General features: G+C 36.7%; 18 protein-coding genes across 27 annotated transcripts; 12 read left to right on the top strand and 6 right to left on the bottom strand.

The window, feature by feature from the left end:
• Positions 1 to 1,998: 1,998 nt before the first annotated feature.
• crybb1l2 (crystallin, beta B1, like 2) lies at positions 1,999 to 7,230 on the top strand. Its single transcript, XM_046870122.1, has 6 exons — positions 1,999 to 2,046; positions 3,562 to 3,656; positions 4,687 to 4,805; positions 4,957 to 5,089; positions 6,609 to 6,751; positions 7,059 to 7,230. The coding sequence occupies exons 2-6, from the start codon at positions 3,567 to 3,569 to the stop codon at positions 7,228 to 7,230; spliced, it is 657 nt and encodes a 218-aa protein (XP_046726078.1). The 5' UTR covers positions 1,999 to 2,046; positions 3,562 to 3,566.
• An 18,532-nt stretch (positions 7,231 to 25,762) lies between these two features.
• rtn4rl2a (reticulon 4 receptor-like 2 a) lies at positions 25,763 to 29,227 on the top strand. Its single transcript, XM_046870010.1, has 3 exons — positions 25,763 to 25,946; positions 26,344 to 26,570; positions 26,888 to 29,227. The coding sequence occupies exons 1-3, from the start codon at positions 25,889 to 25,891 to the stop codon at positions 27,977 to 27,979; spliced, it is 1,377 nt and encodes a 458-aa protein (XP_046725966.1). The 5' UTR covers positions 25,763 to 25,888; the 3' UTR covers positions 27,980 to 29,227.
• Positions 29,228 to 53,457: 24,230 nt separating this feature from the next.
• zdhhc5a (zinc finger DHHC-type palmitoyltransferase 5a) lies at positions 53,458 to 79,696 on the top strand. Of its 2 annotated transcripts, none has more exons than XR_006928166.1 (12): positions 53,458 to 53,835; positions 65,893 to 67,742; positions 68,073 to 68,194; positions 68,959 to 69,116; positions 70,249 to 70,421; positions 70,623 to 70,725; positions 70,861 to 70,952; positions 72,179 to 72,305; positions 72,463 to 72,571; positions 73,366 to 73,478; positions 76,966 to 77,961; positions 79,024 to 79,153. XR_006928166.1 is itself a non-coding variant. In XM_046869799.1 (12 exons), the coding sequence occupies exons 2-12, from the start codon at positions 67,588 to 67,590 to the stop codon at positions 79,250 to 79,252; spliced, it is 2,286 nt and encodes a 761-aa protein (XP_046725755.1). In that variant the 5' UTR covers positions 53,458 to 53,835; positions 65,893 to 67,587; the 3' UTR covers positions 79,253 to 79,696. The 2 variants fall into 2 exon arrangements, 1 of the variants encoding a protein (XP_046725755.1); XM_046869799.1 differs by having other exon boundaries at positions 76,966 to 77,870; positions 79,024 to 79,696.
• A 1-nt stretch (position 79,697) lies between these two features.
• On the bottom strand, positions 79,698 to 90,949 carry tmx2b (thioredoxin-related transmembrane protein 2b). 3 transcript variants are annotated; one of them, XM_046870033.1, is made up of 9 exons: positions 90,629 to 90,949; positions 89,584 to 89,644; positions 87,500 to 87,613; positions 85,254 to 85,330; positions 85,039 to 85,145; positions 84,850 to 84,915; positions 84,615 to 84,744; positions 83,998 to 84,223; positions 79,698 to 83,961 (listed from the first exon to the last, which is right to left on the bottom strand). In XM_046870033.1, the coding sequence occupies exons 1-8, from the start codon at positions 90,815 to 90,817 to the stop codon at positions 84,044 to 84,046; spliced, it is 924 nt and encodes a 307-aa protein (XP_046725989.1). In that variant the 5' UTR covers positions 90,818 to 90,949; the 3' UTR covers positions 79,698 to 83,961; positions 83,998 to 84,043. The 3 variants fall into 3 exon arrangements, with proteins under 3 accessions (XP_046725989.1, XP_046725998.1, XP_046725980.1); XM_046870042.1 differs by having other exon boundaries at positions 79,698 to 83,957; XM_046870024.1 differs by having other exon boundaries at positions 79,698 to 84,223.
• A 44-nt stretch (positions 90,950 to 90,993) lies between these two features.
• Positions 90,994 to 96,289, top strand: med19b (mediator complex subunit 19b). Of its 2 annotated transcripts, XM_046870088.1 has the most exons (7): positions 90,994 to 91,105; positions 91,543 to 91,736; positions 94,500 to 94,622; positions 94,786 to 94,919; positions 95,286 to 95,382; positions 95,474 to 95,568; positions 95,926 to 96,289. In XM_046870088.1, the coding sequence occupies exons 1-7, from the start codon at positions 91,080 to 91,082 to the stop codon at positions 95,989 to 95,991; spliced, it is 735 nt and encodes a 244-aa protein (XP_046726044.1). In that variant the 5' UTR covers positions 90,994 to 91,079; the 3' UTR covers positions 95,992 to 96,289. The 2 variants fall into 2 exon arrangements, with proteins under 2 accessions (XP_046726044.1, XP_046726034.1); XM_046870078.1 differs by lacking the exon at positions 90,994 to 91,105 and having other exon boundaries at positions 91,134 to 91,736.
• Positions 96,290 to 101,860: 5,571 nt separating this feature from the next.
• Positions 101,861 to 116,501, bottom strand: slc43a1b (solute carrier family 43 member 1b). The gene is made up of 15 exons (XM_046869874.1): positions 116,338 to 116,501; positions 115,009 to 115,165; positions 114,110 to 114,296; positions 113,014 to 113,069; positions 110,796 to 110,872; positions 107,690 to 107,782; positions 106,581 to 106,714; positions 106,340 to 106,491; positions 105,351 to 105,497; positions 104,953 to 104,988; positions 104,686 to 104,818; positions 104,472 to 104,592; positions 103,375 to 103,448; positions 102,787 to 102,910; positions 101,861 to 102,216 (listed from the first exon to the last, which is right to left on the bottom strand). Exons 2-15 carry the CDS (start codon positions 115,160 to 115,162, stop codon positions 102,019 to 102,021), a joined length of 1,686 nt encoding a protein of 561 aa, XP_046725830.1. The 5' UTR covers positions 115,163 to 115,165; positions 116,338 to 116,501; the 3' UTR covers positions 101,861 to 102,018.
• Positions 116,502 to 130,848: 14,347 nt separating this feature from the next.
• Positions 130,849 to 156,236, bottom strand: si:dkey-28b4.8 (sarcoplasmic/endoplasmic reticulum calcium ATPase 2). The gene is given in 24 exon segments (XM_046869591.1): positions 130,849 to 133,214; positions 135,973 to 136,090; positions 137,542 to 137,675; positions 137,840 to 137,925; positions 140,126 to 140,218; positions 140,221 to 140,327; positions 140,747 to 140,967; positions 141,139 to 141,380; positions 141,794 to 141,905; positions 142,593 to 142,814; positions 143,024 to 143,149; positions 143,427 to 143,558; positions 144,041 to 144,143; positions 144,398 to 144,486; positions 145,168 to 145,334; positions 145,665 to 145,806; positions 146,074 to 146,229; positions 147,301 to 147,467; positions 150,742 to 150,880; positions 151,600 to 151,704; positions 151,947 to 152,029; positions 152,730 to 152,747; positions 152,935 to 153,054; positions 155,877 to 156,236. Coding segments are annotated over 23 exon segments (3,186 nt in total). The 5' UTR covers positions 153,053 to 153,054; positions 155,877 to 156,236; the 3' UTR covers positions 130,849 to 132,908.
• A 1,214-nt stretch (positions 156,237 to 157,450) lies between these two features.
• On the bottom strand, positions 157,451 to 159,708 carry pold4 (DNA polymerase delta 4, accessory subunit). The gene is made up of 5 exons (XM_046870203.1): positions 159,563 to 159,708; positions 158,934 to 159,040; positions 158,726 to 158,809; positions 157,815 to 157,926; positions 157,451 to 157,682 (listed from the first exon to the last, which is right to left on the bottom strand). Exons 2-5 carry the CDS (start codon positions 159,034 to 159,036, stop codon positions 157,658 to 157,660), a joined length of 324 nt encoding a protein of 107 aa, XP_046726159.1. The 5' UTR covers positions 159,037 to 159,040; positions 159,563 to 159,708; the 3' UTR covers positions 157,451 to 157,657.
• A 1,488-nt stretch (positions 159,709 to 161,196) lies between these two features.
• ssrp1b (structure specific recognition protein 1b) lies at positions 161,197 to 176,458 on the top strand. 3 transcript variants are annotated; one of them, XM_046869815.1, is made up of 19 exons: positions 161,217 to 161,324; positions 161,859 to 161,952; positions 162,233 to 162,308; positions 163,404 to 163,589; positions 163,735 to 163,840; positions 164,084 to 164,277; positions 165,377 to 165,477; positions 165,636 to 165,765; positions 167,436 to 167,539; positions 167,759 to 167,887; positions 168,010 to 168,231; positions 169,155 to 169,227; positions 170,383 to 170,515; positions 170,609 to 170,654; positions 170,744 to 170,864; positions 171,948 to 172,115; positions 172,761 to 172,849; positions 173,404 to 173,578; positions 174,701 to 176,458. In XM_046869815.1, the coding sequence occupies exons 2-19, from the start codon at positions 161,894 to 161,896 to the stop codon at positions 174,758 to 174,760; spliced, it is 2,172 nt and encodes a 723-aa protein (XP_046725771.1). In that variant the 5' UTR covers positions 161,217 to 161,324; positions 161,859 to 161,893; the 3' UTR covers positions 174,761 to 176,458. The 3 variants fall into 3 exon arrangements, with proteins under 3 accessions (XP_046725787.1, XP_046725771.1, XP_046725779.1); XM_046869831.1 differs by lacking the exon at positions 162,233 to 162,308 and having other exon boundaries at positions 161,197 to 161,268; XM_046869823.1 differs by lacking the exon at positions 162,233 to 162,308.
• A 3,881-nt stretch (positions 176,459 to 180,339) lies between these two features.
• Positions 180,340 to 190,187, top strand: p2rx3b (purinergic receptor P2X, ligand-gated ion channel, 3b). Its single transcript, XM_046869943.1, has 12 exons — positions 180,340 to 180,705; positions 181,304 to 181,439; positions 181,789 to 181,860; positions 182,000 to 182,069; positions 182,158 to 182,251; positions 182,386 to 182,463; positions 183,865 to 184,006; positions 184,152 to 184,288; positions 184,424 to 184,517; positions 184,643 to 184,708; positions 186,295 to 186,372; positions 186,466 to 190,187. The coding sequence occupies exons 1-12, from the start codon at positions 180,584 to 180,586 to the stop codon at positions 186,604 to 186,606; spliced, it is 1,230 nt and encodes a 409-aa protein (XP_046725899.1). The 5' UTR covers positions 180,340 to 180,583; the 3' UTR covers positions 186,607 to 190,187.
• A 142-nt stretch (positions 190,188 to 190,329) lies between these two features.
• Positions 190,330 to 198,279, bottom strand: si:dkey-9i23.6. 4 transcript variants are annotated; one of them, XR_006928188.1, is made up of 12 exons: positions 198,172 to 198,279; positions 197,340 to 197,909; positions 197,128 to 197,210; positions 192,940 to 193,422; positions 192,753 to 192,843; positions 192,405 to 192,580; positions 192,151 to 192,312; positions 191,857 to 191,947; positions 191,549 to 191,736; positions 191,331 to 191,447; positions 191,078 to 191,193; positions 190,330 to 190,969 (listed from the first exon to the last, which is right to left on the bottom strand). XR_006928188.1 is itself a non-coding variant. In XM_046869974.1 (9 exons), coding segments are annotated over exons 1-9 (1,017 nt in total). In that variant the 5' UTR covers positions 193,015 to 193,418; the 3' UTR covers positions 190,330 to 190,968. The 4 variants fall into 4 exon arrangements, 2 of the variants coding, with proteins under 2 accessions (XP_046725930.1, XP_046725939.1); XR_006928187.1 differs by having other exon boundaries at positions 191,078 to 191,168; XM_046869974.1 differs by lacking the exons at positions 197,128 to 197,210; positions 197,340 to 197,909; positions 198,172 to 198,279 and having other exon boundaries at positions 192,940 to 193,418.
• A 998-nt stretch (positions 198,280 to 199,277) lies between these two features.
• Positions 199,278 to 200,554, top strand: tmem187 (transmembrane protein 187). The gene is given in 3 exon segments (XM_046870065.1): positions 199,278 to 199,888; positions 199,891 to 200,263; positions 200,265 to 200,554. Coding segments are annotated over 3 exon segments (747 nt in total). The 5' UTR covers positions 199,278 to 199,689; the 3' UTR covers positions 200,440 to 200,554.
• Positions 200,555 to 202,138: 1,584 nt separating this feature from the next.
• Positions 202,139 to 206,046, bottom strand: si:dkey-9i23.8. Its single transcript, XM_046870133.1, has 6 exons — positions 205,978 to 206,046; positions 204,297 to 204,486; positions 203,671 to 203,809; positions 203,391 to 203,554; positions 202,792 to 202,870; positions 202,139 to 202,193 (listed from the first exon to the last, which is right to left on the bottom strand). Exons 1-6 carry the CDS (start codon positions 206,026 to 206,028, stop codon positions 202,190 to 202,192), a joined length of 627 nt encoding a protein of 208 aa, XP_046726089.1. The 5' UTR covers positions 206,029 to 206,046; the 3' UTR covers positions 202,139 to 202,189.
• A 2,503-nt stretch (positions 206,047 to 208,549) lies between these two features.
• ndufs8a (NADH:ubiquinone oxidoreductase core subunit S8a) lies at positions 208,550 to 213,833 on the top strand. The gene is made up of 7 exons (XM_046870147.1): positions 208,550 to 208,691; positions 210,389 to 210,436; positions 210,535 to 210,588; positions 210,974 to 211,063; positions 211,297 to 211,469; positions 212,868 to 212,996; positions 213,147 to 213,833. The coding sequence occupies exons 2-7, from the start codon at positions 210,394 to 210,396 to the stop codon at positions 213,276 to 213,278; spliced, it is 621 nt and encodes a 206-aa protein (XP_046726103.1). The 5' UTR covers positions 208,550 to 208,691; positions 210,389 to 210,393; the 3' UTR covers positions 213,279 to 213,833.
• A 315-nt stretch (positions 213,834 to 214,148) lies between these two features.
• Positions 214,149 to 221,374, top strand: zgc:165520 (uncharacterized protein LOC571872 homolog). Its single transcript, XM_046870053.1, has 12 exons — positions 214,149 to 214,241; positions 215,402 to 215,437; positions 216,269 to 216,343; positions 216,456 to 216,555; positions 216,748 to 216,822; positions 218,986 to 219,056; positions 219,276 to 219,384; positions 219,558 to 219,631; positions 219,795 to 219,929; positions 220,135 to 220,245; positions 220,645 to 220,747; positions 220,852 to 221,374. The coding sequence occupies exons 2-11, from the start codon at positions 215,408 to 215,410 to the stop codon at positions 220,720 to 220,722; spliced, it is 858 nt and encodes a 285-aa protein (XP_046726009.1). The 5' UTR covers positions 214,149 to 214,241; positions 215,402 to 215,407; the 3' UTR covers positions 220,723 to 220,747; positions 220,852 to 221,374.
• A 2,739-nt stretch (positions 221,375 to 224,113) lies between these two features.
• kdm2aa (lysine (K)-specific demethylase 2Aa) lies at positions 224,114 to 244,163 on the top strand. Its single transcript, XM_046869577.1, is given in 23 exon segments — positions 224,114 to 224,277; positions 225,725 to 225,863; positions 228,723 to 228,801; positions 229,426 to 229,472; positions 232,200 to 232,378; positions 232,470 to 232,576; positions 233,467 to 233,560; positions 235,406 to 235,559; positions 235,673 to 235,788; positions 235,997 to 236,123; positions 236,328 to 236,551; positions 236,794 to 236,871; positions 237,111 to 237,362; positions 237,662 to 237,778; positions 238,215 to 238,301; positions 238,490 to 238,648; positions 238,976 to 239,002; positions 239,280 to 240,421; positions 241,947 to 242,110; positions 242,378 to 242,524; positions 242,647 to 242,680; positions 242,682 to 242,860; positions 243,094 to 244,163. Coding segments are annotated over 23 exon segments (3,939 nt in total). The 5' UTR covers positions 224,114 to 224,172; the 3' UTR covers positions 243,276 to 244,163.
• A 1,522-nt stretch (positions 244,164 to 245,685) lies between these two features.
• On the top strand, positions 245,686 to 252,460 carry LOC124399185. The gene is made up of 9 exons (XM_046869955.1): positions 245,686 to 245,835; positions 247,331 to 247,376; positions 247,686 to 247,979; positions 248,116 to 248,400; positions 249,858 to 250,087; positions 250,558 to 250,677; positions 250,838 to 250,906; positions 251,050 to 251,121; positions 251,934 to 252,460. Exons 2-9 carry the CDS (start codon positions 247,334 to 247,336, stop codon positions 252,009 to 252,011), a joined length of 1,191 nt encoding a protein of 396 aa, XP_046725911.1. The 5' UTR covers positions 245,686 to 245,835; positions 247,331 to 247,333; the 3' UTR covers positions 252,012 to 252,460.
• Positions 252,461 to 262,607: 10,147 nt separating this feature from the next.
• Positions 262,608 to 270,347, top strand: LOC124399171. The gene is made up of 9 exons (XM_046869934.1): positions 262,608 to 262,889; positions 264,667 to 264,714; positions 264,953 to 265,246; positions 265,856 to 266,140; positions 267,022 to 267,248; positions 267,923 to 268,033; positions 268,277 to 268,369; positions 268,499 to 268,597; positions 269,474 to 270,347. Exons 2-9 carry the CDS (start codon positions 264,672 to 264,674, stop codon positions 269,582 to 269,584), a joined length of 1,263 nt encoding a protein of 420 aa, XP_046725890.1. The 5' UTR covers positions 262,608 to 262,889; positions 264,667 to 264,671; the 3' UTR covers positions 269,585 to 270,347.
• The last annotated feature ends 4,753 nt before the right edge of the window (positions 270,348 to 275,100 follow it).

The following is a 275,100-nucleotide window of genomic DNA, read 5'->3' as shown; positions in this document are numbered from 1 at the left end:
ACAAGAAAGGACAGCCTAGGAATGAAGTAATGTGCTCTATGAAAGTTGCAGATGCACAGAAAATCCAACAGGGAGACAGAGAGTATCTGAAAAGGAAACAGTAGGAGGACATTTTGACACTAATGATGATTGGGGATTGTGGAATTTGTGATCGTTTGAGCGCAAAATAATTTTCTCAAAAACTTAAATAGTGTTCTTTTTTTAATCTTTACAAATATAACTGCCTGCCACTTTTAATTTATTTGAACTCAGAAAACGTTGACATAAATAGCAACCTTCTATATAGAAACAGGCTATATTTATTATCCAAATTCTCCTACTGTATTGTAAAAGTGTGTGGGACCTAGCATGCTGTAACCTACAGACATGGCATAACATGACTAAATATGACTATATAGACTCTATTATCATTTTATTATTATTATCATCATCATCATATATACATGACTAATGCATGCCTGCTAAATCTTTTTGCTTTGTGAGATTAAAAAAAGGTCACATGCAGCAGGTCTGCTTTTAACACCTTGTTTCCTTGGTCACAGTGTAAGCATGTTTCTTTATTAAGCTATACTGAATAGTGAGAATCCAAACAAATCAAACGTAATTTCATGATATGTGTGCCATTGTTTTTTGTGATGTTAACAGAATTTCTTTGCTAATTTAATACATCCATTGTTTTCTATTTTTCTGTCTGTGTTAAAGTAAGAGATGGCCATATTATTATAGTTAAGGATATACTTCCTGCTTTTACCCTCATAATCACTGTTTACACAAGAAATGTAGTTTTAAAAAGGCCTGTATCACATATAACACAAAGCAATTGGTATATAAAAATAAATTATGCATTTGTTCACTTGTCACTTGAGTCACTTTACTTAGTCACTACATTTTGGTATCTCATGTATCAATACAGATACTACCTTTGATTTTGTGAAATGTAGATTCTTTATTTTAGATACTAAATTTTTTTTTCTCACATCAATTATCAATGTATATATCAATTAATATATTAATATTTTAATTAGTAAACTGTACTATTTAGGTAGTACAATTATATAATAAGGCTGTAATAAATCAATTGTTTGTGTGTGTGTGTGTGTGTGTGTGTGTGTGTGTGTGTGTGTGTGTGTGTGTGTGTTTTTCATCGGGGGGGTTGTGTCTGTGTGTATGTCTGTTTCTGTGCACTGTCAGCGAGTTGGACTTTTTGGAGCACAATGAATGCAGGCATGTACAGTCACTGCCTGTGTAGCAAGTACCACGAGGGACAGATTCTCACTGTCAGATTGATTTTATTTTATACATTAAACCACCTAACAATGATGTGGGTGATGTGAGTGAGAAAGTTTATCTTGTCTTGTTAAATCTCAATGAAAAGCCACTGTAGCACAAATGTAATGCCGTCTATAATAGAAAGGTGTCAGAACACAGTGCATGACAGCAACAGCTAGGATTATATATTTTTTGCAATGTTTATAAATCCATTCCAGTTGAATTATTATAGCACATAAACCGAATCAGCTTTATTAAAATCTAGATGTAGCGTTGGATCCCTAATGAGCAAACCTTAGGAGCAAACAAGCAGTTCTTGAAAGAATATGAGGATTATAGTAGATGAAACACCCTTGTCTAAAATGGAAAAATGTACTGCAGTGTTGCCTACAGGATGCATATGTTTTAATATAGAATTTTTATGAATGAGGTATCTTCATGATTTTATGTTTGATATTTTTAAATACATAATGACTTACACATAAGGCATAAAGATGAGCAGATGCCAGTCACTGGTTCTGTGCAGTTTTGGGGGTAAAGTATCTCATCCCCGTTTCTGTCTCTTTCTGTCTCTCTCACACTGTCTCTCTGTGTCCATGTCTGTTTGATGATGGGGTCATTTCTATTCTGTGTGTGGGGTGGTGAGCTCAGCAGGTTTGTTTGTTTGGGTCTAATCCCATTGCGTTGGGTGCTGGCTTATAAAAGAGCTACGCACTTGTTTTCGACACACACTGACTGGCTGTGTGAGACAGACGCTAACTACTCACTTACATTCAGGTAAGAAGACAGAGAGACATGGTTGATCCTCCCACAAAATACTCATAATACTAAGAATAAGAATTACATGTCATTATTTAGTAGCTAAGAATGATTTGGTTACTGCAATAAACCTATTAGTAAAATAATTGGCTAAAAATGAGCTCACCTGTAGGGGGCCCATAGAGAACCCTAATAACCAACAGTAACAAAGAGCAAATTGTTCATGATGACATAATTTTCTCTGAATGTGAATCAGAAGTGGAAGTGATATTTTGCTGAAAATTGGGACATGCAGTGAAGACCTGACACTTAAGACTGATGACATAGCATTTACTCTGGTATTGACGCAGCATGTGTTAGAAGAGTAGGAGGCGAATAACATAATAACATGCTGTGAGTGCATATCACAGTTGCTAATATCTTACGCACAGTTGTAGTGGAATGAAGTAATGAAGGATAAAACATTTCCGGAACCTCATTACATTTATGAATGACTAGAGTCATGGGCAATAAACAAGGCAATATAAACAAACTAGTTAGCCAATCTTTAGCCAGGTAAAATTATTTTTCTTATGAAACACTAAGAATTTCTTATATTTTATCTATTTCATGTTGGGGTTCCTTTATGTTCTAAAACCATAATGATAGTTGTTCAGTAATACAACAAAACTAAATTATTAAGCTTGTATATAATGACGCTTGAGGTGTGATTCACTGGAGTTTTAGAGGTTGGTAGGAACAGCAAATTCCACAATACTGTTCATACTTTAATGCTTAATTATATCAATTATTTTCCAGTGTGCTTTATGAGCTTGAAGAATTTGACTTATTGTGCAACTTTGATCATGTGATCATGTGACTGGTACACTAGAGCACTATTACGAATACAAGTCTGCAATCTTGCAGTTCATTATATAAAAAATTGGGTAACGTTATTATAAAGAACACATGTTAAGGGTTTAAAGAATGTTTTTTTTAATAGTTTGATATAATTTTATAGTTACTTTTAGGTTTGTTGTGTAAATATGACTAATAACGACATTATTGTGTGAAATGAATCCTTTTATTTACTTATGATGCTTATTAAACAAATAGATTTTACATAGCATTAAGTGACAATCTATTACTGTGAGCGTTTAATATGTAAAATCCGAATGAGTGGTTAATTCTACAATATGTGTTTTTGATTCTATATCACATGTTTTAAATATTGATAATTAGTAGTCAAAAGCATTCAGCTAATTAAAATACCATTTGTCATATATCTCTAATAAAAAATAACAGTAGAACATTAGCAAGATTGGACATTTTTATTTAAGAAGTAATATTATTATTATTGGGACATTAAATATAAGTGCCTTCAGAAGTTTTGAAGAATGTCTCTTGTGAACTTTTACATTTATAAAATATATCAGCTAATTTAATCAGATGATTAATTCATGAAAAAATACAATCTTAATTACTTTAAATATGCGTTTTCATAAGTAAATGTGCTTCAATGCAAATTTTCTTAATGTTCTTTTTTAATCACAGTTATTATGTCTTCTGGTGAAGAGAAGCCCAAACCTGCCGCTCAACCTGACGGCAAGTCAGGCACCAAGTCAGATGTTGGCATGGGCACCTACAAGGTAAAACATACATACTTTACGCTTTACTAGTCTCAGGAGAATTTTAGCTTTTTTTGACTAAATCATTTTATAATGCAGAAAATTTATTTAAATCTTTATCTTGCTATACTGCACCTAAATCTATAGATATAAAACTTTAAAACTATAACTATGTCTTACCACTTTTTTTATAAAGAGCTAAACATTTTATTTGAAGCTAAAATATTTACTTCAGGCTTTATTTGAGATACATAATTCTAATAAATCTAAGAAACGAGTTCATGTGCTTTGAGTCTGTGTCATTGTCCTTAACTTCTTATTTTTCTATTTTCCATTATTTGTGTGGGTGACTAAATTAAATTGCAATTAAACACAAAACAATCGCATGGTTCTAAGCATGACCAATTCGCTCTTAAAAAGATACTTAATAAAATTCCAGTTGCCATAGGTATATGCAGGTGATGAATAGATAAATTATGTCTTTCCTGGTTTAATTCTTTTTTTTTTCCCAATGCTTTTTTATATACAGTCACACTTAGTATTTCTGGCTTTATGAACAAATGAATCTTTAAAAACAGTCAGTCTTATTGAAGTGATGTTTAAAGATGGATTGTAAAACTTGATAAATGCAAAAACTGGCATTTTTAAAAAACAAAAAATGTTGATCTTCAGGCTTTTTTTCCACTCGCCATCCTCATCACTGTCTGTTAAGGGGGTGGTTTTGTAGTGGTGTCTCAAAAAAGCTGACTTTTCATTTTTAACTTAATTGCAAATATATTCTTATACTCAACGCATGTTCTGTGCGGATCAACAACAAGCTATCTCTTTAATTTTGTAAGCTCTAGAAACATATATGATGCATATTATAATTTTTGCAAAGTCTAGGTGATAAATTTTTTTAATATCTATAATTTAAGATCTTTTAATGCTATTATTTATGATAAAAGTTATCAGAACTTTATTATTAACTTTTTATTAGCTCTACTTGCTTAGCCTTTGCACAAGTTTCTCTGCTTACTCGTCTTACTTTCTCTCTTTCTGAATCTTGTAGATGTACGTGTTTGACCGTGAAAACTTCCAGGGTCGTATGATTGAAATCAGTAATGAGTGTATGAACGTGTGCGCGATGGGCATGGACAAAGTGCGTTCCCTTCGCGTTGAATGTGGACCGTGAGTAATAAACAGTTACAGGCCGTTATTTCAGTCATAACAGTAACAGTTATAGTGACATCCTCATGCCAGGTTACTCACCCTGACACTTACTCCCCCATTCTTCCTCTCTCTCTCCCTCTCTTTCTGTCTCTCTTTGCTCTGTCTATAGTTTTGTTGGTTTTGAGCAGATGAACTTCTGTGGTGAGATGTACATCTTGGAGAAAGGCGAGTATCCTCGCTGGGACTGCTGGAGCAACTGCCAGAGGAATGACTATCTGCTCTCCTTCAGACCTGTCCGCATGGTACACATTCTCCTCTCCATAAACCCTAAAACTGGCATTCCTTCTGAAGCTATAATATTCATTTATCGTTATACGAAGGTCACATTTGTTATTTAAATCCCAGTGCTTGAAACTTATATGACATTTAACATACTACTAGCTTAAATATGAACTTGATATATTCATGTGGGTAGTGATGGTCACATGACTAAAGCCACAGTTCTAAAGGCACTTCCAGCTTGCGGCTTTCTAAAAAAGAAGGAACGTGAATATAATGAGTAAAATATTAGCAAAACATTTTTACAACATGAAGGATTGTAGATCAAGATTGACCCGAAATGGTCGCATATTCTACTTGTTTCTTCACTATGAGTACGTAAATTATCTCAATTATAGTCGCCAAGTACATCATTGCAAATATGTATTTAAATTTGCCCGTTGGTATTTTAGAGGTATAGACAAGGCACATATTTTCAGTATTTCAGCTATTTAAGGATTCCTGAACACACATAGTTAGAAAAAAAGGCGACAACATCAGTGAAAGAGTGCATCATGAAAAACACATTCATTACTGGATCACAGAATCATCAGTGTGAATTTATATGTTAATCACAGTTTCTTATTGTTTTCCTCTTGTTGACTAACTGCATCAAGATATTTCTTACCAGGCCTTTTCTAAAACATGATGCACTACTAGATGCTGTTCTCTGTGCTGAAGGCGCCTCATTTATGTCAACAATACAACAAAGACAGAATAACAAGTGCAGAAGTGAGGGCCAGAGTTTAGGGTGATGCTGACACTTCCGGGTAAAACTGTCACCTTTGTGTATTTACTAGGACTGTTCTCTTCATCATACTCAGTGCATCAGGCAAAGGTCAAAATACAGGGTGAGAAGAACAGCACAGGGTAATCAAATAATAATAAAACAAATATATCGGGCAAACTATTCCGACTGAGGTCAGTGTGTGGAGGAAGCTCTAAGTTAAATCTGTTAAATATAAAGTTTTTTATATAGTGTATGTATCAGATATTAATAATGCAGTATTACTGCATTTAGGCAAATGTCAGAGAAGCAATGGTTTCCTATTGTTTTATCCCATTGAGTGTTTCTCTGTCAGATCCAATCAGAAATTAAACCATTTATATATTATTATAATAATAGTTTATTATTATAAACTCTTTATAGCAGTGCATCTAAGTAAACAACACATGTAATAAGAGACAGAACCATTTATGAAGTAGAATTAGCAAGAATGTTTGTTCAAACTGTAACAATTCATATAAAAGGTTATGAAGGTGAAAAGATTTTGAGTCAGCATCCAAACAAAAATGTATTCAAGTTCTGAATATATCACCCTTGCTTATTGGAATTTGTGTATTTCTTTGAAGTTTCAAGGTTAGGAAGTTATGACTATATAAGGAAATAGGTTGATTTGATAGGGCAGCGTGTGAAGATTTAGGGTAGTTGTGATGTCAGGGCAAATCTAATAATAATTTTAAAAAATCTTAGAAACTGAAAATAACTTTTGTTTGCCACAGGACCCAGAGAAGCACAAGATTTGTCTATATGAGATTGGCGACTATAAAGGGCGAAAGATGGAGATAATCAATGACGACGTGCCCAGCCTGTACTCCTACGGTTTCACTGACCGAGTTGGCAGCATCATGGTCAGCTGTGGCACGTAAGTACTGGGCAACTTGCTTACGTGTGTGTTACCAGGATATGAGAATGCTTCCAAATGCTTTCCATTTTTCATGAGCTTTAAAATCAATTTGTGAAAATGCATAGCATGAAAAAAACCTAGCTCAAAAAGGGGTCACTCTTGTCTGAACCTTTGTTTAAAACCACTGCACAGTCTCTATTCATTACCATCTCTCCTACGTGTTCTACCTTTGCACCCGCCGGCACACTTCCTTACACCCACAGATCTCCTATTCCTTCCTACCTGCCTCTCATCGAATTTCCTCTCCTCTGCTTTCTTCCCTTAGCTGGGTGGGCTACCAGTACCCAGGCTACCGTGGCAGCCAATACCTGTTGGAGAAGGGTGACTACAGACACTTTAATGAGTATGGTGCTCGCTGCCCCCAGATGCAGTCTATGAGGCGTGTGCGTGACATGCAGTGGCACCCGGACGGCAGCTACACTATGGCCAGCAAGTGAGGGTTTGAGAGGATGGGAAAGAGAGGGAGAGGTGGGGAGAGAAAGAGAGGTGTGGAGCTGAGGGGAGAGGGGGAGGAGCAAAGGACAAGAAGCAGAGAAGGATCATGCCATCCATATAAAGGAAAGTGGAAGAGAACAATGGATTATGAGTGTAGGTAACAATACAAATCATGGTTACTGACCAAAGATAGTGTTAGCGTGTTTGCATAGGATGGCACACGTTTTTCTCTCCTACCTCCCATTTACTCTTTTCTCTTTCTCTCTCTCCTGTTCTCTCTCCCTCATCGTCCTCTTTTTCATCCTCAAATCAATTCTATTATTTGTGGAAAACCACATCACCTTTTTCTCCAAAAGAGGATGGGATTGGGGGAGATGACTGACATGGATGGGCATGAGTAGGGTGACAAGTGTGAGGATTGGGATCCAGGATCATATAAAAACCTCTCATCCTAAATAAAAAGGAAACGTGACACAAGTGTGCTCTGTGTTATTCATAGCTTCTGCTATTCTAATACATTTCTATGAGCTGTTTTTTCTGATATAAAATTGGTAAATACAAATATGTATAAAATTGTTGTTAGATTAGCTTTAACCATTATCAGTGTATCTAAATTAGTATAGGTCTTAATCTTAGAAGTGCAGTTTGTAAATTTTTGTTCTCTGCTGCCTGTGAGGAAATTTAAAACATTAACAAGCTTTTTTTCCGTTAACCCACTTCCTCTGATTATACCACGATATGCCTTTTAACCTTAACCCCTGTTCCCTGTTATTCTAGTTCGTGAAATTCTCAAGTATTGCACACATTTAAATTGTTTACATTCACTGAAAAATCTGTTACAAGATCATTTTGTTAGTTCTATATTGAACAATGAATTGATTTGGAGACGGTGTCAAACCTTGTGCTCCAATGATGAAATCCAGAGTTTATGAATATGAAAATGTCACATGCAGTCATTTTCTACTTACAACCTTGTAAACCACAGCCTGTAGCATAACAGTAACATTTTAGGTATTCAGTATTTTTAGCCCTATCTCCCACCACTAGACTTTAATCAAGGATTGCCAAAAAATGTAATGTATTCCCGGGTATCCTAACAATCAGGGCTTTCGCGATTTCCATGAAGGCCTTTTGTATCCATTTGGAAATGTGGTGGCCAACAGGGGACATGGGTAATCACACCTCAGTGTATACAATGTGATTTCAGAAACATCCACATTGAAACAAAATCAAGAACTTAGCTTAACAAAGTCATATGGTGGACATCCATGGTTTAAGGGTTTTTTATTTCTCAGATCGAATTACATACATGATGATTAGTGAAATGTTTTTTAGTTATTCAACCCACAGTGGAATAACAAATAAAATAGAAAAAAAAAATACAAATTTCATAAACACATACTAAAATATAATAAGTCAAGGATATGTTTAAAAATCTTTCCTATGTAGTATATTATATATACTATAACTTATACGGTGTCCAAATAGTGCTAAGGGGTATGTGTGTGTGTGTGTGTGTGTGTGTGTGTGTGTGTGTATTTGACCTTGGAATATGTAGGTTTTCTCAAGTGTCCTCTGTAGCTGGATTGCCTGAAGGTAGAAACTCTTATTGAGTCACTCTCTGTTGGTCCTCAGCATCCGGTAGTACTTTCCTGATGGATGACCTATGCTATGTGTCAAGAAAAAATGTTTAAGAGAGAGAACCAAGCAATGGTGTTCATGCACATGCATTTATACACAGGATGACTCATAGAGAGCTACATCTTGATAGACATTTCTGAAAGCTCGTTACAGCCATGATTCTCAAAGTGGGGTCTTAGGAATGCCAAGGAGTCCATGAAGCATAGTTGTATGCCTTTAAATACTGTCATCTGGAATCCAATGATTTTAGTAAAAGTTAATTTAAATGGATGGAATGTTCAGAAATCTTCACTAAACTTTCTTTTGACTTCTCCAATTAGGGGTCGCCACAGCGGATCATCCGTATTCATGATCCGCATGTTTGATTTGACACACGTTTTTACGCTGGATGCCCTTCCTAATGCAACCCTCCCCATTTATCCGGGCTTGGGACCGGCACTAAGAGTGCACTGGGTTGTGCAACCCTAATGGCTGGGATTGGTTCCCTGACTGGGGATCGAACCCGGGCCGCAGCGGTGAGCGCCGCATCCTAACCACTAGACCACCATAAGTAACCTACATTTTACTGTACACATTTAAATCAGAGGCTAAATAGTTTGTGAGCAAAATAATTCTATACTGAGTTGGCCTATGATTGTTATTTTTTTTACACCGTAATGTTTCTATTTCCCAACAAACACAGAAGAAATTCAAATAAACCACAATGACCTTTAAGAGAAAACATGTATAAGATACATGAAGAAACATGGTGGCAACCTGCCCAGTTGAATATGCTCCTGTGCTAATGAATGTGACATTTTTCCTCCAGCTAGCTCCATGTCTGGCTACCCATTTGCACTTTTGAATGTTTAAATCCACAACTGAATGCCCAAACCTGCGATCATTTTTTCGAATGTCAGTCCAAATATGGACAGAACAGAAGAGCATTTCACCAAAAGCTTTGTCCATGAACATGAGCACATGGTTTCTAATTACATGTAAAATATGTCTTATTTATTATTATTTCTTCCTATTAGCATTTTATAATTTCATCATGGTGTAGAAATACAATATACGCACTTATTTTTGTAATTAGGTTATCGATACTAGCTAGCTAATCACCATTCATACTACAAACCAGTTCTGCCGAGTATATGTGGGTTCTCCGTGGATCTCGGCTACTGTTGACCTGCTGCCATGAGAAGATTTTTTTTATTTTGTGGGTGGGTGGTTATACTTTTGCTCATATTATATTCATTATATCTACAAGAAAGCACTAGCAGCCATGCAGTGTGGTTTGTTGTTCTATGTTCCATGATATATAGCTTTAGCTAAGCATTTTATGGATTTATTTAGTGAATGGGTCTATTTACTCTATTGATTACATTATTTGTTTATTTTATATATCTGATAATAATGACACCACTTTAGGACCTTAGAATTAGCTATATTGGATACCTGCGTGTCCTGATACTACTTGCCTCATGTCATGCTTGTTCTGTTGTTTGTTGGGACGATGTAAAATTGCCACTAGGGTGCATTTTTAAGACAACACCATCAGAATGTAAACTCTATTGTTCCATAGCCTAAATGTAAATGGTTTAAGTGGTGTTTAAGATCACAGTTGCACAAAGTAGCATTGTTTTAATGTAGCCTTATGTCCTTAGTATGTATATCAGGCATAACATTATGACATAACATTATGACATTATTGGGTGGGATATATTAGACAGCAAGTGAACATTTTGTCCTCAAAGTTGATGTGTTAGAAGTAGGAAAAATGGGCAAAACGTAAGGATTTGAGCGAGTTTGAAAAGGAACAAATTGATGGCTAGACGACTGGGTCGGAATATCTCTAAAACTGTTCCCAGTCTGCAGTGTTCAGTATTTATAAGTGGTCTAAGAAAGGAAAAGTGGTGAACCGGCAACAGGGTCATTGATGCATGTGGGGAGTGAAGGCTCAAATTGCTGAAGAAGATAATGCTGTTAAATGGGTCAGGATTGTTTTCTGGAGCAAAAGGGGGACCAAAGCAATATTAGGAGGTGGTCATAATGTTATGCCTGATCGGTGGCAAAAAGTTATGCCTGGTTAGTGTATGTTTAAAACAAATCTACTCAATAATGAAATGTACTGTGTGCCAATTAGAAAGTATTTTTCAGTCTTTGTGGAAAATACTTTTGTGGTCTATGATCACCAGATCTCAATTAAGCCTTTACACATTTTTGACACAAACAAGCAAACAAAAATAAATATGGGATCATTACACAAATTACAAATAGGTTGTTTTTATATCAGGTAAGCAATCTTTGTGCTATATATTGCGAAATAGGTGGAATTTAGATTGTTGCTAAGGTTCATTGCAAAGTATTGAAAACTATTTTAGTGTTATGTACCGTTGGTCAAATTGTGAAATTGGTTGCTGGCAACCTTACTTTCAATGAACAATATTTTTAAACAATAAATTACAAAGAATACATTTACACATGGTGAACAGGATTTCCAGAACATACATAATTTAGTTTATACACCTATAATACCCTTCCTGCATGTGAATGGAGCTGCTTGTTTCATACAAATCATGTGGAGCTGTTGGACTGACATCATGTTATTTCATAAGTCACTACTTTGTTTGTGGATTTTATTGTTACGGTAGACTTCTGACATTTGAAGCCTTCAGATAGTAGAAGTTAGAGGTCGTATTGACTGATGAATATACTGTATATATTACAATGAAATAACCATGAATAATCGTTCATCAAGAGACATCACACAGATACACTCATATTCATGACTCATATAATGCAAATGCTTTTATTGTGTGTGTGTGTGTGTGTGTGTGTGTGTGTGTGTGTGTGTGCGTGTGTGTGTGTGTGTGTGTGTGTATGTGCGTGTGTGTGTGTGTGTGTGTGTGTGTGTGTGTGTTTCTATGGCTTGGCATATTTTTATATATTGGTAGAGAGCTCTAAAAGAAAAGGAATATCAGGTGTCCTTTTGCTAAGTAAGGTAATGATGATGGATTCAAGTGTAGCATTAATTCTCTGCATTTTAACAGAAGGTCCTCACAAGGATGTGAGACAAACATGTGTGTGCATTACACAACAGCTTCAAGCGTCTTAGTCTCTCAGTCGAAACTTATCTCATCTCTTTATACCATCTTACTGTCATCCTTCCCACACCAGGTCACTGCTTCTAGGCACACACATGCAGTCACTCAGACAGACACACACATGCGCATCTATATCTCTGGTTTGATGTCACGTTTGACGTCAGAGTCCAGTCTGAAGTCAGATTCCCATTACCTTGTTAGAGGCTGCTGTGTTTCAGACACACACACTCCAGCTGTGCTTGTAGGGAAATATCAGTAGGCAGGCATGGCGTAGAAGCTTGAGTGTGTGATCAGTCTCTTTTGGCTTATATTTTCTCGATTCGTAGGCTCTGAGTATTAACAAGGTGGAAATAGGTTTGATTTCAGAGGAATTGGTAGATAGATGAAAGAGAGAAAGTTATCTGTAGGCTCGGCAGGAAATCAATATGAAGTAATTGAATGTTCTTGCCCTAACGTACTTCTACCTCTAGATGGAGTGAAGAGCTGAGGCGGATTTTTTGCACAAATATGGGCACAAGTAACACCTCAAACTCTCCTCATCATTTATTATTCAATTACCTCACATTGATTTCCTGAAGCACACAACTTCAAAGCAGCAGTAAAGCAAACCGAAAGCACAACAAAAAAAAGCACTAAACTGGGATTTTAAGGTAGCTACAGTTGCTGTTATGGTGTCTTACACATGAGAGAAACATAATTGCAGAAACACCAGATGCAAAATTGGATACAAAATTCCAATTCTGTATGAGATACAAACTAATTTCCCATATCTTTATTTCTGATTGTGTGTGCATCCACAGTTCTCTAAGACTTTTATAGCAAATCCCATTGCAATATGCCTTTTGAATCTTTCACACAATTGCTCTCCTTCTCTTTCTCTGTCTCACACACAAACTAACAGAGCATGTCTTATAGAGCTCTCTTTGCGTCATAGTCGCGTTGCAAATAAGCTGGGGGTGATGCACTTCTTTTTCTGGAATGCTACAAAACATCTTTCACTGGTGTGTGATGTAACCTATTTACCTCCCCTCAACAAACTAGTGGGAGTGAACAGGGAGGAGAGAGAGGGAGAGCATCAGAAAGGGAGTGAAAAGAGAGAGAGAGAGAGAGAGAGAGAGAGAGAGAGAGAGATGACTAGTCTTTGCACACACGTGCTGGCTGCCAGTTTTCAGGAACCGGTGCTAGTGATTGCTTTTTCTCTGGTTTTGTCACTCAGGCTTGTACACCGAGAAGCACCAGTCACTTCATTCACACCTGTATACAGCTTCCTTCTTTTCTTTATCTGTTTCTTTGCCATAACTTGTCCAACATCAAAAAACATAACTGACTCCAAGTTATGTTTTTTTTTCCTGCACTTTCTCCCTCTTCTCTCTCCCACTCTAGCTCGCACTCTCCTCCCTCTATTCTTTCTTCTATCTCTTGGTGTCAGTGTTGCGTTTGTATCTGCGTCATCTGTGAGCCCATGTCTCAGTCACTGGACTGGGTTAAAAATAAAGAGCAAGCAACAGCGTGTATGCGTGTGTGTCCACAAAGAAAGTGTGTATAGATGTATATAGCTACATTACAGCCTGGACTAACACTACATGTGTTCATGTAACACGTTTTAGAGTGAAGCATCTGTACCAGTCCAGCAGCAGTGGGTTTGCATCACTAGAGAAAGCATGTGGTACATTCTAGACTTCGAATATTGCTTTACAGATCATACAAATTAAACAGAACATCAGCAGGCAGGAAATATGTACATAACTAAAAACTTTTCAATGTACCGAAGCTTATTTTTGGGTTCTTTCAGCAGTTTAGTTAGACTGTGTGTTTGTAATACCTGTTGAATAAGAATTCAATGAAATTCTTTAGGTGTGAATATGTTCGCAGCATGGTTCTGCATGACTTAAAGCAAAGCACATATAAATATCACACACTGTGCACTCTAACCACTTGCCCACACACCAAGTGTACAGAGGATACGCTTTCTTTATGACTACAGCGCTCACACACACACACACACACACACACACACACACACACACACACACACACACACAAGGGAAATTTGGAGTGAACATCAGAAGAAGGGGAAGGTTATGAGTTTCAACAATATGAGAAGTACCACAATTGATGGTAGGGAGAAAAAAAGAAAATAACCGGAAAGAAAGACATATACAGAAGCACATGGCAGTGAGAGGGATGGGCTGAGGAGAGAAAAACATTGCAGAAGAGAGAGATGCAGGCAATGAAGAGTGAGACACAGACTCAATTGTGCAGATTCCTCTGGGATAGGAGAGGCAGTGTGAGAGCATAACTGACGTCAAATATTGCCAGCCAGTGTGGTAACTTCTCAAGGTAACAAAAGAAATTCAAGGTAGATTGGATCAGATTGAGAAAAACAAGTGACCAGGGTTGCGTATTTAGTAGATGTGAGAAAAAAAGTCTAAATAGGAACTCAATTTCTATTATTTCCTAAAGGAAATCAAATACAAACCTATAATAAAGCTATAAACTTTAAATGAACCCTTCATTAATAACACATTATTTCGATTTAAAGATATGGTTTGGCAAGAAAAAAAAACAAATAACCATAATGATCTCAATAAACATATATTCGATCAGCTGAGATATGTTTAAAGATTAACATTTGCTGCTTTTTTTTATAGTAGAAATGTAAATTTTTATTTTTCAGTGGGTGTTGATTAATTTATGTTCTGGCTGCACAGTAAATTGTTGGTTTATACTAATGCATTCATAGTGACATGTTATTGTTTCTATAGTAACAGCCCATTCACAGTGAACATATATGGTGGATGCACCAAGACAAATTCAGTTAAATTTATCATTAATTAGTTCCTATACATTTACCCCTAATGAGCAAACCAGTGGTGACAGTGACAGGGAAAAACTGAGATGGTGTGAGGAAGAAACCTTGAGAGGAACCAGGTTGAGGTTATCAACTTTCCACTGATGAAAACTAGAATACAAACTCTATAGGTTTGGAGCCCCAAGTCATTATAACATACTGTTTATATGAATAAATGTCCAAATCTATCTTCATGGTTCTAAAGTGTAATCTTCCTTTAATAACTAAATCTAAATGGTTTTTAAAACATTGTTGATATTTAACAAAATAAACCATATAATCATTGATGTGGTGAGGTTTTATGTAAGCAAATTGTTAAATGCATATTAAGATACTGGTATATAGAAGCAGTTTCCAGTTTTAGCATATTAAACAGTTACAATTCTTTATCTTTTTAAGGATGGAAAACATCAGTACAGAGAACTTTGCATTTTCTGGTTTCCTGATAACGTGACAAGCTGTGTTTTCATTAGGGACTTCATTAGGGACAAGGAAAATGTGTTCAGTGAGGAAATGATGGTGTAACTGAAATTGACATTAACTCTAACCTTAAATAGATCAAAAATGTATTAATAAACTTTATTGATAAAACCATGTAATACTTAGTCAATAAAAAATTATATTATTTGAAAACATTTAAAAATAAATACATTCATTACATATGTACCCAATGAAAATGTGTTATGATATTAGAGGATTTAAACTCTTTGGGATGAGCATTTATTGTAATTTATGTGCACCAGGCTTCCTATCACTGCATGGATCCAAGAGCTTTTCTACTTGTATAGTTTGACTGCATCTAGTTTATAATTAATGTCATGAAAGCCTGAAATATGCACATACAGCACAGTCGGTGCTAGCTTGTTTTTGTAAAGTTTTATTGCTTAACATAATTTTATTATATAAAGACTTTTTTTTTTGTATTGACAAGACTCAGCATGATAGATAGATAGATAGATAGATAGATAGATAGATAGATAGATAGATAGATAGATAGATAGATAGATAGATAGATAGATAGATAGATAGATAGATAGATAGAACCTAATCCACCTACGTTCCAACTTAAATACATTTACGGACCTGACATGACTCCTGTATGGTTATCTGCAAGGTGAAATCATATATTTTATAAGTCTAAACATATTCTCTTCACATTCTGCCAGCAGTCAATAAAATATCTGCCTCAAGGAGAAACTTCTGTCTCTGTGGCACTCCAGGCTTTATAAGTAGGACTTGTTTACAAGTCTATCAGTAAAGTTGGTCAATCCAGAAAGTTATTTTTGCTTTTGGGATTCAGGTGTTCTATCTTTCTATCTAAGGACTCTTAGGATTTTATCAGTTTTATAGTTTTTATTTTGGCTGATGCGTCAAAACAAACCTAACTTGCTGTCAATGCTAGCTACAACTGAGCAGAAGGTCAGAAGAAGAAGTAATAAAAAGAAGTGTCTTGCTCAAAGCCACAACCCTAGGAGATTGGTAGTGCTAGGATATGAAAACATGAGTTTCTGCACTGAACTGGCTCGACTAGATCTATTGATTCAACCTTTCTATTGATTTTTCCCTTGAATGAACTTGTAATTAAAGGTGGCATTTGAATCAGTACAAGCTAATTGAGCTAATAGCATCTGCTCAGTGGTTTAGGTATTGAGTGATGCTGGTGCCAGAAAAATTCCTTTCATTTTTGTGTATTAAGAACACAACACTTTAGAAAGTTTGAATGTGACTTTACTATAACAGCAGCTCTGACAGCATTACTGACTTCAAGACAAATCACACGCTTATATGAATGCACTTATTCTAATTAATTGGTGTTTTCTCAAGCTTGCATGGAGGACGTTTTACATAATATAAAATATACTACAAACGTTACTACATTTATCTTACACCATTGGAGTTGGAGGTTAATTTTCCACCTCTTTCCTGTTTGTTCAGTGTTTATCACTATGTTTACTGCTTTAGGAAAGTTTTCTGGACAGTAAGGGTTTTTTTCCCATCTTTTCAGTTCAAATGTGATGAGATGTGTTTGTTTTATTAAATCTAAAAAGACAAAAAAGGAGATGCCGATGAAGGTTATAGACAAAGGAGATATAAATAATTGTGTTTTGCTATATTGTAATCACAGAAAAACACATTTGTTTTGTGGCTGCTTCACATTAAATGTAAATATAATGTAAAAAAAATGTAAAAAGTACAATATGTTGTTCAATAATTAATAAGAAAATGTAATCATTGGGAAATAACTAAGATGTAAAAGGAATAAAAGATGTCATGGAATTTTTCCGCATGCTGACTCTTTGATTCTTTTCCAACAGCATGCCCTATTGTGTTTTATATTTATGTAATATTATTATTATTTTAAGCATGTACAATGCAGGTATTCTTTCATCGCTAAAGATTTTGCAATATTGGTGAAATTAACCAAGTGAAAACGGTTTGGGCCAAAAAACACTCAATATCTAATGTATATCTTTAATCATCTTCAATGTTGAAATAACACCTACACTGCACATATGAGGCTAGTGTAAAACAGCATGTGTAGATTTCACACAATGATTTTAGTGTGAAGCACCTGAATGAAGCCTTGAGAATATGCTGTGTATCTCCGAGCGTCTCTGTTTCTTTGATTCTCTGCTCAATTCAGCCATCTAAAAGAAATGGGATAAAAAGCTTTATTCAGTTAACAGTTCATTTTTTGCAATTATGGTGAGTAATAAAGATGCAAACTACTAATATTTAGTGCAGAAAATGACAGAGATTGCAGTAACACTACTTTATAGGTTGACGTAATTGATGGGAAAGAGCTTTCTGTGGAGAATGAGTCTCTGAATGTGTTTCAGTTCCAGTAGCAGTCAACAATTGTTTTTTTCACTGTGATGTACTTGAAATGGCCCTTCAGTACATTTGCCTTAATTAGTTGCATTTAAAGGGCTGCACTGAAGCTTCATCAAACAAACACTGCGTCTCTATTCAAGCTGTGTATGGAGAATCGGAAATGACGGCAGGGGCTGACAAAGATGGAGAGCATGACTTGTTTAGGAGGGGTGGATGAGTGTAAGAGTGAGAAAGTGTGTTAGAGAGAGTAGGCAGGAGAGAAAGACGGCGAGAACAATAATAAAAGCATTCAATAGATTCTGTCAAGGCGCATAAGAGCAGCCTGAAAGCTTGTCGCTCAGGCACTGTTAGAGGCGTGACTGCACGTCTCTTCTAATAAAGCTGCTTGTGAGTTATTGGGGATGATGCAGCAATAAAAACTCCAAATACACGTCTGACATCAGCATGTTTCCTCTTCAGTGTTACTATTATACTCATTTCAGGAACTTGGGAGCTCTGTTGAAACAAACTTTAGAAAAAATATTAGTATTAGCCTTTCTTTTTAATTTTCACTTACTTTTTTGAAAGACACACAAAAAACTCCTTCTCTGTTCCTTTTAGAATAAGCCAGATTGATTTTCTTTTTATTGTAGAGGAATGTTTGGTTTAATTCTAAGTTTTTGAAGCATATTGAATTTTTAGTCAATGTGCAATTACTCTGAAATGCTTTCAGTTCTGCATTCATGCCTTTTTTTGTTCAAACACAATACTAACACTTCTGATCCTAAGTGTATTTATTTTGAATTGAACCAATACTCTGCAGGAAGATAAAGGTTTGAGAGATAATGCCTTTGATGAACAATTTGTTGATCAAGCTGCTTTAAATCGTGGTGCACATTGTCTCATGTGCTCATCTGAACTAGTTGAGACCAAATTCATGACATGCTAAGACCAATACAGTAAAAATGTTGCTTGGAGGGCAAACTGAATCAACAGGTGGTATGCGGTCTGCAATGACTTCAATTAAAATGTTGCAATTGTTAAAACAGTGCTGTGAAATATATTTGAGTACATAATTTGCTTCTTATATTCAATGTAACACAAGGTCAACATTCTTCGCTCTCTCAAAGAGTTAGTTACAGTAATGTTTTGCTGATGAGCTTCCTTAAAATGTAAGAGTGAATGACTAAATTCTGCTGCTGTGTTTATCAAGACGTTCTAGTTAACATTAACATTTCATGATTAATGTTCCTTTTTTTGGCATATGAGAGAAATTGTTGGATTTATGTCTGAAATTGTTACCCAGAGGCCCAATTACTTAATACCCAAAACATCTTTCTTAGGGAAAAAAATAGGAAACTTTCTCATGAAAGCCTGTAGCTTAAATATCTAATGAATCTGATGGTTCATCAAATCTGCAGAAGCATGAAAGAATTAAAGAAGCAGAAAAATAAATGGATATGACATGCCTTTTACATAAAAGAAGAATGCCTGTGCCACACTGCCTCCCCCCCCCTTTTTATAATGTAGGTTTGTCCCAGTGTCTCTTTGTATTCAGTGTAATTAACACAGGATGTTTACACTACCACATGCAGTGAATTTAATAGTCACAGGTTGGCCATTTCCAGTGATAGACTTCTAAAATACATGCAAGACACATACCATTAGTTTCTAGCACACTCCACAGCGCACTAATAAATGGAGGTTATAAGTGATGTAGCCTTGAAAGAGTGTATGCTGAGATTTGATTGCTTTCAAAGCAATAAACAAGACAGAGGCCACAGAGACAGCAAACTGCTGTAATAAGCACAAGGCTTATACATCTGCTTATTACTTTACACACAAAATACCTAGTGAGTTAAACAAAAAATTATGGCACATAAGAAACCATTTAAATTTATTAAACTCAGTGTTTAGATAGGATTTTTAACAATAGATTTTAAAACCAAATAGCTTTGCAGAAATGCATATGTATAATAAGAGAGAGAGAGGTGACAGTGGTAAGGGAAACCTTTAAAGGAAGCAGACTCTAAAGGGGACTTATGCTCTTCTAGGATCGGATAGATAAGAAGAATGGATTTTTGGAATTTAGGACAGATGCATAAACTAGATTAAAACATAAAAAGATTGTTGTCAAGTGTAAATCTTGGGAAGTGATTTTTAAGAAGGGTGTAAGATGGGACAGTCCATAGAAGCAGAAGATGAGTCACAAGCGCTGTAAAAAAAACAAGCTGAAGAAGCATAAGGATGAATTGTGCTGGTTGGGAGTAGAAGTGTGTCACCAGCAACATCAGTACAGGTGCAGCTTGACAGAGAGAAAGATCAGATTATTAGGTCTGCTTTTATCCTCTGCTGTTTGAAAACAGTGTACACTGTAGGAGAGCTGAAGCAGGGACTCTGTGGGTCTATCTGTGACAGCAAAACTAAAAGTGAGAAGCAGCAAGTAAAACATAAAAGAGGGCACACTGGAACATAAATCATCCTGTCATGCCACCATTAAAAAGCCTGAGTGATTGCATATAACAAGGGAAACAGCCACATTACAACATCCCAGTTTACCATTCTTAATGGTAAATAACTTCCAGTTCTTTAAACTTTACATAACAGAAATGCTATCTAAAAAATGCCTGGCAAAAACCTGTACTCAGTCGAATCCCCATGAACACTCTTACGATGCGGTAATGGTCCATCCGGAAAACATGCTGAATAATACATATCCTGGAGCTGATAAATTGTGATGAAACGTAGGGAAGAATAGGACAAGAGGTGGGAAGGTTGATGCATCATTACTGGTACATGGCACACCTCTGAGGACAGAAATGAGAGAGACCAGAAAGAGTGGGTGGGGGGAAATGAGAATGAAGACAGAGAGGGTGGAGAGTGAGGGAGGCAGAGATTGAAAAGAGATGCAGTTTAGAGTGAGAGTGCATGAAAACTAGGGGTATGAACATGAAGAAACCACAGCAGGGATTTGCATTTAATTATGTGTTCATATCATTAGAGGCACAGAGCGTCAGTGGGACGCCTCGTCATATCCATCCTCCCTACCAAAACGAGGAGCGGAAAAAGAGGGGTGGGGACGTAAAGCCTTTTATCACTGAGGTGGACTTTTTTTTGTATACACACGTCCTTTCTTAGTCATCTAAACTTTGATGCTCTCTCTGGATTTTGATGCCTTTATTATAAGCATGAACTTGTTTCCACAGTTTATGCAGTCCTGGCCAGTTACACAAGAATAAGACAGAAATCCTGCTTTGTGGCTCAATCTGGACAAAACAAATGTCTTCAGCAAACTGTCTGGTGAAACTCAGCATGCCAAAGCCAGAAGTCAAAACCTTGAGATGATACTTCCATCACTCAATCTGCTGTTATTCACTCGAGAAGTGTCAGAGCATAAAACAATAGAAATATGCTAAAACAATAAAGGGATTTCAGTTCTTTATCTACTACTGGGTAAAAATGCATGCATCTTCAATAACAGCATTTTTTCCTAATCAGGCCATAGTGGATCCAGAGCCCATTAAACATTGGATGTGTGGTTGGTATACAGATTGAATGGGACCGCAGGCATCACAGGGCTCAATGTACACACTAATTTACACACAGAAGCATGACCCTGATTCTTCACATACAGTAACCCAAGCTCAGGGTTGATTTAGGAACCCTGGAGCTGTGAATAACAAATCATATTCTTTGCAATACCAAGAAACCTCAGCTATTTCATGAATATACACATTAGAAATGCTCTTACCCACTTAACTATGTGAAACCCAGGTGTTGCAATGACTGGATTTGCATATTGAAGCATGATACATACTTATATTTTTATTTACTTGTTTGTCACATATTCATTTGTAAGATTTTTTATCTCCCATTCTTTCACACATTATTCCTGGGATATGCTCTAAAACCAGTCGCTTATTAAGAATGACTAAATGAAGGGATAATATTTTGCAATTAATTAATATATATATATACACACCAATCAGGCATAAATTTATGATTTAACAATATGACAGGTGAAGTGAATAACAATGATTATCTCTTCATCATGGCACCTGTTAGTGGGTTGGATATATTAAGCAGCAAGTAAACATTTTGTCCTCAAAGTTGATGTGTTAGAAGCAGGAAAAATTGTTTGAGTTTGACAAGAGCCAAATTGTGATGGATAGATGACTAAGTCAGAGAATCTCCGAAACCGCAGCTCTTGTGGGATGTTCCCGGTCTGCAATGGTCAGTGTGCATGAAAAGTGTTCCAGGGAAGGGACAGTGGTCCGATCCAATTGACGAATTCCTGTAGCTCAAACTGCTGAAGAAGTAAATGCTGTTAATGCTCGACAGGTCATGACTGTTTTGGGAGTTAAAGGGGGACCAACACAATATTAGGCAGGTGGTCATAATGTTATCCCTGATCGATGGCCATAAAGTTATGCCTGTTCGGTGTATATATTTATTTTATAGCATTACAGCATGTAACATATTCACAAATGCTGTTTTAGTGTGATTAGTTCTGGCTAATCTTTTAAGCACCCTATTATTATTTTCCCTGTTCCTATATGTCTATAAAACAGATAAACCAGGCATAAGGGCACACTGGAACATAACACCTCCTGCCACTCCACCATTTCCTCAGACATGGATTCATATTCAAATGGAAATGCTCTTTTTAAGGTTTTGACTTTCAGAAGATGATGAAACTCTTGCCGTTTATTTCACACGTTAGATTATACAGGCTAAAGATTATTTAAAAGGACATTTTATTACAAATTCTTTAATGAAATATAAAAAAAAACATTAATGTTATTTCTGTAGCAGCTTTTCAGAAATCCTGGCCCAGTAACATCTTATCTTCAGAAAAAAACGATCCTGTAATAATATGTGTGAAAACACATGCTAGATTCCTCCTACAGCTGTAAATTGCCTTGTCCCAGCCTCCATGTTCATAACGTCATCGCTTGTTATCTACCTTATTTGTATTCCTTATGGTGACGCATGGAGAAGTCAGCCCAGTTGCAGTGTTACTTTTGGAGGTGTTGAAAGCACAGTGGAGGACTGGAGATCATCCTGGTTGTCCCAAAACACTAGAAACTACACCTCCATCACAAATGTATAAATGAATGTCCAGCTGTGGATTTTTACTTAAATTCATGTTTTTAAACAGAATGTAATGTTTTGATGATTTCAGTGCTAGTGGTTGGGTGTTAGGGCTTTGTCACATCATATTGTCCATGATCTACCTAGTACAATTATATCCGTGATAATAATTTTTCATCCCATAATACAAGACATGATGACATGTTTCTGTGTTGGGCTGAATCATTATTTGCAGCAGACTTTTAGGTTTGCAATATTTAAACATTAAATGCACATTACCAAACGAAATGTATTTATCGCAACACTTCCATTAGTTTTTCCTGGTGTTAGATCCTGAATCCTGTAGTGGTGTTTGCATTTTCAATGGAATTTTCATTGAGTTCTATTTCTAGCCTCCTTAATTGGTATACTTTAGTATTTGATGGTTGTCAGAATACATTTAGACATTTTTGGATCACTGTTTGTGTTTGCCAGGCTTTCAAGACTGTATTCTGATGTGATTTTGGTCGAATATGCGCTCAGTTATACCTTTACAGCTAAAAAGACTGTAAAATATCATGGTATAGTTGTAAGTTTCTCTCCCCCGTCCCTACTTTGTGTAATAACAATCCTACACAGACTTTTACTTTCTTAATGAATCATTTATTCTTCCTCATGCACACATATTACTTGCATTTATTGATTTTATGACTGTGACAAATTGATTTTCCTGCCTTATTCATCTCCATAGCCAACATTACAATGAGTTGAGCTTTCAGATAAACTAATTTTCTATTCATTTGTGTGCACATGTTTTAGTTGGTAGGTCTTTAACATCGTTTTTTTTAATAAATCATTCAGGCTAAATCTGAAGAACAGAAAAGACATGCTGAAAAAACTTCTCCAAAGCCTTGGTTGAATTATTTATGGAGTTTGGCTTTCATCACACTAATAAGAAAAATGTAGACTGAGTTGTTTTATTTTCTATGCCGTTCAAGAGAAGATGAAAGTATTTAAATAAGTCCTTTTAAAGTCTAATTCTCTGCATCCCGAGACCCCACACTTCACAGTTCTAAACGAGGTTTTTTGTTCTTTCATTGCAAAATTGATAACCATATAACCTTATTAACTTCACGTCACATTTCTATGTCTGTCAATTATTTTTGCTGTACAATTGTTTGATAAATTAAATCAATATTTCATGGCATCAGCACTACTGAGACCCCTCTACTGCTTTTACTTGAGGTTTAAAAACGATAATGATATACTGTGTTCCACTAAATCCCCTTGAATATGCAAGAATATATAAATATATACAATAAAATATACAATATGAATATATTACAAATATATTTATCTTTTGACTCAAAAGTTTCTAAACAAATAAACTTCAAACCCAAACAAAATCTTTATATCAAAATATTGACTGCAAATTTCGGGCAAAAGATTTTCAAGAAAGTTCTGCCACTGATCGTGTCTTGTTAGCTATCGATTCCTTCATTATTATTCACGAATTTATATTCTTCAGATTTAGTCAGCTTTGAACTTTTCATTTTTCCATCACTCAAGCTCTTTTTTCTCTCCTCCTCTCCAAACAGAGTTCTGTATAATTGGTGTCAGTCATGCTATGCCTTCAGCCTGGTGATGATACATGCAAAGAGTCACGCTTACATGCACACACACACGAACACGCATATACGAGTACACAAAAACACACATGTACACACACTTACACAAAACTCCCAGCTGGTTGCTTGTTGTAGGTGGAGCGGGGAAAGCCTGTTTGCCCAGTCATGCAGTGTTGGTGTGGAGGTGGAACGGGAGAGAGGGATGCGGTATCCAAAACTTGAAAGCAAGTGTAGGCGGTGTTGAATAACATGGACATCCTCAGGCTCTTCATGTTTTCTCTGTCTATCTGTCTGCTGTCTGTCTGTCTGTCTGTCAGTCACTTTGGCTGTCTGCCTAACACTGATGTCATTTTCTTTCATTGGAACTTTCACTGAAGATAAGGAACCTATAGTTTGAAATACATTATGGTTTTTGAAGGTACCAACAAGCTAGAAGAGTGTCCTTTATGTGATCTATTTGAGTTAGTGACTTAATTTAACCCCAGGTTAGTGTGAGAGTAAAATTACTTTCCAACATTGACACTTTTTCAGTGTTTATACTTATACACAGCTGTGAAATCAAATTTTTGCTTTACCCACTTAACCAAAGAGCACCTTATGAAGATGGAACATGGCACATTTAAGCGACATATTAAATGGAGTGACATTTTATATATGATAGATATATACAAAACATATATTTAATACATAGATTCATTCAAAATTAATGATGGATAATGGACCATTGAAGGTCCATTAATTGTGACCCCACTTGAAGAACCATAGCCATAAAGTAGACTTCTCTTTCACTCTACCAAACGAGTCGTATGCACACTTCTCTCTGGTCCTATCCTCCTCTTCTCGTTCTAGTCATCATTGACGGGCTCGGTGCCCGAGCTCTCTTCGTTCCCCGCCTCTCCCATTGTCTCGTGCGCGCGCGACACGTTGCGCGTAACGCGTGTCTGTGAACCAATCTGCTCAAAGCCCGACTTCCCCCGAGCCTTATCGGTTGCGCGCGCTCTCGAAGGATGGATACGCTCATTTGCATCCTCCACTCCTCGGTCCCTTGCGCGCACCCGCGTTCCTATCCAAAGGGTTGCCAGATTGGGTTGACTTATTTTTTCCCCCTGTCCATTCACAGTTTATAAAACACATTACAAACTTATTATAAGCTAATGTATTATTCATAATCACACAAAACTATTATCCATATACAATATTATAACAAATGTGTACACAGCTCCAAACATTGCCAAATGCTTTAGAAAGAGTTGGCAGTATCCAACACAATAGCTATCATTCCATTACAATTAGGGCGGTCCGGCAGAACAATCTGGCAACACAGCCCCCCCTTCTTCCGTTCTTCCACCCCCTCGCTCGAGCCTGACCCAGGTGATGACGTAGGAGAGATTCCGTGGTGCCCACCGACGTAGGCGCCGCGCCGCCGGGCGACTATAAACGGTGGCTGGTGCAAGCATTCGGCACTCGCTCTCATCAGTCGCTCCGACTCAGGAACCAGAGCATCAGCGGAGATAGCAAGGAACCGATCGCCTCCTTAAGGCTAACTCGCTTTCGGCTTTGGTTCGGAATGGAAACTTCTGCCTTTACGCGGAGCCGACGAAGCTCCATGGCGCACGACTTTAAAAGTAAGTACCTTCTGCGATCTTCTTGTTTCATCAGCTGAAGTGTGAGGCTGTAGCGCTAAAACTTAGTTTCACTGTTCCAAGTAATTATTTAAATACTTTAGAAAAGAAAAACGTGTAATTTCAGTGCAAACGAATGTTACCCATAATAAAGATACAACTTTACAAGATGCGTAAAGACATGTTTTGGAAGCATGATGAAGAAAAATTGTCTTTCTTTGCATACACATATAGTCTAAATGTTACTGTTATTCATAAGTTAATGTTGATAAGTTAATATTTTGCCTGATTTATTGTAAAACAGAATGCATTAGAACCTAAAACATGCTTTTGGTACTTATAATCCGTCATTTGATAACAGTTTAAGTAACACGTTTTACCTTATCACCTGTTTTCTCAGGTGGTCTCTCGCTCTGGCTGGTGGTCTGGTTGGTTGTGGTTAAGCCTGCACCTGTGCAGAGCTGCCCGCACCTGTGCGTGTGTTACCCTTCTCCCATGACCGTAAGCTGCCAGGCGCAGAACTTCACTTTTGTGCCGTCCGGTGTCCCCTACGAGTCACAGCGCGTCTTTCTGCAAAACAATCGCATCACAGAGCTGAGAGTGGGCTCCTTTGGCTTTGGGACTCAGGTATGTAGACTGCAAGAGTGTGAGAACGTGTGTATAAGTGCTTCTTGTGTAAAGCATTAGGTGTAAATGTATTACCTTCAACTAACTCAGTTTTCACCCCTCTTGTTCTCTATCACTTCCTCTCTTTCTACTGTCTATCTCTATTTTCTCTTATCAAATCCATTAACCATCATCCTTTTTTTCACAACTTTTACCCATTTTTTTGTTTTTCTGCTCATCCTACTTTGTTTATTCTTTTCATCCACTCCTTTATCACCATCCATATTTCCTTCACCCTCTCCCCCATCTTTCTTGCAATACTTTCTCCTACCCTCCAGGTACTTTGGCTCTTCTCTAACAACATCACCTGGATTGAGGCTGGTGCTTTCAGTGAGCTGCGTGATCTGGAGGAGCTGGATTTGGGTGATAACCCTCATCTGCGTCGCCTGGAGGGTGGAGCTTTTCGTGGTCTGGAGAAGCTGCAGAGCCTCCACATGCACCGCTGTCGTCTGGCTGCGCTCCCCCATGACATCTTTTACAAGCTTTACAGCTTGCAGTACCTGTATCTGCAAGAGAACCAGCTCCACTTCCTCCAGGATGACCTGTTTGCCGATCTTATCAACCTCAGCCAGCTCTACCTGCATGGCAACCGTATCCGTACACTGTCTGAGAATGTGTTCCATGGCCTGGTCAACCTGGACCGCCTGCTGCTGCATGACAATCGCATCCGACAGGTCAATCGCCGCGCCTTTCGTGACCTGGGCCGCCTTACTATGCTCTTCCTTTTCAACAACTCATTGGCTGAGCTGCCTGGCCAAGCGATGCGTGATGTGGAGTCCATCGAGTTCCTGCGGCTCAACAACAACCCCTGGACCTGTGGCTGTGAAGCACGTCCACTCTGGGAGTTCTTCAGGTCCAACCGGGTCTCCAGTTCTGAGCTGCTCTGTGCTTCTCCTGCTCCCCGCCGTGGCCTGGACCTTCGCTTCCTGCGTGAGATGGACTTTGCCCTGTGCCCCCTCCCAGACCCTGGTTCCTTAGCTGGAACCACCACCACTACCTTCAGCACCAAGACCCGCTGGTGGTTCTCCAAGCACAAGCCTGTCAGCTCCACCAAGGGCATTTTTGAGAAGAGCTCAGAAACCGTGAAAGCTCATCCCTATTCTGGTGGCAAACCCTCAATCACATCCTCATCCACGAAGTATGAGCTGGGCGAGGAAGAGGCGCTGCTTCCTAAGTTGGAAAAGGAAGAGTATTGGGCCAACTATGGAAACGAGGATGCAGGTATCACCTCGCTGCGCTGCTTCGAATTGGAATGCCCTGACTTTGACAGCCTTCCCCCCTTCTCTTCTTCATATTCGTCTTTACCTTCCACTCTCCTGCTAGTTTCAATGTCCATCTTGACTGTATCTATCCACCTCCTCTTTGGCTGAATTTTGGTATTTTATTAAGGGATCTTGATCCCCCATTTCTTCTTCCCCATTCTGGAGGAATGAAGACCCCATTTACTCAACCTTACTCTCACATACCCGGTTCCTGTTTAACTTCTACCGTAACTGTATCTCTGTTCTGTTCAGTTTGAGCCTCTAGGTTATCCAGACAACTAGAGGGCACTACACTGATTTAGGATACAGTAGGGGAAGCAGGGAATTCAGGGCAGGTACTGCAGTGCAGGCCATTAACACAATGGAAGGGAATGATTGCTACTACCAGAGGGCTAGTTTAGTCAACAGGTACACTGTCCTCATTCCTTGTGGAATTTTCATACATATATATACATATATATATATATCACAGTCTGTATGGACTGGGGATATATGGTTCCATAGTAGGTTTATGTACAACATTTGTATACTTCTGCCTTTTTTGGCTGCTATTAGTGCTATTTTGGCTATTGTAAATGCTGCTTGTGATGGTCCAATGACTATAACTGTCTTTATAACTGCAGCTAATACTGTTACTCAAAGTGTTACAGTTTCAGTGCTACAATTGGCACTGCTTATAGTAATGTTAGGTAGACATGTTTTCTAACAATATACTGGTTTTATCAGTTCTTCAGATTACATTACAATTTTAACGAACTGTCCAATTTTATTCATTAAACCATTAGAACAGATTAGATCAGAGGATATCATAAGATTCAAGGCAAGCCAAGTGATGGAGTATGAAAGTGCAAGAGGTGTTAAAAGTGATAAGGAAAAGGTCTGTGAAAATAATTGATGAATGAAAGAGATGTCTGAAATACAGAAAGAAACAAGCAGAAAGAGCAAGAGACAGGGAGCCATGCAGGGAAAGAAAAAGAGAGAGAAAGAACAAGACAACATTCATAAGACAGGGAAATGCAGGAACCATGACTTTTGTCTATTTATTTGTCTTCTAATAGCAATTAAGTCATCAGTAACATCCTGTAAATTTATCATTTTCATCAACAGGAAAGCTGTACATAGAGCAAAACATGTCTTGAATGTTTACTGATCTGTCTGTTTATATTTACTGATCTCTGATCTCAGAATGTCAGGAATATCGTTTTTTTTTTTTGTTGTCAGCGATTAGTAAGATCAACCTGTCAGCAAGAATCAGTGTGAATGAATTTGTTTCATGTCTTTTATGTGAAAGTTTGTCATGGACATTTTTTCACTTTTTCTTTCCTTTTTTCAAATATAAACAAATTTGTCTAATAATTTGCTCATTGTGAGACTCTCCTTTTAACCTTTTAACGCTTTAATAATCATATTTAATATATCATAATATATCATAATTTTTAATATATCATAATTTTTCCTAAAAACAAAATTAACATTATGTGAGAACCTCATACCTCATACCTCAACCTCATACAAAAACAACAACCAAACAACCTAAATATAAACCTAAAAATTGGACCACTGAGGGAGCCAAGGGTTTTTAAACACTGGATCAAAAAAATCAGAAGAAAATGCAATGACCTGAAAGATTTTATACATCTTGAAATTAGTGAGCATGGACAAATAATACTGGACAAACAGTGTAAAAGGACTGACAAACAGTATGAGGAAGTAAGTTGACTAATGTCTTGACATTTGGCACATTGTCCAACACCAGAAACCAATGCGATAGTGAACATCATTAATGATATCATGGGATGGTTACATATACATTAAAGCACAATTCTTTTTGCGCATATCCTATGCTAGGAAGCCAAGATATGATGCCCCTGGAGCACAAAGGGTTAGGAGCTTTGCTCAAGGGCCCAAGAGTGCCATCTTGGCAATACAGGGTCTTGAACCCAACCTCACGATTTTCCAATCAGTAACCCAGCACTTTAACCACTGAGCTACCACCTCCAAGATAGGAAGGGTGTTAGATAGTCAGATGAAGAAGGATAGTAATTGTTTTTATTCTTTCTGTCTCTGTCTTTAAACATATGTAGGAGTGGGGATACAATTTTTCTTTTCAGCCAGCCCTTCTTCTAAACGTTTTTGCATTTTAACTTTCTCCAGCTGTGCTGTCAAATCCTTACAGTCTTTATTCCTCACTCTCTCGTTGACTGCCTGAAGAGGTGTCATGGATTTGGCAACAAGAGAAAGACAGTAGGAGGTATAGGTATAGATAGCTTTTTTTTTTTCTTTATTATGGTGCAGAAATAGAAGTTAAGGTAAAAAAGGTAATAAAAAAAGGCAAAGACAAATGAAAATGAGAGAGAATGAATTCGTTTGTGTGTCTGTTAGAGAAAGAGAGGAGAGAGAGAGAGAGAGAGAGAGAGAGAGAGAGAGAGAGAGAGAATGTAGGAGAATAAAGCAGGGGTGAATGGGTGGATGTGGGTGGCAGAGTGAGATAGAGAAATGCTCAGTGGAAAACAAAGTGATGCACTGAGATGGAATAAAAACTTAATGTCCTGCAGCATCTCTCTGGCTGAGGATGGCAAATCAAATGTCGACTCAAAAAAGTACGATGGAAGAGGGAAGCTGATATTATGAGCCTCAGCCAGAATTTGATTTTTAGAGAAATACTATTTTATTTGAATGGGTCCTTTGAGCAATATTTTCTTTGAGTCGTGTCTTTAATTGTATTTTTCCAACAGGTTTGAATGTTGCCATGACAAAGTTAGTGTATTTTTTTTATTTATTTTCTATATGTAACATGTTCTACATATGATGCAACCAACAGCTATAAGGGCAAGGTCAAACTGCAAAAAGGTGCTCTCCAGTGACCTGGGGGCTTTTTCTTCCCCAGGGCTCTCACAGATGACCAAAGCTTAGTTATACCTTTTAACCTGAAGTATGTGTGTGCTACTGTGTGTGTGAATCAATGAATGTGTGTCAACAAATAAGTGCTGTCATTTCAGCAGAAAGAGAAATAAATGACTATTTGTGCTTTTCAACTTAATTTCGTGTGGGAGTCTCTATTTGTTCTCTGGATGCCATCCAGCACCCAAAAGCACTTGAGTGCAATACAAATGTTCACAATCAGTTTCATACACACACATACTCTAATAAAGAGATAAAATATTATTTGAAAAGAGTTCAACAAGTGATATGCACTCAGATATAATAAAGAGATGCTGATGCTGTCATCAAGTCTGTCTCTGTCTCTCTCTGTCTCTCTCTGTCTCTCTGTCTCTCTCTCTCTCTCTCTGTCTGCGTAAGCTATCCGAGATAGAGCAGTTAATTTACATGGCCAAATTTCAGTCTCCCAGCATGTGCCAAGCAAACAGTGCCCCCTCACCAACCCACTCACCATCTGTGGAGCCTACTGGCCAGTAGCCATGCCAGTCAACAGTAAGACACAATGGATTGGCTGAAGAAGGAGGAGCATGTTGACGATTGATTAATATATGTGACGATTGCTGGTGACTCACTCAAGTGAATGAAGTGAACGAAAAAAGGAAAAAGTCAGATAGATGGGCGAGAGGGGTGAAGACGATCTTTTTTAGAGAGCGGAAGTTGGGATTTGTCAGAGTAAGCTGCGAGCTGGAAGTTCACCCACACGTGAAACATACGTACATGAACTGTGATGTTGCTTCAACACCGTGAAATTCACGTCACGTCACGTGCAGCTATTGATCTCACACACACATACAATCCGAGCAATTTTGCAGGGGAACTTCTCACTGCATTTTTGGAGTAACTGTGCGCATGACTCTGTGTGTGTTTTGCACTGATGCACAGATACAATCACTAATGCACAAAAAATCAACATGCAGACTGAACATGCAGCAAATTTGGCGTTGATTAGTTCTTGCTGTGTTTGACATTAGCATAAATTTTCTCATACTTTATCAAGCTTTCTCTGACATCTCTCTCTCTCTCTCTCTCTCTCTCTCTCTCTCTCTCTCTCTCTTTCTTTATCATCTCTCTGGCCCGCTAACACATTCTCACATTTTCACACCCTCCCTCCTTTTCACGATTTACGTCAGTATCACCATCTCCTCTATCTGGTTCTGTTGGCTCACACCTTTTCTATCTATCTATCTATCTATCTATCTATCTATCTATCTATCTATCTATCTATCTATCTATCTATCTATCTATCTATCTATCTATCTTAGAATGCAATCTTCAGGCACTTTGTTAAAGATAAATTTTTTTTTTCTTACATGTCTTTTTTGTCTTTCTCAGTCTGTCAGTCTGTCAGCCTGTCTGTCTATGTCTGCCTTTGTCCTCTAGGTTTAATTATATGTCTTCATTTAAAGTAAATAATTTTTTCTGAGGCTGTATGTCAAGCAATTTGAACTCTTTCTGATTATTTGTGTATTTTATTGTGTATCCTGCATTTTTCTGTCTAATGGCAGGAAAAAAAATGGAAGATAAAGAGAGTCTTCTGAGTGGGTGTTTTTTTAAAGGTCCAACATTTTTTTCCACTCTTTCACTCCACTGCACACACATCCTGATCCGACTTCTCTAAATCTGATACACGCACCAAAATACCCATACAACATTTTACTCTGCTACACTGTTCAGAGAGGAAGATAGAAAGAAAATGTGCAATGAAATGTAAAAAAAGGCCAATGAGTGCAGAAAAATGGACAGAATTCAAGAAAAGAAGGAGGAAAGGAGAAGTAAGAGAAGTGAGAAGTCACTTTGAGTCACATTCTTGGATAGCTTAATTGCAAAAAAAAAAAGGAAAAAACCTTTGGAAGCCTTATTATGTGACAATGCTCACTTGGTTAGCCACACGCACACACACACACACACACACACACACACACACACACACACACATTGAACTTGTCCTGCAGAGAGGCAGACGGTTTTAAATGGGGTGCGTCATCACTCGTCATTGGAGCGATGAAGCTCAAGTGAAGGAATCACGTGTCTCTGCTGCATGAACACAAACACACACACACACACACATACAGAGACATAGTCGGTCTGAATGAGACAAAAACCTCGGCTCTTTAACACCTCCTGAGGTGTTTTTTCTGTTATCATGTTCATGATTTCATAGAATCTGTGATGTTAAAAAAAAAAGGTCAATAGAGACTTATTATTATCGTTATTATTATTATTATTATTATTTGATTATTATTATTATTATTAAATGTAAATAAGTTTTGTGTGGCTCTCTTTGCTTGTATATCTGCTCATGAAAATATGTTCATGCAGGAAAATTATAAATATTAAATATATAAATATATAATAAATAATAAATATATAAGTGTTTAGAAAAAAAACTGTACTAAACTTGTACATTTGGATGGTATACTTCTCTTTTGTACTTTTAATATTTACACCGTAGATACACTGGATATACTGCATAAAAAAAAATATTAGATACATAAATCTATGTTTTTCAAACTCAAAGCCTATGTGCTAATGTTTATTACATGCACATGTCACACGTATTTGTACCGAAGTTTTTCGGTACAGAGCTTTCGATCCGGTACACGTGTGTACTTTTTACTTGCGGAACATAGTTACAATCTGAGTTCCCTCAGGGACGTATAAAATGCCGGCCCACAAGTTTGTTTAGTCTCCGCTTCGCACTTTAAGCACATTTTTACAATTATTTTTTTTACTTAAAAATATACACAACAACGCCAGGGGTATAAAAAAGACAATAAAGTTAAAGCAGTGTCACTGTGGCTACATACTCTGCACAGAAAATAAGATTTGTTTTGCGCATGCATAAAAAAACCGATAAAGAATCAATAGCGCTAGCGGTAGGGATTCAAGAGTCAAGATTTTTATTATTTCATTTCACTTCAAGTTTTATCCTGCATATAACTGAGGAATAAAAAAATCTTCCTGGTTCCACTTCCTGGTTAGCAGCTAATGCTAGCACGATGGATTCTTTGGTGTTTTATGTCCAGCTTCAAGAATTTCTCTTTTCCACAATTCCACATATCGAGGGAGCGAATTCATGAAGAATGGAGGGAAGGTAGATATTTGTTAAAGTATGCTGAAATAAGCAGAACTGTTATGTAGATCATCTCTTTCAGAAAATATATATTAAATGTAAAACACACAAACACACACACACACACACACACACACACACACACACACACACACACACACACACATACAAACAACAAATCTAAAAAATGTAAACTATTTAATTCATTTTATTTCATTAAAATGTTTTATTAATATTATTTGTGCCAATTTAAATGATTTCTCAATTTAATCAATATAATAAAAAGTGTATTGCATTAATTTGATTTATTCTATTTTTATAAAATATTATAAAATATGATTTTTATATATCATTTAACCATGTAGGCATTTTATTAAAAATGTAAACCGTTCAAATGTTTATGATCACAAATGTTAATGGTACGTACTGAACCGTGAATTTTTTGTACCGTTACACCCTGTTCAGCTATACAACTGCCTCAAAGCGAAGTATTTAAGGTATTTCTGTAAGACATTACAGACTTATTTATTTTTTATTCTTATTTTAAATATTTCATGAACTAATGCCTCTAATTTAAAAATAATGACTTTTTAATAATAATAATAATAATAACAAATTCTTTTTTTTCATGTTATTAGGTACATGTAATTAAATTTTTTTAGTTAATCACTTTTTTGTGATTGCTACATTTTTATTCCATGCCCCTGTGAGGTTCCTCTGGGGTTTCCGGTTTCTTCCCACCTACTTAAAATATGCCATTCGGTGGATTTGCTAAAACAATTTGTACATAGATGTGAATGTGTATGTGCATTGTGCCATCCAGGGTGCATCCTATAGGTCCGGATGATTCTCAAAGATGAACTGAAAAAAAAGAAGTTGCTGTAAGTAAGTGAGTGAGTGAGTGAGTGAGTGAGTGAGTGAGTGAGTGAGTGAGTGAGTGAGTGAGAAAAATGCTAAACATGTTCATTTTACAGCTGGTTGTGACATTTAAACACTCAATTTAATAATTCATTTAAAGGGTAAGAGCTGGTTAGGGGTGTGTTGGATTCAGATTCTAGCCTAGAAATATCAGGAGAACAGAGGTTAGCCAGCTTTCATGATATAATAATATTTTGAAAAAAATACACAATTTCACAAAAACAGAACAGTAAATGCAGGATAAAATATGCACAGCCCCTCTGAACATCATTACTGTACTGTAGAAAATGCATAAAGAAAAAATACCATACATTTTCTTTTATGATAAGGTGATTAGTATATGATCACTTGTGAAATATGTCTAAAATTACCTCTCATCTTTTTATGACTAATAGTCGCAAGGTAACAGATGCAACATGTGAAATGTCAGGACAGCTTGAGTAGACTTTCACACACGGCAATGCAGATTGCGCAAAGAAAAGAAGGTGAAACACAAAGACACAGGTTATTGTCTTCAGTGTGCTGTTTAGATTGTGCTTAAAGTGTTTAGTCACAGCTGGAAGCTTGCTGCCATCAACCATAATTAAAGGCTTTAAAGCTTTTTTCGTATAAGATTGGAATAGGCAAAGCAGTATAAAGACTTAATTCAAAAGAAAATCCTAGGGGTTAAATGTTAATTTATAAGGGCATAAGATTACAATGGTGTTCAGTGGTGTGAGTTTAATAATGAATTAACATATTTTACTGTTCATCAACAAAATAACTTCAGCTATAAGTGATTTCAGAATGCTGGGCTATTATAGATTTCAGATTTCTATCAAACAGGCAGGGTTTAAAATCTGAAATAGACTGTTAAAATTCTGTTTTCAGGAAGGAAAAGTTCTGTATTCATTGTCAGTGGAAATAAACACAATTTCCTTGCTATTAATATCAGCAGCTCTAATGGCTCAGGTACATTTTGGTGGTAATGAGGGTGCACAGACTTGCCTGAAGATATTGAGTGGTATTTTTAGATTTTTAGGTCATGGCTCAGTGGGCATTTTAAAGCAGTAATCCAGTTTAATTCCTCTTCTTGTTTTTATTAGGAAGTTTAACTTATACAAGCAAAAAATCACTTTAAATGATTTTTCTTTATTCCAAAACCGTAACATTTTATTTCCTGAAAATATACACTTCTTAGAAGAAAATACATTATTTGTTACTGGAATGGAATTTATCAATGCTTAAAAACGTTGGAATATAAACAACAAGAAAATGCCTTGAAAGCAGTCAGAAGTCAGAGGTTTACGCTTTCCTGTCATTCTTTATTTAAACCAAAATAATAATATTAGAAAGCAACATCATGTGAAAGCTTGAGGGGAAAGATCAAATCTGATGAAGATCTACCTTATGATTCCCCTTATTAACAGTGGAGTTTTACCACTACATGTCACTGGATGTGTTTCTGCACCATTCTATCCAAACGTTCAAACGTTCAAAACAAACAAAATCGTAGGACATCAGCAGTATCTGAAAAACTCAAATCATCCAATCAACCATAACAAAAGATGATATACTGCAAGTCATTTAATCTTGCAATCCCACCACCTGCCCTCTGGATCCAATCTCTTCAACTACGCTTCAGACCATCTTACAACACCTCCTGCCCTTCATCTTCACAATCATCAATGCGTCCTAAACATCTAGTCATGTGCCAACTATCTACAAGCAAGCAAGGGTTATTTCCATCTTGAGGAAACCTGCTCTGGATTCAGCAAAAATCAACAACTACAGACCGCTATCACTTCTCTCATTTCCTTCTAAATCTCTGGAACACACTGTTTTTAAACAACTGTCTGTCTATCTCTCACAGAACAACCTCTATGATCCAAATCAGTCTGGCTTCACATTCCACAGAGATGGCTCTTTTGGCTTTTTCTGAGAAACTGCATGCTGCTCAATCAGTCAAGCTGTCATCTGTACTCATCCTCCTTGATCAGTCAGCAGCATTCAACACAGTCGACCACAAGACTCTTTTATCTACCCTCAAGAGCCTTGGTATTCGTGGAACAGTATTCTTGGGAATGGTTTCTTCCTAGCTGGAAGGTCGCTCATACCAGGTAACATGAAGGGGGTCCACAGCTTCACCTTACGCAGACTTTACACTGGTGTCCCACAAGGCTCGGTACTTGGTCCCCTCTTTTTCTCCCTCTATACCCATCTAAACGTGAAGTCATATCCTCACATGGGTTTTCTTACCACTGCTATGCTGATGACTCTCGACTCATCTTTTCTTTCCCTCATATAGATACCACAGCTTCCGCTTGGATCTCGGCTTGCATGACGGACATATCTTCATGGATGAGTGCTCATAAATTAAAACCTAACCCCAGCAAAACAGAACTGCTGGTCATCTCCAGGTCAATATATCAGAATAACTCATCAGGACTTTCTGCTCTCCCCTTCAGCCACTGCTCGCAACCTTGGGGTAACTATGAACAATCAACTGTCCTTCTCCTCACATGTTGCTAATGTGACTCGTTCTTGTTGATTTCTTCTCTGCAACATCCGAAGGATTCTACCATTTCTGTCCACACAGGCTGCTCAGGTGCTTGTTCAGTCTTTTGTAATTTCGAGACTGGACTACTGCAACTCCCTGCTGAAAGGTCTTCCCCTGAACGCTATTGCTCCATTGCAAATGATCCAAACGCAGCTGCATGACTTGTGTTCAATCTTCCTCAGTTCTTCCACAGCACCCCACTGCTGTGCTCCCTTCACTGGCTTCCAGTAGCTGCACACATCAGATTCAATACACTGATGCTTGCCTACACGGCCAAAAATGGACCAGCACCATCTTACCTCAGAGACCTCATCACACCTCGCACTGCACCACACTGTCTGAGATCCTCCAGCTTTGCTCGAATGGTACCACCTTCTCTTAAAATGAGAGGTAAATATACTTCAAAGCTCTTCTCTGTTCTGTCACCAAGGTGGTGAAATGAACTTCTCCCAGATGTTCAGACAAGGTCTGCTAAATGCCACAAATGTAAATGTAAATGTAAATACAGATATATTCTATCAATTACGCATCTACAAATATTATTATTTAGTAAAAGATATCACAGTATTGTGTAAAGAACAATGAATATGTCTCACCTGGCCAATTTAAGAAATGATCAAACCTAATTTTATTTACAGATTTCCTCTGTATTTTATGGCTATTCTGACAGAGTTGATCGTCGGAGAAATGTTTTCATGCTTTGTAATTGCACTCTGGATTTCCCATGGTTTCCTGGCATTGTTTTGCTATATCACCAGATTGCAGATTCCTTGTTACTAAGCTGTGAAAACTACTGTTCTGACACAAACATGAAACCTTTATGTAATTCAATAAAGTACATACGGTGAAGTGTAGCAAAACACAGTGAAATAATGAATACAGTTACAGTTTGGATTTTATAACAGTTATTCGCAGAATGCCAGTTTACCAGCTCATCATAAGGAGACAGTATTTATCATGAGTACGTACACATATTTGCCATCATAGATGCCTGATTTGTCAATGATGACTCTGAGGTGTTAATATGTTATCGAGTTACGTGTATAAGCCATATTTAACAAGATATGTGACTGTGTTACTTTGAAATGTAAGATAAAATGAAAGGTGCTAAGAGTACTGATGTAATTCAGACAGCCTCAAATACAACAATCATGCGTCATATTAGTCTACACTGTCCAATCAGGTTTTAATTTATTTATTTATTTATTTTTTCAGATATCTGCATCTTTGCTTTCCTCTATATATATAGTTTTGCTCTCTGCATCTCGATTCTTTCTTCTTTTAAAACAATATGCAAAATAACACCTCTTTCCCTATAAAAGGTAGACTGTTGTTCCTGTGTGATAATTAGCATTTTTTATATTCAGATCATGTAGAAGAAATTATTCTGTGTAAACATGAGAACTGATTTAATGAGTTGCATATGTTACTGAAAAATATGACAACTTTAACTTGTCAAAAGAACTTGCAAGAGTTAATACTTTACCTCCTACATTCTACATCCTTCAGTGCATTTAGTCGATGTAAAGATTATGTTAAAAATCTACACCATAAAGTGAAGGTTATGCACAATATGTTTGGAATAATTATTTACCTTACCAATTATTTATTTGAGTAAACATAGTCAACCCAAGTGTGATCAAGTGCTACTTTTGGCAGATGGCTTTATCTAGAGTGACTTACAATAATGTAATTTATACACAGAGCAGATGAGGGTTCAAAGGCTTTGCTCTGCGGCAATGGCAGCTTGGTGGTACAGGGAATTGACAGACTAAGCAATTCCAATCAATAGTCCAACATCTTAACGAGTGAGCAACAACTTCCTCGATGATATGTGACCTCCATGTCAATACCCCTGTTACTGGAAGGCACTTGAGATTGTTAAGTGCTTTCCTGATAAATTAGAGGCACCATGAAGACACAGATATAAAACAAGTCTGACTCATAGCTCTGGGAAAATATCAATCACAGTTCTTTAAAATCCATTATTAAAAGTCAAAAGAACATTGAACAAACACAAAGATTGGAGAAGCTCTTCTCTGGTCTAATGGGACCAAAACAAAACTTAAGGTCTTGGCACAAAGTACTACATTTGGCAGAAAACAAACACTGCACATCTCCCTGGGACCCACCATACACTGAATTACAGTGGTGCTATTCATCAACACAAACTAGGGAACTGGTCAGGATTGGGAAAAAGCCAAATAAGCTAAATACTAAACTAGAAAAGGGAAACCCTTTTTGAGGCTGCAAGACATATGACCTGGTGCAGAAGTTCACTTTCCAGCATGGAACAACTTTCAGCATATTACCAACACAATGGATTGGCAAAAAAATTTAGCATCTTTTTGAGTGGTCCAGTTAAAGCCCAGACCTCAATCTGTGGCAAGACCTGAAAACAACTCTGTCCTCATCCAGTGTGACAGAACTTGGCAATTTTGCCAAGAAAAACAGACAAAATATTAGAATCCCCATGTAACATCCAGGATCTAAAAACTAGCCCATTCTCTCCACCATCACATTATACATATCTCACCTCTCACCACAACACTTTAAACTCTGGACTTGCACAGCACAGTGCACTTTATATTTATTTTATTTTATACCATACCATACCGCCCATGGACACTTTATGGTCATTGTTATACCACACCATACTGCACATGGACACTTTTTGGACACTTTACACCACACCATACCACACACGGACACTTACGGACTTTTTTTACACCACACCATACCGCACACAGACACTCTATGGACATCTAAACCACCAAATATTGTCTATTGTTTACTGTGTATTGTTTACTGTTTACTGTTCCACTGTATGCCATAAGCATTCTTTTTGTATATACATCTTTTTCTTTTGTCTCACATACATATATCTTTATATATCTTTTATATCTTTATATTCTTATATTTTATTTTATATTGTTTTTTTATACTTTATTTATCTGCCTTCTTTTTCTTTTTCCCCATCCAATTCCCTCATGCCGGACCGTCGTAATAAGCATTTCACTGCATGTCGCACCCTGTATGTATGTGTATGTAATGAATAAAATTAGATTTGATTGATTTGATTACAAAGCCAGTAGTGTCACAGAAGAGTTAATTGTTCTGACTTGAAAGAAAAAACTTAACAGTTTTGAAATGATTCATTAACCTTATTAAAATGATTTTGCACCATAAATATTGTGTAAATCTAATGATAGAAAATCCTGAATAAAGTACATTTAAAGTCCTTCTTTATCACCATCTGGCACGCTGTTGCCACTGTTGAAGACAACGGCAGACTGCAGTATGTCATCCATTCTGCTGAGAAGGTGATTGGCTGCAGTCTGCCACCTCTACAGGACCTGTAGACTTCCAGCAGGCAGTTAAGATTGTGGCTGACTCCTCTCACCATAGACACAAACCTTTTGTGTCACTCCCCTCTGGCAGGAGATTGCGGTCCATCAGGAACAAAAAAAGTTCCTTTCCATCCACAACTAACCTCATGAAAAATACCAAGGGCCCACCGTCATATCTAATGTGCCTACATGAATATGAACATTACATTAATGTAAACCCCACATTTCATAAGTACAACATTAACTCAAACTACTATATTGCAGCCCTGCACTTTATTTAGAAAATATTATAATTTGCAATAACTCAATTTTACATACCTGCACAAATTGTGCAATTTCTTAATCTCAATTTATTACTTGTTACTTATTAGTTTTTATATTTTTATACCTCCAGCACACCAGGACAGACCCATGATTTTAATTCTGATTTGAATTCCATGTTGTAACAAAATAATACAACATGGAATATGTCAACTTATGTAATGCCTAAATTGGACAAATTATGACTATGCAAGTACAATAAAAGCAAAACTGCTTGTTTTTGCTTTATGTGCTGTCCGTGCTTTTCAAAGCATTAAAAGTAAGCCAGGTCAAAACAATTTTTTATCATAATATTTTTATAAATTAAAGTAATATCCAAGCGTACAATTTGTGCATCTGTACCTATTTGTAGTCATAGACAAGAAAATGCTTGACAGCACTGTTGATAAACGAGTTATCGATTCAGAGCAGCTCACAATGGATTTCTATCATTTCAGGACTGTGCATTAACAATTGAGAAAACTGTCAAAAATAATTATGCTGTCATATTCTTTCTGCTTTCCAGCATGCAGCACACCTGACCCATGTAATCAACTTTTTATTATCTTTGGAGCTGACGTAAAACTGAAGGGCAGATTGCATTCGGGAAACTTATGTAGTACCATGCAACACTGGTCACTCAGTACGTCATCAACTGATTTGTTTGAAGGAGGATGAGAGGAAAAAGCTGGTACCATGATTATGACTTTATTCATTTTTATTTTGCATAAGAAATATTCATCAGTGGGTGGCATTATAGCAATTTTTCCCATGACAGGCCTGGCTGTGGGTCTATGTATGCTTGTAATCATGGGATAAGGGTGCTTGTGCTCAGGGTGGCATATCATCTGCCTGATGTGTGTCTGTGTGTGTGTGTGTGTGTGTGTGTGTGTGTGTGTGTGTGTGTGTGTGTGTGTGAGAGAGAGAGAACGCTAAAGAGAGCAGAGAGCATGGGGGTGGCTTTGAAGTATGTCAGGTGATAAAGTCAGAAGAAATTTGTGTTTCAGCTGTTGCGTGTGTTGTTGTACTTCATCATCAGTGTAGAGGCATGCTCCCCCTCATGTATAAATCTGGGACTGACTATTAATAACGTCTTGTCAGACAGTGGGGGAGAAACATGAATGGGTGAAACGTCACACAGACACTCTTTCTCACTTTTTTCCTGCCAAGTCTTCCTTTCACATGTCATCCCCATTCATGAAACATTAATTTGCATGACAACATTTTTATATAAATAAATCATCTGTCCAACCACTTCCCCCAATGTTTTTATTTTTATTTTATTTAAATATTTATAGGTTTATTTGTAGCATATGTGCGGTTATTTATAATTCATTATCTGCTTAATGATTAATTACAGTCTGCTTGGAACGTTTTAAAGCAATTATAGAAAAAAATGACGATGACGCTAATTATAGGGCCATAAAGGAAATGTCATTAACAACAAATCATTACTGTTACTAACACATAAATTACTTCATAGTGTTTAAAGCGTAAAACATTTTTTTTATATAAATATTATTTTGAAACTCTTATAGCCACTATTCACATCACTGTACTCAATAAGCACCTATTGGATCTTCTCTTTTTGTAACATTCAGCCACATTAGGTTATATTTATCTTTTGGAATCTTTAGCGGATATGTCAGTGATACATCCTTTCATTCCTCACCTTATCTGTTTTTAGTATTTCCGCACAGCAGCATCTGTACGTCACATATGGATGGTTGGTGTCTTATCACTCTTTTTGTTTTTTCTAAATACTTTCTAAATACTCTCACCCATCTTGTCTTTTCTTTCCCCTCAAAACCCCGCCTCTATCTCTGCCCCAATTCTCTTGTCAGTTTATTTTTGCAGCATATCTTTGTTTGTGGGTGAGGTGGGATCTTGGCTATTTAGAAATAGAATGGGGCAGATGCGTAATTGGGTCCCAGGATACTCACAGAGCTCTAGGCATAGCTCTCAAGATGGCGGTCTGGACGATGAGTCATCTGTTGGCTCATTTCATTCATCTGCTATACAGGCTGTTTGCCCTTCATACACTTAGCTCTCCAGCCCATTCATTTTTTAGTATCTATAGCAGGATGGTTGGGATCAGTCTAATACCATGTACGATTTCATCAAAAAACCTGAAAAATGAGGACAGTTTTTACTTTACTGCTCTATGCTTTGACTTAGACTAAACTAGATCATATTTCTAGTCAAAATCATAATGATAGCTTGGATAACATTCTCATTCTCATAAAGTGTTTCCAGTTTTGCCTTGGATTTAAAGTTCTGGACATGTATACACAATTATACATGCATAAGGAATGTATTATATTGTGTTGACTATTAACAGAAAACCAAGGACTGGGACAACGCCCCTTTCGACCAATTTTCTATAAAAGTTTCTCGCCTTAGTTTTGTCGCCCCCATGTGGTTATTCAATGACTGATGTTGCATTTCATTTTCTCCCTAATTCTGTCGTTCCTGGTCAGCGGTTTCAAACTTTAAGGGGGGAAAAATTTAATACTGGGTCTATATAGAGAGGGACAAACACTGTCAATATTTAATGAACAACAGAACAGACAGGATACAGAATAAAGGGTGAAAATAATACAGTAATAAAAACCAGTATATTCTGTTCTTATGGACATTTGCTAGAGTGAGATGCTTAGCATCGTTTCTTGGCTGTCAGTTCATTAAAGTTTGGGGTTAGGTTCTGCGCTGTGGTAACTCTCAAGAAAGAGTAAAGGTGTGCATCAGTAAAATAACTCCTGTGTGTGTTTGTTCATCTTTATAACAGAGAAAAGCTGTTCACACAGATATGTACTGCGAACTGCAGAACACACACCCTGTGTGTCATGCAAATCTCAGAACAGGGCTCTCTTAATTTAATCAGAATATGGGCAACCAGAGGGGAAAATATACTGGATTCTGTTAACACAAACATCCCAGGTTCATTTTCTTGGGCAAACCACCCATTACCTCTGAGGCCTGGCACATTTGCATTTCTATACTCAGAGTATCTCAGATCCAGGGCAGCCAAACCTCTGTGTGTGAAATGGAAACCTTTAGAAATGCCTGCCTTATCTATACAAAATATCCCACACATTGACTGACCTGCAAATTTTAAAGACACACATTCACATTATATGGAAACACAAGTCTGTTTTATTTATAAAAAATCGTCTGAAAACAGAATGAAAAGTTGCTAACACTTCAGTCTCCAATGTATGTTTGTACACAAATGCCATAAGCTGAGTAAAGTTATGGTCCATTCTGTCCATTGTGACTGTGTATGTAAAGGAGTGGCATTGCATGACTACAGCACAGTGCTGTGCAGACCAACCCAGGCGGGAGAATCATTTCTTCTCCGCATTTTTGAGAACGCACATCAGGATGGCCTCCGTATCACTGCACGCAGGAAGAACCTCTCCTCGCAACAGGCTTTGGCCTGGCTTCAGGAAATGGACGAAGCAGACTCTGATGGAGGAGAGATTTCATTTGTCCAGCAGGCCACTGATACCTCCTCAGAAGAATCCGAAAAGGAGACAGAACAAGAACCCAACATACCTCCATGGAAGATGCACCATGGTACTGGGAAGCCCTGTTTGAGCCAGACGGCAAAAGACGGCACTGTGTGGGTAAAGGAGGACATTGGAATGCCCTGCACTTGTGCTTCACTGCGCAAGCTGGACCCACAGAGTCTGCTAAGGTTTGTCATTGCCATAGTACATATGATATTTATATAATATATTTATATTATATAAATCTTATATTTAAATAAGATCTCCGACATCTGGACACGCTTCAACAAGAACTGTGCTAAGAGTTTCACTTTAGGAGAACACATGACCATAGATGAAGCTACAAGCTACCAAGGTTTGTTGTCCATCCACACAGTATATCGCAACTAAGCCAGACAAATTTGGGATCAAGTTCTGGATGGCCACGGATTTGGAGACCAAATATGTCTGCAATGCATCTGCTTACTTGGGAAAGGACCTCAGTCGTCAGAAGGTAGAGAGGCTGGCAGAGAACTTGGTCATGAATCTGATGGAGCCATTTTTGGATGATGGGAGAAATGTCACGACGGACAATTTCTTTACTATACTATACATCTGCGCCATTTGGTCCAACACGTCTACACCACACTGTAGACGTGTTGGACCAAATGACGCAGATGTATTCCGTAAGAGCAGCAACACGCAGGTGGCCAGTAGCGTTTTTTTACAATATACTGGACCTGGCGGCGGTGAATGCCTACATTTTGTACAAGGCATGTACAGGGTGGACAGGCAAAAGAAGATTGTTTCTGAGTCTTCTAGCTAAGGAACTTCGTTGGCCTGCCTAACAAATGCAAATGTGCCAGGCCTCACAGGTAATGGGTGTGTTTGCACAACAAAAGCAGGAAAACAATGGAGCTGAAGGCCTGTGAAAATCTCAGCAGGGGTGCTACTAGGTTTTAGGTCCAGGGAATTTACGCAACTTTGCGCAGGGTTAGTAAACCCATGCTTTTTTTTGCACATTTACTTGATTGCTTCTGTTGCTGTTTCGCACAAGTTTTTGTGTTTACACTCGTGTTTACAGTTCTCTTTTACACATTGTACTGTATAACACAGCATACAGTAGGTTTACTGTCAGGTCTATTTTGTGTTTTGTGTATCTGTCTTGTGTTGTCTGTTTGCACTCTCTTTTGTCTTGCACTGTTTACACTAGGTTGCACATGATGTACTTTATGTGGCAAGGACACTTACATTAGTCCTTAGCTCTGTTCTGTTATGTAGCTCTATGTTGGGTGATGTAGCTCTATACTGTTTTATGTAGCACAAGGGTTCTAAAGAAACATTGTCTCATTTCACTGTGTACTGTGCTACTCAGCTATATACGGTTAAAATGACAATAGCTTATGATAAAGGCTTCTTCACTCACAAACATGCAGAGCATTTGAGCAGCTTGTAGGTGGAGATGGGGCATCATTTCAGAGGTGAAGCATAGAAACTGTGCAGCGCCAACAGAATCAAACAGTTATAATAGAAATATAATATTTCCTCGTAGGCTGGATATAATGGATCTGCAGACTGGAAGTGGCCCAGGGGCCTTGAGTTTGGCATGTCTGTTCTAGGTTAATCAAGTGCTTAGCATATTTCTTTTCAGTGTGGCTAGATATTTTTTTTATCGATTTATACAACTCATTAAGTATTTGAAAACTAGACAATCTGAATTAGCAAGAAAAGAAAAGAAAGAAAAGAAAATTGAGAAAAGTAGAGGAAAGAAAAGAAAAGAAAAGAAAAGAAAAGAAAAGAAAAGAAAAGAAAAAAAGAAGAATATGTGACTTTATTTGGTCAGAATAAAAGCCTTCTTACAGATTAAACTGGGCGCACAAACTGAAAGAAAAAACATCTCCAGTTTCCATTTTTATCAAAGAATCTATTCATTGTCAATAACTGCTAGATCCAAGATATCTGGTGGAAATACATACATACACAAATTTTCACACGATCATAAACACCTAAGGAATTTAAATTTGCGAGCATATTTTGGGAGGTGGCGGGAAACTGGAGAACCAGAAACAGGAGTAAAAAAAAAAAAAAAAGTAAAACTCCTGGAACAGTAAAATGTTTATCATCATATAATCTATCATTGATTTTATATGTGCATAGAAAATATAATAATTATACAATATAAATATACACTTTAGGATAAAATATGGTAAACCATTCACTCCAGTCATTGGTGGAGTGACCTCTGGAGAGGACCCACAAATAAATCTATCCATTGGGAAAATTTAGGAAGGGATGATGCACAGAGTAATATTCATCCAGGGAACCCAAATCCTTCCCATGTCCATCTCAGCCAGGCACTAAGGCACTGTGAAAGCTAGACTAGTGCTGCCTCGTTGTGGCCAGTGAGGGAAATTTACTTTTATGTTCACATTTATATTGTGGTAAATTGGAATAATTCTGCCAGACTAGCAGTGTTACCAAACAGGTCCAAGTTACCTGGTTAGATTCTAAGTGTAGGATACTGTCTATCTGGGGTCTTTGTGCATGTTCTCCTCATTGGTTCCTCCCAGCTTCCAAAAACATAGCAGTAGCATTTGTAGTGATTGGCTAAAAAAGCATAGTGCCCTGTGTTGGACTGATCCTGGTCCTATCCAGGGTGTGTTCAATAAATAATCGCCTCACATCCGGTGTTCCCTTAATATGCTCCAGATCCACTACAGCGGATGGATGGATGGATGGATGGATGGATGGATGGATGGATGGCTGGATGGATGGATGGATGGATGGCTGGATGGATGGATGGATGTATGGATGGATGTATGGATGGATGCTACTTTACTGCAGGTGGTGTGTGCTTTGTGCTATAGATAGATAGATAGATAGATAGATAGATAGATAGATAGATAGATAGATAGATAGATAGATAGATAGATAGATAGATAGTTGGCTCAATACTGACCCCAAAGTAAATTGAAACAGTGTTCTTGATTAATACAGCACTTCAAAAATGTACAATGGTTCTGTTGGTAGCATTGCCATCTTACAGCTCCAAGCTCCCACACCCAGGATACTGTTTGTGTAAAGCAGGAGTCCCTAAACCTTTTTCTGTGAGAACCACATAATTTTACCTTTCTTTAATGGGGGTCAGTCTGCAACAGAAGATTAATAACCTCTGGTAAAAAGGGAAATTTTGGTTTGAAAGCCAACCTTTTTTTCAATCAAATACAGATATACTGTAAGTAAAACATATATTTTAAATAAAAATTTCAAAATATGTCTGTGGCATTGTTCAGAGGGCCATTCCACATGTGAGGCCTTAGTTTGGTGACCTCTGGTGTAAAGCTTTGACTAAAAGACAGGAGGTAGAGCTGGAGGTGGAAGAGTTGAAGATGTTGAGATTTTCTTTCGGAGTGGTGAAGATAGACAGGATCAGAAACGAGTTTATTAGAGGGACTGAGCATGTGGGACATTCTGGAGACAAGGTGAGGAAAGCTAGATTGAGATGTTTGAACATGTGCAGAGGACGGACATGGGAAATATCGGTAGGAGAATGCTGAGGATGGAGCCGCCAGGAAGGTGATAAAGAGACCAAAGAGGAGGTTCATTGATGTGGTGAAGGAAGACATGCAGGTAGTCGGTTTGAAAGAGGCAGATGTAGAGGACAGGGGGGTAAGGAGACAGATGAAACGCTGTGGCGACCCCTAATGGGAGAAGCCGAAGAAGAAGAAGAAGAAGAAGAAGAAATAGAAGAAGAAGAAGAAGAAGAAGAAGAAGAAGAAGAAGGTAATGATGATCATTGTTATTATGTAATGAGACCTGTCTATGCTTTCTTGTCTGATTGTTTAGATACCATACATGAATGACCGATTCAATGCTGCTATAAGGAAAAAAGTGATCATGAGATAAGAGACACACACACCATCTTGACGGCACATTACCCCTACGAACTTTTAAATTACTTTACTTTTACAGACACCTTTCAATGGACTTGCAATGGACAAACAATCCATACGGCACCTTACAGATCATCCCTTGCACAGTATTCCTAGGTGTCCCTGGATCAACACTGACTCTGACCAGGACAAACTGGTTATTGAAGATATTTATATAAATTACGTTCTTTACTTTTTATAGATTCCAGCTTTAACGAAATCTACTGTATGTATCTAATGTACTGTATGAAAGTAAATAAGCTCAAACTCTCAAAACCATGGATAAGTAGTCAATATGACTAAGCAGTGTCAGACTGAGAGAAAATAAATAGACAATATGATCATTTGTGCAAAAGGTCAGGGCAACAGTGATTCCACAGATGCAGACACACCCTTTGAAAGCTGCCTTGTGTATTGCCAGAATTATTTGTGGTCTCCAACAAACCTTGATATATCCAATAGCATAATATACACTAAAATGAGAAATTAATGAAGTAAATATACAAGCTTAAAACAATGTTGATGCACCGAAGAAGCACTGAGCGGGTCTTCAGGTGAATGACAAACTATATAATAAAACTTTAGTGCAAAAACTTTTGGTGTGGCTAGCCAAAACACTGTACTTGATAAAAATAGCAGCTGCAAAAACATCAATAATACAGACACTCCCAACTAAACCAAGGTAGGATTGCAGAGAAGGCTTACAAAGAAAATACAATGACCGCCTAACAGTGGCTACGCATTTGCTTCCGATTAAAGGCCTGGCTTTGCAAACAATATAAAACTGAAAGAGAAACGAGAGGATTTCTAATAGCTTTGTGCTATTAAAACAATATATAAAACAATAGACTTAGATTTACACTGCCAAAAGTAAAATATGATATTGTGACATTTCCAGTGTTTCAGCATTTTAAGTTTAGCATACGTTTATGCTTTCTTTTTTTACTAAAATTATTTTAGAGTAAAATGTACAATGAACACATTATGTTTATTAAACCCAGCTGAGATGACTGGTGTGTTGTGACATGGTGTATTACCATGGTAGACAAAATCATTACAAGATAGCGATACTGTGGTCATAAAGGCATGCATGTGGTCACTAGCAATAATCATATAGGTTGTGTCAATGAAACAAAGCCAAGTTAGTATTAGGGAGCCCAACTGGGCCAAGGAACATTATACACAAACTGTTATACTATCACCACTATCAAAAATTCCAGGTTGGGTCAATGGATTCATGCTGTTGTTGCCAGATTCTAAAATACATCTGTACACATCTGTACACAATGTTTCCTGATCTTGAACTGTCCAGTTTTAGTGACTCTGTGATCACTGTAAGTCTCAGATTTTTATTGACAATCCAAGTCTTCTGCTGTTGTAGCCTCACCTTGATATGCTGTGAATTTGAAGAGGCTTTTCTGCAGGCTATGGTTGCAGAGTGGGTATTTGAGTTAGTCATCTTCCTGTCAGTTCATACCAGCTCTGACCTTTCTCATGAGCAAAGCTTTTTTGCAAAGCCCATTCTAATGTTCTGGTTTTCCTAATACAGTGGCAAGTAAGGGTGCAGTATGTACAATAACTTCACTGCTCAACTACATAAGCATTTGTTGATTATTTATTCATTAGCTTTACATAACATAATGGCATTTCCAACTCATAGAAGCTGTGCATCAGAGTCTTCATGGAGTATGATGTTTGCGGATGATATTGTTATTTGTGGTGAGAGTATTTGTGAAGGTGGAGGAGTTTAGGTACCTCACAAGGTGAGGGAGGCTAGATTGAGATAGTTTAGACATATGCAGAGGAGGGACATACAGTAGGTATATCGGTAGAAGAATGCTGAGGATGGAACCCCCGGGCAGGAGGAAAAGAGAAAGGCCAAAGGGTTGGTGTATGGATGGAGCATTTGAAATGTATAGTACACATATATTTATAGTGTATACAAACATTGTTTTTCATTATGATGAAGTAATGTGAATTGATTGTTTTCTCATCAGTCATTCATTTGGAACCCTGAATTGCCTACTCTTTTTCTCCATTAAATGTTGATCCTTTTGAAGTAGACTTCACCTTAGACAATAAACCTTCATTACCATTATTGTCTTTTAATGTGTGTGTACACATTAGTGCTTTAAATGTGTTTAGACATCTGTCTGTCATCCTGCTCATAGCATTCATGTTTTCCTGTCTCAGCACAATGTTATTTGGTGTTAACAATGTTATTTGGTCCAGGAGGTAGAGTGACAGATGTTAGTCAGCTTTGCAGGGATATTAGACTGGGCATGTGGGTGTGGGTGGGCGTATCTGCAGGCCTACAGGCTTTGCTGTCCCTCTAATCCTTGCTTTAGGCATGCACATACAAACACAACATAGAAGGGAAAAAGAGAGAGCGTGCAACACCAACATAACTCTCTTTATATATATACACGTGTGTGTATACAATATGTTACCACACCTGAAAGCATAGTAAACTCCATGGTAAATCTCTACTGCAGTGACAGTTTGCATTCAAATTGGTGCCCCTTGTCTATCAGTGAGAAGATATTATTTGGGAACACATTATTTGGACACTTATTCCAAGCAAAATATTGCGAGATTAAACTAATAAGTGCACCATGTAGAAAATGATGTCCTGTTTTTCTTATTATTATTTCTTATAATTAGCTCAGGGACTGTGCCAAACAAATGGCAGGTGTCCTCACAGACATCTTTAAAATCTCCCTGAGCCAGGCTGTGGTCTCTGCGAGCTTTAAAAACACTTCTCGGTGCCGAAGAAGTCAAAGTGTCTCTACCACCCAGAAACACTGACTCCCATCATGATGAAGTGCTTTGAGCATCTAGTCAAAAGGCATATTTATTCTGCCCCGCCCACCTTACTGGACCCACTCCAGTTTGCATACCGTTTCAACCGCTACAGGGACGACACTATTTCCTACACCCTGCACTCTGTCCTCTCATATCTGGACACAAAGGACACATATGTCAGAATGCTGTTTGTTCATTTCAGCTCAGCATTCAAAACAATCATCTGCCAGCAACTAGTGAGGAAACTTTCTCTACTGGGAGTCAACACTCCTCTCTGCAACTGGATTTTAGACTTCCTGGCTAACAGACCACAATCAGTACTCCTCAGCAGCAGAACATCAGGCACTGAGCACCGGTGCCCCCACAAGGATGTGTGCTCAGCCCACTGCTATTCACGCTGCTCCAACCTCATCGGAAAGTTTGCTGATGACACAACAGTAGTGGGCCTCATCAGCAATGACAATGAAACACCATACAGAGAGGAGCTGGAACAACTGGTGAACTGGTATCACAATAACAACCTGCTCATTAGTGTCTCATTAGTGGAAAGAGTCAGTAGTACCAAGTTTCTTGGTGTACACATTTCTGATGAACTTACCTGGACTACCAACACCAACTCCACTGTAAAGAAGGCCCAACAACGACTTCACTTTCTGAAGAGGGAAAAGAGAGCCAGCCTCCAATCACCACTCCTGACCACCTTTTACAGAGAAACTGTGGAGAGCTTTCTGGCCAGCTGCATCAATGTGTGGTTCAGAAACTGTAAAACCTTAGAACACAAGACCCTGTGCATAGTGAGTACAGCTGAAAGGATCATAGGGGTCTCCCTCTCCTTCTACATGCGCTGTGTACGCAGAGCCTCTACCATTGTGAAGGATCCTTCTCACCTCTCGCACAGTATATTTAAGCCCCTGGCGTCAGGCAGGAGTTTTCCCGAAGCATAAGGACACGCACTACAAGATTCTGCAACAGCTTCATCCCCCAAACTGTTAGAGCCGTAAACACACTGATTGATGGAATGATTGAAATTGCTTTGTACGAGAGCATGTTGGGAAGACTGCATAGTGAGGTAGAAATGAAGAAAACATGGGATCATTTCTGGCAACATATAAAAAATGGTTTGAATAAGTAGGACTGATTAACAACTGTTTAATTTCCATGTGCTTTTATTATGATTGTATTCCACTAGTGGCTGAATGTGTAATAGCAAAGATGATTATTGAATGCCATGTTGATGTATTTTGAAGTTGAATTACAAAAAAAACTGTGCAACATGGACATTAATGGTCACTCAATGGACATTAACACTCTCTCGCACTCAGCCACTTTAATGTGCATTATAATGCACATTGGACATTGTTGACATCTGCAGTCTGGGATTTGTATCTGTTTACTATAGACATCTGCTTATTCTGCTCAAATATGCTCACTGGATATTGCACACACATTGTCACCTCTTATTGTGCATTTGCACGTTAATCTGTTCTTAAACTACTTACATTTTAAACTCATATTTATAGCACTTTAACTCTGCTATGTTTAATGTTTATTCTTTATATATGTCTAATGTTTAATCTTGCTGTTCACAGTCTATGACATTTGGTGCTTTTGTATACTGTGTTAGTGGAAGAATGACAATAAAGCTTGAGTTGAGTTATACCTTTGTATGTATGTATGTATGTATGTATGTATGCATGTATGTATGTGTGTAATGATCATAATCCTCATTTGGATGGATTTCCTCATAATTCTTCCCAAATTTGGGGGCTAAATCTACATCCAGCTTTCCAGTTGGAAATAATGCTCTTAGACCTAAGTATTATCTCCAGTCTTGATTGTCTTGCAGAGTAGTCATTCTGTCAATCTGAAGATTTATCAGCTGTATGTATAAGTGCGTGTGTGTGTTTGTGTGTGTTTTTGTGAGCGTTTTTGTTTAGGCTTAAATTCCAATACTATATTACAAGGGCAAAAAAGAGCTATATTTGTACTATTGAAAATCGTTAGTATATGTTCATAAAATAAAAATGTGCTGTGGTGTTTTTTAATTTATTTCACATTTAATGAGGTATATCTGGCTGCAAAAAAAGTTTGAGAACACCTCTGGGGCTACAGACATTGAAGTTCCAGCTTCATTGAATATTCATTGAAGCGGTTTCTTGATTGGTCAGTAGAGTCGGTCGCCACATTCTTAACCAATAGGCTTAGCGGGGCGGGGCTTATCACTCGTGGATACTAAAAGCTGCAGTGAACGGAAAATGTTTCTATTGGTTTAGGGGAGAAAAAGTGGATCTCGGCTGTGTGAACTGCAGCTTTTACGGCAGGACGCGTTGCATAATGTAGCCGTTGGACGGAAGACACTATTGATATCGACATTTCTTTGCGAAAACTGTCAGCAAAAAAAAAAAAAAAAAGAAAGAAAAGTGCAGTACCACCATTACTCGATCAGCTGAAGAGTTAGCTAGTTTCCTAGCTAGCAGGCTAGCGGGACAGCCATTCAGGGAGGAATCCCAAAGAATCCGATTAAAGCCATTCTATCTGGATTGGATAATCCGATGTAATCCATTACCGTTTATAACATCATCCTGCATCGTGTGAAGGGTGTGAGCGAGCTGACAGGTAAGATATTGGTGTGCGGTACGAGGACGAATTAGCTCATGCTAATTAGTCTGGCTGATAACTAAGCCATAATAAAAGTCAACAAACCTGTAATGTGTATGTTGTATGACTTACATAGCACAGATATTACAATTTAGTTGTTAAGATTGTGATATGTGTCTGTTAAGACAACACTGAGTACTTCTGAAACTTAAAACCCCCTGAGCATGGAGAATAGACTGTAACCCGGGATATAAACACCCTTTTAGTTGAATGTTTTGTTTTATATATGTAATCAAAACGTGAACAGGATCTAGTCCGTGAGCTAGCAACATTTTTTTCCCTGTCTGTCTGTCTGTCTGGGTTTGTCTTGCTAGCTGCTGGTGGTGTGTGTAGCGTTATTCTCCATCACCTCTCTGCAGAAATGGCAACGTTATTAACTTTTTGTTTTTCCATCATATTTATTATTAATAGGTTTATTATTGTGGGTACGTGTTGTGCTTTTTGTGTTTCACGTTAATTCAACACCACGGTGATTTTACAGGCTAAGCGGTTTTCGGTTTGCTAGCTGCACCGGCCTGTGAATCCCAAACGCGTCTGATTAACGCCCCTGATTCAGACCTTTTATATAGCAGTATTAATTTATTTATTTATTCACGATAATCAGGGTATAGACGCTTTCGTTGACAAGCGTTCAGCGGGTCTGGTTTTTAATTTGTGCTCACGTTAAGACTCCAGATGAATCAACACACCCTGACGGGCCCCGGTTTGCTCACCGGTGTTTGGCTGAGCTTGTATCCGACCTGCGCGCTTTCTGAAGCGGCTTGGCTTAGCTCGCGCGTCCGATTCGCTCCGGCGGCCCTGCTGCAGCGAAACACACCCAAAACACACACACGCACACACACTCTTACTCATGCATATTAACACTCATATTTTCACAAACAGTTTATTAGCAACTTAACAGATTATTTTTTTTTGTGTAACAATATGCTTTAATGTGTAGTAAACCTTAAATATTGACTTATTTCCACGTATTTTGGAGGGTTGTCACGATATTATCATCTTTACTTCGATGTAGATGGCATAGTATCGCAGTTCCAGGAAAAAAACCAATCCCTTGATAAACAATATTTTACATTATACATTATTTTTTGTACTTCTTTGATTATTTCAACGTGCATAACCTGGCACCTGTTAACAAATACTTTGTTTTAGGGCTGCAGCTATCGATTATTTTAATAACCGTGTATTCTATCAATTATTCCATCGATTAACTGACTTTTTCTTTATTATAGAGCAATACTAAATATACAAGAGAAAATTAGACGGGTCTCGTAAAATGAACAAGCAATTTGTTTCCTTTTTGGAAAAATGTAAATTTTTATTGCTGAAATTGCATACAAGAATATATGTGAAAACTAAACCCATTTAATGCATTCAAATGCCTCTGGAACTCGTGGGGGTTTCGTTCTAAGACCCCCTGCGAGTTCTGAAAATCTGCAAATTTTGGACACACCCCTGCAGCCCCTATGGTACCATACTGAATTCATCTAGACATCGTCACTTTAATACAACAATGTGTTTTAATTAATGTTATGAAATTCGTTCGTAAAAAAAAATAGTTTTAAACGTTACTTCTAACGTTTCTGGACATTCGGTCCCGCTGCGGGTTCCTGTGAATTTTAAGATAATCACAATTTGCTGTCTTGCTGTCTGTCTGTCTTTTCCCGTCTCCCCCAGAGCTGATTATTAGACAGAGTTCTTTCAAGGGATCAGAGGCTTAGTTTGATACCATGCGCTTCTGTTGATTGTAGTGTATTTAATTTTCAATCTGTAAAGCATTCTGGCACTACTGAGGGGGTGATGCTGCCTGATTTGGCAAAAAATAAAGTCGGATTTGCGAGGGGAAAAAGTTGGAATTAGGCAACCTTTTTTTATTAATGTGCCGGAAAAGGGCTTTTATTGGTGTCTACCTGTTCTGAGTTTAGCGGGTGGTGCGTCAGTAATAATGGTCTGTGGTGAAACACAGTTTACTAAACGAAAGATTTTTGTATTCAAATTACTCAAGTTTCTTGAGGAATTGTTTTGGCCCTACTTTGTTTTCATATTCAGTATCAGTAAAAAGTTTTGGACACGCCTTCTCCTTCAGTTATTTTTTATTTATGTTTATTATTTTCTAAATTGTGCCTTAATACTGAAAACATCCAAACTAGGAAAGACCATGTGATGAATTATGTAGTAAAGAAGTAAATGTTGAATAACCCAGAATATGTTTTATTTTTTCGATTGTTGAAAGTAGCACCATTTAGCTGTGATTCACAAGGTAGTTAACTGAAATGGTTTTTAGTTTAAAGGTGAGTCTTTTGGGTTGTTGATTGATGCATTTCTTGCCTTCCTAATATGCTTTACACTGTCAGTTGTTTTGTAAGGAGGAAAGTGCGAGTACAGTGTCAATAGCCCTATTGGTGCTAAAACAACCACCGGTACTGTACAAATACATATAATTGTGAGAAACCCCTCAGTAACTGGTGCTATATAAACACATAAGTAATCTAGAGATAAATGCATACACACTCTACTGTGTGTGTGTGTGTGTGTACTACAATATATACGAGAAAAAAAGCGCTTTTTTTTCTCGTGTATATATTGAAGTTATTATGCCAGGTGATCTTAGTTAAAGAAGGAAACTTTCTTTAAAAGGTTGTTCCACATTATTAACCAAGTCACAGTTCTGATGCAATATGGGAAGGAAGAAAGAAGATGAAGATGAAAAGCATGATATAGTGCAATGACTTGCAAACAATTGATATACTCTATCACAGAAACTGAACAGAGAGCATCGACCTATCAAAGGATTTGTTTGTCACAACACAGAAGAATGCGATCAGATAAAGGCTTACTAAGAAATATTTGTCAGAGAATTTAATAGTATCAAAAGGGCGGCTATAAAAAATGATTGAGCAGCAAACAGATATTTGAAGCTGCATGCTGTTTCTGGAGTCCCAAGAAACTCTCGATGCAGAATCCTTCATAGGCTGGCAGTTGTGCATAAAGCTGTATTTCGGTTACCCCAAACCAAATATCACAAAGAAGAGCGTTTACGCAGAAATACATGAAGACTAATTTTCAAACAGTTTTGTTTACTGACGAATAGCGTGCTACACTGGATGCTCCAGATGGATGGAGTTCTGGATGGCTGGTGAATGGCCACCCTGTTCCAATAAGACTGCGGTGTCAGCAAGGAGGTGGTGGAGTGATCATTTGGTCTGGAATATTAGGAAGTGAGATGGCAACCCGTGGAGTATCCTCAATAGGAAGGTCTATGAGGGTGGGTGGCAGTATAGCTCCAAACAACAGCTCTGTGAGGCGATTCTGGCATCCTCGAATGAAATACAGGCAGAAACTATACAGGTTCAGTGGACGAGAGAGTTGTTGGTCATCTTAAAGAAGGGTGCATATAGTAACATAACTTGAAATGTTAATAATTTGGTTTTAAATTGTATTTGTATGAAAAATGTTTTGTCCATGCACCATAATATGACTGATTTCGAGTTTTCAGTTCACTATAACCCTTTAAATGGTTTAAAATTATTTAATTAATTAAGAATAATAATTGATTAATTAATTATTTGGAACAGCATATTTTGTGATTTTTTTTTTTTTTTCCAAAAATGTAAATAAAGCATTTTTCATTCAGTCCTTTACATGTACCGTAATACAGCCACATTGTAATATAATTAATAAAAATTTATTTATTAAAATAAATTTATTAATTTAAAAAATCTTTTCACTTTTAATCAAAACTTAAAAAAGATATTTGCATAATTTGGAATTGTGTGTGTGTGTGTGTGTGTGTGTGTGTGTGTGTGTGTGTGTGTGTGTGTGTGTGTATATATATATATATATATATATATATATATATATATATATATATATATATATATATATATATATATATATATATATATAATTTCTGTTTGACCATTTTACAAAAAATATAAATAAATAAATATGAGGCGACATTAAAACCGTCAAGCATTTATTCAAGACGTCCTTTTTTTACTCTGATAAAAAATGTATTGATGACCCTAATGATAGATATATTTATATAGATATAGATATAGATATATATAGATATTAGTACAAATATATTATATATATATATATATCAATACTATTAAATACTATTCCTACTGATTTGAATAAAAGTATATGGTATACTGTAATACATTTGACTACATTTGCTGTTTACATTTCTAAATGAAACTGTAGGAGACTGGGTTGAAAAGTATCTCAGGTGTGTTTCACATCACTGATTCATTTACATATTTACTGTGTTGCTCGTTGTACTCTTCTGCACAGCCATGTCATAGCAGTGAGACAGAGACAGAGATATGCTGATATGCTTTTGTGCCTTTTTTTGTCCTGTACTGAAATATGTTTGAGTTTTTAAACCCACGGCTAATCTGCAGTCTTGATGCAGTGTGCCAGCCATGTGTAAATGTGTAAAATGTAAATGTGGTGATTTCTGCTAAATCATTTTGTAGGAATCCTAATACTATATCAAAACTCTCAAGAATAATCAAATAATGCAGCTTAACTTGTCTGAGGGTGCTTTACATCGATGATTAAAAAAAATGAAGTGGTCAGTTGGTAAATAATAGTTTAGTTTTTTTTGAAGTAGGGTTTTTCTATAGCTTTATTCATCCGTTTTACTCAATAATTTATTAAAACTGATCTGTTAGATGTTGCATTGACATTTCCTCTTTTTCTTTGAAAATGTGTACCTGACAGTACCAGTATTTAAGATGCATGAATGTAATTGTGATTAAATCTTCACTAAATTATGTACTTGTTATCTTCTGAACAATCATTCAGATCATAATTTAATATTACTCAGGATTGGGATTTTCTTGCAAAAGACAGCGCTTTTAGCATTGGACATTGCCTTTATTACAGAATAAAATATAATGTGACTATACATTTCAGTTTCATTCATTAGTCCCTAATGAGCAAGCCAGTGGTGACAGTGGCAAGGAACAACTCACCGAGATGATGCGAGGAAGAAACCTTGTGAAGAACTAGACTAAAAGGGAACCCATCCTCAGCTAATGTCACTTTATTGTAAACTTATCCCACCTGGATAAATATTCTCTAAATAGAATCATTTGATGAACATAAAAGACAGACACCATGATAATCATTTACTGTGATCAGTGTAGATGTTTCTCTTTATTGCCTATTTTTTATGCAAATTTGTAAACAGTTCAAGGAGCAGCGAAGAAGCAAGTGAATAATTTATGTACTCGATTTTGACTATTTGTACATGAGGTTTGGTCCCTGCTCTTATCTCTAAGGGTTTTCCTTTCTGAAGTACATACAGTGTTTATGCAGCGTCTTAATAGGCTTTTTATGTACTCTGTTTAGGAACTTGAATTAAAACATTACTGAATGTGTGTATGAAAGTGTGCAGTTAAAGTTAATCCAAGATCTGAAACTTTTCACATTGTGTCTGATGCCTGGTGTATATAGTGCATGGAAGCGGTAAAAATAGATGCAAAACCATAGATAACGGATTTGAGAATATGGCAACAATCTACTACAAAATAACAACTTTATGCATCGCTCTATAGAATTACAGAATACAGGTTCTGATAATTTAGTTGAATGGAAAATGTAACAAAAATTAAATATCAATGTGTACAAATTACTAGTTAACTTTTATATGACTGTCTATATTATATTTCCATATTGTTTTAGCCAGTTTTATTATTATTAAGTAGTGATCTTACTATTTTGACGCATGATTATTCTAAAAGCCAATTATAATCATTTCTGGTGTCATTCTATTAAAAAAGGTTTATTAACATATCAGTTGTGGAACTTGGGTCTATTAATTAGAATCTTTTGGGCTTTGGTCTTTTTGTTCATGTACAAAAAAAATCATCTTTGCGGAATGATTTTAACTCGTAGGCATGATTTGTAAACTTTTGTTTTGTTTCTGGTTCATACTGTAGAAAACATTACTGGGAATGTCAGTTTGACATGACAGGGCAACTCTTCAGGCGTGTAAACTCTGATCCACGTTTACACATACAACACTGTCATGGCGAATTTGTAGGAGTATTTTACATGGAGAAACCACAGGGTGTGTCCTCAGTCAGATTTAGAAAGTACGTTATGGACATGAAGTGACTTATGGGTTGCACATGGGTAATAAATACATGGATATACAATCCAACCTCAATACTCTCAAGACCTCGATAGTTTGTGACTTTTCATTTGGAACCGGACTAAAAGTACTTCACGAGAAGCTGCGAGTGGCTCGATGGTTCAGAGTAACATTTCAATACAGAGTTTGTACTAATAAATTGCATAATGTTTGAAAAGTTATTAGTAGTAGTTATAAGTAATTCATAATTTTTGTTGAGTTTACAGAATAGTACATGTACAATTCCCCTTGAAAAAGGAATCATTAAAAGGACAGAGTAAAAACCTCGCGTTTTTTTTTTTTTACTCGCGAGGGGTCATAGAGCGTAACCCCTGTGAGTATCGAGGTTGCACTGTATTCCAAAACTTTTGTTTCACAAAAAAATTAATTATTGTGTTGATTTTTGACCAGGGCCTGAAATTTTACCTTTAACTCACTTTCTGTTTTCTGATAACAGATACTAAAACCTAACACCTATACATCTGTGCACAAAAACAAATTTATACTTTATAAATCGATGTGATGTTTAATTTCTTATCAACGATTTGATCATCCTTAATTATTGACTTTAGTTGTATAGAAATACATTACAAAACAATTACATTTTCTATTAGACTAAAATCTTTAAAAGTTTAGCATGGTCAATAGCAATTTACTAGCAGGTGTGTACATTGTTCACATATTTGCTTTTTGCATCTTTAAATCTGAAGGACTGGGTCCCCTGGTGGTCTAGTGGTTAAGACGCAGCGCTCCCACCGCTGCGACCCGGGTTCGATTCCCGTTCAGGGAACCATCCCCAGCCACTCTCAGTGCCGGTCCCAAGCCCGGATAAATTGGGGAGGGTTGCGTTAGGAAGGGCATCCAGCGTAAAAACATGTGCCAAATCAAACGTGCGGAGGATCCGCTGTGGCGACCCCTAACGGGAGAAGCCGAAAGAAATCTGAAGGACTGAAAGTGGTACCTACAAGATGGCACATCAGAGCCAAAATATCTTTGTCCCTCTGGTTTCCAGTGTTTAGTTATGTCATTCATAACGTCAAAAAGCCTGGCGAGCTCATTTTCTTTGTAAAATCGCCTGCATGCCATTATCTGACTCGCAAATCAAAAGCCCACAGCGTGCATTGAAAAGTATTTACTAATCTTGATGTACTTGGTTAAAAAAAATACTTCAAACCTTAATGGGGATTCAAACCTTAATGGGGATAATTTTAGTATTTTATAATGGTCTAGATTAGTTATTCTATATAGAATTCTATCTAGTCTAGATTAATATATATATTAGTTATAATGTATATTAAACGACATTTGTTTTTGTAGTTAATTGTGGACGATGCGTCACGTTACTTTAATGCCTCTAGTCTTTATATTGCACTCCACAGACACCTCAGGCTGATTTCTGCGGACATGCAAAAGCAGCACACCAAAAGATCACAAAATACACACCCCAGCCATTTTGCGTATATATAGTTAACCGCAAGAATAAATCGTTCTTAACAGCTCTGAGCCTGATTAATATTTAGCATGTAAACCATTTATACTGTTCTATGATATGATGACTCATTACTAGCCTACTCCTCTTGAAAGATAGGAGAGCAGCAGTCACCGAGTCACTCAAGACGTGCTGAACAGATTAACCACTGTAGTTAACTTTAACATCCACATACCTGAGCATCAATACATTCACCCAACACACCAAACAGTTAAAAACCGAGATACTGGATTGGCGTCGTATGTAGTACATGTGGAGAGTTTTTGCTATATGGACTTTGTAGTTAAAGGTTGGACAAAATCAGACATACTGTGAGAATTGTAATAAAACAAGCTGCAATAATTTGAGATTCATGCAAAAGGGCTGAAACGGAATCAAAGTTAAAACTCCTGTTGGTAACAAGGTTAAAAACTCTGTTTACTGCTGTGTGATAGCCTTCATTGCTGAATGTGTTTTGTGTGTTGAAGCTAATCATAATGTGATGGTGATTTTTATTTCTCTTCAGGGTTTTCCTCAGTCTTTATTTTTCTCTTCTCCTGCATAATGTTTCATTCTTTTGTAGTTCAAATAGATAAACTACTTGGGTCCACATGCTACACTGAATTGTCACGCTGTATTTTTTCTGACTGCTTGAGTGCAATAATTTTACATCCAATCTGACGGCTTTGATGGTTTAATAACAGGCTGTGTTGTTTAATAGTCCGGATGCATTGATTTAGAGAGCACTATTAATCTGATTGCTGCTAATTCATTGTTTATGATTTGATCCTGGTTAACTAGGCAATGAAAGTCAATACACGTTAAATCAGCAGTCCCCAACTTTTTTTGTGCCATGGACTGGATTAATGACGGACAATATTTTCACGGCCTTTAAGGTGTGGTGGATAAATACAACAAAATAAAATGATATGACTGGCATAAAATTTTTATTTTATAAATATAATAATAAACTTTAATCCACTGTGGTGTTTTTTTGTTCATTTTGCTAGCTTGTGGGTTTCAATTTAGCGGTAATGTATTATGTGTTAGCAGCCGGAGCAGCCCCTTTAAGAAGGTAGTGGATGGAGGTAAGACATGTGACCGAGGCATCATGACATGCATCAAAAGTGAGTCATAGACAGATGAGGCGGAAAGAATCCGGTTATTTTCCAAAATAAATATGTACAGAATCAGATAATAAATAAATTGGAATTAATGCAAGTTATGTATTTTTTTTCTGTGCGGCCCACTGGCTTAAATGACTTTCAGTATAAAAGCTTCCCTTTCAGGTAGTGGGTTAGTTTAACAGTGGGATGTCTATTATACATCACCTTAGTGATTAAACAGGCTGCGATAAAATTAAGACAGCAGGTGCGAGTTATATTCTTGCCACTTGTATTTTCTGCAAACTAAAAAACTTAATGTCTAAATATTAATATAAAATTTTTTTTTTATATTTTCTGTAGACGCTGCAAAAAAATTATTTTAACAGTTATTTATGTGAACTAATAAACAATTGCTTTAATTTAAGAAATTGATTTAAATATGGCTTTAAAAAAACCCTCATTTCTGTATTTTCTTGGTTCAAGATATAAAGTTCAAGATATAAATTTTGTGGCTTTAAATTGAGAGCTTTCTAAAGTTTGCACTGTACAAAACTATTATGTACATTCATCATCATTATTCTTTACAAGCTAGAATTAAACTGTGTGGGCCTCATTAAACTAGGAAATTGCTGCACTATATTACAGAAAAAAACAATTGGATGTCATTTGAGGCTATTACATCATCCACTTACTACATTTTACTGATAGAGATTTGGCGAGGTTTAATTTTTAAGGCTTGTGCATTTTACTGCTGTTATGAAAATTTTCTGCGCTGAATTGCATGTTGATTTTACTTTTTGCTTTAATTTTGCATACTCATGTTTGTATTCTGTCACAGATTTTCATGTTTGAATATAAAAATCAATAGCTTTTCTATGATATTGGACATTCTCGGTAATCTTTGCAGACCTGTTCAGATGCTCTGCAATTTAGGCAGGACATTGGAAGTTGAGACGACACTGCATTATGTCGTCATTAATAAATAGTACTGTCTAGTCATACATCACTCTCTATTAAAAACACAGTTGATACTGACAAATCAGAGACACTGTTCTTTTGTGCCTGGTAGTGTGTTTTAACATTGTCTGCTGTTAGAATAGTGGTACACTGGTACAGCAGATAGCATTGTATCTTTACAGCTTCAGGGTTTCCCAATCGACCGTGAGCTTGGGTTTCTGTCCGTGTGGAAACTCTCTGGGTCTGCATGGGTTTCCTCTGGGTTCTCTTGTTTCTTGCCACCTCCCAAAAACATTCCCAAAAGTGGATTGGCTAAAGTAATTGCCCCAAGAGTTAGTGTATGTGCTATTCTCACCTCACATGTAGTATTCTCAAGATAAGCTCTTCAACCAGATTCACTCTGACCGGGAAAAAGGTGTTACAGGAGAAGAGTGTGTGTGTTGACATAATGTTTATGAAAAGATTTAGGCATTGATTTATTTCCTTATGTTTTGAATGTACTTTAGTTTTGTGATGACCTGCTAATAATGGCTAGATTTACACTTAACTACACTTTTAATTATTTATTAATTTTTTTTTTTCAAAAGGTTGATTATGTAGATGTTAGTTATAGTATAGCAATGGTATATAAATACATTTGACAGTTATATTTCAGTAAATCTATGTAACCTTGGACACACCTCTTCCATTTTCTGAGGCAGCCTGCCTCAACAGTGAATGAATGAATGACTAAAGCAGAATGTACAATAGACAACACAGGTCTCTCAGCATGTCTTTTATGACACAGAGTCTCGAAATCTGAAAATGTACTTTCAGTGAGGAAGGTGTGTCTTATGACTACATGACTCAGTTATCATTGTTAAAACGTGCATGAGAGACACAAAGGACATTAGAGAGCACAAGGTGGGCTCATGTTACAGCCTTGCCTGCATCAGGATACCTTGTAATCTAACAGGCCTCTAGTGCCCAAGAAATATGAAATGTTTTTTATTTAGGCACCAACTTACTGACGATTGGTGTAAACAGAAAAAATGAAATATTCCTGGCACCATGTCGGGACCTCTCATGTCGTTATTAAACCAAAATGAGATTTGCATATTATATTTAGCTAGAGATTGACAGATTAATCTGGCCGATTTTGGGCATTTTTAATTAATCGCCATCGGCCGCTTGTGCTGCACATCACTGTATTGCTGCCGTGATTTCTAAATATCTGCATCGGCCAGAAAAAAACCCATAACGGCCAACCTCTTTATTAAGATTTGGTATATTCTACTAAATAAGCTAGTGATTGGCAATAATGATGATAATGAATATTTTCCCCTGCATATGTGAAATTGGTTTGTAGTAAAACGCAGACTTGGAAAAAAACAAACTATTACATGTTTTTCTTCAAAAGAATGTTTATTTTACTGGTTATATCAAAATTATAATGGTGGTTGCTTGAGACACATTATAGACTAAGATAGAACAACCAACCCAGTTTTTCTATCAAATTCCCTTTTGTTTGATATTTACATGATTAATGCTAGAGACTCTGTGGAGGTCCAATGATACCAAGCTTGTCTGGTCTTGTTTATAACGACTTTTTGAATTATTGCACTGTGGCACCCAACCCGAAAATGCAAAGCCAGCATGTTTTTAATGATTGCTGATTGATTTATAACATTCAAATATCATTTCTGTACATTTTTTTGTTTGTTTGCTTTTTTCTTTTTACCCTGTGACTTTTGAACTGAAAATTCTGTGTTGAAATGTTTGAATGAGTGGCATGTAAACAGGTTAAAACACTTCTGTCACCAACTAAAAGACTGAATGATTGTTCTTGGGCTAGGTGTCAGACAGTGAGATATGACATGTAAATGAGGAGAACATGATGGTTCACATCTGAAGGACACTTTAGTGTAAAATACGATCTATTCCTAAATTTTATATAAAACCTGTGGTGTCTTATAAATAAACTCTAGTCTATGGTCCATGTAATGTAGCTCAATGAGCCTTTTAAACATGCTGGTTTAACACATTAACAGAATGTCAGATGTTAGCCTTTGTCATGGCATATAATTTGACTACAATAAAGTGATTTTAGTTTTGCATGTTGCATAACTGGTAATATCGAAGCATATAATTTTATCTAATGTATCACTTATAGTTTTGGACTTGTATTAATCCAGAAATGGACTTGGTGCTTGGCCCTAAACACTTTTTAGAGCCTTTTGTAGTATTGCAAAAACACAGCCGTCCATTGTCATCTACAGATCCCCCATCACTGTAAATCGCTCTGACTCAAATACCGTTTGAATGATTCGTCAGTCTGTTGTCTTTTTCTTTTCCAGACATCAACACTTACAGCCAACACTTGTTTGCTTCACGACCGCATTGAAAAAGGAGCATCTCTGAAACAAGAGCAATGATGTGTTAACCTGTTGGACCTACTTCCTCTTTCACTGGATTACTCATACTCCCTGGTGCGTGTACATGTAACTGTAAGCATGGCTCAGGTTGCATGCTCGAGACGACAACCTTCGCAGGCTCTTATGTAATACACGCCGGCATCGGCCTCTGAGCAAACAGCACACAAGAAAGTCCCAAAAGTCTCCCAGCGGAAAGCTGGTCTTTGTTTGTATTTTATACTCCATTTCTCTTTCACCTATGAGCATTTTGTGGTTGTCTGCAGCTTTGTAGTTTTTATTTTTCAGTCACTCCACTGATCTGAATGAGCATTCGGGAGTTTCTGGAACACGCCCAGTTTCTGCTTTTTATGAGCTCTTTTTAAATTGAGGCACCACTGTGCCTCAGAGACTCTTTGTACTTTTTTAAAAATTTCTTATCGTAGATGCTTATGATAGTCAGTAGATTTAGGCGGAAGCCCGGCTCGCTTTTTTTGCCTACTTCCTGAAGATTGGTTGTGAGGATTTCAGCTAGACTGGTCCATCACTGCCTTTGGCCTTTTTGGCCTAGAAGCAGAATGCTTCGACTTGGTACAGAGAGACTCAAGTATCTCCAGCATAGCAAAGTGCAATATCCCACATGCTGAACAAAATCAAAAGAGACATTTCTGTTTTATGTGCTGGCAAAAAAGCGCAACAGCTGGAAGCGATTTCTGTGCCATTCTCACAACACTATCTCCATCTCTGTAAAAACTGGAGACACTAAATCTTTCACTTCAATGATGATTTGCTTTCTTACATAATTTTACCTCCTTTTTCTGTTTCGATTCGCTTTTTTAACCTGAGACTGCGATTTCAAAAGCTCTTAACAATACTCAGAAGCCCATCTACCTTATTTTATTGAAAAACTTTATGCATTTAACTACAAAATCCATGTCAAACATTTTGTCTTCTACCTCTACCTTTAAGTTGTAAAACCAAAAGTTTTAAATACCACCGCTCATTTATAGTTATTCGAATTCAGCCACAGGGAACACTCATTTATCATTTTTCCTTTTTCATCACATTTTTTTGCTTTTACCAAAAAACAAAACAAAACAAAAACAAACAGCCATATTTTCTTTTTTAATTGGATTTTTTTTTTTTTTTTTCCTCTTTTTTTTTTTTTTAAATAGTCAAAACTCAAAGCTGTTAAACTGTTTTAGAAATTACCAAAATGGCTTTTTGGTTTTAAATAGAAAAGAAATTGCAACAAAGCCAAGAAAAAAAATATTGCACTCAAATCTATTTATAAAAGCTTTTTTTTTTCTTTTTCTATGCTGGCCTAAAAGGGCCAGGAAACCATTGATGGCTGTGTTCAAGCCTGAGTGCTTTATAGTGAAGAAAGCCTGATTTGTTGCACTTTTTTTTTTTTTTTTTTTAAATTGGTTTTTTATGTTTCATTGCTCATTTCACTCTACTCTTTCAGCTATAACTATGCAGACAATCTGTCATTTCTTTATCTTGAGTCGAGGGGGAGAAGAACTGATACTCCTCCCATAGCCGATTCCTGTTTCCTACACACACACACACACACACACACACACACTCCTTCCAGAGGGTGGTTTCTCGGTGACAGCTCCTCCTGGTGCGCCCTGGGTAATGCCGAGTAGTAGTAAGAGTGGGGGTTTGTCTGACCCCTCTTCCCCTCCCCACCCTACCATTCCATCCCGCCCCCTTCGGCCCAGTCGATATGTTCCGGTGTCTGCAGCAACAGCATTCCTTGTGGGAGCAACTACACTCTTCTTCTGCTTTACGTGAGTATTAACACACGCATACACCACAGTTCAGATTTTGAAAGAACAAATAAATGCTTAAAAATAGCGTAGCTTACAATCAGAGACACAAATTGTTATAGGCAGATTTACCCACAATGCAATGTCAGCTTTTGTGTGCGAGTTCTAGCATTTGATTGAATAGCCAGCATATAACTATATATAAAGGTTAACTTTAACCTAGCTCTTATAACAGCAACGTCATTTGAATTTATCCCCAATACTCAATTTGTTGACGGGTAACTCATGCATGGCTGATTTGACGTTTTTAAACACTTTCTAATTTCTTTTCTTTATCTTTTGGTGTCTCAGGTGCCCATGGCTTTCAGAGACTTTTTCAGTCGCCATACCAATATACAATGGCATCATCTTCCTTTTTGTATTAGCCAACTTTTGTATGGCCACCTTCATGGACCCCGGCATCTTCCCAAGAGGTATACAACAATCTCCTTATACAATTGTCTCTTATTATTAAATAGCACACAATTAACCAAATTTCCTTTCACTTTGGTACACTAGTATCAAGCTCAATAGTCTTTTATACCATGACTATTGAATTATTGTGCTGTTGATTTATAGTGCTGTTGAATTATTGATTCTGATTGGCCAGAAGGTGATTTTCTTCAACAGCAGCTATTAAAACCTACATTTGCTTTCTTTGTAAATAGGAAAAGATGCATATGCATCTATGATTGCAAAAAGACTTTTAAATTGACATTAGCTAAAATGTTATTAGATTATTTTTACAGAACAGAGAGGGAGAGCTGTTTGGCGAATGTAAATCTCTGTGGCTTTGCTATTTCATTGGTCACACACATATTAAGTGCTTATATTAAACAGATTGAAGCTATTCAAGATGTTGGCATGTTCAAGATATAACGATTTTACACTTGCAGTATTGAGTACATTGCAAGGTGTTGCTCAAACAGATTTATTTTCTAATCTGCGGAGAGTCAGTTATTGGTTTCTCCTCTGCATAACAAGTTATCTAGCATTAGCAAGCTATTTGTTGTTGATTTTAGTCAAAATATTCAAGTTTGTTATTAGACATTAGAAGCCAATAGTACTGATACGATAGTTTAGCTATTTAGCCTTGATGAATTGGACGCTGTAAAAACCAATTATTCCCTCTAACTGTCTACCTACAAATGTAATTTGGTTTATATTCATTCAATTCATCATACCATCTGTGTTGCAGCTGAGGAAGATGAAGACAAGGAGGATGATTTCCGAGCGCCACTCTATAAGACGGTGGAGATTCGGGGCATACAGGTGCGCATGAAGTGGTGTTCAACCTGCCGATTCTACAGACCACCTCGCTGCTCACATTGCTCAGTGTGTGACAACTGTGTGGAGGTATGAATACACCCAGGCACACAGAAATACAAGTAGTAGATAAATTAAATCCCCCCTGTTAGATTTAAGGTGAATGTCCTAAGCCATGAATGGTTTTGCTAGAATGGACTATTGTGTCCACCGGATTGGGTAAAATCACTCAGCTGCCACACTGTCAAAGTAGAAATGTTAGAATTCTGTTCACATTTTAGTTTATTTCTGTAGCACTTTTCACAATGGACATTGTTTTAAAGCAGCTTTACAGAATGTATGAAGTATAGAACAACATTGATATTAGTGAATTATGTGTATTTATCCCTGATGAGCAGCCTGGGGTGACTGTGGCAAGGAAAAACTCCCTTAGATGGTATGAGGAAGAAACCTTGAGAGGATCCGGACTCAAAAGGGGAAACCGTCCTCATTTGGGTGACATCAAGAGTGTGATTATAAGTCATAAAATCAATACAAAACACTGGAGAGTGAAAACTAACATGAGCACCAGAGTCTATGTGATTGAGTAATATCCTTTCAACAGTTTTACATAGTCAGTTGACATTGTGGAACCAGGAGCTACTTATAAAATAGCGCAAGAGTTGAGATCATTATAGATCAACTCCTCCATGCCACAGCCTTTAAATGTTTAATAAACGAGAAACAGCATATGTAGAATGTTCTTTTTTTTTTTAAGTGATTAAGATTATTTTAAGTGATTTTAAGTGATTTAAGTTGATTTTACTTAAAACCCAATATCCAGACTCTACATGACGTGGGATCCAAATGGCGCTGGTACATCTTTAGATGCCTCAGGATGGGTAGAGAAAGAGAAGCAGTGGAGAGGAATTGGCGTAGCTGCAGTCCATAATATTGACAAGCAAAAGATAATGTACCTTTGATCATATGCAATTGAGCACATGGTTATGATGTGTTGTTTAGGCCTTGCTAAAAAGATACATCTTTAATCTACACTTCAATTGGGAGAGTGTATCTGAGCCTTAAACACCGTCAGGGAGGCCTTTTAGTGGAATTTGCTATTCTAGGAACCACTAAAGTCCACATTTTTGAGACCATTGCCTTCGTATGTCTCCAGTGCCATGTTCTTAAAGTAAATAACAGAAAATGCATGATCCTTTTCTCCCTCCATCTCATCCTGTAGGATTTTGATCATCACTGTCCGTGGGTGAACAACTGTATAGGCAGGAGGAACTACCGCTACTTCTTCCTGTTCCTGCTCTCTCTGACAACTCACATCATGGGCGTCTTTGGTTTTGGGCTGCTCTTCATCCTGTACCACACACAGCAGCTAGACCAAGTACACTCTGCCGTCACGTATCCTTTTAGCTGTGACTGGGTGGGGTGTGTGTGTGGGAGAATGTCTCTGGTAAAAATGGATCCATGCAGTACATCACACTGTGTATGGGGAAAATATTTTTGTTCTTGTATTCAGAGACTAAAAAATAAATATGGAACTTGGTATGATATAACTTGTGTGTTTTAGTTCAGTTGTGTCTCTTAACACCTTCCTCTCAGTATGGGTGTTATGTGTGTTGCTGGACTTTTCTTCATCCCAGTAGCAGGTCTTACTGGTTTTCACATTGTACTGGTAGCAAGAGGCAGAACCACTAATGAACAGGTGTTGATGCTTATTCACATTTTTTAGGAACGTTTCTATAGCGTTCGATCTTCCAGTGAACCAATATTTCAGCTTGTTTCTTTGCTTTTAAGTTTTTAAAAGGCTTTATCTTTGAATCGGTTTCTTTCCTTTTAGGTAACGGGAAAGTTCAGAGGAGGCGTGAACCCCTTCACTAATGGCTGCTGGAGAAATGTGACACGTGTTCTCTGCAGCTCCCAGGCACCCAGGCATGAACTATGATTTCTCTTAATAACCTGCATGTGTTCTGGACAAACACGATTTTCTTTTTAACGTATCGGCTTCTCAGTGAATATGCCCTTATGTTTTTCATGCCTGGACAAAGTTTGGCTAAAAGTTTCTGGGCACCAGATCATCCATAACCATGCTTTTTTTTCAACATCCTATTCTGAATTTATTCCCTTCACTCTTATTGCAAGGCCAGTGAGGTTTGGGTCAGGTTTTTTTTTTTTTTTGCACACCTAACTTTGTTTTAATGGAGCTTGCTTTGTGCACTGGGGAATTGTTGATTGGTTGAGGCCTTACAGTGAAGAAAATGTACATGTAGGTGTAATGGTCATGTATAATATTCATTGTTCTTATACACTGTTTCTGGGCAACCTTTTCACAGAGAGGTTGGTGGGCTGTCATAGCTTCGAGATTCTCATCATGCAGAATTTATTACTGTAATTTCTGGACTATTAAGCGCACCTAAATATAAGCCGCATTACATTTTTTTTACATTTTGAACATAAATATGCCACACCTGCCTACATTGAAACTAATGAACTTAACATAGGCTTTACACTGTTACACGGCTTGTAACAAAACAGTAGCCTACCAAGAAATTCATTGGTCACTGTCTTCCTCCTTCCTTTAACAAGAATTTCTCTCGAGAGTTTATCTTTTGGAATAGTTGTGCGTTTAAAAATCACCATTGGTGAAGCTTTTCTCCCGATGCCGTGCAGCTCAGAACACAGGTGAAGTGCGGTTTTTCATGCCCGGTTGTTTTCAGCGTGACGAATGATTTGCCTTTCCTGTTGCCAGGCCGAGTGAGCGGCAGGTCAAACGTCAGAGGAACCTCATCCATATTTATGATGTGGTGTGGCCCAATTCACTGGGAGCGCATCTGATTTAATATAAAGAGTTTCACTGGTTCACCTGAACCCGTTCCGCAATTTCATTGGTCTAATGTTACAGGGCTCAGTTTTTTGGTTTCATGAAGCTTGTGAAACCGGGAAAAACCCAGGAAAAATCCATAAATTAGTCGCTTCATTGTTTAAGCCGCGAGGTTTCAAAGCGTGGGAAAAAGTAGCGGCTTATAGCTTGGAAAATCCGGTATTTGCATTCATAAACAACATTGGGAAACACTGCAATTTGCTTCTCTTTTTTTACTCTCTAATGATCAAATTACTTTTGGTTAATGTTGAGAATGCTTTTCCTTTCTGTTCCTCAGGTATGTTGGAATGAAAAGGAAGGCACAGGCGGTGTCTGTTCAACCCCCATTCTTGAGGCCGCAACTCTCAGAGGCGCAACTGGCTGCCAAGGTGCTTGACAATGGTATCCATGGAGATCTACACCGGGTAGGAATTTTATGCATGTGTGCTTACTCGTGTACATAGTTATTTCTGTGTGTTTGTCTTCCTATATGCACATGTTCATTTCAGGGTCTGTTAATAAGTTTTTATGTGTGTTTTGTGCTGTCATCCATTCCTCTCTTTCACTATCTTTCTTTCTCAGTCTAAGAGTAGTTTGGAAATGATGGAGAGTCAGTCTGCTGATGCTGAGCCACCTCCTCCTCCTAAACCAGAGCTCAGATACCCAGGCCTGTCAAGAGGACCTGCTGAAGGTACACATCCACATTCATTTTTTAATTTAGTCTTAATTTACCATGATTATAAAAAAAAAAAATGTGCTTGAATTAGAAAGTGCAAGATGACCATTCTGTTTGTAAGTGGTGCTGGTTTAGAGAATAATGGCTGTTCCTTTGTTCATTTGAAACTGTTCTGGCACCTGTCATCATTAAATGCACTACTGAAGTCACATTATTCTCTCTTAGTGTTGACTAACCACCGTAGTGGGTGTATGCTCTACCTGTTACACCAATTTCATGAGTCTAATGATTAATATTATCAATATAAAAATTTAATTCAATTAATCAGTTATTATAGACAGTCCATTTCTTCGATATGGGGATTTTGGCTGCACATAAGGCTGAAATACTGCCATTTTGTCGTTATAACACCCATTTCATATATTTTTCAGCACTTTGCTGGTACACGAGTCTCTTGCCAAAATGAATGCCAAGACTTTATTATAGGAACATTTGGTTAAGGAAGTGTGTGAAGACTGGAAAAAATAACCATAGGTTTCTGGACTGTAGTCATATACCATCATGTTAGGTTTCTCTAATCCATGTCTTCTGTGTTTATGGCTATTTTTCATTTGATTATCTAATTAAACGTAGTGTAACAAAAAAAAGGTTTTTGTTCTAATTGTTTTTATTGCCTACTGGTACTTAATTCTGAAATCACATATGATTATGAAATTTGAGTGATAAAACTGTGAATTTTCTCAGAATGGAAGTCAGGCCTGGCTTAGTGTTTATGTTGATCTCAAACATGTCACTGTTGTGTTTTCCAGAGAGCAGTCTGTTAAATAAAGCTCCACCAACTCCTACCATGTACAAATACCGACCTACATACAGCAGCCCAGGGAAGAACCACACTGCTCTGACACATGCCTATGCCAACCAGGTAACCTGTGTACTAGTCAGGATGACTGCTTTTGATTTGTGTGTATATTGATGTCAGTCCTATCTGTCATGTACAGTGTGTGTCTCTGTCATCTGACTGTTATTGCACCTAGAATCAGTAATGAACATGTAAATCCTTGACCTCAATCATCTCACTACATGCTTCAGTAATTATCATTTACACGCTTTATATTTTAATCCTCTTGTCTGTTTTCTTTCTATTTTTAATCAAATCTTATACATTATCTTTTTTTTTTTATCTTTTGATTTGATTGTCCCAGTTGCTTTCAGTTGAACAGTATCAGTAAGTTGTCACTGTCTATATTTTTTCTGTTTGTGCCTTTTTTTTTTTTTTGTCTGTGTTTGTTCATATTACCCTTCTCCCAGTGCAACCTCAGACTCAGCGTTATGTATTTAAGAGCTTGCTAAAGTTCTTAAAACTAACATCTTTTAGATTCTCTACATCTCTTTATAGATGTTACGTTCGTGTGTTTCTTAAGACAATTCTTTTTGATGGATGGACAAAATGATACATTTATTATGCTAGCCCACAGAACAAGGAAAATCTAGATAAGTGTAATAATGGATTTAAAGTTTAAGATCATCATTATATTAAAAAAAAAAATCGAATGTTCTTGCAGATTTTGTAAAGGTTAGAGTCTGGCAAGTTATCACATCTAATGCTATTTACACACAGATACGATACGATTACACACAGATACAGATACGATTTATGTGATTGCTTTGAGCTGCATTTTAGCTTTAAGATTTGATCAGTTTTTCCACAAACTTGCCAGAAAATGTTTAAAAGGGGGAAGTTTGGGTGGGTCTGTAATATAATCTGTTAGTCCCAGGTGTACAGGCTTGTGTTTTGTCCACCCTTCATTTTATTTTTCTAATTCAAACATACATTTTGTGTTTGAATATATGGAAACATTTCTATATATATTTATGTAGCTAGGTGGTTTATTCCTATTAGGATGAATAGTTGAGATGTTTCCATTTATTGTGTCAGAAACATCAGAATTTCTTTTTAGCAATATACAGCATAAGCTTTAAGAAGTGGAAAAGTGTCTGAGTGTCTCTTTTACCAGATTGACAGGTAGCATACCCACTTGTGCTTTGCTAAGCCAATAAGAACAAAGGCCATGAAAATTGTGGGTATCTAGACCACACCTTTGTGGAGAGACATACCAGTGCATACGCCACTTCCCAATGACTGATGGGTGCAGAGAAAGGATAAATAAGAGAAATGCACACTACAAAAGGAAAGTTTGTGTCTCCTTATTTTGTCATAGAGCTGTGTGTGAGGTGCTGTATTGTTAGTTTCCAGAGATACTAAATGAAACAGGGGAATCTTCATACCACAAATCATTGAGCGGCCATGCCACTTTAAATGTAAGGAGGTAAGATTGGGAAATCAAGCCATTAAGTGGTTGTAATTACTTTACATCAGACATCTAGAATAATATTAATTAAGCACTATTTAGGATGTTTTTCATTTGCTGCCTTAACCTGTAGTAGGATTAACAAATGCTTGACCTCGATTTCTTTATCCCTCTTTTCTTTAGTAGCACACCCTCATATACCCACAAGCACCATCTGTTGCTTTAGCACAGCTGTGATAGAAGCAGATTGAGTGTGTGCGCTAGGTGTGGGGTTGGGGGGAGGGGTTTAACATAGCACCACATTTATAATAATTCATCTGCTTGAATATTGGCTCCAAAATAGGGCACTGAGAGTGAGAATGGCAAAACCGGAAATTAATTTTGCCCAGTGATCTCATTCTTACCCAAGGGTTTTATTTTGTTTGTACAGCATAAGAGACAGTTTATGATGGTGATAACAGCAGCATTTGTGATAGAATCTGTTTTTTGTTCTTTAAATGTGTGAGACACTCTGTAGTAGTGTGCTTTTATAATGGCTGTTCCATATTTCAAATTACTAGTTGGTTTGAGGATTGAGCCTATTGTTTTTGCAAAAAATGTACATGGTTCAAACTATATTCATTTTTCAACACTGACTAAATTCTGGCTGCTGCTTGACTGGTGTACAATCCTTTGACCTTTTTGTAATTTTCCTCTAGCTGTATAAATAATCACAATGTAACATGACCCTCTACACTTTTCCTGTATTAACCCTGTAGTGATCATTGTACACGAATAGGATTTAAACCACAAATAGAGGGTGTTGGTGGGTAGAGATGTCTAATCCTGCAATCTCAGCAAGTCTGCCCTTTCTCTCTAACAGTCAGTTAGAATAAAGGGGAAAAAACACCACACTGGATTGTGGCTAACATTGTTCTAATACTTTGTGCTGTAAGAGAGTTAAACAAATCTACTCGTTCAGATGGAACTGATTCGTTCTATTTGATTCGGTGCGTTTTGTCTAATACGTTTATTATAATACGTTTATAGTAATACATTTCATGAAGCAAGTGCTGCTTCTTTAGAGCTGCTTTTCATGCATTAATTTTTGCTTCATGCACTTTCTTGTGTTATTTATAACCTGTCTGGTCACAATTCAGACGTGTTTATTCTAGTTTTTGCACCAAACATGTCTTACTCTGTAATGGGACTGCCATCTTCATTAACTGTGAATGTGCTCATCATCTTTATAAACAGTCCCTCGTCTTTTTTGTGGCAATGATGGTGCAACAACAGAGGAGATGCATGATAGGGTCACCATGTAAACCAATGTGGTCTGACAGATAATGTTCACCAGCATAATTATTCATGCTTTAGTGTTTGGACAGTAATGAGCTATCCAATATCAGAACTGCCTTATAGGTTGATTGTTAAATATTATTAAAACTCTTGGTAAAGGTAGTCTGAGGCACCCATAGGTTTTAGCCTGAATGTATTGCTTTGAGAAAAAAAGAATCTGTTTATTCCTTAGAAAATGATGCTTTTATTCAGAGATTTGCCCCAAACAGGCTTTAGCGTTGGGAATCAGACCTCTAAAAAGATTTCAACATTTAAAAAAAAACATTTTTAGTTAATAAGATTATTGTAATAAAATGTTTTTTTTTTTTTATTCCACTGAAGTTATTTGAGAGAAAAGGTAGTGTACAGGGTATTACCTGATTGACACCTCATTTTTTTTGGTGGTCTTGAAACATGATCTGAATGATGCTATGTGCACATTTTTAGTCATTTGTAATGTGTCAATACAGTTGGATCTTTTTAAGGAGAGGGGAAGTATATTTTAGTGTAGTGGATTAACAGAGGTGATTTCCATTCTGCAGTTCTTGTGCTTCAGCTATTTTTCCATTGTTCAATGCTGATTTTAATTTATTAAATTTTTTTTTGTATTAGAATTTTCTTAATTCTCCCATGCTTAAGTTTTTAATAGCTTTTCTATGCCCTGCCCCTCCCTTCTTTCTTTGTCTCTCTCATGCTATTGCATCCATGCTTTTGCGCTCTCTCTCTCTCTCTCTCTCTCTCTCTCTCTCTCTCTCTCTCTCTCTCTCTATCTTTTTTTTTTAGATGAGTCGTGGGGACAGTCTGAAGGAGTCCTCTTCCTCTCTCCTCCAGTCCAGTCAGCAGCCGGGTTTCCGCTCTGAGCCCAGTCTGGATGGCCGTGATGGAGGAGGAGGAGAGCGTATGGGTGCTGAGCGACCCTCCGTAGGTCAAGGGGCACCACAAGCCCCTGGAATCTCTGCCTATTCCTTCGGGGGGCGCTCTTACCCCTCCTTCTCCGACCCCACTGTGCTCTCGGGAGGTGGTTCTCGCTCCTCCAGTGTGCGCTCCACCTCACAAAATGCACCACCTTCTGAAGCCTCTAGCTACAAGAGTTCAGCCAATCAAACGCCTCCACCGCGCAATGGCAGCTTGTCCTACGACAGCCTTCTTACACCCTCTGAAAGCCAGAATTTTGAATCCACGTCACCTAATCCCCCGCTTGGCTACACCTCCCCATTTCTTTCTGCACAGATTGCACAGCAACGAGAGGAGGAGCTTCACCAGCCCTCCTCCTCCAGCTCTGCCCTGCTTGCTTCACCACACCGTGGCACCGCCTACCTGCGAGGCTCCGCCTCCCCTCCGCCGCTACCTGACCGAGAACGTGAAAGGCTGCTTCATGATGCACAGTCCCGCCAGCACCATCACCACCACCACCATCACCACCACCATCAACATCAGCATCGACCACCACGCTTTTCCCGTCCTCCGCTCTTGTCTGATTCAGGCCTGCCAAGGCTCTCTAACCCATACCGCACACGCTCCACAGATGCTCCACTGCCCCCTTCCACCCACCCACCACGCACAGGTCACCCACCTTTAGGCAAATCTCTGTCTTATTCGAGCGCCGCAGCCGCTGAAATGCAGTATCGCCTTGTGCGTAAAGCCTCCGCCTCCACCTCGGCTGGGGCAGGGGGCATCCAGGCGCCCAAGTGAGTAACAACCTCTGCCTTCAACGCTCCACGCTGCCTCCTGCTGCCTCCTTCCTCCTCCTCCTACTCCTCCTCCTCCTCCCAGACTCCTGTGAGTGCACCTCTCTCTTTCTCTCAGCCTTTTCTATTTCCCTTCACACCTTTTGATTTCCTCCTAAGCTTATGCTGTAGTTGCTTTCTTTCTAGTTTGCTTCCTCAGCAACAGCAAAAAAAAATTGTCTGCATGTATTGTTATTACTCCATTGGTGGTGTGTTTTGTAGGGCTGCAACAAACTATTATTTTGAAAATCAATTACTCGGATGATTATAATTATTATTTCGAATAATAGGTTTTTTTTTCTCCCTGATTTATACAAATTTGATGTTTTGCTTATAATAATTATAGCCAGATATAAAGTTTAACTATCATCAATTTTGACATTTTAAAGCTATTCGTGACTGCTTGTTGAGGGGCGAATGAGGGACTTCTTTCTTTCTTTCTTAAAAAAAAATGCATAATCATTTGCTAAAAACCACAACACTGACTAAAAATGTAATCGTTTACTGTTGCTGTTATTTGCTGCCTTTAGATTTAGTGTAGTTTCGCACCGGTTTAATTGAATCCATCACTATGTTGCGAGTGAGCTGATTGCGCAACCTGATGCTCTCGAGTCACGACAGAACAGATCCTGTGCGACTGTCCCGAAGTTAGCGAACAGTTTACACAATAGCACTTCATTAAAATATAACATTTCCACATGATAAGGATGATACAGTTTTTGCTTACAGTGCTGATTTTTCACCTTCATCCATGACACCAGTGTGTTTTTTTTTTTTTTCTTTTCTTTTCTTTTCCTGCTGCTGGTTGTTATCTTGCTGTCATGCTAACTCATAGCTTGAGCGGCCCAGCTAATCGATAACGGCATTCGTTGATGACGAATTTCATTATCGATTATTGATTTTATCGATTAGTTGTTGCAGCCCTAGTGTTTTGTAATATTTGGTTTTGTTCTCTCAGGTAAGAAAATTACAAACCTTTGATGCATTTATTTAATTTCATTTATTTATTTATTTTTGTTTGCATGTTCCGTCAACATTGAAACATTTTGCAATGACATTCTGTATATTAGGAGTGATTCATTTACGTTCCCCTTTTTCTTTCTCTGCCACTCAGGGACGAGATTCAGATGAAATCTTATAGTCGGACAAATGGGCAGCCTAAATCGCCTCTTTCTCAGTCTCCTTCTTCGACCCCCTCTTCCCCCTCTCATCCAGTCAGTGTCTCCACACGACCAGGACACGCCTATCCCAGTGGTTCTTTTCAGAGCCCCAGCCACAAGCCTGGAGGTGGTGTGAAGAAGGTGACTGGTGTCGGAGGGACCACTTATGAGATATCAGTTTGAGACATGGCAGTTGTTTGACCTGTCCTGTGTCAACAGCTGAGTCTTGGACCTGCCTCCTCTACTTGCTCAGTCAGGGCAGAGGTTCACTACGCTGTTGGAAATGTGTTGAACACAAGAGACATTTATTGAAACGTTGGAGTGAATGAAGTACTCCAGACCTGTGCTTTATTTTTATACATAGGGAAAGTTTGAGTAAGTTGCCCTGCCTGTGTGTGGTCAGATAAAAGACATTGCGGAGGAGGGGGAGGAAAGTTGCTTGTACAATTCCTGGACTTCCTGACTTGCCATTAATGAGGAGGTGTGACACTCGAGTATGGCAGATGACTGGACTGCCTTGAAAAATCTAATTATGAAAAGGGTTGCTTTATTGTCAATTGTGTAAATCGTTAATTGTATGTTCTGTATAGCGGGGGGAAAAAAAAAAGGTCACGTTTTCCCAGGGTGGTCCCCTTCTCCAAATGATTGGGTTTAAATTAGAGACTTTGACACATTTTTGCAATTTCGGACCACTGTGATTGGATCATGACTATTCTACTATGGTGCATTAAACATAGAAGGGGAGAATTAAAAGTGGCTAATGAAATGGACTAAATTGATGTTTTATTGAGATGATCCTTTTCAAGAGAATGTTTTCGAAGCAACGGACTTAGAAATCGATGAGATGTTTTTATTTAATCTTCCAATCTTATTTTATATGAATTTCTAAATAGCTATTGATATGATCAAGCATTTCTGGCGTGCTCGAGTAGCGCCGGATTTAGGTAGGTTCTGTGATTTGTACATGTTATGTATGAAGATCAGAGAATCTCCTCTAAATACATGTTGCTCAAATGCACTCTGGGATTTTTTTTTTTATTGAGGATGATTAGATTTGTATCCAGTTTGGGTTTTTAACCTATCAAATGGGCGGGAAGGGAGACTTGTCTAATGTTGAATGACGGTTGCTATGACCACACGGTGGCCGAGTCTGTGTCTCCAGGTTAAGACATGCCTCAGAGTCAGCCTGGTGAATCCAGTGTAACGCTCAGCCCATGAAATGTAGCATCTGAATATATGACACAGTTGAGCACATTTTGTGGGATATATTTTCAGAGTTACCTTGTAAAGTCTGTCTGTGAGATAATGTCTTCTTTGGTTTATAAATTCCTATTGAAGAGATTATCTCTAGTGCCCTTGTCTAGCTGACTCTTGAAGAAGTTCGGTGACCAGAGAGGTGGGAAACCAGTTGGATTGGATTGAAAAATGGTTGAACCAGTCAGTGAGTGACTGCTGTAGTTATGAATTATAAAAATGCCTTTTTTTTTTTTATTTAATTTTTACTTAAAAAAAAAAAAATTATTGTGGATATTTTGCAAGTTTTGTGTTTCAGTGATTCCTCAAAATGTTGATGGCTTTGGATTGAAATGTAGACCATATGTTTGTCCAATCAGTTGGGAAAAAAAAGAATGTTTAACAGCCACATTGACAGATTGTCAATTCCATATACGAGAATAAAAAAACAACAGTAAATATCTGGCATCTGGATCAGTATGTTAATGAAGAAGGAAACTGGTGTACTGTATAGCTGTGTGTATGATGAATGTGTGTCTGTGTGGGTGAATGTGGTTGAGCATTGTTAATAAACACTTTATAAACAAAGTATTAGTCTAGATCAATTCATTTAGAATACATAATTATCAACACCGATTCATCATCTCTCCAATGGTAAGATGCACAACTGACTGATTTACTGTTCAACCTAAAAGATTTGACATGGTTTGAACCTGCTGGTGTGAATTAAAAAAATAAAAATAAATTCGGGTGGTAATTTTGTCATGTTATCATTAAAATAACTTTTTTTGCTGTAATGGTTTTGGGAAACTTGGCCCTAGTATTTACCAATTCCCCCAAAAATTTATCTTTTACAAATTTTACACATGTCCTTCTGTACATCAGTTTAACCCTTTCACCTTCAACCAATTACTGAATAAGCCACATATTTACATCCACCAACCAGTACCAACTCAGTTCCACATTGATTGGCACCCAGAAGGGTAAGAAGTGGGCATGGTCCATAACCATCTTCAGGAGACCTTAATGAAAGGAGGTTGAAAGGGTTTAAATGGATTCATCTGCCATTCGTTTTGAATCATTCAGAAAGGCTCACACACTTTCTCTGTTATGTATTTGCAAACATGAATACCAGCCCTTTGACTGGTTTTGTTGATTTGCCTTCAGGTAAACATAGCTGAACTTTAAGTGAAGTTATTGCCTTTTGTCATGGTTATGAGGCAAGATCTAAACAAATTGAACCTTTTTAGAAGGGCGAAGCATGCTATTTACACTTGATTAAAATTTTCTATTATTTATCCTGTTTTTAGCATCATTTCATCAGGATGTCCATTTGTCTGAAAGTTTTTTTTAGCATGATATCCAGAGGTGGCAAAAGTACACACAACCTTCACTTAAGTAGAAGTACTAATACTTGTGCTTTTAAAAAGACTGGTAAAAGTTGAAGTACTGACTACACTTTTTAACTCAAGTTAAAGTAAAAAAGTTTGAGCTCTGACATGTACATGTGTAAAAATCAGCTATTACTACTACCTGTTTCAGTGTCACACTGGAAACTGGACGTCACATTAATATCAGGGCTGTCAATCTTTAAACATAATCGTGCGATTATTTCGCGATTATCTTATGTCATGCGTTAACTCACGATTAATCGCAAATTATCTGTTTTAAATGTACCTTAAATTTTTCTTTTCAATTATTTTTTTATACTCTAATCAACATGGGTGTGGACAAATCTTAAGGCTTTATGCAAATGTATGTTTATTATTCGTAAAACCAAACTCAGCACATAGAGCATTAAGACAAAATTTTCTTGTTAACGTTTTAAAGTAATTATGGTGTTTTAAATGACGTAAATCATCAGGACACCAAATGGCAAATTTGCTGTTTCCACACGGACAGTTAATGAGGTGATACCGGATAAACTACCTCATAACTTTTATACGGATTTCATAATCAGAGAATATTTGCTTTCGATGTGAATTGGTTTATTTAAAAGTAGAAATGTGTTTTAGAAAAAAAATACTGAAGTACTGATACCAGTATTTGTACTTCGTTACTTCCCACCTCTGACAATATATCAGAAATGAATGGTTAAAAGTTTGCATCATTTTGTATATAATTATTATTGTAACCAGCAGAACTGATTAGATTTTGACTGATTCAGGGTCAAGTTTCATGTTTTACTTTGGAAGCTTTACTTCCTGTTTGAGGTTTATTGCAGTAAATTTGTATGTAATGCATGCAAAGTAGTAACAGGAAGGACTGGACTTCTTTGGGGCAACACAGGGTTGTTATCTTGGTGTTCTATCTAAAAGTTTACCTCAGCCCATGATATAATGAAGAATAGTTTTTTTTAAACTTGTACATTAATTTACACTGGGTTTCCCTCTGGCTTTTATTTTCATAAACAAACCCAAGTGAGTTTAAGGGCATTTTTGTTTTGTTCCCAATCAATTATTCTTCACAGTTTATTTCCATTCTTTTTTTTTTCCTGTAGTAACTTTAGGATCAATAAAGTTCCAGTGTTATGAGCAGATGTATTAGCTCCGATTATTTGTGCAGGCATTCCAGTTAAGACCTGAAAAACATTTGTGGGGGTGAAGACATCTTTATATTAGCAGTAAGTATAACATTGCAAAGAACAAAAAAAAGAGGTCCTCTTTAAACATACTTGTGAACTATTGAGAAGCACTAAGGGTTTTTTTTTTGGAATATCAACCTTCATCCAAAACCTCTCAGCACACAGCCACTTGCAATCGAGTTAAATACTATACAGTAAGTGTGGTTTGGAATAACGATAAAAACCATTCAGTCACTAGGGTGCATGCAGCATACAGTTCTTTCTGCGGGCAATCTAAGTGAAATGATGTGCTTTATAAAGAGGGTATACAAGGCCACTGACTGCAGGATGACCTGAAGTAAAGCAGAGAACAGAAAGCGTTCTGTTTTTTTACAAAAATGCCAAAACATCCCACAAGCTTCCATTTTTTTTTTTTACAAGATGGAAAACCCAGAAATGGATGCATTAAGCAAAAACCTATTTAAGACTGTGCAGCTTAAGCAAAAGGATGTGGAAATGCAATATATCTGTGCCAAATGACAAGTCTTTGAAAATATCATCACATAGCATTTGATAGTTTGGTCATCCTTAACACAGGACTGTTGTAACCAACACTGACAGCACCCCCCCTTTAGAGAGCCAAGTCTGTCCTATAGAAATGTGAGCGGTGAAACTTAATCAGGCAAATACGTTGCCAAAACTACTGAATGTCTGGCAAATAAAAATGAATCAGCAAAAAAAATGGAATGAAAAAATTAGAAATCCATCAGTAGTAATTAATTCTACAAATGCAACTAGCTACAAAAAGAATATCCTATAAATTAATCAACAATGATCATTAACTCATTAGAGGTAGAAGACATAAAATGTAGAATCGTTAAAAATAAAACACTTTTGAGCTGGCACATGATCCCATTTAAACCCCAATCCAATGCCAGTGAAGGGCTAGGGGTTCTTAAACAGCATTATGCCATTTTTTTTAATTCCATTCATTTAACTTTTTTGATTATGGGTGGCTTCAACCAAAAAGAAAACTTGTTCCCACACAACTCTGGGCACTGCACATTGCTCTGTGTGTGTATATATATATATATATATATATATATATATATATATATATATATATATATATAAACCCATCCAGTTCCAAAGTGATGTCCCAGTGTTATCTCCTAATCTTATTTGTCCTTCTTGCTCTCTTTCTCCATCTCTGGAACATCCATCTCGGGTTCCTCCTCCTCAGGAACTGGGGGGAACTGCGAATCGCCGAGTTTCTCGTTCCGCTCTCCTTTTGTTTTGTTCAATTTCTTTGATTTCTGATACAGCTCATTCAGATTAAACTCTCGGATGATGTTCTCCTGAAAATGAAGAGGGTTCAGTAACAGAGTGAGTGTGGTGTACTATTCCCCAGACACCCCCGATATAGGACCTAATTTCTGCTGTATTGAACAGTATCCATATTGTACGCTATATTAGAATATATGTTTAAAAAAGTGTACTGTGTGTATAATTCAATCATTATGAACATTCTTTGATTTTCTTTGGAATATGACAGTCAATTTCCTTTTCTCTGCATTTTGCTGAAAGATCCAACTGGATCAAACTGGTTCAAACTGCTGATTATTTTTACTTGTACACTTTAACCAGATTCTCTCTTTTAACCAGATAGAAATTTCATTCAGACTGACTGTAGTGTGTTTACTGTAAATAAGTGTAACAATAACGTGAACGCAAGTGTAAATCTGTCACCTCGGTGAAGCTCCAAGATACTGCTCGTCCTTTCTTGTCCACTTGGGGGCGTCGCATAACTTCTTTCCCTCCTTGGAAGAGCACCAGAGATGGCAGCTGCTTGGAAAGTGGAGATGTGCTCACCTTGTATCTGAGATGATGATAACGACAAAAAAAAATTAATGGCATCTTAAACAAGGAAATGTATCGGTACAGCTTCAGCGATGATGCACAAGATCTCAGTAGAGTTGCTTACTTTTTAGACACGTCACCGTATCGGCCCACGTCTACTTTTCCAAACTTTAGCCCAGAACAGTTGTACCTAAGAGTAGAAGGACTTGAGTTAGAAAAGAACTACATAAAAGTTAAACAAGCTACTTAGATATGTATTTAAAATGTTACAGTACAAAATGTCAGTGTATCTTTTCTCGCCACTTGCGCTTACTTCAAGGACAGATCAGCATAGACAGACGCAAACGACTGACACTCTGGAGACCAGTTAGCGAAAAACTCCACAATCCAGGTCACACGGTTGTCTCTTTCCAATTCTTCCTGAAGACCAGAAGAACACACATGCATCACAAGCAATTGTATTCAAGAGTCCAGAGTGAAGACAAATGTTTGTGTGTGTGTGTGTACTGAAGCTAAAAAGGTTCTTACGTCTATGGTCTTATCACTGAAGTACTTGATGTACTCGGGGCCCATGTACAAAGGAGGCTTGCAGGTCATAAGGAACACTGAAAAACAAGAAGTACCAACTAGCATGTAAGATCCAGGGTGATGTATTTCACCTAGAAATAATCATCAAACAAGTTTTTTCTTTTTTTTTTTAAGTGCTTTAACATAATACAATAGTGTAACGAGCTACAAGGTTCTACACTGGGGCCTAATGATGATGTTGCTGCTGCAGCTGACCGGGGATTTAACCAAATATAAAAACACTCGAAATCATAAATTCAAATATAAATGTAAATAATTAGATGCCAGGCAACTTCCTCATGTGGTATATATCTAACAATGCTCACTCTTCTAGGGGAAAGCTCTTAGAGCTCTATTCGCTTTTGCAAACTGGTACAATATACAAATGTACCTTCACCATTTTTGTTGAAAATGATGGGGGGAAAAATACACGTTGAGTAAAGTAAATTAATGCAGCTTTCAATCTTTTTAAAATCATTTAAAAGCTCAATTTTCTTTCTCTCAAATATTACATGTTTGGTATCTACAGCTCCAGCATTTAGGATCATAGCAGTTCATTTAAACTTGCATTTGTGTAGGTGTTATTTGCACCGTTTATTTGTATTGAGTATGTGACTAATATTTGTCTCCATGGTTATAAAGACTTTTTCTAGTGCTGGTGCTACTAAGCAATGTGTTATATTGTCCATCATAACGGACACATATATACATAGAATTCAAATGGTACATTTGTAAACTGCACACTTGTAAATAACATCTGTACATTCATTTAAACAATATTTCTACTTCTGTATATAGTGCATTAGTTAACTGTCTGTTTTACTTATTTTGTTAGATTATGTCTGTACTTCTGCACTCGGACGCTCCTGTCGGCAAGACAAATTCCTTGTTTTTGTAAACATACTTGGTAATAAAGCTATTTCTGATTCTGATATTGTTGGAAGATAAGATGGCTATGATTAAACAACATGAAAAAGAGGTGGAAAAGTGCTGCCATAGCTTGTGCTTTTGACTTAAGTTAGATGACGGTATAGACAATTGTTCATAAGGCACAAATTTTAGCCCATGTCAAAAATGATGCTCCAGCATGAGGTCCATGTAACATTTATTTTTTTCTTTGTTTACATGAGCATCAATTTATTAAAGATACAGTAAAAATGTTTAATTATTGAACAACTTGCAGTATTAGAGACCTTATGGGGCTGCTTATAGGTTTATAGGCTGTCTAGTTTTTTTTTTTAAGGGTTTATTAGAATTAAATTTTAAAACAAACTAAAAAAGTGTGAGGTGCTTTATTTTAGTACAAACCCCACAATTTACTGATGTTTAAAACAGAATAATGCAAAATATAAACAAAGAAAAATTGTCTTAATTATGTAGAATGAGAAGTATATTATAACTCTGGACTCGCACAGCACAGTGAACTTTATATTTTATACCACACCATACCGCACACGGATACTTTATGGACAATAAAACCCTCCTTAAAATGTTTACTGTTGTTTACTGTTTCACTGCAATAAGCATTTTTTTGTATATACATCTTTATATATATTCTATTTTATATTTTTTTTTATACTTTATTTATCTGCCTTCTTTTCTGTTTTATTTTTCTCCCCATCCTATTCCCTCATGCCGGATCGTCGTAAAAAGCATTTTACTGCATGTCGTACCCTGTATGTATGTGTATGTGACAAATAAAATTTGATTTGATAATATGAGGATTATTTCTTCAACTCCTAAGCATGCATGGTTCATTTTTTGCACAGAGTAATATTTCTGTGCTAAATAATAAAGCCTTCCTGCATCCATTACAGCCTGCTATTTTTTTTCCTCTTTCAATCTATCTGTGTATCTAAATGACTTATTCTTCAAAAACCTATTATGGCAATTCATCTGGCCATGCAATCACATACCTAAAAAGACCATACAAATGCTGTTGACCTTTGTGTTATTTGATTGGATGTAGCTTTTAGTGCTCATAAATAATCCAACCAATCAAATTCTCAAATCCAGTCATGGCAGAAACAATGTCACTATCTAGAACTTGATCGCTACTTAACGCATTGTACATGTGGAGGTCTTTCTACAGACATCACGCTTGACTGTGAGCAGTAGTTCACTGTGGTACAGACAAAGGTGTGTGTTGGATGTGAGAGCGACATGCCAGTGTTAACTGGCCTCAAGTGGGTGAGTATTGTACTGACCAAGGCAGAGGGTCAGGTAGAGCAATCCCATGCGGATATCCAATCTGAAGAACAGGATCATATTGGCCACTTTAGAGAAGAGGATGATGTTCCCTACATGCTGCTCAACCGTTACTGCACCACAGGCAGAAAGAGAAGAAAAGGTAAGTACAAGTCAAAGACAAAAAAAAAAAAAACATTCATGAGTGCCATTAGCTATGAGGGGACATAGGACCTTGGTGCATTGTGTGTTTATTTAGAAAAAAAATGACTTCTATTGCATTCGGTTCTCCACTGAGAACATCTGAGAAGGACACTTAAGGTTTGCCCGTGTACTTCATCGCCCATAATGCTTAGCGCTCTCTAAACACTGCTACCAGACTCCTTGTTCAGACGTATGCGGTGCACATAGATTAAGCCAACTTCTGCCATGCCTATGATAGACATGTAGAAATGTTTATGAGGGCAACCGATGCTTTGTAAAATGCAAGACGTTTTATTTTGAATCCTCAGAACACTGCTACTCGACTTACAGTTCTACAGTCAGTAGAAGTAGCTGATTATGGTTGGCCTACATTCTCCATTGGATTAACAGTTCATGTTTTATCAATCACAATACAGCGGTATTGTGGTTCGTTATTCAGTAATAACATACAATTACTGAACTGTTATGAATAGTAGTAAGGCGCAAAGCAGCATGTGGAACACCATTCAAAAATCGTCTGGTAACAAGCTTATGGCCTAATAGTTTTTAGAGCTTTTTATGAAGAAAAAAGAAAAAGGGATACATAACATACAGGGCGTCTAAAAAGTCAGGAAGCAATAGGAATACACCGTGAGCAAAAGCCACAAAAACATGACAAAGTTGAACATGTAGGCAATGGTATAAATTATATATACAAAAATATATATCTTTTTCGGTCATCTTTCAGACCCCTGTACAGTAAAACCCTATTGTACGAGCAACTAATAGTATGAGCAAACGAAGATACAAGCAAATTTTGAAGGCATGAGCAAACCCACGCTGCCGGTTCCCCGCTTTCGGCGGAGGGTCGCATCAGTCGCTTAGTTGATGACGTATCGCTCGGTCGCTCTCGTTGTTCAGTGCAGCAAAAACGTCACTTTTTTAATGTTATATTTTTATTTTACTAGAAATCTTGAAAAATGTCTCCCAAGAAAAATCAGTGATGGTGCTGTGAAAATGAAAGCAAACAGAATTACCATGGAAACCAAGGAGGTTACGAACGTGGTGCGTGCCTTACACTTGCAATCAACCACTACCATGTGTAAGTGTTAAATTATGTTTACATTACGGTAATTTGCGGTGTATTTGTTTTTAAAAATAGGCTACAAATACTTTTTAAGTGCAGAAATAAGCGATCGAATGAGATCTCGGAACGGATTAAATCACTTTTACATTCATTCCTATGAGGAAAATTTGTTCGAACGTACAAGCAAATGGACCTACGAGCAATATTCACCAACGAATTATGCTCGTCCAAAGGGTTTTACTGTATCTGAGAGATTCATTACCACCATAACATGCATTCAGCGCTGTAATATACAGGGAACCCAAACTTTCCATACACTTTTTTTTTTTTTTTTAAATATACAAATTATTGAACTTTTCTACAAAACATTTGTTGCATGATCGTCGTCAAAAACGTGAAAAAAATTAATGTCTCCAAATTATGATGAACTCCTATCAACACGTCTGGTGTCATGCACACACAATAACTTGTGTCCATCGCAAACGAGTGGCATTTTGTTGATGGAGCCATGAAAATGATTTTATTATGAAATTCAATCATCCAATCCGTTCTTAAGATCTATAAAATATACATGACCTAAACTAGTATGCTACCTCTGGAAGACATTTGCACAGGAGAAAATAAGTGTGACCCTTATGTACAGACTTTTTGGGCAGCCTGTATTAAATCTGTCACTGGTTTCAGCTCTGCATATGAGCTCAAAAGGTCCTTGAAGCACAACTCCTTTGTATACAGTACACACAGGGACCACCTGTTTTAACGGCAGCAGCTGGACTGTTTTGTTGTTATTTGGTTAATTGTGTGTATATGTAAGCAGGGCAGGGAAAGACTTACTTGCTCTTCTGTTTTTCATCATGACTATAGCACTGAGAAACATCAGGATCTCCACTTCCCTCTGAGAAAACAAAGCAAGATGCTCGAATGAAACAAAAAGTAGATCGTTCTAGCAGATAGTAATGATCAAATCGTTGATCACTGAAACGGCTGATGCACCTGCAACATTACCAGCATGTTATTTACACAAAACTAACTCGAATATGCATCACGCATATACTGGTATTGTCAATGTCACCCCATGGTGGTGTCCATCCACACCCCGCCTTATTCGGTCTGCATAATCAACGACTAGCAACAGCATCTTCTGCCTGGTTTGCGATGCACAACTTTTCGGATTGTAAGAGAGTGAGGGATGACTTAGATCTTCATCGGGGGTCTCTTCACACACTTTACTCTTTTACCATCTGGAAAATGGTACCAAATTATTTGGGCCCTCACTGTGCAACAGTTTCTTTCTGCAAACCATTTGACTAATCGATACAAAGGGACTGAACCTAAAAACACCACCCACACACACTATTCAACCTCATGCCATCTGGGACAAACAGTACCGGACCATTGGGGTCTTCATGTCCAGACGGTGTTACAGTAACTTCCTGCAAACCATTTGACTATTCAGTACCCCCAACGCACACGCACAAATGAACAAATTAATTGTTTGCACATATTTCTATTTACTATACTATATATACACTGAGGGTTATATGGACTATTCACGTGCACTACTACACATCTTCTATACTGGTTGGTGCTGCAGTGTCTTTTGAGGCACACTGTCGTGTTGTTTTACGCACTAAACGTGTGCATGTGCACTTTTTGTGTTGTTTTGTGTTATTTCTTTGTCCTGGGGGACGTTGTTTCACTGTGTACTCTGCTGTATATGGCTGGAATGTCAATGAAAGCCTACTTGACTTGATCCTCTGGGTGTATACAGAATACAGAATAATAGATTAGAAACAAAACCCTGCACCTCAACCAAACATTTCTCTAAACATACTGTTTTCCCCACGTGAATTTTGTAGGTCGAAAATGTCACACAAACCCAGTCGAAGTCGCAGGGGTTTCCGTCCTCCCTCTGTGTGGAGAGATGCTCGCAGATCCCTGGAGTCTTTCGAACCATCAGGAAAGCCAGCGACATGAAAAACGACGCCACATAATACGGCTTCAGGAGCCATTTATAAACCTGCGGTAAGTGATACAAAAACGCGAACAGAGGCGTGAGCAGCGCCATATTTTCTTCACGAGCAAAAACCGCCGACTATTATGACGCCACTGAGGGGGTTTGATGTCGACGAACACCCTTGAAGGCGTCGCTTTAAAGGGACAGAGGTCACTGCGGACGAAAGGGCCACGCCTCTTTTTTTTCGCGCACTGCGATTGGTCCGTTTCACGAAAACCCGCCCTTGGGAAATTGCTTCAAAATCGTTGTCTAAGTGCACTTTATAGTGTATGGAAACTATTCTGTTTTTAGGGCACATAGGAAGAGAGTGTGAATGCATTTGAGACGCAACCCATGCAGGTTTGTAGGAAGACGCAGCTGCGGGCTTCCGTGTGTTTGATTACCGTAAATATTCGACAATTTGCGCAAGACCCCATTTTCTTTTATTTAACAACGTCTAAATTGTCCACTGAAACAATATAACGAACACTATATCGTGTCCTGTAACTATTAGCGTTATCTCTTGACTTCATATGTATCTTAAAGTCCGCGCTGGAATAATAAATCGATATAATAATGATTAGTACGTGTTGTAATGTTAGAAGAATCACGGTATTACTCAGTAAACTACACGGAACCAAGTCGATTTCAATACGAACAGCGACCATAAACTCACACAACACGTCAAAGTGATAGTTCGTGTTGAAAAAACAAAACAAAACAAAACAAAACCAAACAAAAAAAGTCAAACAAACAAAATTATTCAACATGACAGAAATGTTTTCATCGCTTTACAGCCAAACTGAAGCTCAGGGACATTCGGGTCCTTCAGCGCTGGGGTTCGGTTCTGGGAAACCACTTCCACCGCCGGTCCCACAGAACCCAGTGCACATGGCGGTGCCCATTCCACACCAACTAGTAGATGAGGGACCTCCGCTCCGAAAGCCTGCAGCCATGAACGAGCCCTTTTACTTAGTGCGAGAACTGCCAAGTGAGTACCCACCCTGCCTTCTTATCATCATGACCATGCTTACTTTCTTTATTATATAAAAATAACACAACCAACTGTAACCATCACCAATACCATCATCACCACCACTGTAGTGACTTCACTAGTGTGAGTTTTACTGTGTTTTCATGTTCATGACGTGTACATTATATTGAATACTTCATATACATAGGGGGAAAATAATAAAATAAACTTTACCCCTCACAAATAAATGAACATTCTTGAATTTTTATGGTAGGTTTATTTTTATTTATTATATCACTCTTTAAAGAAATTAATTTGTATTTGATATCTAATAAAATAAGTATTCGATCCCACACCAAATTAGCAAGAATTCAGATCCAAATTAGTCCTGTCCCTTTAAGAAACAACTCCTAAAGTCAACTCGTTATGTGTATAAAAGACACCCGTCACAGAATCAACCTCTTCCATTCAAACCTCTCCACCACCATGGACTTCAGGGACAAGATTGTAGACCTGCACAATGCTGGAATGGTGTACGAGACCATCAGATTGTTGCCTTGGCTGTGTTTTTGGCAGTGCATTTGGTACCTGACCTGGGCCTTCATTAAGGACTTACCCAACTTAATCCACCTCTTAATACCACCACTATCACGTCACAATTAGAGAAACCATCAATACTATACAAAAGTGCAATATAACAACATGTGGCATTACAGAGAGAGAGGAATTTCGCTTATTGAGGGTGAATACCATTTTATTAAAGCAAGCCCCAAACCTCTACACTACAACCGCAACTGTGCACCTGCATCATCTGGAGCAGCTTAGAATTAATATTTGTCTAATAACATGACAAAAACATAAAAATTTAAATGAGATATAACCAACTCACCAGTGATGCAGACTCAAGTCAAGTCAAGTTTATTTCTATAGCGCTTTTCACAACAGACATTGTCTCAAAGCAGCTTTACAGAAATCAACAGTCAAGATGAATGGTGTGTATTTATCCCTGATGAGCAGCCGTGGTGACTGTGGCAAGGAAAAACTCCCTTAGATGTAATGAGGAAGAAACCTTGAGAGGAACCAAACTCAAAAGGGGAACCCATCCTCATTTGGGTGACTCATAATTTGCACCGCTCCTCAGAGGCTGTAATCCAGTGGTACTGCTCGTCTGGAAGTGTAGAACAAACCCTTTCCCTGCTGAGACAAGCTAGCTAGCTTTGCTGACCTCTCCTAGCCATCTAGCTTATTTGGAAAATGTATTTTTTGATATGTCCAAGACCAAATCAATTTCTCTTCCTCTGTAGAAATAAAAAAGTCTAACTCAGATGTATTAATGTGTGCAGATCAGAACAGATGTGTTTTGCAAGTCGAACTTGGCTGTAACAGTTTCCCTCTGATCAACCAATCAGAAGACGGAAAAATGCTGATGCTATTCTGGGCCAGTTTGCTGCCCTGTGGGGCGAATTTGAAATCTGATTGGTTAAAGTAACAGACCCATTGCTAATAGAGACTAAGGTATAAAGGCCAGCAGTACTGACTTTGAAGCCCTGGGCAGATTAGATTGACATGGCAGCACATAGAGGCTGAAATCTGATTGGACAAAAAATCTAACATCCACATACACGTACTGGAAGCAGTGCAGCGAAGAGAAACACTACAAAAAGAAGAGAATAAACTGTTGGGAATAAATTAATACAATTTCATGAGACAAATATTAGAAGTTGTAAATGTAAGTCAGTGCTTCTGATAGTGTTCAGGACAGCAGAGAAGGCTTTGCTGGCCCTGACAGCCCACCACTGGTTTTTGGTCATTGTCACACTGGAAGACCCATCCACAACCCATCATTTGTGCTCTAGCTGAGGCCAGATGTTTCTCATCCAAGATTCTACAGTGAAGCAGAGAAACAGTCCCAAAGCAGAATGTTTTTATTCAGCATTTCTCTGCCTCCAAATACGGCGAGTCTTATCTGACCACATCACATTCTCCCGAACCTTCTGTGAATCATTTAGGTGTTTATTGGCAAACTCAGACTGGCCATTCTTGAGCAGAGAGACCTTGGTGTGTTTACTCTGATTCCAGCTCTCTTGAGATAATTAACAAGCTCCTCCTGTGTTATTTCGGGCTCATCCCTCCATTTTCTCAGAATCTTCCTTACCCCATCAGGTGTGATTTTGCACGGAGCTCCAGAGTGTTATAGCTTTTTCAATTATCATGCTAACAGTGGTGTCTTTCTCACCAAGCTTCTTGCTGATGGTCCTGTAGCCCATTCCAGGCTTGTGCAGGTTTACAATCTTTTCCCTGACGTCCCTTGACAGCTCTTTGGTTTGCCCATGGTGGTGGAGAGGTTTGAATGGAAGAGGTTGATTCTGTGACGAGTGTCTTTTATACACATTATGAGTTAATATCAGGAGTTCTTTCCTAAATTTACAGGACTAATTTCGGTTTGTGGGAGTCAGAATTATTGCTGGTTGGTAGGGAATTTTTTATATTCTTTCTCGTTCTGTTAAAATAAATCTACCATAAAAATTCTAGACTGTTCATTTATTTTGTAAGGGGTAAATTTACAAAATCAGCAGGGGAACATATAATTATTTCCAACACTGTAGTCAGAAATCCAAGGTTTCTGCTCTCAGCACTCCTTGTTCTCATGTGTTCTCATGGGGAACAAGAAAAAATGACATTCAGGACCGATTACAGGAACAGAAAGTTTATTCATTTGTTCGTCTTCAGTAACTCACTCTTATGTTTGTCTTCTACTCTTGTATTTCTCATTTTCCTTAGTGGAAAATGAGCTGACTGGAAACACCAACCTCATCACCCACTACAATCTGGAACACGCGTACAACAAATTTTGTGGCAAGAAAGTAAAAGAGAAGCTCAGCAACTTTCTCCCAGAGCTACCTGGTAAGCACATTCAAAGATTATTCAGTGGTGTAATCAGTTATGCGGAACATCCTGGTTATTATAATTATCATCATCGTCACCCTTGCATATAATTTAGGAGTAACCTAAAAGATTTTGTAAAATGGGTTTTTTTTTTGTTTTGTTTTGTTTTTTTTTTACCTAGGTATGATAGACACTCCAGGTCATCAGGATGGAAGTTCTTTGCGTTCCCTTATTGAAAAACCACCAGTTTGCAACAACTCCTTTAGTCCTCTTACTGGAACAATGCTCACTGGATTTCGGCTACATACAGGCCCTGTAAGTGTGGGCTTTATACAGAACGTTTAACTATATCAGCATTTAAAACATGTCTATTGCAAAAAAGATTTGTCATTAAATTTTAATCTAAATTATGTGGCACATATATTCATTCTAGTTCCTTGTTTTTCTATCGAAGAAGGAAAAACTTTTTAGAGCTGCTGTTTTAGAAAACATCTTTTGGCCATTCTAATTAGAAAATTCAGCATAGCTATGGTATATCAGTAATTATATTCTGCATAGTATCACTCTGTATTAGAGCGCTCTGTCTTACTGTTCTGACAAACAGCATATTTAAAGAAATGTCATCACGAGCACTAATTAATATGCTATTTTTGTTCTCCACACTACCTCAAAAACCTCAAGCTGCCTGAGCAGTACAGACTGATGCACATTCAGCCCCCAAAGAAGAAGAGCAAACATAAACACAGACACCATCGACCCCAGGACCCCTTACCCCCAGGTCTCTCACCATCACATCATACTATCACTATTTGTGTTGTTGACTTTAATATTTTTTCTTAATCCAATTTTCTTTGTGCTGTTTTTAACAGAAACCCCGTCAGACTCAGACCACAAGAAAAAGAAGAAGAAAAAGGATGACGATCCTGATCGAAAGAAAAAGAAGAAGGACAAGAAGAAAAAGAAGGTTTGTAAGATGATTACACTCTGCTTATACAGAATGAGCAACCTTACTTTCAGTAATAGTGCAGCATGAAAAACAGCTTGTGTTTAGCCGATACACATACCATAGTCCTGTTGAATACTAAAGCTGTTTGATGCAAAGATTCAAAAGCTTGTTACTGAAAATAAAGTGGAAACAGAAAGAGGAACCTACCTGTACTTATGACCAATCAATTTTGAGCATTTAGCCACAAAATCCTAGTATGTGTTATACTTAAAAAATAATAGCATATTGTTGGACCAGCAAAATCTTAATCGAATCAAATTTTGAGGTTTATCTGTAACTTGTGTAATTATATTATATTTTGCTCTTTGTTCTCAGAACCGTCACAGTCCTGATCACCCTGGTATGACCAGCTCTCAACCCAGCAGCAGCAGTCTGAGATAGAAGCACACAGGATGAGAGACTCAGAGAGACTTTACTGTAAATAGCATTAAGGACAATTGGGGAAAGTGGTTATTTTAATGAGAGTATAAGCAGTGCAAGACATTTTTTTTAAAACTTGTGTATGTTACTCGTGTATTTGTTTTGGATGAAACAACAAACCATACTGCCACAAACCATATCTGTTACGTCAGTAATTTTATGTTTATTTATGCAATAAATAATTAATAAGGAAAAAGCTGTCATGGACACTATGACACTGAACATCTTCATTAATCAGCAAAACACAGCAATTTTTTTACTTTGGCTTGTGATTCATATTTCGCTATTCAGAAAAAAGTTTACATATTTTTAAGAAAAAAGCAAAAGGAAGCACAAAGGCAGTGATACATAGCAGAAATTGCGTGTGAATACTTGATGGATTTTTTTTTTATTGCAGAAGGCACTTTTGATTTCTCTCAATCCAAGCTTACCTATATGTAAAGGAGGCTTTTACTTGTCACATACACTTTACAGCACAGTGAAATTCTTCCACTACAACTTGTTAGGAAACTGTGTTCAATGCACAGGGCCTGCCATAATACAGCACCCCTGGAGTAGAGTGTTAATGGCATTGCTCAAAGGATCAAGAGCTTGGCAGTGTCGTGGTATGAACCCCAACGTTCTGATCAGTAGCCCAGAGCCTTAACCTTTGAGCTAGTAATTGCAGAGTAAAACAGAAAATTAAACAGAAACCTGATCATTAACCTATTAACCCTAAACACTATTCAGCCAACATGACATTAAGCATTGAAAGAAAAAGTCCACCTAGTGCCTCTCTCTCTAAATATATATACAGGGAGTGCAGAATTATTAGGCAAATGAGTATTTTGACCACACCATCCTCGTTATGCATGTTGTCTTACTCCAAGCTGTATAGGCTGGAAAGCCTACTACCAATTAAGCATATTAGGTGATGTGCATCTCTGTAATGAGAAGGTGTGGTCTAATGACATCAACACCCTATATCAGGTGTGCATAATTATTAGGCAACTTCCTTTCCTTTGGCAAAATGGGTCAAAAGAAGGACTTGACAGGCTCAGAAAAGTCAAAAATAGTGAGATATATTGCAGAGGGATGCAGCAGTCTTAAAATAGCCAAGCTTCTGAAGCGTGATCATCGAACAATCAAGCGTTTCATTCAAAATAGGCAACAGGGTCGCAAGAAGCGTGTGGAAAAACCAAGGCGCAAAATAACTGCCCGTGAACTGAGAAAAGTCAAGCGTGCAGCTGCCAAGATGCCACTTGCCACCAGTTTGGCCATATTTCAGAGCTGCAACATCACTGAGTGCCCAAAAGCACAAGGTGTGCAATACTCAGAGACATGGCCAAGGTAAGAAAGGCAGAAAGTCGACCACCACTGAACAAGACACACAAGCTGAAACGTCAAGACTGGGCCAAGAAATATCTCAAGACTGATTTTCTAAGGTTTTATGGACTGATGAAATGAGAGTGAGTCTTGATGGGCCAGATGGATGGGCCCGTGGCTGGATTGGTAAAGGGCAGAGAGCTCCAGTCCGACTCAGACGCCAGCAAGGTGGAGGTGGAGTACTGGTTTGGGCTGGTATCATCAAAGATGAGCTTGTGGGGCCTTTTCGGGTTGAGGATGGAGTCAAGCTGAACTCCCAGTCCTACTGCCAGTTTCTGGAAGACACCTTCTTCAAGCAGTGGTACAGGAAGAAGTCTGCATCCTTCAAGAAAAACATGATTTTCATGCAGGACAATGCTCCATCACACACGCCCAAGTACTCCACAGCGTGGCTGGCAAGAAAGGGTATAAAAGAAGAAAATCTAATGATATGGCCTCCTTGTTCACCTGATCTGAACCCCATTGAGAACCTGTGGTCCATCATCAAATGTGCGATTTACAAGGAGGGAAAACAGTACACCTCTCTGAACAGTGTCTGGGAGGCTGTGGTTGCTGCTGCACGCAATGTTGATGGTGAACAGATCAAAACACTGACAGAATCCATGGATGGCAGGCTTTTGAGTGTCCTTGCAAAGAAAGGTGGCTATATTGGTCACTGATTTGTTTTTGTTTGGTTTTGAATGTCAGAAATGTATATTTGTGAATGTTGAGATGTTATATTGGTTTCACTGGTAAAATAAATAATTGAAATGGGTATGAATTTGTTTTTGTTGTTGCCTAATAATTATGCACAGTAATAGTCACCTGCACACACAGATATCCCCCTAAAATAGCTAAAACTAAAAACTACTTCCAAAAATATTCAGCTTTGATATTAATGAGTTTTTTGTGTTCATTGAGAACATGGTTGTTGTTCAAATTAAATCCTCAAATAAAATTAATCCTCAAAAATACAACTTGCCTAATAATTCTGCACTCCCTGTACAGTGCAACCTCAATACTCCCGGGGGGGTTAACAAAAAATCGCAAACTGTACTGTACTGTCGTGTTTTATTTACTATTTTAAATAAATAATACACTAATCAAATAGTTTTTCATAAATTTTTATGTAACTTATTAGTACAAACTCTGTTTTAAAATGTTACTCTGAACTTTTGAGCCACTTGCGGCTTCTCGTGAATTATCAGATTTTTCGCGGGTTACTTTTAGTTCGGTTCTATAGAGGTCACTAGTGTCGAGGTTTCACTGTGTATATACACTGAGCAAAATTCTACACGCAACACTTTTGTTTTTGCCCCCATTTTTTTTATTGAACTTATATATATATATATATAAAGACTTTTCCTATGTACACAAAAAGCCTATTTGTCTCAAATATTGTTCACAAATGTGTCTAAATCTGTGTTAGTGAGCACGTCTCCTCTGCCGAGAGAATCCATCCACCTCACAGGTGTGGTATATCAAGATGCTGATTAGACAGCATGATTATTGCACAGGTGTGTTTAAGGCTGCCACAATAAAAGGTCACTCTAAAATGTGCAGTTTTATCACACAGCACAATGCACAGATGTCACAAGTTTTGAGGGAGCATGCAATTGGCATGCTGACTGCAGGAATGTCCACCAGAGCTGTTGCTCGTGAAAATCTGGCAGTACGTCCAACCTGCCTCACAACCGCAGACCATGTGTAAACACACCAGCCCAGCACCTCCACATCCAGCATCTTCACCTCCAAGATTGTCTGAGACCATCCACCTGGACAGCAGCTGTAACAATCCATTTGCATACCCAAATAATTTTTGTTTAAACTCTCAGAAAGCGTTTCAGGAAAGCTCATCTGCATGCTCGTCAGTGTGTTCCAGTTGAAAATATCTTGCACAGCTATTAAAAAGGAGTGGACCCACTTTCCACAGGCCACAATCAACAACCTGATCAACTCTATGCGAAGGAGATGTGTTGCACTGCGTGAGGAAAATGTTGGTCACACCAGATACTGACTGGTTTTGGACCCCCCTAAATACAGTTAAACTGCACATTTTAGAGTGGTCTTATATTGTGGCCAGCCTAAAGCACACCTGTGCAATAATCATGCTGTCCAATCAGCATCTTGATATGCCACACCTGTGAGGTGGATGGATTCTCTCTGCAAAGGAGGAGTGCTCACTAACACAAATTTAGACAGATTTGTGAACAAAAAAAATACATAATACATAGATAAATAAATTCCTTATGGAAGAAGTGCAATTCATCATCAAACTCTTAAGGTGGAAGTCCATGAAAATATTCATGGCAGTTTACCAGCATCTCTTGTTCTCCCATGATCATGAGATCCATTTCATAATTCTGCACAAAAAGTACACTGACTGCTGTTAAAACAATGTTTCTGACAGCTCTATAAATCTAACATGACAGTGTAATCATACATAGTGCAAAGTAAAGATGCACAAGCTCAATGAGCAGTTGAATATTTCAACAACCATACATTTATGAACATCTACTCATTTCATCCAAAGTCACTTAGAGTTGAGTCAGGATACAACTGAGCAGTTTACAATTAAAGATCTTGCCCAAGAACCCAACCATGATAGTGACCTCCAAGATTGTCTGAGACCATCCACCTGGACAGCAGCTGTAACAATCCATTTGCATACCCAAATAATTTTTGTTTAAACTCTCAGAAAGCGTCTCAGGAAAGCTCATCTGCATGCTCGTCAGTGTGTTCCAGTTGAAAATATCTTGCACAGCTATTAAAAAGGAGTGGACCCACTTTCCACAGGCCACAATCAACAACCTGATCAACTCTACGCGAAGGAGATGTGTTGCACTGCGTGAGGAAAATGTTGGTCACACCAGATACTGACTGGTTTTGGACCCCCAAATACAGTTAAACTGCACATTTTAGAGTGGTCTTATATTGTGGCCAGCCTAAAGCACACCTGTGCAATAATCATGCTGTCCAATCAGCATCTTGATATGCCACACCTGTGAGGTGGATGGATTCTCTCTGCAAAGGAGGAGTGCTCACTAACACAAATTTAGACAGATTTGTGAACAAAAAAAATACATAATACACAGATAAATAAATTCCTTATGGAAGAAGTGCAATTCATCATCAAACTCTTAAGGTGGAAGTCCATGAAAATATTCATGGCAGTTTACCAGCATCTCTTGTTCTCCCATGATCATGAGATCCATTTCATAATTCTGCACAAAAAGTACACTGACTGCTGTTAAAACAATGTTTCTGACAGCTCTATAAATCTAACATGACAGTGTAATCATACATAGTGCAAAGTAAAGATGCACAAGCTCAATGAGCAGTTGAATATTTCAACAACCATACATTTATGAACATCTACTCATTTCATCCAAAGTCACTTAGAGTTGAGTCAGGATACAACTGAGCAGTTTACAATTAAAGATCTTGCCCAAGAACCCAACCATGATAGTGACCTCATTTCTGAAGAAATAGAAGCCGAACACATTAAAATAAACAGCGAAGAAGCAAATCTATGTTGTTTTAAACAGTAGGCATAAACTACAGTAACCAACACAACTTTACTATTTAAAAGAGACCCTAATGTACACATGCAGTACCAAAAGCCAACTCATTAGATATAATGGATTAATTGAGTTCTATCTGGAGGTATCTTATGGTGATACAGCCAGTCAGCTGCTATGTTTTATTGCAAACTGCATTACATTCATTAGTCAGTAATTAGATATTGTATAAATGTTTCTGTAGGCCAAACCTAAATTCCAATCATTGTCTTTGTACACTTCTGTTCAATATGGCTGAGCACCTTCACAGTGCAGCAAGTTATTATAGAGCTGAAAAATTGACAGAATGACAGCTGAATGGTAAAAGAGTGCCTTCTAAGTATACTCTCAAAAATAAGTTTCCTTAAAAGGTTCTTTGTTAAGGTGTATGGCTCTGTGAAGAATCTTTAAAATCATTTTTTGCTTCTGGGAAGCAAACAATGGTTGTTCAGTGACATCATTTTGATAACCTGCTGTTTTCTGTTGTTATTTTTAAGAGGTAATAGTGTGCCTAAATCATCCAGTAATACAGCTCAGCTTCCACATTGCATTCGCTATCACAGACAGAGACCTATGTTGTTGAGCACCATTTCTCTTTAGCCCTACATATTGTAGTTTATGAATTCGTTATAATAATTCGTTATATAATTCGTTATCTTAATATAAAATTCTGCACAACCTTTATGCGAGGTTAATTTAAGTGTCAGCTTATAAATAAAAAAAACTAAAAAAAAAAACTTTCATAAAATATAATTTTCTCTGTAAATGTTTCACAAATACTTTTTGTTTATATTCAGCTTGATAAATTAGCTCTATTCATTTTATTTAAAGAAAAACAATCCTGCTGATTCGGTCAGTTGGTCGGATCTAAAAGTTACATCCAAAGAATTTATAAATTGTGCGTTTTAAAAATTTGGACCATTTACTAATTGCTCCCTTTTTTAATCCCAATATACAGCTAAATGTTCATAAATGTCTCACAAAAAATGTCCATGATCATAGTTGTTTGTATTCAAGTTTGTGGTTCAAAAAAGCAAGAATGCAATTGTCATTGTCACAAAGTAGTTTTCTGCATTATTCCTTCTTAAGCCTCATCTGTATCAAACCCATCACTGTAGAGTTTCTCAGGGCTGTTTGCTGACTGATTTAGAACAATTGCTGATTGGCCAGTCGCTGCCTGATCCAGTACCTTCTTCTGTTTAATGAGTTGTCTGCGATGGTAGAACAAGTATCCTGGCAACAGGAAGCCAGATAATGAGAAAATCAGCAGCCCAAAGTTGATCTGTTATTTGGGAGACAAGAAAAAAAAAATAGAGGTCCATTAGATCTATTAGAAATTTCTGTGCATGACTTGCACAATGATGCAATGATAGTCAAACCTTTCTTTTTCATCTCAACCCAAAATATATTTATTAATATTCAGTAATTACCATTTGGTACAAAAAGAATCCTTAACTTTTTTGTGAAAATCCTACATTCATTTACACAAATAGATTTCTGAACCAAACAAAATGATCCATAAATGTATGTGTTTAAATGATTAATGAAATATGAAATGATGTGCTTTATATGATTACAAGCACATGATTAGAGCGAGTAAGCAAAGATGACTAAATCAACCGTCTTGAATACTCCAGGATGTTAACTCCAGAAACTTTTGGCAACCATCAAAAAAAGGGAAAAATTACTTTAGTAAATTAACCTTAAAGCAAATTGTGCTCTTGCTGGTGCACCTGTACTATGAACTGTACATGAAGTATCACAATATTGAAACCCTGTGTGTGTGTGTGTGTGTGTGTGTGTGTGTGTGTGTGTGTGTGTGTGTGTGTGTGTGTGTGTGTGTGTGTCTCACCCAATAAGGATCTCCTCCGAGTGGACCCAACATAAGAACAAACAGGGGCTGCTGAAGGAGAGCAAACAGAGCACTCAATAGAGACTGCAGGCCCGTCAGTGTGCCAAAGTGGTTTGGTGGGTACCTGACAACAATCACGAGACAGTGAACATCAACAAACACATTATTTAATATTTTATTATCTATTTAAACACATACAAATGTATTCACAAAGCAAGAATTGTTATATACTTGCACATTCCTTGTAAACTGCCTATAAATCTAATGCATAGAATTTTAATCTCTGAATAATTTGAGTGCTTTGTAGCTGGAAAAGAATTATTACCTGGCTACACTAAAGTGTTCTCCAACTGACTAATCCCTAATCTTCAGAGCTCATGGCACCAATTAAAAGTAGTAGCAACATGACTGCAGCACATAAATGTTACGCACAATAATTAAACAATTCTTATTTTATTTTAAATAATTTCCATTAAACATGTTTGGCAAAACTAATGGGACTGGTATATTTTAAGTAAATGCAAATGGCTATTCTAAGTAGATTTAAGAGTGCAAATGAAACTTCATGCACATACTATCATGACTTACACAGCAGCATAGAGTCCTCCACAGCAAGAGTGAATGAAACCTCTTACAACAGTATGAAGAACGAAAGACAGAAACTATGACAGACATTGAGAGAAGATTTTACAATTATAAATGTTTTATATGCATAGATGTAGATAAATACATAGATGACTAGATAATTAGATGATTAAATACAGTGGAACCCGGTTATGTCGATGTCCTAGGGGGTCGCCAAAAAGCATCAAGATAACCGATGATCGAGATAAACGAAAATCAAAATGGCGGCAATATATTAACGTGCTTGAAATTTCTTTATGTACATGATGTGCGTTAATAAATGAGAATGTGCATGCACGTGTTTTTGAAGTTTTTTTTTACACAACAGCGTTGCTGCGATTTGTTTGATGAAGGCATGCTATAAAAATACATACAGTACATGTTTATCTGTCAGGAATCCACCTGCCACACCCCTTCGCCCCTTCAGCGTGTCAGGTGCTTTCGGCCGCTTTCTCTGAAGCTCCGATTCAATCGCGCACATACGGTGCTCGTTTATCATCATCACCAGCTCCTATTTAAACTTCCACACTCTCACCGTCCGTTATTGTTGGTATATGTTGGTTCACGGCGGTCGTTGTTATCGCGCATGCGTATCCCGGTACATGCCTTCACACCGGCACTCTCTCAACAGCTGCGCTTTTCTTCCCAAAGCCGCGCCGCGCCCCTACTAACACTACGAACACTAGCACTAACTAACAGCAGAGATTCACCAGTATACAATACAACAGCTGTAGCAGCTGTAAGGTTTGATTTTTCCGCCACTTCCGCGAGTTCTTCTGCGGCTGCACCGACGTTAAATGGCAAATTTTTCCCCCCTTGTGCTCGAGATATTAGGGTTTGGCGACATAAAAAACATAACCGACATAACCGATAAAAAAATGCTTAGAAAAAGCAAGAATTTGGCGATTCCACTTCAAAAACGTCGACTTAATAGGGTTGTCGAGGTAACCGAGGTCGAGATAAGCGGATTCCACTGTAGATACAAATAAATAAAATAGAGTGAGATCTATCAATGCATCAAAATGAAAAACAGGAATGTATTACACACGTGTGTGTCCTACCTGGACAGGAAGGTTGTCTATCAAGCATATGATGCCAAACAACACTAGCAAGAGGTTGGTAAAGATAACAGCTCGGATTGCATTGGTGAGTTTCTGGATCTTTTTGTCTCTCTTGGGTGGCCTGTATTAAAAAGGTTATGTTAATCATAAGAGATGATTAGATAATTAAAATTTGATAATTAGAGTTTGAGTAAGTTTTGATCAATTTTGTAACCTTTTCTCGCCATCCACCAAGCTATTGTCCTCCTCGCACTCTTTTATCCTCCAGTCCATGATGTACCCAATAAGAGGGGAAGTCAGGAGACACAGCAGCTGCATAGTGCCGAAGATAGACGAGTAGAAGCTTACTGAGGAAATGCATGCACCACACATCAGATTTGATCTACAACATTGTTGTATTCATGGCATCAAAAATGCATTTATTTAGAATGTTCTAGATTGCCACTTTATGTTCACACTTTATTTGTTAGACTTTTCTCACCTTGTTCTTCTGCCTCTTGCATTAACTTTTCTGGAGCTGTTTAAGAAGAAAGAGTGAATAGAAGTTAAGCATGAAAACACATGCACAACACATATTTTCTGTTCACTGAGGAGTTTGTGCCTCAGTGATATAATATATTCTTATCCATGCCTTCATTAGAGTGGAAGCAATTAAACCAAAATTAATGACACCCCTACAGAATATAATCATGTCCAATCACACATATGCAAAGCTCTGTCATCCACTACTATGGTGAAAAGCCAAGAACTTTCTACAAAAATAAAGAAATCAGAATCATTCTGATAAAAAAAAAAATAAGTAACTTATATAAAAATACAAACGCAGTTAAAACACCAAAGGTGTTTATTTAAAAAAAAAAAAATGTTTGGGATGCTCACCATTGAGGTCACCATGTGTGACCAGGAACTCCAGCATCTTATTCATGGCTCCCATATAAAATATAATGCGGAGCTGGGTCATTGCCATGATGATTAAACTCCACAAAAAGATAGGAGAACAAACAGAACGGCGAAACGGTTGGGCACCTAAACACACAGACACCATATGCAAAAACTGTATGCATTTTTGTATTTGATTTTATGCGTATGGCTGTGCATGCAACATATATATATATATATATATATATATATATATATATATATATATATATATATATATATACATATATATATAACCAAAACATCCTACATGCGCTGTCCTCTAATAAACTCGTTTCTAATCCTGTGCATCCTCATCACTCCCAATGAAAATCTCACATCTTCAGCTCTGCTACCTCCAGCTCCACCTCCTGTCTTTTAGTCAAAGCCACTGTCTCTAGCAGGTCTCACCACAGTCCCATAAACTTTCACTTTCAAAAACACTCTTCTATCACAAATCACTCCTGCTATCACTCTTCTCCACCCACTCCACCATGCCTGCACTCTTTTCTTCACTTCTCTAACACGCTCTTCATTACTTTGCACTGTTGACCCCAGGTACCTGAACTCCTCCACCTTCTCCACCTCTTTTCTCTGCAACCGCACCACTGCACTGCCCTCCCTCTTATTCACACACCTGTACTCTGTTTAACTCCTACTGACTTTCATTTCCTCCAGCTCTCCAGGCTTTTCTCAACCTGCTCCCTACTCTCACTACAAATCACAATATCATTCGCAAACATCATAGTCCACGGAGACTCCTGTCTGACCTTGTCCATCAACCTGTTCATCACCACTGCAAACAGGAAAAAGGACTCAGATCTGATTCTTGATGTAATCCAACCTCCACTTTTAACCAGTCTGTCCTGCACACTTAACTGCTGTCACACTGTCCTCATGTGTGTGTGTGTGTGTGTGTGTGTGTGTGTGTGTGTATGTGTAAATCTTACCTTGGCTCGGTGTGGCTGCTCCATTGCTTTGTTTATACTCATCCAAAAACTGTTTTTTATCCATTTCCTGTCCCACAGTGGTTACATGGCTGTAGCAGCGATCCCCTGTCACCTTGTGGTCCATTGCTACACCACTCAGCTTTACTTTTTTACTGTATAAGGAAAACAAAAAGGAGGAAATAAAGCCATTTAATATTTATTATTATTTTTTTTTTGTATATACACTGAATAAAATACTTACATGTAGCTGATATCTTCAGGAGCAGGAAAAGACTCCACAGGCCAGTTAAGTAAGCAATTGAGGAAAACAAGACATGCCAATCCTGCCCACACCCAGAAGATCAAGCGGAATGACACCCCTAAATCATAGATTAGCTAATGAAAGAATAAAAAAAAAAACATTAGCATTTAAAATGTCTGTGTGGAGAAGTCAAGACTTAACTTCCCTCGCTAGTGTCGTGAGAAGATGCTTGAACACCTGACGAGAGCTTAATTCAGTGCCAAAACTTTAATAAAATCCATGCTTTCGAATGCCTGCCAAATGGCAATTTTACTTTTATATAGACTTAATATTCATCTACATCTCATTGACCTGCATGGCAGCCATGAAAAACCTTTCTGAAATAAAATCTGTTTATTTCTTTAATAAAACATATCTATATGTGCTTGCATCAGTAATGAAATGATTATTGATTAACTTAAATTAGATTTTATCAGCTAAACTTCCTAAATCTAGTACCTACATTGTACGCTGTCACGTCTACTGTTTTAGAAACATCATTTGACAGCTGATATTTAGATCATTTACCAACGCAAATCTTATTTTTCTATGGCACGCAACCAAAAAAACTGCTTGATCAAACATAATATCCACTGTGTGACGAAAACTTTATAAGTTACTGCAGAAGTTCAAACGCTGTTAGACAGAATGACTATTTGCCTACCAATGTTGTAAAGTCTTGCTAAATTCAATCTGTAACTTCTGTTGATTGTCGGTTTCCTTAACTTTTCTGCTTACTTTGTAAATAAACTTCTCCACATTGCCTACAACACATTTTTCAGTCTGTTGTGTTATATTTGTGTATAATTATGATCTATATAGAGAGAGGAACTCGGTTCAACGGAGATCCAGGACAAAGATTCATATAAATATTAACCCAGAATTTGTCTTAATATAATATCATGTGTCAGTCTTCACAGTTTTCGTCTAGGTTTTGTCTATACATCATTTGTCAACCAAGGCATTAAAGCATTAGCTACTTTGGCACACACTACAAAATGTTCATATGCAATAAAGTCACATGCAATATACAGTAGTCAAATTTTTTATGTTACTACTTTGTGTCTTACCTTGACTCCCGGGAAGGTAACAGCAGAAGAAGCATAGGAACCAATCATTAGGGAAAGAATGGTAGAACGCACATTTCCAAACATGTTGGCGAGCTGAGGAAACAAGATTTTAATTTTACATTTATTCAGGGGCATAGTCTACAAATGAGCAGTTAGAGCTTAAAAGAATACTTTTAAGGTCCCAAACTTGAACGTCAAATTTTATTTCAAATTTTATTTGTCACATACACATTCATACATGCAGTGAAATTGAAATATAAAAGTATAGAAAGTATAAAAGTACAAGGTATAACTAAGAATAAAAATAGTGATACAATTCTTTATGTTTAAGAATTTATATATAAAGCATATATATTATTTAAAACTCACTTGGAATACCTTTCAGAGGTATGTTTTTCATGTGGAAGGTGAGATTTAGGAAAGTATAAGTATATTAAATTACATTTAGCTGTATTAAGTTCGGTCCTGGTAGGTGAATTGGAGACTCTAAATGATGTGTGTATGGTGTGTAAAGGTACACAAAATTCACGGTTTGGTACCTTTTAAGTCTTAAAACAAAATGTATTTATTTATTTATTTTTAATTTGCAGTTTATTATTATTATTATTATTATTATTATTATTATTAACATTTGTGATCATCAACAGTTTACATTTTTAAAGCAATTTTAAATAAAATGCCTGCTCTGTAAAATAATATATGGAATAATATTTTATATTTTTTATAAATAAAATTGAATAAATAAAATGAATGCAATACACTTTTTTATTAACTTGATTAACTTAATTAATCAATTGAATTGGCACAAATTAAATTGATTGAATAAAATTAAATAAATGAAAAAATGTCATTAAAAATTTTACATTTGTTAGACCCCATTTAAAATATATATTCTACTCAACTGTTTAACTAATTTCAGCATACTTTAACAAATTACTTCAATCCCTCTATCCTTAATTGTTAGTCGCAGGCTACTTCCTCGTTAGCGACTAACGTTCTTTATTCTTTAGCGTTGTCATGCATGCGCAAAACAAATGTTATTTCCGGGACGTAGTGAATAGCCACAGTAACACAGTAACACTGTTTTTATACCCCTGGCATTGTTGTGTATGTTTTAGGGTTTAATAATAATCATTATAATTAAAAAATGCATTTAAAGTGCAAGGCGGAGACTAAACAAACTTACGTTCCTGAGGGAACTCAGATTTTAATTTAAAAAGGATTGTATTGGGTACATGTGTGTGGATGATCCACTGTGGTGCCCCTAATGGGAGAAGTTAAAAGAAGAAGAAGAAGATTGGGTACATGTGTGTACCGTACAAAAAGCCCTGTACCGAAAATGTTTGTTATGAATACGTGTGCCGTTACACCCCTAGTGTGTGGTGCCCTGTAATAGACTGACATGTAATCCAGGGTGTTCTCACACCTCACACCTGGTGTTTCCAGGATGGGCTCCAGATTCATTTTCACATTAGCCAAAAGAATGGTTAATCAGATATGAATACATGCACTCAGCATGTGAATTCATGTTTATTGAATGTTTTGACTGTACAGCAAATAAAGTAATCAATGGAATTCAACATTTGCCATTCATTTTCTTTTATAAGTGAGTTTTAAATCAACATGTTTTCTGTTAGGGATTAATGAGTGTATTCCTGTCTCATGCCTAGTGGACAGGACAGACTCACAACTTAGATCAGGATAAAGCAATATTAAATTAATGAATACAAAAATAAAGGTTTTCCTTTCAGATCTCAGTACAGAGTAACATAAAATTCTTGTTAGCTGTATTTTCATATACACTACAGATGCAGGAGTAGTGCTCATGCTCTCTCTCTCTCTCTCTCTCTCTCTCTCTCTCTCTCTCTCTCTCTCTCTATCTCTCTCTATCTCTCTTCATTACCCACACTTTTCTGTTCATATTCTATTTTGGCATTTCTATATCTGCTTCTCTGAGGTATTTATATTCATGCTGGCCATGAACGTGGATTACTAAACGGAAGTCTGGCATGGAGACAGAAAAACTAAATAAATTATCCATTATATGTAGGAGAAGGAAGTACATACATGGAGACTCTAAAACCAAAGAAAAATTATCAGTTTCTCTTTCTTATCCCATATACTGTATGTTAAGCTATTAATTATTAATCTGTCCAATAAACAAAAAAAGTAGGTTGAACAGAGGAATGAAAAGAATGACAGCATGATTTTTGGGTATAAGATGTGTGAAAAGAATGAAAGGGAAAATAGTGGTAGGACATTGGAACTGCTATGGGGAGTGTGACAGAGGGAGTTTACATTACAGTTTACGGGAACATGGGAATGGCTGTGGTGAGGGCGTGAGCACTGACCTGCCCTCTGATTGGCCAAAAATGTCATGGCAATATTTAGGGCCTTGAAGTGGGACAACATGTGCCTCTGGAGAGTAACTAACCAAAATACACACAGAAACACACGCATGCACGCAAATGCCTGCTCTTGTGTAATTCAACTTGCTAGCAGTTTCACAAAATAAAATCAATTCCTAGGTGACAGCAAATTGGGCATGCTGAAACTTACTGGCATAGCTATAGTGTTTTGTTATGGCAGTAAGTTTAAGTAATTTAAACCATTAATTAGTAAAGAAATCCATATCTCTATGTTTATGACTGTATGATTGTTATACCATGTTACTATACTTTTAAATTGGATCAACTTTTTATTGCATCTCTTCAAATCAATTTAGTGGAACAAATCCCAAACATGTGCTTGAGAATTCTATTGGAAAACTCTGAAACGGAAAGTGTGTATGCCAGGTTTTTTTTCTATTATAAAATGATTGATTATGTAAAAGCATAAATGACATATTATGTAAAAATACAAATAAAAGAAAGTTCATTTAAATTAAAATATAATAAAATATATTTATATATATTTTTTGTTATTAGCTGTTATGGTCTACATGAGTTGCATTGGCATCATAACTTTTCAGTTTATTTAGATATTCATCGTTCTTCAGTGACTACAACTAAATTGATAGATGACTAGATAGTATGAGAGGAATAGTGGTTACTTAAAGCTACAGATAAATCAATGAGAAAAACATGTGCGTATTTGTTGGTCCTACCGTTAGTGAAGTAAAGGTCAGGCATATTCCTCCAAAGCCATTGAAGGAGACAGCAATAAAGATGAGAGGTGACAATACTGAGATGTAAAAAGATCAAATAAAAAATTCGGTATACTGTCTCTGTATTGCATACTACACCACACATGTAATGGTCACTATATGGGCAAAGATTTGTGGACACCCAGCCATAAGATTGTTACAGTATCTCACAAAAGTGGGTACACCTTTCACATTTTAGCAACCATTTTATTTTATGATCTTAAGGGCAATACTATAGAAAGAAATGTTTATATATTTTAAAATAGTCAATGTGCAGCTTGTAAAAATACCTCAACACAACAGACATTATTGTTGTTATAGCTGCCAATAAAGGTGAGTACACCCTAAGTGATAGCAGCTGTACGTCATTTAACTATGCAAAACAAAATGTCCTATTCATCATTTTCCTGTTTTTATCTGCTTGACAGGACCAAACACGTTTGTGTATCATGTATTAGAGCAGTTTGAATTTGGTGCTTGAGTACAATTCTCTCAAACTGACCACTGGATGTTCAATATGGCACATCATGGCAAAGATTTTCTGAGGATTTTAGAATTAGATTTGTTGCTCTTTACAAAGATGGCCTAAGCTATAAGATCGGTAACACCCTGAAGTTACAGTGCAGTGGCCAGGGTCAAACAGAGTTTTCTAAGACAGGTTCCACTCGGAACAGACCTCGCAAAGGTCAATCAAAGAAATTGAGTCCTCGTGCTGTGTGTCAGGTGCAGAATCTGGCTTCAAAAAACAGACGCATGAGTGCTGCAGCATTGCTTAAGAGGTTGCAGAAACGGAAGGTCAACTTGTCAGTGCTCAGACCACACGACACACACTGCAACCAGTTAATTTACATGGCCGTCACCTAAGAAGGAAACAAGAAAGCCCACAAACAATTTGCTGAATACGACCTGACTAAGAGCATGCATTACTGAAACCATGTCCTTTGGTCTGATGGGACTAAGAAAATTGTGAAATTGTGCATGCTGGTGGGGCAGCATGAGTACTGCTTGTACTGGAGAGCTGTGTTTCATTGAGAAAAACATGGATTTCAACATGTACTGTGACATTCTAAAGCAGAGCATGATGCCCTCTCTTCAGGAACTAGGCTGAATGGCAGTTTTCCAACATAATATTAAACACAAACACCCTGCCAAGATGGCAACTGCCTTGTGGAGAAAGCTGAAGGTGAAGGTGATTGAGTGGACAAGTGTGTCTTCAGACCTGAACCCTATTGAGCTACGGTGGGGCCTCCCAAACGGAAGGTGGAGAAGCGCCATGTGTCTAACATTCAGCAGCTCCGTGATGTCATTATGTAAGATGTGAAAGAGTTCCTTGATAACAGTGGTGCTCACACAAAATATTGTCACTTTGGAGACAGTTTTGACATGTTCACTTAGGGTGTACTCATTTTTGTTACCAGTTATTTTGACAATAATGGTTGTATGTGAAGATTTTTTAAAGGACAGTAAATCTGTACTGCTTTACAAGCTGCACATTGACTACTCTAAAGTATATCTAAGTTTAATTTTTATATTATCGTCCCTTGAGAACATATGGCCGCTGAAATGTGAGTGGTGTACTCACTTTTGTGAGATACTGTACAGTGGTGTAAAAAGGTGTTTGCCCCTTTCCTGATTTCTTAATTTTTTGCATGTTTGTCACACTTTAATGTTTAAGATCATCAAACTAATTTAAATAAGAAATCTGGGCACTTTTTCACACCACTGTATGTGCTTTCTGGAAGTAGACTCCATATGCTGTTATAATAACCTCCACTCTTCTGGGAAAATGTAACACAGAAATGATGTAGGGTGAGGAGGCCTGGGGTACAGTCAGCATTCCATTTAATCCCAAAGCTGGCACATCAAGAACTTCCACTCCATCCCATGCAAACGATATCTTCATGGAGCTGGCTTTGTCAGGAACAGGTTGGAGCCTCCTAGTTCAAGTGAAGGGAAGATTTAATCTAAACTCCTATATAATTGTGTGCCTTTATGATTATAGTTTGGAGAAGAACCACTTATGGCTGAAAAATGCAGGTGTCCCAAAGCTTTTGTCCAAATAGCATATGTATATAAAAAAATCTCCCACACACACACACACACACACACACACACACACACACACACACACACACACACACACACACACACATTCAGTAGTTAAAGGTAATGCACTCACTTGAAGGATCATATGCTGCCACTGCAATTAAAATATTTGAAAAGGCAAAACAGGAACTAGGAGCAAACAAAAAGTAAAAATTGTTCATTTTGTGCAGTGGTAAAGCAAATGAAATATACACAACTCCTTATCATATCCCATAAATAAAATATTAATCATTGATCATAATTGGGAAGGTGGTAGCTCAGTGGTTAAGGAGCTGGGTGACTGATCAGAAGGCCAGGGGTCTAAACCCTGGCATCGCCAAGCTGCCACTCCAGATGTCTATTGAGATCAGAAGCTTAGCAGGATTTGGTTTGGACTGTACTCACAGAAGATAACATCCAGGTGTCATAATCTTAGGGCTGCCTCATTAATTAGGGTTACTGGTCAGAAGAATTTGATCTTAAACCTTAGAACAAGCTGTCACTGTTTAGCCATTGAACAAGGCCCTAAACCATCTCTGATTCAGAAGGAGCACATTGCCCAAGCTTCGTAACAAATTGGAAAACAAAAAAAAGCTCCACACATTTAAAACTTTGTAAGACTATGTATATGTGACAATTTATTTATAAATCTGTTTACAAATAAATAGTATTGCTGAGAACAACAATGTATACTCTGCCCTTTCCTAAACTACTCTTCCTACCTTCAATCAATTTTGCATGAACCACTTGTTTAGTGTTAGAGTAATAGGAGAGATAAAAAATTAGGCTAGATGTCACACTGTCATCATTGTTCAATTGAAAATCTTAACCATGTATTGTTGATATCCTTCTATTTTTTTGTACTCAGTGTCATCTTTTTGCAATGTATTGCCTATATATATTTTCATTAAGATGACATGGAGTAAAAAAAAAATATTTGCCACTACCCTCTTCTTTCTTCAATCGATGTTGCAGCTACTTTTGAGCATTTCATTAATATTTATAGATAAATACTTGTCATTTTTTGCTATGTCTGTGATTGAAGTGCTTCTTACTTACTATACCATAATCCCACTGGATAGATATCTAATAGACATAAAAATTTTGTCCATTGGATATCTATCTTTAAAGCTCTAAATACAACATAATTAGTAGTAAGTAGTAAGTGCCTAATATTGAATGTCATGTACCTGCCCAGAAGCCTAAGGGGGCGTGGCCCAAACTTGTCCATCAGGATTCCCAGGGGCAGAGTAGCTGCACTGATGATGAACGAACCGATCGTAAAGCCAAGATTTAGGATTTCCTCTTGCTCAAAACAGCTCAGCCACACAGAGCTCTCCTCCAAGCTGCTGTTACCATGATGCTTAGTCTCATTTTCTATGAGATCATGAGGGAAGCAATATTAGAAATACTTTAATGTAGCCAATGTTTATCAAATCTTAATTTGGTATTAAGTTAAAACAGTATGTGGAAGAGGAACATATTTTGTTTTTTTATTATTATGGAATTTGTTAGTGAAAACACAGTTATTGTTATATGTTATTCTGTACGTTCCTAAATATTTGATCCCGCTGCTGATTCCTGTGAATTTTAAGATAATCCGTAACTTGCTGTTAGTTATATATATATATATATATATATATATATATATATATATATATATATATATATATATATATATAAAATCCCCCGCTTTACCACGGTTTGAATCTCATGCCCCCGGTTTATCGCGGAATTGCATTTGCCACATAACTAAGTTGTTTCTCTAATTTTCTGATTCTCTGATAGCACTGTAGACCAAAAACTGGGAATTTTTTTTGTTGAGTTTTATGTTGAAATAATTCAACTTCTTAATAAAAATATAATTAGCAATTATAAAATGAAGTAAAATTTTAATACAGTACAGTACTGTATACATAAATAGCATTTTTGGGGTGGCGTCTGTTTATTACGGTTTTTCGTTTATCGTGCGCAGTTTTAGAACGTAACCACCATGATAAACGGGGAATTACTGATATATGTATATATGCATTTATTTATTTTAACTGGTGAGGTATGCTGCTTGTTTGTCCTTTATGGGATAGTATACCTATGCACAAATGTGAATAGAAACCCTCAGCCTTGAGCATGATTAGGAGTGAACCCCAGCCCAACAACACTGCCGAAAAGAGCAGGTTCTCAAGTATAGCCGTTAAGGCCATCCACCAGCGCCTTCTGTAGGCTTGTGAGAGAGATGGTGCCATTTCCTAAAAAATGAACAAGAAGAACCCAAATCATCAAATGAATTACAAATGTAACATTCATACAAGTACATACAGTCAGTTTGTGCTATAGTAGCTCTTCTGTGGTCTTAGACAATATGGACTTGCCTTCAAACCCCACATGCATCAATGAGTCTTGGGTGCATACGACCCTGTCATCAGTTTACTGGTAAGTATTGAAAATGATAAACATTGCCATTTTAGAAATGTTTTTTGAAGGTTAGCTATCACAATTTTGCCTTTGTCATTATTCTTCAGATCCTTAAACTTTTCCATTTTTTCTGCTTCCAAACAACTTCGAGAACTGACTGCTCATTTGTGGACTAACATGTCCCAACTCATGACAGGTGGCATTATAAAATAATCTGTGTTCACTTTAGCTGTCTGTGGTTTTAATTTTATTGATCCTGTGCCTTTCTCCTTTTCACATCCACCTGATTTATCGAGACACCCTACCTCTGGATGAAGCTCTCTTCTTTTGGAGACCACAGTGTGCACCTGAGGATGGTTCATCCTTAAAAGCCTAAAGATCCCTGAAGTTCCCAAACAACTCAAGAACTATGATTTGGATTGTATTTAATATAAAGTCTATATGAAATATGTACATAAAATAATATAAAAGCCCAATTAATATAAAGTCAGTCTGCTACAGTGACATAAGACATAATTCTGCATTTATGTACTGAACAGCTCACCGCAAAAATGATAACACTATAATGAATGGACATTCGGTGCCACCAAGATAAGGGACGATGGGTTCCCTTTTGAGTCTGGTTCCTCTCAAGGTTTCTTTTTCATTCCATCCCAGAGAGTTTTCCCTTGACACCACTGGCTTACTCATTATGGATAAATATATAGAGACTTAAAGGCACTACCATAACTTCATATTCTATAGCCTATTTATCTCTGTAAAGCTGCTTTGAAATAGTGTCCATTGATAAAAGTGCTATACAAATAATGTATGAGTATAATCCTCACAGAGAACAGTTTAGAATAAGTTAGTTATAACTTTATTTATTTGTTCATGTCATATGAACGAAGTCATAAAAAAACGGATATGTAGCTTTTATAATCAAAGTATAATAGTATCATATTTTTCAAAGTCCATCACTGTTTTACGCGCAAAACGCAATGCAGACGGAACGTGTAATACTTACCAATTCGTGACAGACCGTGTATAGAGTTATGGAAAAGTCACAGTTTTTGCTGCTGAATAAAAAAAATACAACTTTGGAATGTCCGCCTTGACTTTCTTTGCCCTGTCCTTTTTGCTTATTACTCCTGAGAAACTACAAGCCACAGTCCACGAGGCGCATGGGACTCTCTTTCTCCAACATGCGCGCTATAAATGGCAATAATTCGTCAGCCAGTGCGCGCGCGCACGCACGCGCGCACACACACACACACACACACACACCCTATTTAAACTTAGTGCAACCCCGAGTGATCCTGAGGACATGTGTCCACAGCTGACATTGCGCGTGCCCACCACTGTCTGAGTTTTGACACCATGGTGGTCTTGGAGCAAGTGATCAGTTTATTGTCATTACATGCCATATCAGATCACAACACTATCTGTACGTTGTGTGTGCGTGTGTGTGTGTGTGTGTGTGTGTGTGTGTGTGTGTGTGTCAAGTGATCTGCATTTGTAAACTGCTGATTTAGCTGCTCTCGTGCTCTGTGGATCGTCAGAGGCTCATGAGGACTATATTTTGGTGGGATGTATGACGTTATTTATGACCAGGGTCTGGCACTAGCTATTGGCAGAGCAGGCAATTGCCTGGGGCCTAGAGCTTGGAGTGTAAGCCTTGGCTCTTTGTCAATATGGATATAAAATCTGACCCACCTGACTCACTTGAAAAGTCTGTGTACAGTGATGAACGAAATACAACTGTTCTGCATACTAACCTGATAGCGCTGAAAGGAATGCGTCCTATGTAAAAGCTAAACAGATACGCAAAGAAATTGCAGCTCGTGATGCATCTATGTAATCTGTTAGTGTTTATTTTTGTTTATAATGCATTATGAAAATGAAGAGCCTTATTCTGCCAATTCACGTCAGTGGCTTTTGAAGACTGATCATTATTAGCCACCGGTTTACTCTGAAATCTCTTCAAATCTCTAGAAATCTCTAGCCCTGTTTACAACATATTCTCAAATTAAATGATGTGCGGTAATAGGCAGTTGGGAGTTGATACGTCCATCTTTGCATACTCTTAGCATTCCCTCAGCAAGCCTCATGAGTGATTTTTTTCAACAATTTTGAGGAATTGCCCAGAGATAATTCTCTTTATCTTCAATAAGCAGAGTGCTAGTGTCTGTTTTCCCTTCACTCTCTGGTTCAACATTGCTGAGTAATATCCCACCTTTTAAAAGCTGTCAGTGGTTTTATTATGATTAATCTTGTCCCTTTCCTCTTTTTACATCCACATGATTCATCCCAACACCTTGAGTTATTTTCAATTGGAGACCACTTTGTGCAGCTGGGGATGGTCAACAGCCTAAAGTTCCATAAAGTTACTGCAATTAATGAACTTTGAGCATGGATTTGGACTGTAATTATTGTCAACAGTCTACTACAATGGCTTAGGACCACAGTTTACATAAACAGTTCTGCATTTAAACACCTATCACTGAACAGTACACTTAAACAATTTAGGAACTGTAATGAATGAACATTTGGTGTCACCCAGATGAGGATTGGGGGGAGGTGGTAGCGTAGTGGTTAAGGCATTGGACTTTTGATTTGTGGGTTCAAGTCAGATCCATTCCAGACTATAGCCCTTGGGCCCTTGAGCAAGGCCCTTAACCCCCATCAGTGCTCATTTGTGGGAATGGGGATAAAGAACTCTTCCATGGATGGTCCCAAGCTCAGCTGCAAAAGGAGGACATGGGTGTTGGGCTAGCAAATTGACCCAGTAACAAAACTGCTAGGGAAATGGCAAGTAAGCCATCAGATCCTTGCCGCCCAAACCCGGTGTTTTACTGCACACAAAATAACCCTTTTTTTTTGTCTTCTATTTACAATTTATACTTCTGTCCAAGCTCAAATTTAAACTTTATGATATGCTCTATGTTCAGCATGTGCTGTTTGAACTGAGGCCCTGCTGCCAACAAGGAAATTAAATGCAAATGCAAAAGAAATCGCAAGCGAACATAAATATTATTTTTGCACAACCATTAAACAATACATTCCTCCCATCTAAGATTTTTATCATCACTTTCGTGTTTTCCAGTACCCTTATGAACATGCAAAAAACAATCATCTCTGGGAAAATAAGTTTTTGATATATATATATATATATATATATATATATATATATATATATATATATATATATATATATATATATATACAGTATATATATATTTTTTTTTTATACAGACATTAGCTGTGGCGACCCCTAATGGGAGCAGCCGAAAGAAGAAGAAGAAGATTCACTCCTAGATCTTAGAAATAGTAACAAGAACTTGGTGGTTATGGAGTAATTTTAAACAAACACAATCTGGCAATTTACTTAATTAGTCCTGTAATATAAAGAATGGGGCATGATGATTCTTATACCGGTTGGCTTCAATTAGCTCTTGTTGCATTTCACATTTTGGCCACTAGGCGTAACAATCTACGTAAACTAAAAGATGAAGTAGTGAATGAAAAACATTGCTGAATAGCTGATATAAATTTCAGGACCTTAGAGGATGATAATTTCATCATAATAGAGAGCAACACCTCAAACATATCTCAGGTCAGCGATGAGCCATGAGAAGCTGTTAGCACTGGCACTAATTTCAACTGAATGCAACATCAAATTGTTTTTGGACATGAAGAACATAGTGGTAGCATTCTTAAGGTGACAAATTACTGTAAATAATTGAAAATGTACATCTTTTTCTTTGCTGAGGTTTGATTTCAAATTTGTAAAACACACCATGAAGATGTCAAATATAAACATGTTCTGTTAGATTGTTAAAGAGTAGTTCTTGACTGCTTTTAAATATACATTTGTCTCTGGGTAGCATGGACATAATACCAACAAAAATCAGTCAGAGGTGCTAAGTTTGCCTTTAATTAGAGTTACAGACAAGTTACCCTTTCAGCCTAAATTATTTACACACATCAGTTAAAAAACTAATTTTTAACAGAGATGATTTTTTTTTTTACATATTTATTGCCTCTTATATGTCTTTTTGATGCATGAGTCATAGTTAATTATAATTAAGGCTAATGCTATCGATTATTTTAGTAATCGAGTATTCTAACGATTAGTCCTTCGATTAATCGAGTAATCATATCAGTAGTACTTTTTATATATTTTTTTATTAAAGAGCAATACTAAATAAGAAAGAAAATTAGACAGGTCTCTTAAAACAAACAAATAATTTGCTTTTATATTTTATATGCCTCTTGTGGTTATAAACCAATATAACAGTTAATTAAAAAGCATTACTAATACAATCTTGCAAATTCTTCCGGACAAAATATCAGAGCGTAACTCGTCCCGCAGTTTTTGCACCAGAACCACAAATGATACCTCAAATCTTGCGGTCTGGTCAGAAGAGGTGTGCTATTACTTTTCTAAGGATTTGCCCAAGCTGTTTTACAATCATATTTTTTTCCCATAGTAAATGAATGTGAAATTTTCCCATAGAAATTTTGTGTGTCACAGCTCGGCCTTTGACTTGAGTGTCCGACATGCACAAATGGTGTATCCACTCATAGGGGGTGACATTCCTGACCCATAGAAAATTAATGGAAAACATACACCCCAAATTAATAGATAACCCTGAGAATGATGGGTAAGGGGTAATTAATCACCCCCATTGAGAAGAATGGGGAAACACTGAATTCATATACATTGACACACATAGAGTAAATAAGCTGAGTCAAAGCCCACGGGCGTCACGTGGGTGGAAACATGCAAAAACGCAAAACGACAAAATTCGGCGACACGTGTGTGACGTGCCCTACTCCTTTGAAAAACAAGGCCAATAACAGCATGCAAGGAATATAAACACTCATCTCACAGTCGGCACTAAAAACAATGCGGTCGGGCCTAAAAGCAACGCACATTCCATGTCCGGTTTTGCACCGTCAAACACCACTCACATTTCCTTCAGGAAATGTCACATTCTAATGGTGACTATTGTGCTGTATCTCTGAGAGCTTCACGCATTGTGCTGTATAAAACTAGTGTAATCATGCGTTAAATTAGGGTGTACCGCCCTCTAGCAGTTTAAAGCAAATTATCCTGCTTTTTAGTCTTAACCTTATATAATTGTGCTGTATCTGGGAGATTTTCTATCTATTAAAGTGGGGGTAATCAAGGCATAACAAGGCATAAGCAGAGGCCGTACAGGATGTTCAGGTGGAGAAGACAGTGGCAGAGAAGGAGAAGACAGTTTAGCCCAGTGGTCTGTATTCTGTGAAGTGATCTTCATTGCTATATTTGCTGTTATCAAACTATCTTATGTTCCATTTTATGCACAACTATCCTAAATACCATCTCTGCTTTACATGCCTCTAAAATTTGCTTTTCTTTTTAGAAAAATACAAAATGTTATTGATGAAATTCCATAAAAGAATATAGGTGAAAACTACACCTATTTAGTTCACTTAATAGTCAAGTCATGTCATGTCAAGTCAAGTCAAGTTTATTTCTATAGCACTTTTCACAAAAGACATTGTCTCAAAGGAGAGTATTTAACAGTTAAGGTGAATGGTGTGTATTTATCCCTGATGAGCAGCCATGGTGACTGTGGCAAGGAAAAACTCCCTTAGATGTTATGAGGAGGAAACCTTGAGAGGAACCAGACTCAAAAGGGGAACCCATCCTCATTTGGGTGACATCAAGATTGTAAATATAAATATACGCTAAGCCAGTTCTCAAGGGAGCTGACTACAAGTCCTCCCAATGATCACTCTTCGAGGAGTGTACCCTTACTCCACACAGTTATGGCCCCACTCTTGCTGATGGAGAGGGGCACACTAGTTCCTGGGGTTCGCAGATGGACCTCACAGAGGGTTTTTGGTCTTGCCCCTTTCTCTTACCTTACCTGCTCCGCATGCAGCTCCGTCTCTCTTTCTCTGAGGGTGTGGGTGGGGTAGGTGTGTGTGGGGTCCTAAACTATATCAATGACAAATCCCCAAGTTGCCCTCGGTCGTCCCATGACCTCTCCGGGTCCAGGCGTTCTATCCTCCTCTTTATCAGGCTTCAGACCAGGAGAAGCTGAATCGGCTGTGTCCGGATGCGAGCACTTACGAGTCCTTGGAGGAAGCCGGATCAACTGCTCGTCTGTTATGGCTCTCCCTGCTAAAAAGCAGACTCTGAGCAGGTGGATCATCGATGCTATTGCATTCTTCAATGAGTCTTCTGGTTGCACTGCTCCTTTCGGGGTCAGAGCGCACTTGACCCGGAGTGTGTTAGCCTCTAAGGCTTGGTCCTCTGAAATGTCCCTCCAGAACATCTGCAATGCTGCGGGCTGGTCAACCTTGCTGACCTTCATCAGGTTCTATAACCTTGACCTCAGTACCACTCCTGGCCTCTTTGTCCTTCGACCTAGCTGTGCCCATACACACTAGTCAGGGACTGGTCAGTTCGGCGGTATTAGACTCTCATTACCAAAGCATTGTGATGCAGCTTGAGTTCCTGAAATGGAACATCTCGTGGACAATGCGGAATCGTTCCTAAAGCGTTGCAACACAGGGTCTTGTTCCCTCAGGGAAATAGGGTTACATATGTAACCTAGATTCGTTTAAAATGATCCAAAACTTTATGCCATTTTCTTTAGCCTGAATCTTCTCCTCACCCCCTCGCTGTTTTCTCCAGAGTTTAGCGGGTGGTGAGTCAGTAATAATAGTCCGTGGGAAATACAGTGCTCCGTGTTTAGTTAAATCGAAAAAATGAAGCATCAAGACAAATTAATTTGCCCCTATGAATTTTTGTAATTGAATTAATTGAGTTACTCAAGGAATTGTTACAGCCCTAATTATAATTAGTAATATTCATTTCAGTTATTGCCTTACATACCCCTATACGTGTTTCCATATATGAATGTGCATGTGTGTGCTACTCATACTCTGTAATATGTTCTATGATGCGTAGAAAGTATGAAAGTATGAGGAAAAACTACAGATAAAAAAATATCTGAAATAGAACCAGTATATTAATTATGCACTGGGCTTATTCTGGAGCACCCTCTTGTGGTTATAAACCAATATAACAGTTAATTAAAAAGCATTACTAATACAATCTTGCAAATTCTTCCGGACAAAATATCAGAGCGTAACTCGTCCCGCAGTTTTTGCACCAGAACCACAAATGATACCTCAAATCTTGCGGTCTGGTCAGAAGAGGTGTGCTATTACTTTTCTAAGGATTTGCCCAAGTTGTTTTACAATCATATTTTTTTCCCATAGTAAATGAATGTGAAATTTTCCCATAGAAATTTTGTGTGTCACAGCTCGGCCTTTGACTTGAGTGTCCGACATGCACAAATGGTGTATCCACTCATAGGGGGTGACATTCCTGACCCATAGAAAATTAATGGAAAACATACACCCCAAATTAATAGATAACCCTGAGAATGATGGGTAAGGGGTAATTAATCACCCCCATTGAGAAGAATGGGGAAACACTGAATTCATATACATTGACACACATAGAGTAAATAAGCTGAGTCAAAGCCCACAGGCGTCACGTGGGTGAAAACATGCAAAAACGCAAAACGACAAAATTCCGGCGACACGTGTGTGTGACGTGCCCTACTCCTTTGAAAAACAAGGCCAATAACAGCATGCAAGGAATATAAACACTCATCTCACAGTCGGCACTAAAAACAATGCGGTCGGGCCTAAAAGCAACGCACATTCCATGTCCGGTTTTGCACCGTCAAACACCACTCACATTTCCTTCAGGAAATGTCACATTCTAATGGTGACTATTGTGCTGTATCTCTGAGAGCTTCACGCATTGTGCTGTATAAAACTAGTGTAATCATGCGTTAAATTAGGGTGTACCGCCCTCTAGCAGTTTAAAGCAAATTATCCTGCTTTTTAGTCTTAACCTTATATAATTGTGCTGTATCTGGGAGATTCTCTATCTATTAAAGTGGGGGTAATCAAGGCATAACAAGGCATAAGCAGAGGCCGTACAGGATGTTCAGGTGGAGAAGACAGTGGCAGAGAAGGAGAAGACAGTTTAGCCCAGTGGTCTGTATTCTGTGAAGTGATCTTCATTGCTATATTTGCTGTTATCAAACTATCTTATGTTCCATTTTATGCACAACTATCCTAAATACCATCTCTGCTTTACATGCCTCTACTTTTGCTTGATCTTCCATTTTGAAAAGTTTATTGTACACGTCTCGTCTCTTGTTCTTGAAGAAAAAGAAGGAGAAAGCCAGGTAACATATCTCTAGAAAAAGACTCAAACAGCTCTGCAGCTGAACTACCAGAAACAGCACCAATATTATCCACATCACTAGGGTATTAACAGGTTGGAATAGCTCTTGAACTTCTAATTCAAGCAGGTCATATAAATAGTAAGTATAAGTTAAGGTCAAAATGGAGACAGTGAAACAACATTCAATGTTAAGAAGGCTAACAATGTGTCAAAGGAGTTCAACACAAGAGTTTCAGGGTGCTCGTTTTAAAATATAGGCTCTATCTCCTTAGGTCAAGTGCTTGTCTTTATGGTTTGATCAGTTGCTCTCAATCACTTAAAGTAGAAAAAATAGTTGAATAAGAAAGAGAGAAACATACAAAAGAAAGCACACTGACATATAACAGTCTGTAATGAGCATTTCACACTAATAATGATTGTACTGTTTTTTTTATTATTTTTCCCTCTGTCACTGAATGTAAATAAGTTTTAAATATTTAAATAATGTAAGCATTTCTCCTATAACCTCCTATTTCTCTGTGCTGATAATTATAATGTTTGACAAATAACAATTAGTTTGCCGGGTTTTTTTTAGTTAAATATGCATTCAGTTCTCAGTTTAATGCATATTCTCTCAGCCAATGAGTTCTAACAAGGTCGAGAAGAGTGGCTGTTTCCTTTCAAACCAATGAGCTCAGTTTAGAAGGCCAGATCTTCACAAAGATTTGAAATGATATTATGAGGTCCATTACAGTAATGGTAAAGTTTATTAACTGGAAACACAATGTATTCACTTCATAGACATCTCTGCCATCAATTATTGAATTAAATTATTATCGAACATTTGAACATTTTTTATGGTCTAGGCTTTCAACGAAGAATGAATGGATAAAGGAAGCATCCAGAACCTTATAGCAAAATATTGAAGACAGACACTGGATTCAGCAGCTAATTTATTTACAGTATTACAATATTTTAAGCAGTGTTTTGTGTGCAGGGGAGAACTACCACATATTTAGAGGAGGATCTTGTAACATTCTCACACTCTGGCTCCTAAATGTGGGTCTTCGAAACTGCTAGCATGTAGCAATCAACCAGGTAAAGACTGCGAATGTGTTTTAAAAACTTTGGTTAAATAGTAACTTGTTCATCCACCACATGAAAAGTCTACTTTTGTGGATTATGTGGAAGAGATCATAAGATTCAACACTTGGAAAGGTCAATTCAGCAGAGCATTATAGAAGAGCTCCTAAAATGACAAAGCCATTTAATTCAGTGAGGCAGTTGCCAGGTATGACAATTCTCGGTGTCTCTGGACTCTAACTTCTGGGGCTTAGTGAGTGGGACTTTCTCTGTGTGTTACATTTTTCATTGTAATTCATGCACTGTCATTCATCAATGCTGTAAGCAGTGTTTGTTCTAAGTCCTAGGACAATGGAGGAGTGTAGAAGCAGGTCGAGCTGAATACTGGAAGCTGTAGTCTGAAGTCCTAAGTTTGGACAGCTCAACCTGTGTCAAATTGAGAGGTGAAAAAGGTGAACAGGTAGCCCAAGCAATGCTAAACCTAACACTATTCTTAGCTTAGCCCCAGCTAGTGACAAAAAAAATTATTATACATATGGGATGTTACTAACCACAATGGGGGATAGTGCTAAGACAACATGGCATCACAAAAACAGCAGTGTTCTACTAAGTGTGTGGAGTATGAATGTGCCATCCCAAAAACATTGTTCAGGGTAGCAGACAAACACAAGTCAACCTATATTTGCCACATATCTAAACAATAGCACTTGATCAACTTTGTCATTGTCCTTTGCCACAACTTTCAAGATGTTCTCATTACCAGAGCCACGTGGGGCAAATATAAATTAAACAACACTCAGCATGATCTGAAATATCATAAGCTTATTCACAGAGTCTTGACACAAATTACATCATACAACATACCAGCACATGTTTCAGACTAGCCATGACAATAAGATGTCGTCTGCCCTGCAGCATGTCTCTACAAATTCTAAAGGACCTAAGAGAGTACTGATGGCATCATCAGAGGAATTGTTGGAACAAAGCAAGTATATTCAGGGTAATCATTCCTGAAAATTGTTTTTATCACATCCTCATTATAATTACAATTCCAGGAGCTGCCATTATGCCAAGGCTGACAGCATTATTACAGAGAAGTCTGGAGAAACGCTTTACTGAAAAGTAAGGTGAGAGGTATACTTATGGGGTAGGGTTGGTACATGTGACGTCAAAATTTCTTAATAGGCCCAGAATTACTTGTCCATTCCTAATCACACTTGTGAAATATTGTGCAAGAGCACTGTTGATGAGTGATTGTTGTGATTTTTCTTATGAAATGAATAATGGCCTCAAATTCATTACAGAAGAAATGTCATCATGTCTACTATCTATCTATCTATCTATCTATCTATCTATCTATCTATCTATCTATCTATCTATCTATCTATCTATCTATCTATCTATCTATCTATCTGCCTGCCTGCCTGCCTGCCTGCCTGCCTGTCTGTCTGTCTGTCTGTCTGTCTGCCTGTCTGTCTGTCTATATATATATGTTGACCTCAGGTGGATGGCTTATAAATGACTTTGACCACTCCACTGACCAGAATAAAAACGAACTAATTATCATTTAAAGTTGATTTCTGTTATTCTTCTCTTTATATCTAAACACTATGCAGCTGAGAAGAAAAGCAGAAATCTAGTCGAGTGCTGTGAAAAGCCTTGTCTGTTTATTGCAGGATTTAAAAATGTAATTCCATATACATTAGAGATTTCTCACATCATGATGCAGCTAAAATATCATTTTGGATATTAAACAACCATGTGTATTTTAGTCTTGGTGCTGCCCAATGCATAAGTATTTCATTATCGACAATGTAACACAAATTGATCTTAAGAATGTAAGCACTTTAAATGATATATAGTTAGCTTTTTATTCTGGTCAGTGGAGTGGTCAAAGTAAAGTCTATCCTAAGACAAAAAAAATGCAGAACCTGGTGTCAGAAGTCTGTGATGATATTCAGCCATATAGAAAAAACAAATAAGAATATGAGTTGACATGCAAGAGATACTATCGCATTATTTATAAATCAGTGTTACTTGATCACTTATCCAGAGCCTTATATTGAAATTTACGTTTTATTGTATATTCAGGAATTACACAAAGATTGGAAATTATTCAAAAGAGTCAGCTCTTAATATGCCAATTAGACATTCCTCTACAAACAACTTACTGACAAATTATTATAAATAAAATATAATATATAAAAAAATTATAAAATATATCATTTATAAGACATCCACCTGAGGTCAACATTGCAACCTCACTTGCAAAGCTCACTAATGTCTTTGACATAGCAGACACCCACTACCCAACAGGCCCACTAGGCCAACAAGCAGACCGCCCAAGTCCAGTCCATGCCTGGGTCGAAATTTATGATAGTACCAACCAGGTGGCTCACCAGGTCAAGTCCACTCCAGAGGTCAATAGTTTTAATGTGTTGTCTAAACTCAATACCATGGGAAAAAAAATACTTATTTTAGAATGTCATTGTTTATAAATGCAAAACATTTAGACTACAAATAAAGTCCGCAGAGCCAATAAAAACCTGTTTTTCTGAAGAACATCTCACACATGTAAAAGTACCACTAATCCTTTCTGACATGCCACATCTGTGCAAACACAGTCTACTTTCACTTTGAATTTCATGCAGACTTGAAAGTAATGCTTCATTAATCAGTGTCTAGTGGGAACAATAGAGAGCCAAAAAGTGATACTTTCCTGAACCCACACTTAGTTTAACCATAACATGTACAAGGTTCCAGTGTTGCCTTTACTTTTTAGTGTCTTTGATTGTTTGTTTGTTTCTTTGTTTGTTTCTTTGTTTGTTTGTTTCTTTCTTTCTTTCTTTCTTTCTTTCTTTCTTTCTTTCTTTCTTTTTTCTTTTTTCTTTCTTTTTCATTGTTATATTCGTATTTATTATTATTATTATTATTATTATTATTATTATTATTATTATTATTATCATTACTATTATTAATATTTATTTATTTTTATTGTTGTTCTTGTTGTTGTTGTTGTTGTTGCTATCAGTAGAATTATATTTATGTATGGTTGAGATCACAAGTTTACACAGACCTTGTTTAAATGTCAATAATTTAAAAGATATGAAGGCTTATAATTTATATTTTTTGTCTTGTTTTTTGTGTTACTGCCCTGAATGGACTATTTAACACAACATATGTTTACATATAGTTCTCAAGACACAATATAAGCTGAATTTACATTAACATTTTCACATCTATATAAGACTAATTCTTAGTTATTGTTAAACCAATGATCAAACAAAGATTTATGCAGTTAAACTTCTCAATCTTCTTCAGAAAAATTCACTAGGAACTACACATTATTTGGTATTTCATCCTATATTGCACCTGCATTGTTGCGCCCTTTTGCAGAAGTGGATTTATGATGTTGAGGTTCATCTGTTCTCACTTAGGAATAAGACAACTGAAGTACTCGTACACGACTATCACAAAAGGTCCAAACGTCCGGTGATTCTCAGGAAGGCAAACACGATACATGAGGCAGGACTGTACAATTTGGAACAGGATGGTTGGTGTAAATTGTTATAATTTTGCTTCAAAATCTTACTTTATATTAAAACATTGCCTTTCAGAAGCTGCATAAAATGCTGCAATTTTTATTATAAAAACGTTCATTCTTAAACTTGTAAACTTAACTGTAAATATTTACGATATGTGGTGAATATTATCCTTGTTAATATGATTCTCAATATATTTCTTATAAAAATTATATAGAAAATTATATAATATTTATAAAATTATATTATATACCTATAAAATTATATAATTATAGGTTGTAAGTCGCTATTATTAGAAAGAGGTTTGCCTTGTAAGATAGGACAAAGACCCCAAACCGCTTTCCCTAAGAATTCTGGGAAGGTAATTAAAGCAAAAGTTTGCAATTTAAAACAATACATCAAAACTAACCAATATAATGAACAGAAAGATTTTTTAAATTCTAACCAATATAATGAACAGAAAATTTTTTAATTCTTTTGACAATATTATTAAGAACACTACCAAAGTAAATGGTTTTTTTTTCTTTAAGAGAAAGTGCCGTAAAATTCATAATAGAGTTTTATAATTTCATACTTCGTTCCTGATACTCTGTGGGCTCTTGCAGCATGAACAAAAGAATGTATGATACATTCCCAAATGTTTCCCGGAAAAATTGTGCTGCTTTTTGTCCTTCCTTTCTGACTAGTCTGAGAAAGCCCACATACGTGACCATGCACTTTTCACATGAGGTGAGTAATACTTGATCACACATTGGCACATTTCAACATGAAACTGATCTAAAATTGCACATGTGGACCCAAGCACACGTTGCATCATGTGAGCAATGTTCATAAATTTAAAAAAGCTACATGTAAAAATAATGTACACGTATAGTATTTCATGTGAACAGTCAGTCATAGACACACAAAAAAACACCTGGGCTTTTTATGGCATAAAAAGCAGACATATAATTCCCTCAAAGAACACCAAATTCAGTGGCAAAACTTAACTTTAAAAGAACTGGCAAAATGTAAAAATTTTATAATATAATAAAATAAATGTAATACTAATATTTATAATACTGATAAAATACTACTATACTACTACTACAAATACTATTACAGTACTAATAATAATTTGCTTAATAGTGATAAATAATCAGGAGAAAAGAAGAAGAGGAAAAGGAAAAAGAGGAAAGAGGAAAAGAAAAAAAAAAAAAAAATTATTAATAAATAATTAATGGGTTTTGTTCACATCAACCTGTAAATTGCTGTACCTGTAAATTCTCCTCAAAATTCTGTGGAGTAGGAAGGTATTTGAAGGGTGTGTTTTGGATGCTGAAGTTGAGTCATAATCACTTGGTAAATGGTAGTATTAGATTTCAGTGATATCCAATCAACTTGCAGAGTGTGGGATAGTTATGAAAGAGTTCCTTAGAACATAGGGTACTAGTGGAGTGGTTTCCCCTCCTTATAAATGGGATGGAGGATAAGGAGGATCAGAAGAACCTGAGTTGAAAAGACCATCATTCTGAACCTCCATCAGATTTCATCACAAAAAACTACGCTGACATAAGTAAGTTTGTTCGTATGTTTGAAGTATAATTGTTGGGTCTAATTGATTTGTGAAATAATATTAATATGTAATATGTTTTTATGTTGTGTTATCATTAAATCATTTTTCTGTTACAGTGCATTTCACAGTGTGTAGTGTTCTCCTGCTGCTGTTGGTGTGGTCTGCGTCATCGATGCCAGTTCAATTTTGCCAAAACACAGAAAGGCAAATTGAAAAAATTATCAATTTGTTGCAGACTATTAAACGGGCAACTACAGGGACAGTAAGTGTCTTACATACTGCACTACAATGAAAAAAAACTTTTTTGTACAAATGACTGTGATAATTATAGTAAATTGTTGCATGCATGCATGTAACACGGCGATTTCTCTTCACAGCCAGTAAACCTGACAAAGCAAAGAGAGATCAAGCCCATTAGTAAATCAGAACAGGTACAGCATATAAAACACACACAAAATAAATAAATAAATAAAAAAAATCTGCTTTGACAATAATATAAAAAAAAATGTTCTGCCTACATGCCTAAAATACTAAATTATACTCTTCTCTGTGTTTCGCTCTGTTTTGCATAGTGTGCACTTTTACAGAGGCTGACTAACTACCAGACATGTGACCTTAAAATGACTCCTGAAATCCAACAGATCAAGTACTTGAAAGAAGAAACCAAAGGCTTAGTGGACAACTTACAGGTAAAACCTCTTTTGCTAAAGAGAAAAAGGAAATATATCTGAGGCCAGTGATTCTAAAAAATATTTTGTGCTTTTACAGATATTCAAAACTGATGGCTGTGTTCTGTCAACTGCAGTATGCCCCTTTTCACTCTTGTCTTTTTGGACTAAAATCGAAGACCTTCTGAATGAGTGGTCTCATGATGTTACAGAATGCAACAGTACACTTCAGAGCATGTGTTAAACTTCAGGAAACATCCCAGACAATGAAGATTAGTTTTTGTTTTAGCTAATTTAAATATAAACCATTATTTACTATTTTATCCATTTATAAAAAAATGATTTTTTTTGTGTTCTCTGTTTATTTTCTATGCTTCATTTGTAAAATAAAAAAATGAAAATGAAAATTAACCAGTGACAATATTCCATTGGTATGTAATCATTTTAAATGTACTTTTTATTTCCATTCCATTGAGCTTTTTTTTCCCATCAAAGAAAAGTTATGACAATGGTACCTATTAACACAACACACACAAAAAAAAAACATTTTATACATGTGAAAAAACATTTTTGAAAATAAACGACTTGAACAACCTAAAAGTCCATGAAAGTTTTATTGTTATTTTCTGCAATAAATGTAAATTTAACTATAATTGACAACATAGAATAGGGAAATAAAAATAGAACACAATTTATATGTTTTGTTTTTATTTATTTTGCAGTTACAGCCCTTCTTTTTCCTCTGGCAATAGAACATTTAAAAAACACAAATATCTTCAACACAAATATGGTGTAATATTAATGTGATAAAGAGTGAACTGTAGAAATCTCACTAAAAATGGAAGGTTACAAACAGAGTGGTGCAGTAAAATGTACTGTATGAATCAGTTTGTTTTTCACGACACTCAGACATTACAGCATACCTTAGGCAACAGTGACAGTAACTCATCTGCAGATGAGAAATCTTGAGTGAACCATATTACAACTAATAAATCGGATTTCTATGCTCTTATATTGCATGTTTAACAGTGGTGCATGAAATACACCATTTCTCTAATTGCAAGTCAAATGTCCTGCTTAAATTTTACTCACCTAAAAGTACTCCTTTTATATTTTAAATCTAGGAAAAGTACAAAAGTACTTGCATTTAAATGGACTTAAACATCAAAAGTAAACAACTGATCTATGAGAATTAGATTTCAAATTTGGGGCAAGTCATAGTTTCATTCTCCTACACATCATATCTTTTTAAGGAGTGTTCTATTGTTACAGACAAAAAGCGAGATGCGTAATCCACACAAACTTTCATGAGAACTCTGGGTTACAGCCTGACAGGTTGTACAGTACAGTACGGTACAGTATTCGCTTCAAAGTTGTGAGAAACAGCATTTTTATCTGAAATGTACTCAAGATATAGCACATTGTAGTACAATGTAGTGCAATAATTATTTTAGGGAAAATGAAAATACTAAATAAAATACAGACCCTCGTGAATGTTAAAACAATAAAATTGATGATGTGGATGATATTTTCCTTAAGCATTCATCAGAAGAGCACACATGTTTTTTGTATCCCATAGAGAGAGTGATTAAGACTTTGAAGTCAAGCTTTCTGCTAAGCTCTGCCTAAAATCGATGTAAAGTTCAAATTGAAATTAAATGACATAGACGGGTCAGAATGTGGGATTAAACAGGTCTCAAAAGTGCTGTGTTTTGTTTGGACTTAGTATATGCGAAATCCCTTTTTTCCTGTTTCGCAGAAATATACTGAATCAAAACTTAAAAAAAAAAATCCCATAATCCAGATTATAATGCTTATAATGATGGTACTGTAGCATGGTAAACTTTTCACTTTACATGCGGTCAGTTCCCTTCTTTTAGTGGTCTTGAGTTTCTGGTTATTGTTTGTCTCACATGTTTTTTTCCATATCCTAAACAATACAAATCCCCTAACATGCAGGTGAATGATTAATAAATATTCTAAATATATGCTTAAAAAGAACAACAAAAAATACGCAATAAGAACATACGGTAAATTTAATGTCCATTAACCATTAATGTCTCCATTTTAATTTTGCATGGATGTGAATGCTCTGTGTTGCCCAATGTGTATTGTCTGATTCCTAATGTAAAAATAACTGATGAGACAACAAATAATTTAAATGAATGAGTTGAAAACAAGCCTGTTTAAGTGGAGATAATATAGAGCTATATAAATATATTTTAAATGCATGAGGAATGAAGATGACAGGAATGTTTTTTGGGAAAATATGACAATTGCCTTCCTTCCTGGTTTTCCTCTCTGTTCTCATGTTCCCAATAATTCTGATTGTCCATGCTCAAAAAGTCTTCCTGTCCTATATTTTTTTTGCTTATACGTATGTTCATTTTATTTCCTTTTTTGGTGTTATATTCCTAATTCACCTTGTCTGAACTTAACCCCCCTCCAACTCTCCCACTAAAAACCACCCACTCCCTCTTCTTACATTCTCTTTGCTTACTATTCCCAGAAGATGTTTATAATATCTGAGTCCAAGCTGTAAATCCAAAACAAAAGGGGAGCAGAAATGAACACAAATGCCCAGGAGACATCCTTTAGACCTCGTTGTATTTTGACGACCAGGTCTGCAAATACACCTTGGCCATAATTCTGTCTGTCCTCTTCCTCTTGTTCAAGGTCAGTGCCTGGCTCAATGTAGTTCCTTGCCAAGAATTTCAGGGCTTCATCCATCAGGATAACTGGAAGGGACATCTTTAGAACAGTAACCCACTGCGGCCAAGACAGTGGCCGGATCTGGAAAATCATCTGTAATAGAATACGAGTATCTGTGTTAGGCAAATTACTTACAGTAGTAAGCACATGCTCTCTCTCTCTCTAACACTGAATATTACATATGTGGGTGTGCCTTAGCCATGTGTCAACAATGAATTCCAGTTTTCCTTCCCTAAGGGACGGAAATGAATAAGTCAGCTGCAAGATCTGAAAGAGAATCCAATGATTCTTGCCCAGAAGGCAGACATCAGTTTTTTCCCCACTTGATTTTCACAATTTGTTGTGTCAACATATTTCAAATTTATTTTGACTTCATAGGGTAAAACAACATAATGGTACAATGTTTTACACTTCCAACGAAGTGCACACTTACACATGAGTCAGAGCATTTGATTCACACACAGCCTGACTAAATATCTTTACAGAATGGTCTTCTGTACAATGCAAGTCAACCTTTAAAGCACAGGGAGTTTTATATTGACTGACTATTTACTCATGCTAATCAGAAATCAGTGATTCAAAGACTTGTCACGACTTGATATTTTTGCCTGAATAAATCAAGATATTCCTGTAATGCAATGGCTCTTCAATTTATTATTTATAATTTATATATATACAAATACATTTACACAAATCTTAAACTCAACTTGCTGTATTCTGTGGCTTCTCGTCATTATTACGATCATAATCACCATGAACCATCATTATCACCATGACACTTGTATAGGCTCTTTGAACATCTAATTTTAGAAATCTGTCCAGCCATCAGTCCATTTGCTCTTTTTTTTTTTGTAGCATGCAACCAGGATGCAGCCGAAATGTATTAAACACTTTAATTTTGAACACAGCAACTAGTCAATGATTACTGGAAGAAAATGTTTATAAAATGCATATGATTGAGCTTATGAGAGTTGAACTAGTTGTTTCATTTTCGTGAAACCTGGTTTTCACCTACTCCCCACACACTATCAAACTTGTGTAAAGCACTTTTACCTGAATATCATAGACATTATTCAAATAATACTGTTTGTAAATTCTGATTGGCTGGCAAAGCAGCATGACTTATGAATACGTCTGCAATCATCCATCATTTGTCATTATCTACATAAATATCTCATTAGTCAAACGGCTACAGATCCAGTAAGCCAGCATTTTGCCTTATTTATTTTAGTTATTCAAAACAAAATTCATCACACACAAACTTATATTTCAAATGTTTATTTCTTTTAATTGTGATGATTTTGGCTCCCATTTAACAAATCACAAATCTCAAAAAATGAGAATAATTCATAAGACCAATCAAAAAAAAATGTTTGTGAATTGTTGGCCTTCTGGAAAGTATGTTCATTTATATGTACTCAATACTTGGTAGCTGCTTCTTTTGCTTTAATTACTGCTTAAATTTGGCGTGGCATGGAGGTGATCAGTCTGTGGCACTGCTGATGTGGTATTGAAGCCCAGGTTTTTTTTTTACAGTGACCTTCAGCTCATTTGAATGTTTTGGTCCCTTGTTTCTCATTTTCCTCTTGACAATACACCATAGATTCTCTATGGGGTTCAGGTCTGGTGAGTTTGCTGGCCAGTCAAGCACACTAACACCATGGTCATTTAACCAACCTTTGGTGCTTTTGGGAGCGTGGGCAGGTGCCAAATCTTGCTGGAAAATGAAATCAGCATCTCCATAAAGCTGGTCAGCAGAGGGAAGCATTAATTGCTCGGAAAATTCCTGGTAGACGGCTGTGCTGACTTTGGACTTGATAAAACACAGTGGACCAACACCAGCAGATGACATGACTTCCCAAAGCACCACTGACTGTGCAAACTTTACACTGGACCTCAAGCAACTTGGATTCTGTGCCTTTCTTCTCTTCTTCCAGACTCTGGGACCTTGATTTCCAAATGAAATGCAAAATTGTCTTTTCTTTCATATGGAAAAAATTACTTTGCCCCACTGAGCAACAGTCTAGTCTTTTTTGTCCTTTGCTTAGATAAGACACCTTTGACATTGTCTCTGGATCAGGAGTGGCTCGACACAAGAAATGCGTCTGTGTGTGGTGGCTCTTGAAGCACTGACTCCAGTTGCAGTCCACTCTTTGTGAATCTCCCCAAATTCTTGAATAGGCTTCGTTTCACATTTTTCCACCACAACTTTCTATTAATGTGCTTGGATAGAGCACTCTGTGAACATCCAGCTTATTTAGCGATGACCTTTTGTGTCTTACCCTCCATGTGCAGGGTGTCAATGATCGTCTTCTGGACAACTGAAAATTTGATTTGAATTTGATTTGAACTCACTATGATTGTGTAGCCTGAACCAGACTGAGACACCATTTAAAGGTTTAGGAAACCTTTGCAGGTGTATGGATTTAATTAGCTGATTAGAGTGTGACACCACAAGTCTCCAATATTGAACTTTTGCACAATATTCTAATCTTTTGAGATACTGAATTTTGGGTTTTTATTAGCTGTAAGCCATAATCATCAAAATTAAAAGAAATAAACACTTGGAATATATCAGTCTGTGTGTGAATAATCTATATAATATATGAATTTCACTAATAATTACTAAAATAAATCAACTTTTTATGATATTCTAAATTATTGAGATGGACCTGTATATATTTAAATTTAATAAGTACAAAGTGACTTGTTTTGGTGAGCACATTCCAACCAAATTCAAAAACAAGCACCACAAACATAATGTTAAACAGTACAGCACTTGCTGAGTGGTTTGAGTCGCTTTGTCCAGGCACGTTGGGAATTTTAAAGAGAAACACTAGCTTGTACTTACAGGCAGTGGATCCACATATAGGATGAGGAAATGGAGGGCCATGGAAAGACAGATAGCACCCACAAGCCAGGGGTTTGACCAGGGAGGCATCTTCAGCAGAGACTGGTTCTCAGACAGGCTACACACGCACGCACACACACACACACACACACACACACACACACACACACACACACACACAATTAAAACCAGAACCAGGCTTTGTAATAACCTTCATAAGATACTACCTAAACATATTTAGCAATTATTAATGACAATATTATCATTTCAATCTGTTTTTGTTGATTTACATTAATTGCTTTAAAAAATCACATAAGCAAAACAAGTTTTCTATTGGATAGTTTCAGTATCCTTCAGGGCCTTCTTCACAAGGGTGTGGATGTGACAGGACTAAGACAGATCCTGCATCCTGCAACACCCAGGTACCGGAAACTGTCCACTCTCTCCACTGGGGACCCATTGATCTTCAGCAATTAGTATGACCGCTCCTGCTTGTGCTGACGTCCACTATTAACTCCCTAGTCTTGCTGACGTTCAGAAGAAGAATGTTCTCCTGGCACAATCTCTCTAGGTTTTTAATCTCCTGTAGGTAGGCCGTCTTGTCGTTGTTGTAGATCAGGCCCACCACAACAGTGTCTTCAGAAAACTTGATGATGGTTGTATATTTGGAAGTGGCCACACAGCCATAGGTGTACAGTGAGTATAGCAGGGGGCTCAAAACACATCCCTGAGGAGCTCCAGTGTAAAGAGTAAAGGAGGTTGAGGTGAGATCATATATATATATATATATATATATATATATATATATATATATATATATATATATATATATATATATATACGTATATATATATATATATATATATATATATATATATATATATATATATATATATATATATATGTATATATATATATATGTATATATATATATATATATATATATATATATATATATATATATATATATATATATATATATGCTTAATAATATATATGCTTTCTGACTAACTCTAGCTAACTGAAAATGTTGCCAGTAATCTACCATAGCACAATCATCATTAAATTACATATTGGAAACAAGAACCAGTATCGCAATGAACAGATGACCTCAGCAGCAACACATCCCCACACAGCCACCAATTAAATCTTTCACTTATAATTCACACAAACGCAAACGTATATCAATAAACTGGCCACAGCACTAGTTTTGGCTGTCCTTTTAGTTTTATCACTCACTGTTATTATATATACTTTTAATATTTTATATTCTAGCATGACCTAATCTTTATAAGTAAACACTTAATTTTTTCACATTCAAAGTCAGAATAGCCCACCCAAGCTCAGAAGTAAAGAGATCCTCCCATCAGAAGTGCCTATTTTGCTACCAGCTAACTGCTAGTGCCTATTTGGTCACTGCAGGATGTGATTAAAATCGACCTGAGCTTGTTTTTCTGGAATTTTAGTTTTGCCTGACCCTACAGATGATTGCCATTAGTGTTTCTCATTTATAGTGTTTAGACTTAAAAATTAACTGCACCAAAAATCAAGCCTAAGGCAAGAACTTACCTGTTGAGGGCATTGCACATCTCTATGGTGACCAGCACTGACAGAGCCATAGTCATAGGATAGGGTGATTCAAATACAGAGCACTGAACTCCTGCAAAGTCAGAATGTCCCTCACTGCACTGCAGATAGTGAGACTGATAGAAACAAAAAAATAGAGACAAAAAATATTCAAAGTGCCATTAAACCACTTAAAATGATAGAAATCACAACTCTCTTACATTTTGTGCTAATATATTAATGTTAATAGAATCATAGTTATCAAAAGATAAAAAATAGTTTAAAGATTAAGGTCTCTGACCAGTTGATAGAAAGAGAGTTTTGGTCCATCATGTGCTGCCATGAACCACCAAGCCGCAGCGCCCACTGTAGCTACTCCCACATAACCTGTAGCAAGAAGATTGAAGAATAAATCAACTAAACTTCTTGAGATAGAGTATAGACTGTTCCAAACCGAAATATTTCTAAGACATATCCATTTGGCAGTAAACATTGTTTAGAACAATAGCAAAGAACCATAATTTACACATCTTATAGTTTTTTTTTATTGCAAATGTGAAAATTGGAAATTGTTTTTGTCATGTAATCAAATGGAGTTGGATACAATTGCAAGTATGTTTAGTAATGGTGGAAGATTAAAAAATAAAGACAAAAAAGGACAATGAAACAAAACACTAAATACTATAGCTGCAACTAACGATTATTTTGATAATCGATTATACAAGCGATTATGATTTGGACATGTGCGAAGGAGGGACACGGGTTATATCAGAAGGAGAGCACTGAGGATAGAGCCACCAGGAAGGAGGAAAAGAGTCAGCTGAAAACATCGCTTTCGTCACAATGGGGCACACATGCATAGAAACCCACCATTGCACAACCCTAACAAATCTACAGAGTCATAAGTGAAACATAATTGCCTCATCCACTCTTACTACCTTATACATCTAATCGATTAATTTCATTATTGCTTATTATCAATTTTATCGATTAGTTGTTACAGACCTACTAAATACCATAAAAAATAAACAAAATAGTCTGGCACATGGACAAAAAACGAAAATAAATAAATGAACAAATAAAAACCAAGAAGTGCTGTGGATTGTAAGTGTATATATATACATATATATATATATATATATATATATATATATATATATATATATATATATACAGTAAAACCCCGTTGTACGAGCAACCTATAGTACGAGCAAACGGAGATACGAGCGACCTTACACGCTGTCGGTTTCCCGTTTTCGGCAGAGGGAAGCATCAGTCGCTTAGTTGATGACGTATCACTCGTTCGCTCTCGTTGTTCAGTGCAGCAAAAACTTAACTTTTTTTAGTTTTATATTTTTATTTCACTAAAAATCTTGAAAAATGTCTCCCAAGGAAATCAGTGATGGTGCTGTGATAACGAAAGTAAATAGAATTACCATGGAAACCGAGGAGGTTACAAGCGTGGTGCGCGTCTCACACTCGCAATCAACCACTACCACATGAGTAAGTGTTAAGTTATGTTTACATTACGGTAATTTGCGGTGTATTTGTTTGTATATATATGCAATGGCTTGTAGGAAACATAATCTACATAATCTCTATTCCTAAGCCTCAGTCTCAGTTTTTAATCACAAACCCCCTGCTCTCATTCACAATTCAACTAGTAATGTGGTTGACATCTGCTAATCTTTGACGAGCCTCATTTTCAGCACTGTCAGCTGAAAACATAGCTTTCGTCACAATGAAGCACACACGCATAGAAACACACCACTGCACAACCCAAACAAATCTACAAAGTCATAAGTGAAGCATAATTACCTCATACAATCTAACTACCTTATAAATCTACTCGATTAGTTGGCATTTGTTGACAATCAATTTCATTATCTTTTATTATCAATTTTATCGATTAGTTGTTACAGCCCTACTAAATAAATGAACAAATAAAAACCAAGAAGTGCTGTGGACTGTAAGTATATATATATATATATATATATATATATATATATATATATATATATATATATATATATATATATATATATATATATATGTAGTGCTAATAGCTTGTAGGAAACATAATCTATATAATCTCTATCCCTAAGCCTCAGTTTTTAATCACAAATCCCCTGCAAAATTAAACTGGTAATGTGGTTGACATCTGCTAATTTTTGACCAGCCTTATTTTCAGCACTGTCAGCTAAAAACATCGCTTTCGTCACAATGAGGCACACACACGCACTGATGACATAGAGTCCTCAGTGAAGCATAATTACCTCATCCATTGTCTAATTTGGTTCTGCTTTTGCTTAATCTAAAAATAAACTGAACCTTGGCCTTATTAAATGTGCAGAAAGTAATACAACATGCTTCACATTGGGCTATATCACACCACTGGGCTTGGACTACTTTACTACATTTTACTACACCACTGTGTTTGTGCTTCTTTTCTTTACATAACAGCTGCTCTGGATTTAATTCAAATCACAGGTTTATATAATTGTGCTCATTTGAACTAGTGTTTTTCATTGTTTCTATAGAAACAGCACAATCACAGGAATTGGCATGACATGCATTGTCCACTCACAGCCAATTATGAGGTATCTGCAGAAAAGCCAGCCTGAGATGAGGGGCTCTTTGGGAGAGCGTGGGGGTCGCGACATTATATCCAGGTCAGGGGATTAAAGCCTAGTGCAGTGGCAGGGAAGCCGTCCGTCACCAGATTCACCCATAGCAACTGAACTGGGATGAGAGCCTCAGGCATGCCCAGAGCAGCAGTCAGAAAAATACTAAGTTTGAGAGATCAAGGATAAAACAAGAAGAATAAACAGATTTATAGGAATTTTAGAGTTAGAGTAGCACTGACACATTGGTTTCAGATAACAAAATGCTATAATGCCCATAAGAAAACAATAATTATTATACAAAATGTTGATTTTCGGCAATAACCAGTCTAAAAAATTTACGTTTACATTTTACTAATCGAAAATTCTCAGGGAACCAGCCAAATATTGGACTTGTTTTTATAAATATATGATGTTTGCATCGTAAGAGCTACATAAAATAAAAAATTTCTACAACGTTTTTTAAGCATCTCTAATTGCACTAGTGTGTGTCAGACCACTAGCTAAAATGCACCATGCAGAATCATAATATATGTGCATGTATTTCTCATATTCTCTTTCTTTCTCTGCCTCTCACTACTCACCACACTACCTCTCCAATGTTAGAGGAAATGAGGTAGCGGATAAACTGCTTCATGTTGTTGTAGATGGCTCGACCCTCCTCCACTGCAGCAACTATGGTGGAGAAGTTATCGTCAGCTAGGATCATCTCAGAAGCTGATTTGGCCACTGCTGTCCCTGAGCCCATCGCTATCCCAATCTCAGCTTTTTTCAGAGCAGGAGCATCATTAACTCCATCACCAGTCTATAAGCAACAACAGAGGGGAAGAGCAAAAGTAAATAAGTCTACAAGCCAGTAATATAAACCAAGAAAAATAAATGGGGAAAAATTGCATATACAAAATTAAAAATAAATTGAGAATATATATATATATAAAATATATATATAAATGTATAAAATCTTTTACATATTCACCATAGCTGTGATATCGTTGAGGCTTTGAAGGTACTCTACAATGCGACTCTTGTGAGTTGGTTCAACGCGGGCGAAGCAGCGGGTAGTGAGGCAGGCTTGGCGTTGCAGGTGGGGCGGCAGCTCATCAAACTCTCGCCCAGTCAGCCCTCCACCAAAAGGTGCTCCCTCTGCCTCCTCTTCCTCCTGCTCTGTTATAATCCCGACACGTCTGCAGATCGACAGTGCTGTGCCTTTATTGTCACCTGCATATTACACAGAAACACACTGCAATTATGAATAAGGTATTTCCAGGCATTTAAAAATTAATGAATGAGAATTGTGAAATATTGTGTAGTTTCTGTATTTTTGTGCACTTTTTGATGAGCATTTGTTTGTACATTAGACATTATACTGCAATAAAGGGCAGACATGATTATTGTTATCATAAACAATTTATCATGGATATCCAACATTTTATAGTGGGATTCATTACACTTACACTATATTAAAAAAAAATCCACTTGTGTTTTCACAGAATTATAAATAACTTGCAGGTTATTAAGAATTAAAGGTCGTCAAGGGTCATTATTGCATATCATACCATGCTGTAACCATAATTTGAACAATATAACAATTAAAAAGACTTAATATTAGCATAAACATATTGTAGTCTTACCAGTGATCATGATGACGCGTATACCAGCCTGCCTGCACATGCGCACCGCGTTCAGCACCTCTTTTCTAGGAGGGTCCAACATCCCCACACACCCCACAAACGTCAGCTCTGACTGCAGAAGAAGAACAGATGTATATACCTCCATTATATTCCTGTCCTGCACTTTGACCTATGGTTCCTTTGTAAATCTGACGCAGCATAGAACATACAGACCAGGGCACTCTAAATCTTATCCCCAATTTAGTGATTTGTCCCATAATCTTGCATGGTAGATTTTTTCTTTACTGGATTTATACAACCCAAACCATAGTAGTTAACCATATACTGATACTCTGATGGTGATATACTGTAATGCAACAAGTCATTGAGGCATAGTCTAATCTCATCTAATCTAACCTAATCTAATCTAATCTATTCGAATAAGTAACAAAATATATTAACTTAAAGCTTTGGACTATAATAACCTGTATATATCATGTTTTTGATAACCAGATTGCATTTCCAGAAGCTTGAGAAAAAAATGATTAGTTCAGACATGCACTTCTCCTAAGGCACAGAAAATATTGCAAAATTCTTGACAGATCATAGTCTATAGAAACATCCCTTACAGTCATGTTCTTAATAAAATGTCTTATATTCTGAGTGACAGCATTTGTGTCAAATGATGCCAGCAGGTGAATGGTGGCAGGAAAAGTTCAGAGTTCACCACATAAAAGAAGGCCCTTTGTGGTAAAACTGTTTAGGATTTGGCAGTGTATAAAAGAGTCCTATATGGGCCATGTTGCTCAGACGTACATACCTCATACTCAGAAAAGGTAGATGAGTTCTCCACGTTCAGGGTCCGTGGGTCGGGTGGTGAGTCTCTGGTTGCCATGGCAAGGCAGCGTAGGGTGTCACGACCTGAAGTCCACTCTCTTACTGTGGCTAAGAGCTGTTCCCTAAGGTCAGAGGTTAAGGGCACTCGTGCACCACCACTAGCACGGATCCAACAACAACGCTCCAAAACGCTCTCTGGTGCCCCCTGTGATTAAAATAGAGGAGAGAGAAAAAATATGTAATTATTCTATTACTTACTATACATTTATTATTCTTTTTGTTAATATTTTCTTTCACTAGCCTCAGCATTGCTTCGGCCCCATGACAAAACTTCGGATAACTGATCGTTATGCTTAAAAATCAATTAGAATAAAAAAGCTATTAAATACATGACAGAAAATGACAAAAAAAGACCTTAATAAACATCTTGGCTCCTGTGGCAGAGCGGGACAGTTTGTTAGGAGTGCAGAAGACAGACATGGACTTCCTGTCTCGAGAAAATTCCAACGTCAATTCTTTCCTCATTAACTGTTTTATCACCTGAACGGAAAGAATGATCAATTCACACACTGTAGATGAGCAATACATTTACTATACACACTGACAAACACATCCTTTTTAACATACTCTCACCCACCATTCCTCCCACATTCACTTCCTTACATGCAATCCACCCCACACGCATCCTCTGACCCAACCTCATTTACTAACACCTCAATCCCACCCACTCTGACCCACTCCCACCCAAAACTATTACTGCCCACACTCACCCATTTCCACCACATCTTACCCAATCCAACCCACTGCACCCACTCACCGAACAGCACGCAGTAGCCCTTTCGACAGGGGTAAGACTCCTCAGGTCCGTTTCGAACACGTTCATCTTCTCCACTAGACAGCACAGCGCAGTCTCTGTGGCTTCCCCCACCTTCTCATACACACATTTACTCTGTGGTATGAAAGGTATGAAAAGAAATGAAATAATAAAACTGTTACAATATTATAGTTACAATATTTATCTTAAGATGAGCTGTCGTGGAAATCTAAAGTCTCTACTCAATAAAATGAATAAACAGAGAGGATTAAAGAGTAAGAGTAAAGTCTATTCTGTACTCTGCAGAGGACATCTCGGTTACACAAGAGGCGCTTTCTCCTCTCTGAAACTCATTTTTCTAGAAACAGTAACTCAACTCATATGTATAGATACATAATCTTTTAACAATGCTAAGTTAAAAATGATGCACACAGTTGACTAAAATGTTTTTATTACAGATCTTCCAGATAACTGTGTAGTAGGCTGTAATTCCTTTTTTAGTGTGATTTATTTTGTGTGGGCCGCTGAGACACTGCTAAAATGGTTCTAAAACTGACAAGCAACAATGTTTGCATTTATCTTCACGTGTGTGTTTATGTGTGTGAACATATCCATACCTCATTGTAGTCCAGAGATGAATCATTACACAGGGCACATATGGTAGCCAGTTCTACCAGGGCATCGTACTGACTGCAGCGCAGCACTGCACCATCCTTATATCTGTGTGGGGAGAGAAAAAAGATAGTATATAATATTAATATTATAATGAAATAGTATATGAAAACAAATATATTTTGCAAAAAGCCTAATGAGTGCATGCTCCAGATATTATGTTTACATCATGAGCGGGCCAATTAAACAGGTACAGAAGCAATGTGAGTTGTGTTGTGGTTAGTCAGACTGTGTGTGTGTGTGTGTGTGTGTGTGTGTGTGTGTGAGTGTGTGTGTTATCAGTACATGTTAAAATCACTCACACTTCTCCTTCAGGTGCATAAGTGGATCCAGTCACTGTAAACTCATTCAGAACACACCTGCTACCTGCAACCTTCTCTACGATAAACATCTTCACATGCAGGTATGCCCACACACACACACACACACACACACACACACACACACACACACACACACATGCAAAGTTAATAGGACCCATTAGATGTATGTCTAGTCATTTTATTATTAAATGTATCTCTTAAATAATTGATTTGTTAATAAAACACACACTACAGTCATGCACATTTATCAGTGAAAATCACATTTGAAGCAATCTGTAGTACATGAAAGTTTATTTTATTAGAATGTAATGAGTTTCATTGGAGAAGTCAAGATATCATTTGATTCTGCAGAAATTTCAGTTCTAGGTTTTCATATTCAAGGACAATATAGACTTGACACAGCATTATTGAATTGTTAAAATGCCTTTATATGTGAATTGTTAGGAAATCTTGAAATCTTCATCCACTAGAGAGCAGACTGGAGTCCAAAACAGTCCTTATTGAGGGATTTACAGACCAAGCAAGATTTGCTCATGGCTTTTTGTGTTTATATTTTGCTATAGAGAGGCGTGGAAATGTCAATTAACTGTAGATTACGGGTTGCTAAAATAAACTAGTGCATACTGCAACTTTCTACCAAAAAGATTTTCATGTATTTGTCTAAATTCAAGTGGACAATCATATTAATTATATTATTACCTAAAGAGCGCACAGAGTATATAGTGTAACACAAAAATTTCCTGTCTCACCCTGCAGACAGACATCTGATTGGTGGTTAGAGTGCCAGTTTTGTCAGAGCAGATGACTGATGTGCAGCCCAGAGTCTCCACTGAAGGCAGTGAGCGAACAATAGCATTCTTTCTCGCCATTCGACGTGTGCCCAATGCCAGGCAGGTGGTGATGACAGCAGGAAGACCTAAAAAACAAAACAGATGATAGACACACAGAGAGACAGACATAAAGAAAGAAAGAATAAAATGCAGAAAATGGTTGTTTGAATAGTGATTCTTAGGGAGGGAGTGCTCTCTCTCTCTCTCTCTCTCTCTCTCTCTCTCTCTCTCTCTATATATATATATATATATATATATATATATATATATATATATATATAGTGTATTCCTCTGTCTAGATAGAATACACAATATGAATGTATTATGTGTGCTTATGCATGTGGTAGCCAATTAGAGTCTAATTCTGTTGCATGAAAGAGGTCAAAAGAGATATATGATGTATAACCCAGCTGTACCCTCGGGGATGGCAGCTACGGCCAAAGCCACGGCAATCTTGAAATAATACACAGCTCCTCTCAGCCAACTGCCACCATGTACAGGATCACTGAAGTGTCCAATGTTAATGCCCCATACTGCTACACAGATCACTGTGATCACCTATATTCAGGTAAAAAAAAAAAAAGTCTTCATTATATAAAAATAAACATGAAATTAAACATTAGAACATAAAAAATTGACAGGAATTGACAAAAAATAATCAATATCAATATATCAGGAAGGAATCTGAAGACACAAATATCCTGTTTGGAAACATATTTATGAACAAATCAATGTCAAAATGCAATCAATCCTAATAAATATGTGAGAAGTACGTAAGAAGGCAAAAGGAAAAAGAAGCGACAGTGGAAAAAAAAAGCACACTACCTTTGAGAGTTGCTCCCCGAACTGGTCTAGTTTTTGCTGTAAAGGAGTCCGTTCTGGGTCTGTGGCTGCCATCTCGTCCCTGATTTTACCGATTTCTGTCTGCACGCCAGTGGCTACTACAACACCTATTGCCCTCCCTGCGGCAATGTTTGTGCCCTATGCAGCAACAAATGCGTGCACACACACACACACACACACACACACACACACACACACACACACACACACACACACAGAGACCTGTGATCAAACTTTTTGCAACATGCAAGGTGACTGGCTTTATAATACATCATAATCTTAGATCTTACAATTACTTCACTTATACAAATGAGCAGTTGAGGGTTAGGGGCCTTTGCGGCACAGGCAACCTGATGGTGGTGTGATTTAAACATACTCACAACCTTCCAGTCAGAAGTTCAACATCTTAACCATTGACCTACCACTTTTTAATGTCAATTATTTCAGTGTGTTGACTGTATGCCACTAGCCATTTGCAAATCCTGACTGTTATCCCTCATGTTTAATTAAATTATTGTTAATATATTTTCCTAATAGACATCATGGCTGCATTACACCACCAACCAACATATCACAAAAATGCTCCTAGTAAACAGAACATTTAATTTTACAAACGTGAAAAAAGGTATATAGACGAGCAATGCAATAAAAAAAACTTAAGAAAAGTACTTTTCTTTGCATGTCATTATTGTGAATCATGGATTAATTAAGGTACTGAAATATTCAAAATGATATGAATATTACAAGTCGGTAAACTGCACCTTTAATACTTCTTCTAGGTCTGAATGTGGCCTGACTACCATCCTGACTGCACAGCCTTTTATGACATGCAGGAGCCATTAGAGCTTCTCAGCTGGAGAGAAGTAATGGAAGCTTTGGAGTATGTTTGTGTGTGGTCTTTGAGGCTGATGCACCCTGGTCATTATCCATATGAAATCTAAAAGTGCTTGTAAAATTATTTCTCCAAACAAGTGAGAGCAAACAGCATGTCTGATTTTTCATTAAGCACACACGTACAGTAAGCCCAACACACACATGCACACACACACATATACACACACACACACACACACACACACACACACACACACCTGTCATGTGCACACTAACAAAACATCTCAGGTACATTGTAGAACTTTTGTGCACACACTCAAACCCTGATTATAGTATGCAGAAAGATAATTCTTACATTTAAATGTATATACTTACAGAAAAGAGCATGTTTTTTTTGTCTTGGTTTACAGCACGTGGATCAGGGACAGGATCTGTGTGTTTGAGCACTGAGACAGACTCCCCTGTCAAAATGGACTGGTCCACTCTCAGAGTGGTGGAACGAATGGAGGTCAGTCTGATGTCCGCTGGAACCTTATCACCCACTGCAAAAAAAACAAAAAAAACAAAGGGATTAAAAAGTGGTTCTAGTTAAATGTTTTATTGTCTCAATTTGATTGCATAGCCACTTGCCATAGCAAATGGACTTAAACCTAATGAATTGAGTTTGTAATCAGATACCAGCTGTCAAAATGTCTGAAATGCTCCTGCACCATTACATCATAATCTAAACAGTAAAGAAAGGTTACACCAGAGAAGAGGCTTGGGATTAACATACCACAAGCAACTTTTACCTCAGGGTGACATGACAGAGACTGACGTGGGTTTGATGGACTGGATGTGAGACTGAAGTGACAACTAATTTCACAAAAAACTACAAATTGCCAGTAATATTGGTTTTTCCATGAAGAGTTTCCTCATTTTTATGAAGGCTAACAAAAAATATAAACTGAAATCAAACAGAAAAGCATGCCCAAGCAATCCCAGGGAAGCATGATGTCTTTAAAATTACAAAAAAATGTAAAAAACTGAAAGGTTTTACTTTTCCAAGAATCATAATTCTAGTAGGGCCTGACAGCATGGCCATGAGCATAAATATACTCCTGTTAAGAGACAGACATAATAACATTTGTAAGATTTAATCTTCAAGACATAATCTTTACTAGGAAGCCATGCGCATTTCCATTTCCAGTAGCTGCACACAGCCTTCAGGGGTGGCAGTAATTTGTAATTATTAGCCTATGCAAATATACTGTGGAATGTAAACACTGCAGGATAACACAAATGAGTGATATGGCACACACAGATGCCTGATGATGATGCTAAATAACTGCCCTGAAGCATGTTAGGGCAGGTCCAAAAAGAAATGATTACTAAACTAATTGCACTATCTAAGGTCAATTAGTTACTTTCTTTAAAACATGGGAACATTAAACCCTGGCCTTTATTTGATTGCGAAGCAAGGAATGGATCACGTGTGCAATATACTTAATCTGTTTAATCCAGCAACATTGTTCAAGAGTCTGACTACAGTAAAAGAGTTTACCAGACAAACCTGATCCAAAACACACCACATACATTTTTCTCATGCTTTTTTTCCCTTTTTTTTTTTTTTTTTTTTTTGGAGCCATCCAAATGCCACTACCCAATAAAAGCACCGAATTCACTCAGCACTCAAAACCCATGACGGTTATATTAGGGCACATAAAGGATGTCAAGCTTATTTTTATTCATGACCTCTGGGATTCCTAGAATAGAGCTTAAATAGTATGGCAATAATTACACGCCTGGGCCTTAACCCTTTTCTGTCCTCACTAAAAAGAAGCTAATATATCCCATGATTTATAAATATTACAAAATTTACACAGTTATTCTGGACTAGTCAACCAATTCAAAAAACTATAGGAATGCTTCACCATTTGCTTAAACAAAATCTTTTTCCAGTGGTGTATTAATGGCTTTCCGTAGGTAGACACTTGTGATTATAGTGATCCTAAGCAGACAATGCTGATACGACTCTCAACCCAAACAAAGGGCCAGCTCACGTCACGACAGCGATGTTCTCCAGCTGCAGCTGACAGATTCACTGTGAGAGACCTTCAGTTTGCTTTTATAGGCTGTTTTGGGTCAGGAAATATGATGAAACACCAGTGTTATGAGGAAAAATTATATCGTGATTTACATTTCTGACAGTTTGACACTGTCCAGGTTTAGGTTTTATATAAAAAAAATTGTCTATGAACAGATTGGACTAACATAAATGAAATACTACTGTTATATCACAGCTGCATTAACTCACTGCTGAATTATGTAATTGCAGCTTATTTTATATTTACTATTTTTGAGCAAAAAGAATTATGCATTGTGAAATGTCTTAAACTATTCCTCTCTTAGTTTTAAACACGTGCTTAAACAGTACTGATCCCCGTATTCTTGATATTTTGTGATGCCTGTTCTTGTAAGACACCCCCTGTGTGCTGCTTGATTATTCTGTTTAATGTCTATGAACCATGTGCTTTTGTTTTTTTGTGTCACGTCTCATGTAATTGTTTGGTTCATTCCTGACATGTCTCAACCCCTGTCCTGTCACTGGTCCTCATGTTCGTGTGTCAATCATTCACAGATGTTCTCCAATTTCGTGCTTGAATATATATATATATCGTGCATGATTTTAAGTCTCAAGGTAACCTGTCTAGTTTTCTAGTGATTATCAACCCATTTGTTTTATGTCTCGTGTTCCAGTTTTTTTATAATCTAATTTTGTTTCTTGTTAAAGTTCTTGTTTTGCCAATTTTATGTCATTCGCTAATTACCCGTTTTGTATTTTTGCCTGAAGATTTGTATGCACGTGATTCAATATAACGTCATTAACCAGTTGTGGTACCAGTTAATGAGTACCAGTTCTTAAATCCACTTTTGCTATCGTGCATACCCTGCATTATGTAACAGTTCTGGAGAGAATATGAGCACTGGCTCTCTTCCTATAATATCTACTACTGTTGTAGATACTCATACAGGATCTTAAACTTTAACTTAAACCCTTTTCATCCTTCTTCCTTATACCAGGCTCAAAATTCAGAGATAAAAACAATGATTATGTGTAATCCGTACTTCATAAAATAATCTGTTGCTTATTTTTAATTCTCAAATTCACTGTATATCTTTTGCACTTTTTATTATTTCACTGAAGAATCCGAAAAACACGTTTAACAATCATTTTAAACCCAACTATTCAAATTTGTTCAATATATGAATTTATGGACATAATTCATGAATGTAAGATCTAGGGGTGACCCCAAATAGCTAAAGATTTGATGCTTCGATAGGAGGAGCCTGAGTCAACTTCCAATCTCACAGGCGAATCTTTACAGAAGTGTTATAAAATGAGGATCATGCCATTTTGGTTATATGGGGTTGCTCAATGTATGATTTCCTATAAAACTACCGTTTTTCTCTCAATAAGTTAATATGCAGCCTATTATGATAATGCTGTAAATAAAATGTAAAGAAGCTTTTAACAAATATCAAACAAGAAATAAGAAATAATGTGCGTGAATACATCCAACCAACACTGTGACAGAGAGAAGTTTCACTTTTATATGATCCGTGACCGACACAGGAACATCTTTGGGGGCAGTGATTTAAATATTTAACACTTTGTGGGATATTCTGTAAAGGTATATTCTTTTCTAATTAAATTGTCAATTAACTATTTCTTGTTTTTTAGTGCATGTTGCACTGTGGTTCGATGTTGACCAAACCAGCTCTCAAACACACTGTAGCACAGCAGAGGATGATGTGTGTAGATGTTCTGCTTACCTGCCACTTCTACAATGTCACCAGGCACAATATCTCTTGCTCGGACTCTCTGTACACTCTTTTTGTCCTGTCTGTACACCTTCCCCATTTCCGGCTCATATTCTTTCAGTGCTTCGATGGCATTTTCCGCATTGCGTTCCTAAATATGAATAAAGATTTATTATATATGCATGAACATCTATATGTAGATTCACCATTCACTTTATTATGAACACCTGTATGTTTGCACATTGATAAAATAATCCGCTCAGTCATGTGACAGTAATGCAGTGCATAAAACCATGCAGATACAGGTCAAGTCACATCAAACATCAGCAACCTTGATTTCTACACAGAAGTGCCTCTTTGGTTTTTGACAATATGGTGCAAAAAACATCCAATGAGCAGAAAGGTTTGCTGATAAGTGAGGTAAAAGGAGCATGGTTAGGCTGACTTGATTTCATCTTCTGCTCAATGTGTGAGTGTGATGTTTCGTGCAATGTTTTTCAGCTCGCCACTGTTGTAAAGAGTGATTATTTGAGTAACTATAGTCTTCCTGTCAGCTAGAACCAGTTTGGCCAACAGTCTTCACTGGCTTCCATTATTAACAAGGTATTGCTTCCTACAGGTGTGCTGATCACTGGATTTTATATCTTTTTTAAGGGGCATTCTCTATAATGAGATGACTGTGCATCAAAATCCTAAAAGTTTAGAAGCTTCTTATATATTCAAAACAGCCCTTCTGCATCCAACATCACTAAGGTAACAATCTTTCCCCATTCTGATGTTTGTTTAAACAATTATTTAATTACTAATCAATTAGAAGTGATGTTTGAGCCAAATATTTATATTTTGACAAGTAAATCGTCACACACTTACCTGCCACACACCCACAATGGCATTGGCGATAAGGATAAGGAGGATTACAAAAGGCTCTACGAAAGCAGTGATGGTGCCTTCCCCTTCTTCAAACCAGGCCAGAGTCTGACAAAGACATGAAATTGAATCATATAAAGTCCCTCTCCAAGACATTATGAATAAGTAAATAAAGAAAGAGCACCAGCGTATTATGGTCATGACATATTGTAGCAATTAGATGATAATGTTCACGATCTGAGAGATTCTTAATAACGCTGCTTATTAGATTACTAAATGCACATTTCTTAGGGGGGGGACAGTAATTAAGAATCACAGTTATGATGTGTCTTGCTCCCATTACTGCTTACAAAGGAAATGCAGGCCGCGAGCAGCAGAATGCGCACAAGCAAATCCTCAAACTGCTCCAGCACCAACTCCCACAGAGACTTCCCTGTAAACAAAGACAGAGGAAGACACAGGTTGAGTTTGAAACATCAACAAAGTCTTCTATTCTTACTTATACAACCAGAGTAACCAGATCTACTAACACTCTATTTCAACATAGTCACTATGTTTACATGCAAAGACTTTATTCTGATTGCAGATGAAAAATTAACAGATTATGTGTTTTGGCATAGTTACACAGGGTTTGACAATCAGTAATAGCATGATGAGAGAGTTATCTTAGCATTTACATTTTCAAAATACAGAACAAAAAATAACTCGGTTCTCTATAACAAGAACAGTTTAAACTTTACCTGCCCTATTGCGTGCCCAAGTACTTTAAACACAGTGCTATATATATATATATATATATATATATATATATATATATATATATATATATATATACATACACTGGAACTACAGGCCCAAACTGGTTCCCCTATGGTAATGCTGCTGTGCACAGAGTGAGGTCTATAAAGAAATGCCAAGGTTTGCCAAAGTTGGAGCGGAAAACTCAAGTGGCCTGCACAAAGCCCTGGCTTTCCACAGGCATTCTTGCCTAACATCAGTACCTGACTTTAATAATGCAATTGTGGATGAATTGGTGAATACTGACATACTTTTTGAATCAAATCAAAGACTGAATACAGCCCTTAAAATGCTCATCATTAATTAGCCCCAGACCCAAAGTTTGTGTTTCTTACCTTCTTCAGCTGGTAATTCTGCATTCCGAATGGTGAGATTCAGTAAAAAGAAAAAAGAGAAGAGTTTAGAATAAATTTCTGGGCCTCAAATTGCAACTCATTATACTCCACATTCTGAAAACTTCAAAGACCAAACTGAGTTAGACAAAAATGTGTTTTAATTATCTGTAAAAATGTTCTAGTTGTAAGTGTAATGGTGGCAAACCGTTTGGACCCCATCGTTCACGATTCTTCCTCAGCTGCTCACTGCTCAAACCTGTGGACTCGTTCACTCCAAAGTACCCCAACACCTCCTCGACCGTCTTAGTATGGGCATTGTCCATCCCTGTGGACAAAAAGTCAGTCATTACTGCACATGTGCTATGATATTCTTCTATGTCATTTACATCATGCATTGACTTCAGGCTGCATGGATCCCCTAAAGTACGTCTTACACTGATTAATTATCTATTACAGTAGTAGTTACATTGCTTTCACATGCTGTTAGATAAGTTCTTGTATCCTGACCATATGTTTTTTTCATGTGATTAAATTAATATGATGTAATCATGTAAAAAAGATGACTTAGATATAAAAATATGTAGCTCCATGCAGATATTGTTTACATAGGTTGGAGTGAAAGAATGTGAATATTCATCAAAATAAATGGAAAGTCCATGTATATATTTTGAATTTTAATAACTTAAAAGTTTTCCGTTTCTAAATTTAATGTTCACCACTAATGCTAGCTAATCTAGCCTAATCCATTTTGTATCTTGCTAACATTTTCACATTTTGTATATATTGTAGTCAACAGTTACAGATGCAAGTGTCTATTGTTTAGACAATTAACCCAAAAGCTGTATTTAAATAAACAAAAAATCCCTAAGCCTACCTGACAGCTGAACCTGTACCTGTCACCACCACGTTGCAACAGTAAATATGTTAAATTTTTATCTGCAAAACATCTATAGCATCTGTAGCATGAATATTAGCATTTGCTGGGCTTCACTAATGCTAAGTCCATCAAGTGATGCGCTCAGGTGAAGGACCATCAGCACAGCAATGAGAAAGGCATTGTGGTGTGTGTCTGTGTTGTAATGGTGTGTTAAGTGTAACAGGTGCAGCAACCTTTCTGAGTTTTACAAGTAATGTTGACACTAGCCACAATGATCTTGCGTTTATAGTGAACCTTTAAGGTGAACAGATATGATCTATATGTTTTTACTCATCTACTGCAACAGGTCAGGTTTTGTAATGGCTTTGAAGCTTATCCCAGCAATACACTATAAGAACCTCTGTTGGCTAGAAACATTTGGTTTGCACACCCTAGTGCTAAGCATGTACAGCAGCCAAATAGCATCTGGAAGTGATAAACAGTTTGATTGATGAACTGGGTTGATGGAGGCCAACAGTGTATAGGAACAGATAAGCCACCACCAGCAAATGATTCCCTAAGACATGCACATATAAGGTGCTGACTGTATATACTATTTCATTGAGTGTACACGCTCATTTATTTTGCTCTCATTTATTTTCTATTCTCAGCTATTTTACAAAATCAACTAATAAAAGATATACAATCCCCAGGTGAAAATTCTGTCCTGAAGTTTCCATCCTCTGGGAAATGCCTGCTGCAGCTCTTATAGGAGTGTGCATAAGGTAAAGGTGTGTTCAAACATGCAACATTTTTATTAGCTTAAGTCCAGTCTCAGACCGTGTACTGTGAAGTTTCCAGTATGCATTTCTACTTTTACCAGTGGATGGTGTAACTGTGTTGTAGCATTCCACAAATAATTATGGCATTCCACAAATCAGAAGACATATAACATGTTCTTTATTGTCTTCACTCAAATTAGTAGTCATTCTCCATTTGCATAAAATCAGGTCACCAAAAGTAGCCAGTATAATCAGGTGCACATACCAAATAACCAGGCTCAACAATTTGAAAGAGCAGAAGCTCTATTCTAAAATGTTCACATTTTCAAGTTCTTCGAACTGTCACAATAACAAGAAACTAGCAACCCTGAAAAGAAAACAAATTTTTACTGCCCATACACATGATTTTATTTCTTTCCATCACAACCCACAGCTCATGACATGGATGTAGATGGTCCAGAAATGGATTACTACCGTTTCACATTCACAGCCCAGTAAAGCACCTGCATGTACAGTATTAACACCTCATGCACAGTATTCCAGGCTCCCAAATTCACATTACACATTATCTGTGTAACGCTGCTTTAAGACAATGTCCATGTTAAAAGCACTATACAAATAAAAATTAACTGAATTGACTTGAACACTAACCCTGACTTTAAGTAAAATAGACTTCCTAAGGTTAAATGAAAAGTGATTAAATATTTTGACATGTTTTTTAATATAAGGGTGGTGCAAAATGGTGCAGGAGTTCAGCTACCCCCTGAGAAGTTCCTCAAGTTCTCCCAATGCTTCCTCTGGGTTTTCTGGTGTCCTCAGCAACACCAAAATAGGCCAATTAATAAACAGGCAAATCTGTTCTCATGTTTGAATAAGACTGTGAACCTATCAATAGGTGTATGTTGCCCTGTGATGGACTGACATCCCATCCATATCTGCTGTATTCCCACCTCACTCCTGGTGTTCCAACCGCATCATTGACAAGAGGTTAATGAAGATGAATGCATTTATTAGGCAGATATAACCTAATTATAAGTGCTGTAAGAGCACAGAGGTAAAAACAGTAGTGTATCCTGCACTCTGGTCTTCTCTAGTGCACCTGTTACATCTATCTATCTATCTATCTATCTATCTATCTATCTATCTATCTATCTATCTATCTATCTATCTATCTTTTTTATTATTCTATTCTATTTAGATCTATTTACAAAAGCAATAAATAGAATCCCAGCAAAAGGATGCACCAATACAGAGAAATAACTAAACCTTGCATCAGTTTGTCGCATAAGTCTAAAAAATGTAAATATTATTATTGACCTAATCCACAGCAGCCATGATTTATTTATCTTGCAAATTGCAAAACAGTGACCATTTATTAAACTGCACTGCTATGCAAAGCTTTATATAGTAAAAAATAAATGCAGGGAGGATGCTTTCTCTGTGCTGTATGTGATTAATCACAGCAAAGCCATCTAAACTGTGGAGAGACAGTATACTGTATATACTCACCACTTATTATTGCAAACCGATGAGCACCGTTACACGAGTAATATCACCTATATTTCCGCAAAGAAATCGACTGTATAATTATCCAGCTGGTTTGTTCCTGATACAGCAGCAGTCCAGAAGATTCGTTTCAGCTCTTATTTTCCAGATTATTCTGCATGATCAAATTAAGGAATCCACCGGCGAATTTAAATCTCCGACATCTTCTTTTTTTCCCAGGTAAGATCTGATCAGTGCGACGTTTCTTACGATAAAGTCAAACTCTACAATTCTCCGGGTTTTGTCCGATCGGTCTAAATGAGCATCGCTTTTATTTAGAGCCAGGCCACAGAATGACATTTTCAGCATCGCCTTCTGTCGCAGGATCTATTGTCCAATCAGCGAGCAGCAAATCAGCTCGTGAACCTCGAGCTGACCAATCGCGTTAATCTATTCAACACTAATCCCGCCTCCCAATTTTTTTATTTATTTTTTGTGTGCTTGTAGGGCAGGGACGCAGTTTTTACCCAAACTGATTACGTTTAACAGGTGAAGTGCACCAATGGTACATTTGTTACATTCATTTTCATGAAAACGTACATATAAAACAAAATATGGTACAACCGTGACACTTTTGTCAGAGCATGATCAAGGAGGCTGAGTAAAGCTCAAGACAATGCTTCACTGTAAGGATGATGAAGTCTTGACTGTCCTAAAAATATTCATTTAAAGTCAGTTTGTCATACAGTTTGTCCATGATTGTATTTGGTGTTATGAATCGCACGGTCCAGTGTCATATTAGACAAAAAATATCCAGCACTGTCAGCATGGTCTATATGTAAGAGTAGGTAGGACGTGGTGCCTCAAGGCCAATCTGACCCAGTTACGCACCCATAATTATCTGTCCTTATAGGTGCTAATTACTCCCTTAATCTTGTGAGAATTCATCCTTGTAAAGATATAAGCCTGCATTTATCAGACCATGCAGACACCCCCCTTACGACCTTACTGTTAAGAGATGAGAGCATATATATCTGTCCTCCTGAATCACCCCAAGATGGCAGGAGAACATTGTTGGATATATTGCACACTTTCAAGGAAAATGGTTCAAGAAACTGCCACAAAGCACCTGCTATTATTTTCTACAAAATAATTGTTATTATGGTATGTTACCCTTTCATCAAAGCTCTAGTTTAAAGAATAGGTTTAAATGTTAATATTATTTCACTCTCTTTAAGAGATACTGCTTACACAGGGACTTACCAAGAAAGAATTTCAACAGAATTTGAGACTAGCAATAAAACAATATAAATAATATTTGGTATAGAAAAATATAATTGATTATATCTTAAAGATACATAGGGTTATTTATATAGAATTGTCTGGTTGGGAATGTGCATATACAAATGAATTTATTTGCTGTGTGTAAACACACATCTTTTAGACCTACATGCTACATGGCAATAATGAGCATGATTCAGTGACATGACTATGCAAATATGAACCAAAACAGCTGATTTCAGAGATGTGGAAGTTATGATGTGATACTAATGCAAACTGTCCCACATGCCTTGCAATTTTAATGAAGGATGAAAAAATTGAAGCCAAGCAGTGCTTGATAAAACTTTATAAAAAAAATGTAGTGTAAAAATTAGACAACACACAAAAACCCAATCAAATAAACCAAAACCAAAAACAACAACACAGAAACATTCAAACACGAACAATCACAATAACCATGATCGTCATTCCTCAACTGGTTTCTCATTCTATCATTTTGTCTCATTTTCTTCACCCATGTTTCTTCACAAGGGGTAGTCACGCCAGAGACTGCAAAACAAATAACGTGCATAAGGTTTCATGTTTAAACCTGGACTTATTAATGTGTATTATGTATGTATGTGTGTGTGTGTATATATATATATTGTTTGACATTGTGATATTAGTGATTGTTCATAGTACCTGTGTGTGTATTCTGGGTCTGTGCTCTCCCTCAGCAGTATGTCTTTAATCTTCTGTGGGGGGTTTAGGCCATGTAGAGCTGCCCTCTCCCATCTTTGCAAGCGAGTGATCCCTAAACACAAGTGTACATGAAAGAAAAGACACGTGTCGATATGAATGATGACGTACAAAATTCAATCCTAAAATTCTTTTCAGTAAAGAAAGTATACCTAAATAGTTAAATAATTCATTCAAAACGTAAGCGATATCATGTTTACTAAATATCAGCATAGCTGTGATGTAATTAAAATTTAAAGGGTCAAATATTTTGTTTATTTTTGCCCTAAGAACAAAATTAGTTTCCAAAGAAGACACAGATTGATACAGCAGTATGTACTGCCATGCAAATACAAAGACTGGAAGCCCTACTCAGTGCATCAATGTTATGATTTGCCCCATGAATTTAAAATGTATGTAAAACACAGACAAGTGAAAGATACAAACATAAGGTACAGGCTGTAGTTATAGACCCCATCTGACTGTTGTAGAACAATCCTTTTGATTAATAAATTAATAATAAAATAGGGACTTAAGTGATAAGCCCATACACAGAGATGATTCTAAGCAGGGTGACATGATCACAGGTTTCTTTTCACATATTCAGTGCAACCTGTTTACTGACTGTGCAATTTTCAACATTGCCATTTTTTAGATTGGTTTGAAGTCATCAGAAAAAGTACGGACATTTGCTTTTGCACATGCTATGGTTCAAAACTCACCTCACCTGAAAACAAACCCCTGACCAATTTCAGCAGGATGCTGGATCAGATTAGTTGGTTTTAAACCCATCTTTTACATTTAACCTACTGAAATATTAATGTTAAGCCCTTAAGGCTGAAAATAACTGTGCATACAAAAATGCCTTTTATTACCTGTACATGGGCCGAACTGCCAGGTCAAGTCAAACTTCCTTAGCTGCTGCAGATCAACCTCTCTCTCACTCAGTTGAGGAGGTTCTGCATTGAAGAGGGTATGACATAGTAATAACATAACTACTAATCTGATATTACAATGAAGTTGGTTGATTTGGACAATTCTAAATGGAGAATCACTTCTGTAAACACATACACATTGTCATACCTGCAGCTGGGGGTGATGGAGGTTTCTTCTCACGTCTGTTACTTCTCTTCACTTTCTTCACTACCTTGTATGTATCAGTGATCAGGCCATTTTTGGCTGTCATGTCTCTATAGAGAATGATTATGTGATTACTTTAATCATGAATGTAATATGCAGATGTTACAGTGTCATGTTTTCTCTGAGCAATAACACATACAGCACATACAGAAACACTGCACCTTATACAATGTGGTGTCTTTTAATGGTTTTCTATGTACTGATATAAGGCCGGCGTATAGGTTTGCTGATCTTGGCTTTTATTTTTATTATATTTTTTAGATTTTTTACAAACAGTATCACCTTTATTGCCAAATAAAGGTTGCATGTACAATGATTGTATAATGATGTGCTGGCTCTATAACCATAAAAGCTATAAAAATCAAATTAAATAACAAAAGTAATAAATAAAGATAAAGACATTGACTATACAATTTGTGCAGAGTATGGACAAGTGAGGCAGTGCAAATGATAGAGGTGCAGGGCTGCAATATAATAGTCCTTGTTGGTTAATGTGACGCATATGATATATGATTTAACGATTTTACATATACTTGCACACACGCAGTGATGAAAATATTTATATGACCTACCTTCAGATTGATCTCAAACAAGAAGTGTAACTGGCTTTACGATAAGAGAGGAGATCGACAATCTGCAAAGATTTCGTGGCCTGTTCGTTTACAAAACAAGAGAAACCAGGAGGTCTGCGTGCACTAAATACGTCATGACGTTTCATTTCCATACGCGATGACGCACACAGTTACGCACGCTGCTTATTTTATTTCAACGTTTGGAGTCGACTCTGATTGTTACTGGAACATCTGAATCGATTCCACCTTATAGAAAATCCCAAACTTTTGTCCATAGCAGCAATAAATACAATATTACATGTAAGTGAAATTACACACACACACACACACACACACACACACACACACACACACACACACATATACATATAACAGAGCCTTTTTTCTCACTGATCTGTGTTAGAAATGCTATTTCTCCAATGTTTTTATTGGGAAAATTACAGAATTCGGCTGTAATTTCCAAAATTGGACAATGAAATGAGTTGAAAGCTCTGCCCTCACCTAATATATTTTATATACCATTTCACCTGTTAAGCTGCTTTTGGCAATTTGTTTCATAAAACAAATGTAATTCAGGTTGCATGTGGAGAGTACACACACACACACACACACACACACACACACAAATACATATACATTATATTTTTGTATATATATATATATATATATATATATATATATATATATATATATATATATATATATATATATCACAAATATATACACAAATTATATTTTCATTTTCATTTATGGAATTTGCCACAAATTACAGAGCGACTTACTACTCAGTTGAGGGTTATGCTCTTATGACCTTCCGGTCCAGACTCCAATGCATTAAACACTAAACTACCACCTCCTCTAGTGGTAGCTTAATATTTATACTGTACTTCTGCATATTTTTACCTCTGTCGCCTATATATTTATTTGTTGTACCTATAATTTACATGTTGATCTGCACTTGTCAGTTTGCACAATGCTATTATTTGCACTTTAGGTATATGCTTAACTGCATTTCGTTGCTGTGTACCTGTGCAATGCAATGATCTATCTATCTATCTATCTATCTATCTATCTATCTATCTATCTATCTATCTATCTATCTATCTATCTAATTAATCTACAATATAAAACGTATTAATATAATAATGCAATCTAATGTGTAGTATAAACGTCCAGCTCCCAAACCAGGGGTAATTAAAGAGACCTGTCAGCTGTTAGGTGAGTACAGTAGACCAGGGGTCACCAACATGTAGCTCGCAAGGATTACGGGCTACCTGGCTACCTGGCGGGCTACCTGGGCCCACAAGGACCACATGAGTAGCCAGCGGGCCTTTTCTAAAAATAGCTGTTTCCTACTTTGTTGAATCATTGTTGATAATTATTATGAGGAATCGTTAACATGATCAATGTCTTGTCATAGAAGAATATCATTAATTATTAATAATAACATATAATAAAAGGTAAATTGAGCAAATTTGTTATTTCAGATCAAACTGAAAACTGTGTATATCAAACTGGTAGCCCTTCACATTAATCGGTACCCAAGAAGTAGCTCACAGTTTCAAAAAAGTTGGTGACCCCTGCAGTAGACAGTCCAGGTATCAAAGCTTCATACTCGACACACTGGCTAAAAACAAGGAACCGACTCTTTTTTCCGAATCGACTCCCAACCCTAGAGAAACGGTTTTCTCCTTCCCGAAGAAAGAGTAATGCTGATAACCTTATCTAACTGCATTATTCAGCTAATTATTAACGAGCAGAGGTGGTTTTTTTTTTTTTTACAAATTATTTCCGCAGTGTGTCCCTGAGTTTGCAAAGAGAGAAAAGCTAACATGGTTTGCTAGCAAGCTCCACTGAAATGGCTGTAGAAGCTAGGCTAGCTGTTATAGTGAGCCGTTATTAGTACTAGGTATATTCAGCTAGCATGGGTGGTGTCACTGTATGGTGCTATAGGCAGCTGCATGGGCTGTGATCACTGAGAGAGTAATGCTGTGCTGAGCTCTTGCACATTGTCCATTATTTACACCACCTTACATTCACAGTTCCTAAACAGAGCAGTTCAATGCAGTATTTCATACCTCCTGTCATATATATATATTATTTCCTATAGCTATGCCCCAACTTGTCTAAAACAAATGCTCTTTTGCAGAGTTTTGCTTACAAGTTCCCACCAATAATTCTGAATATGAGCTGTTTGTCGCAGCACATCATCAATATAAACCATCTTTAACTTGCTCAATGACCAAAATGTTTTATTGGACCATAGGAACTGATAATTAAATTCTTTCTCATGCAGATTGTGATCGTAGCTGGGAAGTGGGAGCGAAGTCGATGCCATGGCTGACATTCTGGAGTTTAATGACATTTATCAGGAGGTCAAGGGTTCCTGGGTGAGTAAAAGCTCCTATAAAAGCTTTCACAGTTCATTAATAATTAGCTAAAAGTGTTTCGATGAGATGTGTAAAATAATAGTTATAAATAATGTCAAAACATGTTTTAACATCATGTTGATGTTTGAAGTCTTGGTACGCAGGGTACTGGACATTAGATCAGGGGTGTCAAACTCAAACATACAGGACCAAAATTAAATACTGTAATAACCACTATCAACATTTAAAGAACAATCGACAGACAGGATACAGAATAATGTTTTTTGACTTTCTTGTTTAGGGTTAGGTTCTGTGCTGTGCTGTGCTGTGGCAACTCTCAGGATAGAGTGAACGTGTGCATCAGTGAGACGACTCCTGTGTGTTTTTTGTCAATTTTCAATAAACAGAAAAGTTTCTTGCACAGATATGTACTTCCAAACATGCAAAGCATTCAAACAGCCTGCAGGCTGAGATGGGGCATCGCTTCATGGATGAAACGTATAAATTGTTCAATTGGTTTAGATTTCCATTTATTTGGTAAATACTTCCTTTTTTCATTTAGAGGAAATTCTGGATGTATAAATTTGTTAATGTGTCAGTAACAACTTATGTAACACTAAAAAAAAGGGATGTGTGGCAGATGTTTTACATAGTAAACTAGTTTTAAAACGTATTGTTCATGGTATGGTGAACAATAAATGAGTTGTTCAGCATAAGTTATATATGTAGCAATTATGGAAGGAGTCTTCACAAGTGTCAGTCAGTGGTGAAGCTGTAACGGTAAGCTTTCAGACACTGGGGAACTCTTCAGGATGAAGTACTCTGCTCTTTTGGCCTGAATTTTTATTCTACATTTATAAAAAATTTTAATGGAATAGTCACATATACTTTACAGCAGAGTCAGCCATGATACACAGAGGGTTAAGGGCCTTGCTTAAGGGCTCAAGAGTGGCAGCTTGGCAATATCGGGGCTTGAACCCCTGACCTTCCAATTAGTAACCCAGCACCTTAACCACTTCTTTTTGGAAAAACAATGCAAAACTGAGTGATACAAGAAAATAAGAAGAATAATTTCAATAACTTTGCTTTGTGTGGTCCATATAACAACACCCTGTCACATTTTCCATTTAAAGCATTATTGCAAGTATTGAAATATAATCCTCCCCTTGAGATTTTACAGAATAGAAGTGCTGTTATATATATATGTTATTACTTTTGCTTTATTTATACACTACATTTTTGTTTCATAATTATTCATGCATAAGTATAAATCATCAGAGTATCAGTCAGGTGCATTATGTCGAGCACAGCCGACTTGATGTGAGTATATATTTGATCATGCAACATGTTCAGGAAGTTAAAATTATAAGTATATTGGGGGTTCTTTACATTTCCAAAAAACAAAATCTATAAAGCTATGTTGGCTTACAGAGGCCCTATTCCTTGTCTTGCCTTTCTGGTTTTTGTTATAGAATGACGGGCGTCTGCGATTCAGTAAGCAGATGGTGGTGTACAAAAGCAGTAAGACAGGCAAGGTGGACAGTATCCCTGTCTCAGAGCTCAGCCAGGCTCAGTGGAGGCGAGTCTGCCTGGGCCACGGCATTAAACTCTCCACCAGCAGCGGACACGTGTACAAATACGATGGCTTCAAAGACAGTGTGAGTTTAAAGGCTGTGATACCTGAAAGCAGAAGAAGAATATATATATATATATATATATATATATATATATATATATATATATATATATATATATATAAATAATAATTATTTTAATAACTTATTCTACATTTGGTTTCTTCAGGATTTTGAAAAAATCTCGGAGTATTTTAAAGATAATTACAAAATGGAGCTGATCGAGAAAGACATGTGTGTAAAAGGCTGGAACTGGGGCACTGCTAAATTCAATGGTCAGCAAAGCTTATTTTTTGATTAAAAGATTTGTTATTGTTCGATCATTTGGGATTGTGTTTGTTTATATTAGTGTGACGCTATTTTATAAATGCGAAGTGTAATATTTATACCACAGCACTGTAGAATTCTAGATTGTTATTGGCCAGAAAGCAATTATTAATGTTCGTTGTTTTCCAGTAATAGCACACCCCATTGTGCTTTATTCATCTCAATATATCATTGTGTGTTTTTTTGTTTAGGCCCATTGCTGTCCTTTGAAGTGAGTGACACTCCTGTGTTTGAGATCCCACTCTCCAGTGTATCCCAGTGTACAACTGGAAAAAATGAAGTCACTTTAGAGTTTCATCAGAACGATGATACAGAGGTGTCACTCATGGAGGTTCGTTTTTACGTCCCACCTTCCACAGGAGACGAGGGAGCGGACCCGGTAGAGGTGAGAAACACATTCACAGTCTCACATGAGACACATACATGCAAATACAGTCTCCAAATGTCTTCAATATTTAATTTAACCACCCAATTTTTGAAGCAGACATGTTACCAAGTATTTTATGATTATAAATGTGATCTTATGTTGTTCCTACTATGACCAATAGATGGCAGACTTTTCCACAAAAAGAGGTCAATGAATCTAAATAGTCCAACAAGGTGTTATAATATCAATAAAAAAAATATGGATTCTTTTAAAATATTGAAATTCATAATTGTAAATAAACACAATGAAAAAAAAACATTTGCAAGTGCATAATGCTAGAATTTCCAGAGTTCTCTCCAAGAACATGACACCATTTTTATGTACATGACACAGACATACACATAATAAGTGTGTATAACTTTCTATAGCTTCTGCAGTCACTTTCATGCAGTTCAGTGGTTGAATGTCTGAATGCTTTTATAGCTAGATTAAAAAAGATTCATCTATGATTTTTTTAAGTGATCCTGTGTCCTATATACCAACGATAACACTGGCTATTCTAAAACAGAAATTTACCCATAAACACAACATACAATAATACAGTAAGTAAACAATTTGTCCTCAAGTTTAATGTGTCAGAAGCTGAAAAAATAGGCAAGCGTAAGAAATTGAGTAAGTTGAACAAGGGTCAAATGGTGACGGCTAGACGCCTAAAGCTCTTGAGCGGTTTTCCCAGTCTGCAGTGGCCAGTATCAATCAAAAGTGGTCCAAGGAAGAAACAGTGGTAAACCGATGGCTAAGGAAGTTAATGCTGGTAATGCTTGACAGGTCAGGACTGTTTTGGCAGCAAAAGGGGGACCAACACAATATTAGGCAGGTGGTCATAATGTTATGCCTAATTGGTTGCCATAAAGTTGTGCCTGATCTGTACATATTCAAAGGTCAAAACTAATCCCAACTATAGCAGAACTTTATTTTAATAAAGATTTTAATAATTTTCAACATTTTTACTTGAACAGTTAATAATGTTAAATTCATCACTGTACTGTGTACAGTATATCATTATGATACACTGTAATATTGAAATGATAAACAATTTACTGTGTTGTTGTTTCAGGCATTTGCCCAGAATGTACTTTCTAAGGCAGATGTGATTCAGGCTACAGGAGACGCTGTGTGTATTTTCAGAGAGCTGCAATGTCTTACACCCAGGGGAAGGTACACTCACATACATACATGTTTACAAACATGAGCAGCATGCTGCATTTGAATTAAAGTGGGTTTTTAATGCAGTTTTACCTTTAAAATTTAGAATTTCTAAATTAATTGTAAAAAAAATGCTTGGGTAAGATTAAATATTATGTTCTTCTGGGCAGGTATGATATTCGTATCTACCCCTCCTTTCTTCATCTGCATGGTAAGACGTTTGACTATAAGATCCCCTACACCACTGTACTGCGCCTCTTCCTGCTACCCCATAAAGACCAGAGACAGATGTTCTTTGTGGTGAGTGAAGGATCTCATATTATTTTCGGCTGAACTTTATGACATCTTTATGTTCTAGAGGACAATGATTTGATATGGAGGGGAAATGATTGTACATAGTATATGTTGCTGATGATATTTTTCACACACGCACACACACACACACACACACACACACACACACACACACACACACACACACACACACATGTGGTTGTGGTTTAAGCTGGTTTACAAGAAAGCCTGCAAACAATTTGCTGAAGACGACCTGTCTAAGAGCATAAATTACTGGAACCATGTCCTGTGGTCTGATGAGACTAAGATAAACTTGTTGGGCTCAGATGGTGTCCAGCTTGTGTGGTGATGCCCTGGTGAGAAGTACCAAGAATATTGTGTCTTGTCTACAGTTAAGCATTGTGGTGGTAGCTGCTATGCAAGCTGCACATTGACTACTCTAAAATATATCCAATTCTCATTTTTATAGTATTGTCCCATGAGAACATATAATAAAACGGTTGCTGAAATGTGAGGTGTAAAATGTTTACTCACTTTTGTGAGATACTGTATGTTTAAGAAAATTACCCCTTTTCTCATTTTTGACACCTAAAAAACGACACTAACTAAAAAACAGATAGATAACACCAAATTTTTAAGTTTGTAATTCAGGGTGTCCAAAAAAATCTTTGCCATGAACCCATATCTGAAGAAGAATATAGACAGTATTTGAAGAAAAAAAAATGGAGAATTCTTAGGAGGCTTTGATCAAATATTCAGTATCAATATCAGACCAATACCAGCAAAAATGTTTAAATCTGATATCGGAGAAAACATATCAGATACCAGATCCTGTAGCAAATAGCATAGATTGGAATTGGATTTGAAATTTTTAGAACTGGAAATTATTACATATAAAGGAACTTTATAAGCAATTTATTTCTATTGTTAGGATTGCTTTAATAAGGTTTGTCCACTTTATTTTGCTTTATTTCAGTAATTTGTGTGCAAAAGAGTTTATTAGTGAAGTTGCTTTAGTTAAAAAGTGATACACTTGGTTCTAAAGCCTGGTAGTATTGAAAAAAAGCTATAAAATATGGGTGTCTGTATCAAAAGAAAGGTCTCAGTGCAGTATAGCTATCAATATCTGAAAGAAAGGAGAAGAAGTTGTGAAGACTCCAGCGTGGTACACAAGATCTCCACGTTTTTATGTGCCGTGTTGCTGACATTTCACAATGTTTTGTTGTTTTGTCTTGAATATTTCTGAAGTAACTGGTGCATATAAATGAATAGTTTACAAAATAAAAAATATGAGTTATTTATAATATATTACTATTGTTTTGGGTTAATTGGTAGAATCAGAGTGACAGAAAGGTGGAGCACGGGTTACATAAAATGCTTTAACCTGCTTTCACTGTACTTCTACACACACGGAAGCTGTTTGCTGTTGCTGTTTTTCACACCACTGGAATATAAATTAACATCACTTTAAGAAATAAAGACCATAAGGATCATGTTAAATTGTGTCTGTGGAAGTGCATACAAAACCCCCACAAGTTTATGTGCCATTGCCTTTGCTTGAAAGTAATAATGAATAAAGGCCTATGAAATTTATTTAAGCAGTGTTTTTGAAGCTTTAGAAGCTCAGAAATATTTAGCTTTTTATACTTCATTGTTTCTTGTTTCTGCTTTAACAGATCAGTTTGGATCCCCCCATTAAACAGGGCCAAACTCGCTACCATTTCCTCATCCTTCTGTTTTCCAAGGACGAAGAAATAAACCTCACCCTCAACATGAGCGAGTGAGTGAGTGAACGAGAGTTGGAGAGTTGGAGGAAAGAGTAAGATGAAAAACTTTAAAGCATGAAAGTGGTTAATAAATGACTTAAGTTAGGACATGATTGACAGCGGACCAAGATATGGACAATGAAGCTGCATTAAACAAAGAAGCTCAATAAAGAATTAATTAATATTGAAGTTAGTCATAAAAATGCTCTTGCGGTGACTTCTCTTCGTTGCAGGGAAGAGGTAGAGAGGCGGTTTGAGGGAAAGCTGACTAAGAACATGTCTGGCTCTTTATATGAGATGGTCAGCAGGGTGATGAAGGCTCTTGTTAACAGGAAGATCACAGTGCCTGGAAACTTTCAAGGGTAACACGGCACAAATACACAAGCTGCAAAAAAACACACAACTCATTCTTACAATTTACTCCATAAGTTATGTCTTGACATTCATATCACTCTTTATCACTTTCCTTTCTGTCTCTTTGCAGTCACTCTGGTGCTCAGTGTATTACTTGCTCCTATAAGGCCAGCTCAGGGCTGCTGTATCCTTTGGAGAGAGGTTTCATCTATGTTCACAAGCCCCCAGTGCACTTGCGCTTTGAGGAGATCGCTTGTGTGAACTTTGCCAGAGGCACCACCACCACACGCTCCTTTGACTTTGAGATTGAGACCAAACAGGGCAACCAGTACACCTTCAGCAGTATTGAGAGGTAGGAAGCTTTTAGTGGTATGAAAATTCTCAATTGTATAGAGTGTGGATGATGACAGAAGACACATTTTCGTATTATTTTGTGTGCAAGGGGAAAAAAATGATAAACTTTTTGCTTGAAACTAACTCATGAGTTTCCTGAGTGGTGCACCAGAAAAGACTATCATTAGAAGATCACAAGTTCAAAGTCCGAGTGATGCCACAAACATCCGTGGTCAGGGGTCAAGTGAGCAAAATTTGACATGCTTTCTGTGTAAGATGGATGGCTCCTACATTCGCATACTTTTAATGGAAGCCTATGGGCAGTTGATAATATCCGTCTACTTATATAATGCAATTTGAAAATAGAGTGCTACGACTGCTGTACTTTAACAATAAAGATTTTAGAATATAGGCAGATATGAGAGCTTTCACCATATCCATCCCAATTTCTAGCACTGAAGTAATCTTGTGGAAAAAAGTCATTTTGGGTGTTTTGCAGAGACACAATTTTTCTCTAATCTCTAACAAATTGTGCAGCTTATTAACACAAACTTTTGAGGCAAGGGATTCTCACTGCAATAATAAGCTAATTAACGAAATACATAACTTACATCTACTTCAATCCTTGTTAAGTTGTTCTATCACCATAGTCAATTTTTTTTTGTATGTAAAAATTGCAGTTAACTTGGCAATACCTTTTAGTATTATTTTGACTTTATACCCATCACACCAGACTACCGATATTACAACTGATCATAAATTACCATTATTACAAGGCATGTTTCAGTACTGCAAGATCATTGTAAAATGTGAAAATTACCACAATGCGATTATACAAGGAACTTATTTTTTAAAAACTCTTTACTTTTGCAGTCATTGACACTAATTTCAGGTACTAGCCACTCACCCCACTGCTCTCGTCTTCTTTATTACTTCTTTCAGAGAAGAGTATGGAAAGTTGTTTGATTTTGTCAATGCTAAGAAACTGAGCATCAAGAACAGAGGCTTCAAAGAGGTTAGTAATTTATAGAGTTGGGCGTATCGTTCACGTGCCTCATATATCATCAGTCATTACTTCAGAACGTGAACCCCCGTGTTTGTTGTCCTCAGATGAACTCATTCTCCTTTGTGTCTTTGTGATTTGTGTGTGTGTGTTTATGTTCCTGTAGAAAAAGGTTGGTACCAGCCTTGTAGGTTTAGTGCACTTTTAATTGAATGTTTGCTGTGTGTTCTTTTATGAGAGTGAATAACAGCCAGGTGTGTTTTCTGGTACAGGGTGCCTGCAGGTCTAAATTATTTTTAGATATATGTATTACATTTCCATGATTTCATTTGAAGTCTAGATGGACTTAAATTTTAAGCTGCAAAAGTATGGAAACATTTGATTTCATTTGCTCATATTTAAAAGGTCACTATGGTAAGGCATGGGCGACTAGCATGTGCATTAAAATGTGACTTACGTTAGCTTCTTCAGGTTGAGCTAGCATACACAGAGGCAAGGACAATCCCAACAGTGTCACAGCATTTTAGCAAAACTGCCTTTGCTATATAGGAAGAAAGATATTTTATCTAATCTCTCAATCGCACAGATACTAGCCAATCATAGGTGTCTTTGGGCTCATGCATGTAAAAGGGGGCAGATTGTGGCTTTCTTGTGTGTTACACATTTAGAAAAAAGTCTGAAAGGAAGCACATGATCGATAAGCTTAACCTTCCAGGCTGCAAATAAATTTGAGAGAGTATGTTCATATTGCAATGGTCTTAAAACCTACAGAATACCTGCAGATCCCCTTTGATGTTACACTGGTATGCAGTGTGCTTGGTCTTGCTCGAAACATCTTTGAGATGCAATAGTTGTGCTGAAAGGATACGAAGTAATCGGTACTTATTATATAGACATCAGTGTCCATTTATACTTTATTGTTAAGCAATTTGTAGTAGCAGATTTGGGTCAGTTTAAAGTTTATTATGAACATTGCTTGAGGGTTTGAAAAAGATTGTGTGATCACTGTGTGTTTATAATATGGAAAGATGTAATAAAATTCTTATTACTGATGTGGGAAGTGAAGTGTTTTGTGTGAAAGTGTGAAAATGACTAACCATGAGATCAAAAGCATTTTAAAGTGTTTACATTGTCACGATCCAGTTGATTCTATTTCCATGATGGCAGGGTATGAAGGTCAGAGACGACATGTACAGTGACTCAGATGACGATCAGCATGATGCTTACCTGGAGCGCATGAAGCAGGAGGGGAAGATCCGTGAGGAGGCCAACGACAGTGATGACTCTGAGGCGGGCAGCGGTGAGTGACAGCTGATCCAGCTAATCAGAGGAGCCTCGGGACAACAATATATGATTGTAAAGGTCTAAATCCTGACTCAATCTCTCATCACAGATGAATCATTTAACCCTGGAGATGAAGATGATGATGTTGCAGAAGAGTATGTTGTTTTGAATAAATCTTTGTTCGTCTGTACTGTGCAGGCAAAATGTTGTGCTTTTTCATGATGCGTGTGAATCTGTGTTACAGGTATGACAGTAAAGCTTCAGCCAGTGAAAGTAGTGCTGAAGATGCAGACAGTGGAGAAGAGAGCAAGAAGAAACCTGCTAAGAAGGTTAAACCTATGAAGGAAGGAAAACATAAAAAAGAGGTGACAGTCAAGGGAATGTAACACACTAATTTTTTTACACATTTAATATTGAGATTTGTTTATTTGTTTAAATATTTATATATTTCATTAAAAATGTATTTATTATTCATATTTTAAAAATAAATTGTGGGGGCACTACATATTTGATGTACATTATGACTAACACAACCATTTAATGCCCTTTGATTTATTTATATTATGTTTAGAAAATAAGCTTTCTATACATGTTTTTCTATTGAATTACAGTTAATTATTATATATGTAATTAACAGACAGTTATTAAATAATTTTATGTCATTGGAGATATAGAGGGAATAAGAGAAAAGCATATACAAGTGCCTGATCTTCTTTTATTTTGCTAACATTTACACAGACACTAGAATCAAAATACTTAATAACTAGAAAAATGAACCAAGAGCAAACAACTTATTCTTATCAAATTTGAGACCATGAGTGGTGTGAAGGCTAAATCTATATACACAAGTGCTAATCAAGGTGACAAGGAACATGGTATTGTAGGCCCTATCTATATCTTGACAGATATGAAGTACTAGGCCATGTTTCTTTTAAGAAAAAGCATTGACGCCCTCTGAGATTTTACCTGCAGAGACAGAAGAACTGTAGAAACAAGTCTGGAACAACGTGCCATTGAGTTTCATTAGTAAACTGTGTACCGTAAGTTTTAAGTACAAAGGTAAATTATAATTTAACAATATTTACAACAATTGTTCTACTACTGACTGCTCAATATTGTATTTAATGTAGAATCAACTATTTTTAATGCATTGTTTTTGACTGCATTCTCATATCTTTAGAAGAGAATTTGCATATTAACATAATCAGTGTTTCTTCATTAGGGTTAACGTCTGGAGACTTTTTTTTTTGTATAGGCTTTTTGCATTACCATTACAATATATCAAGCAATATATTTTTCAATAAAAACCATTGTGTTCAAAACATACTTTGGGTAACAATTATATTTTATATTTATACTGATATCTAATATTCTGAGATGTTTTTTTTAAAGTAAAAGTCGCTTATAAAATGTCATAAATATCTATATGTTTTTATTGGCTTGTACAGAAGGCGATGAAGGAAAGCAGTGCCCCCAAGAGGCCAATGAGTGCATATATGCTGTGGCTGAACTCTAGCAGAGATCGCATTAAATCAGAAAACCCTGGAATCTCGGTCACTGAGATTTTAAAGAAGGCTGGTGAGATGTGGAAGCAGCTGAACAAAGACAAGAAAGAGGTGATATATGCTCCTGGTTTCATGTGGTATGCCCAGAATTTTAATTCCCTGGGCAGAGTTTACAAATGTTCGTAAACTTGATTTAAGCCATTTAAAATGTAAGATTTTAATTAGCAGGTGCCCAGGTGCAATGAGGTGCAGGTTTTTTTTTTTAAATGAAACACTACGAAGAAGAAGTCACACAATGTAAATTTATGTACAAAAATGGGAACTAGTCAAAAACACTAAGACAACAGACTAAATTTAAGCCTAAAGAAGAACAAGGATTTTTAGGCAGAAACACATGTATGGGTTGAAGAGCACAACAATTTTACTTGATATCCACGGTCTTGTAAGGTGTAGTAAATTATAAGAAATGTAAAGGAAATAAGTTTGAATAAGGGTCAAACAGTCTGATGAGATGTGTCTCAGTGGATCAGGGTTTTAAGGAGATCCTACCCATCACAGTGTTGGTGGGAGATGCAATATTGTACCATATCATCCCCTGTTAGAGCTGCTTTATCACAAAATTTTGGCTGCAGAAAGGCTCTGAATATTAAAATAAATAAATAAAATAATAATTAGCCGCATATTAATGATTATTAATTAACAATTATTGTTTTTCGAACAAACACCCGCTGATGTTTCCGTTTCCCTGTTTGACAGGAGTGGGACGGAAAAGCCGAGGAAGCGAAGAAAGAATACGAGCGAGCCATGAAGGAATACAGAGAAAGTGGTGGAAGCACCTCAAAAAAGTACTTCATACAAGCTGTTCACAAAAGCTCTGTTTACTGTTTCAGGTTTTCAGTCACAGCTGGCTTCTTGGAATATGGATTATTGCTTACTCCAAGACATGACACAATGTCCTCCATGATTCAGTTTCAAAGCCAGTGCATTAGGGATTTTTTTATTATTACATTTTTTTTTCTGATTCACAGATGCCTGCAGTAAGGCAAATAAGCAGTCTAACAATCCATAGTTGTTCTCAAATTGTCTCAGAGTTTGCAGATAATGCGTATTTCTGTCTGAGTTTGGTACAGTAGTATGGATCATAGAGGACATATAATACAGAGATTCTCTAAAAGGTTTCTATGAATACAGTACATTACATATCACACATACAGTATATCGACCTCGTAATCAGTATGGGATTGTTCATGTTCTTTAGAACTGCAAAACACATGTCTGATTGTGCCTGTATGGCCTGATGGAGAAGGCAATTTGGAAGCTTATAATAGCTGTAATTACCCATAATGGATCAATAATAATTAGTTGTTTGCTAAATTTCTTTTTCTCATTCTTCATGAAGAGCAAGAAAGAAAGGAAAAAAGAATGAGGAGAAGAAGAAAAAGAAGTTAGGTAAAGGAAGGGAGAAAGAGAGGAACAGGGCTGCTGGTGGGAATGACAGCTTTAAGAGTCCAGAGTTCATCTCCAGTGAGGAGAGTTCTTCCGAGTCCAACCGCGGCAGAGGTCGCAAGCGCAAGGTAAGGGCGCATAATCACATATACACACGTGCTTGCGAACATGTGTGAGGTCAACTCTGCGTACAAATATGAGAACATACATAATAGGCTATCAGCCTGGTGTTCTAGTTGTTCTAGTTGGACAACGTATTTTAGTGTTTCACAAAACCATGATAAATATACAACAATATGTTTGAAGACAAATGTCCAGACATGTATGAGGTAATTTTCTACACATCGAGGTCAAAACATGTTCTATATGGCCAAAAGTATGTGGACACGTGACCACCACACTCAAACACCTTCCCCAAACTGTTGTTGCATTCACTAGTTGGATGCACAAAATTACACAGGAGGTTTTTGTATACTGTAGAATTACACTTTCCCTTCACTGGAGCATAGTTCCTGTCCAAATAATTTGCCTCGATACATTATTTAGTCCATTTAACTACACATTATCACTGCTGCACCACCCGCTAACTCTGGACCGCTCTGGGGTCTCATTTATAAATGTTTTATAAACAAAACTGGGCTAGAACCGTGCATACATCACATTCTACACGAAGTTTGCGCATGATATCTGTGTCGCCAATTTCCCTTTTTGTCTTCTGTATATTCACATTGTGCGTACGCACGCCTCAGACTTTACTTACAGGAAAAAACTAATAGAAATTGATTTTTATAGATATTTTTTTTTTCAATTTATTTATATAATGTGTATTTGATGTAATATGGCAATTAAATACACTAAATGGGTTTAGTTTTCACAGATTGCAATTTCAGCAATAAAAATTTTAATTTTTTAAAAAGTAAACAAATGTTAAAAAGTAATTGAATATGATATAAATGTAATGCATTGATTGTGTTTGCTTCATAAATTGTATTTTTTTCTGCAGTGTAGTTTGATTCTTTACCAAACACACACATACACAGCAATCCTTTTGAAATATAATATCAGTAAGTTAAAGCTTCATTGTGGCATGCTTGTTTATGGGGAAGGTGGTAGCTGGTTATCGGAAGGTCACAGGTTCAAATCCCACCACCACTAAGCTGCCACAAGCTATGCCAAATGCCATAAATGTAAATGTAATTTTTTTAAAAGTATGTTAATCAAGTGTTCCTCTGTTTGTTAACTTCCACCAGGGCTCGGCTGATGAAGAAAAACAAAGCACTCCCAGCTCAGAGGAGTCTGGCTCAGATTAAGACGCTGTTGGCAAAACCGATCATGAAAGAAAAAGACAGGATTATGGAGCTGTCCTGTCTCTGTCTTTTTTTAAAAATGTGTTCTCTTATTAATGTTCTGTGCCCATTCTCTATTTGATTTATTCAGTATGTATCTGTGTAACCCATGCTAACGTGTATTACTGACGTATCTGTTTAGCTGGTTGATGCTAGAATTTTAAGTAGCAAATGTTTTGTGAATACAGCGGGGTCCAAAAACTGTGTTCTAAACCGGAAATAAGCAGAAAGTCTTTGAATTTTGATTAATAATTGACTTTCTAGGTCTACATTACAATGTAAAATAGTCTGTGATATTGACCATTTCAACTCCTTTGCATAAATGGGCAGATTTTATCTTTAAGGTTTATCCGTGAAACTGAACACTGCTTTTAGTCAACACTCCGTAGCAATCATCAACCATGCAAACTATATCTTCATTGTGCTGGTTTTGTGCACAAGGGTTTCATTATGCTGGAAAAGGTTTAGGTCTCCTAGTTCAAGTGGAACGAAAATGTAATACTTCTGCATCCAAAGACATAAAATTGTCCCAACTGTATTTCTCAGATTTGACTTTTCACTTACTGATAATGATCATTCAGATCATCAAGATACTGATCATTCAGATAATGATCATCAATGATCTTTTAGACTTTTGGGCCCCATTGTATGACTTATAGTTTGAATAAGTCTGATTGTTTTAGCCGGGGATGTCAACCTCAAGTCTTGAAGTGCTGCACTGTGTTCTCTCTTCCAACACAAATTTAGCTTATGAAAGCTTTGGAAATGAATTCATCATTTGAACAGGGTGATAAATGAGGTGGAACGCTCTACTCTGATCAAGCCTTTTGCAAGACTGGAGTCTGACACTCTTCATGTCTAGTGTTTATTATACTGCTTTTAAAAAGCTGAAAGGATATAGAGACATGATTTGCTCTGCCATATTATACCACAACGTTGTAGAATTGTCTGATCTGATTAGTTAGAACAGTTAATTTTTTATTATTATGAATGCACTCGTTCTGATTCATCATTGCTATAGAAACAACATACACATGAACAGATTTTTTGTATAATGTGGATATGGTGACGTTTTTTTAAAGAGATTTTTATTTATTTAACATTTTTAGAAAAAAACATCTAGTGCCAGTGCTGTGAACCAATCATAGGTTAAGCTGTTAAAAAAACCCTGAGAGTTATTAACAGTTTATATTGTAAATGATAACATGAATTACAGACATATAGACAAAAATGATGATGTGCCAACGTGTAAAAGACTGGGCACTGGCAAATTGTTGCGAATATAGAGGAATAAAAATAATACAAGTGATACCAGGAACTAACTTGTTTCTCAGATGTTTCACAGCATTAGTTTCACTGTGAACAGACAAAAATAATAACGTGCCATTGATTCATATGTATTTTTCTTTTTAGCATTGTCAAATTGCTGTGGTGTAAGAGGAATATAACACTTTGGGATGTACAGTTACTGGGAAATATTGGTAACATCACAACAAACTGTCATTGATTATTGTCATAGAACAGCATGCCCAGGCCTTGTTTTATTTCTTATATAATGAAGTAAAAAAAAGTAAAGTAAAGTTTGAACTACACCCTATGGACAAACGTTTGTGGACACCTGACCATAAGACCATTCATATGTGTTTTTTGAACACTCTGTTCCACATTTAGTCCCCATTTGCTCTTCTAATAACCTCCACCTTTCTGGGAAGACGTTCCACTAGATTTTGGAGTGTGTTTGTGGAGGTTTGTGCTCAGTCAGCCACAACGAAATCAGGTACTGATGTAGGGTAAGACAGCCTGGGAGAGAAGTCAACGTTCAATTCATCCTAAAGGTGTGGGTTGAGAAGGGTTGAGATCAGAGCTCTATAGCAGGCCAGTCAAGATTCAACTTTAACCAATGAAAAGCATATCCTCGAGTCACCGGCTTTGTGCATTGGGGCATTGTCATGCTGGAACAGGTTTGTGTCTTTTAGTTAAAGTGAAAGGAAAATATATCTATTGTGTGTCTCCAACTTTGTAGAAACAGTTTGGAAAAGAACTGCATATAGCTGTAAAAGTCACGTGTCCTAATACTTTGTCCATAAATTGTACATAGTGTAAGTATTTAATTGTTCATGTTTTCTGGTGTTAATTATTGCCCTTGTCATTTTAAATTGATATTCAATAATGCTTGGTGTGATCTACCAGGTTTTTGTGGATGTCTAGTATCAGCCAAAATGTTCCAATGTGTTCAGTCCAGTTTTTCTGAACAACAGACTGTAAGTAAAGAACATTCTTCTCATTAAAACCCTATTTTATATTCAAAGCTAGTAATTTCTGTTTTGTTTTGTTTTTCTGCTTCCTGAGTCTGAATTTTCTCTTTTTTTTTTTTTTTTTTTTGTGGTTTATAAATTGTATTGCACTCTGCAGTGTGGTTTGAATCATGGCTCTGTTCCACAATTAACCACACACATACACAGCAATTCTTTTGAAATGTAAGTTCAGTAAGTGGATGCTTCTTTGTGGTTTTTGACAAGGAGACATGCATGCGTAAGAAGCAAAAAAGGTAGATAGGGAACCAGAAGAAAGGAGGAAGAAAGGTGCGGTCACAGAGGATGGAGAGATTTTAAGGTTAGTTGTTGATGCTGTGGTTTTAGAGTGGAACTACAGAGACCATGTTGGGAGTTAAAGAGGCAGACAGTAGAGACTATCAGTGTTCAAGCGAGTGTAACTCGATACTACACTCAAACATACACACACATTAGTGCGCATTAACTCTGTCTGATCACTCCATTTCGAATCATCCTCTCTGTAAGGTCTCAGGGTCTCTGTCCTCACACCACAGAAACTGCTTATTACTGCTATACCACCAATATCCACCTTTATGCTGATACGTAATGTTGTAAACTATTCAATGAGCAACATCGTCACTGATCAAGGGAGCTTGTTTATGTTTTTGTTCACTTTAAGTACCTTCCATATTAAAAGATCTGTATTTTTTTCAAATAAATAACTTAGGGCTTCGCAGATTTAAAAAAAAAAAGTATTAAATAAAAAAAGAAAAGAAAAAGAACAATAGAAACATCAATAATGCTCTTAGATGTTTGGGCCCTGTTGTATGAGGGCAGACAATCTACAATGTACTGTTCAGCTTTAGCTTTACTTTAAATTATACTTGGAATTCATGAATAGATGTTTCTTTATCATATTCTCAATTATGAAAATTAATTGAAAATTTTAAAATTATTGTATATTTTTGTACAACAGCTTTTGTATTAACTGTATTTTCTAAAAAGTGATTTGTTATATTGAATTAAAGATTCAGGTACAGATTTAAGGTACAGTATAAACAAGGTCTCACCTACTGACTTTCCAGCTCTCTCTCTCTCTCTCTCTCTCTCTCATTCACACAGAGAAAAGGCAGCTTTAAAGGTCATTAGAATGAAAGAAAGACAGAGGCAGGCATTAAAATAAACTTCTCCATATTTTTTTTATTTGGTCTTTTGTGAAATTATGCCACAAAACACAAAAGTTTTTTTCTACCTTTATTTGTTAAACATTTTTACACATTTTACACATTATGATGTGCCAATGGGTAAAAGACTGTGGGCACTGGCAAACTGTCTCAGATGTTTCACAGCATTAGAACAGACAAAGAGAAAAACATTTTTACAGAGACCTTAAATTGAAAGATTTTATTTTCTATTGTCATCCGTATGAGTGTAAGGTCACATACACATTGCTGAAGTATTTACTGCAGGTTTCAAATGTTGTGACAGATCATTCGGGTCCTCTCATATCTTTTGTCCACAAATCCCACATTTCTCTTCCACCTCCTTCTTTTCTGTCCATTTTTCTCCCAGCACTTGCTCTCTCAAACCACTTTACTCCTTATTAAATTTACTGCAATCTTATTCATCAATTTGTATTGAGTCAAGTGCATTTTCTCAACCCACCCCTCACACTTTTATTACCTCTGCATCTCTCTCTCTCTCTCTCTCTCTCTCTCTCTCTCTTCTTTCTCTCTTGCTCTATCTCTTTTAAAGCTCTTGTTTCAAGAGAATCAAATCAAGATGTGCAGCACTCAGCATTGCATTTTGAATGACCGCAATCATGATCTCTACATGACCTGCCTATACTGTTAGTGTCCCTGCTTTTCTTGGAACCTGGTGCTTTGTCAGGTTTTTGCTTTTGAGATATATACACATTTTTTAAGAGAGAAAAAGTAAATCATGGTGGGGGGTAGGGGACGAGCACCGTTGAACCTCCTGCATTAAGACAAAGCCACAAGCTTAATGGTCACTCTTCTGATTCTTTATGGCCATGTTAAACGATGACCATCATGCTTATCGTGTGTGTTTAATGTATTCTGGCTGTTATGTGATCTATCCTTTTATGTGTGTGGTAATTTGAAAATGCCTTGGGTACGAGTTTCTATGAAATATTTGAATGGGATAGAGTGCAAAAAAATGTCTGTATGGTTATTTGGTTATTTTCACTACTGAAATGCTGACTATGTTGAGGAGTGGCTGAGATGCCAATGATTATTTATTGACCTGTACTGACTGAAGAATTATATCGTATGATATTGTCACTGAATTTAATGCGTGAAATCTTGAACATCAATTATTAATTAGTGGATTATTATAAATTATAGATTGTCATTTTAGGGAACACCACTGTAAAGTTTGGTTCTCAAACTTTTCATGGGCAGGGATCTCTTTCACTGCTAAATAATTATCTACTGTTTTCCAATCTCAGATAATAGTGAATGCTATAGTTAAGTAACAGGTGAAATACTCATTTAGACATGTTATCATTTCTAAACTAACTTGTACAGTGGACATTACAATCTAAATAAGTCTAAATGAGTATTTTTCCTGTTACTTAAACTATACCATTCACTATTATCTGAGATTCTCTTATAGAAAACTAATCAACATCAATAGAATTAGAGGATTCTAATGTACTGTTGTATAAATATCTATCTATAAGTGATTTTCAAAATATTATATTTGCCTGATAAACTTGTTAATGTAGGGGACACTTAGTATAAGTGCACCAGAGCATTGAATTGAGGAGTTCTTGATGTTTTGTTATACACATTATTGGGAAATCTAATCTGAAGTGACTTTTTTTTTCTTTTGGATGATTAACTTTTCCAGATTATAGAAATCATTAGATTAGCTGTAGTTAATTTCAGCAAGAAACATTTGAAATGATAATCAAAAACAAATTAAGTTTATTTCAGAATTGTTGTTCTATTTGTCTTCTGGAATAGGGCAAATCATTATTTATGGAAATTGCATAATTCTTCTATTATTTTATTATTAAAACCATTAAAAAATAAACCTATTGTTTAATAGTTACTAATACACTTGTTTTAATTTATATAACAAGCACCTGCTTAAGCTATCAAACATGTTGCCACTTAATAGACAATTGTGTGCTATTAGGCCACTTACTGATTATTGATTCATTCTTGTCCAATTTGGGATGTTATGTAATTTCGAGAAAAGAGGAGGGGACTATAAAGAAAGTGCTGGAGGGAGGGAGGTTCTGCAGCACACTAAAAGATGACTCGCAACACACAAACAGCTCTTTGTCTTAATCCTGTTTCTGTCTTGAAAGACTAGAAAAGTTTTTTTCTGTTGTAAAATGTTATTGTTTCTTGGTTGAAAGTTTCATGACTTGGACTTAAATCTCAAAGAACTGGATTTCACCTTTTTGATTTTTTGTTTTTGAAAGGAAAGACACTGTGTATACAACTGTATAGTGTACTATTTTTTACAGTGGTGTTGAAAGATGTGGGGTTTTATAACAGATTTCTTCACTTACGAGACGACAAAGTCTGTGGTGGTAAAGAGCTGGACCATCGGCATCATAAATCGACTTGTACAGCTGCTCATAATATCTTACTTTGTTGGGTAAGGCTGCTTAAAAGTAATTTCATTATTAGGAAGTAAAATACATTTTTTTTAGAGATTAAAAAGTAATTTAGGAGTGTTTGTAAATTAATTCACAGTGTCAGGTATTAATGTGAGAGTAACATTGTTTAATTTGCCTATTTTTTCTGTTTATGGGTCAGAACACAAGTAAAACAAATAGATTTTTGAGATTAAAACAGATTAATATGAAATATGGTTGAAGCTAAAAAAAAAAGAAAAGAAAAGTGTGTGTGGGCACTGCACTACTAATGTCCCCCATACTTAATTTTATAACTAGATAATATTGTTAATCAAAAAGTCAGAAAATACATTAAAAGCTTCCAAATATGTGTACTATTTTACTATGTAAAAAAAAGTCTTTACACCTAGACCATACAGTATTGTGTGGCTTAATAGAAAGTGCACATATCTTAAGATGGATATGAATTAATGCAGTCTTTTTTTTCACACTTCCCATCTCTCTCTCTCTCTCTCTCTCTCTCTCTCTCTCTCTCTCTCTCTCTCTGTGTCTCTTTGTCTATGTCTCTCTCTATTTCTCTTGATCTTTTGCTATTCTTTTTCTTTGTCATTCTGACAGTTGGGTATTTTTATATGAAAAGGCCTATCAGGAGAGAGACACTGCTATCGAATCATCTGTGATGACAAAAGTTAAAGGATTTGGAGAACACCACAATAAAACCATGGATGTTGCTGACTTTGTCACACCTTCACAGGTCTGTTTAGCCAATTAAGCCTGTTTTACCCAGTGCACAGGGGTAAAAAAAAAAGTTTAATTTCATTCATTTGGCATGTGTTCTCTATAATTACATTATTTGTGTTGAAGACTAATACAATAATACAATGGTTTAAAAAGCCTGGCCTTTTTTTTTTTTTTTTTTTTTTTACATATTTGATTAAAGAGAAGTTAAATGTTAAAAGCTGTTCTTGTATTTTGTGAAGTGAAACCCTTGTCCTGTTTTTAGCCCCTAGTACTCTATGTACAGTGAGATATTCGTGTGTGTGTGTGTGTGTGTGTGTGTGTGTGTGTGTGTGTGTGTGTGTGTGTGTGTGTTTATTCTTTAGGGAGCTTCAGTATTCTGCATCATTACTAAACTCATCATAACAGAGAACCAGGTGCAGGGTTTGTGTCCTGAAGTAAGTAAAGCAACTATATCATCGCTACAGCTTATTATCAGCATCATCACAATGTACCTCAGTCTCTGGATGTTTGTAAGAATGAAAAGCAATGCAACAACGACATAATTCTCTCTTTATTTGCATGTGTCTGTTTTAGAGTGAGGGAAAATTTAAATGTGAACATGATGACAACTGCACAAACTTAATGTCAAAGCCAGGCTCAAATGGTAAGATGTATTAATTCTGTACCACTCACACTTAACATTTCCAAGTGTTTGAATGTGTACTGTATGTACTGACAACATCGTCTGTCAGGTTTGTTGACAGGAAAGTGTGTGAACTACATAGGTTCTGCAAAAACCTGTCAGATAAGAGGATGGTGTCCTGCAGAGATTGATGATGTTCCAATGTGAGTATGTTTAGTATGTTGAGTATGTGTGGATTTTGTCTAGTACACTGAATGTTGTTTTCTAATGCATTGTATTTCAATGGATGTGTTCATTGTTCAGTTTGTATAAATACAATGGATCTACTGTTTTTTAGAACACCTATGATGGAGGTTGAGAACTTCACCATATTTATTAAAAATAGCATTCGCTTTCCCCGCTTCAACTTCACAAAGTGAGGACTCAATTAATATTATTATTATTATTTTATTATTATTATTATTATTATTATTATTATTATTATCATCGTTATCATTGGTAGTAGCATTAGTAGCAGTTAATAAGTAATGGTGATGTTAGTAGTTGTAATAGTGGTAGAGTAGTGGTGAAGGTAATAGTGCTAATAGTGGTAGAGTAGTGATGATAATACTGGTAATAGTGGTGATAGTAGTAGTGGTAATAGTGGTAGAGTAGTGGTGATGTTATTAGTGGAAATAGTAGTAGATTATTGGTAGTGGTAATAGTGTTAAGAGTAGTGGTGAAGGTAATAGTGCCACAGTATTAATGACGCTAGTAGTGATAATAGTAGTAGGAGGTGTAGTAGTAGTAACCATTGCAGTACTTACGGTAGTAATAGTAGTAGTGGTAGGAATAGAAGTACTAGCGGTTGCTGTAATAGTGGTGTTAATAGCATATATATAGTTGTAATGGTGGTAGTAGAAGGAAAAATAGTAGTAGTCTCAACAGTGGTAGTAGTAGAAGTCATAGTAGTAGTAGTAGTGGTGGTGGTATTAAGTAGTAGTCTTAGCAGTGATATTAGTAGTAGTAGTAGTAGTGGTGGTATTAAGTAGTAGTAGTAGTGGTAGTAATAATAGTAGTAGTAGTAGTGGTGGTATTATTTAGTAGTCTTAGCAGTGGAAGTAGAAGTAGAGGTGGTATTAATTAGTAGTCTTAGCATTGGTAGTAGTGGTAGTGGTTGTAGTAGTAGCAAAATAGTAGTAGTTGTAATAGTAGTAGTAGGTGTGGTATTAAGTAGTAGTCTTAGCAGTGGTAGTAGTAGTAGTGGTAGTGGTTGTAGTGGCGGCAAAGTAGTAGTAGTTGTAGTAGTAGTTGAGTTGGTATTAAGTAGTAGTCTTAGCATTGGTAGTGGTTGTAGTAGTAGTAAAAGTAGTAGTAGTTGTAGTAGTAGTTGTAGTAGTAGCAAAAGTAGTAGTCGTTGTAGTAGTAGTAGTGGTGGTGGTGGTGTTATTAAGTAGTAGTAGTAGTGGTAGTAGAGATGGTATCAAGTAGTAGTCTTAGCATTGGTAGTGGTAGTAGTGGTAGTGGTTGTAGTAGTAGCAAAAGCAGTAGTAGTAGTGGTTGTAGTAGTAGTAGCAGTGGTGGTAGTAGTGGTGGTATTAAGTAGTAGTCTTAGCAGTGGTAGTAGTAGTAGTAGTAGTAGTAGTGGTAGTAGTAGTAGTAGTAGGTGTGGTTTCAAGTAGTAGTCTTAGCAGTGGTAGTAGTAGTGTAATCGTAGTAAAAATCTAAATAGATACAATAAAATCCAACCCTTTTCATATACACATACTCTAACAGATGTTTCGGTTGCACACACTGGCCTGCAGTGTCTCATATCATCACTCTCTTTCTAACACAGAGGAAACTTCTTACCCAACATCAAAAGCAGTTATATAAAGAAGTGCAAATTTGACTTTGAACAAAACAGTTACTGCCCCATATTCAGAGTGGGAGATGTAATCCGGTATAGCCATCAGAACTTTACAACGCTGGCTAATAAAGTGAGTCTGCATTCTCTTGTAATTGAATTAATTCTAATAAAAACAAAGTACAAATTGCTCGTCTAACTGTTGTTTTCTTTCTTTTTTTTTCTTCCTTTATTATTTTTCTTTCTTTCCTTCCTTCCTTCCTTTACCTACCTCTCAGGGTGGAGTAATAGGCATAAAGATAGCCTGGGTGTGTGATCTGGATAAATCAGAGGATGACTGTAAGCCTGCATACTCCTTTACTCGACTGGATGCCATGTCTGAGAAATCTAGTGTATCTCCAGGGTACAACTTTAGGTAGGTACAAACTAGGAATGCACTTTTAGTTTCTTTCCTAAATAATACTTACTTGTACATGAAACAGTCAGGTCTCAGTAAAACAGTTTGTCAAATGATAACACTTGAAGCTCATATGCATAATTTTGCTTTAAGGTTCGCAAAGTACTTTAAGATGGAGAATGGGACAGAGTACCGCACTCTGCTGAAGGCAGTCGCGATCCGATTTGATGTGATGGTCAATGGAGATGTGAGTTTCCAAGAAATTGGTTCAATGTTTCCATAAATAAAGTCTGTCTGAATATGTGTATATGTATATGCGTGTGTAAGTGCGAATAAGCCTTCTGTTCACACAATTTTCTGCCATTTTTGCAGGCAGGGAAATTTAATATGATCCCTACTCTAATCAATATGGTGGCTGCCTTCACGTCTGTGGGTGTGGTAAGTTTGTGTTCTTTTAAATATATTGAGTTCATGTGTACAGTTTAATCAAATCAGCTATTATTAAATTTTGATTATAATTATATGTTAATAGTCAACCGCATGTTGTTAGATACAATTTGTGAACTATTAGACTTTTATCCTGCATTTTGTAGAGAGTATGTGTTTCCTAATATGCTGTAAGAAGAACATTCATTTCATCAGGCTCGCTTATCGTGATTAGGGTCATGGTGGATCTGAATATATTCCTGTAACATTGCTTGCAAGCCATGATTGCAGTATATACTAAACAGCCTTTAAAATGGATAAGAAAAAACTGATCTACATTTTTACTCACCAGCAGAATATTAACACCAGTGAAATATAAATCTCTGGATCTGCCATCCCATACATGTGCTAAGAATGTCCCTTTTACCTTCAACTTTTCTGGCAGGGGAATTTTATTGCTTGCTTCTGTGGTTCATAAAAATGCCTAGTTTTCATGCGTTTCCATTGCAAGGAGTATAAAAACACTTCATTCTTCCTTTTCTTTCCGCTGCTCCCGTAAGGGGTCGCCACAGCGGATCAGCCGTCTCCATGCTACCCTGTTCTCTACATATGCCTCTTTCAAACCAACTACCTGCATGTCTTCCTTTACCACATCCATGAACCTCCTCTTTAGCCTTCCTCTTTTCCTCCTTCCTGGCAGCTCCATCCTCAGCATTCTCCTACCAATATACACCATGTCCCTCCTCTGCACATGTCCAAACCATCTTAATCTCGCCTCCCACACCTTGTCTCCAAAACATCCTACATGCGCGATCCCTCTAAAAAACCTTTTTTTAATCCTGTCCATCCTCGTCACTCCTAATGAAAATCTTAACATCTTCAGCTCTGCTACCTCCAGCTTCACCTCCTGTCTTTTACTCACTGTCTCTAAAACATACAACACAGCAGGTCTCACCACAGTTTCTCTTTCACTCTTGCAGATACCCTTCTATCACAAATCACTCAAAATAAGGGTGTTCAGAAGTTATATAATCCATCTCTAAACACAAATTTAAGACAATATGTTAAACAGAATTCCCTTTTTTGACCGTTGGGGTTTATAGAATTTACTATATATATATATGGCCAAATGGGAAAAAGATCACCAGGGATTTAAACTCTGAAAAATCTGGGAGCAAGCATGGGGAACAGTAGTTCCCTTTTAAACATCTGGACCTACAAATGTATTAGTATTTATGAGTTCTAATTTATTAAAAGCAGTTTACAGGTGATATTAAGCCCAGAAGAGGGCAATGCTTTTAAAATGAGAAGAATAGAGAAGAAAGCATACTGTTAATTTATGTACATCTAAAGGCTTTCATTAGCAAACTTAAGGGCAGTTACAGAACTTTAACTAACCAGCATCAATCCCAGATTTACCAGAAAAAGTAATTCTGCATTTATTGCTTTCAATCATTTTTTAAAACAAGTGTGTGCTCCCAATGTAAATGAACTTTTAACCTTTTAAGGACAGTGTTATTTTATGCTATGGAAAGTGTTTGTATATTTTTTTTACTTGTTTTGAATTAATGTGCTTTTAAATTATGTGTTGTTTTTAGGGGGCCGTTCTTTGTGATATAATCCTCCTAAATTTCTTGAAAGGAGCTGATCAGTACAAGGCAAGAAAATTTGAAGAGGTATGTCAATTTATTAGAGAATGATTACTTTTTGTTTCTTTTGTTTAAATAACAACAAATGCAGCAGCTTCTGGTTTATTTGTTTTGCTCTAGGTGTCAGATGCACAACTTGAAAAATCACCCTCCTATAGCAGTAGCATGTACCGGACCAGAGATCACAGCCAGCTGTCAGTCAGACCTGAAGACAAGTTCTCTAATGACTCAGGGGCTTTTTCCATTGGCCAGTATGGTTAACACCATTTTCTGAACTGCTTCTATTAACAGTTAAATACCCTGCACACTTTTACTTGTAGCTTAATATGAAAATGCACTGTAAATAGCAGTAAGGTATCACATTCTGGTACTGATTTTAATATACACGGTGTCCTATTAGTCATAAAGCACAGATTTTGCGTTCAAGAAGAAAAACTGTCAATAATCTACCATAACGATCAACAATTTAATATACATGACGATTCATTTAAGCTTTACAGCAGAGTACACAGTATACACAGTGTAAATGCAATTATAACTAAAGACTGTTAAACAAATTAAAATCACTGTATCTTACACTCTTTCTTACAGTCCTAATTCAAAAAGTTTTAAAGATCATGAGAAATAATGTATCATGGGTGTCTAAATATTTGTCTGTTCAGTATGTGTAAAATATATGAAGACATGAATAAAAGTTTTCTGCAAATACTTTTCTGTAGATTAGATGTTGAAATTAGCGTTGTTTTACAGTAATAACGATAAAGACTAACTAAACCTGAACGTTCAAAAATATATTTAAACCAACCCTTAAAAAGCTATTCATATGTTGTATAATAATAACAATAGTAAGGATTATAACAATATATTAATATAACAATTAGTAAGGAAGAAAACACACCAGGGTTTGAATTTATAATGGGAAAATACTCAGCAATGATTGGTGTGATGATCATTTTTCAAAACAACATGACTTAAAGTGTGTTATTCCTCTTATACTACAGTTAACTTTAAGGCTTGATATACATTGAATGAAAAATCCATTAAAAAAAGTTGTTTTGTTTCTCTTATCACCTACATTAAAGCCATATACAGTTTTTTCCTCACCACTTCCAAAAATGCTAAATAGATAAAGTAGATTATTAGATTTATTATTTTATTAGATAAATTAATAGTTTATTTTTTAAATCCATTCACAATAATATATATATCACAATAATGGATTTGCTGTGACTGCAATTTTTTTGGTAACTGCCCTATTACCTTTAGGACACCTTGTATATAAATGCTTCAGTGCAAGTTGTAATATCTGCATGGTCATTTTCAGGCCTATAGCAATAGAAGACCAAAGTAACTTAAAGCATAAAGTAGCACTGTGATTAGAAGTACATTTGAATATCCACAAGTAGTACCACTATTTAGCAATTTAGTAATAGAAAGCATCGCAGTAATACAAATCGTAAATAATATTTGATGACAGGGTTTAAGCTTTTACGAGTTATTAATGAAAGTGAATTAACTTATACATTATTGATTCTGAATTCATTATTTTTACTTTCACTTAGATAGCTTATTTCTATTGCATGTGTTACATCATCTGTTACATAAAATGGTCAAATTTTAGAGATTGAAAGCATTGGGAAACATTTATTTGAGAAAAAGAACATCATTGTAGCTCAGTTTCTTAAAGAAGTGTGTTGGCTTCACCTTGTAAGGTTTTTTTATTTCTTAAAAAAAATAAAAAACATGGGCCGGTAAGTGGAACTTCACTATTCATTTTTTTTCTCATTATATTTTCTAAGATGTTGATTGATTTTGAGATTTTTGAATAAAAACAGAGATGTTTAAAAGGGGGTACTTAGAGACTTGACTCCTGAAAAGTACTTTAAAATTACAAATACAATGCTGTTAGTCCAACTTGCAATAAGACAGTTGTTTAAATGTTGGATGTTTTAGTACATGTGATCAGCCACTTGTGTAATCTATAGTATGTGTAATCTGACTAATAATAACTTATTTGATAAATATCTAATTTCAAAGCAACACAATTAATTCAGTGCAATCAAATTTCATAAATACATGCACTAATATATGTGTAAATGTTTCCTTATATTAAACTTTTGAAAAATATGTGCATATGGTTCCATATTTCAGGCACAACAGCCTCGGGAGTTTATACAGAATGGTGGTTTTGAGGTTGGAAAGGTCTGCTGATGAAAGAGTACAGAGAGGAATGGCTCAAGTGGACTGGGTCAAGGTGATAGGAAGTGTATGTTTACTTAATTAATCCATTTAAGAATGTACTTCGATCCTTGAGCCGGCTGGGCTGAAACGGTAGGAACGCACTACTGTCAGCCAAGAAGGAGTCTAAGGCTACAGTGAACATACATTAAGCTTAGAGATACTAGACCGATGCCGATTGTAAAAACATTATCTTGTCTTTTTGCCAATGAAAAACGGACTAGTGTTAGTAAACCTGTGCTGACTATAGCCTCAAGATTCTATTTAAGACTGACAGGATTGAAGCCTCATATGGTACTCATGCAGCTCATCCACATTTTTAGATGGTTTTCTGCTCACCAAAGTTATACAGAGAGGTTGCTTAACTGACATTCCCTCCTTGTCAGCTGCGCAGGGTAATTCTGGGGCTGCAGGAAGTGAAACCAGATATCTCAAATGATTGCTGATTTACATATCATTCATTATATGGGTCCCAAAAATTTAGTTAGTTTTTTTTTTATTGTTTCCATACCAACTATTACACAAGAGAGGTCCATTACTGGTAAAGTGTTTTACAACTGGAAAGAAAACCACGAATTATGATGCCTATTAAAAACCCAGTCTACTAATAGTTTCCCAGATGTGTTGCTGATATGTCTCTGCATCTCTTATCAGAGTGATGATAAATGACTCTTTTGTTCTGCCTAAGGAGTGATGATTGACTGAAATGGATCCATTTTGACATAAGATTTTTGTAGCTGTATTTATAATTTTACTATGTAATGTTGACCATCTTGGTAGCATGCAGAAGTACCATTGTTTATTCATGTTTTGTCATTTTTAGGACTGGAGTTTTTTTTTTTTAATAAGATGTGGATTTTAGCATTTGCAATTCAAATGCTTTTTAATCTCAGTGAGAAACTGTGAGAAAGTGACTGAGATCAGAAATGGTGTACTGTACATAAGAATGCATGGGTACCTGTCCAGTAAATTATATATTTTTATTATTATTATAATCTTTGGAACCAATCCAATGGACAAAAGCCAACAACCAAAAAGTTGTCTTTTTCCAGTCATGCATTGAAATAATATTAAATGTGATCAAGAATAATTAGGTATACCACAAAAAAGAACACATAATATATGAGTTTATAATAAGTCCCCTTAGTTTATTCTTATTACAGCAATCTGATATTATTAAGCAAATGTCTGTCTTTTATTGAACATAAAAATACAGCTTGGCCTATTTACAATGAAAGTATTTGATCACTAAGATAGTTTAGGGCTGTGCAACATGCATGCCTAAACCACTTTCTTGAAACCAGCTTATATCTCCATGTGGTTTCTGACAATGTTATGTTAAAAATGAAGAAGTGTAGATAACTCTTCTACAACTGTATGCGATTGTTAACCCACTATCGGATGTCACCCAAAAAAGATTGGGTTCTTTTTTCGAGTCTGGTTCCTCTCTAGGTTACTTCCTCATGAAGTCTCAGGAATATTGCCTTGTCACTGTCACATCTATTTTGCTCATCTACTTCTGTACACCAGGATTTCTGTAAAGATGCTTTGTGACAATGTCTGTCATTAAAAGTGCTATACTAATAAAATGGATGTTAACATAACGCAAACGGTTTCTTGAAGCTGTCTTCCTCAGCAAACATCACATATTTTGTCACATCTGAGTCATGTTAAAGAGACTTAAGGCAGAATAAAATTATTAGAAGTGATTCTGGCGAAGGAAATTACTTGTTTTTTAATTGCTCCTGTACAAAAGGATCAAAAAACCTAATACAGTGAATTCAACTTAGCTGAATAAATACATTTGGGAACATTGTACATTTTATTTCAGCCAAGGTATTTTACTAATTCAGCTTATAAGTAAGCAGCTTATAAGAAAAGTTTAATACAGTATGTATATTTATACGAGTGATGGATTTAGTTCTTTTCCAGGTCACATGTAGACTAGGTTACATGTACACTGCTTGACCGTGGTTCCTGTTACATTACCCGGACACAAATGAGCTTTTTATCTTCCAAAGCTTTGGTTTCAAGAATTTGTCTTTTGTCTTTTGCTGCAGAGGCAGGAGCAGAACAAATACAAGGTAAGTTTATTATTTTTGATCAGTTGATATTTTTTTTATGTATTAATTAAATTCATTATAAATTAGGGAAAAATTATTTTCTTCATAGCCAGTTTGCCAGATTGATCAGATCTAAGATATACTGAACTTCTCGTTAGCAGGAACTGGTGTGCTTTTGGAATCATTGGAATTATAAGACATTGGTATATTATAAAATGCAGAGGAGGTGAAGACAGATGTGTGTGAAGAAGGGCGGAACTGGTGAGACTCTTAGGCACTCCATTGGCGGAGAAGTTTAATGGGGAACTTCTTTTTGGTATTTTCTGAAATGCCAAGAGGAAACAATGTATTTGATTCATTAAATTCCATATTTTAATGTTTTGTCACTTTACACCACTGTTTTATTTAATGTCCTGAACTAATTTTCTTACCATCTTTTTTTTTTCCTGGTGGTCAATGTTTTCTTTTTTTGGCTAAACTGATTCGATACTTCAGAGCAGAGTCGTCTAGCAGCTCTGATGACTTTGTAAAAGAGAGGAAGAAATACCTATAATAATTTTTATTCTAAACTGCATTATTATCATTTGGAATTTTAAAAAGCATATGATTATTTAGTATGTATTTAGTATAGTCATAAACCTATACTCATTTATGCATGTCATACACACATGACTTTTTCCTTACCTTGACAAGAGAGAAATCATAGGGCACATCCCTCAGCTGTGCCTTGTCATTATCATTGCTGGAAGATTCTGGTACTTCCAATATTGTTGACAGTGCTGCAGCATTTCTTACTAACGTCTTAGGAAAGAGTATATGATTTTTTATGTGAGTGCTGCAGCTGGTCCAGTTGAGCTAATTTGATCAGTACAGACAGACTGATAAGGTCTGGATGTTCTCACCTTCTCTTTACCAAGTACAGTTGTTTGGGAATCTTCATGTGTCTGAAAATCCTTGGATTTTGAGCATGGTATATTATAAAATGCAGAGAAGCTGAAGACAGAAGCATGTGAGGAAGGGCGAGTCTGATGGGACTTTGAGGCACTTGGTTGGCAAACATGTTTTATGAGAAACTTTTCTTTGGTATTTTCTAAAAAATATAAAAAAAAATATACTAGATTTATTTATTTTTATTAATTCATTTTAATAATTCACGCCACTCCACCTGACTGCTTTTTTATTATTAGTTGTTCTAAACTCATTTTCTCACCATCTTTTCTTTCCCCTGGGGGTCGATGTTTTCTTTTTTTGCTCAAATTGATTCGATCCTTCAGAGCAGAATTGTCTAGCAACCTTGAAGACTTTATAAAACAGAAGAAGAAATACTTCTGATGTTAGGATTTGTATCATCTAATCAAAAGCATATGACAAATTATTGGAGATTTAGTGCAAACCTACTCCTAAAATAACATTCACATTTCTTACACAAAATCTTTTCACATTTAACATATAAACCGTGGAACCTTATATGCTAATAAAGGGACAATACAAACTTCTTCTTTACCTTGACAAAAGAGAAATCATGGTGCATATCCATCAACTTTGCCTCGATTGATTGCTGATCATTTTTAGAAAGCACAGTCTTTTCTGCAAAGTCATTATCATTGCTGTAGGATTCTGTCACTTCTGATATCATTTGTAGTGAAGCAGTATTTGTTACTAGTGGCTTAAGAAAAAGAAAAATACAATACTCAGTGATACAGCTGGTCCAAGTAAACTCCTTTGTCCAGTAGAGACAGGTCGGTATGATGTACTCACCTTTTTATTAGCAACTACAGATGTTTGGAAATCTTGTTGTGTCTGGGAGTTGGATTCTGGTAAAGAATAAAATTTAGAGGAGGGAAAGGAGACAACTGCAGGTGAAGAAGTGGGAGACTGAGTGGATGCTGTAGTGGGGGCACTGCGTTTGCGAAGAAAGAGTAGTTTGATGTTTCCTAAAATGTGCAGAAAAGACATTATTCAAGTTTTCCGCTTCCAGACACACACACACACACACACACACACACACACACACACACACACACACACACACACACACACACAGATATACCTGTACATATTAATTTACCCTTCACTTCTGCTTTTTAACTGATTTAAAGTTTTTACCTCTTATTCTCTTTCCTGATGGTTGATGTTTTCTTTTATTATTCAGATGAATTCGACTCTTCAGTGCTGAATTGTTTAATATTCCTGATGACTTTGTAAAAGATAAGTGGAGGTGTTTGTTAGTATTTAAATATTTAATTAATTGTGATATTACAATAATTGGTCTTATTTTTACAGTGTTTCTCACCTTGACAACAGACAGATCAAGTGGCAAGTCCTTGACTTTTGTCAGGTTAGTTTTATCATGTACATATACTACCATAAAGTAATTTTCCTGTAATTTTTATATTCTAGTATGTCTGGCATTTGTGCAACTGCAAAACTTTTTGGTGGTGTTTTGGGAAGGTCAGAAAAAGGTGACTCTTTAGGAGGTGTATCTTGTCTGGTCTGGATTACGCTGTCTATCTGACTGTCAGTAACACTGACTAGACTAGAACTAATTTCTGACTGCTCTTTGTCTGCTGATAGTGCCAGCTTTATGACTGCATTACATGGTCCGATATCATCACTCGAATTATGAGAATCCTCTCTTTGTGAATCGTCTTTGGCATCAGGATGGGCTGAGGGATTTATAACTGGCAGAAATTTTGCCCATTCATCTCCTGTACAAACCTCCTCCAGCAAGTTGATGGGCTCGAGGTCAAGCCTGAAATCGTTTAGTGTGAAAGTCCTGTATAAAAACATAACATATAAGAGTTTGATTTTTGACAGTTTTCAGTAAAAGGTCATCTAAAATAATCGTTTGGTCCATTGGACATTAAATTATAAAACCACCTGTATTACAAACTGAGTTAACTACATAAATTCAATCAAGGTTTCGTAATGCTTTTCAAAGTAGATACGATCGCAAACTCAAATGGCAGCAAAAGCACTTTGAAATATGATATGATAGGAAAAAAATTCATTATAATTAAGAATAAAAAGACTAAAATTTCTTACAACAAACACACTGGAGCTAAAATGTCAATTCCAGTCAACAAAAAATAGGATAAACCTGATCAGCACAGTATTAAAGCAACCATTGGTATTTCTTCCGGACAACAATAAGCGTTAACAGAAGATTTGATAGCTCGTAGGAATGTAGGAAGTATAAAATAACATTTCTGCAATGTTTTGATAGTGTTGATCTTAAAGTCACAAAAACCTTTTTTTTGTCTATACCACAGCACTGCTGATTTCATGATTTTGATCATAATATGCATAATGGTTAATCTGGTCACTAGAATCCAGTGTCACCAATAGTCAGAGTTAAAAGGAATGGCTGTTTATTTTATATTATAATGTCAGCAATTTAAAAGCTTGGCAGTGGTACTGTGTTGCGATTTGACAGTGGTGGACGAAGTACACAAGCATGTATTTAAGTAAAAGTAGAGATACAAAAGGTAAAATAGGACTCCAGTAAAAGTAAAAGTGCTCCCTTTAAACTTTCAATTAAGTAAAAGTACAAAGGTATTTGCCCTTAAATGTACTTAAGTATTAAAGTACTATGACAAAGTACTTAATGTTAGGTTTTATGTCATCCATTTTAATTTGGATTCAGTTCTCCTTACTGACGTGATGTCACCCAACGCCTCTTCTTTCTGAGTGTATGAATGAGGGAAGTTCTCCAGGCAGTGGGTGCACACTCCAAGTTCTGTCCAGATTCATTTACCATGACATGATATAATAATTGACACAACCATGCAAATAAATGGTTAAAAAAGCAACATAGATTTTTCTTTTTTTTTTGCGTGGATGCCCCATGCCTATGTCACCTCTGCCTAAATCTGCCCCTACTAAGCGGCAATCAAAACAACTTTAAAACAGAGTGCACGCTCTCACACAAAGACCTATAATAAAGGGCCACCCTTACCAAAGTTGGACAAAATAGTCTAGAAATGCTATCCAAACCTATCACAGAAGAGATTTATCAGTAAAGAATCAGCTGTTTTATAAAAATGTTCAAATGTAACCATACTAGAAATGTGGCATACCTAAGATGACAAAACTTTGTGTGTTACAAAAAAGTTACCCTCACTCTCAGGTTGGAAAATGTTGGACACAGATGAATGAACTGCTTTGAAAGTTGACAGACTATGTCAGATAACAATCATCTGGATAAGAATATTATAAAGTACATGTATGTTTAGAGCAAAATTTCACTGAATTTCCAGCAAAAGAAATACAAAAGAAGGAAACAAATGTGACTCTGGGAGTATTCATTATAAAAATGCTAGTGTTATACAAACAGGCTTTTTGACAATAAGCAGTAATGGATGAAGTACACAAAACATGTACTTGAGTAAAAGTAGAGATACAGTAGGTAAAATATGACTCCAGTAAAAGTGAAAGTGCTCCCTTTAAACTTTCACTTGAGTAAAAGTGCAAAAGTATTTACCTCCAAGTTTACTTAAGTATACAAAGTACTGATTAATTATGAATATAATTTTTATTATAATTTTTGTCACAAGACTCTTTCTAAATCAACTCAGTTTATGTGAAAAGACTAATGTTACACTTTGCACACCAATGTATTACATAATTATATTAATTAGTCACTGATTTATATCTTGCATTGTGTGTTTGTGGATTTAGTGAAAGCATACAACAGAGTGCCGAGAGAGGAGTTGTGGTATTGTATGAGGAAGTCAGGTGTGTCAGAGAAGTATATGAGGGTGGTGCAGGACATGTATGAGGACAGTGTGACAGAAGTGAAGTGTGCAGTAGAAACGACAGACTGGTTTAAGGTGGAGGTTGGACTGCATCAAGGATCGGCTCTGAGCCCTTTCCTGTTTGCAGTGATGATGGACAGGATGGTGGACTATGATGTTTGTGGATGATATTGAGAGCCTGGAGAGGTGGAGGTATGCGCTGGAGAGAAGGGGAATGAAAGTCAGTAGGAGTAAGACAGAGTACATGTGTGTGAATGAGAGGGAGGGCAGTGGAGTGGTGCGGTTGCAGGGAGAAGAGGTGGAGTATTTGGAGAAGTTAATGGAGAGTGATGGAGAGTGTGTTAGAGAAGTGAAGAAAAGAGTGCAGGCAGGGTGGAGTGGGTGGAGAAGAGTGACAAGAGTGATTTGTGATAGAAGGACATCTACAGGAGTGAAAGGGAAAGTGTATAGGACTGTGGACCTGCGATGTTGTATGGTTTAGAGGCAGTGGCATTGAGTAAAAGACAGGAGGTGGAGCTGGAGGTAGCAGAGCTGAAGATGTTGAGGTTTTAGTTGGGAGTGACGAGGATGGACAGGATTAGAAACGCATGTAGGATGTTTTGGAGGCAAGGTGAGGGAGGCTCGATTGTGATAGTTTGGACATGTGCAGAGGAGGGACATGGGGTATATCGGTAGGAGACTGCTAAAGATGGAGCCGCCAGGAAGGAGGAAAAGAGGAAGGCCAAAGAGGAGGTTCATGAATGTGGTGAGGGAAGACATGCAGGTGATTGAGGTGAAAGAGGCAGATGTATAGGACAGGGGGGTGTGGAGAATGATGGTCTGCTGTGGCGACCCCTAATGGGAGAAGCCGAAGAAGAAGAAGAAGAAGAAGAAGAAGAAGAAGAAGAAGAAGTCACTAATTTATATCTATTAAAATGATTGAGTCTACTTCACTACTGCTTCAAAAAAATTGCACAAATAAGGCCATGGTTGTTGTTAGAGTTAGAGTGTGAAGTTTTTCCATCATTTATTACTCTCAAAATGTTCTGCTTGCTGTTGAACCGATGCTGAACTGAATGTTAATGCTAAGAAGATACCTCCAACCGCCAATCAAAACAAGTTCAAAACAGCAAGCGCTCAACCCTGATTGGTGGCTTGCTGTGTGATTGACTAGTTAAGCTTTTATCCACTCAAAAATAAAAAGGAATGACTGATTTTGCTAAATGTATTTGAGTAAAAACTACGATATTTGACTTTGAAATGTAGTGGAGTTAAAGTCTCGTAAATTGAATAAATGTCACACCAAATGTAAATACTTTAGTAAAGAACAGATATGCAAAAACTACTTAAGTACAGTAACAAATTACATTTACTTTGTTACTCTCCACCATAGTCAAAGAGTAAATTTGAGAATTTACTATTATGTAATTAAACAATTACATGATTGATTTTCAAAAATGTTTTGTAAAATGCACTGTGTGTACATATTCAACCCTCTCTCTCTCTCTCTCTCTCTCTCTCTCTCTCTCTCTCTCGCTCTCCCTTTCTTTCTTTGCCTGGCTGGCTGTCTCTCTCTTCTGTGTGCATTGTATTTGCTATATTTAATAATTGCCTGCCAATGAGTGTTACTAGATCTGTGCTCTATGGTGCTTTGTTCTTGATAATTCAATTTCCTTTACAGGACTAAGTATCAGGTTCTGTTTTTGGAACAGAATGTGTGTGTAGATATGGATATAGATACTTGCCTTTGTAATTGGACATGCATCTGGTTGAAATTCCTCTGTTTAGGAGGGAGGGGTGGAGGCCCTGCTTCCTCTACAGATGTAACCTAGATAATGATTTATTTATTTGATTGGAAGCCATAGAAATGAATAGCCACTTCTGTTGCATTTCTAAAGTTTTCCATATTAAAGATTTTGTTCGAATGTTGACTAACTGAATAAACACAACGACTTACTGTATTTTCACTCCGGCAAGATTGCTTCATTATATCATGTTCTTTTTTTACAGTTGTTTCTTTGACCAACCCATGTTCTGAGTCTGAATTGGAGGATCCTGATGGCTCATGAGTAAACAGTTCATGAGGTGGACTGTTATTCAGAATGCTAAAATCAGATTTAGCTTGTGATGCTTGCTTCTCTTTCACGTCTTCCAATAAGGGATGACCCTCACTGGGCTGTAAATTATGCCACGTTTTTCTTATCACATTGTGAAGCAAACTACACGGTGGGTCCCTTTGAGAAATAGTGGTGTAAGTAGGATTGGACTCGTGAACAACTGTCCTATAAGTGAAATATTCCAAATCAGGTTTGACTGAGCATTCTGAATGATCTGACTCTGCAAAATTCCTCTCCGGTTTGTCTAACTCGGCGATAAGCACATCATCACACTGGTTCGTGTCGACCCCGTGCCTACAGTGTTGAGCTGTTACATGAGAAGGATCTTGGACCTTCTCTGAAGACTTTATTCTGTTCAGCATAGATTGAAGCAGACAGATGCCCTTGGGTGCTTGTCTTTCTTCAGTCATCTGTATGTGAAGGCACAAAACCAATCAGTGAAGTTTATCCACTTTAATGTTGCTAGTGTAGTACGTTTTTAGGTTTAGAAATTATAGTTCAGTAATGTGGGCTTGACAAGGTTGGATCTCTCATGCCTCTATAATGCACTGTTTTTTAAAGTATATTGCTTAATTTAATAAACCTTTTTAAAGTAAATATATGCTCTGGTATTGTGTTGCAATTTAATTTTCTGTTTAAAACAAAAAACCCAATTAACAAACCCATTCTTACCGTTTCTGTTGTTTCTGTGGTGTCCTGCTTTACTAAATCTTTTTCTGCTCCCAGTTCCCTCTTCTGCGGCTTAAGGGACTTACGATCAAGACTTCTTGGCTTCATCTCCTCCCATTTCACTGCCTCTAATGTCATAACCCTATTAACCTCTTACCTTGCCTTGCTCTCAAAACCACCCATACAGGTTTTCTGTCAAATGGCATTCTTTTACACACCAAAATATGACAGTGTGTGGAGTTATAAAAACGTGTAACATGGTAAATTTGTGCCATTGCTGCAGAGTAGAGCAATGATGAATTATAAATTCATCCACCAAGACCCTGAACAGGATCAAACAAACCCTGAATATGAAGATGATAGATTTACTACAGCACTTGTTTGCTTCCTTCCTCATTAAATAATGTTTTCTTACTCTTTGTTACTCACAATAACTTTCATGCACACAAAGTAATCAAAATCCTACATATGTTTTTATGCATTTTGTAGCATTAGGTATGATCAAATATGGTGAAGTCCAGTGGTGTAATCAAGCTCATAAACACATTTACGATCATTTAAGGACATTTTCTGGTCATTATGTATGGCGAAAACCTAAAAATGTCCTAGAATTAAATGGATGCACTCCTGAGAGGTTTTGTGCCAATTTTACTTGCAGTCTTTATGAATGCAAACATAAAATCATGAAAATGATTAAAATCTTTTTTTTTTTTAAGATTAGGAGACATTATTTAGCTTCCTGCCACACCTGAAGCAGTTGATCGATAGCCCAATAACAAGCGCATAAATGGAACCAGGATGGATAGAGCAGGAAGACATTTAAAGTATGTATTAGATTCTTGCAAATTTTTTGACCAACAAATTGTTGTTGAGAACATTAAACGCTTAATATGATTAGCCTAAAAATATGCACATTTCAACAAATTTGGTCTTTTTTGAATATCCAGGTCTGAAAGAACACTAAGGACAAGGAGTAGAGTCAACCAAGTGTCCTGCAAATCGACCATTAGAAAATTGTATCAACTGCATTTACATCTAATCTTGAAATCAACAGTTTTCTTGACATTGCATACTGATCTTTTTTTTTTTTTGCTATCATTTTTTTTAATGTATGTGGATTGTATTATATCATATATTATAAGTAATTGAGTTGACTTTTTTTTTTAATGATCAGCAGATCTAACCTGGCCAGTGTCATTGCGTACATCCGGAAAATAAAAGTCCTCTCAGAATATATAGAAATTGTAGTAAAGCTCAGTTGGTTCCAGTGTTAATATGTGTATTTGTGTTTATTGAAAATACATGGAAAAGTGTATTGCTTACAAATCTACATTTGCATTTATCGTTGCCTTTAAAATTATATAGCTTTTTTAGGGAAGGAATTAAATTGTATATTAAAGATACTCTTGTGCTCTGGTGCTTCCTATACAAGCGGATGTTGTTTTCCTGTCCAGATAGTGCGGAACAATAACAACCTGCGCACTTGTTTTTTTAATATCTTGAATAAGGTAATTATTGAAAATGTCAGCAGTCGTGCACGTTTTGCTGCCGTTCTTGCTCTGCATCGCTTTGGCAAACACTGACATTTTCGACAATGTGCTGGTGGACATGTCCTACAATCACTACGCAGAGAAGAGAGTGGATCTGCTGCCTGCGTTTCTGGCCATGCCGTTTAACTGTCTGGTGAACGTGGGTTACATTGTGGTTGGTGTGTACTGGCTGAGCAGGAGGATAAAGGATCCCGTGCGGCGTACGCAAAGGACGTGTTCGCGCTCATGGCTTTGGCGTACGGCCCGGTTCAGTGGACGCGCTTGGCCACGCTGCGCCGCGCGCCCTCTGTCCTGGATCAGTGGTTCACGCTGCCCATATTCGCCTGGGTGCCGGTGTGGTGTCGGGCCATTACGCACGGCTGGTCGGCTCGCTACGCGCTGATTGCGGAGGTGTGCTCCTTGGCGAGCTACGCGCTGGCGCTGCTGCATGAGCGCGGCTTTGAGTTGGCTCTCGGAGCTCACATCGCAGCGGCGCTGCTGCAGGCGGCCGCGGCTCAGCGCACCGCCGGAGACGCGGTGTCTTTGCGTTACTTCATCCAGGCTGCGCTCGTGTGCAGGATTCGTGCTTTTAAAGCTCCTGGACCACGAGCTGGCCAAATTCTCGCTCTTCCAAAATCTCACTGGACACTTTTGGTCCAAAGTGTGCGATATACTGCAGTTCCACTACAGCTTCTGCTTTCTGACGCACCTTACGCAAAATGCGCACAAACATGCCTCATAAAATCAGAGTGTATATGTATATATACACACGTATAATTCAAATTATTCACTTGAAACTTGAGTCGATCTAAAGTGATACACACACACACACACACACACACACACATATATATATATATATATATATATATATATATATATATATATATATATATATATATACACACACACACACACACACACACACACACACACACACACCCACTTTAGATAAATTCAAGTTTCAAGTGAATAGCACTTTTAACAATGAACATAGTCCCAAAGCAGATTTACAGAGATTATACAACTTTAATTTATATGCAGGCCAGCAGCTAACTGTGGCAAAGGAAAAACTCCAGAAGACGGTACGAGGAAAAATCCTTGAGAGCAACCAGGTTCAAAAGCCTTCCACGAATATCCATTTATTATAGTTTCAGTTAAAGCTGTCAACTGTTCACTGATTGGTGCTTAATTGCAGAACTGTTCATGCAAACTATACACACACAATAATTGAAGTGATATTATAGATATTATGGTACACACTCAAATGATTTGAATAATATACATTAGTAATACAATGTTTTCAGAAGAAGCATGACAACTAAATTAATTATGGCACAAAACCAATAAAATGCTATTTTTCTTATGGATTACCTTAGTGGAAGTTTATTCATCCTACAGCTAAATGTGTAATGTGCTAAAATGCAAAGTTCAATTCTCAATATAATGATGCTAAAGCTGGGTAAGTATGAGCTATCCTTATAGTAATTGCTAAATGGTTGTATCAATTCATTTAGCATGAAATTACATATGATTAAACAAATAAAACATAGGAGGCTTACATTCAGTCTTATTAAGTGCAATAAAATACTTTATACGTAGAGCAATCGTCTTTTTTATTTTTATTACCCAGTACAGAGATTTCTAGTACAATATTTTATGACATTCTGTCCTTTTTTTATTTTTTTTATTTGCAATTCATGTATGTGCATAAATAAAAGTAATTAAAAATCACATTAAAAACACTGCAAGAAAACCAGTGGCTCACATCTCTGTGTCTCCGCAGATGGTGTCCATTGAATCCTCTAAATGAGAAATTAACGAATAAGTGAGTGCTTGCCTAACATTAATGCTTCAAAAATACATAGTCTATATCATGTCATATATCACTAATGATTAATAACCACAAAATGTGGATGGGCCTAGTTTGAATATTTATGAATGTTTGTATAGATTGTTTCATTTTTTTAATGAATGTTTAGTTTTGTTTCTTTACATTATTAAAGTAATAAGACTTTAAAAAGGCTTTAAAACCTAATTGCATGAGGTTGTATTTGCTGCAATGCTTGAAATATTCCAATGGTTTACAAAAACCAGTAAAACACAACTGAATACAAATCCATTATTTGAAATTAGGAGATACGTAGTAGACATATGATTTATGTTTCTGAGAAAAGGTGGTAATCTTTAAAAAAAAAAATAATAATAATAATAATGGCAACATCATTTTGGCTTTCCAACAACATGATATTTATTAATCTTAGTCTCTGTTTCACACCAATATTATGTGTCTATTTTTGTTATGCTAGTCAGTACTGGTTCAGGGATGGTTGACTTTCTGCTGGTCCAAAGAAGTGCAAGTACTGCCTCTCGAAACTCTTGGTTAGTGCAGTAAATGATGGGGTTCAAACTACAGTCCAGATATGCCATTATTGCTGAAAATGTTCTCAGCCACTCAGGAGATGGTGACAGATCCAGCCTCCCAAGAAGAATCAGCTACAATATGTTTATGACAACACAAAATTTTGAATTTGTTAATGCAATAATAAATAATTGTAAAAATTAAGTCAACTGTTTGCAGCTGACTGTTTGTATAAACCTGAGTGCAAAATCTGACATAAAATAAATCACCATAGGAAATGTAATGACCTTAAAGTGTAATTAAGGTAATAAAACACAGCTCCCAGCACATAAATATAATGTTTATAGCAGTAGGAAAAAACTCTTTTGGTCTTCAGTTTGTCCCCCTTAGAAAACTATCAAAGTTCGAATCCTACAATAAGACACTTTACAAGTATAATTCACTGTGTAAAAGGTAGAACTGTTTCACACCTCAAAAACAGTTTTTTTTGTTTGTATGTTTTATACAGATTTTATATTTTTATGCATCTGCAGTTAACTTTCTTTCTTTCGGCTTCTCCCATTAGGGGACCATCCGCATGTTTGATTTGGCACACGTTTTTACGCTGGATGCCCTTCCTAACGCAAACCTCCCCATTTATCCGGGCTTGGGACCGGCACTAAGGCTTGTGCAACCCTAATAGCTGGGGTTGGTTACAAAATCCATTTCCAGTTAATGTGAAGGACCACTCACCTCTGACACAGCAAAAGGAGTATAGCAGAACAGATAAGTTCCCACCAACAGTGACGTGACAGATGACAAATCAGTCTGACTACAGAACAGAGAAAAGAGTTTCTGAAAGCCATTTTTTTGTCTCAAATAGGAAAACACTGTGCAACCTACTCACTTTAAATTTGTGCCAATATTTTTTAATGCTTTCTACTTTGTCCCAGTGTGAGTGATTAGACTGATTCACTGAATCAGTGTACACTCTGGGCTTAAAAGAAATCAGCTCCATGCCTTGCTGTAATTCTATGTATTTTTCTTATTACATTAATAGCAATGAATCTAATGTCAATTATTTCAATTAAACCTCATATTAAAAAACTAATGGATTTTTTTTTATCTCTGAAAGATGATCATGTTTACCATGCATTTTTCATCCTTGGTCATGATCGTGCATTTTTGATTGTTTAGTCAAAACTAGATAGTGTCAGAAATGGTGATAAAATGTGCCTAAATATTTGTGCATGCGTACTGTCAGTACATCTTCCAGATAGAGACTACAAGCTTAAGTCATAGAAAAAGACCTTCATAATTAGAATTATTATGGGTGTCTGGATTTATCATACCTGGCACAGTTCTTCCATAGCCAGCCCAAGTTAAAAAGAAGCAGGCGATAATGAGCAGCAGAGATGGGAATATCGTGACTGCTAAGGAGGAGAGGATGTAAATCATCATGTCGGAGTAACTGCTCTCCCAAAACACAGCACACAGCATCTCTGCAGGGTCAAACCTATCACACAGTTGTGATTCAACGATTTAATTATCTTAGTTAACAACCTAAACCAAACATTGGAGAAATAGTTTCTTCTCTAGTCTGTGTTGAATATTTTCATGAATCAAATTTACCTAACCCAATCATAGATCACTGGAACCACGCCAAACACAGCACCTAACAACCAGGTAGCCAAACATGCCAATATTACGATGACAGAGAAGCATCTTCTAGTAGAGGGCAGGCCAGTATATCGCTGGACACAGAGCAGAGCTGTCATTCAACAGACAGAAGAAAAGAAAATGTATGAATCAATTAAATAAAAAAAAAAAGGTCAATATGCGCATTTTGGCAAGTGTCAAATGAGATGTACTTAATAAATAAAACATAGTAAGGTTTCATGTTCTAAGAAAACTATATTGACTGGTGTGTAGAAGCTCAGCACAAAGCAGAAGTCATTATAACAGCATGTTTCAAAGTGTTGGCCAACAATACTAGTTTTGCATTGATTAAAGAGAAATATCAAACTTTTGTGGAACATAAGATGAAATATTAATTTTATTAAGCTTTGTTGGTTTTATTCAAATTAGGATTCCATAATGTATGACATTATGTAAATCTATTTCTAATTTGCTTTTAGAACAGCAAAACTGATAAATATATTATAATAATTGTTGTTATTTATGAAGAAGCTAGGTGAAGTTTACATGTGGCATTGTGGCTATACTGGTCTACCGTTGCCAATGGTTTAATTTCTCACCTATGCTTCCAATGGAGGATGTGATGAAGGTGAACTTGAACAGGCTGACCACCTCACACCATGGTGAACTCTGACCTCCGGTCAGGACAGCCAGTAAAGAACTGGTCATGATCAGCATGGCACAACACAAGTCAGAGAGTGTGAGACTGACAAATGGGAGCCAGTAAACACACTGATATTGATTCCTACACTGTGAGAGACAGAGGTACAGACCAAAAATTATGCAGAAAATGTGTACCATTTAATCACTTTATTAGAAGTTAGATATAGCTTTTTTTCCTGTGGCTGTTACTGCACTGAACAGCTGATTCAATACTGCCATGTCACTTTCTGAGTATTTTGCACTCCTTATCCACTTCACATTTCTTTTCACACCATCCTTAACTTACATTTGCACTACTGTACATTCCACCTATATTTATACTGTATATACTGTATCATACATTCATTCAAACTTTTACATAACTATATCATGTCTTTTAAGTATATTATCTTCTGACATGTCTGTCTATGCATAATCTTATATATTACAATATATACCATATATTATTACCTACTGTACCTTCTGTACATTATTCACCCTCACCCCTGTATATATGGATTTCATACCTTATTTATCTACTGTTATCTATTGTACGTAGGCCACTTATGCACCTCTGGTAAGATGCTAACTGCATTTCATTGGCTCTGTACATGTACATTGCACAATGGCAATAAAGTTAAATCTAATCTAATCTAATACTGTTATATATAATCACTGTTCTGAAACAATTTGATTTGGATTTTATTTGCAAAAAAACAAACTGACCTACATTTAAATGACATTGAACAAAAATATAAATGCAATACTCAAACAATAAAAAGTATTTAGTATTAGTCCTGTACCTTTAGGAAAAAACTCCTAATATCAACTGGTTATGTGTATAAAAGACACCAGTCATTTAATCAACCTCTTCCATTCAAACCTCTCCACCACCATGGGCAAGACCAAAGAGCTGCCAAAGGACATCAGGGACAAGACCTGCAAAAGGCTGAAATGGGCTACAAGATCATCAGCAAGAAGCTTGGTGAGAAATACACCACTGTTGGCATGATCATTTGAAAATGGAAAAAATACAAGATAAGTCAATTGTCCTTGCTCTGAAACTCTGTGCAAAATCTCATGGGTTAAGGATGAAAAAGTTAGGGATCAGCCCAGAATTACACAGGAGGAGCTTTTTCATGATCTCAAAGGAGCTGGGACCAAGTCACCAAGAAAACCATTGGTAACACACCAAGGTCTCTCTGCTCAAGAATGCACATGAACAGACCCATCTAAAGTTTTCCAAAGAACACCTGAATGAAATATTATCCAAGATTTTACAGTGCATGGCCCCGGTCATGTCGTGAAGTCCTCCTGTACCTTCACGACATGACCAGGGCCATGCACTGAAAAATCTTGGATAAGAACGGTCTGGCCTCAGCCAGAACACTGAAGAAGAGTCATGTACAGGTCTTCCAGCATGGCAATGACCCAAAACATATGGCCAAGGCAACAATCTGATGGTCTTGTAGCATATTCCAGCCTTGTGCAGGTCTACAATCTTGTCCCTGCTGTCCTTTGGCTGCTTAAATCCCTGAAAAAAGTAAAAAAGATTTAAGAAAAGTTAAGAGGAACTAATAAATGTATAATTTTTCTCACCATTATTTTAACAATCAGGATCAGGCCATTTCCCAGAATTCCCAGCACCATCTCAATGCTAAGAATGACCACGAGCACAGACTTCTCCACACTGGACCATGGCTCTTCCATAAATTCACTTGTGTTAGTTGTAGCCACTAGAAAAAGAGAACAGCAAAGATAGTCATTAAATGGTTTTTTTATATTTGTTTCTTAGTTTATTCTATGATTTAGGCCATGTTTTTTCTTATGGTAAAAAAATAGTCCAAAATGATCATCAAATGTATTTTAAGGTTTAAGGGCACCCCAGAGAAAGTATATATTGTTTTCTTTTATCTGGAAATTGCCACAGATTGAAAACGTATAGCTAATATAATGTACATAACTTTATATTTTGGTGAAAGGGAAAATATGAAATTTTATGTGTGTACATGGCAGAAATGTAAGCAGCATACTACTGTATAATATATTTGTATCATAATAATCTATAGATTTCTATTCTAGCAGTTGTTATTACTGTTAACGAAATAATTCTAATGTGAGTGGAAATTTGCATCAGTCATTGTTTTCTACATCACATTCAAAAATAAAAACACAAATGATAAATTAATATTTTCCCCACTATTAACATACATTATTTAACACTTTTATTAAATATCCAAACATTTGAAACATGAACGGCAAAATGCTAATGTGTGATAATGTCAGTGAAAACAATATAACAATTTAAATGCAAGGTTAATGTTAACTACAAAGTCAGCACAATAAATACACACAACAGTAAAATACACAATACACAAGAACTTTACACTTATTTTCCTGGATCATTTCAAAATGTCGTTTAAATAACAACAGTATAAATGACAGTAAAAGAAATGTGATGATCTGTAACTATATTTACTATTGGCACTGGCAGTCCTAAACCTAACCCTAGATTTCCAATAATAGAATAAAACTTTATTATTTGAATACTCACTTTCTGAGTAAAGAAGCAGTCTCTCAATCCACAGTCCAATAATAAGTAATATCAAATGCTTAAAATGGGATGTGCATACACACATCAACGCAAGTGGGATAAACACCGCCCCTGATTTTAATTAAACGTATACTGCTTCATTAAGCATGAGCAATAAACCCCTTATTCTGCTGTTTCTACTTCATTTCATGACGCACACAGGTACATGTTTGTGTTACTATCCTTGTGAGAACCTTCCAGCGCTATAATTTTTCATGCTTTTGCTTATAAAGTTTTGGTGGCATCTAAATCACAAAACACATTTGCATTGTGTGTAACAAAAAAGTCTTCTACAGCATAGCAAGAAGGAAGAAGGTTTGTTTTTTACATCAGATGAAAACATGCAGCATGCCGACAGTCCCGACAAAAAAGCAATCCCGCCACGTTTGTCATTTGTATGTTTTTTAAAAGGTTTGATCGCAAGTAATATATATACACACAAATTTATGTAGCAGTGCTTTACAAATGTAAACCAAGAACCAAGAAGAACCTAACAAATGTCCCTTAGTATTAGTCCCTAGTCCCTTCAGTAGTCACAAAAGGTACTGCAACAGTCACATGCAAAACATAATTCAGTTAATTATGTATACATAAAAAGAGTATAACATGCAGTGAACAGTAAGTGTGGTTGTGGTGGTTCAGTGGTTAAAGCTCTGGGTTTTTATCATAAGGTTCAAGCCATAACACTGCCCAGCTGCCATTGTTAGGCCCTTGAGCATGACACTTAAAAAAGCCTATCTGCTCCAGGGGCTCTGACCCCAACTTTCCTGGCATATTTGAAAATTGTACACTTTCATTTGAAATTTATAAAGCACTCTATCTATATACATTTACAGCATGTGGCACACACCCTTATCCAGAGTGACTTTCAACTGAGCTTCAGGGCCCAGCAGTGGGAGCTTGGTGGTTCTGGGATTTGAACCTTCCAAGTCAGAGTCCAAAACTTTAACCACTGAGCTAACATCTCCTTATATGTATGTGTTTGTGTGTGAAAATCGAAAATAACGCTCCAATTATTTATAAAAAAAGAAGCCTGTGTTTTACTTTTCACATATACCCTACAACACAGTGAAATCTTTTTTTGCATATCCCAGCTTGTTCGGAAGTTGGGGTCAAAGTGAAGGGCCAGCCAATATTTAGTAACCCTGGAGCAATGGTAGCTTGGTGATCCTTGGGCTTGAACACTCAACCTTAACCACTGAACTACCACTTCTCTCTAATACTTTATTATAATAATTATTAATAATAATGAAGCTTAAATTATTGAATTTAAGTACTTAGCAGTACAATAATATGGCAAAGAAGACAACAGAACACGATTCATAATCTAAAGGTCAATAAAATAAAAACACAATACCAGACAATCTGATATTAAGTCCCTTTTTACTTCCTTTAAGTACATGTCAGAACCTTTGATATTTTATGGTGAGAAAGGTATGTTATTCTATGCTTTTGTAATGTCTGTATGCCTTCACTCCTCTTCTTTGTTTTTACATCTGTTTCGTGGTTGTTTATTGTAAGTTTCCTGTTTGCAATAAAAAAGAGAGGGGTAAAAAAAAAAAAAAAGACAAACAAAACAACAACAACAACAACAAAAAAAAAAAAAAAAAAAAAAAAAGGAAAACTTGGTCACGTGGTCAGTGATACTTCCGTCGTCTTGGATGTGCGTTTCCTAACCCGTCCGCTGTTCTGGTTTAGAAGGCCAAATAGCGACAACCCGGTGAGTGTCTTTTGAATTAAATTGTGCAGCTTGGTCTTTATAAGATTTTAACGCGTGGCTATTTTTCATCTTGTAGCTAAAACACGTTGTGTATTATCTGGTCCAGACAAACCTGATGCTAACTGCGGATTTTGGGTGCAAGAGCATGACAGTCATTGAAAGTCCTTGAGAGTGCAGCAGTCAGTCTGTGTGTATGTTCGTGTAGAGCAGTGTTTTAAATCTCATCCCAGAGGACAGGGGATATATTTAATCCTCTATTTATCAACTTAAATGTCAATGTATACAGAAAAATTGTCACTGTTTGAGTGATCATCCTAACAAGCTAATGTTTCTTATACTAGCTAATCGTTTTTGAAACCTGTCCCCTCACGTTATTCTATATATGTGTGGGTGTGTTTCTTCCAGAATGTTATTAATTTTTACGCCTGCAAGCACATTAGGACGAACAAAGTATCTATATGCTGTTATATGATTTTAAATATGGTTGGGAAACAGATGATGGGACCTGAGTTCAGCGGAACTAATGTTGTGTTTGTGTTTCCTCCGGTACAAAACTTCGCGCCCGTGTGGTGGCGTGCGAGTCGTGTAGTGTAGTTTTTCCCCCCTTTTTTTATAAGCATCTCTAAAAACATTGAAAGTTTCTGAACAATGCAGCGCAGAAGAAGCAGGATTCATAGTTGCTGAATTCCAAAGGCTTTTGTATTGCAGGGAATCTGAGGAAAATGTTCCAGTAATGACAATATGAAAATAGTGACATTTACCACGTTTGACCACAAGGGGCAGCAGCAAACAGTTTTGAGAGTCGTGCAAACACAATTATTGTGAAAAAAAAAGTAATCCTGACTATCATCAAATTGTAATCTATACAAATTTCATAGGGTAAATTCACAAATTAAAAATCCAGAGAACATGCCAACACCAAATGATCGCAGGGTTTATTTTCAAGCTCCAAAGTAAGTAAACATACATATAATGTTTAAATACGAGATGCCTAAACTAGGGCCCATGTGCAATCTCAGTTTTAACATCTTTGGCCCGTCATGCCATATATAAGAAGAGTGGGATAAAAGGAGGAAAATGCCACCCACACAGAGCTATGTTTTTAACATTTTTGTTTAGTTATAAGCTGCAAAACATGTAAATTAAATGTAGGGAATATAAGTGAATGTTTTATCCCTTAAAAAATCAGGACCAGATTTATGGCTTCCAATAAAGGTCAACGATATTACAAACACATGACAATGTTACTTATAGCTTGAATATAGCTGTAATAGGCATTGAACTCTATTGTATATTTTTACTGTATTAGTTTTACTAAACTATAAACCTGCATTAGTTTTTTTTTTTTTTAATTTCTAAATATTATGAAATCATAATCTTCCCCTATTTTCTTTCCTCTTACTACATTTTTTTCATTTTTTTTATGAGATTGACCTATTTAACAGCAGTTGCTTTTGAAGATTCGAGTTTAATGTACCTTTTCACTAATGTAATTAACCCTATTAAAGTTTTCATTTGACTCACCCTTATATTACGCTAGTTTACTTGCATGTAAGCAACAACAAAAAGGTGTGTAATGTTAGAGTAGAACAACTAGATTCATATATATCATATCCCATTCCCGGTCCTAAAATCCATGTACTACTTGTTAATATAGTAAAATTCATGCTTTTTGACTATAGTGTGTTTTATTCCAGGTGTGATGGCTGCAACGTTACGTCTTCTCTATTCCATGTCCAGGCCAGGTATGATGCTTAAATTCTGGAAATGCATTCTGGTTTATTGTGTACATTTGAATATGTTTTATATTGTGTTTATTTTTTTCCCCTCTCATCTTTTGTAGTGAGCCACAATCTTGTGCGTCCTCTCAGTTTATCAGCGCAAAGAGAGGGTTACAGTAAGTTTATTCGTATTAATCAATGCACACAAAATCAGAAAATTAGGCACTATGTCAAAAACAAGTGCAATACAAATGAGAATATTATATACAGTATCTCACACAAAAAAAAAATTACTGGAAGGACAGTAAATCTATACTGCTATACAAGCTGCACATTGACTACTCCTAATGGATCCATATGAGTTGGGAAGAATGAACAGTGAAGGAAAAAAAAAAACAGGGATCACTTATGGCAACATAAGTATTGTATCTATTTGATGTTAAGTAGGAGAATATATAAATGTTTTGATTTCAACAAAAAAACCTGACTTACAAAAAAAGAAAATTTAGATTTAACCCCTGCATTCATTCTGTGCATTATATAATCCCTCTTTCTCTGTAGAATTTGTGAATGCTCAGGAACCTCTCAATGATATGAAGTCCATCACAGATCGAGCCGCTCAGACCCTGCTTTGGACAGAGCTGTTCCGAGGTCAGTAATTCAGTTTTATCTTTAAAACCCCAATGCACATGTACAGACTCTGGGCTCAGAACATCTGTACTATCATAAGAAAACATTACCTTTCATTCTATTTTTCCTAAGCATTATTTAAACCATGACTGCTTTACAGTTTATGAAACTTGTCATTAATTAAGATCAAGCCACACCAAATTGTCATGGAATTGGATTTAAAAATTTTATGCCATATTTTTTTTATGTTTTAGGTTTGGGAATGACTATGAGTTATCTTTTCCGGGAGCCTGCCACCATTAACTACCCGTTTGAGAAAGGTCCACTGTCCCCACGTTTTCGGGGAGAGCACGCTTTGCGCCGGTACCCCTCTGGAGAGGAGCGCTGCATCGCCTGCAAGCTGTGTGAGGCTATTTGTCCTGCACAGGTATACGCAAACATACTCACAGACATGCTCCTTCTATAGCTTAATAATCTTTAAACTACATGATTGGTAGCTTTACACATTGGGAGCTTTACACATTTTCTTTCTAGGAGTTTTGTTGCATTTGTGACTAATAATGATGGACAATAGTCAAGTGTATTTCTATAGCGCTTTTCACAACAGACATTGTCTCAAAGCAGCTTTACAGAATTTAACCATCAAGGTGAATGATGTGTATTTATTCCCTGATGAGCAGCCATGGCAACTGTGGCAAGAAAAAACTCCCTTAGATGTTATTCGGAAGAAACCTTGCGAGAAACCAGACTCAAAAGGGGAACCCATTTGGGTGATTTCAAGAGTGTGATTATAATCTTTATACAATACAGAACACTGGAGAGAGCGAACTAACATGAGCACTGGAATGTAAGATTATGAAAAATGTTCTTTTGACAGTCTTATAATAATAGTAAAAACAGATTATAGATTATAAATGATCTATCTATCTATCTATCTATCTATCTATCTATCTATCTATCTATCTATCAAATGTGCATTGTATGGTTCAGTAAATATGCACTAAAGATTTATGATCACACTCTTGATGTCACCCAAATGAGGATGGGTTTCCCTTTTGAGTCTGGTTCCTCTCAAGGTTTCTTCCTCATAACATCTAAGGGAGTTTTTCCTTGCCACAGTCGCCATGGCTGCTCATCAGGGATAAATACACACCATTCACCTTAACTGTTAAATTCTGTAAAGCTGCTTTGAGACAATGTCTGTTATGAAAAGCGTTATAGAAATAAACTTGACTTGACTTGACTAAACCAGTGGATGTTCATAAATTGCTTAAAAAAAAAATTCCATTTTAGTTTTCATTACCAACTTTTTACAAAAGTTTGTCGACCCATTCCACATTTATTCCCAATTTCTGTTATATTAACCTTCATTCTTTTATTAAGATATTCCATAGATTTTGGAGTGTGGCTGTGGAGATTTGTGCTCATTCAGCCAAAAGGCTGTTTGATGACTAGGCCTGGAATGCAGTCAGTGTTTCAATTTATCCCAAGGATGTTTAATAGGTTTGAGGTCAGAGCTCAATTGCAGGTCACTCAAGGTAATTCATTCCAACCCATGCAAAGCATATCTTCATTGAGCTGGCTTTGTGCATAGAGGCAATGTCATGCTGGAAGAAAATGTAATGCTATGACCGCCAAAGACATCCTAAACAATTGTGTGCTTCTAACTTTGTGGTAAGAAGAACCACATAATGGCTGGAATAGTCAGGTGTCCTAATACATTTGTCCATATTACACATTTTGAGTGTTCTATCAAAAGAAAATGTCGTTTTTCCAATTTTTTGTAAATGTATAAAACGTGAATCTATCTGCTGTCATTTTCCAGGCCATTACAATCGAAGCTGAACCCCGTGCTGACGGAAGCAGGCGAACAACACGTTATGACATTGACATGACAAAATGCATCTACTGTGGTTTCTGCCAGGAGGCCTGTCCTGTGGATGCAATTGTAGAGGTAAGCTTTAGTCAATCTGCTTGTCCCCAATATATGTTTTAATATAGTGATGTTTAATGTCTTAATGATCATTTGTGTGTTTTTCAAGATAGACATGTTTCACTATTTCTTTTTTTTTTTTTCTCTTGTTCCTTTCTATCTTTTATTCAGGGGCCGAACTTTGAATTTTGTACAGAGACTCACGAGGAACTTCTCTATAACAAGGAAAAGCTGCTCAATAATGGAGACAAATGGGAGGCTGAAATTGCAGGGAATATTCAAGCCGACTATCTTTATAGATAGACAGGCTGTCTGGGTCCTGGCACACACTGACTGACTGACTTACTGACCGACCGACCGACCAAATATCAGCTATCCATCAATAAAGATCATTAATAAATTGGTCAGCATCTACTCCTAATTAAGGTTAAGAGGCCAAATGGATTTCAGCACAGACACCATGGAATACTGAGTGACTCTTCAATAATTAAAATGGTAAAAATACAATGTATGTCCAGAAAGTCCTATCAATCCTAAAAGCTCTTTTAAAAAAAAAAACATGGCACTTGGATACTGTATTTTGGTACAAAACCACTGGCTGACACATACATAGAAGTACAGTTTCCTCAACACATTCTACACATACACGCTGTCCCAGAAGCCCACCTCAGAGGGGTGCGACATGTGAGACAAAAATACTTTACATTACACGCACAGCTCAGCAATCGAAGTGTTGCAGAAAGAACATTTGTGTTGTTACTTTGATGTTAGGACTTACAGAATGACAGACAGGATTGTGTGTCCTTATAATAACTGTACAAAATACCTGTATTGAATAAATTAATGTTGGGAAAAATAGAGCTTTCTTCTTTTATCATCATGTGATGTGGTTGACAAAATAATATAATGTAATTTTTGTTTTTTGTTTTGTTTTTTCTTTAATTTAACTGCATAGCACTTTTAACAGTGGACATTGTCTCAAAGTTGATCAATAATGAGCAAGCGAGCAAGGAGATGGTAACAAGGAAAAATTTTGTCGTAAGCCATTTTAACCGATTGTTTATTTTAATTACAGTCCAAATCCATCTTCATGGTTCTTGAGTTAACCCTCCACAGTAACCTCATGGTTCTTTAGACTGCTCATCTTCAACTGAAAAAAAAACTTCATGCAGATGTAGCACATCAGGATAAATCAGAACGGAAAGAAGAAAGGGGCAAGATCATTTGGTGCTTTAGAAGCACGCTTGACTCAACAGAGAGAAAAATGTATTGTTTGGTTGCTTTACTACATTTATGTTAATATTTAACATAATATTTAAGAACACTGCAGTATGATGACTGCAAGGAAAGACTTTACATGTTGCATTGTTGGGGTAACAACTGGTCACCTGATCTGAAGGCGTATAACAAAGATTAATTGATGGCCTCTATAGTTAACATTTTTGCATTAGTGTAAAATGTAAAAGAATTTGGGGATGGGGTTAGTAGTATAAACATTTACATAAAAAATCAATTGAAAGTTGTTAAGACTCAAGGGGAAAAATAATATAATAATATTGTGCACCTTGTGATATTTGGTTATGACTAATCTATGTTTATAATTAATCACCACTATTAATTGAACTATAAATTCATGGAAACTAACACCCTCTCAAATATCCTGTTGGGGGACTAAAGGAATTTTCTGCTATAATGTATGCACTGCGCATGCGCCGTATTTGCTTTTTCGTCATTTGTCGGTAATTGAGAGGCGTCCATGAAGAGACAGATTAAACGCACCATTCAGGGTTGCCAGGTTGTTGTTTCTTTAGTTATTTAATATAGATCATTCCATAGAAAAGATCCAAAGAATACAATCGGATCCAGTATGCATTTTCACCCGGTATATATATAAAAATATAACTTTATTTAACAAGAAAAACGTTCTAACTTTTATAAATCACAATTAAATTGAACCGCATAAACATAATACAAAATAATAATATAAATAATGCATACAGTACACACACGTTGTATTTGAAAATCTGTGAAACATTGCAAAAAAGAAATTGAAAATAATAAAAAAAATATATAAATGTAAGATTTTTACTCGAACAAAAGAAGTGTTTTGGAATTTATTCATCATTTATTGATACAGAAGTCGTTGTGTAATCTAGACTGGAAACTGAAGTACAAATCTGGCAACTCACAACTGTTACTCTAATCCTTTGTGAGAGGCTTAGAAATACTACATGGAGAAGGCACTGCATGTCATATTGTTTATTTTTTGACTCTGGAAATAAACAATATTGCCTATAATTTAAGCATTAAATCTGTTTAAAGTTAAATAATAATATGTGGTTTCATTTGATAATATTTTTTCCAGTCTGACCATTGATATTTATTTCAATTTTGATTGACATTTACAATCATTTATTTAAAATTAGACCAAGATGAAGGACCGACTGGCACAGCTGAAAGAAGTAAGATTTCTATTTCTGTTTCAATCAGTTAAATTATTTAGAATGTGATATCTATCCTTTACAATGTCAGAAAAGGGTCAGTGATGTGGTCACTACAAGATGCCACTACAAGATGTTTCTGTTAAAGGTACATCTTTTGTACAAATAGTTAATAAATTGTAATTTAAAAGGTGACTGTTGTATACTCCAAAAGCTAATTAAAAGTACATTAACAGCTTTTAATGTCCAGTTATGTTCTTTAATAATCATTATCATGGTACTCTGCAATTACATTCCTGTGTACAAGATACACTACAGGTAAAAAAAAGAAAAAGAAATGTACAGTGTATAGCTTTTATTTCTGAGAGTGAAAATGTAGACAAATCATTCATTCAAGTAGACATTATTTTAATAATAAAAAGGAAACGTGTATATTTCAGGTTTAAATAAAGGATCATGCCAGACTGGTGTGATTGGTATGAGGTAAAATCAATTCATTGTAAACTAGTCATTTATGACTTGTCATCAGCCTAATGCTGTTTTTCTTCTCATTTCAATTTCATTTGAAATGTGGTATTTTAATAAAAAAAAAACAATTAGACAACACTGGCATTCTCAGGCATTCTGCCAGTTTCCTCCTACACAAACTAGTGGGGTAAAGGGGGTAGAGAGGATTTAGGAGATTAGGGGGAATGACTTCTCCCATTCTAGGCCTTTGCAAATGGCATATGATGTGGCCACCATCTTTTCCACAGTGCAGACCTATTTAAGCCATTGTCTGATTTGCTCCAAAATGGGTCACTGGTAGTATGTTTTGGTGAGTTTGTGTTTGACTGTAAGTTCTTCTATCAGAAAACAGATCAATCGCCTGATGATGTGGAGATCCAGTTGGAAAATAAGGAATTTATGGATGAGTTCTTTTCTCAGGTATGTCGGTCAGTTTTAGCAGTGCAGATATACTTTAAGGGGGGACTCATATGTTTATTAATTAATTTATTAATGTGTGTGTGTGTGTGTGTGTGTGTGTGATTTTTATCAGATTGTGGAGATCCGCACCAGTATCGATAAGATCGATGAGCATGTGACTGAGATCAAGCGACTGTATTCTGTCATCCTCTCTGCACCTACCTCTGACCAAAGTAAACCTTTCTATTCATCAATCACAAATATCCTCACAATATAGTTTTAGTTTTGCTTCTCATTAACCCCTTAAAGTCATCTCTTTCTTTTTCTCCAGAAATTACTGTTGATAATTGCTAATTGTTGCTATTTTACTCATTTCCTAGTTTCCGTCATTTAAATTTTTGACCTAATGTTCTCTTTGCTTTTAGAGACACAAGATGACCTGGAAGCTATCACCAATGAAATCAAGAAATTGGCCAACAATGTTCGCAATAAACTCAAAAGTGGGTTTTTGTTTACAAAAATGAATATCAAAAGCCACGTCCCACAACTAAATAATGTGTACTGGGTAATGGTTAAATGGACCACTGATACAGACTGTATCAATAGTATACAAACCCCATTCCAAAAAAGTTGGGACACTGAACAAATTGTGAATAAAAACAGAATGCAATGATGTGGAAGTTTCACATTTCAATATTTTATTCAGAATACAACATAGATATATCAAATGTTTAAACTGAGAAAATTGATTATTTTAAGGAAAAAAAAGTTAATTTTAAATTTAATGGCATCAACACATCTCAAAAAAATTGGGACAAGGTCATGTTTACCACTGTGTGGCATCCCCCTATTCTTTTTATAACAGTCTGCAAACGTCTGGGGACTGAGGAGACAAGTTGCTCAAGTTTAGGAATAGGAACGTTGTCCCATTCTTGTCTAAAACAGGCTTCTTAGGTCTTTTTTGTCGTGTCTTTCTCTTTATGATGCGCCAAATTTTTACTATGGGTGAAAGAGCTTGACTGCAGGCTGACCATTTCAGTACCCGGATCCTTCTTCTACGCAGCCATGATGTTGTAATTGATGAAGTATGTGGTCTGGCATTGTCATATTGGAAAATGCAAGGTCTTTCCTGAAAGAGACGACGTCTGGATGGGAGCATATGTTGTTCTAGAACTTGGATATACCTTTCAGCATTGATGGTGCCTTTGCATATGTGTAAGCTGCCCATGCCACACGCACTTATGCAATCCCATACCATCAGAGATACAGGCTTCTGAACTGAGTGCTGATAACAATTTGGGTTGTCCTTATCCTCTTTAGTCCGGATGACATGGCGTCCCAGTTTTCCAAAAAGAACTTCAAATTTTGATTCGTCTGACCACAGAACAGTTTTCCACTTTGCCACAGTCCATTTTAAATGAGCCTTGGATATGGTCTTTTTTGACCTATAGAGTTTTAGCCTGCAACGGCGAATGGCACGGTGGATTGTGTTCACAGACAATGTTTTCTGAACCCATGTTGTGATTTCCATTACAGTAGCATTTCTGTATGTGATGCAGTGCCGTCTAAGGGTCCGAAGATCACGGGCATGATGATAACTTCAAACTCTTTGCAATTTTTCTCTGAGAAACTCCTTTCTGATATTGCTCCACTATATTTTTTGCCGCAGCATTGGGGGAATTGTTGATCCTCTGCCCACCTTGGCTTCTGAGAGACACTGCCACTCTGAGAGGCTCTTTTTATACCCAATCATGTTGCCAATTGACCTAATAAGTTGCAAATTGGTCCTCCAGCTGTTCCTTATATGTACATTTAACTTTTCTGGCCTCTTATTGCTACCTGTCCCAACTTTTTGGAATGTGTAGCCCTCATGAAATCCAAAATGAGATCCACTGAAATCCATTTCAAAAAAATGTATATTTTATCTATATTCTTTTGTGAATAAAATATAAGTTTATGAGATTTGTAAATTATTACATTCATTTTTTTATTCACAATTTGTACAGTGTCCCAACTTTTTTGGAATCGGGTTTGTAGTATGCACCATTATAAAATAGGGGAATAGAAAATAGAAAATGTTTACTGATCCTGCTACTCTTTTGTCAAATTAATGAACAGAATGATTACTGTATAAATAAAAAATAGGTCATCTGTGTGTAAAAAATTTTTTTTGTCTTTTTAGCGCCACAAAAGTTAGGAATTTATTACTATTTTCACATTACAGTAATCCCCCTCTTTATCCCGGTTTGAATCTCGTGCCCCTGGTTAATTTCAGATTTGTATTTGCCTCATAACTATTTTGTTTTGCAGATTTTCCCGGTCTCTCACGAATAGCACAATATACCAAAAAACTTATATATCTTATATACATGGAATTTTATGTTGAAATAACGAAATGTATTAATACAAGTATAATTATCAATTGTAAAATGAAGTAAAATGTTAATACAGTCCAGTACTGTATACATAAAATTATCGCAGTTTTTCATTTATCGCAGACGGTTTTGGAGCATAACCACCGTGATAAACGGGGGATTACTGTACGAGAATCACGATGTGCATTGTTCCTTCAATACCACAGAAATTTGCTATTATATTATAACTTAGTTTCTTCCTAAGATAGTTCCTCTGGGAAAATAGTGAATATTTACTCTTGTCATTAGGTATCGAGCAGACTTTGGAGTTAAGTGCAGAGGAGAGAGTCTCCGCCGATACACGAATAAAAAAATCGCAGGTAACATATATACATTTGTAGTAGATGGTAACAAGTAGCTTATAATTTAGAAAAATGCATTGAAAATGTACGGTAATTACAACTAATTAATCAGGGAGGAAGGTTCTCAATTAAAAGTTCAAACCGGGTTTTGTGCAATCCTGAGATTTAAACCTTTCTTGTTACTGATGCAAATGTTATGTAAAAGTGCTACAAAGCTTGAGTTATCATTTCTCCCAGCACGCTGTCCTAGCAAGAAAATTTGTGGAGGTTATGACCAGGTACAATGAAGCACAAGTAGAGTTCAGAGAGAAGAGCAAAGGCAGGATCCAGAGACAGCTAGAGATCAGTAAGTCCCACAAACACTTGATCCAAACACACATAGTATGCATCCAATGTCACATACTCTACAAAAATTACATTACTGTTAATGCAGTTGTGCAGTCTGATAGTAATTAATGATACCTAAAGAATCTAGTGTGTAATGGGATGTTAAATGATTTCATTTATCTGATGTAACAGCCGGAAAAAGCACCACTGATGAGGAGCTGGAGGAGATGTTGGATGGTGGCAATGCTGCTGTCTTCACAGCAGGGGTATGTGTGTGTTTCCTAAAGCCACAGCACCATTTTTGTTTTTTTTTCTGAATTTTTAATGTTTAAATTTTTGAACTCTTGTGTGTACATTCATACATGCATTCATAGATGAGTTAGCAGTTGTTTAAGAAACGAATATAACCTATATTTATTTTGTGTGAAGATCATGGATTCAGCCATCTCCAAGCAGGCCTTGAGTGAAATTGAAGCAAGACACAAAGACATCATACGACTGGAGAGCAGCATTAAGGAGTTGCATGACATGTTTGTCGACATTGCCATGCTAGTGGAGAATCAGGTACAACATCAACAGCTTTGTATTTCCCAGAGCTACAACAGAGTTTTAAGTGTTCACTAATGATTCTGTGTCTTCTGTACATTTTTACATTCAGGCAGATAATACTAATAAAACTAATAGCTAATTCTATATTGATTGATTTAGTATTGAAATAGTATACAATTTTTTACCTTGACCTCTGTTGTATCATTGTTTTTGTGCATAGGGAAGCATAATTGACAGGATTGAAAGCAACATGGACCAATCTGTGGGCTTTGTGGAGCGAGCAGTGGCTGACACCAAAAAAGCAGCCAAGTTTCAGCAGGAAGCCCGGAGGGTAAATTGGGAAATTCAGTGTACTGTAAGTTTATCACACCCATGTATGCAATTGAGCAGTCTTATAAAGACAATAAATCCCCAAAGCCATGCTCTACACTCAGGTAAAATGTCTTTACAAAAGAATAGAAGACATTACAAGAGCAAAATCCCCTAAAATTGGATATTTAAAAGCACATGTGGGTGTGATAATCATGGGTTCACCTACCTTTGGCCACATAGTGTATATTTTCTTATTTTCTTCCCCTGTTGTTTGTCTAGCTTTGGTTTTCTTTTTGTTTGTTTGATTAATCCTGCTCATCTCTCTCGCTTTTGCTCGCTTTTGCTTGTATATTGTTTCCCCCCCAAATGTCTCAATTCTTCACCTTCCTGCTTTGACTTTTTTCATTAAATATAACAGAAACAAATGATGATCACGCTGTGCTGCATCATTCTCGCGGTCATCATTGGCTCTCTCATGTACAGCTGGCTGAAGTAAATATTCTGCTGGGCAAAATGGTTTGGTATGGACTGTGCTTTATCTTAGATATGAAATCATACAAGTTTTTAACCATCTCTATGGAAATATGTAATTATTTTGTTTGCTTTAATTTCTTCACTATGACAGGTGAAGAGGAGATTTGGCCCAAGACCCAAGTCAAAGTGGAGGCTTAGACATCAATCAAAAGACGATGCTGTAGACTCACAGGCTTTTTTGCCTTTCCTTTCTTTTATTTCAAATGTTTGTTATTGTTTAATTTTTTTTTTATCCAAAAAACATTTTTTCACTTTAATTATTCCTTGTAGGTCTACAGAGCAGTCTACATAGATTATAATGTCTAGTTGTTTTTGTTTTTTTGTAAACAGCCTGTTCTTCTTTGGTAGATAGATTATCAGAAAACTATATTTTTCAAGGTTTAAGTAATGCACCTACATCATCTGCCATGTGTATTTTATGAATTTTTAATGGCTCTGTGTAAAACATGAGAGTTTCTTCCTTTTGGGTTCACCTATTTAACAAAACAAAAGGTATGCTATGCAGTTGTATAAATAAATTAAATAAATAAATCAAAGAAATTGGAAATAAATTTGAATTGTTCTTGTTATATATATAATTTATTGTGTATTACGCTTTAACTTTCTTGGCTTAACATTAATCATTACTTGTCTATGTTTAGTTTGGCTCAGTTTAGTTTGCTGTCTGGTTGCTGTACGAAGGATAATAAATATAATAATATCTGGGTCTTAATTATAGAAATATAGATTTCTCCATGAATAAAATATGCCTTTAATAAAAAATGTAAAATATAACATTTTAGATTTTGTTGTAAAGGCTGTGAAAGAAACACCAGTGGTACTCCCAGTCCTCTTATAGTCATCGTAACTCTTGAACACTCTTTATTATTAACAAAAATACTAATATTTTCAATTTCCATCTTATTTTTGCTGTTTAAAACGTTAATTCAGGGAATAGATATTTTAGCCAATCAGCGTTGCCATTCATGTGGTGGACCAATCAGAAATCACTTCCTTGTTCAAAAACGCACCATTGGTGCTCCTGGGTGAGACCATGCGGACGAACAAAGTACATGGCTACCTCTTATTTTTATTCGGTCATGGAGCCCATCCTGCCTGAATGGCTTTAACTGGATTATAATGTGAACGTGTGTTCTTTTGTCTTTCGCCCATTTGAAGGGAGTTGCAAATTATCCGGGATAAATCGAGCCTTTACATGAGAGTATGGACGGACCGGCGGAAAGCGATAGGATGTCAAGCGCCTTGCGAGTAAAGGTAGAAAACGAAATTATGACTTTATACGCAGTGGATGTACATTTATTCAATCGTTTGTGATGAGTGTATTCTGAATGTTCACCAAGTTTCCCCACCAGCCACGCGCTACGCATGGGGGTCCTTTTTGATTGGTTACGAGCGGAATATTAGCTTGAAAGCCAATAGTTTCTTGTAATATTGATCGACATCACTGGTCCGCGCAGTAATTTCTCCGATTTGCTTCCTTAGTGGTTACCGACACTGTCTGTTACTGCTTTTTCAGAATCTACACGACACTATTGTATGGCTCAGGCTGTGGCGTAGATTGACATATTTTCCTACCATTCGTAGACGTTCCCAGTGTGTCGCATTTGCTTGTGATTGGCGCAAACGCGCCAGTGGGCGGGACTTCATCGTAAACGCAGCTGAACATTTATGACGATTTTGTATGGTCCGTGTTGAAGATTGACATATTTTCCAACCATTCGTAACTGTCCCCTGTGTGTCGCATTCACTTGTGATTGGAGCAACTGCACAAGTGGGCGGGACTTGGTCCGAGGGGCCGCTGAGGCGTCGTGACGATTTTGAAAATGGCGGCGTAACGGCTTCACCAATGGAACTTGACCGTAAATGCACGGAGAGCGGTCCGGTCCGAGCGACATAATTTCCCCCTCAGCACTGAAAAAAGTTGACAAAGAAATCTCACCGGAGCGTTTATGTTCTTAATAGAGGCGCATTCGGGGCGGTGGGAGTTTTTAAGGCCAAGTGAACGAAGTATAACGTATAAAACTGGATTAACGGTAGAACTTAAAGGTATCTAAACCCAAGCTAACGCTAGCTAGCTGAGTTAGCTTAGATAAATTAACGCGAGATGCGCCACTTTAATTACATTTTTTACGTTTTCTCCTGTGTTTTCATATCTTCTTGGCTTTTTATTCGTAATAAACGTTACTGACAGCTATCACACCTGAAGAAAATAAATCTCACGAAAGCAATTTGTTAGCTACTTTTGCTCTGTGAGCTAATGCTAATCGTTTTGTTTTGGCGGAGCAATGGTTCACTTCAGCGGAGGATAGTTAGCTAACCTGTGCGTTTACCTCAACTTGTTTATTCAAGTTTGAAGTTTTAATTAAATCTTAAGGGGTTTAAATTAGTTTTTAGTATCAAGTGTGTGACAAGTGGTGCCTTAATATGGCACACATCTAGCTGCCTGCAGTTTGTTATTAAAGTTAGCACGTATATGCACATAACTAACAAAGTGTACAATTTGGGTTGACGTTTCATAAATTTATCAAATATTACGCTTTTTTTTTAAAGTAACACAATTCCCGAAAGTTTGTACCAAATCTTAGTTAACATTTTCTAGGTAGCAAGTAGGTTCTTCCAAGTCGCCCAAGCTGTGACAGAAAAGTACAGGCGTGTCTTTCTGAGAGTCATTTCCACAAAGACTCTGGATATGGAAGATCAAAATTCACGCTACAGTAAACGACTGGTAGGTGGATAAGGTTTAATACATCTACATTGATCCTACTGCACTTAGATCCACGAGAATGCAAGTATCTCCAACCTGTCAGTCGGTGTTGGATCCAGTCTGAGCACAAGCAGACAATAGTAGTTTGTTCCTTGTTTTTGTTTTGAGAGACTGAATATGATCGTTGTTCAATCTTTTGGTCAGAACTTGGTGTATTTTTGATTTAACCGTTTTGGGTTATATTCTTGGTTTTGTTTAAGTCTTTTAGTTAAAACAGGAACAAAACACTTTTGGTTTTGTCTAGTCTTTCAGAGTCTGTTCTTTTGTTTCGATTGGGCATAGTGTGATGACCAGCGTTTACTTGTTCTGGATTGTGAGAGAATTGAAGATGGTGCATTTCTTTGCTGTTTCTGTTCTTGAAACAAGAAATATGTAGAGATTTGTTTCGGGTCGAAAAAAGAGAGCGCAAGAGATATTAAGCGATGATGCAAGGCGATTTGATCTGTTAGTGGTTTGTCTCTTTCAAAGGAATGGCAGTGAGAATAGGAGCATTGTGATTGGATGAGCTAGCCATGTGAGCGGAGATGCGGAAGGGTAAGGAGTGGGAGTGGGTGGGAGGGAGGGGACACTGCAGAGGTAAAGGATCACAAGAGGAGGACGGGACACTGGTCTCAGCACTGAAAGGAAAACCTAAAGGCAGACGGAGCGATGGAGGACAGAGAGGAGACACTTAGACTTGTAGATGGCGGTGTGTTGAAGAAGCCAGGCAGGAAGAGGAAGAGAAAGAACGAGGACGAAGATGTGACACTGAAGGTGCGAGGTGTGTAGTGTTTTCTTGCCCTTTACAAGGGCTATGTTTAGGGGCACGGCAGTTTCAGGCCTCAGATATAGAATAGTAAGGATCCTAAAAGAAAGGAGAACAGAGCTGTAGTGGAGATGTGGCTTAAATGTAGAGAGCTGTTTTATCAGCCTTGCCTGCAGTGCTCCATTTATTTATTTATTTATTTTGTGGCCAGTGCACTTTAAGGTATTTATTAATTTTTTTTGCTTTATGGACTACTACACTCTGCTAGTCTGTCTATTGCTGACCTAATAAACAGCCGTTAACTGTTGGAAATCTAAGCAGTTTCATTTGTCCTTTTGGTGTTGTCTGAGTAAGAACACAATGTTCCTGGTGATCTGTGCAGTCTGTCTGCTTCGATCTTGCTCACTGAACTGTGCAGTATTAATGACCTCGGTTGAAGATGGACATAGCAAATATTCCTACAACATAATTTCCTATCAGCTAGCCATATTTGTGTTTATCCAGACCACATAAATGTCACAAAATCTTGTCTGATTTCTTAAAGTAATGTTTGGTCATGGGTCAGTGTATAAGGCATAGTGGTATTTAGTCAGACTATTATTATTTTTATTAGGTCACTGGTCAAATTGGATTATTCACATTTTAATGTTCAGAAATATGGTTTTTCTGTCTACCCCCTGACATTGAACATATCAATAAAGCCGAATTATTAGTAACATTTTATTCACATGGATGTTGCTGAGTCATTGCAAGATTTTGTTTTAATTTGGGTTTGAGACAGACTGTGATGATGTGCCTATAAAATGCTCTCTGTTGACTGGTAGTCTAACATCTCAGGGGAGACGCTTTGTATCTTTGTTTTTATTGTTCATTTATGGGTTGATGTTTATCAGGGGATTGAGAGAATGAGGCCACAATCAACCCACAATTTATAATCACATCTACTTTGTTGTAGTTGTGCTTAAACAGTAAATCTTTTGCAAAGAGCTATTTGAATCTATTATTAAAATAAATCTCATTTTTACAATGTTGCCAGTATTTTTTGCTTTGCAAGAGAATAACTAGTTATTCAAATATAATCAATACTGCTTACCTCTTAAATACGGGTTTGTTTAGTAATACATTTTGCAAACTTTATTATTAACCAATAATAATTGAATGGACAACCTACATAAAAAAAGAATTGATTTGAGGCACATTGATTGTTGCAGTTATATTAATACATAAAGCTTGTTCTGATTTTCTTTTGCTTTAAATTGTCATGCTTTAAGGTTTAAAATAAGATTTCTCATAAGTATACACTTTTTGTTATAGATACAAAGCAGCAGAGTTTATTGTGTTGCGCAGTTGGTTACACAGCCAGTAGGCAGTGTTGAATTGTGGACTTGATATCGAATGTTCTGTCTGTTGAATGAGTAATAGGCTTCTAATTGTTTTTTTCCCCCATCTTCCCAGCGGTCAGGCACGCGGCGACGTTACCACGATGATGGCATCTCTGATGATGAAATCGATGGGAAAAGGACCTTTGGCCTGGAGGAGAAAGTGTACAGTGAACGGTTTGGTTCGGACAGAATCAAACGTATGGAAGGAAAAGGTACCTCCTATTTGTACAGCTTAGCTTGAGCTTTCTTGCCTTAAGGTCAGTAAGGCATGTAATTTTGTAAATTGAACATTCTATTAATTAACACCAGGGCTGCAACAACTAATCGATAAAATATTTAATAATTGATAATGAAATTCCTTTTCAACAAATGCCCGTATCGATTACTTAGGCTCCTCAAGTTAAGGGTTAGCGTGATGGCAAGATAAAACACCCGTTTGCGAAATGGCGGAAATTTACAGGTCAACTGGCACAGGACAGTGTGCGTTCCAAGTAATCCATGGCGTGGGAGCATTTTATATCCAACGCAACAAAGAAGATTGTAACCTGCAAGTTATGCAAAGCGGAGCTTGTGTGGCATGGAAGTACCACAGTGCTGCATGAGCACATGAAAAGAAAACACACTGGTGTCACGGGTGAAGGTATAATATCTACACGGAAAACAAAAACTGTATAATCCTGATCATGTGAAAATAGTGCAGCTAAATGAAGTGCTATTGTGTAAACCGTTTCTTTGATAACTTTGGAATCTGTTCTGTCGTGACTCGCGAGCATCGGCTTGCGCCAAGCAGCTCGCGCGCAACATAGTGATGGATTCAATTAAACTAGTGTGAAAAAACAAAACTTAAAAACAGCAAATAACATCAGTAAACAATTACATTTAAGTCACTGTTGTGGTTTTCAGAGAATGCGTATGTATTTTTCTTTTTTTGTACTATGACAGTCAACACAACAACAGAAAACAATGTTTTCAAATGTGATTTACTACGTTCAAATGCTTGTTTTCAATGTTTGTGTATTTAATTTATGCATGTATAATTTAATTATAATACAAAACTAAATATATATATTCTAGATGCTTGTCTTCACAACTGAACAAAGTCTATTTAATTTTAAACATATCAAAACATGTTAATAGGTTATTTTATTTTAGTATGGTTGTCAACTTGCAATATGTAATTATTAAAAATACTAAATATTGATTTACATAAATTGCTTCACCTTGCATAATAAAATGCTTATTTTTGTATTTTTTTTTAAAAGCAGAAACATGCAAGGCTTTTGCCTTTTTTTTTTTTTTTTTTTTTTTTTAAGTACAATTTATACTTAAATTCCCTAAACAAGGGTTTTATTTAGTTATAATAAGCAAAACATTTTTTTTTTTTTTTTTTTTTTTTTAAATATGATTAATCAAAAAAGAAGAAAAATTCACTGCAAACTGGAATTTGTAGGTAAATGCTGATTAGGTAGTTTGCTAAAATGGAAAACAAATACATTTCTATTAAATTTTCTATTACTTTAAAATATTAAAACATTTTCTCGGAAGCTCCTATGAATACATTTTTATGGTAATAAAATTACTAATATAGAATGATACTTTTGAGTAAATCACTAAAACATTTGTCATAACTTAAACTACTGCTGACTGGTATCCACCTGAAATGCTTGAGCATGTCCCACTTACAAAGTGAATTGCACAGATCAAGAAATTTTTTTTTTTCCCTTTGTTCTCACTCTCATACCAGTAAAATACGTGAGTTTTTTTTTTTTTTCACGTTGAACACTATTAGATTATGGCTGTTAAAATGGTAGTAAAGTTACCATATTGTTTAATGTTTGGGAAGGGATTACTTGATTGCACTTTCATAAGCCTTCTAATTGAGAAAGAAGTGAGAATAAAATGGACATGAGTATGTTAATCCTACTACAATAATTTGTAGCATTCGCACACTTGCATAAATAACCTGGTCAGTCTTAACGGTAAGCGAACTAACTAGCATTAACTTTAAGCAAGTAACTGAACGCTTTATTGTTTGTGGTCTTCATTTTTGGTTGTGAAAATGGTCTACCTTAAAGTGAATAGGACTGTGAAATGGAAGGTTTTTAGCAATAGCAAAAGCCACATCACAATGTTGCAACTTTAGCTTGAATTTCTTTGTATTGCTGTTTTTCATTGAGGTTCAGGCATATTTTGAGGAACTGTCAATAACAGGAACTAAGAAGACGTCTAATGGTTTTCCCCCATATTCAATATGATCCATCTAGAATGACTGTACTAATGTTATACAAAATAGAAATAATGCTTTAAGAATAACAGGCTTTGACAGTTTGTGGCATGAAATGAGACTGATCTTTTTGTGACAATTTGCTAGTGTCCGTACACAATAAGATCAGTAAATTTCAATAAAAACCTATATTGTGGCAAAAAATAATTTGTACCTGTCCTTGTCATTAAGCAGCGTTTGTTTTTAATGAATCCCTTTTTTTTCTGATTAGCGTGTTATTGGTGTATTGCCTTGACCATACTACTTCAGTGAGATCTTCTACATGATGGACTGGTCACTACTTAGTGTTAAAACTTTTGGAGTAAAACATTGTTGAAGTGCATATTTGTCTATCTGTGGTTTGCTTCATAGGATAAAATACAAAATAATGTAAGGAAGATGTGCTAAATGTTGAGTATAAGGGTTAAGGCCAGTATTGATGGAAAAAAGTCATAGTGATGCTCAGATTTGAATGGACACATTTGCCTGCTCTTTGAATCTTTTGTATTTATAGTGTATTCATGCTACATAAACTTGGTGTACAAAAATGGAGACTCTGGTTTCCTCTAGTTTAAAGCAAAAGAGGTAGTAGTGCATTTCTGAAAGACTGTTGAAGACTGAAACCTGGCCCAATGTTAATTCATCAAATTAGTTGGCCTTCTGTTTTATATGGTTTTGGAAAGATAATTACATGGCAAATAATTTTTTTTGACTTTTTATTTTTTTTAACAGCCTGCAAACTAAGACATTTGCTTCTTTAGTGTATTTAGTAGTGTAAATAAATTATCTGCAAATTTTTCATTCCCAGATTTCACATTTGAATTCATCCAGAAAGGCGGGCTGAGGGATCCAATTATCTTTGAACGACCTGATGGACTTGGAATCAAGTAATGAATCTTGTCCTGTATTTATAATGTGTAGTGTGTGTGTGTGTATATGTATATATATATATATATATATATATATATATATATATATATATATATATATATATATATATATATATATATATATATATATATATATTTTTTTTTCAACCTGTTTCGAGGAATACCTTAGTGTTTTAATGCTAACTTATAGCCACCACATTTGTGGCCTTTGAGTAATTTGGTAGACACATGTCCCTGTATGGAGGGGGAGAAAAGTAAGCATATTTCTGTACATTGTAAATCTACTTAATTTATAATGAGATTAATGAATAGGAATGAATTGAATAATTTGTACATTCTGTGCATGGGCACATACAGTATCTCAATAAAAATCAGCAACCATTGTAGAATATCTTTAAGGGACAATGTGCAGTGTGAATAAACATAACAATATTAATATTTTAATACAGCATTTATCTTGGGATCTTCTTTGATGCATGAATCATGCACCGATTAATGGGGGAAATCTCACTATAAACTCCATAGCTGAATGTGAAGTCAAGTGTTTTGTATTACTGCTTTATCCGTTTTTGTTTTCTACTCCAGTATTCTCATTTCTTTTTTTCTGCGTTGTTTCTCTAGCATGCCAGATTCAGATTTCAGTGTGAACGATGTGAAGATGTTTGTGGGTAAGGAATACAGTTTTTTTTTTTTTGTACCCATGTAAAAAGAGTTTGTGTTGAAAATAATATAATAATAGTGTTCTGTCAGAGTTTCTAGCAAAGTTTGACAATGTTCTAATCTGTGGTGACTTTATCATTCATGTTTGCTGCCCCGCTGATAAACCTGCTAATGCTTTTAAGGCACTTTTAGCCTCATTAGATCTGGCTCAGTCAATTTCCTGTCCCACCCATAGGTTATGTCACACTCTTGACCTTATTATCTCTCGTGGGGTGATTGTGTCAACTTGCGAGGTCATGGATTTTCCCATCTCTGACCATTCTCTTATACGATTTGACATTTGTGCTGTTTCACCTGTACTAATGTCTACTGCCCCTCATCACCGTCGCATTATTACCTCATCTACAGTCGAGGATTTTATTGCTGCCTTCTCCGTTTCTGATCTCTCCTTTATTGATGAATTGGCATCGCCTCCTTGTCTGGACCGTTTTCTCGCCTCCTTCCATACCATCTGCTCCCAGATTATGGACTCTGTTGCACCCTATAAGGTAAAGTCCACCAATGTTCCTGCGGACCCCTGGCTCAATGATACAACTCGGGCCCTCAGGCGCCGGTGTAGGCAGGCCGAGCGAAAATGGAAGAAGGATAGGCTGCAGGTGTCACTCGAGATGTTTAGAGACAGTCTTGCCACCTATCAGAGTGCACTGAAGGAATCTAAAGGACAGTACCTCTCTGCTCTCATCAACAGCAATAGCCACCGCCCTGGAATTTTTTTACCACTCAATTCTGTCATTAATCCGGTGTCTGTCGCCTTGAATGACCTAACACGTGCAATGCTTTTCAAGCAACATTTTTTGGACAAGGTTTCATCTGTTAGGCAAACCATCCCCCCCAAAAATCCCCTCTGTTGCCATCTCTACTCGTGCAGCGCAATGTGTGCTAGAGAAATTTGATGTGGTTACTTTGGTGGACCTCAAAAAAGCTGTCCATGAGTTGAAGCCCACCACCTGCCCTCTAGACGCTGTTCCTGCCAGGATTTTGAAGGAGGCTGTTGACACCATAGGTCCCATCCTTGTCTCTTTCATGAACAGCTGTTTTAGCATGGGTACTTTTCCCGCTGCTTTCAAACACGCTATTGTTAGACCACTGCTCAAGAAACCCAATCTTGATCCCTCCACACTATCCAACTTTGGCCCTATATCTAACCTGTCATTTCTGTCGAAGTTGATGGAGAAGCTTGTTTTCACTCAGCTTCAGTCTCACCTTCGACTGCACTACATTGGTGATATATTTCAGTCTGGCTTCAGGTCGAGACATAGCACTGAATCAGCGTTATTGAGGGTCCACAATGACATCCTTGGAGCCCTGGATGGAAAAAGCTCTGTGGTTCTGGTTTTACTGGACCTGACCGCTGCATTTGACACCGTGGATTATGCCATCCTCATCTCTCTTCTTCAGCATGTTGTCGGTCTGCAGGGTGCGGTGCTTAATTGGTTTTCATCATACCTCACTAATAGAACTTTCTCAGTTGTACTTAATGATCATTTTTTATTGGTTGCTCCTGTCATCTGGTGTGCCTCAGGGATCTATTCTTGGTCCAATTCTGTTTTCTCTCTATATGCTGCCACTTGGTCAACTCATTTCCAATCACAAAGTTCAATTTCATTTCTATGCTGACGACCTCCAGATCTATCTTCCTGTAATTGAGTGATAGCTCTGCATTTGACCCTCTCCATAACTGCCTTCAGGATGTTAAACAGTGGCTTTTCCAGAACTTCCTTCATCTGAATGAAAAAAAGACTGAGTACATCCTGTTTAGCCCGGACTCACCCAGCAGTTCTGAGTTTTGGTCCTCTTACTCCTCAGTTTGCACCTACCGTGCGTAACCTGGGTGTTATTTTTGACCAGCGTATGCAATTCAAGAAACCGATCAGTGCAGTAGTGAAGGCGAGCTTTTACCAGCTAAGACTCCTCAGCAAGGTCAAGCCATTTTTGTCCCAAGCTGACCTTGAAAAAGCTATACATGCCTTCATCAGCTCAAGAATTGACTACTGCAACGCTCTCTACATTGGACTTAATCATTCTCTTCTCAGTCGGCTCCAAATGGTTCAAAACGCAGCAGCACGTCTTCTCACCAACACCACAAAACGCTCACACATCACCCCGGTCCTCCGCACGCTTCACTGGCTTCCGGTGCGGTATAGGGTGGAGTATAAGCTCCTGCTATTCGTATTCATGGCCATCAATGATCTTGCCCCGGCCTACCTCACCGAATTAATAACAGTTTACCATCCAGCCAGAACTCTCCGTTCCTCTGGACATGCCTCTCTGGTCACTCCTAAGTACAGATGTAAAAAGTTTAGTGGCCGGTCATTTGCCGTCCAGGGACCAAAGCTGTGGAATGCTCTTCCAGCTCCCATTCGATCCATCACTGTGTTGAGTTTTTAATCGCAGTTGAAAACTTTTTTTTATTTATACAAGCTTTTAACACGTAGCCCTGTTTCAACAGCTTTTTTACATATATATTGTGCTCTTATTTTTTATATATTTCTTATTTTATTGTCTACTGTCTTTTTTTATTTTTATTTTTTACTGGAAAGTGCCTTGTGCTTCTTTTGGTTGCTGTAAGGCGCTATATAAATAAAATTTGACTTGATAATGAAAAATAGGAAGTCAATTGGTGTAAAATGTATATCATGTGCCAGTATAAGAATGTCAAACCCTCTCTATGGTAGGCAGTCGGCGAATGATTGACGTGATGGATGTAGCTACTCAGAAGGGCACAGAGATGTCTATGGCTCAGTGGAGGCGATACTACGAGACCCCGCCATCCCAGAGAGAGAAGCTGTACAACGTCATCAGTTTGGAGTTTAGCCACACCAAACTGGAAAATTTAGTCAGTCGACCTACAACAGTAAGTGCATGTAGACTCAATTCACCAGGTTATTTTTCTTTCCACACATTCAGTCTGATTTTTTTATTTTTTTTCCCCCATTGTCTCCCAGGTGGACATGATAGATTGGGTTGACAATATGTGGCCACGGCACTTAAAGGAAAGGCAAAGAGACTCCACCAACTCAATCATTGATATGCAGTACCCTAAAGTTCAAAAGTATGTTAAAATTGCATCTTATTTGTAAATTTGTTGTTCCACTGAATGGTTGAATCTGTGGTAAGGAGGCATGAGTTATTTATGTATACCTGTAGACAGAAGTTCCAGGTGCTATATGACTTAGAGGTGTAAATATGGCACTTACTATACATGAGGTAAAGTGTTATTAGCATTACTCGTTTACAGGGGCTTCCTCCACATAACATACATTTTTAGAAAACGTGGTATTTCCATGCTTTAACACTAGAGGGAGATTTACAGTGAATTTTTAAGTTATCTGTGATGTCATTGTGAGCCACTCTTGGCCTCGCGTGCTTAAAAGCCTGAACACCGGCAGAGACCACACACACAATCTATTGAGCATCAAACTTTTCAATCATGCAACAAACAGAGATCCGTTTTATGCACTGCAGAAAAACCACACTCAACCACAATCCATACCCATATATGCGTGATCCACATCAAGGTACCCAAATGATACATTTGTGTGGATAAACTCTCCTAGCTCTTACTCTCTAACAGGAGTCAGCTGTTTTCAAGGATTATCAGAACCATTACAAAGCAATGCTTCTTTATATTCAGCAACAACAAAAAAGTAATTGCTGTAGTTTTTAAAAGGAGGCATTCATTTAACATTGATGGAAGGAGCTGTCTGTGCCACTTACAATGCAAAGATTTCTAGCACTGGAAAGTCTTCAGAACACAGCTGTTACAAATAACACTTACAAATACTACATGATATAAAATAATACAAAATTACTGTTTCATTTATGAACTAGATTACTTTTCCTCCACCTAATCATCTTTGCTTATCCTCTATCAGTATTCTGCATCCAATCACCCTCCTTCTGATGCGAATTGTTTTTTTCATTGTTTTCTTGTGTGAATAGATACTGTCTGATGAGCGTGCAGGGCTGTTATACAGACTTCCACATAGACTTTGGGGGCACGTCTGTGTGGTACCACATATTGCGAGGATGCAAGGTATGTGTGGAGAAATTCTCCATGTTTATTAAAGTTTTTCTAAACTGAAACTATGTGGCATTTTTAATTATACTTTGCCCATACTTCCACTCTTATCTGAGCTCAGCGTGTGAAGTCATAAAATGAAGTTTGTGGTGTGAATGCATCAGTTACTTATAGTAGTAGGTCGCCAAATAAAAGTTCCAGGTATTTATTCGTTCATAAAACCCTAATGCCAAAGAAATTTAAAACAGTACATCGAATAAGAACGTGTAAAATCTTTAACTTGGGGAAATGTAAAATTTTGCCTGCCTGTTTTTAATGCTGTGCCACCTGGTGAACTGAAGATCACAGGCAACCAGTATCGATTTTCCCTTATTTTGCCATTTTCCCTTGGACACTGAAACCTCTCCAGGTTCTCTGAATCTTTTGCTTATGTACTGTAGATATTTAAAGCCTTCACAATTTAATGCATTTTATTTTGAAATTGTTCCACAATTTGTAGACACAGTACTGTGCAATGGTGAAGCTCTGCTCTTCTGTACTTCTGGGAAACTCTATCTTTGAAATAGTCATTTTATGCCCAGTCATGTTACTGACCTGTTGCCAATCAACATCAGTTAATTAACCTAATGTTCTTCAATTTTATTTGTATAGTGCTTTTTTACAATGGACATTGTCTCAAAGCAGCTTTACACAGATAGTGGTAATGGGGTTATATAGGCAATAAACATACACATTTTTGAGTTTGTTCCTCATTGTTTATTCCTAATGAGTGAGCCAGTGGTGACTGTTGCAAGGAAAAACTCCCTGCGATGTTGTGAGGAAGAAATCTTGAGGAACCAGGCTCAAATGGGGACTCATCCGCTTCTGGCTTGCACCAACTGTCCATTCATTGTAGTTATGTTGTTGAGGTGTGTAGTAATAGTTGTGTAAATGCAGATCTATTCATGCAAACTGTGGTCCAGAGCCATTGTAGTAGGCTGTTGATATTAATTACAGGTATGATGTATAGATCTAAAGAGGAAAAAAAAGGACCGGAACACTGCTCACTGGAACCTCGGGGGTCATGGTTACTTGAGAGAGAGAGAGAGAGAGAATTAAGATTAAGCATTCTCATTGTTTAAGGAGACTATTTAGTGTGATAAGGTGTTAGTTGGGCTCTGTAGAGGAACAATGGAAGACCTACTGACAGAACAGTAGGTTCTACTGACAGGCTTGACTAAATAAATGTTTTCAGTCTACAACAGTGTCTAACTCCAGAACAGTAATTGGAAGGATGTTTCATAACTGTGGGGCTTTGTAAGAGAAAGCTTTGCCTCTATTTTAGGTACCAACAAATAGCCTGCACCTTTTAATCTAATTCGGCATGGGGGATCATCATTTATTTTAAAGTTCCCTCAAAAACTGTGACGTGAGACTGTTCAGTACTATGTCAGTAGCAGTTTTATAATCAATGTGAGATTTAATTGGGAGCCAGTGATTACTGATTAAACCAGGGATGATGTCATATTTCCTGTTTCTGGTAAGGACTCTTGTTGCTGCACTCTGGACTAACTGATGATTATTTATGCACTTACTAGAACATCCAGACTGTAAAGCATTACAGTAGTATAATCTCGATGTAATAAAGCATGAATTTATTTTTTCCTTCATAAGTGAAAGGTGTAAGCGTGATTTAGGGTCATTTTTAGTTGTTTATTAGCCATTTATAAATGTAATGAAATGTATTATTCTGTTTTAGTTTCTCTGAAAGCTTAGTCACTCAAGACATCAGTAAATGAATAGCTCCAATATGCCACTGTACTTGTGAATTTTATTGTAATTGACTGACATGAGCTGGGATTTTTACCTTCTGTGCCACAGATATTTTGGCTAATTCCCCCGACACCGCAGAACCTGGACATGTATGAGAACTGGGTTTTATCTGGCAAACAAAGTGACATTTTCCTTGGAGACAAGGCCACAGAGTGCCAGCGGATTGAACTCAAGCAAGGCTACACATTTATTATCCCTTCAGGTGGGAATATTGTGCAGACATTGAGTAATTTTACTTAAGTAGTTCAATATCAAGTTAAAAAATGTCTTTTTATAAAAATTTGTATTTATGTGGATATCTGCTTACGTCCACAGGCTGGATTCATGCAGTGTACACACCTGTGGACACACTTGTGTTTGGTGGAAATTTCCTACACAGTTTTAACATCCCAATGCAGCTTAATATCTGCAACATTGAGGACAGAACAAGGGTGTGCAAAACTATGTATACAAATTGAAAATAAGCATGCATTAGATGTTTTCTTTTTTTTTTTTTTTTTTGTGTACTGTTGAAGGTATTGGTCATTATTAATTCGTTCTGAATAACATTTCAGTTCCATTAATGAATCTTGACAGCTTTTTTTTTTTTTCTTTCATACAATGTTAACATGTTTTCTATTTCTCTGTTCACTAAATTAGGTGCCAGCTAAATTTCGCTACCCATTTTATTATGAGATGTGTTGGTATGTGCTGGAACGGTATGTGTACAGTCTGACCAACACCTCCTACCTCATCCCTGAGTTTCAGAAACACTCTCTAGGCATCGGTTGGTATCTCAGCAAGAACACTTAATCTAAAATCGCTATTGGTGAATAAAAAGTACTTTATCAGTAGGCATAAAGCAGATATATACAAAATACACACTATTAACTTTGTCATTGTTAGAAACATTTGCTGTTTGCTTGTTTTTGTTTTTGTTTTTTTAAGCTCTTTTATCAAGAATTATAGTGAGCATATACATTTGTTTCAGGTCTCAAGCGAGAATCCTCCAGTTCTGAAGTCCTGAATGGTCATATAAAGGAAGACGATGATCCTCCCTCACCTCCAACTCGGCCAGGGATGAAAGTTCACATGACTCCTTTTGAGCTGGAGGGTTTATGGAATTTGCTAGGAAAACTCGAATCTCTTCCCTCACAAAAAAAGTGTGTTCCTGCAGGAATACACAACGCACCTGCCTTGCTCCATGACATGCGGGTAAGCTTAGGGAAATGATGCTAAACAGACGTTAAGCATATTAAATGTAATGTTAATGGCCTTTGATCATTTAATTGCTGTGTATATCTGTGATACTATGAATAATAAATTCAAGCAATGTTATGTTCAGCATGTTTAATACCATACCAGAGCAGTTTATCTCTGCTAAAGAAATGTAATTTCTAATAATTATTTTGGCTAGTTACCATAATGCATATATGGCCATTGTGTTTCCCCTACAGGCATTACTTAAAGAACATGCAAATGATAACCCTAAACTTTCATACACTGGAAAGCCCATTGTTAAATGGCCAAAAAGGGTAAGATCATTCTAAACTTTAAATATTATAACCAGTGAAAGATTTTGTGGTTAAAACATATGTTTAATATATATACTTGTCGTGCTTTGTAGTCGTTTAGGCCTTTTTCATTGGTTCTTTAATGTGTTTCATAATAAATATTTAGTTTCGACCTTTGAGTCGTTTCACTTTGGTTGAAGATTATTATATATTTAGTTTTTTTTTTTTTTTTTCTCAATCTCTCTTACTTTGTCATCTAGCCATCCTGGTACCAGCCTCCCCAGCCCCCTGTCCCAGTAGGTCGTCCCAAATTAGCCACCACGCCTATCGTTCCTCGTCCAACAAAACCAGCTTCCTCAATGTCTGCGTTAAGGAGGCGGCGCGTGCGCTGTAAGCGATGTGAGGCATGTCTGCGGCCAGAATGTGGCGAGTGCAATTTCTGCAGAGATATGAAGAAGTTTGGTGGCCCTGGCAAACTGAAACAGACATGTGTCCTTCGCCAATGCCTTGCTGTGAGTGTATAGTGTGACTTGCAAATGGGATTGCTAATTTCACATATCACCATGATATTAAAACTACTTGTACAAAAGTATAAAATTTAAGTATACAGAGATTTCTGTTTTTGTTTAAAACCATTTGATAATTATATATATTCATATTATATATTAGCATTCATCGTGTAAAATGGTTCACATCCAAACACAGCAAATTAAAACTGTAATCGAAAGAGACTTAGCAGTAACTCTCAACCAGAGCCTTAAAATATAAACTAATTTTTATTTTTATTTTTTTCTCTTTCGCTCACATGTAGCCTGGTTTGCCTCTGTCTGCGGTGTGTGAAATTTGTGAAGAAGGGAGCCAGGATACTGGAGAAGAACTTATGGAATGTTCCAATTGTGCGCAGATCGCCCACCCTAGCTGCTTAAAGGCATGTGCACATGTTAAGAAATATTTATTGTTTTGGTACTTGGATCATAATTCTATGAGGACACCATGACTGGTTCTCATCAGTTTTATGTCTGGAGTTATCAGATAACTTTAGAGCCTAGTTATAAAAGACCAAATTATATTTGGTTTTAGAGATCATACATCTGAACATAGTACGTTATGTAATGTTTTGAGAGGTCTTGAAGTCGAATATTGTTGCCCTGCACTGTATTTATAGGGAATATGATCATTTTAAGACTAATATAATAATCTTTGAAAACAATTTTTATTAGTTGGCTACAAATTAAATAAATTCTGCACCTTTTAGTGCAATACCAGGACAATATTAAACACTTCATCCTTTTATACATCTTTTTTATACTTGTATTTAATTGTGCTTGTATCACTTTTTTTTTTTTTTTCCTCCTTTTTTTTAGGTTTCAGGTGAGGGTGTAGTAAACAAAGATCTGCCTAGTTGCTGGGAATGTCCAAAATGTGTCATAGGCAAAGACACAGACTCTGAGGTAAAACATACAAGCTGGTTTTTCAACAGTGCTTTGAGATTATCCTGTTCCAAATAAGTGTAATATACTGTATGTATATGTAGAATTGATACTTTTTTGGATAGCACATTTAAAGCAGTACTATTGGATATATTTACACGCACACCTCCTGAGTATTTAACAGTGCTGCTTCTTCCCCTCTGTGTCAGTCATCGGGCAGCGGTGATGACCTTACAACTCAGGAGGGGTCGGGGGGTTTGAGGGGCGAGGGCGGGGTGTGGCCTGGGGTCGGGCGGCCCCCTTCCGCTCTGTCACATGGGTCGCTACGGAAACAAGTGGCGGCCCCAGAGCAGCGGCTCAGGAAGAGGGTGAGAGGCTCCGCCTTCCTCACGCCACGGCTGCCGCACATACACCCGATCTCCTGCTATCCCCTTTTCTCTGTATCTCCCTTTTTGATTACCTGCTGCCATTTTCCTGTCCCTCTTTTTTTGTTTTTACCTATCCCGCCCTTCCCGCCCCTTTTCATCATCATCATCATCCTGTTGCCCCATCGCTGCTCGGACTGACTCGGGGAAGAGATCCTCAGAATCAGCTTTGTCTGCTACCCTTTTTGATTTTTCATTCGCTTTGATCATGTTGTGCATCCTGTATGCCTGTATTTGTAACCTTCATTAAAAAACTTGTTTTCCTAACAGATCAAATTGGAACCAGGCAAAATGCATGTAAGTATTAAACTAATAAGGGCTTTAAGTACCAAAGTTTGTGGCACCAAAAAAAACCCCCAAACTTTCTGCTTTGGTACCAAGGTTCCAGATACAAATTTTGTTAGCAAAAAGCAACTTATGGTAATTAGATTTAGGCTGTCTACACTGTTGTGTCATGTTGCACATGATTTTAGATACCTTTGTGAATTGTTCAGGTGTGACCTTAATAGTTGATGCTTTATTAAAGATAGAAGAACCTGAAAATGAACCTAAAACATGCAATTTCTGTGTTTAGAAACGCAAGTCATCCTCGATGGATCCTCGCGTGGCTAAAATCTACCGCAGACCGGATTCGGGCAGTGAGGACGATGAAGGAGAAGGAAGAAGAAAGCTATCAATCCAATCGAAGGGTGCAGTATCTGCACATCGTGGATTTGCGTCCAGTAGGCGGGGTCTGTTAAGAAGCTCATCACAACGAGGGGGCAGAGGGAGTGGTGGCATGACCACAAATTCTTCTTCCTTGAAAATGAGGCGTGGACTTGGTGTAAGGGGTGAGCGCGGAAGTCGTGTTCGTTTACGCGGTGGGTCCAAAATGCAGAGAAGACGTTATGAAACGGACGACGATGATGACGACGACGACGATGATGATGACGACGACGAAGAGGATGATGATGACGAGGAGGATGAAGAGGATGAAAGTGAAGATGAAAGGCAAATAGGCAGGTCTGGAAAAGATCACCGTTCACGGCATCGGCGGCGCAGAGGTGACGAGGATGACGAAGACGACGATGAGGATGATGAAAGTGAAGAACAAGACTTTGATGAAGAGGATGAAGAGATGGAAGACCTAGATGATGGAGGTCAGGAAGATGACGATGATGACGGCGAGAACCGTTCAGACTCGGACCCTGACCCCCCTGTTCTGCTTGTCTCAGATTTAAACGATGAACTGTTAAATGGTTCTTATCTGACCGTCACGTTACAGCGTCCATCAAAAGCCAAACGTGATCCTGGTTCTATTGTACCTAAGCTGGAGGCAGCGATGTCTCCTCGCAATCCTGGTAATGCCGATTTACTCCAGCGCAAATCCTTTCAAAAGTATCGGCAGAAAAATGGCAGCTCTCTCTCCACTGGAAATGGTTTTTCACAGCCCAAAGCCAGTTTATCATCAGTCCGTCATACACGCCACAGGAATTTGAACTTTGATGGTAGAGCCTCACCTTCTTCCACCTACTCTCGCTCATGCATTTCTCCTCCTCCTCCCCACCTGACATCTACCACCGGCTTCTCTCCTCCTTCCCTTCTTACTCATCCCTCGTTCCGGGATGTGGGCAACGAGCCAGGGTGTGAGAAGGAGGTGTGGGTGTCAGTCTTTCGCTACCTGAGCCGAACAGAACTGGCTGTCTGCATGCGGGTTTGCAAAGCCTGGTACAAATGGTGAGTACTAGCTTGCTTGCTTGTTTTTTTATTTAATGAACAAAGGCATTAAAGCATATTTACACACTGAACAAAATATATAATATATATTATATAAATATATAGTGTGTGTGTGTGTGTGTGTGTGTGTGTGTGTGTGTGTGTGTGTGTGTGTGTGTGTGTGTGTGTGTGTGTGTGTGTGTGTGTGTGTGTGTGTGTGTGTGTGTGTGTGTGTGTGTGTGTGTGTGTGTGTGTGCGTGTTGGCCCCCTTCCTGATTTCTTAGTTTTTCAGATCATCAAACCAATTTAAATATTAGTAAAAGATAATTAAACACGACATGCAGTTTTTAAATGAAGGTTTTATTATTGAGGGAAAATAAAATGCAAAACTACATGTCCCTGTGTGAAAGTGTTTGCCCCCTGTTAAAACAGGTTTATCACACCTGAGTTACATTCCTCTAGCCACACCCAGGCCTGATTACTGCCACACCTGTTCACAATCAAGAAATCTCTTAAATTGGACCTGCCTGACAAAGTAAAGTAGACCAAAAGATCCTCAAAAGCTTGACATCATGCCGAGATCTAAATAAATTCAGAAACAAATGAGAAAGTAATTGAGATCTATCAGTCTGGAAAAGGTTATAAAGCCATTTCTAAAGCTTTGGGACTCCAGCGAACCACAGTGAGAGCCATTATACACAAATAGCAAAAACATTTGTTCATGACTTCACCATAAGAAAGAGACTGTGCAAAAATAGTCTGCATGGCAGAACTCTAAGACAAAAATTGTTGCTGAGAAAAAAAAAACAGACTTGTCTCAGTTTTGCCAGAAAACATCTTGATGATCCCAAGACTTTTGGCAAAATACTCTCTGTGGACTGACGAGACAAAAGTTTAACTTTTTGGAAGGTGTGTGTCCCATTACGTCTGGTGTAAAAGTAACACCACATTTCAGAAAAAGATCATCATACCAACAGTAAAATATGGTGGTGGTAGTGTGATGCTCTGCAGCTGTTTTGCTGCTTCCAGACCTGGAAGACTTGCTGTGATAAACCATGAATTCTGTTTACGAAAAAAAATCCTGAAGGAGAATGTCCGGCCATCTGTTTGTGACCTCATGCTGAAGCGAACTTGGGTTCTGCAGCAGTACATTTAATCCAAAACACACCAGCAAGTCCACCTCTGAATAGCTGAAGAAAAGCAAAATGAAGACTTTGGAGTGGCCTAGTCAAAGTCCTGACCTGAATCCTATTGAGATGCCGTGGCATGACCTTAAAAAGGTGGTTCATGCTCAAAAACTCTCCAATGTGGCTGAATTACAACAATTCTGCATAGATGAATGGACCAAAATTCCTTCACAGCACTGTAACAGACTCAATGCAAGTTATCGCAAACGCATTTTGGTCCTTGTTTTCTGTTGGATGCAAAACAAAACATTGTATTTCCGCACAAATTAGAATCAACGGAATTTTTCTAAAATATGCACCCTTTTTTCCCCTTAAGATTTTTCATATGCATTTGAACCTTTTCATCTTTTTTTCTTTAGGTGTTACGATAAACGATTGTGGAGTCGGATAGATGTCAGTAGGTGTCGCTCCCTCAGTGCTCAGGCTCTGTCAGCTATTATTAAACGCCAGCCTGTGACACTTGACCTGTCCTGGACACCTGTGACTAAGAAACAGATCACCTGGCTTATCCATAATCTTCCAGGTATTTCCTTCAGGCTGATGCTACATCGCAGTATACACGTTAGAATCCTGAAACTTCTCTATGGAAAAATATTTATAAAAAAAAAAAATTTTATATATATATATATATATATATATATATATATATATATATATATATATATATATATATATATATATATATATATATATAATATATATATTTATTTATTTTGCATATGTCAGATATATTTTTTTATTTTTATAAATGTACACTATTTATGTAGCTAATATATAATCTTTTTGTCAGGTTTGAAAGATCTGATCTTGGCAGGCTGTTCTTCATCATGTTTTTTGGGGTTGAGCTCTCAGAACTTACCTTGTCTTCGCACGCTGGACCTCTGTTGGGCCGAGAGCATTAAAGACTCTCAGCTTAAAGACCTAATCACTCTATCAGGTTGACTACATGCACAATTCTTACTGGCTTATGTTAAACCCAAAATCTTCTGTAGTCCTACAGTAATCTTTGTTCAATGTATAACAATTACTCTATTACTTTCTTTGCTTAAAAACATGCAGGTAGTGAAAATCGCAGCAGGCTAAAAGGCTTGTTATCTGGGGTTATCTGGTCTGAATGTGAGTGACTCCATACTGAAGCTTATAATCAAACACCTGCCGTTGCTGAGGAGGTTAGACTTGTCACATTGCCCTGTCCTTACCGACCAGTCCATCAGCTTGCTTACAGCCAGTGGCTCTAACACACGCAACACCCTGAGAGAGCTCAACCTCGCAGGTACACGCATTACATACATGTAACCCTGTCAGTATTGTGTAAATTGGACTTCACTATATAATCCTCGATTTTTCAGTGTTGAGTATTATTTTAACAGGGATAGTTAATTGAATACACAATGGTACTCCCCATCTTTAGCTTCTTCCTAGTTTCCAGTACCTAAATTGTAGATGCATATTTGCATTTTCGGTAGTTTTTAAGTAAACTAGCATTTTTATTTTTTTTATTTCTAGGTTGTCAAAAGCTGACAGATGTCTGCCTGAATTATATGAAGCGACTCTCCGCTCTTACTTTATTGGACCTGCGGGGCTGTAGGAGTATCACGAGACATGGCTGTGAAAACTTCATTTCGGACCTTTCCTACTGCACCTTCTTCTGTCTGACTGAGGATAAACTCATCCAGAGGATATCTTAACACAGACACACATGCACGGCACACATGCTCTTACACTCGTGTGCTCTACGGGCTCCATCATAACGCTCCGAGAAGATTCCGAGCTCCCTCACAGAGTCTGGTTGGGCAAGTGGATAGAGGCTGCGGCCCTAGGGAGAACGCACAGAATCTGAGGAGAGACATGTTCTTTTGTGCCAGGCATTCAGGCTCATTCAAAGCAACTTGAAAAGATACCAAGGCTCATGTGGTTGAATTGGAAATCAAAATATATTGATTCAAACTACGTAGGTGACTGAGAGGAGCACAATCTTGGAAGTAAAGTGAGGAGAGATTCTAAAGAACATTCGTTACATATGGCGATTTCAGATATGGTTCTAGTTATGATACTGTAAACCTTCTGTACCGTGACATGGTACATGACATTTTGCCAACAAACAGAAGGCAATGACATGCACTAAAACTTGAGTGCTATTAAATGTAACTCTGACTTTGACCTGACACACAGTCACAATTACATAAAAACGCACATGCATTGTTTGTTTATCCATTTCTGTCTTCAGAGATGTCAAACTTTGATGTCTTGGATAACCTTTTCTGTCTATACAGCTTTACCAACATATCTGCTTGACCTAGAAAATCCAGCTTGACTCTGGCCTCTTTCCCTCCTGCTTTTTTCCCTTAGTTTCTTCTTTGTGTGTTCTTTATCTTCATGTATCTACCACTTTACCTGTGTTTGTCAGTTTTCTTTCACCATAATCTGCTGGGTTCTTTATAGTGCACATGTATTTTTTTTCTTCTAAAGCAGTGTCTTAAGTGCAGTCTGTAGCAAAACATTTTTCTCATTTTTTTTTTTTTTAAGAAAATGTTAAAATAAAAAGTCACATCTCTGAGATATGTGGCACAATGTAACTGCTTTGTTCTTATGGTTATTAATCACTAACGGTGTAACTACTCTTTTATATAAAGATACATGCAGGGATTTATGTCACTCATTCAAACTTTGAGACCGAATATTTTTCTGAAATTTTACCCTGGAGATTATTACTTTTTTTTTTTTCTATCCAATTTGCTGCTTGTCCTTCCTTGGGCCACTGGTTAAGAAAAAAAAATACCTATATACTTGGAAAATCCCTTAAGACCTGCTGGTTTAAAGATGCTCAGCTGTCTAGCCATCACAGCTCTGTATACTTTTCACTTGGCAGTGTTTTGAATTATTATTGCTGATCGGCGTATATAGTGTAAATCGGGGAGGTGGGAAATTAGTGGTTAAGGCTTTAGAAGTTCATGAGTTCAAATACAAGCCTTACCAAGCTGCCACTTCTGGGCCTCTTAACTCCATAGGTGCTCGGTTGTATGAATGAATGTCGCTCTGAAAATGTTGTACATTTCTGAATGTATAGATCGGTCTTATACTCACAAGAGTGCGGAAGAAGAGGCGTAAGTATTTGTAAAATGGCAATCCTCATTTTTTTTAGTTTCACATTTGATCTAATTTGCCCTCCACTTTATTTGATCAGGTTTCCTTGTTGAGCTTGTCCTGGCGCTTCCTGGACTTTCTTGGGCGCCGTGAAGCCTTCTTCACAATTGAAAATCTCCCCTTTAAGTTCTTGATGATCTGATAAATGGTTGATTATAGGTACAATCTTACTAGCAGCAATATCCTTACCTGTAAACCTGTGAAAGCAATGATGACTGCACATTTTTCCTTGCAGGTAACCATGTTAACAGAGGGGAAGAACAATGATTTCAAGCACCACCTTCCTTTTCAAGCTTTCAGTCTGTTATTATAACTCACTCAGCATGACCGCGTGATCTTCAGACTTGTTCTCAACACACTCTCCTGTGTTAGAGAGAAGCACCGACATAATGTCAACTGGTCCTTTTGTGCTAAAATGCAGTGGAAACTAGGTTTTTGGGTTAAGTTCATTTTCATGGCAAAGAGGGACTTTGCTATTAATTGCAATTTATCTGATCACTCTTCACAACATTTTGGAGTATATGCAAATTGCCATAAAAAAAAACCACTGAGGAAGCAGACTTTGTGAACATTTATCTGAGTCATTCTCAAAACTTTCCATTTGATTACGTAAATTCTAAATAAAAGAAAAAATGGCATTTCCGGGACTGGGCGTGGCCAGCATCTTTGGAGTCTCCATTTGCGATGCCATGCTTGAGACGCCTGTAGGTGGCAGCAGAGTAGGTTTAAGTATACATTTAATTTATAGTGTCAAATTGTTAATAAATGCATTCACGCTCATTTTTTCATTTTGTGATTAAAAAACGAAACAAATAAATTAATAAAACTAAAGTAAGAAATGTAAATGCAGACATTAATCTCTCTGAAAAGCATGCACTTGTGTAGTAGGACTACCCCAGACCTCACCTATTTCCTTCTGGCCAATCCCATGTTAGTGTGTTCAGTAAAAGTTGGCATGTTCTGAATTGTTCCCTTGCTGTTTAAACGCCGTGAAGTTATCCAGTCTGACAAGTTTGTTTTCAGTGAAAGGAAACATAATTTTGCACGACATCGTTCCTCTGGTATTTCTTAGTTGATTACCTCTAGTGTTAAAACACATCATAGGTGAGTATTAAAAACTATTATTATAAATTACTGTATAATCTGTCTCTGAGGAGCTGTTTGTGAGTAAACAGTAGTAGATAGTTTTCTGTACCATTCTTTTAATATTTAAGCAACGTTTCATAAACTGCTTTAAATCAAGGATACACAAACACTATACATTCGATTTGCATGCTGTAAAATGGAGATGTTGCATAGTGTGTTTCAAGCAACATCTGTTCCGTGCACTTCCTCAGTATACACTATCTATTTCTTCTTCCCAAATAAGCAATAGTTGTAATAACAGTAATCTCCCAAACACTAGTGTTACATCAGCTAAGGCCTACTATGTTGTTTTAAACAAAAATCTCATTTCCCCCTGCCTCTTGTTACAAAGCAATCTCTTGAGGTGATGTCAAGAAGAAGGACATGTCAAGATGTCCTTCATATACCATTCAAATGGCACATACAGTTCATGAGTGCAATAGTTTGCATAATCTTACTTATAAAATTATGTAAATTAAATAGCAGTGTTTAAAGGAAGGGTTTTAACAGTTGTTCCTTAATTGTCAAAAATAAAAATGCAGTGTCAGCTTTGTGTTCAAGTATTTGGGATTTTGTTTTGAGTCATGTGGTTCAAAACCTACCACATCCAAACTGCTGGTTTCTACCGCTAACAATTCTCTGACCAGTTCAGGTGTAGGAACTAAAATATTTGCTAAATGTACAAAAAGCGGCATATGTTTAGATCCTAAATGATATTTTGAAATGTTTCAGACATCAACATTTATCCCAATTGTTGCTGCAGACTAATTTGGGTTGATTAAACAAGTTGAAAATTTCATCACTCTGTCTTAGCATTGTCAAAAGTTAGTGTTTGTGATTGCCATTTATTTGCATACTATTAACTCTTGTTTCCTAAAACCTTTTATGTTCTCCCATAAGATCTAGTTATTAATTAATAGCTATAATCTTTTTTTTTTTATGAGTCCATCTATGCATCTGTTCAGGATTCCTGTTCGTGTGATATCTCGAGAGCAAGTGGTTGAATGTTTGTTGGAATTTGTAATCAGTAGATGAACTGATTTAGCCAAATACAGCCCAGATTTCTGAAATATATTTCAACAGCGTTATAAAGTTACATGAAGGGCAGGACTTTTGGGTGGTGGAGGCATCCTAGACATCAACTTCTACATGTTTCCTAGGTAATGTGTTCAAAGGAGTTTATTTATAAGGTACATCTGGCCATTCTCAAAATGTAACTACATTAAGCTGCCTTAACTTCCCAGCTTAGAGTGGTCTCCGGAGACTATGTTAAGCATGTCTAGGTCGAGACCATTTCCACTCTTACTGTACTTCCGTAGCAGAAGACATTTCACGCGAGCTGAATCGAAACCACAGAGGATCAGAGAAGGCTGGAAAAAAAGTGCAGCACAATTGGAGCAATATTGCAAGAGAGTGCTGGGCTACTGAACTGTCCTGTCTTTTGTTTTGCTAAATGTTATTCTTTTACCCACAGAAAATGGCAGGGTTCTGGATTCTGCTCTTGGCTGCTCATATTTTGAGTAAGATTTTTTTTTTTATCATCTCACTCCCATACATTCTTAAGCATGATCAAGAACATGCCTCTACAAGATCTGCAATGCCTCTACTAAGATCATTTAGAGCACAAGAGTAGCACATTCTACTAAGACAGTCAGTGTAAATAACTTGGTTTAGGCCACAGGTTTGCATACACTACTAAGTATTACTAAACAAAAACATTTGCAACTAAAACCGACTGCAAAGAAAACAGCATAATTGTCATTGTAATTATATATGATATAGTGTGGTTGGAGTCATTAAGCAAATTTCCTTTTTCTTTCTTTTTTTAGGCTCCTGTGATGGTGTTCTTTCCTCTAATACATATTATGTAGAACGGCTTTATGGTGAACAGCTGAGTATAAAGCTGGCATTAGGGGCTGAGAAATTGGAGTTTACCTCTGTGGATGAAACAGAGAAGCTTGTCCTTTGGTCCAGATTTTCCCAAACTAAAAAGGGAGTAGTAAAAGGAAAAGAACATGACAGAACATTTAACATTCAATCTGTCACATATGCAGATCAAGGGACCTACACTGTGCTGAACATCTGGAACTCGAAGATTTCCATCTATTTATTAAAAGTTGCCAGTAAGTGATAATCGTTTTTTGTTAACATTTATTTTAATTTCACTTAAAAATTCTGTATCATATATTATTTTTATATCTAAATATCTATATATATAAAATGAGAATTTAATGCTAACTCTGTTCATTGCTTTTAAAGCTAAAACAAGCTCTGAGAAATGTGTGGCAGGAGAAACATTTAAAATTCCACTGGGTAGTCTTTCGAAGAATGATGCTACATTACATTTTTTAAGAGAAGATTTCAACCTCACTCTGGTGGACCATGGATTGCCTGTGGGCAACTTGCATACTGACTACATGGGACGTGTGCAGGTGACCAGCAACAGCATAGAGGTGCTCAATGTCAATATCTCAGATGTGGGGAACTACACACTCAGAGACCATCTAAATCGCAAACTCAGGATAATCTCTCTGACCTTGGTTGGTGAGTTCCAGTCTGGAAATTTTGAACATTCCCAAAAACATTTCTATAAAATCTAAAAGTGTGCTTCTTAGAATTAATTGAAAGCACAGTTAGCACCATCTATAACGTTTCAGTCACACCATGAGGTTTAGGGGATAATGTAGTGGAAGCAAGGCTGAGAGAGGAGGTGACCATCTGTAAGCAACAGTCAGAAGGAGTTGCATTGTGTGTTTCTGGATTTAGAGAAAGCGTACGACAGGGTGCCGAGAGAGGAGTTGTGGTATTGTATGAGGAAGTCAGAACATGTATGAGGACAGTGTGACAGCAAATGTGCAGTAGGAACGACAAACAGGTTCAAGGTGGAGGTGGGACTGCATCAAGGTTTGGCTCTGAGCCCTTTCCTGTTTGCAGTGGTGATGGACAGGTTAACAGACGAGGTCAGACAGGAGTTCATGGACAGATTTCTGCGGATGATATTGTGATTTGGAGAGGTGGAGGTACGTGCTGGAAAAATGGGGAATATAAGTCAGTAGGAGTAAGACGGAGTATGTGTGTGTGAATGAGAGGGAGGGCAGTGGAGTGGTGTGGTTGCAGGGAGAAGAGGTGGAGATGATGTATGAGTTTAAGTACCTGGGGTCAACAGTGCAAAGTAATGGAGAGTGTGTTAGAGAAGTGAAGAAAAGAGTGCAGGCAGGGTGGAGTGGGTGAAGGATATCTGCAGGAGTGAAAGGTAAAGAGATTGAGATGGTTTGGACATGTGCCTAAGACAGAGGTAGGAAATATTGGTAGAGGGAATGCTGAGGATGGAGCCACCAGGAAGGAGGCCAAAGAGGAGGTTTATGCATGTGGTGAGGGAAGATGTGCGGGAAATTGGTTTGAAAGAGGCAGAATAAGAGGACAGGGTGATATGGAGACGGATGATTCGCTGTGGTGACCCCTAATGAGAGCAGCTGAAAGAAGCAGTAGTTAGCACCATCGATATGCTTTTCTAGTGATTAGATTAGATTGTGCTAATGTAATATAGTTAGCAACCTACCAAAAGTGCCTTTACCCCAAAAAAAAAAATTGGGATGCTGTGTAAAATGTACTGTAAAATGTAAAAACAGAATGTGCAATAGAATTCGCAGTAGAATCTAGAAATGATAACAGATGATTAAAATTAAAAATTTACCATTAAAAAAAAAAAAAAGGTAATTTAGAAATTGAAAGCAGCAACGTCTCATCCCCCTTTTTTTTTTTTTTTTACCATGGTGTAGCATCCCCCTTTCTTTTAACAACAGTCTGTAAACGTCTAGGAACGTCTAGGAAACCAGTTGCTGCAGTTGTGTGAGAGGAATGTCGTCCCATTCTTGCCCTATATAGGATTGTCACTGCTCAACAGTTGTATTTCTTAATCTTTTAAAGAATTCAGTTTGTGTAATAACTCTGTCCACCCTTCTTCTTCTCTTGACCCCCCCTTTTTTTTTTTTCTTCTGTAGATCACCATTCAAGGATCAGTGCCTCACCACTGGCAGCTGTGCTGCTGTTGCTTGGCATACCTCCCTGTATTTACTGTTGCTGCTGCCATAGAAAAAATATTTGTAAAAAGGACAGCCATTCCACCACTACTGCTGCCCCCACCTCTACCGTAAAGTTCGACAATTCAATTAATCCACCTGAACCTCCACCAGCTTATGTCGGTCCTTCAATTCCTACAGACCCAGTACCGGTAATGTGCAAGATCCCAATTCAGCACAGCCTTGTGTAAAAGTCATGTAAATGTCCTTGGCATTGGATCTACATTTTACACACAATTTTGTATGGATTAACTTTTATTAAATTATTAAATTTAATTATTTCACTGTAATATTTACGTTTTTATTTATTTATTTATTTATTTCCCTGCAAGTAATTTAATTGTAAAGTGATAATAATGATGGGATAAGCAAGAAGATGAAAACAATAGAGATCCCTACATTCTCTTCAGATTCTGAAATGAGTGATGCCATTTTCAGTCAGGCAGCAAAGATCTCAGTGTGTTAAATTATAATTATTATAATTATCATTAAACTACTGCGGCTTCTGTGGTAGAGCATGGAAAAATGTCAAACTAGCGTCCGTTAACTCAAGATGCAATATAATCTATTAAAAAATTGTTGATGCTTGCGTCTGTTTAGTATCTGTGCTTCTGATTTACAGGCATATACTCCTAGTTACCCTGGTGTAGGTGGAAGTATTGTTCATCCTCCTCCTAATCCAACACTTCCTCCTCAACCACCCTACAGTGAATATGCACCACCTGCTATGCCCTCTAACTCTGTAAGAGACACACACAAAATTTATTTGGATTTTAAATTAAAAGTAATTTTGTAATTTATGCCACATTTTCTATTATATTAGAAATCTCACATATTTTTAATTAAACAAATAAGACAGGATAGATATGACATCATAATGGATTTATGTACATTTCTTTTAGGACTTTGGCATCCCTTCAGCGCAGCCTCCTCAATATGGCGGTGTACCATACAATCAACCTGCTCCGGCTGTACGAGTTTTCTTCTATAATATATATGATTGTACTCTGTCCCCCACTGCATTCTGTTTCCCTGTTCTGCAGTTCTCACAGGTCATATTAAAATATATGCATTTTAAGTTGGTCCTCTGTTGTGGCCATGTCTTTGTTTGCAGGGTTTTGTTCCAATGGTGTGTAATGCTCCTGCAACTTCAGTGACTCCACTACTCTCACTGCCACAGCTTGAGGTACTTCCTTAAATAGTTTTTCATTTATGTTTCTTTTAATATTCTAATCGTTAGCTCATAGATCTTTTTGAGCACGATGTATAATTCAAGTATAATTCAAATGCTATTTAAGCAATTCACTGCCATAGATTCACTCCCTTATCTAAATGAATTGATCTAAACTAGTCTAACCTTTTAGTGTACTGATGTGCTCAATGATCTTCAGAAAGACACTGACATAAGATGCCCACCTTTTTAATTTCGTGAAATTTTTGGTGAGATCTTGGCTCTAATATTACGAGGTAAATATGCCTGAAAGCAAAGACGGATCAGTTTGGACACAACAGGCACAAGATCACAGCACATGACCAACAAAACGTCAGCCACAGCAACACTCAATTGCTCTGAATTACTTCTTTCATAACAGAAAAGAAGAACCAACTCTGTAGTCATTTGGATTTAAATCTGGTGTACACATATAATGTACATTTTTGACATGGCTGTTGTGATCGCAAAGGCAATAAAGAGAAAATGGGTATTTTACAATATTTGATGTTACATTTTAGATTTTAAAATTTAATGTTCATTAGATTTGTAGAATTTAGATAATATAACTTACTTATATTAACCTCTATATGTGTCAGACTACAGGGTTGTACCTATATATGGTTAGACTACAGGTTGTACTATACATAAACATTAAAGATGGTTGAATGATGACATTAATGATGTACTATCTGGTGATATTTTTTTTATAATGGAATAGAATGTTTAGAAGTAATATAAATATTAGACTAAAATAATAACCTTCTTTCTTCTATCTTTTTTTCTAGGCACAGAATCCAGCCCAGTACACTGGCAAAGATGTCCTTGACACCTCTGATGCCGCCATCCAATTTAACATGAAGTGAAAAGACTCCTTCCTGTAGTCCCGTCTCCTTCCTGTAGTTTCTCTTGCCTATTGTCTTTTACTTTAAACAAAGAGTATTATGGCTACATAGATTAAATACCAGCCTATAACTTGCAGTGAAATATGGAAATGTCTTTTCAAGCAACCGGATGTAAAATTTTGAAATTGTACATTTTAATGATGCTGTAAATATTTACTTAAAGTGTTAAAATTTGACTTTTTTGTCAAATAAGTTTTATTGAAAGATGATGGATTGCAATCTTACAAATGTTGTCTCCACTACATATACAAAGAACATGATCAAAACCAAAAAGGAAAGGAAAACAAAAAGAGGAAAAAAAAAATTATTCCAAAAACAAACCCATTCCAAAAACATTCCTTACAAGACCTGTATACATTACATTATAAAGTATGCTGAACAAAAATATTAAAACATCATGTTAAGAAATATGCATTAACTCATATTTTCCATCAAGGTAACAGAGAAAAGGATGGCAAATTTGCCCTTTAAACAGTACCTAATTTGTTCCAAATGTAAAGTAGAAATCATCTCTCTAAGCCATAGCTTACATGTAGGAGCCTCCTTTTTCTTCCAGTACAACAGTAATAACGTATTGATTGTCGTTAAACTGTATGCAAGCAGTTTATGTTGTGCTCTTGATAATAAATGCATACGTTCAGAGAATCCCAGAATGAAAAGTACCAGATCTGTGAAAAAAAAATTGCAGGCCGGGTGAAGTGGGTGGAGAAGAGTGGCAGGAGTGATTTGTGATAGAAGAGTATCTGTAAGAGTGAAAGGGAAAGTTTATAGGACTGTGGTGAGACCTGCGATGTTGTATGGTTTAGAGACAGTGGCATTGAGTAAAAGACAGGAGGTGGCGCTGGAGGTAGCAGAGCTGGAGATGTTGAGGTTTCATTGGGAGTGACAGGATTAGAAATTAGTTTATTAGAGGGACAGCACAGGTTTATGGATGTGGTGGGGGAAGACATGCAGGTAGTTGGTTTGAAAGAGGCATATGTGGGGGGTATGGAGACAGATGATCTTTGACCCCTAATGGGAGCAGCTGAAAGAAGAAGGAGAGACATTTTGAAAAAATCTACGTAGTTTCTTTTTTGATTAATGTATTCTGTGAATCACTTTAAACTGAATGAGGCAGTGAATAGAGTTGATAGAATGTTCTTTAATATGCTTTAAACTCGTTTGCCACATCTCCGAAATTTCTACTCTTAGTTCTTTCTCCCATTCTTCCTTAAGAAAACTTGTTGAAGGAGGAGTAGAGGATTGTAGCAGATCATAACTTATAGGTAATGCCTTTTCACTTCCCTTACACTGTTTAAGACACTTATCAATAATTGAGGGTGATGTATAATCCAATGAAGGTGTGTGAGCATGTATATAATTCCTATTTCTTAAAAATAATTAAAAAAATTACTCTGGGGGAATTTAAATTTCTGTTGCAGCTGGCTAAAAGATGCCAGAGCCCCATCAATAAAAAGGTTCCCTATAGCACCCATTTTTTCCCATTGCACAAAGGTCCCATCAAATGTTGATAGAGTAAATGATGTATTCTAAAATTTGACTTTTTAAGTTGTGTTTTTAAATGGGTGACCCCTAATAGTCAAATATTCAATGCTTCGAGAGGAACAGCCTGATTCGACTACCAATCTCACATTTAAATCTTCGCAGAGGTGTTCCGAAACAAGGATCTCTGCCATTTTGATTATATCGGGGATGTTAAATGTCTGTCCCAGTAAGTTGATATACAGCCTGTTATGATAATGCTGTGAATAAAAATGTGAAGAGAAAGAATCAATACAACCACCCCTGTGATAGATTTTAATTTCACTTTCCATGATTTGTGACTGATACAGGAGCATTTCGGTAGCATTGATTAAGGTAAAGGTATATTCGGATTAATTTATTATTCAGTGCACAGATGTTGTGCTGTACTTTGAGTGCTCTCGTACAGGCAGTTTAGCAAGTTGAATCTGATTTGCTGTGAATTGCAAATCCTGTCTGCAGTGTTGCCTTTTTGCAGTTATTTATTTGTTCTTTTTTTTTAGGTTTGATGAACTAATGTGCTCTCCTATATCTTTGATGTTCTGTAAAGTGTGACCTTAAAAATTTAATGACGAATCATTTTACAAATGAATCACATGACAGACAATTTTGGTCGCTTTATTAGAATGTTGTTTCTGTGTGCTGTGTGTAAAAGAAAATAAAAGTTGTATTGCCCACTTATTGACTACCTGGTGTTGTCCCTGTCGAAACTGAAATAATTTTGTCTATTAATGCTCTTGTTGAAAATGAGTATGTATAGTATTTAAAATGGTCTATGTTTACTACAGTTTGACATTTCCCACTATAATTTCCTCCAAGTTTAAGTTATACTCCTGTGTCAGTGGAGAAGACCTCCTTACAAGCAGGCCACAAGCAGTACAGCTAGACAGACATCTCACTGACCCTTATCTTTGGTAACTAGTGCCCACCCAGGTTTGTGTCCCAGGCTTCTGCTATGCTCATTTTACACTTAGGACTGTGGCTACTTTTAACTTTACCACCAGGCAGTTTCTAACACCTGTTTTCACATTGTGCAGGATCTGACATGGTAATGTTAAATCTACACAAGGATGAAGGAGAATTGTCAGTGTCTTTACCACCATAGATTCTTAAGGAATTTTAACTTCCCCATACATTGCTAAGACACTTAAAAAAGTCTGGAAAGACATCAAACATCAGAAAGTTTCAGGAACAGCACCAAGCAGAAGAAGTGGGTTGTACAGAGGGCACCACCCACACTGAGCTGCCCGACCTGCGGTTTGTCTACAGCAAGCAGAGCTGGACCAGGGCCAGGAAGGCTGTTTATTCTCTCTTCCAATCAAGGAAGTTCTTGTGCTCCTTAAAGGCTAGCATAGACATAATCAGGAGGAGCTTCTTACCATAAGACATTCTAGCATTCATACAGGAGAACAGCCAGGACTAGTGCTTGGATTTATTGCATGTTTATATCAGTTAGCTTTGCATACATATTTAAAAAAAGAAAACTTTGCAGGACAAAAAACAGGGCAGGGAATTTACTTTGATGTTCAAAAGTACAAACACTGGTTAAGGGATAGGCACTTGTCTTCAGGTCTGCTTTGTTCAGCCGTGGCTGCTTTGGGAACTACTGTATTTTTACCATCAGAGCAAAAATAAGTAAATTATTTGACCAAACTGTGTCTGAAACATTAGTTAATTGTGTTTAAGTAGTGTCATACAAACAAGGCTGATGTTGTATAGTATATTTGTAGTGTTTGCTTTGTATATTGTATTAATTCAGCAGTGTCATTGTGTTTATACAACAGTGATGAATGGTATCAGGTTGCACTTCCGGAATAAGAAATTATGAGCCTTGAGGGTGATGTGAGTGTATGCATTTTGGAGTTTGTGTGAGATCTTATTATAAACAGATTTAGGTTAAGTATTATTTATTTATTTATCATAGTTAGATTTTTATCATGCTTATAACTACATTCTTATTATTATTATTATTATTATTGTTTTTTTTTTTAACCTTATGTTAAACACTATCAACATGTCATGACAACCAATTCAAAATGCATTTTTCATTAATTTTTGCATTTGTGGCAAAATACCAGTGACAAATCAATATCACAGAAGTCCAGTGTGAGCTTCTATAGGCTACATAAGATACATCATTTATTTAGCTCTCTCTCTCTCCTGGGAAGACTCTATAATAGGTTTGGCCAGTGATTGACAGTGGAGTGTGTACAACACAATACATTCAAAGAGGTTTTATTAACAGACAGTTTGCAGTAAAGCAGTGCCTTGAAACTATTATAAAAATTTGTCTATGAAGTGAAAAGTATTTTTTATGATCCAATCACACACTGTAGTTATTTTTACAATCCAGCTATATTTTAAACTCTAAATGCTCTGCATGTTTTTGTGCCAGCTATGCAACAGCAACAACCGCAAGGTTCAGTTTTACAGAAGACAACATTGCCATGCTAAGTTGGTACACAAGTAAGCCTAAAACAGTGCTTATTTTTTTATCCCAGTCTAATGCTAAAAGCGGGAAGCAGAGAAGACACTGGTAAATTTATGGGCTGCTTAGACACATACTCCATGCAGAGATCTCTTTCAATCTGAGAACACACCATTTTTATTTACAACAAATATCAATATAAACAACTCAACATATAAAAAAATTAATGTGGAGCTGTAGCAAACACATGCACTATGCAGATATTGGATTGTCTTTTCAGGCCTTTAAGATAGATCTACACCAAGAATCTTTCAGAACCTACTGCATCCTGTTTTTTTCCCGGCTCAGCCCTCTTGGGGGTTATTTCCAATAACCAACTGGTTACAGATATATTTTTCTCCCTCATCCATTGATACATTTATGTTACTTTGCATTGTACTGCATTGTGTTCTTTTGTTCTGCAGTTCCTGCTGCTAAGATTAAGAGTTGTTCCTTAGTTCTACCTCTAGAGTTTTGCTCCAGTGATGTATAATAGTTTATAGATTTACAACCTAAACAACAATCCTAAAACATAAAACATAAATTCACTCCTTTCCTTAACTTGCAGTTAAAAAAAAAACATACATTACAAATGCAAATATACTATTTTTATTTGGAATCAGTGTTGCTATTTAAGTCATGCCCATTGCAAACCGGTGGATAAAATCAAACAACCAGCGAAGCAATTTCCATGCACAAACACGTGCAGGAGGGTTGTAATGCCGTGCATTTCAACATGCCACTGACATAGGATATCACCTATTCAACAATTTTCATTAAATGTCTGCTTGAGCTGCCCCAGTCAACTGCAACTGCTAATATTGTGAGGTGACGACTTCTCAAAGCAAAAAGATCAGCTCCACAAAAGCCCACAGTACATGACCAGTAAAAGCTGACATGCCAAGTACAATGACTGCAACATTTCCAAACTCTTAAAAAGCTAATGTTATATCCACAACCAAAGAAATCATCTTCAAAAAGCAGATGTAATTTTAGGTGTTTAACCATGTAGTATACATGGAACAAATGGATTTTATTTCACACAGCTGTTATGATAAAACAAAAGAGCTGCATGTTAATATTGTGCTTTAACACCAGTAGTTAAAAGAAAAGTGGCATCCAAAAATTATGATCTTAAGTTCCTTTATATTATATAAATAATATTATTGCACACATTTAAATAATGGGCCTAATACTTAAATAGCTGTATTATGTTTGTGAAAACTCTGGCTCCAGCGTGGGAAAACATGGTAACCACCTGACAAACTCTGCCCCTAAGTTCATTCCTGAGAAAATATTAACATCAGTGATCTACACTAAGCCTGCAGCAATTGCAAATACTGCCGCCGTACTTAAACAGTAGCAAATGAGACGGTTTCAGACTTTGAATCATGCGAGCGTACTTTGAAACCCGAAAACAAAGCCGAAGGGCATTTTCGGAGGACATTTAAACATCCGCAGCATTATCTCAAAAACAGATCCAACATTTGTTAACGAACTCAAATCTTGATTATCTCTGTTTAACGGAAACTTGGTTAAATCCCACTATTCCTTCTTCTATACTGAAAGTCTCGGGATATACCTTGTACAGACATGATAGAAACAAGGGTAAAGGCGGCGGTGTGCTGATTTACGTAAAAGATCACATCCAAAGTAAACAACTGGACATCAGTGATTGTAACTTGGAGTGTGTGGGGACTACTTTTACTGTATCACCTGAAATGTCTTTCTGTGCATTAGCAATTTATCGACCTCCTAAAGCTACTAGTGATTTTTTAATTTCTCTTAGTAATTTACTTAAACAATGTAATGGAAAAGAAGTCATTCTTTTAGGTGACTTGAACTTAAATTGGCTTGAGAAATCATGTAGAAACAAACTTAAAGTATTAACTAAATCGTTTCAAATGACACAAGTACTAAGGAAACCAACTCATATAACAAAACTTCTCAAACATTAATAGATTTAATACTGACAAATAAACCTGAAAGAATAATTAAAACTTATAATCTAGTTACAGGTATATCCGATCACAATTTAACCCTAGTAGCTAGAAAACTGATAAAAACGAGGTTTAAAAACGAAAACTCAATGAACAGTAAAATGCAAATTCCAAAGAAAGATTTACTTGTTGAAAAAGATTTAAAACAAATAAAGTGGGCAGACATCCTGGAGAAAGAATCTTGTGAACAGGGCTGTCATGATTTTATGCTAGCTGTAAATTACATCTTAAACATATATACAAAAAAATAAGCAGAGAAAGCGACATACAAAACGAAATTTGCCATGGTTCAATAAAGTATTTGGGATATGATGAAAAAACGAGATGTGGCGCTGAAAACATTTCTAAAATCAGGACTAACAACGGATCGATTTTCTTTTACAAATCTAAGAAATAAAGTTACAGCCGAGCTTAGAAAGGCCAAAGCCATTTTTTTCTTCAAATCATTAGAAATGCACAAGGCAATAGTAGAATAATATGGAAAACTATTGATAAATTGATTGGAAATGAAAAGTCAAAATGTAAGAATATTTGTCTCAATATTAATGGAAAAATTATTGAGGACTCTTTTGCAATAGCAACAAATTTTAATGAATATTTTTTAAACATTGTCTAAAATTCAGTTCAGAATTTTCAAATTGTTCATCCCCCTTTCATAATCAATGACAAATCACGGTGCTAAATAGCAGCAAAGCAAAATATATTTATTTTGATGCTTCTTTTCTGAAACAATATAAGGACATCCTCTCTGATCCGTTGACAACAATGATCAATCAATCGATTAGTGAGGGTATTTTTCCAGTAGCTCTAAAATCTGCGATTGTTACCCCTATATTTAAGTCTGGAAATAAACAAGACATGAACAATTACCGTCCAATAAGTATTCTCCCAGCTGTGTCAAAAGTACTCGAAAAGACGGCGACTTACCATCCACTTTGAATCACAAGCTCTCTTAAATCCAATGGAATTTGGCTTCAGGCGTAAATACTCTACAGACTTTGCATGTTGCTACCTCTTGGAAACTATCAGGGCATATGTGGATCAGGGAAAAGTGGCGGGAGCGGTCTTCCTTGATCTGCATAAAGCTTTTGACACTGTTAATCACCAGATACTCTATAGTAAATTAAATCAATATAGTCTCTCTGAGCACACCCAAAACTGGATAAGATCTTATTTGAGTGACCGACATCAGTGTGTTCAAGTAAATAACATAAAATCTGCGTTTAGAGCCACCTCGATGGGAGTGCCGCAGGGGTTTATTTTGGGACCCTTGCTTTTTAGCATCTATATAAATGATCTCCCTAGAGTGTGTTTGGACGTTGACATAATCATGTATGCTGATGATACTGTGATCTTCACTTATGGGGAAAACGAGCTGGAGGTCGCTGACAAATTATCAAAAGGAATGCAAAAAGTTGTAGAATGGTTGCAGACGTCTTGTCTAATCTTAAATTTTGATAAAACGGTCTCAATGTTTTTCTCAAATAAACGTAAGTTACATCTAACTCAAAATATTCAAGTAAATGGCCAAAATAAAAATGTAAAGGAAACAAAACATTTAGGTCTAATTATTGATTCGAATCTAGGTTTTAAAAGTCAAAAAACTTGGTAATAAATTGAAATTTAATTTGATGAATTATAAACATATTAGAAATTCATTAACTTTAAGCACATTACGCCTCGAATATTTATTATAATGCTATGATTGTTCCGCATCTACTGTATTGCATGTCTAGTTGGTCTCAGGCGTGTAAAACATCGTTAAAATGACTAGAATCATTACATAAAAGGGCAATAAAAATTCATGATAAAAAGCCTCGTCAGTACCATCATTGTAATGTACTGAGTAAATATAATATTTTGAGTTTTGAGAACCTCATTAAACACAACCAAATTTCTGCTTTATTCAAAATTATCCATAATATCACTGCTCCCCCATTGAGAAAATTTATCACACTAAATTCAGATAGACTTAATAGAGCCACACGGTCGACAGACAGAGGAGAGTGCAGCGTTCCAAGATGCAGAACCACTTGTGGTCAACATTCGTTCTTTTATAAAGCCGCAAGCCTTTGAAACACTCTTCCAAATGATATTATTTTATGTACAGACTATAGCACATTTACACGCCTGACCAGACAGTGGCTATTAGCAAAGCAAACTTGTAAGCACTAAATGACTGTGATATGAACAATGTAGACTGTGAGTGAGTGAGTGCTAGATTCATGAAGTGGAGAGTGTTTTTATGATGTGAGTGAAGTAAGGTTTTTCTTGTATAACTTCTGTTCAATTATGAAGTGGAGAGTGTTTTTAGTGATTTTATTGATGTGAGTAAAATAATGTTTCCATGTATGATACTGCATGTATTTCATGACCTTTTGCAAATGTAACATCTGTCTAGGGACTGCAGGTGGAAATTAGCATTTTTTTGCTATAACCTGGTTATAGTACAAATAAACTCATTCATTCATTCATTCATTCAAAAGAAGAATTCCTACTTTAAACACCCCTAATAAACTGTGTTGCTTTTAGGGGCTTTCCTTGCTATGCTTAGAGAATAAAATTGGATGGAAATATTCTTCAAAATAGGTACTAAACCACTTGTTTTGTGGTAGAAAGTACTGGGGAATGACGGGGAACTGTCCCAAAACACCAGCTTCGATGTTCTTTAACAACTTCAATAACTATAACTTACATTTGGGGAGCTTTCATATTACAAATGACCAGTCAATGACTTTGTTTTGTGGTGCAAGAAAAACATCTTGTAGCTCAACATTGGTTTGATAAGTAAAGTTGGTGGGTTTCCAGTGTGTTAAAGAAATTGCATATCTGGGAGGAAGAAGAGATATCTGTATATTGTAAAGTACCTTTGGATGTACCTTAACTGCAGACCGGAATGGACAGACAACACCATTATTTTACTTTTATTCTACTTTAGCCAGTTTTGATTTGTAATGTTGTTACAATGTTACAATGCTGTAATGTCTGCAGGAGCCTGGCAATCCTTTAGTTCCCAGTTCATTCCAGAACATCTAGGAACCTATAGTCTATAGAAACTTAAAGTATTTACAATTATGGTGAGGTGAAAAGCATCTCAGAATGCACAACACATTAAAAGTGGATGGGCTACAGAAGTAGAATTATTTCATTGGGGTTAACTGGAGGAAATAATTCATTGAAATTATTAATAATTTGACAGGATGATGTACAGTAAACTAAATTATTTTCTAGTTTTAATTTCAACTGTATTAAATAATGTTATGGATGTATCTATTCTTTGAATGTATTAAGGTTTAGCATATTAAGAATATGCTTAACTTTAAATAAAGTATACAAATATACATATATGTCCCAAAACCTTTTTAGTACCAAACTAGAGAAATAATAATACATATAACACAACAATATTATCTAGCTATAAAATGTTAAACTATTGAAACTAACAAAATGTTGTTTATTAAACATTGTTAACATTGCAACTGGGTGTGCATAAGTGGAATAACACACTGTCGAGCCTGGAGTATGAACATGCATTAATTATATCTATTGTACATGCACAGTTACAGAGATTATGGGCAACATGTTAAAACAAGAAAAACACCCACCACCGAGCAACTTTCCCTGACTGTAGTGTTTTGAAGAATTAAAAGTGTGAACATGTTTTTCAATGCTATGCATTTTGTTAAGCGGGTGTAATTTTTTCAAACATATTCTCAAGTGAGCTAGTATCTATGTAGATATAGTTAATATGAGTCAATATGTACATTAAGAGTGCTACCTGCCAGCATCCTGTTTAAAGCGGTGTAGTGTATGGTATATGTATGTGTATAGGGGCCTGGGAGAATCGGTCTGAATTCAGTGTTTACATGTACAGTATTTTTTTATATGGACAAACCCAATTTAACAAACAAAAACCTTTTGTACAGTACTGGTCGGTGCTACAGTGTCACAGTGTTCACTGTTTTTCTGTCTTATGTTGTCATTTTGCACTAAATTTCGCACACATGTACTTTGTGTAGCGTTCGAAGACTAGTGAGGTAGTTCGTTTTGTGTAGTTCCGTGTCCCGTTTTCCTCTTTTGTTAATTCATGTTGTCTTATGTAGCACCTCGGTCATGGGGAAAGGTTGAAATTACAATAAAAGCCTACTTGACTTGACTTGACTTGACTGGCTGGGGATTTAGTCAGTTTCTGCTCAGGAAGAAATGAAACACAATACTCTAGACGTGCTTTTGAATTCTCTCAAAGCGCCTCATAGCTGAATCCTTGAATTGATCGAGTCACGTGAGTACCGGAAAGCCTTTGACGCCATTTTCTGGACGAGACGTGCGTGTGAAGGGGCGTGGCCCCGGCCTTTGCGTGAGAGATAATATTACACCCAGATGCTGTAGACTGATGCAAACTGAGGCTTAATGCTTATATATAAAAAATAAGCCACAGGTGCACTGCAGTTAGTCGTCTTGCTATTTTATTTGTTTTTTTTACATTCAACCATTAAAAAAAGAAACGTAAATGCAGACATTAAAGTGTCTGAAAAACAAGTATTTCTAGAGTAGGCGGTCCCAGAGACCCCACCTATATTCCTTCAGCCAATCGCCATGTTTTCTGATTGTCCCGTAAATGTTGGCATGCTGTTTTTTCTATTTGGTTCAAAATGATATATGCGATCTTTATGTCCGCTTGTATTTCTGACTGTTTACAAATATATAGTAATTGTTTTAGATAATAAGTTGATTTTTTGCGAGGAATAACATAAGTCGCTTTCCCAGGCAATCCAAATACATCAAGGGAAATAACCCGCATCGTTTCCTGCCTCTTCTCCAGAAAAAAAAAAAAAAAAAAACATACCATAGGTGAGTATAAACTCCAATAAATGATTTTACACTGCAGTCTCAGTCTCAGCAGACCACCAGTCTGTGGCAAGGTTGGTTAAGATCTTTACTCAGCACTCTGTGCCATGTGATAGCTATCTTTTGTTTTTTCCGTTTCTAGGCGCTGTTTCTGAGGTTGCGCCTTTTAACCCACGATTTGCATGCTGTAAAAAAATCTTGTTTTACTGCCTAGTTTTACTCTGGAAACTCGTTTCTCCATTCTGTGTCTTACAAATGCAATACATATTGCATTTTGAAAAACAAAAACAAACAAACAAACAAACAAAAAAATCAGATCTTGTGATCATATCATGGTAATTTAACACCAAAAGTGAGATTCAATAAGGTTAAAGGTTAAAGTGTAAAGTAAAAAAAAAAAAAAGAAAAAAAAAAAAGCTATGTTCAGGATTCAAGGTTGAGTTGTCAATGAAGAAAGATTATTCAGCAGAAATAAAGCCAGCTAGTTCTATGGAAGCACCTCTCAGGACCACCTCTAGCATGGGAACCACCTCAAATCCAAGACTATGTGTTCTTCTGACACATTTATTACTTTTGACAAATCACCTTCTTTAAAAGTTAAGAGCAGGAACGTTGTACTCACTGATACTTCAAACGTGCTGATTCCAATCACACATTAATAAACAGGGAACACAGAACAGGATGATCAGATGGACAGACTGTGTTCAGAAGCAAGGAAACCGATTACAGGCAACAAAGAGAGCGACCTAAAATAACTCATCAAATTTAATACAAAACAAAATTAAAGACTGAATAAATAATGCATGCATATTATAGTTCTTTGTCGGTTTTTTATCATATATTTTTTCTAATAAAAAAAATTAATACAAATAGTCATAATTTTCATAGATATGTATGTAACTAGGGCTGCAACTAACAATTATTTATATAATTGATTAATCAGACGATTATTTTTTTCAAACAATCAGTTAAAAATCTAAATTATTTTTATTTTGTGCTTATTATTACAATATAAAACCCCACTTCAAAGTATTTATGTATAAAAGTGTACTTTAAAAAATGCAAAAGCCACATATTGACTTTAGCTATTATTAATTTAATCATTTTAAAAGCCTATAGTGGTTGATTTCTCCTTCGAACAAATTCACTCATGCTGGGTTGTTTCTGTAAAAAAAATACAGCATTTGAGTATGCAAGGTGAAAGTCTGTGTTAGTCAACATTTGTATTGTTTTTTAATGATAATTGCAAATGGCAAGTTGCCAATAATGCTTAAAATAATAATATAAAAGATAATACAACATTGTTAAAATGTATATAAAAAATAAAACAGACATTTTGTCCAGTTGTGAAGATATAAGCATCTAGAATATATACTTTATTTAATTTTGTATAATAATTATATAATATATGCATAAATTAAATTAAATATACAAACATTGAAAACAAGCAGCAAGCAAACAGGCTTGATATAAAATAATGGAAAAAATCTGCATTGTTGTACAAATGCATACGCATTCGCTGAAAACCACAACAGTCACTAAAATGTAATTGTTTACTGATGCTATTATTTGCTGCTTTTAGATTTAGTGTTGTAGTGTTTAGTGTAGTGTTTGTTCGCACTCTTTTAATTGAATCCTCACTATTTTGCGAGCGAGCTAATTGCTCAACCTGTCAAGTGCTCGCGATGATATTTGATGATAATCAAGCCTCGACATGACTGCAGTTTCCTGCATTTTTCTTATTAACTTTAACATTAATGTCTCACTCTTTCATTCACAGACAAAATGCAAGGCTTTTGGATCCTGCTCTTAGCTGTACAAATGATGTGTAAGAAAATATTTATTCACTTTCTTACACATTCTCATGTATTCCCAGGAATGATCCAGAAGTGCATCATTCAAGTACAATAGTATCACATTCTCTGATTTGTTTTACAAATTTTTTATTTTGCCATTAAGGTAACAGTAACTGCAAAAAATATATATAATAATATATATGCGTGTGTGGTAGGAGTGATTCTGTAAATTTTACAAACTTTTTCCCTCCTCTCTCTGTTTCTCCTCAGACTCATGTGCCGGTATTTCAACGACTGATACCAGAAATGTGGAGTTGATGCATGGCCAGCAATTTAGTATCAGGCTCCCAACGGAGGCTGAGAAGTTGGAGTTTATCTCTGCAGATGAATCACAGAAGGGTGTTCTTTGGGCCAGAATGTCCGTAACCAAAAGAGGAATAGTAACCGGAAAGGACAGTGACAGAAGATTTTCAATTTCTTCTGTCATGTATGATGATCAGGGAATCTACACTCTGTATAATTTCTGGAGCAAAAAGATTTCCACCCATTTATTAAAAGTTGTTCGTAAGTGACCTTAGACTTTCAATTCTGGGTAAATACATTTTGTGTCATGATGGAGAAAAGGCATGTTAAGCATTTGTGTGGTACACAGACCTCAGATACCTCACATTCTAGCCAGTAAACTTGTGTTTATGGTTTGAGAGAGCTGCATCTTGTGACATTTGTTCTGAATTTGTTAAACAAATTCAGAATATTTACCAAGGTAGCAAGTGTAAAAAAAAAATCTAATGCCGCAATAATTTATAGAATGTTGGATTTAAACACTGGTTGAATTGAAATGCTTTGATATTGCCGACTCCAGATAAGTGCAAATGCTTTGAATTTGTTTGGTTGATCAAGCAAGGATTCTCTTTTACTACAGCATTTACTATTTCTTATATTTACTGCAAAAAAATGTAACCATTCTTTTTTCTCACTGTCTCTGACATTGCCCATTTCTAAGGGCGAGGCTCACAGCAATCTCAGTAAATTTAGGACATTTTGACACTGTCCACAATCTCACATTATACATTTCAAATCATCTCTATGATATGCATGGCAGTTTTCTTTCTTTCAAATCTTTTCCTTTGTATTTTCTCCAATTAAAACAATATTTCTCATTTGGTCTAAAAGCAAACATAGGTATTGAGCATCGTGTGGCCGGTGAAACCTTAAGAATTTCCCTGGGAGGCCTCTCGAAGAATGATGCCACTCTACAATTTTCGAACAGAGATTACAACCTCACATTGGTGTCGCATGGCACACCTGTGGGCAACTTGAATGCTGACTACATGGGAAGAATTCAGTTGACAAGCAGTAGCTTCGAGTTGCGAAATGTCAATGTTTCGGATGAGGGGACGTACATACTCCGTGACAATCTAAATCGCAAACTCAAGATCGTCACTATGGTCTTGGTTGGTGAGTTTCTACTGAAATCTTTTTCTATAAGGCTAAAATTGTGCATGTTGTAATGAATTAGAACATTTGCCTTTATCGTATAGAGAAGGCAATGTTCATTGATTTGGATTTAGTAGATTTTAACAGCAAATTGAACAGTAGAAAACAGTACGATTGAAGAAAACACTTCAATTAACAGGTGGCCTCAAACATTTTAAAGTAGTGTATAATCTTTCATAAAGTACATACATATGCCAGGACTTTGGATAAACCAAATTAAGCTGGAAAGATTATCTTTTGTTAGCCATTTTAGTGTTTTTCAATCCTCATATTCGGCTTCATGTTAGACCTGATTGATTTCAGTTGAGCTGTTTCCTTCATACTAGTCACATTCACTTACTGTACTCAGAATAAAATCTCATAATATACATCATTGTTTAACATTTTATTAGGGCTGTAATGTTCCTATTATTATTTTTGTCACAGGACTTAATCAACTCAGTTTATGTGAAAAGACTCCAATGTTACTCCTAGCACACCAATCTATTGTAAGAACAAAAAGCATTCAAAACAAGTTCAATACAGGGTGCGCACTACCCTTATTGGTGCTTTACTGTGTACTTAACCAGTAAATTTTTTATCCGCTCATAAATGAAAAGAAATGACTGATTTCACAAAATGTAGTTGAGTAAAAAGTAAGATATCTGACTTTAAAATGTAGTGAAGTTAACGTAAAATTAAATACTTCAGATACAGATATAAAAAAAAATAGCTACTTAAGTACACTAAAGAATTACATTTACTTGGTTACTGTCCACCACTGGTTAGACACTGGTTAGACTTTGTAAAATGTTTAGCATGGCCAGTAATTTCTCTGTCTCTCTTCTTTTCTGCCTTCCTAGATCATCATGAGGGAGTGAGTGCAGGTCCTTTTATGGGTCTGCTGATGTTGCTTGGTATACCACCTTGTATTTTCTGTTGCTGCAGAAAGAAAATCTGCAAAAAGAATAACCAGCCCACTACCACCGTAAACACCCCAACCGCCACTGTAAACTTCGACAACCAGATTAATCCACCTGGACCTCCACCAGCATACCCCAACATTGTAGCTCCTGCAGACCCTTCATCAGTAATACAGCAGAACACAACATATCACAGAGTGCACGTTAGCTTGTATAGTGGTTAATTGAGACATTCTAGGAAATACTGTTTGGATCATTTGTACATTTATGGCTTTTAAACATTTCGTTCTTTCTCTATGTACCTACATCCCCCAATCCCCACATGCTGTTTGGGATTGGGGGAGGTAGGTACATAGAAAAAGAACTACATGTTGGAACAGTCTAATAATAATAATTAGTAAGAACTACATAACTGTAATGGTACAGTCCAATAATGATGCAACTTACATTAGTTCACATTGCTCACATTAGGGTACTTTGCATTTTCAAAACCAGCAGCAAAAAGGCAACAAAATAATTAATTTATATGATGCTGGTAGGGCTATGATTAATGTTTTTTCAAATAGTTTTGCATATTTATGCATATGCATATGGTTTCTGACTGCAATTTTCATTCTGTTTTATACATTTCTGTATTATTAATTTCAGAATTTCATTCATATAATAAAGTTATATATCTATAACTTTTACTTTTATTATAGAAAATATTTATTATAGACATTACTGAGCACATTGGCACTAATGGCACTAATGGCATTCCACTAATGGCAGGGAAAGAAATAGCTGAATCTATTGACCAATGCTGATGCTTGTCTTACATTATCTCTCATACTGTTTACAGGCCTATACTCCTGGTTATCCTGCTATAGGTGGAAATGTTGTTCATCCTCCACCTAATCCTACATTTCCTAATCAACCACCCTACAGTGGATATGCTATGCCTCCTAACCCTGTAAGACACACACACACACACACACACACACACACACTCATATATACAATATTGTTACAATAGTGTTACAAACTTTGGTAATCATATTTTAATCATTAATTAAGCTGCACATGTATTTTCTAGCTCACATATTTGTGAATTGTGATTTTTGTCACTGATCATCTCTCACGATTACTTCCATAAAAAATAATCAAATTTAAAGCTTTGAATTTCTCGTGTAATAATTTACTGTTGCTGTTTTAGGCCAGTAACCCTGTTTACCCTCCTGCATCTGGCTTTCCTCCAGCTCAGCCTCCTCAGTGGAGTGGTGCTCCTTACAACCCACCTGCTCCAGCTGTACGATTCTGTTTCATTCACTTACATTTTTATTTTAATGTTTTCTTTTGTACAAGAGAGCTTACTATTTACATGCAAATATCTACATAATTAATTAATCCTCTGTTGTGCCTTTGTCTGTATTTTCAGGGTATTGCTCCAGTGATGTACAGTGCTCCTGCTGGCCCTGAGCCTGTCAATGGGGAAATAAATCCCACAACTCCACTACTCATACCTCCACAGCCTTTGGTACTTTCTACATTGCTTAATTTACTTTTTTTTTATATTACTCTAATATAACTTGATATAATATGACTAGATAGAATAGAAGTCCCTATTTTGTACTAAGGGTATTTAAATAAATACGTTTCTCCAGCTCCAGTCTAATTATTATATATTTCAAATGGAGGATAAATTTCTTCTAAAGTTTAGTTAATATACAAAGTAGTCAGTCCCCTGCTTAAGAATAACCTCTTTACCTTACAGTTTTAAAAAAGGTTATGGATACCCGAACATCACACCTCTGTGTTAACTTTACCTGAAATATGTTGCAACAAATAAGTTGTCACACAATGTGTTTGTATGCTATAGAATAAGGATTTCCCTTCACTCAAAGGGGCATGTTCCATCTTGACAAAATGATTAGATGTCCAAACTACTGGGCTAATTCAGTTCAGTGGGGTTGAGGTCATCCAACTTTAACCTTTCACATCAAACCATGAACCTTGCTATTTGCACAGATAGATTGTTATGATGGAACAACTTTGGACACTGTAGTACCTGAGAATGAAAATGGTAATGGTACAGCATACAATTTTTTTAATTATGTGCCTCATTTTTATCAATTTGGGGTCACATATGAGTCAGGTGTCCAGATACCTTTTGTCTCTCTTTTTTTTGTTGCTATATACCTGTATTAAAATTGGTTGAAAGTGCAAATTGCATTTTCTTTATATTTATTTATGACATTAAAGGTGTAATAACAAATATTTGAAATTGTTTATGAGGTCATACAGAAGGTATAAAAGATAAATAAATTTCAGGTGTATTTATTCCTCATCATTCTGACTATCTACCTGATTCTATTTTCTACATCACTTTAATATTATTTTTCTCCCCATCAAGGTGTCACAGCCTTCAGGCCCATATTCTGGTGCTAATGTCCCTAACTCCTCTGACTCTGCTGTTCAATTTAATGTCAACATGGGAAAGGACTCAAGCTTGAACTTCCTGTGAATACTTCAATTGAATACCTCTTAACAATTTCACATGCCTGCTAATGTAATCAAAACAGAGAAACAAGTCACTAGAGTGTAACTGATCCATACTATATCCATACTGGTTCATGTTATGAAAGAAGGTGAGTCTGGTGTGGATTTATAGCTGAATATATGCTAATAACTAATGTGTATTTTACTCATGTTACATAGTAATACATGTAACTACTGTATATTTAACTGTGTAAATGGCCAAAAATTGTGGTCATTCTTATAAAAATAGGAAATGCTATAAAGAAATGAAATGTAGAAAAATATTCTAGGCCTTTTACTGCGATAAAAAAGGGAATAACAAACTGCCTCATTTTGTATAGACTGTTCTATACCAGTTGGTTGAAGTTCTAGACATGTTATTTATTCTGCATGTATAGGCACATTGTTGGTGTTCACATACTTTTTACAAACAACAGGGGGATATTTACATTTCTAAGGCATTTCTAATGGGATACTTTGGAAACAGTAGTTCTTTCAGTAGCTTTGCTGCCATTTTGAACTCTCTCTTTGACCTAATTTTGCAAAAACTTCCTCTTTTCCTCAAAGTGGTTATTATTGTCTTTTTTTTAATCACATATTGTATAATCTAATTCCTTGAGAACTAATACTTCTGCATGCCATTGTCTATAAAATCTACAGTCATAATTTGGAATGTTTGTGTTTTTATTTGTTTTGCTGTATGTATAATCCTTTGTGTTTCTTTTAGATAAATGCAGATACTAAATGAATTCAGTTAATATGAGTCAATCATGTCTTATTGCTCAAGAATTCCATTTAAAACTGGACTAAATATAAAGTTGCCCTTACCTAAAAAAGTTTAGACTTCTAAATAAAGTGATTAGTTAGGTGTCTGTAGTCAGCAGTTAAAATACAAAACAGTATTTAAAATTACTTTAAAATAAAGAAACTGATGTTCAAGTTAAGGTTTCCAGATGTCCTAATATATAATATTATCTAGGTGCATCTCAATTAATTAGAATGTCTTGGAAAAGTAAATTTATTTCAGTAATTCAACTCAAATTGTGAAACTCGTGTATTAAAAAAATTCAATGCACACAGACTGAAGTTTAAGTCTTTAGTTCTTTTGATTGTGATGATTTTGGCTCACATTTAACAAAAACCCATCAATTCACTATTTTAAAAAATTGAATACTTCAATAGACCAATAAAAAAAAAAATTTTAAGTGAATTTTTGGCCTTCTGGAAACTATGTTCATTTACTGTATATGTACTTAATACTTGGTAGGGGATCCTTTTGCTTTAAATACTGACTCAATACAGAGGTTTGGAGGTGATCAGTCTGTGACACTGCTGAGGTGGTATGGAGTCAGTTTTCTTTGACAGTGGCCTTCAGCTCATCTGCATTTTTTGGTCTATTTTTTCTCATTTTCCTCTTGACAATACCCTATAAATTTTAACTGTAGAACCAAAGACTTAACCAAGATAAAGACTACTTCAGTCTGTGTGCACCGAATTTATTTAATACATGAAATTCATAATTTGAGTTGAATTACTGAAATAAATGTACGTTTACGTGACATTCTAATTTATTGAGCTGCACCTGTATATCATATAGCATATTTATGTATTTTCAAGCAGATCATCCATCTCCATACTACTCTGTCTTCTACATCTGCCTCTTTCAAACCAACTACAGTGGTATCCCGCTTATCGACCTTAATCCGTTCCTTAAAACCAGTCGAAATGAGAAAAGGTCGAAGAGCGAATGTAATTATCCCATTAAAAATAATGGAAAACCAATTAATCCGTTCCCGACCTCCACCGATACCCATTTATTAACAATTTTTGCCCTGTTTTTAGCAGTATTAATACTAAATAATACATAAAATAATACAGGTACATAAATAATACTGTATATAATACAGTAAATGAAAAACATTACAAAAGTAACAAAAAAAATTATTGTACTGTACTTACTCATTAGAGATCATTTCTCTCTTTGTCTCCATAGAAATCACACGCCACTTGGCCTTCACATCACTAGCTTTTTTTGGACCCATATTTCTAGAGTATTTTCACAAATTTAAACAAAAAAAATTCTTTACACTTTAAACAAAGTATAGTATATACAATATACACGCACTAAATTGTTATATTGACCGCTAAATAACACTATATTGTTCACAAAACCGAAGTTTAATTTACGATAGATGCTTTCTCCATGAAGGCTAAGACTGAGAAGATTCTTTCCCTCGCTCCACATGGGTCGGGGTAAAAAAAGGTCGATAAGCGGGCATTTGGTCGTTCAGCGGGCACAAATTTCGGTCGAAAAACTGTTTGCTAAGCGAAAAGGTCGATGTCCAAGCCGGTCGATAAGCGGGGTACCACTGTACCAGCATGTTCAAGTTTATTTCTATAGCGCTTTTCACAATGGACATTGTCTCAAAGCAGCTTTACAGAATTAACGTGAATTATGTGTATTTATCCCTGATCAGCAGCCGGGGGACTGTGGCAAAGAAAAACTCTTTAGATGGTATGAGGAAAAAACCTTGAGAGGAACCAGGCTCAAAAGAGTAACCCATCCTCATTTGGGTGATATGAAGTGATATAAAATCTTAATACAAAACACTGAGAGTGAGAAATACCATGAGCACCGGAGTGTGTGTGATTATGGGTAATGTTCTTTCTAGTCTTATACAGTCAGTTGACTTTGTGGAACCAGGAGCTACTGATCAACTCGAAATAGCTCAACATTTTAGATCATTATATATCCAACACCAACTCCTCCATGCCAGATTCTTTAAACATTTGTAGAGTTCCACTGTCTAAACTCTATGAGAAGTGGAATCTAAATGTTATATCTCTAGATGTTTCGGGATGTTTGCGGGGTCGGCATATACCCCTTAAATGTCCATAATCTTCATGGGGTAGGACACAACTGGAGATGGTGCAACCTCGGGATGCCTCAGGATCGGTAGAAAAAGATTGTGGGAAAGATCAGTGGAGAGGAATTAGCGTAGCTGCTGTTCAAAATATTAACAAGCACAAAGTTGATAATGTGCATTTGATTAGATGTACTGGAGCACAAGATTATGATATGTGTTATGTGTAGGCCTCGCTAAAAAGATATGTCTTAAATATGCGCTTAAACTGGGAGAGTGTGTCTGAGCTGCGAACACTGTCAGGAAGACTATTTCAAAGTATAGGAGCTAAATGTGAGAATGCTCTACCACCTTTAGTGGACTTTGCTATTTTAAGAACTACTAGAAGTCCAGAGTTTTGAGATCTCTGGTAGCATGACGGATTGTAGAGTGTTGGAAAGATACATGGGAGTCAAACCATCTAATAATATTTCCCAAGAGAATCATGTATATTTTGAAAAGCAGGGGTCCTAGAACTGAACCTTGTGGCACCCCATATTTAACTTTTCAATTAACCTGGATAGTTCTCCATTTAAATCTACAAAATGGTAATGATCAGACAGGTAGGATTTAAACAAGCTTAATGCCTGTCTAAAAGTCATGAACTATCTTCTCGAATGCAGCACTAAGATCTAGTAAAATCAACAGACAGATGTAGCCTTGGTATGAAGCTAAAAACAGGTCATTTGTGATTTAACTAGAGCAGTTTGTGCGCTATGATGGGGCCTAAAACCTGACTGAAACTCTTCAAAGATATTGTTTTCTTTCAAAAAATGGGTCTCTACCGGTAATTTGATAGTTTGATAGCATCTCTTTGATAGCATGTCTTCCCTCACCACATCCATAAAGCTCCTCCTTGGCTTTTCTTTTTTCTCCTATCTGGTGGGACCATCCTCGGCATTCCCTTACCGATATACCCCATGTCCCTCCTCTGTACATGTCTAAACCATCTCAATCGGGCCTCTCTCACTTTGTCCCCAAAAGCGTTGTCCATCTAAAAAACCTGCATCTAAAATCTCAGCATCTTCAACTCTAACGCCTTCTGTCTTTTAGTCAATGCCACTGTCTCTAGCAGAGGTGGGAAGTAACGGAGTACAAATACTTCGTTACTGTACTTAAGTAGATTTTTCTGGTATCAGTACTCCACTATTTATTTTTTAGACAACTTTTTACTTTTACTCATTACATTTTTACACAAATATCTGTACTTTTTACTTATTACATTTTCAAAACCAGCTCGTTACTTTAGTTTTAATCCATTGATTTGGTGAAAAAAAAAAAATTATTTTCACTGCGCGCTGATTTCAGCCGAACAACCGATTTCCTGTTACTGCGCGTCTTTTTCAATCCGCTGGTGTATAAAGTCCTGACTCTCACTCTTTACGAAGATAAGAATCAGCAGGCAGAAGGCAGTAAGAAGTTTGGGGTTAATGTGGGTGAGACAGAGGGAGTCAGTGATGTAAACATGACTGAGAACAGACACATTCATGATCATCATCTTTTCTCTGCTTGTGTTCTATATGTGGATGTTCAGCCTGGATTCATTCATTCGGTAACAACATTTTTTATTCGTTTTGTATTAATATATATATATATATATATATATATATATATATATATATATATATATATATTTGGCTGTCAAAATTAAAATGATTGTAAACAGCACTACATTTTATTAACGCGCTATCAATTCAGCACGCATTTCTGTTTTTACCATTTTTTATAAAAAATGTAAATACATAAATATCTAAATATAAAAGAGGGGAGATTAAAACCTTCGGAAAAAAATACATTTATCCACAACGTCCTTTCTTTACTAAGATATAAAATAAACTCCAGATAAAAATATTTTTAATCAGTAAACTTTTGTTTTATTTATGCGCCAAGTCTCAAATCAAACACCAAATCCGCCATGTTTTACACAATTAACCCTCTAGGTGGCGTTTTGTGGGTTTTTCCCTCATAATGGCGACACAAACTACTTTTTACTTAAGTACATGTCAGAGCCAAGACTTCTTTACTTTCACTTGAGTAAAAAAGTTTAATCAGTACTTCCCGAGTATTTCAAAACATGAGTATCTGTACTTCTACTTAAGTAAAGGATGTGTGTACTTTTGCCACCTCTGGTCTCTAGCCCATACAACATAGCAGGTCTCACCACAGTCCTAAAAACATTCCCTTTCACTCCTGCAGATACCCTTCTATCACAAATCACTTTTCTCCACCCACTTCACCCTGCCTGCACTCTTTTCTTCACTTCTCTAAAAACTCTACATTACTTTGCACTGTTGACCCCAGGTACCTAAACTCATCCACCTTCTCCACCTTTTCTCCCTGCAACTGCACCACTCCACTGTGCTCCCTCTTATTCACACACATGTACTCTATATTTTTGATGCAATCCCACCCCAACCTTGAATCACTCCGTCATAAACCATGCATTCCCTTCTATATCTCTGTCCTCCAGTTCAGCCTCCTTAGTTGAGTGGTGCTCTGCAACAACACATCAAATTTGCATACTCAAGATTACAGAGGTTTAAGCATGTCTTGCATACATTTTTTTTATTCGATGGAATCACAATTAATCTAATAGCTG

The sequence above is a fragment of the Silurus meridionalis genome, chromosome 2, assembly GCF_014805685.1.
Source record: "Silurus meridionalis isolate SWU-2019-XX chromosome 2, ASM1480568v1, whole genome shotgun sequence".
In the NCBI taxonomy this organism is placed as follows: Eukaryota; Metazoa; Chordata; class Actinopteri; order Siluriformes; family Siluridae; genus Silurus; species Silurus meridionalis.
The sequence above is the reverse complement of the archived record's forward strand: the minus strand, read 5'-3'. Positions and strand labels throughout refer to the sequence as shown.

Bases quoted from the DNA above. Each gene is read 5' to 3' on its own strand.
- crybb1l2 (XM_046870122.1), top strand. From the start codon at position 3,567: ATGTCTTCTGGTGAAGAGAAGCCCAAACCTGCCGCTCAACCTGACGGC. The intron at 3,657-4,686 runs GTAAAACATACA...TGAATCTTGTAG, and splicing joins TTGGCATGGGCACCTACAAG to ATGTACGTGTTTGACCGTGA. The intron at 5,090-6,608 runs GTACACATTCTC...TGTTTGCCACAG, and splicing joins CCTTCAGACCTGTCCGCATG to GACCCAGAGAAGCACAAGAT.
- rtn4rl2a (XM_046870010.1), top strand. From the start codon at position 25,889: ATGGAAACTTCTGCCTTTACGCGGAGCCGACGAAGCTCCATGGCGCAC. The intron at 25,947-26,343 runs GTAAGTACCTTC...CTGTTTTCTCAG, and splicing joins CATGGCGCACGACTTTAAAA to GTGGTCTCTCGCTCTGGCTG. The intron at 26,571-26,887 runs GTATGTAGACTG...CCTACCCTCCAG, and splicing joins CCTTTGGCTTTGGGACTCAG to GTACTTTGGCTCTTCTCTAA.
- zdhhc5a (XM_046869799.1), top strand. From the start codon at position 67,588: ATGCCGAGTAGTAGTAAGAGTGGGGGTTTGTCTGACCCCTCTTCCCCT. The intron at 70,422-70,622 runs GTATCCTTTTAG...CCTTCCTCTCAG, and splicing joins CAAGTACACTCTGCCGTCAC to TATGGGTGTTATGTGTGTTG. The intron at 73,479-76,965 runs GTAACCTGTGTA...TTTTTTTTTTAG, and splicing joins CACATGCCTATGCCAACCAG to ATGAGTCGTGGGGACAGTCT.
- tmx2b (XM_046870024.1), bottom strand. From the start codon at position 90,817: ATGGCGCTGCTCACGCCTCTGTTCGCGTTTTTGTATCACTTACCGCAG. The intron at 84,745-84,849 runs GTAAGCAACTCT...TCATCATCTCAG, and splicing joins TACGGTGACGTGTCTAAAAA to ATACAAGGTGAGCACATCTC. The intron at 84,224-84,614 runs GTGACAGATTTA...CTTCATTTTCAG, and splicing joins TATCTTGGAGCTTCACCGAG to GAGAACATCATCCGAGAGTT.
- med19b (XM_046870078.1), top strand. From the start codon at position 91,514: ATGACAGAAATGTTTTCATCGCTTTACAGCCAAACTGAAGCTCAGGGA. The intron at 94,623-94,785 runs GTAAGCACATTC...TTTTTTACCTAG, and splicing joins CTTTCTCCCAGAGCTACCTG to GTATGATAGACACTCCAGGT. The intron at 95,569-95,925 runs GTTTGTAAGATG...CTTTGTTCTCAG, and splicing joins AGGACAAGAAGAAAAAGAAG to AACCGTCACAGTCCTGATCA.
- slc43a1b (XM_046869874.1), bottom strand. From the start codon at position 115,162: ATGGCACCATCTCTCTCACAAGCCTACAGAAGGCGCTGGTGGATGGCC. The intron at 114,297-115,008 runs GTATACTATCCC...ATGATCTCATAG, and splicing joins CTATTCACATTTGTGCATAG to AAAATGAGACTAAGCATCAT. The intron at 102,217-102,786 runs GTGAGACACACA...CCCAAATAACAG, and splicing joins TCGGAGGAGATCCTTATTGG to ATCAACTTTGGGCTGCTGAT.
- pold4 (XM_046870203.1), bottom strand. From the start codon at position 159,036: ATGACAGCCAAAAATGGCCTGATCACTGATACATACAAGGTAGTGAAG. The intron at 157,927-158,725 runs GTAATAAAAGGC...ACTTGTGTTTAG, and splicing joins GCAGTTCGGCCCATGTACAG to GGATCACTCGCTTGCAAAGA. The intron at 157,683-157,814 runs GTACTATGAACA...TTTGTTTTGCAG, and splicing joins GACCCAGAATACACACACAG to TCTCTGGCGTGACTACCCCT.
- ssrp1b (XM_046869815.1), top strand. From the start codon at position 161,894: ATGCCATGGCTGACATTCTGGAGTTTAATGACATTTATCAGGAGGTCA. The intron at 161,953-162,232 runs GTGAGTAAAAGC...TTTCTTGTTTAG, and splicing joins AGGAGGTCAAGGGTTCCTGG to GGTTAGGTTCTGTGCTGTGC. The intron at 162,309-163,403 runs GTGTGTTTTTTG...TTTTTGTTATAG, and splicing joins GCATCAGTGAGACGACTCCT to AATGACGGGCGTCTGCGATT.
- p2rx3b (XM_046869943.1), top strand. From the start codon at position 180,584: ATGTGGGGTTTTATAACAGATTTCTTCACTTACGAGACGACAAAGTCT. The intron at 184,709-186,294 runs GTAAGTTTGTGT...TGTTGTTTTTAG, and splicing joins CCTTCACGTCTGTGGGTGTG to GGGGCCGTTCTTTGTGATAT. The intron at 186,373-186,465 runs GTATGTCAATTT...GTTTTGCTCTAG, and splicing joins AGGCAAGAAAATTTGAAGAG to GTGTCAGATGCACAACTTGA.
- si:dkey-9i23.6 (XM_046869974.1), bottom strand. From the start codon at position 193,014: ATGGTAGTATATGTACATGATAAAACTAACCTGACAAAAGTCAAGGAC. The intron at 192,313-192,404 runs GTGAGTACATCA...CTTTTTCTTAAG, and splicing joins CTGTAGTTGCTAATAAAAAG to CCACTAGTAACAAATACTGC. The intron at 191,737-191,856 runs GTGAGAAAATGA...TATATTTTTTAG, and splicing joins CCCAGGGGAAAGAAAAGATG to AAAATACCAAAGAAAAGTTT.
- si:dkey-9i23.8 (XM_046870133.1), bottom strand. From the start codon at position 206,028: ATGGTGCTGGGAATTCTGGGAAATGGCCTGATCCTGATTGTTAAAATA. The intron at 203,810-204,296 runs GTGAGAAATTAA...GTTGAATGACAG, and splicing joins ATCCTCCATTGGAAGCATAG to CTCTGCTCTGTGTCCAGCGA. The intron at 202,871-203,390 runs GTATGATAAATC...TCTGTTCTGTAG, and splicing joins CTATGGAAGAACTGTGCCAG to TCAGACTGATTTGTCATCTG.
- ndufs8a (XM_046870147.1), top strand. From the start codon at position 210,394: ATGGCTGCAACGTTACGTCTTCTCTATTCCATGTCCAGGCCAG. The intron at 210,437-210,534 runs GTATGATGCTTA...CATCTTTTGTAG, and splicing joins CTATTCCATGTCCAGGCCAG to TGAGCCACAATCTTGTGCGT. The intron at 211,470-212,867 runs GTATACGCAAAC...GTCATTTTCCAG, and splicing joins AGGCTATTTGTCCTGCACAG to GCCATTACAATCGAAGCTGA.
- zgc:165520 (XM_046870053.1), top strand. From the start codon at position 215,408: ATGAAGGACCGACTGGCACAGCTGAAAGAA. The intron at 219,057-219,275 runs GTAACATATATA...CATTTCTCCCAG, and splicing joins CACGAATAAAAAAATCGCAG to CACGCTGTCCTAGCAAGAAA. The intron at 219,385-219,557 runs GTAAGTCCCACA...CTGATGTAACAG, and splicing joins CCAGAGACAGCTAGAGATCA to CCGGAAAAAGCACCACTGAT.
- LOC124399185 (XM_046869955.1), top strand. From the start codon at position 247,334: ATGGCAGGGTTCTGGATTCTGCTCTTGGCTGCTCATATTTTGA. The intron at 248,401-249,857 runs GTGAGTTCCAGT...TTTCTTCTGTAG, and splicing joins AATCTCTCTGACCTTGGTTG to ATCACCATTCAAGGATCAGT. The intron at 250,088-250,557 runs GTAATGTGCAAG...TCTGATTTACAG, and splicing joins TTCCTACAGACCCAGTACCG to GCATATACTCCTAGTTACCC.
- LOC124399171 (XM_046869934.1), top strand. From the start codon at position 264,672: ATGCAAGGCTTTTGGATCCTGCTCTTAGCTGTACAAATGATGT. The intron at 267,249-267,922 runs GTAATACAGCAG...TACTGTTTACAG, and splicing joins CTCCTGCAGACCCTTCATCA to GCCTATACTCCTGGTTATCC. The intron at 268,034-268,276 runs GTAAGACACACA...TTGCTGTTTTAG, and splicing joins ATGCTATGCCTCCTAACCCT to GCCAGTAACCCTGTTTACCC.